Here is a 219,429-nt window from a genome sequence, read left to right as displayed (position 1 = left end):
TGTAATTCTCAGTATCTGTATATATGTACTGCACAGTACCACATCTCCTGTGCTGTACACTGGGTATAACTCTCAATATCTTTATATATACACTGCACAGTACCACATCTCCTGTGCTGTACACTGGGTGTAATTCTCAGAATCTGAATTATGTGTATATATATATATATATATATATATATATATATATATATATAATACACTGCACAGTACCACATCTCCTGTGCTGTACACTGGGTGTAATTCTCAGAATCTGAATTATGTGTATATATATATATATATATATATATATATATATATATAATACACTGCACAGTACCACATCTCCTGTGCTGTACACTGGGTGTAATTCTCAGTATCTGTATATATACACTGCACAGTTCCACATCTCCTGTGCTGTACACTGGGTGTAATTCTCAGTATCTGTATATATACACTGCACAGTACCACACCTCCTGTCCTGTACACTGGGTGTAATTCTCAGTATCTGTATATATACACTGCACAGTACCACACCTCCTGTCCTGTACACTGGGTGTAATTCTCAGTATCTGTATATATACACTGCACAGTACACATCTCCTGTGCTGTACACTGGGTGTAATTCTCAGTATCTGTATATATACACTGCACAGTACCACACCTCCTGTCCTGTACACTGGGTGTAATTCTCAGTATCTGTATATATACACTGCACAGTACCACACCTCCTGTCCTGTACACTGGGTGTAATTCTCAGTATCTGTATATATACACTGCACAGTTCCACATCTCCTGTCCTGTACACTGGGTGTAATTCTCAGTATCTGTATATATACACTGCACAGTACCACATCTCCTGTGCTGTACACTGGGTGTAATTCTCAGTATCTGTATATATACTCTGCACAGTACCACACCTCCTCTCCTGTACACTGGGTGTAATTCTCAGTATCTGTATATATATACACTGCACAGTTCCACATCTCCTGTGCTGTACACTGGGTGTAATTCTCAGTATCTGTATATATACACTGCACAGTACCACACCTCCTGTCCTGTACACTGGGTGTAATTCTCAGTATCTGTATATATACACTGCACAGTACCACACCTCCTGTCCTGTACACTGGGTGTAATTCTCAGTATCTGTATATATACACTGCACAGTACCACACCTCCTGTGCTGTACACTGGGTGTAATTCTCAGTATCTGTATATATACACTGCACAGTACCACACCTCCTGTCCTGTACACTGGGTGTAATTCTCAGTATCTGTATATATACACTGCACAGTACCACACCTCCTGTCCTGTACACTGGGTGTAATTCTCAGTATCTGTATATATACACTGCACAGTACACATCTCCTGTGCTGTACACTGGGTGTAATTCTCAGTATCTGTATATATACACTGCACAGTACCACACCTCCTGTCCTGTACACTGGGTGTAATTCTCAGTATCTGTATATATACACTGCACAGTACCACACCTCCTGTCCTGTACACTGGGTGTAATTCTCAGTATCTGTATATATACACTGCACAGTACCACACCTCCTGTCCTGTACACTGGGTGTAATTCTCAGTATCTGTATATATACACTGCACAGTACCACACCTCCTGTGCTGTACACTGGGTGTAATTCTCAGTATCTGTATATATACACTGCACATTATCACATCTCCTGTCCTGTACACAGGGTGTAATTCTCAGTATCTGTATATACACACTGCACAGTACACATCTCCTGTGCTGTACACTGGGTGTAATTCTCAGTATCTGTATATACACACTGCACAGTACAGTACCACTTCTCCTGTATTGTATATGTACACTGCACAGTACCACACCTCCTGTCCTGTACACTGGGTGTAATTCTCAGTATCTGTATATACACACTGCACAGTACAGTACCACTTCTCCTGTATTGTATATATACACTGCACAGTTCCACATCTCCTGTGCTGTACACTGGGTGTAATTCTCAGTATCTGTATATATACACTGCACAGTACCACACCTCCTGTCCTGTACACTGGGTGTAATTCTCAGTATCTGTATATATACACTGCACAGTTCCACATCTCCTGTGCTGTACACTGGGTGTAATTCTCAGTATCTGTATATATATATACTGCACAGTACCACATCTCCTGTCCTGTACACTGGGTGTAATTCTCAGTATCTGTATATATACACTGCACAGTACCACATCTCCTGTCCTGTACACTGGGTGTAATTCTCAGTATCTGTATATATACACTGCACAGTTCCACATCTCCTGTGCTGTACACTGGGTGTAATTCTCAGTATCTGTATATATATATACTGCACAGTACCACATCTCCTGTGCTGTACACTGGGTATAATTCTCAATATCTTTATATATACACTGCACAGTACCACATCTCCTGTGCTGTACACTGGGTGTAATTCTCAGAATCTGAATTATGTGTATATATATATACATATATATACACACACACATATACGTATACACACACTGCACAGTACAGTACCACTTCTCCTGTATTGTATATGTACACTGCACAGTACCACACCTCCTGTCCTGTACACTGGGTGTAATTCTCAGTATCTGTATATATACACTGCACATTATCACATCTCCTGTCCTGTACACAGGGTGTAATTCTCAGTATCTGTATATACACACTGCACAGTACAGTACCACTTCTCCTGTATTGTATATGTACACTGCACAGTACCACACCTCCTGTCCTGTACACTGGGTGTAATTCTCAGTATCTGTATATATATATATACACTGCACAGTACCACACCTCCTGTCCTGTACACTGGGTGTAATTCTCAGTATCTGTATATATATATATATACACACTGCACAGTACCACACCTCCTGTCCTGTACACTGGGTGTAATTCTCAGTATCTGTATATATGTACTGCACAGTACCACATCTCCTGTGCTGTACACTGGGTATAACTCTCAATATCTTTATATATACACTGCACAGTACCACATCTCCTGTGCTGTACACTGGGTGTAATTCTCAGTATCTGTATATATACACTGCACAGTTCCACATCTCCTGTGCTGTACACTGGGTGTAATTCTCAGTATCTGAATTATGTATATATATATATATATATATATATATATATACACACTGCACAATACAGTACCACTTCTCCTGTATTGTATATGTACACTGCACAGTACCACTAGTCCTCTATACTGGGTGCAATTCTCAGTATCTGAATTATTCTGTATATATACACTGCACAGTACCACATCTCCTCTCCTGTACACTGGGTGTAATTCTCAGTATCTGTATATATACACTGCACAGTTCCACATCTCCTGTCCTGTACACTGGGTGTAATTCTCAGTATCTGTATATATACACTGCACAGTACCACATCTCCTGTGCTGTACACTGGGTGTAATTCTCAGTATCTGTATATATACACTGCACAGTACCACATCTCCTGTGCTGTACACTGGGTGTAATTCTAAGTATCTGTATATATACACTGCACAGTACCACACCTCCTGTCCTGTACACTGGGTGTAATTCTCAGTATCTGTATATATACACTGCACAGTTCCACATCTCCTGTCCTGTACACTGGGTGTAATTCTCAGTATCTGTATATATACACTGCACAGTACCACATCTCCTGTGCTGTACACTGGGTGTAATTCTCAGTATCTGTATATATACACTGCACAGTACCACATCTCCTGTGCTGTACACTGGGTGTAATTCTCAGTATCTGTATATATACACTGCACAGTACCACACCTCCTCTCCTGTACACTGGGTGTAATTCTCAGTATCTGTATATATACACTGCACAGTTCCACATCTCCTGTCCTGTACACTGGGTGTAATTCTCAGTATCTGTATATATACACTGCACAGTACCACATCTCCTGTGCTGTACACTGGGTGTAATTCTCAGTATCTGTATATATACACTGCACAGTACCACACCTCCTGTCCTGTACACTGGGTGTAATTCTCAGTATCTGTATATATACACTGCACAGTACCACACCTCCTGTCCTGTACACTGGGTGTAATTCTCAGTATCTGTATATATACACTGCACATTATCACATCTCCTGTCCTGTACACAGGGTGTAATTCTCAGTATCTGTATATACACACTGCACAGTACAGTACCACTTCTCCTGTATTGTATATGTACACTGCACAGTACCACCAGTCCTCTATACTGGGTGCAATTCTCAGTATCTGAATTATTCTGTATATATACACTGCACAGTACCACATCTCCTGTCCTGTACACTAGGTGTAATTCTCAGTATCTGTATTTATATATACAATGTAAAAGTACCACTTCTCCTGTCCCAGTGTAGGAAAGGTGGCATTGGAGTTCGCGAGGGTCAGTATTGGTGATTTTATTATTTTCTATATTTGTATGGGCAAATAGAAATAAATCTTGAAAAACCTGTTTAAATCGGTTATCCCAAATCCTCTGTATAGGGGATAACTTTCCAATTGTTGGGGATCCGGCCGCTTCGACCCCCACAATCCTGAGAGATCTGCAGAGCCCAACGTAAATGGAACTGTGGTCGATTTTAGACACTGCCATTCACATGTGGCTCTTAAAGGAGTTATTTTAAGAGAGTGGTGAGGGGCATGACTAAGTAAAGCAAAATTCACTGATGGTGGTGGTGGTGGGGGGGGGGGTGTTATATAGTATGTGGCCTGGTGGGACTTGTCTGCCTAGGCTTCATTTTTTTGTCCTAGTCTGGCCCTGGAAGTGTCATCATCATTTTAGGTAGGATTACAATGAAAAGGAATACCTCCATTAACAATACATATCAGAATCCACCATTTACAATATGTGATGGTCACAACTAGGGTTGAGCGAGTATTTCCTGTCCGAGTATGCTCGGGCCGAGCTCCGAGTATTTACAGCTGCTCGGTGATATGTCTGAATCGCTCCCGTGTGCATGATTTGCAACTGTTTGACAGCTTTATTACATGTGAGGAATGTGTAAGAAATAGACATTCCTCACATGTAATAAAGCTGTCAAATAGTCACAAATCATGCACACGGGAGCGATTTAACCATATCACCGAGCAGCTGTAAATACTCGGAGCTCGGCCCGAGCATACTCGGCGAAAGGGTTAATAGAACATACTCGCTCAACACTAGTCACAACCCACGTTATCACCCTCCCTACACAATGACGTTTGGACAGATCAATACATGGCTATATAACTATCCTGAAGAAGTCAGAGGCAGTTTATTACAGCCCATGGTGTGTGGCTGCTGAAAATAAAAATAAATGTGAATTATAAGTTTAATATTAAGCCTGTGGGTCAGTGTGAAAATTGCTAATTTCATTTTTTTTCTTTAAATATAGATAGTAATATAAAAAAAAGTGTGTATGTATATATACAGTACAGACCAAAAGTTTGGACACACCTTCTCATTTATAGATTTTTCTGTATTTTCATGACTATGAAAATTGTACATTCACACTGAAGGCATCAAAACTATGAATTAACACATGTGGAATTATATACTTAACAAAAAAGTGTGAAACAACTGAAAATATGTCTTATATTCTAGGTTCTTCAAAGTAGCCACCTTTTGCTTTGATGACTGCTTTGCACACTCTTGTCATTCTCTTGATGAGCTTTAAGAGGTAGTCACCGGAAATGGTCTTCCAACAATCTTGAAGGAGTTCCCAGAGATGCTTAGCACTTGTTGGGCCTTTTGCCTTCACTCTGCGGTCCAGCTCACCCCAAACCATCTCGATTGGGTTCAGGTCTGGTGACTGTGGAGGCCAGGTAATCGGCGTAGCACCCCATCACTCTCCTTCTTGGTCAAATAGCCCTTACACAGCCTGGATGTGTGTTTGGGGTCATTGTCCTGTTGAAAAATAAATGATGGTCCAACTAAACGCAAACCAGATGGAATAGCATGCCGCTGCAAGATGCTGTGGTAGCCATGCTGGTTCAGTATGCCTTCAATTTTGAATAAATCCCCAACAGTGTCACCAGCAAAGCACCCCCACACCATCACACCTCCTCCTCCATGCTTCACAGTGGGAACCAGGCATGTAGAGTCCATCCGTTCACCTTTTCTGCGTTGCACAAAGACACGGTGGTTGGAACCAAAGATCTCAAATTTGGACTCCTCAGACCAAAGCACAGATTTCCGCTGGTCTAATATCCATTCCTTGTGTTCTTTAGCCCAAACAAGTCTCTTTTGCTTGTTGCCTGTCCTTAGCAGTGGTTTCCTAGCAGCTATTTTACCATGAAGGCCTGCTGCACAAAGTCTCCTCTTAACAGTTGTTGTAGCGATGTGTCTGCTGCTAGAACTCTGTTGCATTGACCTGGTCTCTAATCTGAGCTGCTGTTGATTTCTGAGGCTGGTGACTCGGATAAACTTATCCTCAGAAGCAGAGGTGACTCTTGGTCTTCCTTTCCTGGGGCGGTCCTCATGTGAGCCAGTTTCTTTGTAGCGCTTGATGGTTTTTGCAACTGCACTTGGGGACACTTTCCAAGTTTGCCCAATTTTTCGACTGACTGACCTTCATGTCTTAAAGTAATGATGGCCACTCGTTTTTCTTTACTTAGCTGCTTTTTTTCTCGCCATAATACAAATTCTAACAGTCTATTCAGTAGGACTATCAGTTGTGTATCCACCTGACTTCTGCACAACCCAACTGATGGTCCCAACCCCATTTATAAGGCAAGAAATCCCACTTATTAAACCTGACAGGGCACAGCTGTGAAATGAAAACCATTTCCAGTGACTACCTCTTGAAGCTCATCAAGAGAATGCAAAGAGTGTGCAAAGCAGTCATCAAAGAAAAAGGTGGCTACTTTGAAGAACCTAGAATATAAGACATATTTTCAGTTGTTTCACACTTTTTTGTTAAGTATATAATTCCACATGTGTTAATTCATAGTTTTGATGCCTTCAGTGTGAATGTACAATTTTCCTAGTCATGAAAATACAGAAAAATCTTTAAATGAGAAGGTGTGTCCAAACTTTTGGTCTGTACAGTACATATATATATTTTAAGCAATAGGTAATTTTCTTTGCCTTTTAAATAGTCCTCTGTTAAGTCTGCAGTGACACTACTGCAAACTTCTAAATCCTGACAGTGTGCGCACCGCACGCTATCTAGTTTTTGTGGTATTGCCGGCGAGATTGGGAGCTCACATGACTGCAGGAATGTGATTTCCATATTTCCGGCCACATTCCAACTAGACGTGCAATACCAGAGAATCCTGACACTGTGCAGCGTATCAGAAAACTGGACATCAACTTTAAGGCTCTGGTGTTTCCATAACACCTTTGTTTTGTGGTATACTTATTCCTTCCCTCTCTGTTTTCAGTAATTTATTGCAACCTATTTAGTAAATATTAAACTTTCTTAAGAGTGGGACGTACAACATCCGTAAGAAACAAACTGACATTGTTCTCTTTAAAAAATATATGTAAAGTTTATTGTATGTAGAAATAAGAATGAATATTTCCAAGAAGGATTCTGTGCTCAGTAAGAACCACGCATTCCAACCCGTGTGCTGGGAGTATAGAGGTCGGTCTTTGTAATGCTAATAGATTCTAGATAATAAATAATTCACAACATTCCGAAAATCATCCCAGACATTAAAAATCATCTAGAACAAATCCTGCCACTTAGAATGCTTGGAGACGATTAATCCAGAGTCCGATTCTAATGAGTCATTTGTAGACTGAAGAGTTAAAGACGCCAAGATATATTCCACAAACTCAGTTATAAGAATTGGCCTTTGATGAAATTTCCACATCAAATAAAAACATGCTGCGCCGGTCACACAAATGATTAGTGTCAAAATTCAAAGGACTTGGATTCATCTCGGAGAAAGGAAATGGCTGTTTACCAGAAGTCGTCGTCTGCCTCTCCGGTGGAGTGAGCCGTGATACTGAAAAGAGAGGAGTTATCAGGACAGACAGAACGCTGCATGGTTAGCCTCGCAATTAGGTCATCTCTACACCGAGCGCAGGAGCTGGACGCAGAATCTATTGGTTCATGGTAGTTGATTGGGTCAGTAAAACAAAGGGGAGAACAAATGTCCAGACTGAGGGCACGGTTTCACCCCCATGACTTCCAGAACCACATTTACATCAAGATTCAACTACTGTATAGACTAAAGTACATTATCGAACAGAAATATTCTGTGTCTTGATGTGTGTTCTGTGTATCAGCCATATGTCTACAGAGTGTGCAGCCACAGGGGGGATCCAACATGAACAGAATTGGAAATGAAAATCGGAGGCTGCATTTTTTTGTTTGTGCCTTTATTTACATAGATATTTGGAATACAGACACAATAAAGAAAGCGGTCACACTGCAAATCACAGAAAAATAAGGTTTAAGGGGTGGACCGGCTACAAGTCCGCTGTCACTCTATGTAACTGCAGACTTGAAATACCAACTGAAATTTTAGAGGTAATCATCTCCCATTTAAATCTGAAAAACTGGAAAAATAAATGCATCAAATACAAAAGATAGCTACAATGGTAAGACCCTGAATCTATGTACATGTGTTATTTCCTGAAACAGGAAGCTTTAGTCTAAAAAAAAGCCAGAGGGACCAGTGTGAAAATTGCAAGATTTCTATTTTTTTATTTTTAATATAGATTGTGATATGTAAAATAAAAATAACTGACATTTTTTTTTAAATTTTAACCCAAAAACCTGATATAAGTAATATAATTTTCTAATGATAGCTTCCCTTTAAGACCATCACTATGGTTTTCAGTCCCAATGTTTGATTACTGCACTAGGATAATGACTACCAATGGTTGGAAAAGACATGTCAGTATATGGTTTGAGTTCTCCTCCTGCAATGTGGATACACATGTCCACTGATTTTGTAGGTGCAATTTTAGACACCCACTCAGTATTTTAGGTATGGATATGCTTTTGTCTAATTATGGCATCATTGTTTTTAATGCAGATTTGACTAAAGGTTAAGTTTTAGCCTTTTTGTGAGTTACACTGAAAATGCAGGGATGTTAAAGAGCAAGAGACCGACTGTTATAAAGTTTTACAGTATAAAATAATTAAAATCTTTGAGTCTAGCAGTCCAGTGGGCGGTCCCACTCAATCATTGACAGCCTTCACTGTATGAATCTGCATGTAAAGACAGTGGTCAAGTCATTTGACTTCTAAGCCTAGAATGAGACCGGTTTCACATGTCTGACTTTCATAGTCCGAGTAAGGACCGCAATGTCTTGACTAGCCACGAGTCTCCTAACTTCAACTCAACGGCTTCATAATTGCTTATGAGACTGAGGAGTTCATGTGAAACCAACCATTATTTTTTTGTTAAAGACAATTCAATTTCTGCAACTGTATTAAAGAATAGTGTTCCTGTAATATTTTAGGGAGAACAAAAAAATGGGTGTTCTTCCTATCAGTATGGCCATAAATCTGGCAATATTAATGTGCACTGATAATATGGAAAAAAACAAAGCCATGCAAGAGGCTTTCATATTATTTACCTGCCATTAGAAAGTTTCTCCTCTACAGACACATCTTCAAAGATTTCTCTAGTAACCTAAAAAAAAAAAAACAACCCATCAAGATATTAAAATTCACAAGCAGACGTGCTTCTAAAACCCATCTAAGAGCTCCAGACAACCCCCGGTTTCTGGAAAGGACACAAGTTCATGTTTCCATTACCCAGACACCGGTATCATTACTTCTCAGTGATCTCTGTGGTAGAGGAAGTCCTAGCAGTCCAATGTATACTGCACCCTACAGCTTCGGGGACATGTGCTAGATAATTAGGGAGGACACACTGGTGTCATGTAGAGATGGAAATCCACAGTGGCTTTGTGCAGCTTCTTAGATAAAGTGTTTCCAATAGTGTACATTGTTTGGATGTGAGCAGCAGTGTTATATGGGTACATTATGACAATTATTTTCTACTTACCTTATCAGACTTTTCCTCATTTCTGTTCTGAAGGAGCAACTGCATGTACCTGTCCAAGGGATTTACTTCTGGGCTACCGTCCTCTACTCTTTCCTCTTGAACGTCAAGTAATGTTTTAGGTTCAGCTACAAAAGCCTTAAAACAAAGAAGCCACAATAAATGTAAATAAACCAGAATGGTAGAAGGATTTATGAGTATCCATAATCTATACAGGAGAAAAGAGTTCATCCAGCAGCCGTTATATCAAAACGTCAAAAAAAAATCTAACATTTCACATTTATCAGGATAAACATTAAAAAAAAGGGGAAACAAAAACATAGCTGTAGGCGTCCAGACGGGTGGTCTACTCTTGACTGTCATGATTATAAGCGTTTTTGCTCGAAACGTGTAGATCAGATGTCTGGAAGCCTACTGCCATGATTTTAATTTTTCCCACTTAAACGTGAAAACAATTGACTGCAGGGAGGGAGCGACGGCCGGGGTGATGGCGGTGGGAGGTGGCAGTGTCTGCGCCCCAGCCATCAGTGTGCTAAATGCCTGCAGCTGGAGGAAGGAGACGCACGGCCGTGGGCATTCAGCACTATCGGGGAGGCAAGAGGTAGCAGCCTATGTGGGTGTATACCCTTCGTCCCGGCCTTGCTGGTCAGGATCGCTAGAGCACATTGTTGGCTACTCACCTGGCCAGCTTCAGGGCTACTGTCTCCTAGTGTGATGCCGCTGCTCCTAACTGTCAATTAAAGAGGAGTCCGCACTTCCCAGAAATCAGAAAGTTGGCAGGCTGGGGAGAGGTGCACTCTTGAACAGACAATGCGGGACCAGCCATTTAAGTCCTAACACTGAAAAATACCTCTAAACTATTGTTGCCTTTAGGTGATTTGGTTACCTTCCCAGTCTGACACTGGACATTAGATTACCTGAAGATCATTGTTACGCTCGTAGGTGGCGCACGTGGTTCGTGGATCTACTGTGCCACGGACCGGACTTAAAGGGGTTTTCTCACGAACAAAAGTTCATGTTAATCAATGAATCTTTGAATAATAATAAGTTCCACAATTGGATGTGTTTAAAAAAAATGTTCCTGTGCTGAGATAATCTTATAAATGTCCCCTGCTGTGTACTGTGTAATGGCCGTGTCTGACCTTACAGGAACATGGTCTGATCATACCACAGCTCCTGGGCAGGGGAGGAAGGAAAAGAGTATACAGACATTACAGCATGGGATAGAGAGTATACAGACATTACAGCATGGGATCACAGCTGATTCTATCTTTGAAGTAAAACATTGTTTAAAAACAAGCAGGGAGGTGTTTTACCTCACAAAAAGATTCAGCTGTGACCCCCTGCTGTAATGTCTGTATACTCTTTTGCTTCCTCCCCTGCCCAGGAGATGTGGTATGATCAGACACAGCCATTACACAGGGGAACATTTATAAGATTATCTCAGCACAGGAACATTTTTATAAACACATCCAATTGTGGAAGTTATTATTATTCCAAGATCTATTGATTAAAATCAACTTTCATTCGTGGAAAAACCCAGTTAACCTGGAGGGGCATAACTAAGCAGCTAGCTTGGTGTTTGCTGGAGCCTCCAGTGGTGAGGTCAGGCTTGTGCGGCAGGTAGCTGCCAGGTGCCACTCCAGGGCGGCGTCCGGCAGTAGCAGCCCACCCCAGGGGTCAGAGAAGTTACTAGATTCTCAAACAGCGCAGGACGGTCTCTTGGGACAAATTCAGACTGAATGGCCTCTTGGGACAAGTTCAGGCTGTGCAGACAGTCATACAGGTACTGCTGATGTGGTTTCATGATACAAACACCACTGAAGCGGTCACGGGAACAAGAACGAACTATACTGGACTAATTGGACACAAGATACGGGAATGAGTTTAACAGACTAAGGCCAGGGGACCTGGCAACATACAGTTGCACACACTAAACCACCTAATAGTAACTATAGGGGTTGCTCAGGCACCTCCCTATTGGGGAGGGTACTTTTTTTTTTTTTACAAGATGCCTCCCAGCTATTGGGCTGGGAGACATCCTGCAGGTGAACCCTTTAACTAAATGCCTCCCAGCAGTTAGCTGGGAGCATTTACCATGTGCCCGTGCTGCCCCTTTAAGAGCAGGGGATTGCACGGCGTGCACAGGAGCAGACAGGGACCACGCTAAAGGGCTGGGGCGGTGAGTAAACCGGTGTCCCTGCATGGAGGGAGAAGGGGACACCATGCAGGGGTGCCGGCCATGCGCTACAACCATGCTGCTTTAGGATCATCATGATTATGATGTCACACCATGGACGATTACCTCTGCCTGATGTCCTGCTTTCTCTTGTATCTCTGATCTGTCTCTTATTGATTCTTCCTTGTACTCCGGAGGGTCGGTCTCCTTACTCCTGTCCAAGTCTTTACCTGAATTGTCGTTTTCTTTACTGATGACTAAATGTAAAGACAAATTATATTTTAGCACATGAGCTCTTCCCATCTAGAAACTGCAGCCTGTACATATGTAAAAGAGGAACATTATTAACCTGCTAAAGGCAATGATTTTAGCTTCACACCCAATATGTCCTCGTATGTAATAATCTATACAAGCACATACATGAAGATGCTAAATTATACAGCCAGAAAATGAATAACAGAGATAGAAATCAGACATGTCTGAAGCTGCGGCAGGTTGGGTTTTCCCTCTCTGATCTTCTTGTGTCTCCTAGATGTAAGTGGCACCATTAGTTTCTTGTTTTTTGTATTAAGCAGCATCACGATAATTCAGCTAGAAGTTATATACAACCGTATCATAAAAAGTTAGAAAAAAAATCTGCCAATCATCTCTTACTCAGCGTGGACACGGCTGAAAAAGTCACACGTGAATGAAATGAATATTCCGGAATAACGAAGTGAGAGCCCTTTCTTATATTTAACTGGAGGCAGAATAACGGCAGCAGGACCTCTGGACTAATAACTCAAAATGTGAAATATTTGGCGGTAATAGAAGGTAGTTTGTTCTCTGAAGACCTGGAGATCAGTACAATAATGAGTGTCTGCAGGCAATAGGGAAGCATGGTGGAGGTTCCTTACAAGTTTGGGGCTAAATTTAAGTGAATGGAGTTTGGGATTTGGTCAGGATTAATGTTGTCCTCAATGCTGAGAAATACTGGCAGATACTTCTCCATCATGCAGAACTATTAGGGAGGAATCTGATTGTCCTGCTGCTGAATAAATTTGGAACCAAAGGCCCAAACATTAAGTTAAAGTTGTTAACAACTATCTTCAGCGTAAGGAAGAAGAGTCCTGGAAGTGATGGTATGGCCCCACAGAGCCTTTATCTCAACATCATTTAGTCTGTCTAGGATTACATGAAAAGATCTGTGGTTAGTTCTCCAAGATGTTTAGAATAACATCATTGCAGAGTTCCTTCTAAAACTGACTGCAACCTAGAAGAATTGATGCAGTTTTGAAAGCAAATGGTGGTTCTAGCAAATATTGATTTGATTTAGATTTCTCTTTGGTTCATTCACTTTACATTTTGTTCATTGTTAAAAATAAAGGGGTTTTCCAAAGAACAAAAGTTGATTTCAATCAATAGATCTTGGAATATTAAGAACTTCCACAATTGGATGGTCCGCCATTACACAGTACACAGCTGGGGTACATTTATAAGATTATCTCAGCACAGGAACATTTTATTTAAACACATCCAATTGTGGAAATTATTATTATTCCAGGATTTATTGATTAAAATCAACTTTTGTTCATGGGAAAACTCTTTTAAGTTGTGACGCTGTGTAAAAGGATTTGGAAATCTCTTATAACCATATTTTATTCACAGAATAACATGCCACACATCAGAAGACGAAAGAACATTTTTCTATTTCATTTTGCAAAAATTAACTCATTATGAAACTAGCTACAAGAGATTTAAAAAATCATTGCATTCTTGTTTTCTTGACATTTTACGCAGCGGTACATTTTTGGAAACATTCCTACTTTGCAGCATTTTTTTCCACACTTGCCTAAAACTGAACTTTATTCTAAATATATGTGATGACCGTAATATGATAGAAATACATGAACACATCAGAGGCACAGCACAATGGCTGGAGAGTTCAAAAGAAAAACAATTATTCTACATAAAAGCCGATAGTAAAAACGCTGGATTGTGCGAGTGGGAAGAGCACTTACACGAGTCAAGCACTGAATGAGCTGCCACTGGTACATCGGCAGTGACACCAATGTCATGGACACAGCCTCCAGATGGACCAGACAAGTCACTTTCAAGCTGCTCTGGTATGTCCTCCTGGTCTGCGGGGAAGAGGAGGGGGAAAGTTTAACAATGATCCTATTATCTTGTAGTGCTGGGCCTGGCAGAACTGTCTGGGAATCACTGCGTTCACACACTATCTACCATTAGGCTCAATTCTATGGAAGCAGAAAAGAACTTTCTCTTAACCTCTTAATTAGCCCTGCGGTCACCGCAGCACTAGGGAGGAGCGGAGAAGGAAAAACTAAAGAATAGGAGGTGAACAATGCGAGTAGGGAATATGTCCATTCACTCATTTCATACTTTACATGTGAAGTCAGTCATGTCATCTTTCAGCGGTGGATTGTGCCGGATTTAATATATATTTTTTTTTTAAAAGAGCAGATTGAAACTGGATCAGGTTTTTTTTTTAAATACTGAAGTCTATGGAAAACAGATTTGCTAAATAGACATCTCTTTTTTCTTCCATGTGAAATGGATCTGTTTCGAACAGATTATTAGAGATGTAACGTAGCCGTAGGCCTCCTTCACATGTCTGTGTTTCCAGTACGTGTGGCATCCATTTTTTTTCGTGGATAACACATGTTCCCATTATAACTTATGGTGCTATGCACTTGTCCGTTGTTTTCTGGCAGCACGGCTGACAAGGGCCAATACCAGTCTATGTGTCCATTAAATACACGTACAACACGAATGTCATCAGAAGCTTTGGAATTTATTTCTATATACATACCGGAAAAACTCTGCTGACTACAGTGATGGTAAAAACGGACACACGGATGACATCAGTACTGTTTTTTCACGTACATGCTTAAACACGGACAGGTGAAGGAAGCCGTATTACAGAAAGGGATTTGCAGATCACCTATTTAGCACATTATCTGTTAAATTAGGTCACATGATAAAGATCCACAGGTTGTTTTCTTTAAAGCCCAGGTTTAACTTTATTATATAGGTTATCTTTTCAGCCTTGTATGAAGGTTTTATTCACTCTGATCATTTAATAAGGCCGAGTTCACACATCCAGTAATCATCTGTTTGAAAAGGATCCAGCAGCAATCAGTTGCCTTAGCAACTTGACTAAAAAAAACAACTGAATGCAACTGGATCCGTTTTTTTTTTTTTTTTAACATTGAAGTCTATGGAAAACAGATCCATTAAATAGCCATCCATTGTTCTTCCATTTGAAACTGATCTGTTTTTCGCTTACTGGATCAGTTTCAAATAAACACTTATTTGACAGTAGTCATCTACTTTAAGTTTTCCATAGACTTTAATGCTAAAAAAAACGGATTCAATTGCAATCAGTCTTTTGTAGCCGGACAAAAAAGTTCTGTTTGCACTTTTTGTCCTGCTCACGGATTGCTGCGGGATCCATTTCCATTGATTTCCGGCCATGCAAACTTTTTTTGTTTTTTTTTTAAAGTTAGATAAAAATCAGATTCCATTATTCATTCAGAAGCTTCCAGGAGGTGAAACATTTTCAGTAAATGACTGTTTGCTATGATATCTCACTACCTTACTGAAGAGCCCACGAGCCGATTACATATACAGCAATGTCTATTTTGTAAATTATACTATTACGTCCGTAACCTTGTGGTTGAGGCCACTCCAACCTATTATCTTATGTGCTTGGACACAATGGATTACATTATGTTGCCATGTAATACATTGGTTACTAAAACGCCGTGAATGGATCTCAAACAATGCGGAGTTTATTACACACAGATGATGTGGATTTGCTTGTGGTTTATGTGATTGTCTTATTGTTATGTGCAGTCTCCTCTGGGACATTAGATTATGAAAACATTCCCCTGTGCTAAAAGAGATCATTGTGGTCATTGCCATAAAGCATGAGAGATGATGAGATGCTGGAACGCTCTACTAGTCCTGCGCATCATCAAACTGTACTGACAGCAGGCGCCCTCTGCTGGCCTCAGGGGAGTAGTACAACACATACTCATCTATACCGATTACATCATGGCAAATCAAAACTACCCTAAAGCCAGAAAATGGACAAAAAATTATGTAATAATATAAAGCTTGATTTTTTTTTAAATTATTATACAAATAATACATTTCTGTTGAGAGCACATCTCCTGGTAAAAATAGGGGTTGGCTGCGGACAATATGCAAACTGTACGGGCACTAAACGATCCTATTAATCATTGTTTATACCCATACAGTTTGCATGGGCCTCTGTAAAAGGACCTTTAAAAGAGTGCCGGTCACCTTGTTATATGTTCCATTGCCACTTGTGCAGAAGTATAAGGACCCCGTACTCTGCAGCTATCTATATGGAGACTGTGCACCACTGATTCAGTGGCTGTCTGTATGTGAGTTATACCTGTCAACAGCTATGATGAGTTGTAATGTTATATATACAAGTGATGGCTGTCATCAAATGCCAACTCTAATGTATTCCCTATTTCATTATCTCTACTTAACGATCTGAATCCCAAACCTTGCACCATATTCTTCTTACTCCGCTGTCATAGAAGTTTTACATCTACCAAGAATTTCATTTTAATCACTACACATCAGCATGTATCATGTCATTCCACCAGGTTCACATAGTTTACTGATACATTGTATATACATTGCAGCAATGCAGCTCAAGCTGCTGGTAACAATTTCCTATCTGGTGCCTTGTACCCTGCGCCCCTTCTAATTTAGGCAATCTTACCCTGCAGTGATGAGTCTGAAAGATTCAGGTCTTCGGGATGTAACTTTTCAGGCACAGAATGGTGGGAAAAATCCAAACTTCTGGCGGCTGGCATGTGAGCACTAAAGAGAAAGGAACACTCAGACTGAGATTATGTAATCTACAGTATCCAACCAGCATTTACTTTTCACAGTATTTATGTACACTAGGGCTTTAACCCCTTTACAACCCAAGGTGGTTTGCACGTTAATGACCAGGCCAATTTTTACAATTCTGACCACTGTCACTTTATGAGGTAATTACTCTGGAACGCTTCAACGGATCCCCCTGATTCTGAGAATGTTTCTTCGTGACATATTGTACTTCATGATTGTGGTAAAATTTCTTCAATATGTCTTTTGGCATTTATTTGTGAAAAAAATGGAAATTTGGCGAAAATTTTTAAAATTTAACAATTCTCAAAATTTGAATTTTTATGTCCTTAAAACAGAGAGATTTGTCACACAAAACAGTTAATAAATAACATTTCCCACATGTCTACTTTACATCAGCACAATTTTGGAACCAAAATTTTTGTTTGTTAGGAAGTTCTAAGGGTTAAAATTTGATCAGCGATTTCTCATTTTTCCAACAAAATTTACAAAAACATTTTTTTAGGGACCACATCATATTTGAAGTCACTTTCAGGGGCCTTTATGACAGAAAATACCCAAAAGTGACACCATTCTAAAAACTGCACCCCTCAAGGTGTTCAAAACCACATTCAAGAACTTTATTAACCCTTCAGATACTTCACAGGAATTAATGGAATGTGGAAGAAAACAATGAACATTTAACTTTTTTCACAAAAATGTTACATTAGACCCTTTTTATGTTCGCAAGGGTAACAGGAAAAAATGGACCCCAAAATTTATTGTGCAATTCCTCCTGAGCACGAAGATACCCCATATGTGGGGGGAAAACCACTGTTTGGGCGCACTGCAGGGTCCGGAAGGGAAGGAGCGCCGTTAGACTTTTTGAACGTAAAATTTATTTGAATAAATAGCGGACACCATGTCGCGTTTGGAGAGCCCCTGATGTGCCTAAACAGTGGAAACTCCCCACAAGGGACCCCATTTTGGAAACTACACCCCTCAAGGATTTTATCAAGGGGTATAGTGAACATTTTGAACCTAGAGGTACAACACAGAATTTGATAACATTAGGTCATCATATTGAATAAGTGGTCATTAGTCTTGAGCGCAAGTGCTCGTTACTGGAGTTTGCATCGGATACTCGTGTATCGCGGGTGTTCAAGTGACATGCTCGAGTCCCCGTCCGTATGTTTCACGGTTGTTAGACACCCCAAAAAAAAAACATGCGGGGATCGCTCATGCATGGCAGGCAATCCCCGCAAGGTTTTTTTGGCTGTATAACAGCTGCAAAACATGGAGCGGAGACTCAAGCATGTCACTCGAGCACCCGCGATACTCAGTGCATACCCGAGCACCCGATGCAAACTCAAGTAGAGAGCACTTGCGCTCAACACTAGTCGCCATATCGTCGTCATTTTTTTCCTTACTCTTGAAAAAATCCCAACCCCAACACAACCCTAACCCTAATACAACCCCAACCCTACACTAACCCTAGCACAACCCTAACCCTAGCACAACCCTAACCCTAGCACAACCCTAACCCTAGCACAACCCTAACCGCAGCCCAATCCTAACCCAAACCCAACCCTAACCCTAGCCCAACCCCAGCACAACCCTAACCCTAGCACAACCCTAACACAACCCTAACCCTAGCACAACCCTAACCCTAGCCCAGCCCTAACCCTAGCCCAGCCCTAACCCAAACCCTAGCCCAACCCAAACCCTAGCCCAATCCTAACCCTAGAGTTTATTTTTTACGCCGTTCCTCGTGTGATATAAGTGATTAGACCGCTTTATTCTTCGGTTCGGTGCGATTACAGCGATACCAGATTGATATCAGGTTTTTATGATTGACAGCTGTCACACACACACAAAAAAATTTCTTTTGCAAAGACTAGTTTTTGCATCGCCTTATTTTGAGAGATATCATTTTTCCATATTTCGGCCGACAGAGTCACGTGACAGCTTGTTTTTTGTGGGACAAGTTGACGTTTTTATTGGTACCATTTTCGGGCACGTGACATTTTTTGATCGCTTTCTATTCCGATTTTTTGGGAGGTAGAATAAACAAGAACCAACAATTCAGGAATCGTTTTTTTGTGTTTTTTTTTATGCCGTTCTGCGTGTGGAAAAATTGATAAAGCAGCTTTATTATTCAGGTCAGTACGCTTACAGCGGTACCACATTTATATTTTGGTGCTTTTACACAATAAGTATTTTATAGAAAAAAATATTTTTTTTGTATCGCTTTATTCTGTGAGCTATAACTTTTTTACTTTTCGGCTGATGGAGTTGTATGGCGGCTTGTTTTTTGCGAGACAAGATGACGTTTTCAGCGGTACCATTTATATTTTCATTCATCTTTTTGATCGCGTTTTATTCCATTTTTTGTTTGGCGGTATGATGATAAAGCATCGTTTTTGCTTCGTTTTTTTTTTTTACCGTGTACACTAAAGGGGTTAACTAGTGGGACAGAGTTTTATAGGTTAGGTCGTTCCGGACGAGGCAATACCAAATATGTGTACTTTTATTGTTTTTTTTTTTCATAATAATGTTTATTTATGGGTACAGTATATTTTTATGTTTTGGGATTATTTATTTTATTTTTTAAATATTTTTACTTTTTTTTTCCACTTTGACACTTTTTGAACTTTTACATTTTTTCCCACTATGGGACTTTCACTTTTTGCAGTTTGATCGGCTGTATAGCATAGGGATGCAGCAGAATCCCTGTGCTATACAGCCTGTTAGCGCTGCACAGGGAGAAGTTACTTTGATCGCGCACTGTGCATGAACAAAGTAACTTCCTCCTGTCTGGTGACCCGGATGTCGTCATGACGACATCCGGGTCACCGTGACAACCTCCGGGACCTGGCTCAGACAGAGCAGGACACCGGAGAAGAAGTAAGTTTCAGCGCTTACCTCCCCATGCTCCCGGAATGCTGCGATTGACTTTGATCGCAGCATTTCAGGGGTTAATGTGCAGGGAGCGGTGCGGGACCACTCCCAGCACATAGCACCGGGTGGGGTGTCAGCTGTGACAATCAGCTGACACCCAACGGCGATCGCCCCGCACAGCTTGTGTGCGGGCGCAATCCCATTATGCAGTAATAGTACGTCCCTGGCCCAATAGGCCCAGGGCACAAGGACGTACTATTACCACAAATGTCAGAAAGGAGTTAAAGGGCTTTTCCCATTAATCATCATTGAAAGCCTATCCATAAAGGGGTTGTCTCACAAAAGACATTTATGGCCATCAATGTCTAATAGATGCTAGCCCCACCTTTGTGATCCACATTTATAGAACAGGGAACCCCCAATCCTGCGTTCTAGCTGGCATCACAGCACCAGTGAGTGGAGAAGTGGCCAGTGGTCTCTGTTCATTGCTATTGGAGTTCTGAATACGGCTGAGAACCTGGGCAATGAATGAAGAGACACGCACATTATCCATCACCTATCCACTAACTTGTGGTTGGACACCTGCCAGAACACGAGATGGGGTAGCCCTCTTCTGGGGACAGATGCAGGGCCAGAGGTGGGGCTCACATCCATCAGACTTGCATGAAATATTCCATAAATAGGTCACAAATGGTCCTCATGAGACAGGATAGGCCACAAATACTGTGATCCCAGTAAACACTTCCAAAAGGTTCTGTGGTTTACAAAACCCATTTTAAATTGGGAACTCTTAGTAAGGAGAGAGAAGTCCCTCATTCAGGGGTCTGCAGACAGCATCTCTTCCTCTGGAGGACCCGGCCTGTCCATGAATGAATCTCCTACATGTTACTGCTGATCGCTGAAGACCCCAGCAATGGGCCTCCCTGTGATCTGCTTATGACTGGAGGCGCCTAAAACAAAAAAAGTAATGTTTAAGGGGGACAACCCTCCGTTTAGGATAAATATACTATATTCAACAACTGCTCGCAAATGACTAAATACACATGTAAAAGAAGACTCTTAACTTGCCTTTAGCAATATATTGTGTTCATCATGACATAACAATGTACTGTTCCTCAGTTATTTCTCTCAGAAATTTACAAATAAATTGACAACTAGGTGTAGCCAGTCGGGGGGGTGTCTCTATGCCCTCTGATCTGGTCCAATCAGTGCTGACAATGCCACACAGCGTATGGACACACCCCTTTAAAAATGGCAACGGTAATAACCATCTGTCAATGTATTCATGAATTTCTAGGAGGAACCCCGCAACATAAATTCTAAAGCACAAGAATTGACCTGCTGGCATCTAATAGGCCGGTAACAGTAGAGAAAGGAATTCTCATCGGAGTTTAGAAATAACCATCTGTGATCCTATACCTTGACTGCCGGTCAACTTCACCAACTCCTGCAGTATCCACCACATCGCGGCTCGGGGAAGGACGTTGTGCTACTTTCGGAATAGGAGATAGTCTATGGTTAAGGCTGTGGTGAGATGATGAAATATAGGAGCCATCTGTAATAAGAGACATTTATGGACATTATATATATAATTTATATGTAATGCACAACAAAATATACAGTATCCATTCATAAAGGGATTTACTTAAAGGGAAACTGTCAGCAGGTTTTTGCTATGTAAACTGAGGACATCATGCTGTAGGGGTTAAAACACTGAATTCAATGGTGTGTCACATGTCTGGTTGTGTGGTGTTTACTTACACTGAAGATTTAATCAGCTTGTGATTAACATTGCTGTGACTCTGACTAGCCTGTGCTTTCAAGTCAAACTCCGCCCCCTCCTGTGATAAGCAGCTCACTGTCTATAGACATTGTATATACAGAGCCTGGTATGGGAGGAGTTAGCTTTCTCAGCTCTGCTGTATTGCTAAATCTAAAAACTGATTGTGTGAGAACGGCTGCACCCAGTAAACTAAGTGATACATCATTGGATCCAGCTTCTCTTTGCCTACATCAGACTGGTCTCAGATGAGCTAGCAAAAAACCTGCTGACAGATTCCCTTTAAAGAAGCCCTTCCATGAACTATTTTTTTCTTAAACTTGGGTATGTTAATGTATTGTAATATTAGTGTATTAATATACTTAACCTACCACCATCTTCTCCGGGATCCAGCTCCGTTAAGCTCGTCATCTAAGTGACGTCACCGCTCTTCAGACTATACAACCTGCTGCGCTCTGTGTTATCCAGAAGTGGCTTTCATAATGTAAGTATATAAAAGCGTCGGAACAAGGCTCCATAGACTTACTTGTAAAAGAGACTTCTGGCTTACATGGAGCACAGAGTGATCAGGATAGTTTGACTTGCCAGACAATGACACTCAGAAAAGGACCAGAAGGGCACTGGATAGCTGAGGCAGCAGTAGGTGAGTATATTAACACACTGACTCTACAGTGCATACACTTTTAGGGGAAAAAAGCTAATGGGAGGGCTTCTTTAACAATAATCACTTAACAATGGCGACTCTGGATCTAAATTAAAGGAGAATTGTCACCACACTTTACTATAAAATCTGTATCATTATTAAATACATTTCTTTGACCTGATGAGGCTGGTGTAAGTACTTTGAAAATCCAAGTCAGCATGGATGTAAAATCCTGAAAATATAATGATGATTTTATGAGTCCAGCTAAAGAGTGAAAGAGGTTATGATTCCAAGAATAATTAGTCTCCATTCACCGCCCCACCCTGGTTGACCACAGCAGCTTGCATTCAGAAGCGTGAGATCTCAGCAGCAGCAGAGGAGGAACATTGAGAAGATGCAAATCACGCCAGGGTGGGGGGCGATTAAGGGGAGTGTTCTCTTTCATTAAAAGTTAATCCTTGGCTGCAGGCTGTTATAAAGAAACAAATCATGCTGTACTCACCTTCCCCGGGTGCACCGGTGGGTTTCTCCACTGCTCCTAGTGTCCAGCTCGGGCTGCGGTGCGGATGTCATGCCAACAGCATGGCAGCTAACCAGTATGCTCAGTGTCTTTGAACAGGGCATTCCATCTACATGAGAGTGCTCCATTCAGAGCCACTGAGCTCACTGGTTGGCTCCTGCGCTGTCAACTTTAAACATCAGCACTGCAGCGAAAGCCAAATACTGGCAGCAGTGACGTGACGCGCTGGTGGACCTGGGATAGGTGAGTATAGATTGTATGGTCCTTTATAACAGCTTGCAACCAAGGATTAACTTTTAATGAAAGAGGACAACCCCTTTAAACTTTCAGAAAGGATTGTAAAGCTATTCTCACATAGATCAAAATAAGTACACCAGGCTCATTAAGTCCAAGAGATCTACGTAATAATATCTTGTGACAGACCTGCTTTAAACAGAAAATATTGTGAGGTAGGAAAGTAACTTGGAAATATATTCACATGTTCTACAGCCTTCAAATAATAATCCAAAAGAATGTTCATTTATCCAATAATAAAATATGAACTGGAGAAAAATAAAAATCACTTAGTAATATAAAGCACTCTAGTTTATGTTGTGAGACAACAGGCGCATTAAAAATGTGATGCCCTATGTAATTCAAGGTTATTGTATAACCCTCTGGCTGTCCTGTATACAGCTGACAGGGGCTTATTTTCTGCAGTACAAAGATGATTATTACATTTAATATACAGGTGAAATTAACCACTTAATATTATGTTGTTTGTAAAATGTCCCTTCCATGGAGGGTCCGCTAACGCCAACATACTAATCCACAAATTCTCACAGTATGGATGAAGAACTGCGGTAAGAACCATGATTGACTGGTGGTGTTCTCCTTATACAGACACCAGTATACAGTGAAATGGTTGGAAAGTGAGAGAATACTGTATATTGTATACGGTGCAAGCTTGGCCTGCATACCATACAGGAATTAAAGGGGTATTCAAGAAGAGATAAAAATGCATTTCAATCTACTTTCTGTCTAGGCTATAAAGGTTCTTACACCTCTGCCTAGTCTTACGTGTAACTTGTGATTTTACTGCTTCTAACTGACTTCATGTCACAGCACTGCTGCTGCTCCCAAGTGCTCCCTTTCCTTTCTGGGAAGCTACGTGGGAAATCAGGAGGGGTGGATATTGTCTTGTTGGCTTACGCCCCCTGACTAAGGCTACTCACAGTCTGTGTGCAGTTGGATATTCCCCATCCGCCTCCCTCTCTGTACTGCCTGCCTGTATCTTCACAGCTTGTATGTGACCTCTCAAGAAATGCAGATCAACAGCTGGAGGTGCAGGGAGAGGAAAATGACAGGTCAGATTTAAGCTGTGAAGGTACAGGCAGTAAGTGCAGAACGTGATTGAGGGGAATGGGGGGCCTGTACACACACTGTGATATGCCTTGGTCATAAGGACTGGCATGCATTAGGAGAAAGACACAAGCCATGCCACTGATCTTTGATGTAATGTCCCAGAAGGGACGGGGAGAACTCAGGAGCAGCAGCAGTGCTGTGACGTGAAGTCACAGTGAAAATTAGTTAAATCAAAAGGCTTTGCTTAAAAGAAGGCAGCGGCATATGAACCTTTATAGTTTTAGACAGAATGTAGATTGAAATGCATTTTTCATCAATTCAAAGTACCCCCTTTAATTATTACAATTATTATTACCTTCCAAAGAACCTCTCTCTTCTTGACTGTTTTCCATTTTTGACACAGGAGTTGAGGACAGTCTGCGGGCCGAGGATTTCTTGGTCCGGGGTGGGGTTATGCTTTCTTCAGCTGACAGGATGCCTTTATATTTCTCAGTTTTTAGCTTATTTAAGAGAACATGCTGTTGTGGAGTAAGATTGTCCTCTAAAAAAGTGACTTTGTGTTGTGTCATACCGCCTAAGTAAGCCCTGTTGGGTAGACTGGCAGCCAGTGGGTAGCTCTCAATTGAAGCTGCGTTAATAACTCTATGCTGATAGTTTCGATAAGCCTCTTCTAAATATTCTGCTTCTTTTTCAAGTTCTTTAATTCGTGCTTTGGTGCCAGCTACAAACTCCAGATCCGAATCAGGAGAACTACTTCGGGTACCATCGTTGTGGCGATGCCTTCGCAATGTGATGCCACTAGTTTCAACAAGAGAGTCCAGTAATCGGTGGCTTTTCAGAACAGGTTTCTCATCGTAATTATCGTGATTGACAATCCTGCTGGCAGGGAAGCCTAGGGTTGAACGATCAAGCAGAGGTGACTTGTGGTGCCGATATACTTCATTTTCAAGAGCTGAGTGGAAAAAACACATGAGAAATTATTGACTAATTCATTATTTTAAGGACTACTACAAGTGATTATCTGACCTAGCAGTATGCAAAGCGATTATTAAAGGAAATGAGTCAGTAGGATCAACCCTCCTAATCCTTCTTTATGGGCATACAGGTCCTAGAAAGTTGAATAAAATGATACCAAGATATCTATTATCCAATGTTTTATTCCAGAAAAATCCATGTAATGACTGACAGTATGCTCAGATAGTCACACAAAACTTCTGCAGGGAGATGAGAACTAACACAGTGCAGCAGAGCTAACGCAGGACAGCAGAGCTAACAAAAGACAGCAGAGCTAACAAAAGACAGCAGAGCTAACAAAAGACAGCAGAGCTAACAAAAGACAGCAGAGCTAACAAAAGACAGCAGAGCTAACAAAAGACAGCAGAGCTAACAAAAGACAGCAGAGCTAACGCAGGACAGCAGAGCTAACGCAGGACAGCAAAGCTAACAAAAGACAGCAGAGCTAACAAAAGACAGCAGAGCTAACAAAAGACAGCAGAGCTAACAAAAGACAGCAGAGCTAACAAAAGACAGCAGAGCTAACAAAAGACAGCAGAGCTAACGCAGGACAGCAGAGCTAACGCAGGACAGCAGAGCTAAAGCAGGACAGCAGAGCTAAAGCAGGACAGCAGAGCTAACAAAAGACAGCAGAGCTAACAAAAGACAGCAGAGCTAACGCAAGACATCAGAGCTAAGGCAGGACAGCAGAGCTAAGGCAGGACAGCAGAGCTAACGAGGTACAGCAGAGCTGACAGTGTTGATTATTAGCATTTTAAGATAGAAATGAACTTTTGAATTCAAGCTCGAGACACAGGATAGATTCTATATAATGGTGTTAAAGTTTCCCTCTTTCCTGACTTTTTATGGGAGACAAGGAAGAAAAGGGCCTCTTTTGCTGAGATAAAGAAAAAGACTGAGGACCTTGCAGCTTAAAGAGACTGTCCACTACTTTTTCACTGATGACCTATCCTTAGGATAGGTCATCAATGTTTGATTGGTTGGGGTCCGACACCTGGCAGATCAGCTGTTATCGGTGTCCGGAAGTACTCACTTGTGGAGCTGGCAGTCTTCTGGTAGTGGCAGGGTACTGCACATCCGCCTCCTATTGGTTTGAATAGGAGGCAGATGTGCAGTATCAAGCCTAGGCCACCACCAGAAGACGGAGCAGCTCCTCAAGAAGGTACTTCCGGCTGGCAGCCGCCGCCACCGATAACGGCTAATCTGTGGGGGTGCCGGACCCCGACCGATCAGACATTGATGACCTATCCTAGGTCATCAATGCTAAAGTAGTGGACAACCTCTTTAAAGATGAGGTTTTACAGTTTATTTTTTTTATCAGTCCATAAAAGGCAAATTGTTGGTTGGAAGGTAAATTTGGAGCCTCTAAATGAAAATGATTATCCTTTTTGTCTGGAGCTATATAACATTTTTATTTTAAAGAGAACCTGTCACCATGAAAATGCAGTCTAATTTGCAAACACCTTGTTATAGAGTGGGGGGAGAGGAGGAGATTGATATATAGTTTTGTGAGAAAAGATTGAGCATTACCTGTGTATTAATCATGTAATCCTTTGATCTTTCTGGGATTTTGGGTCCACTGGGCGACTCCATCAGTGACTGACAGTTAGCCCCGTATGCACACTTATACAGAGACAGCTGTCAGTCACTGATAGGACCGCTCACTGGACCCAAAATCCCAGAAAGAACAAAAGGATTAAATTATGGAAAAACAGGTTATACGGAATATATTCTCACAAAACTGTATATCAATCTACTCAGTTCAGTCTGCTATTTAACATGGTGCCTGCAGATGAGCTGTAAAAATAATTTCCTGGAACGTGAGGAGTCTAGGAGACAGGTGGAAAAGATTTGTGACATTTAGCATCTTAAAGTAAAATCATCTGTTTGCAGGAGACTCATTGTTTGGGTGATACAATTAGGTATCTTAACACGGGATGGGAGCAGAAATTATTTCCATGCAGTATGGTCTTGCATTGTAGAATTTAGTCTATGTAGTGTATTTTGGCGTTGGTATTTTTGTACATGAGAGATGCGAGGAAATTACTAATTTTTTGTTAGATTTTAATAATGTAATAGATTTGAGTTTGGATAACCTCAATTATGATGCATTATTTTGTAGATTGGCTCACTTTGGTAAATATGTGTATGAGAGAGATTGGCTCGATGTTTGAAGAACACATTATACATGGAAGAAACAACACACTTGTTTTTCAAAAACACATAGGCCCCAATTCATCAAAGCGATTTTGCCAGAATTCTTGAGTACATTGCTTTAAAAAGTTGCAAAAAATTGAGACAACTTGGAGTAGCGCATACATTTTGCGACTTTTGACATTTTCACAACAGTTTCTTCCAGCAACTCCAAAATAGGAGGAGCTGGGGAGGAACGAGGGCACAACTGGGGTGTGATGCCACAGCTCACCTAATTCATGACGAGCTGTGGCGTTCCCAGAAATATTATTCCAGTCAGGGACTGGTGTAAAATTTGAGGCAATGACAACGTTCCTTATTCATGAAGAGACATTCACCGGAATCAGGTCCGCCTGACTCCACCACCCCTCTCATCAAGACCAGCGAGAAAATCACCGGTCTTGATGAATCTGGGCCATAATAGATGGAATTCACATTGGTGGATGAGATCGATCAGATCACCCTAGGTTATTGATTGAGGTTGTACTGAAACCTGATTATGGGTTAAAGGTTTAGAGGTTTAACCCAAGAGGGCTAAACATTATAACTTTAGATAAAGCATTTGAATTAGAGCTAATACTGTTTTTTTGGAATAATTTAGGAACTAGTTCAGAGTTAATGGTATGGCATGCAATTAAAGCCTTTATGAGAGGTGTAATCATCAAGGTGGTGGCTAAGGAAAAAATAACAGAGATAATTTGCCTAAAATAGAGCAAAGATTGAGGAAAAACATGTATTTATCAACACCAAAGAATAAGAACAGAAATAAATGGCAGGAGTGTGCTAAAGGAGTACAAGAGTGCAAATTAAAAATGCTTATCTCCTCTACAAAATGTCTATTCCCTGTGGAATAGGAAGGAAATGGTTATCAAATAGGGTCAATAGTAAAAGTGGGGCCCTCAGGTTCCGACAATAATCAGCCGAAGCGATGAAGTCTTGATTAGAGAAGTAGATAAATTGAGTTTTGTTAAACAGTATTTTGAGAATTTATACCGGCTATTGAATTAGACTTCCACTGAGAAAATAAAAGAAGTACTGTTTAATTAAGATCTCTCAAAATTATCACATCAAGCCATTAATTTATTAAACACAGCGATAACACTTGAGGAGATCTCTGGGGTGGGTTCTTCATTTGCTAAAAATAAAGCGCCTGGTCTTGACGAACTTCCTTTAGAGATCTGTGAGACTAATAAGCAGTGAGGACATACATTTTCTGTCCTCAAATTTTAAATATGGTGAATAAATTATTTTCTATCAAGCAAATTCCTCGTTCGTTGGTGAATTCTGAAATAGTTTTGATCTTAATGCTTGGTAAAGATCTGTGTAGTATTCAATCCTACCGTTCAATCTCATTATTGAATTATGACTATAAAGGGGTTTTCTAGGACTTTTTTTTCTGTGGGGCTAAGCACTTATCGGTAGGTAGTTGCAAACTATCTACCTGTTCTGCTGTTCGATAATCTCTCCAAGCCCATAGTGCTCACCGAACCGATCCTGGAGGCGATTCTCCTACTTCCTGCGACAGCCAGCCAACAGAGCAGTTCCTCCTCTTCCACTGTGTGCTATCGACAGGGCGTCACTGCCAATGTCATGTTGATTGACAGCCAGCTCAACCTAATGCAGCGAGGAGCCGATTGTCCATCAAAATGACATCGGCAGTGATGCCCTGTCGGTAGAGCACAGGAGAAGAGGAGGAACTGCTCTGTTGGCTAGATGTCGCAGGAAGTGGGAGAATTGCCATCAGGAGCAGGTTGTGACCGCTCTGAGCCAAGAAAGATTAGCACACATCAGAACAGGCAGGTAGCAAATACTTGCAGATGAGTGCTTAGCCCCACTGAAAAAAAAAATTATATCCCGGATAACAGTCCATCATACAAAAAGCTGTGATCTGAAAACAAACAGGTAAGAGACTGACGCAGGGAGCTCTAACAGCTTTAGGAGCCCCCAATGACTTTAAATGTCCGGCTGATCTCGCTCATACTCTGCAGTGATATTCTAAAATGTCACTGCATAAGTGCGCAGATACATACAATCACTGCGGGAGTGCGGGACCTGGCTGTCAAAGGAAGGCGCAGGAATCACTTTTTTTAACTATATACACTGTGTTCCAAATTATTGTGCAAATAATATTTTCTCAGATTTTCCCAAATTACCTATATGAATTGCAGTCATTGTAATTTTCCAGTCAAATAACTATTAGAGTACAATTGAAAGGTTTTTGTACAAACTGCCTATGATAACAGTATATTTTTAAAAAAATAAAACACTCAAACTGCACTCAAAATGCATGTTATTATGCACAGCAGCGTTTTCAACCTTTTTATTTTAATAAAGAACAAAAAAATGGTCATTTTTGAAATCATAAGCATTAGCAGGTTATTACAAACTGAAATCAAACAGTTTTCAACTCAAAACTTTATTCTAGGTGATGTTACATTTGCACATAGGACCCCTTGTTCGAAAGGAGCTTCTGAACTCTCTCATTCATTGAATTTGTCAGGTTTTGGATGGTTTCTGCTTCAATTGTTTGGCATGAGGACAGAATACCCTCCCAGAGCTGTTGCTTAGATGTGAACTGCCTCCCGCCATCATAGACACTCCTTTTGATGATGCCCCAGAGGTTCTCAATGGGGTTGAGGTCAGGGGAGCATGGGGGCCACACCATAAGTTTGTCCCCTTTTATGCCCACAGCAGCCAGAGATGCAGATGTGTTATGTGCAGCATGAGATGGGGCATTATCATCCATGAAATGATCTCGATGGTCCAGATGCATGGAGTGGAGGATGGCTGGTTGATGGACACCCCATGCAAACACGGCTACAGCACCAACAAGGAGGAGGTGGAGTAATGTTTTGGGCTGGAATCATGGGGAGAGAGATTGTCGGCCCTTTTAGGATCCCTGAAGGGGTAAAGATGAACTCCATAATGTATGTTGAGTTTCTCAAACAGCACTTCCTGCCATGGTTCAAGAAGAAGAACCGTGTATTCAGCAGCAAGATCATTTTCATGCATGATAATGCCCCGTCTCATGCTGCACATAACACATCTGCATCTCTGGCTGCTGTGGGCATAAAAGGGGACAAACTGCAGAGTGAAGGCAAAAGGGCCAACAAGTGCTAAGCGTCTCTGGGAACTCCTTCAAGATTGTTGGAAGACAATTTCCGGAGACTACCTCTTGAAGCTCATCAAGAGAATGCCAAGAGTGTGCAAAGCAGTCATCAAAGCAAAAGGTGGCTACTTTGAAGAACCTAGAATATAAGACATATTTTCAGTTGTTTCACACTTTTTTGTTAAGTATATAATTCCACATGTGTTAATTCATAGTTTTGATGCCTTCAGTGTGAATGTACAATTTTCAAAGTCATGAAAATACAGAAAAATCTTTAAATGAGAAGGTGTGTCCAAACTTTTGGTCTGTACTGTATATATATATATATATATATATATATATATATATATATATATATATATATATATATATATATATATTATATATAAAAATCACTGCCAATCCAAATTGCTGTTGATATCAACGCCACAGTGAAAAGAAATAGAAAAAACCCTGTCCGATATATTTGAATATTCATTACAGAATAGGGAACAATTTTTGTTTTTTAATGGGAATGTGTGGTTATAAAACAAATTGGGAAAAACACTTATTGCCTTTATATTTCCACCGAAATCAGCAAGAGAAAAAAAAAATAAAAGAAACAAGAGAGAAAATATGACAGTGACATAAAAATGTATCATGAAAAAAAAGACACAATAATACCCGAGTATTCAAATAAGAAAGATTATTACAGATCTTTAAACTGCATGTATGGAAAACTCTGAAAATGAGCCAGGTCAGGAACACTATAAATGGCTTTCATTTTGGTTACAGTTTCCCTTCATATGGAAGATTAACACATAAGGAAATTGATCTCTAAACTGAAATGCAAGTAAAAATATATTTAATAGAAAAGCATTTATTAAAGAAAGAAACAGACCTTGTTGGGTTTGTCTCAGCTGGAACTCCAATTGTTCAACTTGGCCACCTAATCTTTTTGAAGACTCTTCGCGGCTCATTAACTGCATTTTCATTTCCAACCCTCGTTCAATCTGAAACCCAAAGGCACAAAGTATCAGCCGTAAAGCTCAGTCTGCTGCTCGTAGGACGTACCCTGCTGCTACATTATATGTACTTTGGTCCTTGAAGACGCAATATTAACTGGCGTGACCATTTGCACAACAAGTGGAAAACGTTGTAATGTTAAATGACAATTCTATGGAAAACTACCTAATCTGCTCAGAAGACCCCAAAATGTCAACCCTTCAAAATCTGCATTAGAAATATAAAATATAGATTCTAATTGATTATAAGCAACCACATTGATGGATACAAGAGGTGATAACCCCTAGAGAAGCTCACCTCTAATTCCAGCTGTCTTTCCAGGATTTCCCGCTGTATTTTGAACTCATTTTGCTCACTCTTCCTGGCAGATTCCCGTTGATTCATTTCTTCTTGGAGCGTCAGTAACTCAATAGACGGCTGAGAGGTTTCTGGAAATTAGCAGTATAGTGATTGTGTGTAGGTTAGATGTCACGGTACAGTAATGAGTGTATAGGTTGCATTTCAAATAACGAGAGGAAGAAGAAAGATAATGGAGAAGTACCGCCATTTTTATTGTGCCAACTTATTACTGGGCACAAGATTGACAGCAGCATAAACCATTACAAAGCCAAGGAGTAAGGCCATATTCACACATTATGTAATCCAAAACCAGGAGTGGAACAATCAGAGGAAAAGTATAATAGAAACACGTCACCACTTCTGTATTTACCACCCACTCCTGATTATGGCTTACAGATACTGAGGTAAAATACTGACCAAATACTGAACATGTGAACGTGGCCTTAAAGTGCGAATACATCAAGCGACAAGCGCAGATCTCATTCTAGAGAAGAGACATATTTTCTCTGGTTCATTTAACACTTGATGGGGCTGTTAAAGGGATTTTTCCCCAATTTAAAAGTTGGCTTCTTCTACTTGGACAGAATGTGATGACTGATGATCAATGGCTGGTAATGGGTGCCGGTCTTCACAAGCTTTTATAGGATAGAAAACATCCTTGATGGCATCACTCACTTTCTCTGAGGATGAGATTTTCTTTTCTGAGCTCCTCGATTTGAGGCTTTAATAAGTGGACTTGACCCTGAAGGTCGGCCTTCTCTTGCTGGACTAGAGGATATGCTGCAAATTCTCTCAGCTTCTCAGTCAGGGTTTGGTTCTGTTGAGTCAGGAGGGACAACTGTGCTTTCAGGGTATCCACCTCCACCTAAATAAATACATTTATATATATTAGCTTATAGTCAGTAGCATAACTACTCCCCTCTCTTCACACATTGTATCTTCTCCATCGCTTGTGACAAGCTTTACCTAACATGTGCTGCAGGTCAGTGGTGGTCCAGCTCTTCAGACCTCAACTGATCGCTCACAAAGCCAGAATAAAACATGTGGCTCATCAGACAGTAATACTCAGCTCCTGCTCAAGTGCGGGTGGTGTACAGGTTCAATAGAAAGTCTATCAGTTCATACTCCCCTGTGTGCACAGGCTCAGACTTTCTATTCAGCTCGTACAGCATCCTGGGTACGCTCCGGTAGAAGTTGAATGCTTCTGCCTGACTAACTAAACATTTAAGAGTAACTTTTTGAGCAACCAGTGGGGATCTCAGCACACTGACCCCTACCGATCTAGGGTATGATTTAAAACTCACATGCCCATAGTCTCAAAGGTGTTAACAAAAGGCTGAATGGATCCCATACAGAGGCATCTGCCACCCGGAGACCTCCATAATAATAAAAAGAAATGTATACCAAGTAGTATAACTTTTTTACTGAAAGCCACTGCATAGAATCGTGCAGGTGACAGCTAACCCACATAGCAAATATGATGTATACCCCACACATACCACACAGCCCAAAAAGCATTAATGGGTTACTGTCAACACCAGCGACTAGTTTACTACCAAAGCCAAGAGGACAAAAATCCAAAAATTCATCAATCCAAGTGACAGCTGAAAAATGGCCCCCATGATTACTAGAATGGATGAAATACTAAATGACTCTTCCACATCACTAGTATAGCAGTGGTAAGGAATTGCAAAGGTGGGGACAAAGCATGAGAGGTGCTGATCCATGGAATAAAAAGGAAGAGCAAGCAGGCGGATCTCCAGGGACCGGCGAATAGGTGATAAATAGAGACAAGACCACCAGTCCGATCTACTGCAAGATGCAGAATGACAATCATTCAGTACTACTGATGCAGAATCTTCTTGTAAATGTGCATCTGATGGACAGCTTTGCCTGCATCAATCTGTGCGGGATTAAGAGTCAAAGCATTTTTTATAGATTTCTTCATTAAAATATAGAATCAAACTATATATACGATCATGGCTGAAAGTGTTGGCAACCTTGAAATTGTTCCAGAAAATGGAGTGTTTGTCCCAGAAAATGTTTGCAGTTACACATGTTTTGTTATACACATGTTTATTTCCTTTGTGTGTATTGGAACAAAACAAACAAAAAAAAAAAAAAAGAAAGAAAAAAAGGCAAATTGGACATAATTTCACACAAAACTCCAAAAATGGGCCGGACAAAATTGTTGGCACCCTGAACTTAACATTTGATTGCACACCCTTTGAAATAATAATCGCTTCCTATAACCATCAACAAGCTTCTTCCACCTCTCAACTGGAATTTTGGACCACTCTTCTTTTGTAAACGGCTCCAGGTCTCTCATATTTGAAGCTTGCCTTCTCCCAACAGCAATTTTAAGATATCTCCACAGGTGTTCAATGGGATTTTGATCCATACTCATTGCTGGCCACTTCAGAACTCCCCAGTGCTTTGTTTCCATCCATTTCTGGGTGGTTCTTGAAGTATGTTTGGGGTCACTGTCCTTCAGGGAAGACCCATGATCAAAAACATAAACCCAGCTTTCTGACACTGGGAACTAAATTGCGACCCAAAATCCTTTGGTAATCTTCAGATTTCATGATGTCTTGCACATTGGCAAGGGCCCAGTGCCAGAGGCATCAAAACAACCCCAAACATCTTTGAACTTTCACCATATTTGACTGTAGGTACTGTGTTCTTTTCTTTGTATGCCTCATTCCGTTTACGGTAAACAGTAAACTGATGTGATTTACCAAAAAGTTTTATCTTGGTTTCATCTGTCCGCAGGACACTTTCCCAGAAGATTTTTGGCTACTACTCACGTACATTTTTGCAAACTGGAGTCTAGAGTTTTAATGTCTCTGCGTCAGCAGTGGGTTCCTCCTGGGTCTCTTGCCATAGCATTTCACTTCATTCAAATGTCGACGGATAGTCCACGCTGATTCTGATGCACCCCGAGACTGCAGGACAGCTTGAATTTCTTTGGAACTTGATTGGGGCTGTTTATCCACTATCCGGACTATCCTCCATAGCAACCTTTCATCCAATTTTTCACTGCTGTCCACATCCAGGGAAATTAGCTACAGTGCCATGGGCTGTAAACATCGTGATTAAGTTGCACACTGTGGACAAAGGAACACCAAGATCTCTGGAGATGGACTTGTAACCTTGAGATTGATGATATTGTTCAACAGTTTTGGTTCTCAAGTCCTCAGACAGTTTTCTCATTTTTCTGTTCTCCATGCTTAGTTTGGCACACACAGACACACAATGCAAAGATTGAGTCAACTTCTCCCCTTTTTATCTGGTTTAAGGTGTGATTTTCATATTCCCACACCTGTTACTTGCCAGAGGTGAGTTTGAACGAGTATCAAATACTTGAAACAAAGTTGTTTACCCACAAGTTTGGAAAGGTGCCAACAGTTTTTTCAGGCCCATTTTTGGGGTTTTGTGTGAAATGATGTCCAATTTGCGTCCAATACACACAAAAGAAATAAACATGTGTTATAACAAAACATGTGTAATTGCAATAATTTTCTGGGAGAAATGCTTCATTTTATGGAACAATTTCAAAAGTGTCAACACTTAGGCCATGCCTAATATATAAATATACATGCATACACAGTATATATAATATATATATATCACAGAATAGAAAAGGTGATCGAAAATGATGCAGCCATGTGATAGGGCAGTAAAGCAGGCTTGAAAAGTTCCTGTTATCTTCTAGATTTCACCTGTAAGATTTGCTTCTTCACTATTGATAACTTGGGTTGCATGGATTAAACATTTCAGACTAAAAACACGTGTACTCACTTGAAGTTGCGTAGAGCGAGAGATGGCTTGTTCCATTTCCTTTTTCTTCATTTTAATTACAATCGTATCTTCCTGTAACCGTGCTGCGTCCTCTGAAAATATAACAAAGGTAAAATGGTGTTACATCATATAAAGTATTTGATTACACAACAGATACAATATCACTATCAATTTATACTACACAATACATAAAATAATAGCGGACAGTACCTGGTAAGAAAAAATGTTTTTCAGGTCACCTTCATACATCTATTACTCATTCAGTCACTGCCTTCCCAATAATCTATAATGTTTCACAGGGACAATACAGGAATTTATAATTCTGGACTCAAAATCCCAAACTTGTAATGAAATAAATCTGCAAAGATTCTTTGCAGTTTGTATTTTCTGGCCTGTGGGTGCTGAACGCAACAAAAAGCCTTAGTTACTTACCGGTAACGGGATTTTTCGGAGCCCATGACAGCACCACGTGAGAGAGAGGATCCGCCCATCAAGGACAGGAAACCTACAGGTTAAAAAGGGCGGCCCTCTCTTCCCGCCTCAGTTTAGTTAACAGAGCATGAGAGTACCGCCAAGGTTAGTTATGACAAAACATAATCACATTAAGTACATTACTTTTCATCAATTTCCCGCAAGGGTGCACAAAAAGAAATCAACTCTACGGCAGTGCACAACACCAGTGAAGGGAGGGAATATAAATGTGCTGTCATGGGCTCCGAAAAATCCCGTTACCGGTAAGTAACTAAGGCTTTATTCGGTCGCCCATGACAGCACCACGTGAGAATTACAGAGACGAAGGAAATTAGGGAGGGACCACAGCTTGAAGTACCGTTCTCCCGAAAGTGAGATCTGCAGAGCCACCCAGATCCAATCTATAGTGCCTATAGAAAGTAGAGGGAGAAGACCAAGTGGCAGCCTTACAAATTTCCTCAATGGAAAGCCCTGTTTTCTCCGCCCAGGAGGTTGATAATGCTCTGGTAGAATGCGCCCTCAATCCCTCCGGTATCTCTTTATCCCCTGAGGAGTATGCGAGGGAAATGGCCTCCTTGATCCATCTAGCGATTGTAGCCTTTGAGGCCTTACAACCCTTTCTAGCCCCCTGATAGCATACAAATAGGGACTTATCCTTTCTAAACCCACATGATACTTCTAAGTACTTTAGTACGCACCTCCTAACGTCTAAAGTGTGAAGTCTCTCCTCCTTTTGATTTTTGGGCGGGAAGCAAAAAGTCGGGAGAACTATTTCCTGGGTTCTATGGAATCGAGTGACCACTTTAGGAAGAAAGGCTGGATCAGGTTTTAATATAATCCTATCGTCCAGAATTTGCGTAAATGGAGGGCATATTGAAAGGGCCTGTAGGTCACTAACTCTCCTGGCTGAAGTTAGGGCTACTAACAGGACCGTCTTTAGGAAAATAATTTTGGGGGAGACTAAATCTAGTGGCTCAAAAGGAGGACTGGTCAAGGCATCTAAGACAAAATTCAAATCCCAGGGAGACATCTTTACTTTGGTAATGGGTCTACACCTAAAGGAAGCTTTTATAAAACGGGCAATCCAATAGTTATCTGCAATATTGGAGGAAAATAAAGCTCCCAACGCCGACACCTGTACTTTCAAGGTACTGGTAGTGAGACCCAATTCTAAGCCCCGCTGCAGAAATTCCAGAATTTTCCCAATAGGGGGCCCCTCCTCCACCTTAACTTCTGCAAAGGACAGAAACTTCCTCCAGGTCCTGGCATAAATACGGGTGGTAACAGGTTTTCTGCTAGCCAGGAGAGTATTCACTACATTTGCGGGGAATCCTTTGTTGGTCAAAAACACCCTCTCAAATTCCACACCGTCAAATGTAGACTCGAGGTTGGAGGATGGGAAAGTGGCCCTTGAGTGAGGAGGTCCAGAATCTCTGGAAGAACCCAGGGATCTGATATGGACATCTTCCGGAGACAAGGGAACCACGGTCTTTTGGGCCAAAAGGGGCATATGAGTATCACTCTGGCCTGGTCTGCCCTGATCTTTCTTATCACCGCTGGGAGCAGGATCATGGGAGGGAAGGCATATGCCAGAGGAAATCTCCAGGGAACCATGAAGGCGTCCACTGCCAGGGGTCCTTCTCTGGGGTCTAAGGAACAAAAATTTCCCACTTTCCGATTGGCTCTTGTTGCGAATAAGTCCACAGTCGGAAGGCCCCACATTTCTACGATTCTGGAGAATATTTGTGTATTTAGGGACCACTCGCCCTCTTTTACAGAAGTACGGCTGAGGAAATCCGCTGTGATGTTTTCCTTCCCTTTTAGATGAGTAGCCGAAAGAGAGAGACAATGATCTTCGGCTTTCAGCAGAAGTGCGTTCGCTACCCTCATCAAGTTTCTTGAGCGGGTTCCCCCTTGGTGGTTTATGTAAGCTACCGTGACTTGATTGTCCGAGAGTATACGGACATGCTGGGCCTGTAAATATATAATGAACTCGTTGAACGCATGCTGCACCGCCAGAAGCTCCTTAACATTTGATGACAACTGTCGCTCACTGCTTGACCAGGCTCCCTGCACTAATTTCCCTTCAAAGTGAGCTCCCCAACCTGTAGCACTTGCATCAGTGGACAAGACTGCAGTTGGACTACATTCCCAGGGAACCCCTTTAGCAAGATTGTCTTGTCGTAACCACCAACGAAGGGACCATATGGCACGAGGACCTAGCGTAAACTTACGGTCTAGATGCCCCTCTAAAGCTGCGTTATTGTACAACACATCCCACTGAAAAGCTCTAGAATGCAATTGTGACCAACGAACCGCAGGAAAGGTGGAGGTGAAGGTTCCCAATAGTGACATGGCCTTACGGAGTGACATAGAAGGTTTACGCATACATTGTGCTACCAACTCCTGGATTCTATCAATTTTTTCTTCTGGAAGACAACATAGCTGTTTCCTGGAATCTAATATGACCCCTAGATATTGTTGTACCTTGAGTGGAGATAGTCTAGACTTTTCTAAATTTAGAAACCACCCCAAGCTCTTTAAGACCGACATGGTCTCCTGCAGGTGGGTCTCGCACTGAACCAACGAGTTCCCCACTATCAGGAGATCATCCAGGTAAGGGATAATTAGAATGTCCCTTTCTCTTACATGGGCCATAACTTCCGCCATTACTTTAGTAAAAACCCGCGGGGCTATAGCTAAACCGAAGGGGAGTGCAGTGTATTGAAAGTGTTTAACCACCCCGTCGATTTCAATGGCCAGCCTCAAGTATTTCTGATAATCACTATGAATTGGGATATGGTAATACGCATCTTTTAGATCGAGCACTACCATATAGCAGTGGGGAAAAAGTAACTTTATTATGGATTTTAAAGACTCCATTTTAAAGGTGTGTATTTTAAGGAAATTATTCAGGGATTTCAGATTTATGATTGTCCTGAAACTTCCATCCGGTTTCGGAACCAAGAAGAGCGGGGAGTAGAAACCAAGACCCTTTTCAGCTTCCGGAACCTCAATCAGGACGTGCTTTCTTATTAGGGTTTGTACTTCCGAAACAAGGGCAGCCTGGCGTTCTGGGGAAGAACTGGAGGGAACAACCATGAACCTTTTGTGAGGCAATGCTTTAAATTGAAACTTAAGACCATACTTAATCAGGCTTAAAACCCAATTACTATGAGAAATCTGTTCCCAAGCTGGGACAAAAAATGACAATCTCCCTCCCACCTGGGCTGATTGTGTATCCCCTGGCTTCTGCTCAATTTTTGGAGACGGACCAAAGAGTAGACCTCTACATTTTCGACCCCTTTCGTCAGACTTGTCTTGCTCCCTGAAATATCTCTTCCGGAAAAATGTCCTCTTCCGGAACGATCTCTTAAAGGAGGGTAGAGGTACTGATGGAAACCCCCTCTTAGGGTCCCCCGCTTTCTCCAATAAGTCGTCCATGGTCTGACCAAAGAGGTATTCCCCTTCGCACGGGATTGTGCACAGTCTGGACTTAGTCTGTAAATCCCCTGGCCAGCTTTTAATCCACAAGGCTCGCCGAGCCGCATTTGACAGTGCTGCTGACTTTGCTGCCAACCTCACCGAGTCCGCAAATGCATCAGCAAGAAAGGCTGCCGCCCCCTGAACCAGTGGAAGGGAAGAAATAATGTCTTTCCTAGAAATCCCATCCTTCAACTGACTGTCTATCTGTTCAAGCCACACCATTGGGGCTCTGGACGTGCAGGTAGCTGCTACTGTTGGTCTCAGTGCTCCCGCAGCTGTCTCCCATGCCCCTTTCAGGAAAGTATCAGCCCGTCTGTCTAGGGGGTCTCTCAATGCACCCATATCATCGAATGGGAGGGAAGTTCTTTTCGCTGCTTTGGTAACAGCAACATCCAGCTTGGGTGCTTTTAACCAGGAGGAACACATAGCATCCTCAAATGGATATTTCCTTTTAAAGGATGGAGGAACACTACCCTTCTTGTCAGGCTTTCTCCACTCCTTATCAATAAGGTCTTTCACCTTTGAATTTACTGGAAAGACCCTTCTTTTCTTTAGCCCCAGACCACCAAACATAACATCCTCAGCTGACTTCTCTGCCCTCGTGTCCACTATCCCCATTGTAGATCGGACGGCTTTTACAAGGGCATCGACCTCCTTCAGGGGAAAGCACTGTCTATCTGGCTCACTGTCAGAGGAAGAGAAGGCGGAGTAGGAAGCGACCGATAGCTCAGAGTCTGAACCCGGCTGGGTTTCTTGAGGAATATGCCCAGACTCTGAACCCTGCAATGCTTTGCCTATTTCTTCCCTTATTAAAGTTCTTAGGCCTAGGGAAAAATCTGGGGTTTCCTCCGACATCATCTTGCTAATACAAAGCTGGCATAACCTCTTGCTATATGAATCAGGGAGTGGACAGCTGCATAAGGCACACTCTCTGTGCTTGGATTTTGCGGAACATTTCTTGCTCTAAAAGAAAGTTATAGATAGAAAGAAGGAGGAAACATTAGCAGAACATTCACGAAGATTCCACTTACCCCACAGAACCTTCGGTACCGTAGAAGCAGAAGAATCCAGCATGCATGGCGAGGAATCACGCCGCACCGGACCGTCCTTCCTGCTCTTAGTGGTAGCTCTTCTAGTTGTACGACCAGACCCTAGCCGGGAATGACGCTGCGCCACTAGTTGTGAGGGCTCCCCAGAGGGCTGCTCCTGCAGCAGATGTTGCTGCCTAGGTGACAGCTCCTGTGAATCTCCCATAGCTTACAATGTAATAATGGGCTGGGAAGCACCTCTGTATGTTACCAGACACTTTATATACTGGCCATACCGGTACCATGTGTGGGTGTGTGTTCTTTTTTTTTTTTTCCCAGGAGGGCGTTACCTGCTCCTTGGTCTTCCTCCCCAGGTGGCCAGGTGGGTTCCAGGTCCTTAATCCCCCGGCGTTCAGCTGCTCGCGCGCAAAATTCAAACGAGCTCCGCCCCTTCCGGTGACGTCACAGGGACTTCCTGCCCGGCGCACCGGAAGTCACGTCAGAAGGTCGCGCCTGACACGTGCCCCGCCGGCGCGACCTGGATCTCCTGCAAGCTGTAGCGGGGGGAGGAAGCCCGCTAGCGGCCCCACACCTGGCGGACATCTACCTCCCCGTGAGGCGATGTCGCGCCCGCCGCAACGCTCACGGAGGCGCCCCACTGAGCCCTACCGTGGCGTCTCCAGAGGACCGGGATGGACCGGCTCCAACCACCTGCTGTGGCCCTCTCTAGGACAGGAGTCCATCTTCTGCAGATAAGCCTGCGAGGTCCCCCATCATGGACAGGAAACCTAAACTGAGGCGGGAGGAGAGGGCCGCCCTTTTTAACCTGTAGGTTTCCTGTCCTTGATAGGCGGATCCTCTCTCTCACGTGGTGCTGTCATGGGCGACCGAATAAATCACGTTTTACTGCACGTATATGTATAAAAAAAAAAAGATGGTGTCAGAAATAAATGCTGTTTTTTTTTTTAGCTTGTGTTTCATGGATGCTGATTTAGGACTACTCCAGATGTTCGTGCAAATCGTCCCAAACACAGATTGCAATGCAGGAAGTGGCTGCTAGTCTTCCGACCAGAGTATGACAGCTTCCTATATGTCTAGGAGGCCGTGACGCTTGGGTAGTTAGAGTCATGGCCAGTCCTTGTTTCGTGTATTGTGCTCAGTCCAATTTGCACGGACGTCTAAAGTAGCCCTTTAGCTTAGTTAAGACTGCGTATGTACTCACTGTCGAGAGCATAAGCTCAGGACGTAACTATGTAACTGCAGTCTGACGAATCCTGACGGTGTGCAATGTGCACACAGTCATAATTCCCCAATACTCCGAGTGTGAGTGGGTGGTCCAAAAGTATGTGACAAGATTCTCCTATGATTCTCTCAATAGAATACTGAGAAAAGCCCTCTTAAGGCCATGTTCACACGTTCAGTATTTAGTGAGTTTTTTACCTCAGCACTTGTAAGCTAAAACCAGGAGAGGACCAATAAGAGGAAAAGTATAATAGAGACACGTCACCACGTCCGTATTTATCACCCACTCCTGGTTTTTGCTTACACATACTGAGGTAAAATACTGACCAAATACTGAACGTGTGCACATGGCCTTACCCTTTCAAGACCTGACAATTCTCAGTTTTTGTGCTTTCGATTTTTCCTCATTCAAGAGCTATACATTTTTTAGTTTTTATCAACATAGCCATGAGAGCTTGTTTTTAGCAAAACGAGAAGTTGTTTCGAATGACACCATTTTACCACATAATGTAAGGAAAAATGGTGAAAAAAAAATCAGAGTGGGGGGAAATGGTGAAAAAATACAATTCCACAATTGTTTTTCTGTTTAGCGTTTAATATATGGTAAAATGACCTGACAAGATGATTCTCTAGTTCAGTACAATTATGGCAATAGCAAACTTTTAATATAAATATTTTTTTTCTAAATATATATATATATTTCAGTAGTTAAAAAAGTTCTGAACTTTGTGCAAAAAGAAAAAAAAATAGTTTTGTTTTGTCATTTTCTCAGACCCATAACCTTTTTTACTGATGGAGATGTGTGCGGGATAGTTTTTGTACACAGATCTGTATTTTTTATTGATACCATTTTGGGGTAAAAATGATGTTTTAATCACTTCTTATTTAATATTATTTTGGGAGGTCGGGGGCGCGGAGTACAGTGACCAAAAAGTGACAATTCTGGTGTTTCAATTTTTTTTTTTTTTTTTCGACAACTACCATATTGTGGAAGTAATTTTACATTTTGGGGGATAAAACTTTTATAGATGCAGTGATCCCGTATATGTTTATTTTTAAATGGGAAAATATTGGGTGATTTAAGCTTGCATATAATTTTTTAACTTTATAGAAATATATGTGTATGTGTGTATGTGTGTATGTATGTATGTATGTTATATATATATATATATATATATATATATATATATATATATATATATATATATATATATATATATATATATATATATATATACACATACACACACACACACACACACACACACACACACACACACAGTACAGACCAAAAGTTTGGACACACCTTCTCATTTAAAGATTTTTCTGTATTTTCATGACTTTGAAAATTGTACATTCACACTGAAGGCATCAAAACTATGAATTAACACATGTGGAATTATATACTTAACAAAAAAGTGTGAAACAACTGAAAATATGTCTTATATTCTAGGTTCTTCAAAGTAGCCTCCTTTTACTTTGATGACTGCTTTGCACACTCTTGGCATTCTCTTGATGAGCTTCAAGAGGTAGTCACCGGAAATGGTCTTCCAACAATCTTGAAGGACTTCCCAGAGATGCTTAGCACTTGTTGGCCCTTTTGCCTTCACTCTGCGGTCCAGCTCACCCCAAACCATCTCGACTGGGTTCAGGTCTGGTGACTGTGGAGGCCAGGTCATATGGCGTAGCACCCCATCACTCTCCCCCTTGGTCAAATAGCCCTTACACAGCCTGGAGGTGTGTTTGGGGTCATTGTCCTGTTGAAAAATAAATGATGGTCAAACTAAACGCAAACCGGATTGAATAGCATGCCGCTGCAAGATGCTGTGGTAGCCATGCTGGTTCAGTATGCCTTCAATTTTGAATAAATCCCCAACAGTGTCAACAGTAAAGCACCCCCACACCATCACACCTCCTCCTCCATGCTTCACGGTGGGAATCAGGCATGTAGAGTCCATCCGTTCACCTTTTCTGCATCGCACAAAGACACGGTGGTTGGAACCAAAGATCTCAAATTTGGACTCATCAGACCAAAGCACAGATTTCCACTGGTCTAATGTCCATTCCTTGTGTTCTTTAGCCCAAACAAGTCTCTTCTGCTTGTTGCCTGTCCTTAGCAGTGGTTTCCTAGCAGCTATTTTACCATGAAGGCCTGCTGCACAAAGTCTCCTCTTAACAGTTGTTGTAGAGATGTGTCTGCTGCTAGAACTCTGTGTGGCATTGACCTGGTCTCTAATCTGAGCTGCTGTTAACCTGTGATTTCTGAGGCTGGTGACTCGGATAAACTTATCCTCAGAAGCAGAGGTGACTCTTGGTCTTCCTTTCCTGGGGCGGTCCTCATGTGAGCCAGTTTCTTTGTAGCGCTTGATGGTTTTTGCAACTGCACTTGGGGACACTTTCAAAGTTTTCCCAATTTTTCGCACAGACTGACCTTCATTTCTTAAAGTAATGATGGCCACTCGTTTTTCTTTACTTAGCTGCTTTTTCTTGCCATAATACAAATTCTAACTGTCTATTCAGTAGGACTATCAGCTGTGTATCCACCAGACTTCTGCACCACACAACTGATGGTTCCAACCCCATTTATAAGGCAAGAAATCCCACTTATTAAACCTGACAGGGCACACCTGTGAAGTGAAAAGCATTTCCGGTGACTACCTCTTGAAGCTCATCAAGAGAATGCCAAGAATGTGCAAAGCAGTCATCAAAGCAAAGGTGGCTACTTTGAAGAACCTAGAATATAAGACATATTTTCAGTTGTTTCACACTTTTTCGTTAAGTATATAATTCCACATGTGTTGATTCATAGTTTTGATGCCTGCAGTGTGAATGTACAATTTTCAAAGTCATGAAAATACAGAAAAATCTTTAAATGAGAAGGTGTGTCCAAACTTTTGGTCTGTACTGTATATATTATATACATATACATATACACAGCCTAATAATTCTGCACACCCTTAGGGGGTTGTATCCTTAGCCACCATGCCCCTCATTACACACATCACATGATCTGCTTCATCCAATAAGCATTCAAGTTTATACAGCTTGGAGTTGCCTAATAATTGTTCATCAATAAGCAATCAAAATTACATCACAGGTCATTATGGGGTTAAACAAGAGTTGAGTTTCTGAGTATACATTCTCTATAAGGGTGAAACAATAATAGTGCATTTTGTTTGCCAACCTCTGTTTCTTCTCTCTTCTTCACTAACTTTCTGGGTTTTCTTCAAAAATTCTTCTTTTAGTTCAATTTGATACCTATTGGATAAAAACAAAGTATTGTCTTCTATCACTGCGCAAGAGAACATGAGTGACAGCATACATGTGCGCAGCGGATACTCTTCCCCATGTTTCCAGCATGAGTTATTATAATGACGGGCGCAGAGAGAGGATAATTTTCAGACAAGAAGTTTCTGTATTGTATAGGGTCTATCAATCAAAATGGATTATAACCTCACCCAGATCACACCCCATAATCTATAAAACAAATTGGTTTCATCAAAAATTTATGTTCTGACTTTTTAACTGTTGTCATACAACTAAAGTTTCCAAATTCCCACCCACATCAATTTTTATCCCCCATTTACTGTGGGGATGGTAAAAAATTGTTTGCATCCATGCAATGTCCCTGTGAAAACAGTTCAAAGGCTTGTCTTCTACAGCCAAAGAGTCTTAGAAAAACCAAAGACAAGCAAAATACCCAAGTAACTGGAAGTAAATAGGTAAATCGCACAGTGCAAAAATAATAATAAATAATGAAGGGTATTTAGTTAACATAATTTTGATCAAAATAATGTAAAAGCCATCCCGCCACGTCACGGCAACCCTTATGGGACAGCCCTAACTCTAATATTAAAACCTTACCATTTGTCAAGTGACGTACGTATGGATAAGGGCAGAGAGACTGACCCCCTAGTAGAAGCATAGACCTGAGGCAGAATGAACATTTCAGCTCAGCCAAAGAGTCTTGTTGTAGCTGACGCGCCCCCTGGGCCAGTGCTGTTGGGGATACCCGGAGCCGGATCAGATGGGGGTTGTAGTCTCCGAGTGGCTGTGACCCGGTCCGTGCCCAGGGTGTCAAGCTCAGTGTGTGGCAGTCCTTATGATGTTACTAGATGTTCTTTTGTGTCGACTACGCCACCCGTTGAATTGCGGTCAATACGGCCGCCGCTGCAGCAGGGTCCGCTGAGGCTGGTGATGTATGTGCAGCTCAGGTAGTATAACCCCCAACGGGAGGGGTATAGCCTCAGGGGGTCAGTTGCAGAGGATGGGGGTTGTGGTGGTGCAGCGGGGATGGAAATGAGACTCAGAGTCGGGCTGTGCAGTTCAGGGTTTGTTTACTTACTGCAGTTGTTCTGGTCACTCCGGCCTTAAGTGACCACCCGAGCCGTGCTGCGTCCACCAGGTCCTGGACTCGGCCAACCCCCAGGTGATTCTGGAGCGTGGTCCTGAGCTCCCTTTCTGTCCTGTCCTCTTCTCTGGCCTTCCCCACCAGGGATCCACCTATGTCCGGCTCCCTCGGGCCTCTTGGTGGTAAACCCTTGTCTCTGGGTTCCCTGACCCTATTCCTGGTCTGCCTTCCGGGTGGATTTAGTGGGTGATCGTGGCAGATCGATCCTGCCCACGACCTCCGGTTCCTGGCTAAGGTGTGCTGTAGCCTCTGCCAGCTTGGGATCCGGTACCCTGTTGCCAACTCTTCACCCTCTGGTCTAATTTGGGCTCTTGGAGTTCCTTCTTTCTCCCCCTCTGGGTCTTTCTTTCTCCTCTCTCTCTCTCTTGGCCTTGGAGCTGCTCTTCTCCTCTGCTCTGACAGACTGACCTCACTCTGCAAAAGACTGACCCTGATCTAAGATGGTTCCCACCTTATATACTCCCTCTATGTGTGAGCTCAGGTGACCAGCACCCAATGAGCTCCTAGCACTACCCAGACTGCTCCCCCTATCTGCCCCTACACTACTGGGATGTTCCACCCCCCTCCCACTCCAGCCAGGAACAGACACTGTCGTACCTGCACATTTCTCTACTGGGAGTACCATCGGTCTGTTCCCCGGAAATGGGATGCGTGTAGTGCATGCAGCTAACTGAGCTCAGTTCCACACTCCATCCTTACCCGGGAGTGGAATATCACACCTCTGGCTGAGGTGCAATACCCCTGTAGCAGCCGAATCCTCAGGGTGCTACATAGCCAATCTGTTTACCCCTTATATGCTACTGTCAATCTCTGACAGCAGCATTTGAAAGGTCACCAGTCAGTAGGTTCAACCTTCCTAAGCCATCTATATAGGCACATAGGTCATAGTAAGCGGAATAAAATGCTACTTTGATATCTGCAATCTGATGTGGATTTCTCTGGAATAAGACGTTTTTCTTACATGCAAATAAGCTGTTAAGATCTATGGGCCGGACACCGATCTGTATAAGAATTGGCCTCCAGAGATTATTTTAAATGAAAGGGGGAGTTACCAGTGTGAGACATGCAGATTAGAGGAGCAGACTGTCAGTCACTACATGTCTCACACTGGTAATGCCCCCTTTCATTTAAAATAATCTCTGGAGGCCAATTCTTATACAGATCGGTGTCCGGCCCATAGTCATGAACAGCTCGTTTACATATTAAGAAAAATGTTCATTATTCTGGAATAAAACATCAGATCACAGATATCAAGGTATCATCAGCTTCCTATGACCTACATGCCCATATAAATTTCTTTAGAAGGTTGATCCTATTGTAGGGCACATGCGCAGGAAAGGGCTAAAGAGCACCAAAGCATGCGCATTGCAGTACTTTGCGACAGGTCAGACAGAAGTACGCCTGCGCAGGAGCAAGATGCTGGACATTGTGTGGATGACATAGGATGGGTCATCCACACGAAGCAAAAAGGAGGATGGGAATAACAAGAAGAAAGGAGGCGCTGGATCAAGACCAGAGACGCCTATTGGACCGGACCGCCCCATAGGGGAGTATAATAAAAGGTGCAGCACACTAGGAGGTAGTTCTTCTCATCTTCTAGGAACAGGAAACACAGAAGAGGTTAAAAGCCCCCACAACCCTCCATCTCACCCTCAGTGTTTCCTGTCCCAAGCAGGACAGACGCAGGAGAGGAAGCGCATCAGTGCAAGATTTCCCTGGCGAACTCAGGGGGGTCCATCTCTTCCCTTACCCCTTTAAAGAGGCTCCGGGCTGACACCTCACTGGGTAGGGGTCCCTCAGCCAGGTCACTAGAGGGGGAAGAGCCAGTAGAGCTCCTGGCTTCACCACTTCCCTCTGTGGAGGGCTCTCGGCATCACGCCGCATCCCCTGGGCGCACATCCAGTGACACACACAGCGTGCATTCCAAGGTTGAATGAATTTCTTGATTACAGAGGTTGCTCTGCCAAGGTGCGTGCGTTTCAATGTGGAACACAATAAACAATCAGCGCAGCGTGCGTTCCAACGTGGAACGCAAGGGATTAAGGACGGTGAGCATGCCATGCACCTGGAAGAAAAGGTAGGATCCTATAAAGGGTTGTTGGGGATCTGATTTGGTGTGCACAGTTTGACCATGGATGTTGATCCTACACGTTCAGAGACACCGTCCGAACAATCCCTGGGCATTGTTTTAACCTTATTGGCCCTAATAACCTTTCTGATAGAGGCTATGGGTTCATTTAAAATTCTAAATCTCCTATCTTGTTTAAATTTAGGAGAGGAGACTGTATAGGGTCTGGTTCTTCCTCCAGAAAGAAAGCCAGAAGATGTGCGACATGTAACACCAAACTACCAGAGGCACGTAAGAAACACCTATGTGCAGAATGCATCATGAAAATCCTAAGAGGAACAAACCTCATTTATGGCCAACATGTGAACCATGATCAGGTAGGAAGTACAAAGCACTGTCTCCAGTCTTGTTCCCCCTCAGAAGACAAAAATATATCTCATACCCTACCATCATTATATATAAATGTAAAGCAAAGTTGCATAATAAATATAGGGTACTTAGTGAACTATTTTTGATCAAAAAAAGTATACAAGCCGTCCCACCAGCGGCAAGGTGACCCTAAATTGGGACGGTACCTATACTGTCTATATTAAAAACCTTACTGTATATCAAAGTTGAAGTAATGCATATAAAAGGGTAGACAAATAGGACCGGGTCCCAACTCCAGACCACCTAGGCCCGTGGTAAGCTACATATATACTAATCAGCTCAACAAAGGGGATGCCACACCCTTAAATTGCACAGAATGCAAACAAGACAAAAAACCAAGCAATGTGAACTGAGGTCTAAGATGGTAGACATGCAAGAAATAGGAGCATGTTCACACTAGCAAAAAGAAGCAAAACCTACAAAAGACAAAAATATATCTCATACCCTACCATCATTATATATAAATGTAAAGCAAAGTTGCATAATAAATATAGGGTACTTAGTGAACTATTTTTGATCAAAAAAAGTATACAAGCCGTCCCACCAGCGGCAAGGTGACCCTAAATTGGGACGGTACCTATACTGTCTATATTAAAAACCTTACTGTATATCAAAGTTGAAGTAATGTATATAAAAGGGTAGACAAATAGGACCGGGTCCCAACTCCAGACCACCTAGGCCCGTGGTAAGCTACATATATACTAATCAGCTCAACAAAGGGGATGCCACACCCTTAAATTGCACAGAATGCAAACAAGACAAAAAACCAAGCAATGTGAACTGAGGTCTAAGATGGTAGACATGCAAGAAATAGGAGCATGTTCACACTAGCAAAAAGAAGCAAAACCTACAAAAGACAAAAATATATCTCATACCCTACCATCATTATATATAAATGTAAAGCAAAGTTGCATAATAAATATAGGGTACTTAGTGAACTATTTTTGATCAAAAAAAGTATACAAGCCGTCCCACCAGCGGCAAGGTGACCCTAAATTGGGACGGTACCTATACTGTCTATATTAAAAACCTTACTGTATATCAAAGTTGAAGTAATGCATATAAAAGGGTAGACAAATAAGACATTCTGTGCAATTTAAGGGTGTGGCATCCCCTTTGTTGAGCTGATTAGTATATATGTAGCTTACCACGGGCCTAGGTGGTCTGGAGTTGGGACCCGGTCCTATTTGTCTACCCTTTTATATGCATTACTTCAACTTTGATATACAGTAAGGTTTTTAATATAGACCGTATAGGTACCGTCCCAATTTAGGGTCACCTTGCCGCTGGTGGGACGGCTTGTATACTTTTTTTGATCAAAAATAGTTCACTAAGTACCCTATATTTATTATGCAACTTTGCTTTACATTTATATATAATGATGGTAGGGTATGAGATATATTTTTGTCTTTTGTAGGTTTTGCTTCTTTTTGCTAGTGTGAACATGCTCCTATTTCTTGCATGTCTACCATCTTAGACCTCAGTTCACATTGCTTGGTTTTTTGTCTTGTTTGCATTCTGTGCAATTTAAGGGTGTGGCATCCCCTTTGTTGAGCTGATTAGTATATATGTAGCTTACCACGGGCCTAGGTGGTCTGGAGTTGGGACCCGGTCCTATTTGTCTACCCTTTTATATGCATTACTTCAACTTTGATATACAGTAAGGTTTTTAATATAGACAGTATAGGTACCGTCCCAATTTAGGGTCACCTTGCCGCTGGTTGGACGGCTTGTATACTTTTTTTGATCAAAAATAGTTCACTAAGTACCCTATATTTATTATGCAACTTTGCTTTACATTTATATATAATGATGGTAGGGTATGAGATATATTTTTGTCTTTTGTAGGTTTTGCTTCTTTTTGCTAGTGTGAACATGCTCCTATTTCTTGCATGTCTACCATCTTAGACCTCAGTTCACATTGCTTGGTTTTTTGTCTTGTTTGCATTCTGTGCAATTTAAGGGTGTGGCATCCCCTTTGTTGAGCTGATTAGTATATATGTAGCTTACCACGGGCCTAGGTGGTCTGGAGTTGGGACCCGGTCCTATTTGTCTACCCTTTTATATGCATTACTTCAACTTTCATATACAGTAAGGTTTTTAATATAGACAGTATAGGTACCGTCCCAATTTAGGGTCACCTTGCCGCTGGTGGGACGGCTTGTATACTTTTTTTGATCAAAAATAGTTCACTAAGTACCCTATATTTATTATGCAACTTTGCTTTACATTTATATATAATGATGGTAGGGTATGAGATATATTTTTGTCTTTTGTAGGTTTTGCTTCTTTTTGCTAGTGTGAACATGCTCCTATTTCTTGCATGTCTACCATCTTAGACCTCAGTTCACATTGCTTGGTTTTTTGTCTTGTTTGCATTTTGTTCCCCCTCAGGCGGTTCAGGGCGTTTCCAGTCAGAAGAGAGCTAGATGGGAAATGGAGGAATCCTCAAGAAGAATGTTCTTATTTTTCTGACCAGGATCTGGAAGGTGAAGAGGCTATGCCTCAGATCCCCTCAGAGGAAAGGAATAAGTATTATTTCTCGTCTGAGGACACTGATGATTTATCACGTGGAGTATGAAGTACCATGAAAGTTGAGGAGACTCAGGTAGCTCACTCATTACAGAACAAGATGTTTGGTGGACTGAGAACTCAGAGGAACAGAGTGTTCCCAGTCAACAAACATATTAAGGCCATGATCATGGAGCAATGGGAAGATGCAGAAAAGAGGCTTGTCATTCCCAGAGACTGCACAGCACTTCTCCCCTTTAATCCAGAGGAAGTCAAGATTTGGAAAGAGATCCCAAAAATTTACATTTCTATTGATAGAGTGGCAAGAAAGACCTCAATCCCCTTTGAAGAGACTCTTCATGTCGCTGGGATGCCCTTGATAGAAAAGCAGAGGGGTTGCTAAGAAGAGCCTGGGAGGCATCAGCCATCATCAGGGCCAACATAGCTGCCACCTCCGTAGCCAGGTCCATGTGCTTATGGATTGACGAATTAAAGAAATGTCCAGTACTTTTTACTATGCCCCCAATGTACTTACCCTCTTCAGATAAGAGTTTTTGTAAATACCTTTGGATGTTCTTCATGCCTGTGAGTGGCGCTATCACTGGTCGCTCACAGGCATCACGTGACCCCCGGCTCTGACATCCGCTGATGTCAAGTCAAGTTCCGGCTGCAGCCAGGGGTGACTCACTTCTACGTTCCACGGTGAGTGATGGGCTGTGGGTGGGGTTACCCCGCACGTCACACCCAGCATCCACCGCGCACTCTCCCTCTCCTCATTCATTGGGAAAGCGCGTTGTGGATGCTGGGTGTGACATGCGGGGAAACCCCGCCCACAACCCAGCATCCACTGTGGGGAGCGCATCACTGATGTCACGCCTCACTTGACAAGACATCAGAGGAGGCTGCAGCCAGGGGTCACGTGAGGCTTGTGAGCGGCCAGCGGTAGCGCCGCTCACAAGCAAGCAGGAAAAAGAAAAGTATTTCCAAAACCCTTATCTGAAGAGGGTAAATACATTGGGGGACATTTGGGCCATAGTAAAAAGTACTGGACATCTCCTTTAACGTCTCAATTAAAATCCAATACTCGCAGAGAAGTGGTACTAGAGTCCCTTTCCCATGCTAAAAAAAAGTGACAGTTTATGGCGGATGCTTCAGCAGAATCAGTAAGGTTTGCAGCCAGAAGCAAAGTACTTTATAACTCAGCTAGGCGGGCTATCTGGGTTGGGGGATAGTCATTTGAAAACCAAGATATGCTCCATCCCGTTTTCAGGGTTACAGGTGTTCGGACCCGTGTTAGATGAGATACTAAAAAGGACTTCAGACAGCAAAAAAGGTTTCCCAGAGGAGAGGCCGAAGAGATATCATTCCTTTCGTAGTTCCCGTCCGTCTCAGAGACAAGAATTCAAAGGGAAAGGAAAATCGGGAAGGTGGAGTTACCCCAAGGGAGGTAAGAGTAGATGTACCCAATTTAGTTCAAGCCCATCAGGAAGACCTTGACGCTACGGAGGTCGGGGCAGGCTTCAATTCTTTCTGGGGGGTTGGCAGGCCATCTCAGAGAATCGGTGGATTCTACAGACTCCAGGTGAAGGCTACAAGATAGAATTAACTCATCCCCCTCCGGAAAAGGTTTGTCTAATCAGGCCTCAATCTCCAAACTCCCTAAAAAGACTCGTAGGAAATGTCAGGGATTTGATATCGACTGGAGCAGTCATTCCAGTACCCTACTCGGAAATCGGCCAGGGACACTATTCCAGTCTCTTCTCTATAAAAAAACCCTTGGTAATGTATCGTACAATTACAAATCTAAAGCCTCTAAACCAGTGGGTCAGGTACAGAAAGTTCAAAATGGTGACTGTAAAATCAAGTATCCAGTTAATAGGAAAGGATTCAGTGATGTGCACCTCAGATCTAAAGGATACATATTATCATGTGGCCATCCATCCCGCTTGCCAACAATGGTTCCTGAGGTTTGCATTAGAACATCAGGGGATAATCCACCACTTTCAGTTCCGGTGCCTTCCGTTCGGCCCATCCTCGGATATTTACAAAACAAGTGATGGAGGTGGTTGCTTTTTTTGAGGAAAAAAGGGATAATTATTGTCCCATACTTGGCCGATCTTCACTTGGTGGCAGACTCGGTACATCATCTCAATCATCATCTCTCATAGACTATCCTCACTCTAAAAAAAAATATCTAGGCTGGTTCATAAATTGGGAAAAATCCAATTTAGAACCAGAAAAGCTGAAGGTTTTTCTGGGAGTTTTCCTAGACTCTCATCTCAGAACATCCTTTCAGCCCTCGGTAAAAATAGAGGCAGCCAGAAACAGTTTGATTCTTCCAGGGGAAAAAGTGAGTATCAATAAGATAAAAAATGAGGATTTTGAGCTTGATGACATCCTGCATCCTAAGTATGTAATGAAGCAAAGCCCACTCGAGAGTTTTGCAGGAAGCAATTCTAACATCCTGGAACAGACAACCACCTGGACTAGACAGGAAGATGATTATATCTACAAGGCTAAAGACTTCACTATCATGGTGGATGTCTCTACCAAAGCTCCAGAAAGGGGTCCTGTGGATTCTTTCCCCATGCGTCCGAGTTACTACCGACGCAAGTCAGCTAGGTTGGGGAGCCGAAGTAAAAGGTCAATACCTTCAGGGGACATGGTCTCCAGAAATTTGTTTAAGATCATCCAACTACAGAGAACTACAAGCAGTATGGGAGACGCTCCAGAGGTGTTAAGACCATCTCAAAGGTCGGCATGTAAAAATGCTGTCAGACAATGTCACAGCGGTCTCCTTTGTCCATCATCATTGAGGTCCGAAAGGTCAGCTCCTGTGGGCTCTTGCCTTGCAGATCTTTCAGTGCGCAGAAAGACTTTTCTTCTAATTCAGCAGTCCACCTGAAAGGCTCTCAAAACAAGGTTGCAGACTTCCTCAGCAGAAAGACAGTATGGTCCTCTGAATGTGTATTAAACACAAACATATTCCAACAACTAACCGAGCCTTGGGGTAGTCCTTCGAGAAGACCTGTTTGCAACCCGGAAAAATGCAAAGGTGACAAATTTCTTCTCCTTGAATCCAGAAGACAACCCAGAAGTGGCAGACGCCTTGTCTCAGAGATGGGAAAGAGATTTACTGTATGCTTTCCCTCCTTTTCCATTAATTCCAAGGGTCCTAAGAAAAATCCAGGAACATCAGGCTACAGTAATACTGGTCACCTCCTTCTGGCCGAAAGGAGCTGGTTCCCCTATTACATCACATGACTTGGATCCACTTCCCATTCCAGAGAGAAACAGCCTTCTGTCTCAAGTTCCACTTCTTCATCAGTATGTCCTGCTGCACCTGACAGCCTGGATCCTGAGAGGCAGATCTTAATGTCTCAGGGTCTGTCAGATCGAATGATCACAACGATGCAGAACCAAAGGAATGAGAAAGAGAGAACGTTTCATTCACTGAATGTAAGACGGTTGGTTCTATGCTACGTTGAAGCCACGGAAACTTGGAGACAAGATTCAAATCTCTTCGTTCAGTTCTCAGACAAGAACAAAGTCAAGAAGACCTTGAAAGCAACATTAGCCAGATAGATCACATCCACCATTTCCCTGGCATATGAATCAGAAAGGAAAACTCCACCAGAGGACATTACAGCACATTCAAAGCGAACAATCTCCACTTCTTGGGATGAGAGGGCAGGAGCCTCAGTGGACCAGATCTGTAGGGCCATCGCCTAGTCTAGCTTAAGCACCTTCTGTAAACACCACAAGCTGGACATATTTTTGAGCCAACAATTAGCCTATGGAAGGAAAGTTCTTCAGGCAGGGGTCCCACCCTAGAATCTATTTATCTGTTATTTCTCTTGGTGTGCTGTCATGAGGGACATCCTGGAAAAGAAGGAATTAGTCCTACCGGTAATTGGATTCCTGGAAATACATCATGACAGCACCCTTACATTCCCCTCCCCTGAATTCTTTGTACTTATGTGCAGTTGACATTTGTGTGAGAGAATTCAATAAAATTAAGTTGCATCTATCCTGGAGTGGTGATTTGTAAAACACTGAGTGGAGGGGGGAAACTTAAAACTCTCGTGTGTTTCCGGTCCTATAGCATGAGAAGGACTACCTCCTGGTGTGCGGTCATGATGGACTCCTGGAAATACAATTACCGGTAGGACTAATTCCTACTTTTCTTGCCTTGCAGGCTGGATTGGGGGCATATATAGAGCATATTAGATTGCTGTATATGAGGGCTGAAAGGTACCGGACTTACCTCATATGGGACAAACCTGGTAACAGGTTCCCTCTAAATTACTGACTACTGTCCACTGCAGGACTACCCTGATGATTTCTGACAATAGAGTTCAGTTTTTCCTGCTTTCAAAAAGCAGTGTTTTGAACACTTGGATGTCTGGAAAGATAATTAAAGGGATAGTCCGGTCTTAGAAGAATAGACTGCATGCAGTCACTGTAGAACTTCTTGCAGTCATGTGCTGACCAAACTTCCCCGGGTTCTATCAATAGAAAAGAATTAACAAGCTCAAGAGTCTAGTCGGCACGTGACCACCTGGCACAGGAAAAACATGGGAATCGTGACAGTGTCCACATCACGCACTCTCATGATCTGGCAATCCGTGGTCACCTAGCATGCCTGCAGACTTTACTTCTGAGACTGGTTAACCTCTCTAAGTAGCTTATCCTTTAACAACCACGTGTGGAGACATGTTCCCTTTAACCCTTCTTATGCAGAAATCCTAATTTTATACTCTTGTGGTGGGACAGACAAGCAGACAAACAAACCGTAAGACTTCATCTTTAATCTTCTTTTCGTATGTATCTTCAATATTCTTTATATCCAGCTCTCGCTTCCTCAACAACTCATTCACACTCCTGTTCTTCTCTTCTTGTAACTTTTGGGCTCTAAAAGGGAAATTACATTGATCTATGATAAGTGTTTAGCATCAATACACAATTTAATACATTATTAAAGGCTGACTGAAAATCTCTTTAAAAATGTATAGCTTTACATAACTTTTTAGCCCCTAACATACTTATATAAAACATAAAGAGCTTTTCCGGTGTTAACAAGTTCTCATCTATATACAGGACACGTCATAACTTATTGATCAGTGGGGGCCCGACCACTGGGACTATCCACCGATCAGCAGAGCGGAAACGTTTATCCCTATGAGGCTGCTCAGCATTTTCCAACAGCAGACCCATAGAGAATAAATGGAGTTGGGGCCGGTGTCTGACCTTTTGTAAAGAGATTAAAATGCCTTGTTGGGGATAAAAATCCCCAAATTCAGTTTGGGTAGCAGCAGTTTAAAGTTAACAGTTGTCAACAAATTATAATGAATCAATTGGGCCATGCCCATCCTGCCAAGGTGTGCCCAGTTTTCTGAGTTGGTGTAAAAATGCCAAAAGTTGCTAATTTTTGTGCAACTTGGAGTTATAAAACAAATGTGCGACTCTTATCTGACAGTTTTCTGGCGAGAACTGAATGATGAATTCCCACTGATGTTTATTAATATCATGTGAAATGAAAGTAACAAAATATGTAAAGAAATTACCAACACGTACAGCTCAAAAGCTGCGATTCGTTGCCGAAGGTCCAGTTCTCGGTTCCGCACTGCCTCAATCTCTACGAGCAGCGTCTGTCTCTGAGCATATACATCCTTGGATTCAATCTGTCGAGAGAGAAGACGCTCCATCTGAACACGGTGTATGAGATACCTGGCAACTATCGTCTTTAAAGGATTTATATTGTCCTATCCTTTATAAAGGACACAAAAAAACAGTGGTAGCCAACGGCTACGTTCAGGCTTGTTTCTGCGAGTCACATTTATTTCAAAGAAATCGCAAGTTCTCATACCGTTACATGAAAATGGGGAACTGAAGGCAATGATAGACTATGAGATAACAGGTAGCAATCACTGTTGGGGTGTCACTCATATCAAGGACGTTTGACTCAAGGTGGGTTTTTACAAACCCCGCGACAACTTTATTAATGAACAAAATAAAAACGTATAAATAATGAATAGATGATATTAAAGATGTAAAAGACAAGCACAGATTACTGATGTCTGATCTTATGGGTACACATCATACTATAGCAGGTTAGCTTGGCATTACCTCCTGCTGTCTCTGAAGTCTCTCCACGGCATTCTGCTCTCGGGACACTAAGCCATCATATTTCAATTGGTAGGTCTTTTCCAATTCTCTCCGTATATCAGAAATCTCCTTCTGGGACTTTTCATTTTCTTCTAGCTTAATTTTTGCAAGTTCAACATCTTTAAAATGTTTGAACTTGGGAAAAATTAAAAATTGATATTAATAAATGGAACGTGACATTTGATGAAGTGTCTATCCTGTAACATAACCTGATTATACTTAAAGTGACCCTCCTTCCTGGCACTGAAAAAGGACTAGAAATTTGCCAAGTATAGTCTCACCTGACCTGGTGCCTTCTCCCTCGAGATCGGGCTCCCAGATCTCATGGATTCAAAAGATGGCAGCCACGGTGGCATGGGGCGAGTCTGAACCACAGTTACCCTGCCTTTCTTGTGCTGTGGCGGAGTGAATCCCCCATGCCACTCTTGAAAGCAGGAGGACAAGGAAGAAGGGCACCAGATAGGGTAATTGTACATGACAGTAACTTTTCAGTGTGCGAGGATAAATGATAACTTGTAGGTGGTGGGGGGGTCTGACTGCTGGGACCCATACCGATCTACAGTACGAAGCACTTTTATCCCATTTTGAATGGAGTGGTGCTGTGCTTGCTCGATCTGCAATCCATCAATTCCTTATGAGGCTGCACGAAGCAGTGCGTTTGACTTTTTCCAGCAGACTCAAAGAATGAAAGATGATGTCCACTACTTTTACATTGATGGCCTATCCTTAGGATAGGTCATCAATGTGTGATTGGCCGGGGTCCGATACCCAGCAACCCCGCCGATCAGCCGTTATCAGTGTCGGCGGCCGCCAGTACTTACTTGCAGAGCTGGCTGTCTACTTGTAGTGGCCGGGGCTTGTTACTGCACATCAGCCTCCTATTGATTTGAATAGGAGGCTGATGTGTGCATCCTGCGACAACCATTACAAGTAGACGGCCAGCTCTGCAAGTGAGTACTTCCGGGCACCAATAACAGCTGATTGACGGGGGTGCCAGGTGTCGGCCGATCAGACATTGATGACCTATCCTAAAGATAGGACATCAATGTAAAAGCAGTGGACAAGCTCTCGAATGGAGAGACAGATGAGCCTCCGACCTGTTGCTTCTGTAACAGCAATAAAAGTTTCCTGTTCTGCCATCGTATGCATAGGTGATAAAGGGCTTGTGCAGTGAAAACAAGTGAAGTTAAAATGTATAATTTAAAGAGGTTTTACAAATGATATTTTACAGGTTATGCTCATGTCTGGCATCAAATACTAAAACCTGTTATCATAAAGGGATACCCTGACCACTCCTTCTCTGCTGGCAGAATATCACGTTTTCCACAGTGTATAACATATAAACCTTTTGAGACATTTCCTGCCGTAGTTGTTCCTCCATTTCTCGGCGATACTCAGACAGCTTGCCTTCCAGGGACTCAAATTTTGGACGTTTTGGATACAATTCTTCAAACCGTTCATCAATAAATTTCAATTTCTCAACTATAAAATTAGGATGTATTGTTAATAAAATGCAAGAAATTCTGTATTGAATGTAAGTAATAAAATACATAAAAAATGCTATATTCAGTTTCCGGTTCTGTTCCGCATTATGTAGTCTATAAGGGGCACATATGAAGGGAACATTGCCACTCTGTATAGAAAAAAAGCAAAAAAATCGGATAGCGTATACTGCACACTTATTGAAAAACCAAAAGAAATGAACTGGAGTATAAGTTGGTATAGATGCAATATGTAGGAGCATGTTCACACTGGCCATTAAACAGACAAAACCTAAGATAGAAACAAAATGAACATTTTGTTCAGAATATATGCTCATTTTGTTTCTCTCTTAGGGTTTGTCTGTTTAATGGCCAGTGTGAACATGCTCCTACATATTGCATCTATACCAACTTATACTCCAGTTCATTTCTTTTGGTTCTGCTTTAGTTTCTTGCACTTAGTGCAAGTAACGGTGTGACCTCCCTTTCTTTGAGCTGGACATTACGTTTGTATAGCTTCCCATTACTGGGTGTCCAAAGTTGGGTCCCGGCCCTGCTCGGCCCATATTCACATTGACGTCACTTTCACACATTGTAAGGTTTTAATACTTCAGGTTAGGACTGTCCCGATTGTGGTACACCTTGTCATGGGTGTTTAATAAGTACCCTATATTATTGATATGCAATATAGCTTTTTACTTACTTATAGCAGAGTAAATGTTCATTTTAGGTTTTGTCAGCATACTTAATGAGTATGACAAGATCTGGCTTATTTAAAAAAAAAAAATTATATAGCTGAGACTAAAACACAAACTTTAGTCTCTACCAAAGAGTAATACTAAGCCTCAACACAAGTGTGAGAACACAATTCATGATAGTAGTAAGTGAAATAAGAGCAGCTGCATTACAAGTACATTATACCTATTGACTCCTTGTAAGGAGAGGTTGTGGCTGTCTGAGTATCGGCATCTCTGCCACCTCTGTGCAGGTGGTCGTCTATCAGTTCTGTCAGGACCTGTACGAGAAAACCTCCAAGACAAAGAAAGGTTACCTATAACCACCGCTGAAATAGCTACAATCACACACCAACATCCATATATATTAAATACTATCGTCTCCCCATCCATGTATAAGAGAATAAACAAGGCCTCATCCATAAGGTATATGGAGGCAGAGAATCACAGAAGCACTAACAGCCATGTCAGCTATCACTATTACAAACAGAAGCTTTGAAATAAATGGGTATAAAAAAAAATCTATAATATAACGGGGGATGCGTCCCTCTGTCTGAAGCCTCTATAAACTGCGCATGCGTGACGCGCAGTCTGGCTCCAGACAGAAGAACGCATCCAGCCGTTACAGGTAAGAGGAGTGTATGGCCGAAGATCGCAGTATGCGTAGGCACTAAATGCATTCCACGATCTCCGGCGCCATACTTACATACTTACCTGACCGGGAGGAGCGTTGCTGCGGCGCCTCGCTTCGCCGGAGACCGGGGCAGGAGTGAGGCGTCAGATCAGCGCATGCGCATAGCGCTATCCGGCGCCATTTTACTGAAGACACATTTGCATACCAGGATTGGGGTGAGGGGTACCATGCATACCAGGATTGGGGGGTGAGGGGTGCCACGCATACCAGGATTGGGGGGTGAGGGGTGCCACGCATACCAGGATTGGGGGTGAGGGGTGCCACGCATACCAGGATTGGGGGTGAGGGGTGCAACGCATACCAGGATTAGGGGTGAGGGGAGCCATGCATACCAGGATTAGGGGTGAGGGGTGCCCTGCATACCAGGATTGGGGGTGAGGGGTGCCATGGATACCAGTATAGGATGGTGGGGACAGGATGGGGGCAGCACAAATACCAGGAAGGGGGCAGCACATACCAGCATGGAAGACCATATACCAATAAAAATGCTCGCCACCCGGGCGTAGAATGGGTTCAATAGCTAGTTATATTATAAGGCCATGATCACACTATCAGTATTTGGTCAGTATTTTACATCAGTATGTGTAAGCCAAAACCAGGAGTGGGTGATAAATGCAGAAGTGGTGACGTGTTTCTATTATACTTTTCCTCTGATTGTTCCTCTCCTGATTTTGTCTTTCAAATACTGATGTGAAATACTGAACGTGTGCACATGGCCTTATACAGAGACTAACCTGAAACATGGACACATTGGTTTTAGAGCCTAATAAATAATCAATCAATCAATCATAATAAAAAACATGAATGCCTTGCCTGAAACAAACCCAACAATATGGATAACCAAACAATATAATTATACCTTTTGTACTACTGTTTTGGTGGCTTGATGTCTGCCGGCATTAAAAAAGAAAGAAAAGGCAATAAACATACAATCCTCAAAACACAGCATCTAAAAAGCAACAACAAAAATAAAAGAAAATACAAATTACCAGAGACTTGTATATGTTGGATTTGGGGTCGATTTTCATCAGCTGCATTAAATCTTGGATGGAGAAATCCTTCATAGGAAAAGGAAAATTATTTATTTAGCCGGATGCTCCTTCACAGCGTGCTGCAAACATACTTAGAGCACCATCCAATGTTTTTTATTGCACCTCTGGAGTGGTGCTTTAAATGTAATTCCCCTGCCCCCTGTCTCATACTCACCTGCCGCCTTCATCGTTCTCCAGCATCGCTCCCATTGGTCTCCAGCGAAAATTGACCTGTTGGCAGCACCAGTGTTTCATGGAGCAGCGCGGAGGTAATTTTTCAATAGAAGTCTATGAGTGCCAGAACAAGGCCAGAACAAGGCTCTCATAGACTGCTATTGAAGCTTCATCAGCTTGTTTTGGCTCTCATAGACTGCTATTGAAGCTACATCAGCTTGTTTTGGCTCTCATAGACTGCTATTGAAGCTTCATCAGCTTGTTTTGGCTCTCATAGACTGCTATTGAAGCTTCATCAGCTTGTTTTGGCTCTCATAGACTGCTATTGAAGCTTCATCAGCTTGTTTTGGCTCTCATAGACTGCTATTGGAGCTTCATCAGCTTGTTTTGGCTCTCATAGACTGCTATTGAAGCTTCATCAGCTTGTTTTGGCTCTCATAGACTGCTATTGAAGCTACATCAGCTTGTTTTGGCTCTCATAGACTGCTATTGAAGCTTCATCAGCTTGTTTTGGCTCTCATAGACTGCTATTGAAGCTTCATCAGCTTGTTTTGGCTCTCATAGACTGCTATTGAAGCTACATCAGCTTGTTTTGGCTCTCATAGACTGCTATTGAAGCTTCATCAGCTTGTTTTGGCTCTCATAGACTGCTATTGAAGCTACATCAGCTTGTTTTGGCTCTCATAGACTGCTATTGAAGCTTCATCAGCTTGTTTTGGCTCTCATAGACTGCTATTGAAGCTACATCAGCTTGTTTTGGCTCTCATAGACTTGCATTCAGAGCTTGTGATGTAGCTTCTGACTTACGGCCAGTCAGAAGCTGCAGTCAAAAGATGGACCAGATCGGTGCCAAAAAACGGTGAAGACGCCGGAGGGTGAGTATATGACCAGGGGCAGGGGGCTTACAATTAAAGTGCCACTCCAGCGCCGAAAAAGAAACAAAACGCTGGAGTGACCAGGTGACATTTACCAGTAGATACAAATTCATGTCTCTAGTGCTCATCAAGCCAAAGCCAACCTACCGTCTCCTTCTCCAGACCACACTCTGGATAAAATACAGATAGCGAGAACTCGTAGCCACATCTGCTCAGGTGATCGGCCACTAGACGGTTACAGGCCCTGTGCAATAGAGAGTCACCGGGAACAGGAGGAGCCGGCAGGGATGCGCCACTAACGACTCGGAGCTTCAGATCTTGAATCAGCTGATTTCTTAGTTGTGTCTTGTTGAAAAAAAATGAATAAGAAAAATGTAATTTAATAGAAAGTGGCAGCACTGATTTCAAGCATTGAGAACATTTCAAAGGTGGCAACTGACCAGTTAGTTGCCAGAGGTGAAAGCCAGGAGCCCAGCAGGGGACACCGGCAGCAAAGCGTGGCACCAAATGAGTCTTGGCTTTAATCATTAATAACAAAAAAGTGTTTTAAATAGTGGATGACCCCTTTAATCTATCTTACAGGTTTATGTGACAAAAAAAAAAATGCTTACTCTATGGCCCCGATTCATCAAACAGCTTCCACCAGACTTGTAAACTATTTGAAATGTTGCAAAAGTTTTGTGTAACTCACAGCAGAGCCATAATTTGGGAGCTTTTGCCGTTTTTACATCAGTCCCAGCCAGCTCAGCCTTATATTTTAATGAGCGGAGCTTTGCCATGAGAGTGACAATTTCATCATATGGAAATATACTCCAGTCTGAGATCGCAGTACATATTTTCTGCTGGAATATACAAAAAACTCAATAAGAGACACAAAACGCTTAATGGCTGTGACACATCTTACTCCTCATCTAACATATAAAATGCCAGTCGTGACGAATTAGGGACAGTGGAAGCAACTTTCCAAGATACTTAGATGATATGATTATAGTTTCTGGGTGTAAACGACCATGAAACACAGAATTACCTTCAATGAATCCAAAACCCCCTTCTTTTTAAACGTCTGATAAAGTCTTTTCCGCAGTTCTTCTTGGGACAGGGATTTCAGCTCGCCTTGAGACATTTGGCCAGAAAAGGTGAAGTCTCTGAAAAAGTTGATATGTTCTGTATTATTGCATATTTACATCTCCAGCAGCCTGCATTCTGAGTCCACCACAGTATTACATCTCATCCCCGCTGGCAGCCCAGTGCACGCTCCAGATACTGCCAATCACATGAATGATCGACTGGGGGGGGGGGGGGGGGAAGTCATATTGGACTTGCTCGGTGGCATCCTTACTTGCGCTTTCCTTTTGAAGGGTTAATCCCAATCCCTGAGGGCATTCAGTTTCTGTGTGCACAGAGCAAGGACATAAGTGGTTTGGAGGACACAAAGCCCCAACTCTGACAGGCAGGGGAGGAGATGTAGGGCAGAGCAGCACAGTGGAGAGCTCTGTTGGTGACTGCGATAAGTTTAGATTCTATTCTATAGCGGATGGGTAATCAGTGCAGTGACTGGCACAGGATGGAAACATCAGTGCAATGCCTGGACAGGCGGATGAGTCTGGATTCTGCCTTGAGGACAGATTGCAAAGGTGAAAGTTTAGTGAGAGGAAGATGGATTAGTTGTGAGCTTCAGTAGCCCAGAATTAATCAAAGCGAGAGTAAGAGTTTTAACCATTTCCATGGTTCCAATGGTCGATTCTGGAAAGGTTTCTGAGGTGCAGGTGACAAGGGCAATTTAGGGTGAAGTAAAGATCGAACTTAAAAGGATTATTCCAAAGATATTAAGAATATGGGATAACTTAGTGATTGTTGGGAGTCTGATACCTTGGACCTCCCGTATTCCGAAGAAAACAGGCTCCGCAGAGTCCAGTCTGGAATAAAGTGGAAGGTTGCGTGCTTGGCCACCATCCATCCATTGTCTATGGGTGTGCAGGAATAGCCAAGCGCTGCACTCATCTTTTTCTGGCATCCCATAGACAATGAATGGGGCAGAGGAGGAGCTTGTACAAATCACTGCTCTATTCCAGCCTGGGCTCTGCAGATTCTGGTTTCCAGAGCCTGTTTTCAGTGTTGTGGGGGTTCCAGCGACTGGACCCCAAGCGAACAGTAAGTTTTCCCTTCTCCAAATTACTATTTTTGGAATAACCCTTTCAGCTCCAGATAGCGGACATGCTTCCCAGGGGTTGTGGTGGAAATAACAGGATTAGGTGGGGACGGTGGTGATTCCTATGTTGGCAGTGAATGAGAATCAGATTGTCGTGTATTCCAGTGAAAGGTCTGTACCTGTACAGAGCCATAAAAAGTGCATATCAACATAACAGAGGACACTCACCTCCCTGGAGCATACAGCAGTGTTCACACCACAGGTCTGTACCTGTACAGTAGCCATAAACCGTGCAGATCCACATAACAGAGGACACTCACCTCCCTGGAGCATACAGCAGTGTTCACACCACAGGTCTGTACCTGTACAGCGGCCATAAACCGTGCAGATCCACATAACAGAGGACACTCACCTCCCTGGAGCATACAGCAGTGTTCACACTGAAGCCAACCGCCATCTAACGTGTAAACACAGAGTACCCAACCGCCTGGATCATTGCTTACATGGCAACCAATCACAGCAAGAGCCGAGAGCCAACCTTCCAATCAGCAGCAAAGCGTAGTATCCGCCCCTTCCAGAATCAAAAGTCCATTTCCGCGTTCCAAACCTCGCTGTCATATAGTTTCCGTTTGTTATAAATAAAGTTATATACAGCGGAAGTGAAGACGCCGGAAAATATGACGTGTGACGTCATTTGTCGGTGACTGGCAGACTAGTTAGTGCAGGTGAATAGTTGAGACTGGTTTTGCCCCGGATAGAGGTGAGCGTCGGGGAATGGAGCGGTTCATCGTGAAGTAATTCTATTGTTTGTCCACAAGATCAGTATGAAGACATGATAATGATAATGGCGGGGGCCGCACAGATCCTGTATGTCCTCCTGTCAACTATTCACACACAGCACTCAGTCCACGAATACGCTCGTATGAACGTGAGCCTAATAACGTGTACTACGCTCCTGCACATAGGCAGGAAAACAATGGCTCTCTATATATGTAATGTCTCTCTATGTAATGTATGTATTGGGCACTCTATATGTAATGGACGCTCTATATATGTATTGGGCACTCTATATGTAATGGACGCTCTATATATGTATTGGGCACTCTACTGTTGTGATTAGATGCATTTCCTGATGACTCTGCATGTGTTTAGGTGGCTAAGGCTCTGTGGACCATGTCTGGCAGCTTCTACTTTGTGATTGTGGGACATCATGACAATCCAGTATTTGAGATGGAGTTTCTGCCTCCAGGAAAAACCGAATCGAAGGTACTTGGCTATTATTATGTTACACTTATTATTTCCTGCTTACTCAATTAACTGATAGTGTAGTGTCCTAAGGTGTCCGACATGACCCCAAACCACACTGTGATAGTTGCAGTGCTTGTCCAATAGATTGTAGGGAAACGAGTGTAAATTGATTATCTATCATTAATGGCAGCTCAGTTAGAGAAGTTGACATCTGGCTTCTCCGCACCCACGAACAGTAACTGACAGGTCTCTGCCTATACACATACATAGGAGAGAGCTGTCAGTCCAGGCAGTGGGTGAAGAGGAGGTGCCAGGGACTCGTCTATTTGAGTAGTCTGCACGTGGCTCAGTCCCCAGCGGCTATCCAAGATATATCACAACCAGAATCATGATAGAAAAAAACCGTAAAGCGCAAATGGGGTATTATCCAGGTAAAAGAGAATGGTAAGCGGGAATTATGTACCCCCCTATATGGGGTTGTGTGTGACACATCCACTATGTTCACCTTTTATCAGCTGCTTCACCCACCAAGATGTAGAACGTGTCAAGGTATTGGGATAGTAGACTTTACGCTGCGCTGCTGATTTTCTAGTAAAAGATCCATGAGACAGGGGATAGTTATAAGTAGTTTAGTGTCAATGCGTTTCATAGTTATCAGACTCCTTCTTCAGGACAACCACATGTACCCAACGTGGGCAGTTATTCCAGGTAACTCTGATATAGAGGCAATAGCTTCCTCTTGTGATTATGGTTGATTCACATGTTTCATTAAGTCTCCATAAGTAATATATATATATATATATATATATATATATATATATATATATATATATATATATATATATATATATATATATATATATATATATATATATATATATATATATTAGATATTTGTCACGCCAATGCTATTGTATGTGGTCATACACATTATGCCCACTACGTTTTTTTATGGAGCTTCTTTCCCCACTGTGTGCGCCATTTTAATATATTGTGTGTTCTTCATCTATGTACCTTCACCCCTATTTTGTAATCTTTTTAATATAATTTTTTTCAATAAAATTTATATTATTTGCTGTGACATTTGTGATGGATCATCAATTTTGAGCTTCGACTCTTTCCCCCCCCCCTTATAACTATCCTCTGTCTCATGGATCTTTTACTGGAAAATCAGCAGCGCAGAGTAAAGTCCACTATCCCAATACCTTGACACCACAGGTTGTGATTGCAGAGCCAGTGTCTGATACATGCTGCCTTTGTTTATTTCAGTGCTGGAGTGGTGGCACTAATATACATTCCTGGTCCCTAATAATATACTTACCAGCCACCGTCTTCAGCTGTTTTCCTGGCTCCACTCTGTTCCCAATTTGCCATCTTGTGACTGCAATTTCTGCCTGACCGGAAGTCAGAGGTAACTTAGTCTCAATCTCTCAAGGTAAGTCTATGAGAGCCTTATTCTGCCCTCCTTCTGGCTCTCATAGACTTACTCTGAGAAGTGACCTCTGGCTCACCCAGCAAACACTGGTCACAACATTATAAATCAGGAGAGTCCACCAAACAATATAAATATGGCACTTCAAGAAACAATCTATAAATCTTTCCCAGGACAGAATAAATTCTCAAAAAAAATGAAACGATCCATGCAGTACACTACAATTCAATCTTTATTTAACATTATTAAAAATGCAAAAGTAAATCAAATATTTGGGCAACTTAAAAAGCGGGAATGCCTCAAGAGGGCAATATGGCTGTGTTATACATAAAATCCTATTGGCTACAGTCTCCCTTAATAACATGCAAATGAATGCCTAGTGGCAAGTATATGTATACAAAGGAAGTAAAAGTTGCCTGGATCTCAGTATTTGAATACTATAGATCATTATTCACACAATATCTAATGCTTTTGATCCTAATTGATTCATCAGAGAAAGGAGATTAAAGACTGTCAATATCAATATAACCAGATTCTCAAAAAAATATAACTTTAGCTATTCATCAAATTCATAACATCATGAGTCTAGCCTATCTCAAAACACAATTGAACATAGCCCACAACAACAACAATGCTACTTGATGCTTCCTATGGAATCATGCACCCCAGTGCCTCAAGGTGCTTTATGAGCGCTTAAAGACAAGAGCTTAAACCAAAATCTCCAAGATAGGAGGGATCAATATTTACCTGATAGTAGTGTGGAATTAGGAGGATTGTGATACCAGCCACAGTGCCCACTCACCCTGACGCGCGTTTCAAGGAGTATCAAATTGATAAAATATTTGATTTACTTTTATGTTTTTAACATGTGAAAACAGCAGCTGTTAAGTATATTATTAGGGGCTGGGAATGTATATTAGTGCTACCACTCCAGCAGTAAAATAAAAAAATATGCTGGAGTGGTGCTTTAAGTATTTTTAATAGTCTAAAAAGCTATATTTAATGTTTGTCTCTTTTTTCATAATTCTCCAAGGATGATCATCGTCATCTGAATCAGTTCATAGCACATGCAGCCCTGGATCTTGTGGATGAGAACATGTGGCTGTCCAACAACATGTACCTCAAGACCGTTGACAAATTTAATGAATGGTTTGTTTCTGCGTTTGTAACTGCTGGACATATCCTTTTCTGTCGGTGCGAATGCCAACTACTTATAGTTACCTCTATATTACATTTATCTAGAACACTAAGGAGAGTGGAGAATTTGGGTGCTGGCAGCTGGTCCACCAATGTGAGCACATTGTTTGGGGAGCGGTTGATACACTGCAGTGTCTGGAGCTCGAGGCCACCATTGTTGGATCCACCATCTGTTGTGACACTGTTTACATCAGATGCCATTATAGTGTTAACTGCTCACAACAGTGAATGGCGAGAGCCTCTATATCTGAGTACATATTCTCTTTATACAGTACTACTGTATGTGGGGGTCTTTTATTAGCTTAGATTTGCAATAATCACAAGTCCCCTCTGAAATGGAAAGTTCTGCGGAATATGTTGGTGCTATGGAAATAAAATGTATTCTTATAGATCACAAAGTCTGAACATTTTCATGAGCTTTTTAGTATGCATGTCAAAATGATTTGCACATATGAATTAAAGGGTTGTCCAGTACTTGTATTTATGACCTGTTTTTAGTATAGCTCATCAGTATATGATTGGTGGGACTGTGGATGTCCGATCCCACCGATCAGCTGCTATAAACCATGTAGAGCAGACCACCGCAGCTCTGTACACAGTATTGTGGAGGGTACGGCTAATCGTCCCTTATTCTTTTCAAAAGGGGCTGATCTGCAGTACCTGGCAGCTGCCACTACGCAGGGTGTGGTGCTGCCATGTTCTACTCTGACATAAATGTAATCCTTTTAAAGGCCTATGAACACCAACAGTTTTGGGGGTAAATATTTTATCCAACTGGGAAGTAGTGTTGCTAATATCTATAGAAGATAATGTCGGTCTGTTACATCTGCATTTTCCTTAGCGTTGCTTTCTTTTTTCCTTTTTACATATGAGATTTATTATGCTACATGATGTACGGCAAGAAGATGGAATCAAGAATTTTTTCAACGAAGCATATGACTTGTACATTAAGGTATGTTATAGAGGTTGTATGTGCACACTGCTGTGTTCATAGATTCTCTATTTTTACCCATCACATTTTTTTTTTCTGCAGTTTGCAATGAATCCATTTTATGAAGCAAATACTCCAATACGATCAACTGCATTTGATCGAAAAATACAGTTCCTTGGAAAGAAGCATTTACTAAGCTGAATTAAAGTGTGTATTCAGAAGTATACTTGTATGGTCCTGCAGGTATTCCAATCTGCGATGGGAGTCACAAGTAAAAATGTATTCAAGGGTAGCTAGAAAAAAAAAAATCTATATTAGTATCTTCCCTATTAACTAGTGTTGAATAATGGGTATTGCATCATGAGACCCCCACAGATATATTAAACCATGTCCTGGTAGCATTCCGCTTATTCTTGAATGCGAGCAGAACAGTATCTGCATTCTACAGAAAGTCTATGGGACCCATACACTGCTCTATAAAACATGAGCAGAATAAACTGAGCGTTTCTGACCCTTGGTGTGAGCGATTTTAGAAGGGGGTCTTAAGACCCAGACCACTACCGATGAATGCTATTGTACAGGGGAGATAGGCTATCAAAATATGTTTTAAAAGTTTAGTTACCCTTTAATTGAAAGTCTTATTAGCAAATAAACGTAATATTAATCTTTTAAAGGATGTGGAATCGGTGGTCAAGTTGTTTTCTGTAGGATTACATGATGTAAATATAAAAGCATGTATATATTCCATGGACTAAGCCTTTCTGATTATATACTTAATATGTCTCATTATTGTAATGCCTTTTCGTCATTTTGTACATATTTTCTTGATGTGTCCTGTGACTTCCATGTTCAGTTTGAAATATTTATTTGCATTCCTTCATAGAAGTTATTTCACCATTCAGAAAAGGTTGTCAACAATAAATCTGTTAAAATGTAATCCTGTTCTACTGTGGTTTATCAATGGTAACTTAATGATCCATACATGTCCATGAGCAGTAAGATCCCCTCCTTGGCCTGAGAAAAAACAGCCACATTGCAGCTTTGGGTTTCCTGGATCCACATGGTATATGGCACATAGAGAAAAGATTGTGATAGGTAAGGCTTGGATTTGTCTGCATCATTCTTTCCAATCTATGGAGGCTGTTTGTTTTCTTTTTAAACTGCCTGTAATTGAGGTTAGCTTATCTGTCAGTTCTCTTCAATTAATTAATTACGAATTTATTGCTGTATGGGTCACGCACATCCTGTTTATACAGGATGATGTGCTCCCTAGAAACTATTTCATAAATGGCATTAAAGTACATAGTGGCAAGGCATATGTATACCCACAGGCTTGAGACTAGGTGAAAGTGTTTGCTCCGCCTGTCTGGCTATACCTTCTCTACCACTCCCTTTTAGCTTGGTGGATATGGGAGGTAGAGAAGACCTGTTAGGTGTGCTGCACTTTTTTTTCCCCCTAAGTGGTGGGGATGTGTTTTCCAACCTCATTTTCACCATCCTATTGCAGAAACAGTTGATTCTACAATTTTGTACGCTCCGCTTAAAAGCTCTTTCACCACTGGTGACCCATGACTGCTGCTGTAGATAAGAATCAGTGTTCCCACGGATTGTGCAAGACCACTGAAGGTGTTGCCCTGCTGGTATCCAAAGATGTTGGGTTTAGTATAGTCCCCATCCCCACCACAGGATTTGTTTCAAATTCCATCCCTGCCCTATGGGCTTTGGTCTCTCTTCAGGGCTTCTTCCTCATCTTGGGTGTCCCTTGGTCATCTTTCCCCAGGAATCTGTTTCAGTACTTTTGAGTTTTTTGTCCTTTTACTGCTTGTGCAGTCCTTTTATTTAGTTTCTGGTCCTTGTTGCTCCTATAAGGGGTTTTCAGTGGTTAATAGGGTCCTTCTGGTTCCCCACTTCCCTCCCTGATAAGCTGGCTCCCATTCCCAACATCCAGGCTCCCGCCAACCACAGAGGGATTACTGCTCCACTGGGAGGGCTTACTGATCAAGGCCCTGGTTGCACTTGCAACTATTATTCCACTGCAAAGGCAGCCTGATCAGAGAGTAGGCTTTTACCCCAGAAAAACTACTATCCTGCATTGGTACAGTCCATCAGTTGGGAGAGCGAACTGTAATGAGCAGAGGAGAAGGCAAAAAAGGCCGGTGACCACAGTGGCTGATTGGAGCTTGGCTGCTCTAGTGTACTTTGGTTTCTTGGAGAGCGGAATGAATTTAAATACTTTTATGCCCAATAATGACAGAAGTATTCTAGGAGTGATACTTTTTATTAGCTAACCAGAAAAATTATATTTGCAATCTCCTAGCACAGAGGCTCCTTCTTCAAATATAACTTTTCTGGATAGCCAATACAGATATCACTCTTAGAATAATTTTGTAATTTTTGTGCATAAAACAATATATACATTTTTCTAACAGTGTACCACAAATTTTTATTGTACATCATAATTGGAGAGAGTAAGTCTCTGATAAATCTACACTATTCACTCTCCCAGTTTCCTGCCTAAATGGGTAGAAAAGAAAATAGATTTCCTCCAATCCCCTCCACGACAGCATAGCTGGAGGTAGCCTCCCCATCCTAATTAGGGACAGGAAAACAAGGTTAAATAGCCCCTCCCCGCTACCATCCCCACTGTTTTCCTGTCCCTATGGGATGAAGAGGTTACCTGGGGTGCCTGCGGCCGGCAAGCAGGGCCCTATTAAATTTACCTGACCGGGCTGCAGGGAGCCATCGCCTCTGGCTTTCCTTCCCTGGCAGCTCCCGTTTCCTTCGGGAGCGGGACCCCCTCACTCGCCTACGGGTAAAGCTGAGTGGGATTTGGGGACTGGGGGCCTCCTGTAGCTCCCCAGCAGGTGTCTCCTCCGTCCTCCATGGCAGCGTTCCGGCACACATGCAGGATGCGGCGGAAGTCAGGTTTTCGGCCTGCGGGACGTCACTTCCGGTGTGTTCCACCGTGGAACGCATGGGGCCGCGGCGGGAAATTCAAACTGAGAAGCCGCGGTTTGCCCAGGAATGGAGGATCTTTCACTTGACAGGTGGAAATTTGGCGCTGGATCTCAGTCTCCTCTATAAAAGACACAGATAAGAAGACACCATTAAGGTAGGACAGAATATTCTGCTACTATGGAGGGTGTTGTTCCAAAGCCTGCGTCCCCACTCTCTTTTGAGCAGGATCCCAAATTTATTTTAAATATCTCCTTTTTTAATTTTAGGGAGACAAGGATCTTGCACCGAGAGTGGGAGAAAATACTACAGTTCGCAAATGTGCCATCTGTAGGAAAAGCTTGCTTCAGGGCATAAGAAACTCCTATGCCAGAAATGCACCAACAGCATTGTGAAGGAAGAGCATCCTTCCCTTATGGAAGAAGTCAGGGGAATGGTTCAGCAGGAAATTCAATCCTCCCTAGCCTCCTTCTCACAGTCATTCTCGCAAGCCAGAGCTGAGGGTCCATCTCCACCGAAAAGGAGAAAGTATACGGTTAGGGATACCTCGGATTCAGAAGAATTGGAATCCATGGAGGAACCTGAGGAAGGGGTCCTAAGTGAAGATCATGAGGAAGATAGGAAATATTACTTTTCTGCCGAGAATATGGAAGAATTGTTGTCACAAGTGAGAGACACTATGCAGGTAGAAGAGGTGAAGAAAACCTGTACAGTTCAGGACGAGATGTTTGGGGGTCTGAAATCCAAGAAGAATTTAGTGTTCCCGGTGCATGACAACATTCGGAATCTAATCTTGGATGAATGGGAGTCACCTGAAAAAAGGCTTAGTGTTGCAGGAGAAATGAAGGATAGATTCCCTTTGGATGAAAATGCGACTAAACTATGGACGGAAGAAAACAACCCTTCCATTTGAAGACTAGTCCCAGCTCAATGATCCTATGGATAGGAAGATGGACAGTCTGCTAAGGAAGACATGGGAAACATTGGCGGCTTCACTAAAGACTAATATCGCTTCAACTTGAGTAGTTCGTTCCATGTTTCTCTGGCTCCAACAACTAGAGGAACATCTCTGGAAAGGTACTCCTTGGTAGGACCTCCTGGCATCTCTTCCTTTGCTTCAAAAGGTCACTGGATTCCTAGCTTGATGACTCGGCGGAGTCTGTCAAGATTGCGGCAAGATCGGCGACCTTATCTAATTCTACAAGAAGAGCTCTATGGTTGAAGATGTGGAGTGGGGACAACGCATTAAAATCTAAGCTTTGTTCCATTCCATTCAAAAAAGTGTGTATGTTGGGAGCAGTCCTGGACGAGTTGTTGGAGAAAGCATCCGACAAGAAAGTCTCTGCCAGAGCCAAAGAATCCAAGAAGCTTCAGAAAGAGACCATTTCTTCCTCAACAACAGCAGCAGCAAGCTTTTCAGTACAGAGCAAGGGTAAAACTGGTCGCTGGAGTTACCCAAAAGGGGGAAGAGGAAGGAATATCTTTCAAGGGTCTAGGCAGGACAGACAATGACGCCAAGAAGGTAGGAGGCAGAATTGCAAGCTTCCTTCCTCAATGGCAGCTAATATCTTCAGACAGGAAGATCCTGGACATGGTGACTGTAGGAGCCGAAATAGACTTTGCTATCTACCCTCCAAGAAGGATGGAAGTAACGTCTTTACCATCGACAATATTACAAAAGCTCCTAATAACAGGTCTTCAGAATCTTCAAAACTCGAGTTATTTCACCAGTGCCTCGCATGGAACAAGAAGGTCATTATTCTCAGGTGTTTCTGTTAAAAAGGGTTTCAGATTCTTACAGGATAATCCTCAATCTAACACATCTCAACCAATATGTGAAATACAGAAGGTTCAAGATGGAGTCGATAAGGTCCACGATTCTGTTGATTGGGAAAGGATTTGTCATGGCAACAGTAGACCTGCAAGAGGCATACTACCATGTGCCAATTCATCCGGCCTACAGCAAATCTGAGAAATTTTCTGTAAGTCAGAACCGAGAGGTTCAATTCAATGTACTCCCCTTTGGAATTTTGTCGGCACCCGTCTGTTTACAAAGATCATGGCAGAAGAGGTAGCTTTTCTAAGAAAACGGAATATCTGCATCGTCCCCTATTTAGACAATTTTTTGGTGATTGCTCCCTCAGTTTCAAGTTTGGAAAGAGACCTTCAGATGACCCTCCGGATCCTGGAATCTTTAGGATGGTTGATAAACTACAAGAAGTCAGATCTGATTCCCTCCACCAGGAAGACCTTCTTGGGAATTCTCTTGGATTCCCAGCAGCAAGCCTCCTTTCTGCCAAAAGAGAAGCAGATTCAGTTAAGATCGAGAAGTTTATGCACTGAAGAACCGGAGCAGAGTGTCCATAAGATTTGCCATGTCCGTCTTCGGGTCCATGACCTCATCTATTCAAGCGGTACCTTGGGCTCAAGCGCATTCAAGGGTCCTTCAAAACTACATCCTTTCCTGTTGGGACAGATCTCCAAGTTCCCTCTCCAGCAGGATTCATCTGCCAGAGAAGGTGAAAGCATCTTTAAGGCGGTGGCTCGGTCCAGAAAATCTGGAGAAAGGTTCAGCATGGATTCAACTTCCCTTGTTATCAAGCAAGACAGACGCAAGCAAAAGGGGATGGGGAGCAGTAGTCTCCCACGTGGCCTTCCAAGGGGTCTGGTCACAAGAAATAGAAAAGCAGTCCTCGAACCTAAGAGAACTGAAAGCGTTGGAGGAAACCCTATGGGCAGCCAATTCTCTGCTTCAGGGGTCGCATGTTAGAGTCTACTCTCTCAATGACACTGTAGCCCACTTGAAACATCAGGGAAGTAAAAGAAACAGGAGACTGCAGATGATCTCAGAGAGGATCTTCCACTGGGCGGAGCATCATCTACTATCCTTGTCGGCTCTGCACCTGAAGGGCTCCGACAACTATCAGGCAGATCTGTTGAGCAGAAAAGACATTCATCCAGGGGAATGGAATCTGAACTCAAAGATATTTCAGATGATTGTTCAACAGTGGGGATACCCAGATGTGGACCTGTTTGCGAACCAGAGAAACGCAAAAGTAAGAGCCGCCTTCTTCTTGAATCCCGAGGATTCAGCAACAGGGATAGATGCATTCGCTCACCCTTGGGAAGTCGGGCTTGCTTATGCTTTTCCCCCCGCTTCCATTAATACCAAGGACCTTACAAAAAATCAGGTCGGAAGGGGTCAAGACGATCCTAATAGCTCCAATGTGGCCAAAAAGAGCATGGTTTGGAACGTTGAGCAGTCTAAAAATGGAGGATCCATTGATGCTTCCTCAAATCCACAATCTGCTGCATCAGGGCCCGATCTACCATCTGGCCCCTTAGAATTTGCCTCTAGCAGCTTGGCTTCTGAGACCGCCCTCTTAAAAGCCAGAGGCTTCTCAGTACAGGTGATCCATACACTGCAGAAAACAGGTCAAGAATTCAATCTATGAAAAAATCTGGAAAGCTTTCAAGCTGTGGTATGAGCCTCGTCCATTAGATCCCTTTCGGCCAGACATGGCCATAATCTTGGATTTCCTACAGAACAGTCTGTCTAAAGGATTAAGACCAAGCACACTGAAGGTCCAAGTCTCGGCTTTAAGCTCCTATTTTGATACTGATTTGGCCCAGAACAGATGGATTAAGAGGTTCATGATAGCTGCTTCTCGGATAAATCCAACAAGAGGTAAAATAGTTCTATCTTGGGATCTCAAGATAGTTCTCAGAGGTCTAACTATGCATCCTTTCGAGCCAATAGCTGAAGCACACATAGACAAGTTGTCTTGGAAAGCGGCATTGCTTACAGCTCTGACTACAGCCAGGAGAGTGGGTGAAATCCAAGCCCTGTCTATCAGAGAGCCTTATTGTCGCATTTTGGAGAACAGGATCATCCTCCAATTGGAACAGTCTTTTCTGCCCAAGGTGTCGTCTGATTTTCAGATGTCTCAGCCCATAATTCTTCCGTCATTCTGTCAAAAATCCATCAAATTGCAAGGAAGAAGAAGAATTCCACGTGTTGGACGTAAGAAGGACTATAATCCGCTACTTGAGTGAGACTGAAACTTGGAGGAAGGATCTGAACCTATTTGTTCAATATGGAGGCCCCAATAAAGGGAAGAAAGTTGCAAAAAATACGCTGGCAAATTGGATTAAGAAAGCAATTTGTGAAACTTACATAGCTCAAGATTTGCCTCCTCCGGGATCCTTGAAAGCTGATTCTAGTAGAGCTATGTCGGTCTCCTGGGCTGAAAAGGCTAGTGCATCCATCGAGCAGATTTGCAGGGCAGCCACATGGTAGTCTGTCCATACCTTTGCTAAACATTATAGACTAGATGTAATATCAAATAGAAACTTAGCATTTGGAAGGAAAGTCCTTCAGGCTGTTGTCCCTTCCTAAGATTCATTCTTTGGTATTACTCCAGGTGTGCTGTCGTGGAGTGGATTGGAGAAAATAGAATTAGACTTACCGGTAATTCGGTTTCTAAGACCCTCCACGACAGCACGGGTAATTCCTGCCCTTTCCTTATTGATGGAAAAATCCTTAGTGTTAATAAAATATTTAGAGCATTCATACTGTGTGGTCCTTTGAAAACTGTGGGGATGGTAGCGGGGAGGGGCTATATAATCTCTTATTTTTCTGTCCCTAATTAGGATGGGGAGGCTACCTCCAGGTGTGCTGTCGTGGAGGGTCTTAGAAACCGAATTACTAATTCTATTTTTTTTTTTATTTTTTTATATACTCACTGTAAAATCCTTTTTTCCGGTGAATACATTGAGGGGGACACAGCACCATAGGAATAGTGTCAGCCTACTAGTGGCAGAGCTTGTCGTGTTTACTCATCCTGGTTTACTATACCCTTTCAGACAGTAGACACTTCAATTTTGTGCCAAAAGCAAGAGAGCAAAAAATCTGTAAAAAGTTATGAACCAGAAGGGAAGAGAGCAATGCCCAAATGCAACTAAATCTGACTCCAGGCAACTAACAGTTAAGGCACTTTGTGGTTAAGGTAAGATGTGAAGAGATTAACGTCTTTAGTGACCCAGTGATGACCAATCTGTCTGGAGACATCCATCAAGAGCCCACTGTCATGGATGTTTTCCAAGCTAAAAAGTTTGAGGCATAGTCATCCACCTAGGGCACATGGACTACAGAAAGCACCAATTGAGGGGAAGAAAAGTCCTGACGTGGAGCGAAGCAGGGGCTGCCACCCACCAATGGAAGTTTCTGCAGACATAGGTGGAAAGAAAGATGTGTCTGAGAAGTCCACCAACTTCTTTATGGACGAGTGTGGAGCTAGGCATAAGGAACTGCCTCAAAGACCAATACTGTCATACACAAAATCTGCATCCGTAAACAAGACACTCTGGACTGAAGAAAAGAGCATGAAGAAACATCTGACACACATGGGTGGCAAGTGTCTCTATAAAAAGTCCATTTGCTGGGATAGAAGTTGTGCCTTGCTCTCAGTTGAGGATCCATCCTAAGAATTCCATGGAGATCAAAGTGAGCAGGAGACTGGACTATTGTCTTCTCTGAACGGTGTCTTCACCAGAACATTGTCCAGATAGGTGGATGATTACAGGTACGTGCCCATGATCAGGAATAGCAGCATATTGGACGCAGCTCACCTGCGCTGCGTCCAAACCGCTGTGTTCTACATTACAAGTACAGTGGATGGATTTATAGAAATCCCATGGCCACTGTGCTTCTATTTGATGCCACGTAAACTCACCCATGGCACGGGTTTACGAGTCACGACATGTCCATTATCTGCAGAGAAGACGCTAGTCTCCACAACAGAAAATTTCCCCAATAGAATGTCTTGGATGTGGTAACTCCGCATTGTTCAATGAACACATGCGAATTTACCTGCATGATTAGAACACAGCGTTTTGGAAGCAGCAAAAATACACTTCTTCCAAAGCGCTGCTATAGCCTAACACCCCTTCAACACAAAGTAGTGCCACAAGGGAAAAAAGGACTTTGGTGAAGACCCCGAGAAATGTTACAAGTCAAAAGGGGAGGGCAGAAAACTGGAAATAAAAACATTGAAGAGAAGTAAGTGAACTGTATTTCAGAATAGGAAACTATGTGAAGCAGAGGATCTCTCCTTGTGCTAGCAACTTGACTATGAATCGCAGAGATTCCATGCAAAATCCTAAGTCTTTTTAAAACCGGATTCATAATGTCAAAAATCACTTGGCTTCCCCATGCAACATAATTGCATCTTTTTACTTCAATACTCTCATAACACTTTACCACAAGGCAATAAAATGACCGGTCATAAATGTAGCAACTGTTTTTATATAGGACTCTGCCCAGTGGCAGTAAAAGTAAAGCAGCAATTGCAGCTGGGTGAAAAGTGAATGCATCATGCCTTGTAGGCCAGGTTTGAGAGTCTGAGCTTGCATGAACGATATAAAGAGAAACTGACAAGCAAAGATTCATATAGAATTTACACATCTATTGACCAGAAACTAATGTGATTACTAAATGAGGCTGAAAATGGATATTAAAATGGTATTTGATCACACAGCTTTTAATAAAGAAAATAAACATTTAGTTGCATCTGTAACACACAAGACACATTGCAATTGCAGAAATTAATTTTAATCCAAATATTTCCAATGAACATAGGTTCAAAAACCTAAACTTTATAGATATATATAAAAAAATTATTACAACCTGTAATGTCTGGTTTTGAATACCATTCTTACAACTATGGTTAATAAAACAATCTGTGCAAATTCACAAAATAAGCCAACCATTTAAATAGTTTTTACACATAAAGGGCACATACTTTATTGGCATAGACTAAATGGTAAGTGCTAAATTATGTACAGCTAAATATGTGTTTATACAGAAGGTCAAAGGACCTCTGACACCTGGCCAACCTCCACTTCCACAGTTTCAATTTCATCAGTCCCTTCAGGAAGCTTCACCCCTTGTTGTTGGGCCAATACATAGTTTACTACTTGCATTATGCTCTGGTCAGAAAGAGAAGACACTGCTGTGGAGCAATCTTGGGTGCCAGAATCATCTTCAACGACATCTTCAGATACTAAAACAGTCTCAATCTCCTCCGATACAATCTCTGAATGTGACTCTCCAATGTCATTTGGCAGGAAACTGACAGCATGTTCAACCTGGGTTCCTTGGTGGTGAAACTGTAAGCTGTCCTTCTCCAACATAATTTTGCAAGGAATATAGTTACTATGATACTTGGTCATGTGTTTCCGTAGATTGCGGGCATCTATGTAGGCTTCATTGCACACAGGGCACACATACGGCCTCTCTCCTGTGTGCGTCCTCACGTGGCGTTTTAGGGAACGTGCATCGGCCCAGGCTACACCACATGTTAGGCACTCAAATGGTTTTACCCCTTTAAAAAAATAAGGACAGTACATTACATAAGCAATAATTATACAACCCTATTAAGAAAGCAGCTACATCACAGATGGCAAATTACAGATTATTTGGGTAAAACTTATTTATCTAAGAAAGCGAACCCTACCAGAATGGACTGCTTCCATTTTCACTTGAAGTACCTAATAAACTATTATTTGGGATAATATTATTGATTGGACACATTTGCATCGATTGATCAAACCATGAGATTTTTACCCCCCAAGGACATTTGTTTGCCATGTAGTAGATCACCACTGGCTAGTGAACAAAGGTAAAAGCCAGCTTCTGTTTTTGATTAATGAAAGTCAATAATCATGGTGGCCCTTTACATCAAGACTTTGCCCAAGTGTTAATTTTGGCTATAGTTGCCTGAACGATGTCCAGAAATGCAAGGCATATAAATGATGAGAGTAAAGCGCGCAGTGTATAGTTGCATATGCCCGAGCATGCATCTGACAATGTTTCAAATGGTCCCACTGACCACAGTTCCAGAATTAGTGTAAGGGGAGAGTCACACGGCCGTATAACAAGGATTGCAACGCACTGCTTGGACTCTCCATTGGCTCTCCCGACAGGAGTGGGACAAATGCATAGAAATGCATGCTGTCACACACGGGTTGGGAGAGCCAACGGCCAAGTCCGAGCATTGTGTTACTATCTTCGTCCGAGTTATACTGTTGTGTAATTTTCCCGTAAAAATGAATCTGATTGTAATATCCTTTAAATATGTTCATTGTTTCCTGCTAACCACTAATTAATAGTAAGTAATAGAAGAATTTTCCCGGCACAACCAAACAACTGATGGTTCACTTGTAGACTGCTACCATAAAGACATATCGGTCTCCATAGGAGCCGTAATAATATTAATAATTTTTATTTCTAAAGCGCCAACATATTCCACAGCACTTTAAACTTCAGAGGGTACTTGTACAGACAATAGACACATAATTCAACAGATACCAAAAGGAGTGAGGAGGGCCCTGCTCGCAAGCTTACAATCTATGAAGAATAGGGGAGACAAGAAAGGTGAATGGTAAAAAGTGCTTGTATTGTATGGTCCAGCCATCAATATAATAAATAGGGTAATCACATAACACTGCATGAACCGATCACTAGCCAGTATCTGTACAGTACAGATACAAAGTGCTATTAGGTGCATGGAAACTGTGTAAACAGATACTATGAGGGACCAGATTTGGAAGAAAGTTTTGGAAGGGCAAAACTGGAATAGTTACATAAGTGAAGTGAGGCCATAGGCCAGTCTAAAGTAGTGTGTGTTTTAGGGCACACTTAAAACTTTGGGTAAAGGGAATTAATCTAATTGTCCTGGGTAGTGCATTCCAGAGAATTGGCACAGCTAGCGAGAAGCCTTGGAGACGGGGGTGGGAGGTTTGGATTATTGAGGATGTTAGTCTTAGGCCATTAGCAGAATTAGCAGGGCACGTGTAGGGTGCTAGACAGAGATGAGGGAGGAGATATAGGGTGGTGCAGAACTGTGGAGAGCTTTGTGGGTGAGAGAGATACACGTATATTACTTACCGGTAATGTGTTTTTTCGGAACCCATGACGGCACAACGGGAGAGAGGGGATCCACCCTTGAAGGACAGGAAACCTTCAAGATAAAAAGGGCGGCGCCTCTCTCTGCCTCAGTGGATTACAGAGTATGAGAGGACACTCCGGTTAGAGTACATAATGTTATTAACTATATACAAATTTCACCCATGTGAATACTTCAATACCCACCAACCGGAAGGTGATCACCATAGTGATAGGGAGGGAATGTAAAGTTGCTGTCTTGGGTTCCGAAAAAACACATTACCAGTAAGTAATATACGTGTTTTTCTGTCACCCATGACGGCACAAAGAAAGAATTACAGAGAACTGGGTATGTAAGGGAGGGACCACAGTCTGCAGAACCCTTCTCCCAAATGTGAGATCAGCGGAGGCAGAAAGGTCAAGCCTATAGTGATTATAGAAAGTGGACGGAGATGACCATGTGGAGCCTTACATATTTGCTCAATGGGCACGTCCGCTCTTTCTGCCCAGGAAGCTGCCATGGCCCTTGTAGAGTGGGCCTTCAGATTGTTAGGAGGATCTCTGCCTGACCCTATATAGGCCACCGTGATCCACCTTGATAGAGTGCCTTTTGAGACCTTCGCCCCTTTCCGGGAGCCCTGAAAGGAGACAAATAGAGCCCTATCCTTTCTCCATGATCTTGTGGATGCTAAATAATGTATAAGGTAACTCCTGACATCCAAGGTATGAAATTTTTCCTCCTTGCTATTTCTTGGTTCAGGACAGAAGGATGGTAGGGTTATCATCTCCTGACAAATGTGAAACTTGGATACAATTTTAGGTAGGAAAGCAGGGTCTGGTCTCAAAACTACCCTATCGTCTAGAATTAACATAAAAGGTGGATCTGCAGATAAAGCCTGTACCTCACTAACCCTCCGTGCTGATGTTAAGGCCACAAGAAGTATTGTTTTTAGGGTAAGTAACTTTATGGACCCTGAGCTAAGGGGCTCAAAAGGAGAATTTGTTAATGCGTTTAGCACTAAGTTTAAATCCCAAGAAGGGATCCTTATAGCCCTCAAGAACCTGAAAATCCATTTGTTACCGGCCAGATTATAAATTATACAAGGCCCCTAAGGCAGAGATTTGGACCTTTAGGGTGCTAACCGCTAGGCCTTTTTCCAGCTCTTTTTGAAGCAGCCGGGAAAAGGAAGGCTTATCGTTGATTTTATTGTTTCCATCTTGAATGATGGAATGTTCAGGAATCTGTTCAGGCCTTTCAAGTTGATGATTACTCTGTATGAGTTGTCCGGTTTCTTTATAAGGAATAAGGGGGAATAAAACCCTCTTCTTTCCTCTTGTGATACCTCCCGTAAGACGTTCATTTGTAGGAGACCTGAAATCTCTTCCTCCAGTGCCCGCTGTTCCGGTAGAGAGGATCTTAAGGCAGTCAGGATAAATCTCTCTGGCGGGTTCCTCAGAAATTCCATCTTTAATCCTGATTTTATCAATTTGAGGATCCACCTGTTGGAAGAGATCCTTTCCCAGGCTGGAAGGAAGAGAGAGAGAGAGAGAGAGAGAGAGTGAGAGAGAGAGACTCCCACCTGGGATAGAGTGTCATTTTGGGGGTTTGCGACTATCTTGGGAGGGCCCGCCGAATAAAAACCCTTTTCCTTTTCTGGAACAATCCTCCCATCTAGGTTGTTCTGTGGATGTTCTTCTGCGGGCAAATTTCTTCCTCCGAAAGGACTGCTTAAAAGCCGAGAAGGAAGATTTAGGAAATCCCTTCTTGTTGTCACCTGCCTTTTCAAGAATTGTGTCAAGAGAGGTACTGAAAATAAAATCTCCTTCATAAGGAAGAGAACATAGCTTTCCTTTTGTCTGTATATCCCCTGGGCAACATATCAGCCAGACTGCTCTGCGGCTGGCATTAGACAGGGCTGCAGATCTTGACGCTAATCTGGCAGGAATCCGCAGAGGCATCAGATAAGAAGGCCGCAGCTCCTTTCGATACTGGTAGAGAGGCCAGAATGGAGTCTTGTGACTCGTTGTTTTTAACCTGGTCTTCTAACATGTCTAACCAAACCATGAGGGATCTTGCCGTACAGCTTGCCGCTATGGCTGGTTTCAATGCCCCCGCTGATGATTCCCAAGTACCCTTAAGGAAGGTATCTACTTTCCGGTTCAGTGGATCCTTCAGCATCTCTGTATCTTCAAAAGGGAGAGAAGATTTTTTAGAAGCTTTGGACACCGCAACATCCAGTTTCGGGGCTTTATTCCAGGATGCGGTATCTTCCTCATCAAAGGGATATTTTCTTTTGAAGGAGGATGGAAGGGGACTCTTTTTCTCCGGCCTATCCCACTCCTTCTTGATAAGTCCCTGCAACTTATCGTTAATCGGAAAAACTCTGTTTCTTCCAATCCAAGGTACCGAACATAATATCTTGTACCGATATTTTTGCCTTCTGGTCAACTAACCCCATTGTGGACCCGACGGCTTTAACTAAGCTATCAACGCTCTTTAGGGGAAAACAATGACCTGTACCTGTCTTGCTATCCGAAGAGGAAGAGTCAGTAGTGTCATCCAGCATTCCCTCATCGGATTCTGAGTCTGAAAGGGTGGGGCTTTTGCTCTATGGGTCTGGGACGCTTCTTTTGCCTGGGAAAACGATTTTAGCGATCTTTCCACCTCAGACCTAATAAGGGTTTTAAATTTGAAGCAAAGTCTGGAGTTCCCTCCGAAATTGTTTCCTCAATACATGGCTGGCATAACTTTTTGGGCCAGTCTTTTGTCAGACCCCGTTCACACAGGGCACACACTCTGTACTTGGATTTCCCTGTACATTTCTTAGGGACATCCGGAACGGGAGGCAGAACGGTATCCGACACTTCTCCTCGGGAGACCGTGGAATCATCAATCCTGCTTGAGCTTTGCCAGCTGGATCTTGAATGTTTGGTGCTGCATGTCCCAGAACGCCCACTGCTCCTGCTCTGCGGTGGACGCTGCTCCTGGGTGCGCTTCTGGCTGCTTCATCTCCTCGGGCTGCTGCAACTGCAGCATGGTCTGCTGCTCTTGCTGCTGATGCGGTGGGGAGGGCTGCTGTGAGGCCATTACGGTGCACTGCGCCCCTGCCTAGCCGGTGATCTACCCTTAAGTACTCTCATTGTGCCAGGGAGATCACCGGCCAGCGTTCCCGCAGCTTCCGGTACCTCCCCTGAAAATTACATCCGGGGGTCAGAGGTCCCGGGGCGTGACTTCCGGTTTGTCACTTCCGGTCGCGCCCCGTGACGTCACATCCGGGACGTGAGGTTACCGGCTACCATGCTGTGTAGGTGCCACAAACCCCCGCCCGCACGCAAGGAGACTAAATGTCGGCACCCTCCGCGGCGCTTCCAGGACACACGGGACCGGCCGCAGCAGAGCCTGTGCCCTGCCACAACCGACCGGCCCCGGCCCAACAATCTTGCTGCTGTTGCCGCCGACGAGAAGGAAGGTGCCCCATCAAGGACAGGAAACCACTGAGGCGGAGAGAGGCGCCACCCTTTTTATCTTGAAGGTTTCCTGTCCTTGAAGGGCGGATCCCCTCTCTCCCGTTGTGCCGTCATGGGTGACAGAAAAAAGTTTTTATTGTATTCTGCAGCAGATGGGCAACTAGTGCAATGGCTAGCAGAGGGTATAGGCATCGGTGTAGTGGTTGGACAGGAAAATGATCCTGGTTTCTCACTCAGGATGGATTGAAGAGGGCAGAGGGAGACCGATTAGTAGAGAGTTGCAGGAGTCCAGAAGAGTTTTTGCAGAGTCAAAGGTAAGAAAAGGTCGAATTCTAAAGATGTTTTTAAGGTGTAGGTGACATGAGTGAGCGATTAGGGATTTCAATTTAAATTAATACTGTTTGGAATGTTACTGTATTTTAGATGCACTGAGATATAACAGAATGGTTGCAAAGGCATACCTTCTGTTCAAAGGTGCCTATATAAATATAATGTACACACACACAAAGCTTTTTTACAAAGCTAGAGCATTATATCATGACATTTTTTCCTTCCCTAAGAGCACAAATTGCAACCACTTTATTGGCTGCATTCACACATCCATTTTTCTCAGTCGTATTAGAACTGACAGCATGCTGACCCATAGAGTTTCATGAATCATTCACACAGCAGTTATTTCTCAAATTCAAGGCATGTGTCACGTGACTAGTTTGATATCCCAGAGTTAGGGGCGCCATAGCTATCCCAGCTCCCCGGATTACTTCTAATTGCGAAGATGCTGGGGTCATGTTCCTTGCCGAGCTCCTGAATCGGTCCTTATCTGTCCCGTCCCCCACCCAGGGAAGTGGGGAGTAGTTGTATATAAGAATACACCAACCAGACTAACAAGGGTAGACGTACAGGGATAAATGAAAATACCAATCATACAAATGTGCACTCAAAAACAGACTGGAACACTGGGAAGTAAAAGGAAGGAACAACAATGTTGAAATATTTTTAAAATTTTTTGTATTTTTCCTTTACTTAGTCCCTCAATAGGACTTTAACTTTTATTACTCTGATCACTGGTATAATGCATTGCAATAAACATGATTTGCAATGCATTATATTTTTAACACTAACAGGCCACTGTAGCTGACAGACCCGGTGGTCATCATTTGACCTCGTGCTGCCATGACAATGATCGGCAGGCTGCGATTACATTGCGGCGGTGTCGATCGGAAGGGAGCCCCCTCCCTCTCCTAAATGCTGCAGTCAATATCTGTCTACAGATTTGTGTGAATTCTAACGTTAAATAAATTTATCTAAATTAATTCTCTAAATCTTAGATCATTGTGGGACCGCCAACTAACCGCCAAATCCAAGCAACACTACTCCATCCTCCTCCTTCTGGACCCGTCACCTGCCTTCGACACAGTCGACCATTCCCTCTTACTACAGATTCTCTCATCTCTTGGCATCACGGACTTGGCCCTATCTTGAATCTCCTCATACCTAACAGACAGGACATTCAGCGTCTCCCACTTACGCACCACCTCCTCATCTCGCCCCCTATCTGTCGGTGTCCCCCAAGGTTCAGTTCTAGGGTCCCTGCTCTTCTCCATCTACTCCTTCGGCCTGGGACAGCTCATAGAGTCTCATGGCTTTCAGTATCACCTCTATGCTGACGACACACAGATCTACCTCTCTGGACCCAATATCTCCTCCCTACTAACTAAAATCCCACAATGTCAGTCCGCCATCTCATCCTTCTTCTCTGCCAGATTTCTAAAACTTAACATGGATAAAACAGAATTAATCATCTTTCCACCCTCTCATTCATATCCCCCATCTGACCTATCCATCAACGTCAATGGCTGTTCACACTCCCCAGTCCCAAAAGCTCGCTGCCTTGAGGTAACCCTGGACTCTGATCTCTCCTTCAAATCACATATCCAAGCCCTTACCACTTCTTGCCGACTCCAACTCAAAAATATCTCCCGAATCCGTGCATTCCTCAGCAAAGACTCTGCAAAAACACTAGTGCATGCCCTCATCATCTCCCGCCTGTCTACTGCAACCTCCTGCTCTGTGGCCTCCCTTCCAACACTCTCGCGCCCCTCCAATCTATCCTAAACTCTGCTGCTTGACTAATCCCCTGCCCCCCGCTATTCCCCGGCCTCTCCCCTCTGTCAATCCCTTCACTGGCTCCCCATTGCCCAGAGACTCAAGTTCAAAACCCTAACCATGGCATACAAAGCCATTCACAACCTGTCTCCTCCATACATCTGTGATCTAGTCTCCTGGTACCTACCTGCACGCAACCTCCGATCCTCACAAGATCTCCTTCTCTACTCCCCTCTTATTTCCTCTTCCCACAATCGCATACAAGATTTCTCCCACGCATCCCCCCTACTCTGGAACTCTCTACCCCAACACATCAGACTCTCACCTACCATGGAAGCCTTCAAACAAAACCTGAAGACCTACCTCTTCCGACAAGCCTACAACCTGCAGTAACCACCACTCCACCACATTACTGCATGACCTCCTCTACCCCCACCTACTGTATCCCCACCCATCCCTTGTAGAATGTGAGCCCTCACGGGCAGGGTCCTCTCTCCTCCTGTACCAGTCGCTGACTCGTTTTGTTAAGATTATGTAAATGTTTTTTGCTATGTATACCCCCCTTTTCACATGTAAAGCGCCATGGAATAAATGGCGCTATAATAATAAATAATAATAAATGTGGGACAGTGGGTAGTACTACATAGTGACTGACGAGAAATACAGCATGCACACTAATACAGTGACAGAGACCGCCCACTGGACTTCTAAGCCAAGAATGATCAGAGACTCAGGACAACAACTTGTCTTTGTTTTACCTTCATGGTTGTTCACATGTCTTCTGAACTCTCTCAGTTGGGTAAAGGTTTTTCCACAATGGGTACAAACGCGCTCAATATTCCTCTTAATTCTTCCCTTCTTGCCATGGGTTGCCTTATTGACATGTCTCCTGAATAGTGACTTCTCAAAGAACTCCTTTCCACATGTATTACACCTGAAATGATGAAAGTTGACACATGCGGTGGTAAATTTGCTGAGATCAACTATACACAGAGAAATACAGATATCTAGCGAGAAGGATCAGCAGATATATTTTACCATACAGTACAAAGAATACAGTCTCCTCACCTGTATGGCTCGGTAACAGAATGGGATTTTACATGCGAGTACCAATCTTTCTTCCAGCTATAGCATTTCCCACAAACTTCACACTCAAAGGGCTTCACGCCAAGGTGCTTATTCATGTGCTGCTGTAGATCCCGGGCTTCAGAGAAACTTCTTTCACACCTATATTCAATACAAATATCAGAAACTGAAAATCTCTCATACAATGCAAATATCACTAATAGAAGTACAGTTATTTAAACACTTCCCACATGGGAAGTTACTGGGTGCAACTGTATTAAAGGTGTAAATTCCTACAAAAACACATGGAGTCAAGGTCCAAGCTATTATACTGTATATAGTACAAAAAAAGTTATTTTATTGAATATACAAAAATAGGCTAACATACATCAACATGCATATTAAAAAGGTCAGCAATCAAGAATACAGGTGAAACGCGCGTTGGGGCTGCTGGTGTAGCTGGTCCACACAGGTCTAATATGGGTAAGATGATCTCCTCTTTCTACCTTGTATTTTGAATTTCATATCCCATTGTTTTAGTGATGCAGGCACTAGTATTTGATCTATCTACCCTTGTAGTATATGAGCCATATTAGTTCAGCTGGCTGTACTGATTCAGTGAGACAGCACTTTTACATAGCCATCAGATTAAACTTTATCTCTAGATCTGAGTCAAATATTGTCACAATGCATTAGCACTTTATGTAGCCTTTGATCTATAGATATTATATGGGTTTATCTAAATGGGAAATAGAAATATCAGTATATATATTACTTGATTGTTGTGAAGACTTCTGAAACCATGACTTGTTAAAGAATTATGGACTAGCTGCCTCAAAGACCTGTGTTCTTGATTGTTGACCTTTTTAATATGTATTTTGATGTATGTTAGCCTATTTTTGTACATTCAATAAAATAACTTTTTTTGTACGAGGACCTTGACTCCATTGTTTTTTTTATTTTGTAGGAATTTATTGCTAAGGAGTGTGCATGTGGACTAGTGATTCTGGTCATTTACTTTAGGCTGTTGGCCATGAGATATTTAATTGATTAATAATGGTTTCAGTGTGGTTGTTATTGATCATGTATTAAAGGTATAATATGAATTCTCTATACTGCTAATAAAATCAGTGGTGAAAATATGACATTTCAAGCTTTTCAAGGGGAAACTGACACTAGGTTATGTATCCCAATCTGAAGGCAGCATAAAATAGGGACAAAGACCACGATTCCAGTGCTGTGTCACTTACTTGGCTCCTTGCTGTAGTATTAGTAATACTACTGTTTTATCTGCTGTGGATCTGCTAGTCTTCTCAATGATGAGCTCTGTGTAATCCCATCCTACTTTTGACTGACAGATTTCTTCCTGCACTGTGCATAAGCAGAAAGCTGCCAATCAGTGTTGGGGGTGGGGTTATACAGAGCTCATGAATATCGAGGACAATATAAGCAGGAACTGATTATTCAGAAGAATGCCAGAGCTGCAGCAGATAAAGTTTTATCAAAATTACAGCTTGAAGCTCAGTAAGTGACCCAGTGTCAGAATCAGGGTCTCTGTTTCTGTTTTACGCTGCTCTCAGTAACCTCAACCAGGTGCAAAAGCATTTTGAACAGCCAGTGAATACCAGCCGAAGGAAAAAGGCAACATTATTCAATTTCAGTGTACCAACATTACAGAGGGGTAAAATAAAGTGTGTCTGGTCCGGGGGCTTGTTGTGTCCAGGACTATGAAAAGAAACACTACGGACACTTACTGTGTGCAATGATATTTCTGAACTTCAGGTTTGGGCTTGTGTTTCTTGAGATGTTTACTGAGACCAGATGCTCGATGGAAAGTTTTCCCACACATTGTGCAAAGATACTTTGTTTCACCTACAAAAAAAAAAAAAAAAATCACTTAAAATAATTAAACTAAGATTAAAGAGGTTGTCCACTACTTTTACATTGATGGCCTAGCCGTAGGATAGAGTATCAATGTCTGATCGGCCGGGATCTGACACCCAGCAACCCCGCTGATCAGCTGTCATCGGTGACGGATGAAAGTACTCACTTGCGGAGATTGGTTGTCTACGTGTAGTGGCCGGGGTTTGGTACTGCACATCCGCCTCCTATTGCTTTGAATAGGAAGAGGATGTGCAGTACCAAGCCCCGGCCACTACAAGTAGACTGCCAGCTCCATACGTAAGTACTTACAACCGACAGCCGCAGCCACCGATAGCAGCTGATTGGCAGGGGCGCTCGACCCCGGCCGATCAGACATTGATGCCAATCCTAAGAAAAGGCTACCAATGTAGAAGAAGTGGAAAACCTCTTTAACTAAAGCCCAAGACGATAAGGCAGCATTTACCATTAGCAGCCAACAACCCAGGAGTATGGAGATCTGACACAAGTCAGTGTAGGACATCTGGCAGCCATGGATTACCTGTATGGGTGCTGACATGTTCCTGCAGACTGCGGTTGGTCACAAAGGACTTGTCACACAGAACACATTTGAACTGCTTGTGCGTGTCATGTAAAGCCTGGTGCATCTTTAAACCATGCTTGTGAGTGAATGTCTTCTGACAAATCTTAGGAGGAAAAAAATATATGAACAACTCAGACTTTTATAATATATTGATCTAGGTGCAATCTTATTCTATTTCTATCTTCATGGGATATTTCAAAGGTCAGAAAAGAATCTTGAAAAATAAAAAATACTCAGAAAGCAACAATTCCTCACCAATACTACATCTTTACCCTCTGTAAGTACATTTTTGACTCACTATTGCTCCCTATGTGATTCTTCTCTACGCAGCAAAAGTAGGCTTGGCTTCAGCAGCAGCCGCCATGGTGGCTGCACTCATGACATCTATACCAGGCTGTTCTCCTCCCTCTATGTTCACCTGCAGATGAAGAGCAAGTCTCTTGTGCATTTATTATGTCCTCTGCTGAGCCCCTCACAAGTCCTAATGCGGAAACTGAGCATGCAGAATAGCAAAGCGAAGTGGCGCTGTAGGTTGTATCACTAGCAGACCAGCTATAAACATTATTTTCGGGTCACGTTTTTTATTACTGTGCCAAACTTACCTTACACTCATGTGGCTTAACGCCAGTATGTTTGAGCATATGTAGTCTCAAAGAGTACATTTTTGGGAGGGTCCTTCCACAAATGTCACATATGTATTGCCGCTTGGTCATTCCTTTGATCTCTTCTGCCTCCATAGCTGGCTCTGTCTTACGAGAGTGTCGGATCAAATGGGCACGTAATGATGCCCTGTACTGGAACTCCTTCTTGCACAGCTAAAAAATTAATGAAATATACAGCATTTAAAAATTTTTTTTTTTTTTTTTTTTTACTTTCTGTACATTCTACTTTTTTTCACTAATCCACTTGTGGATGCAAATTTAGCTAACCATTCAACCATTTAAGTTGTCACATAGACCAGAATCAGCTGAACAGAATCTGAAGTATTATGATGTAATACACTGCTCAAAAAAATAAAGGGAACACTTAAATAACAGAATATAACTGAAAGTAGATCAAACTTCTGTGAAATCAAACTGTCCACTTAGGAAGCAACACTGATTGACAATCAATTTCACATGCTGTTGTGCAAATGGAATAGACAATAGATGGAAATTATTGGCAATTATCAAGACACACTCAATAAAGGAGTGGTTCTGCAGGTGGGGACCACAGACCACATCTCAGTACCAATGCTTTCTGGCTGATGTTTTGGTCACTTTTGAATGTTGGCTGTGCTTTCACACTCATGGTAGCATGAGACGGACTCTACAACCCACAGAAGTTGCTCAGGTAGTGCAGCTCACCCAGGATGGCACATCAATGCGAGCTGTGGCAAGGAGGTTTGCTGTGTCTGTCAGCATAGTGTCCAGAGGCTGGAGGCGCTACCAGGAGACAGGCCAGTACACCAGGAGACGTGGAGGGGGCCATAGAAGGGCAACAACCCAGCAGCAGGACAGCTACCTCCGCCTTTGTGCAAGGAGGAACAGGAGGAGAACTGCCAGAGCCCTGCAAAATGACCTCCAGCAGACCACAAATGTTCATGTGTCTGCACAAACGGTTAGAAACCGACTCCATGAGGGTGGTATGAGGGCCTGATGTCCACAGATGGGGGTTGTGCTCACAGCCCAACACCATGCAAGACGCTTGGCATTTGCCACAGAACACCAGGATTGGCAAAGTCGTCACTGGCGCCCTGTGCTCTTCACAGATGAAAGCAGGTTCACACTGAGCACATGTGACAGACGTGACAGAGTCTGGAGACGCCGTGGAGAGCGATCTACTGCCTGCAACATCCTTCAAAATGACCGGTTTGGCAGTGGGTCAGTAATGGTGTGGGGTGGCATTTCTTTGGAGGGCCGCACAGCCCTCCATGTGCTCGCCAGAGGTAGCCTGACTGCCATTAGGTACCGAGATGAGATCCTCAGACCCCTTGTGAGACCATATGCTGGTGAGGTTGGCCCTGGGTTCCTCCTAATGCAGGACAATGCCAGACCTCATGTGGCTGGAGTGTGTCAGCAGTTCCTGCAAGATGAAGGCATTGAAGCTATGGACTGGCCCGCCCGTGCCCCAGACCTGAATCCCATTGAGCACATCTGGGACATCATGTCTCGCTCCATCCACCAACGTCACGTTGCACCACAGACTGTCCAGGAGTTGGCAGATGCTTTAGTCCAGGTCTGGGAGGAGATCCCACAGGAGACCATCCGCAACCTCATCAGGAGCATGCCCAGGCGTTGTAGGGAGGTCACACAGGCACGTGGAGGCCACACACAATACTGAGCCTCATTTTGACTTGTTTTAAGGACATTACATCAAAGTTGGATCAGCCTGTAGTGTGTTTTTCCACTTTAATTTTGGGGGTGTCTCCAAATCCAGGCCTCCATTGGTTAATAAATTTGATTTCCATTGATGATTTTTGTGTGATTTTGTTGGCAGCACATTCAACTTTGTACTGGACAAAGTATTCAATGAGAATATTTAATTCATTCAGATCTAGGATGTGTTATTTGAGTGTTCCCTTTGTTTTTTTGAGCAGTGTATATTATCTTTGCAGGGGCTTGTTCAGACGAATGTATTAAATGGCCATGTATTGTCCATAAGCAAAACAGGTAGGACATATTGACAGTACACTGACGAATGCAAGTCAGTGTGGTAGTCACATGAACATTTTTACACACTGACCGATGGTTTGCATGTAATAGAATAAAATATAAAAAAAAAAATTTGCAGTATGAACTATTTTGATCTGTGTATTGGATCAGATCATTATAAGTCAATGGGTCCACAAACAAAACAGATCACATATCGGTAATCATCCGCATGTGGTGCTTTTGACAGATACATTGAAATAAAGTTTCCTATTTTTTATTTTTTTATTTGACCTTTATTATTTATTAAAGTGTTCATATAAAAATGGATGCCATATGGATGGACAAAATGGACACACGGATGGCAAGTCACTTTTCCTGGACGATTTTGCTCTTGTGAACCTAGCCTAACTCCGACAGTATGTGACATAACCCTCATTATGTGACTTACCGGGCACTTGAATTTTTTGACGTGATCATGGCTCATACTGTGCATGATCATGGCATACTTGCGCTGAAATACCATTCCACAGTCCTTACACGTGTGATGCTCTTCTACCTCTGGGGCGTCTTTCTTCGGTGGCAGCATTATCTTTTTACCTCTCTGCACCAATTTCCTAGCAGCCTTTAAAAGAAGAAGAAGACAAAAACTTTGAGCCTACTTTCCTGTGGCATAAAACTCTTCACTGGATTACGAGAACAAGGACATTGTCATTTTTACCCATATTAAACATGACAACTATTAAACTCTATCTTCACCTTTAAACAGCGTTATACATTTCAATTTAACATCCATAATCGTCGAAGCGACTGACAACGCATTGCATTATTTTGTAACGTAAGTTTAGTACAAGATATTATGAGCCTATGTACATGCAGAACTGCAAGCACAAATGTCCCCAGTATTTCTGGCTAGGGGTCACCGATCTGCTCTAGAAGGCCAAATTCTGGAAAGGGAAGTCTTTACAATACAACTACACGGTAGATGCAGGAGAGATTAACAATACAATGTAACACAGAGCAGGATGGAAGTTCTCACCTAAGCTCCTAAGTAAAGCACTACAACTGCACTCTACTTTATTTGCAGGTATAATATTGAACTCCTGCCTATCTAGGCAGATAATATATGATTATGAATAACATTTAAAAAAAAATCAGACATAAAAATTGGGGGAAAAAAACGTTGCACAGCTTTTTAGCACTAACAGCAGGGTGCAATTTCCCAAACATTCATAATGCGACATACTGCACAGAGCAGTATATAAAATATATCCACTCATATCAGACCATGAAGGGCTCACAATATGATCTACTTATTCCACGCAGATACTGGAAACGCAATTAACTAGTTAAAAAAAAAAAGTTTAATCAAATTTTTACCTGCTGAACAGCAGACTTGGGAATGGACTTTCTATTAAAGTTCTTCTTGTCTTTGCCTCTGTGTAGCTGTATATATCCACCTTCTCCAACAGAGCGTTCTCGTAACTTGCTTTTATAAGGATCCATTTCGGAAGATCCTGGACTTTCAGGGGCGGTGGTATCTGTTCCAGAAGACTGACTATCTACTTTGGAAGACCAAGGTCGGTCAACAGCAGCTCCTTCACTAGAAGCTCCATCTGCGTCATCCAGGACGGTTGGGGAGCTTTCTACGTCAGCGGGAGAATCTACAGACTTGGACGCCTTACCACGTTTTCTCTTCAAGCTCTCGACAGTCTTTGGATCGAGTTCTTTCTCCTCGTTAACATCTACATCCATCCCCACATCCATAAAAGGTGATCCTTGGGCATGGAGAGGCTGTGGAACCTGGATATTTCTAGCTAGATCTACTTGTTCCTCTACAGCACTCTGGCTGGGCGTCTCCTGTGCTTCAGATCCTTGCACGTTAGTGAAAGATGGCTGGGTTTCTGAGGACTCAGAACTAACTTGCACTTGAGACATAATAATCTCCTGGACAGTTTCTACGGTTTGCTGAGGTTCAACTGATGACACATCAATAACTGTAGGAATAAGGACGGCCGGCTGCACATCTGAAGCAGAATTTGAGATGTAAATTGCTGTGGTGCCGTCAATAGAGCAGACCTGGGCGCCATCAGCAGAGTCACCTGGGATTTCGGAGCCATTTGTCAGTTCTACGGCTTCTACAGATACAGTTGTTGACATGGTATCTGGCTGAGAAGCTTCACCTGATATTATTTCCTGCGTTTGCGGACATTTCACATTCCACACAGTCAGTATCTGTTGCCCACTTGCCACCTCTTTCACTATAGATAATTTTGGAGTGCTTACATTCCCTGCCTCTCCCACTGTGACGACCTCCACGTTCATATCTAAAGCTACAGTGTGAACACCTCCTTTCTGATACAAGGTGAGCTGCTTTTCTTCCATCTGTTTATGCACAGATTCACAGATTTCTAACACTTCATGCATGTACAGATGGCGAGCGAGCATTACCAACTCAGCCATGCTGCAGAAATCAAAGCACAACTCGGAGGTGTAGGCAAATTCTAGCAATGGCAGGAAGCTGGCCTTGAAAAATCCTAGAAATTAAGCAAATGAATAAAAAAATTAAAACAGTGAATAAAAGGACAGGTTACAGATTTATCATCGGCCTGATGTGAAATCTCTGAAATAAGACGACTTCTAAAACCAATTCTTCTGGGATGGACTTTGAGTTCCTGCACAGACGATGGGTGCCAGCTGTGTTATACAGCCAGCATCTGCCACTAACAGCAGCGACTGAAGCTTGCACTGATCACTGCTGTTTAACCCCTTAAATGTCACTGTCAATATTTGACAGCGGCATTCACTGTATGCAATCAGGGTAACGTTGCAATTTGGATGCCCATTGGCCCCACACAGTGCTCATGAGGTGCCGAAGGGTTGCTATGTCAGGCGGGGCCTGCAAAAGTTATTTTAAAAAAAAATTAAAAATGAAGGATTTTAAGATTAATAAAAAAAAATGTTAAAGACATAAAAGTTGGAATTGTCCCTCTATAAGAAACTGAAAAAAAACACAAACATTTTTTATATACAGTTCAGACCAAAAGTTTGGACACACCCTCTCATTTAAAGCTTTTTCTGTATTTTCATGACTATGAAAATTGTACATTCACACTGAAGGCATCAAAGCTATGAATTAACACATGTGGAATTATATACTTAACGAAAAATTGTGAAACAACTGAAAATATGTCTTATATTCTAGGTTCTTCAAAGTAGCCACCTTTTGCTTTGATGACTGCTTTACACACTCTTGGCATTCTCTTGATGAGCTTAAAGAGGTAGTCACCGGAAATGGTTTTCACTTCACAGGTGTGCTCTGTCAGGTTTAATAAGTGGGATTTCTTGCCTTATAAATGGGGTTGTGACCATCAGTTGTGTTGTGCAGAAGTCTGGTGGATACACAGCTGATAGTCCTACTGAATAGACTGTTAGAATTTGTATTATGGCAAGAAAAAAAGCAGCTAAGTAAAGAAAAACGAGTGGCCATCATTACTTTAAGAAATGAAGGTCAGTCAGTCCGAAAAATTGGGAAAACCAATTTTGAGATCTTTGGTTCCAACCACGGTGTCTTTGTGCGAGGCAGAAAAGGTGAACGGATGGACTCTACATGCTTGGTTCCCACCGTGAAGCATGGAAGAGGAGGTGTGATGATGTGGGGGTGCTTTGCTGGTGACACTGTTGGGGATTTATTCAAAATTGAATTGAAGGCATACTGAACCAGCATGGCTACCACAGCATCTTGCAGCGGCATGCTATTTCATCCAGTTTGCGTTTAGTTGGACCATCATTTATTTTTCAACAGGACAATGACCCCAAACACACCTCCAGGCTGTGTAAGGGCTATTTGACCAAGAAGGAGAGTGATGGGGTGCTACGCCAGAAGACCTGGCCTCCACAGTCACCAGACCTGAACCCAATCGAGATGGTTTGGGGTGAGCTGGACCACAGAGTGAAGGCAAAAGGGCCAACAAGTGCTAAGCATCTCTGGGAACTCCTTCAAGATTGTTGGAAGTCTATTTCTGGTGACTACCTCTTGAAGCTCATCAAGAGAATGCCAAGAGTGTGCAAAGCAGTCATCAAAGCAAAAGGTGGCTACTTTGAAGAACCTAGAATATAAGACATATTTTCAGTTGTTTCACACTTTTTTGTTAAGTATATAATTCCACATTTGTTAATTCATAGTTTTGATGCCTTCAATGTGAATGTACAATTTTCATAGTCATGAAAATACAGAAAAATCTTTAAATGAGAAAGTGTGTCCAAACTTTTGGTACGTACTGTATATATTTATGGCCACATCTGCAAAAGTCCAATCTAAATATAAAGATTATATAACTCGTATGATAAATGCGTCAGACTTTCTAGGGACTCACTCCTTTGACAAGGACAATGGTATAAGCCAGTTGGTAAATGATTCCTATATTTTCTGGAAGAATAACAGGGATAGCACAACAAGAATGGCTAAAGACAAGTTTGGTAAGAACTAAACAGAGATTTCACTAATTTACCTGAAAGGTCCACAAAAGCTTCATGACTAGAGACCGCTCCTTTCTCAATAAAGAGTTCTCTGAAGTACTCGCTGCTGGCAGCCAGAACCGACTTATGGGCCTTGAATTCCTCTCCTTCTATGAGCAGGGTCACATCACAGAACTGGCTAGCAAGCCTCTGCTGGTTTAACTGATCCAGTACTGCCTGGCCATGCTTAAGAGAAGACTGCTTCACTACGCCTTTACTGTCCACCTGATGAAAGAGTAGAACACATAGGTAAGTCTGCATATTGTTCTTTAAGAGCAAAAGGTGAGTTGAGCTGGTCACGTCAACTGAAATCTGTGTATGTGATATCACCGGTGCACTCATCTACTGATATGGGAGGGAGCTAGAATAGCACTTTAACTTTAACTGTATGAACATGGGGCTTTAAAGAGGTTTCTGAGTGAGTCTTAGACCTGTCACCCCCATGATCAGCGGACGCATAAGGCTGCAGTGCTCCAGCGAATGTCATGCCCTGATATGGTCTACAAGCCAGGCAGTGCACTGTACATTGTGTAGCAGCTGTGCCTAGTCCTGCAGCTCATCTCTTTCCGTGAACTGATCGGTGGAAGTGCTGGGAGTCTGATATTACTCAGTATCAGATTAGTGGGTATCAGAGTCCCAAAAACCTCTTTGATAAGCAGCACAGACCACAAAAACACTACAATAAAATTAAAAAGGTACGTACAAGAACCAACTCGTGCTTTGCCACTGGCTTCTTTTTTGAAGATTTCGGATCGACATTTGCTCCAGACGCAGAGTTGCTGAGTTCGTCATCTGTATGACTGCTGTCTAAATGCACTTCAATCCCAAACTCCTCCAGCATTTCTGTGGGATCATTAGAGGGACGTGAGCGGTCAACCTTTTCCTGGCATTTACTGCACTTCTTGATGTAATCCTTTAGTTCTTTCAAAATGCCTGGAAATAAAATAAAAAATAACAGGTTCTGATGTTAATAAAACCCAACTTCAATTGCAGGAAATCTTCCCATGTGCACGACGTCCAGCTGCTGTCACCATCAATAGATATAGCACACAAATAATTAAGAGCAGCACAGAGAGAAAGGGGAAAGAGCACCATGGTGTATACGTCTCCCTAATCTACGGATAATGCTTACCCATAAGCTCCTTCCCCACTGTCCAGTCACATCACAACTCATCTAAGGACGGAGGCTTCATATTCAGCCGCCATTGTTCTTCCATTAGAGTAGCGCTAGCGATGTGATCGCAGATGTGGACATAAAATCAGCTGTTACCATGACTTCAGATTACTGATTATCGTAGACTGAAGCCTCTGGTCCTCACAAGACCTCCTCCCCTCACATACATTTATCACCTAATCGACTCCGACCCAGAAGATGCAGTGATGCTTGGGATTTCCGTACCCAAACATGTCTGATGGTCTCCTACATTGAAAACCATCAGAAGTAACTAGAAAACTCATCTCCTCAGAAAAACCTACAATGGACCCGCCGCCTCCCCACAGCCAGAGCTGCTGCAACCTCCCCCTAACCTACTGTTCACTCCCCCACCACCCTGTAGACCGTAAGCCTGTAAGGGCAGGGTCCTCTCCTCACTGTTCCGGTCTGTCACTACTAGTCTGTTCCCTGTAATATATGTATTTTGTATGTAACCCCTCATCCCAAACCCTTTCCCTTTTAAAGATAAATATTAATAACACAGGAACTATAGCGGACCTCTGGGGAGCTTCTCTTAAGCTTACTGGCATCTAATCAAACTTCTGACTGGCAAGAATACTCGTGCGAGTACAAGGAGACAGATGTCAAAGATGGTGCAAACGGCAACCAGATTCCATATACCTTTAGAAAAGTGAAAGTAGTGCTCGGATTGGTTGCCATGGGTAACAGCGATGTTGACTGGATTGAGGAGGACTGGGAGCTCGGACCACTCTTCTAAGCCTCCCCACCCGTCTTGTGACTGGTGGAGGTCCCGGCCAGATGACATTTATCCCCTAAGTGAAAACAACCCCCTGTAGTAAATTCCCCTCTATCAGGGGGTCTCTCATTGACTCTTTGCCTCACAGCAGCAATGATGTGCCATGGTAGCGCACGACATCTGCAGTTTTACGCCATGCATGCTGTGACCACTGCAGTCAGTGACTAGCTGCAGCGGTCACCTGTGAATGTAAACGGAGTAGGACTTCCCTTTTATTGTGGAGGAGGATGGCATGCTGGATATATGAGCACAGTGGGGTACACGTCATTAGATCATCCACAAGGAGACGTTTATGTACAATGAGTAGAACGGCGGCTCTCCTGTGGTGTATGCCGCCATCTGAGGGAGACGGAGGCCTCAGATTTATTATCATCTTTACTTTTATTTGTGAGGTTGTAGTTGTAGGAAGCCGCTTGCAGCAGAGAGCTGCGGCCTCCGCCTGATACACAGGATGGCAGCTCTGAGGTGAGGTCAGAGGGGCTAAACAAGGTGTTGTGGTTTCTGCAGCCAATCAGGAGGCTCCTTTCATTTTGCAGCCCAATTTCACATAAAAGCGTGGTTGTGATTGGGGCTCCAGCCCGCCCGCCAGCACAAGACGTACACCCCCCAGAGCCCTCACCTCTCCACCAGTACTGCTGGGACAGCCGGTGCCACGTCTGGTGCCGGGTCAGGTGCTCCCCTCCCGCCCCGGTGTGCGCCTCCTCTAGCAGCCCCTTCCTGCGCTCGGACTGCAGCACCACCTCCAGCTCGGTGAAGCGCTCCTTATCTCGGTGCCGGCGCTGATAGTACAACGTGCCGGAGCGCACCACATAGCAGGCTGCAGCCTTGCGGATCTTGCGCTTGACATTGCCCTCGGTGCCCGGGGCGTAAGGCTCCTGCTCGTTAGTGAGGTAGCGCAGGATAGCGAGGTAGCTCTCCTCACTGGACATTCTCCCGCGGACGGAACCAGACGCGCCGCTACCACTGACAGCCCCACGAGGAACTGCTGATATCGGAACGTCTGGCCAAGGCACTTCTCACGGAAAGACAAAATGGCTGCTGCACCACCGGAAGTGACGATACGCTGTGGGCGGGGCTCCGAGCGCGAGAAAGTGTCAGAGAGTCTCTGGTCTTCCGCTCTAAGCTGTGTGTGGCGGCCATTTTACCAGAGACCTATTTATAGTGTGCACGGATGGTTCCTATGTCTCCCTGCCTGTGTGACGGGGAAAGTGAGGAGCCTGCGGCATCGTGTGGGTGTGATAGTGGGCCTTAGAGGAGAAGGTACATGGGGTGAGCAGCCTGTAGTGTGTGTGGTCCAGGGCTCTCCTGGCTTGTAGGCTACATCGCTGCTGGCACAGCTTGGGGCAGGCTTTAACCCTTTAGTGTCTACACCTGAATGCGCCACCACTTTGTTTTCTTTGCTTCTGCTTTTCAGCAGTCGTAAAGTTGTATTTTCCATAGCTGCGCCTGTGTGAGGTTCTGTGTTATATTAGGCTATGTGCCCACAATGCAGAAATGCTCCGTATTTTTTCTGAGCGTTTCTGCATCTCCCTGGCAGAAAAAAAACGCATGCGGATTGTACATGCGGATTGTACATGCGGATTGTACATGCGGATTGTACATGCGGATTGTACATGCGTTTTTCCTGCCAGGGACATGCGGATGTGAAGCGTTCTTCACTTGCATTTCTGCATGCGGGTGTCAAGCGCTTTCCAAGCAATTTTAGCATCACTTGGAAAGTGCTTGTGACAACTAGGTCACACTATATAAATCCATGGAAACGGCATGGATTTATATAGTGTGACCCGAGAGAATGGTAAAAAATAAACCTATACTTACCTTCCGATGGCCCCTGCAGTCTTGCTGCGCTCCTGTGCTGGCTGCCGGCAGATCGCGGTACGCTGTACTGAGGGACCTGCCGTCACATGACTGTGACATCACCGCAGGTCCTTCAGTCCTGCGCGATCTGTCAGCAGCCAGCACAGGGAAGGAGTCCGGGGGCCGTCGGAAGGTGAATATAATCTTTATTTTTTATTTTATTCTTTTTTTTAACATCTTTTAATGGTACCTGGGTGTGGAGGAGAGTCTCCTGTCCTCCATACCTGGGTACCATCCGCACATTAGAACGCGCCAATTACGCAAGTACAGATTATTATTATTATTATTATTTATTATTATAGCGCCATTTATTCCATGGCGCTTTACATGTGATAGGGATATACATAACAAAAGCATTTACATAATCTTAACAAAACGAGTCAGCGACTGGTACAGGAGGAGCGAGGACCCTGCCCGCGAGGGCTCACAGTCTACGAGGGATGGGTGAGGATACAGTAGGTGAGGGTAGAGCTGGTCGTGCAGTGGTGTTTACTGCAGGTTGTAGGCTTGTCGGAAGAGGTGGGTCTTCAGGTTCCTTTTGAAGGTTTCCACGGTCGGCGAGAGTCTGATATGTTGGGGTAGAGAGTTCCAGAGTAGGGGGGAAGCACGGGAGAAATCTTGTATACGAGTGTGGGAGGAGGAGATAAGAGGAGAGTAGAGCAGGAGATCTTGTGAGGATCGGAGGTTGCGTGCAGGTAAGTACCGGGAGACTAGGTCACAGATGTATGGGGGAGACAGGTTGTGGATGGCTTTGTATGCCATGGTTAGAGTTTTGAACTGAATTCTCTGGGCAATAGGGAGCCAGTGAAGGGATTGACAGAGAGGAGAGGCCGGGGAATAGCGGGGGGACAGGTGGATTAGTCGAGCAGCAGAGTACAGATGCAGTCTTGCGGAATTGGCACGTTCTAATGCAAGTCAATGGTGGCGAAAACGCAGCGCTTCAGCAAAACTAATGGACATGCTGCGGATTTTTGAGCGCAGCATAAACGCTGCGGAAAAATCCGCATCATGGGCATTGAAAGTGCGGAATTGCATTGGAGACCATGTGGGAAGGTTTACCAAGCGTTTCCCAAGAGTTTACGCTGCAGAAATTCCACAGCGTAAACGCTTGAAAAACGCACCGTGGGCACACAGCCTTACTGTATTTTTAGTCTGTCTTGGGGCACATGTAAATGGCTGGGTAATTCATGTAACCTTTCTCTGATGAAGAAAAAAATACATACATACATACATACATACATACATACATACATACATACATACATACATACATAGTGGTCCAAAAGTAGGTGGACAGAAAGTGTAATAAGGTTATGAAGGGGGAGATTTATCAAACATGATGTAAAGTGAAACTGGCTCAGTTGCCCTTAGCAACCAATCAGATTCCACTTTTAATTCCTCACAGACTCTTTGGAAAATGAAAGGTGGAATCTGAGCCAGTTTCACAGATCTAGTTTTCACAGATAGATTCCCCCCCCCCCCCCCAAAAGGTGTTTTTAGCCCAGAAGAAGACATGTTTGTTTAGTTGTAGGCTTGTAGCCCAAAAGTGGCCTGTTAGGCAGAGTAGTTGCCCATCAGGGGGAGGTTACTTTGCCATAGTTGATGGGCACACATGAATTGGCCAATTTATGCGCTAAAAACCTTCGTTTTTTTTGTAAGTACTTGTTGCTGAGCAAAACAGTTTAGATCTAATATTTTAATTGTTAAGATGTATCTTGGCCATATGGAGTGCTGCTGCATTCTTTAGAGAGAGATACAACCTGCAAGGTCATGGCAGGCTGTAAGCTGGTTTGAAGAGATGGGTCTTCAGGTTCCGTCTGAAGGATCCAAATGTGGAGGCTAATCGGACGTGTTTGACACCAAAATATTCTGTTGAATGAATTCTCCAGGCTGTCATTTGTCGTGTGGACACCTGATGTGTAGGTTTTTCTTTTTTTCTTGCAGTAATCAGGGCTGTGGAGTTGGTATAAAATGGACTGACGCCGACTCCTAAAATATATAATAAATTGGGTACAGTAATTCAATGCAGTTTGTGGGGAATATTTTTTCATAAGAATTTGGGAAAGTTATGAAATGTCCTATAAATGTCTGTCCTATTCCTGATCTAAGGGTCTAGACTTTTAACTGACATGAATCTGTGCTACAGTAAATTTATCACTTAAACATGAGCCATGTATGAGGGAGTCGTGGAGTTGGTGTCATGGAAATTGAGGAGCCAGAGGTTTGGCTTACCGACTCCACATCCCTGGTTGTTGTTTTGTGCATCCACACGACCCCAGTTACAGGGGAAACCAGCCTCTGGCTGTGAGCATCCCAACGGCTCTTCTATGTCAGGCAGAGACTTGGGGAACATGTAATTGCCAAGTCCTACAGAAACATAGACAATGCCAATGCCTCTGTTCGCACTCAGCGAGATCGATGCAGCCGGTAAATGAGACCACCGAAGGGGCAATAAACCGCGTCTGTCTTCTCCTCGGGTCCGTGCATTTGCCTGACAGTCGGGGATAGGACCTGCTGCTGCTAGTTTGCAGAAACTTCAACTCGCACCATAAATTTAGAATGCTTCAGGGTTGAAGCCCAGGACTAAATTTATGGCATTTGGTCAATATCGGGTTAATCTACATATTGAGTTTCAGATATTTTGTTCCTGTTTACCCCAGCCATCCCTTACTGTAGGGGCAGATGCAGAGAGATGGAAATGTGCAGATTTTTTTTAGGTTATATGAACAGGGTTTTGTTTTTTTTTTTTTATTTATTCCAGAAAATGGCAAATCAGATTAAAGACAAAGAAGCGCTGCAGAGGCTCAACTTTCTTTACCAGGTGAGACTGGTGAATTTCTCCATACATGGCACGTTCAGTAGCAACCAATGGGGGGGTAAAAAAAAATCAATGGGTGCTAGAGGGCTGGATTACTGCTAATTTGATAAGTGTTTGTCACAGGTCATTCATTTCTTCCTGATGATACAATTTCTAATCTTTGTCGTTTCCTCTCACCCCCACACTCCAAGATCCATAATTGTTCTTTTTCCTCTTGTCGATGTAGCTGTATGAGGGCCTGATTTTTGTTGGACAAGTTGTAGTTTTGAACAACGCCATTCTGTATAATGTATAGAAAATTGGGGGTTCCAAGTGCAGTGACATTGTGAAACAGATACTGAAAATAAACAGTTTGTGGTGCCCCTGCGGGTCCAGTCGCCACAGAGGTACTGCATCTCAGCCAGAGGTGTGGTACCCCACTCTGGGGTAAGGAGGGAGCACTACCCGGGACCCACACACCTACATCCAACACCACATCACTCCAGTAGGGAAGGGCGAGATTGCTCCTGAGGGAGAGCACAGTCCCTGTCCAGAGGGGGAAACTAGGTAGAGGAGGTGGGTGGAGGAAGTAGTTTAGGGGAGCACTGAAGGAAGGCCTGAAGGTAGAGGGGACCACGTAGTAACAGTTGGTGATGTGGGTCACATGACAGGTAGTATAAAAAGACTGGTAGAAAGATCTAGAAAGGCAGTTAGTCAGTCAGAGCATCTCTAAATGCTGTAGCTAAAAACCACACATTCGCTGAAAAGGAGACCATATAGGTCCAAGGGAACAGAGAGGACGTCGCCCGACAAGGCCACCGGCTCTGGACACTGTGTGTGAGACGCAGGGCAGGAGGGCGAGAGCCAGCGCAGAGAGATGACCCGGGAAGATGCGCAAGGAGGGGTCCTGATCAAGTGCACCCAAGTTATGAGAGTTGGCTGGATCACTTCCCCAGAAGACACAGGACTAGGTGGGCTGTTATAACCTGGCTAGCAGTTGTAACCATCTCTGCTGCGTCACCAACAGCCCCTGTGGATCTGAACAGGGGGGGGGGGGGCAGCTGCCCCACGGTTGGTAACCCCTTCCAGACCGCATTGCATGCATGGGCGTAACAGTGGCATAGGTAAATCACATGTCTGTCCATGTTTTCATCAGATTTTTATTTTTTTTCTCTATCTGATAGTAATATTTTGTGCAAATCATATCCTGTAAAGATGCCGGATGGAGCTCAGAATCATTGCCCTTGTTGGGCCTAAGGAACCCCAATCTGACCCTGTACACATCTCAGTAGCTTTATTACTGCAGGTTTTTTTATTAATGGACTATGTAACCTTCCTTTTTTTTCACTCCCCCCAGGCTGCACATTGTGTTTTAGCTGCAAACCCTGAGAATGTGGAACTCGCTCGATTTTACTGTCATACAGAAAAAACCATTGGCAAGCGTTTAGTTTTAAGACAGTAAGTTTTATTTTCCCTTTGGGAGTATACCTTCTGATAAAGACCTAGTGCTTAATCACGTTTTATGGGAATCACATATTGCATACTTTTAGTTGTGTTTTTTACTCTTCCATTTCTATGCTAATCTCAGAATATCTCTGGCATGTGATAGACTGGTCAGATGCTTTCATCAATGACGGTCCAATGGTCACTGAAACAAAGCAGTAAAAGACTTAGATATTGGTACCTGACAGGCTTGTCTACCTGCAACTCTGCACTAGCTTAGTAGTGTGAATCCCAGAGATTCACCTAGTTGAATATTATGTCTTTTTTATTTTATTTTTATTTTTTTTGACCCATCCATTGGGGTAAAAGGTCACCGATATAAATTATTGGATCACAATACCTTTTGAATCTTCACTTTGGCAACCTGACAACATACCAGTCTTAAACGATAAGATGATGTACACTTGAGTTAAGGCCCCCATACACATTAGACTTGGGTCAGTCAATATATCTGCTAGCTCATCTGACAGTCTGTGTATGGAAGCACTGGCCAACTGATCATTGAGCATGTCCAGTTTCAGACTGCCAATTTCTTTGTTCACCTTGAAATATGTCGCCGGCAGGGTTATTTGTTGGCAAATTTCTCATAGACAGCATGAGCACTCAGCCAAGTGTGGACTCCTGTGTATGGGAGAGATGGCTGTCAGCCGATGCATGGTTTGCTGACGGCCATCTAATGTGTATGGTCCACTTTACTATTGAGTTGTTAATGTTTGAGACTATTCCTGTTGATATGGGGTGCAACAGTTTTTTTTTCTGTGTAATTTCAATGTGCTAAAGATGAGTTTTTGATCATCTAGTTACACCCCCCCCCCCGGTGCCTAATCGGACCATGTGTGAACTCAATGACTGGGCTATTTATGGCATCTGCATGTAACAGCAGCTTAATGACTGCCCCCAGCCAGGCTCCACTGTGATAACTATTAGTGATGAGCGCAAGTGCTCGTTACTCATTTGCCGAGGATGCTCGGGTATGCAGGGATTGCACGTGTTTGTCAGGCAATCCCCGCATGTCTTGTGGCTGTTGACAGCAAAGGGGACTCTAACATGTCACTCGAGCACCTGCGATACTCTATGCATACCCGAGCATCCTGGGCAAACTCAAGTAACGAGCCCTTGCGCTCATCACTAATAACTACTATTGGGTTGGGTAATTTATTCTAATTTTTTTTTTTTTTTTTGCTGCACCGTATATATTAAATAATAATATTCCTTCTATAAGCAGCTTGACTTATTCAGTGCTTTATTTGTAGTTCTCAACCACAGGAGCTAAAGGAGATGGTGACTTCTGCCATGCCAGTTTATATATGGACTGCTACATCTAACTAACTAATCATTTGCACATTCACCTTTTTCTAGGGATCCATCAATAAAAAGAACAATTTGCAAGAGATGCAGCTCTCTCCTACTTTCTGGCATCACTTGTACTGTGAGACAGAGAAGTAAGTGGGCTAGGTGGGGGTTTTCTTCTACTCCTCTTCTATACATGTTGTTTTCTTTCAAGATCAACTGACTTCCTCCTATAATGTCGAGTGTAGGTGACCACTCTTGTCCATTAGCTTAGTCTCATGTCCAATCTGCAGGCGCTGTATTATAGTGCAGGAGGAGAGAAGTAGATTGTACAGTTTTATTAGAAAAGAATGAATATAACCTGTGTGTTATTTATTTAAACCCCTGCGCTTTATGGGATTAGGTCCTATCAGTGACTGACAGCTACCCCTGTATGTAAATCTGTAAAGAAAGCTGTCAGTCATTGATGGGACTGCCCACTGGACCGAAAATCCCAGAAAGGTTTAAATGATTAAAACACAGGCTACACTGGATGTTTTCTCACAAAACTGTATATCTATCTTCTCAGGGGCAACCAAAAAAATTGTGTTATTACATTGTTAAATTAATCATTTCATTGTGCAACATTCAATTTAAGGCTTTATTCATATCACATTTTGTCTCACCATTATCAGAATATTCATCTCAAATTAAAAAGGAAAAAAGTGTACTCTGCAGTAACCATAGACTGCTGTGTGGTAAAAGTGTTTCTTTTTGGAAGTTACTGTCTTAGTAACTTTTTTTATTATTACGTAATATTAAAAGATCCAATGTTTTATACCCATTACGAAAATAAATGAAACCATTACCTTTTCAATGCAGAACATCGAGGACAGAGTCTAACAATAATTCGATGTCTTAGCTGTGGTGTTACTAAACGCTTCCTAAATAATCCAAACTACAAGCTATGGAGTGAGCAGCCAGAGGCATTATTGGAAAACCAACCAAAACCAGGTACAATCACTTTCAGAGGCCTTACTCTAAGGGCACAGTCAGACGATTGTATAAATTGGACAGGAATTGTAACTCTGCGCACGCTCTGGTCGGAAGAGCTGCCGGCCAGTCTGGGCATTGCGTTACGATCTCTCCGATTTATATGGTCGCCTGACTGGTGCCCTAAAGGGAATCTGTCAGGAAGAACTTCTGCTTAAATCTAAAAGTAGATGTTGTTACACTGAAAAGATCAATACCTTTCTTGTAGAAATCTGCTATTATCCCCTTACCGATACTCGCCGTACATGTTATATTCCACGTCAGCGCCAAGATGATAAATGTATCTCATTGGAATTTGTTTTTAAAAAGTAATGTGTTTCTTACTGAAGTCAGCTGCTCTGCGCCAGCTCTTGTACTCAAGTATTTCTCCACATTAATGATCACAATGAGTACTTGTGTTACTATTTCTTTTGAAATACCCTGTGCAGCCATCCAGTGAGTATAGGGGCTGGTCGTACAGGATCTTTTCTTCATGTTATCATCTCTAAACAAGCAGAATGTTTGTACTTTATTGTAATAAAGGGACAGAATATGAGCAGTTGCTGACAAAGTCAAAGCATCTGGATTGCAGAGATTTTTGGGTGTCTGCACTTTTGATGATTTTTGTGCAGATATTTGTTTGATGACTTGGGTATAAGTAACAGGTATTGACACTGCATGTTGAATTTTCACAATGTGCCTAATGTCTCCTCACTGGAGATCTGAGTCTGGCCAAATACATAATAGACCCAAGTCACCAAGCAGTTTTCTGGCAGAAAACTGCTTGAAGTGTAGCAAAAATTTTTGGAATGGTGCATAAAAATAAAAAGTGTGACTTTTGTCATTTTCATTCCAGCTTGGTAAAATCCATCACATTTTTGAAATGTAGGTGCAGCTTACTTAAGAGGGGATGTGGCTGACAAATTCATCATAATTTATGCAAAAAAAAATGTGGGTAATTTATGATAAAAATGTCCTCCAATACCAAACTGGAGGACATTTCCTGACACTGGCTGGTGGCAGCCGAAGATGCACACGCTTCTTTATGAATTTGTCATGCATTTTCATCGCTCCCACTGCATCAAGACTGGCATAAAAACACCAGACTTGATGAATGGGGCCAGTAAAGTCTTAATTCTTCCTTCAAGTTGAAGATCCAAAAGTGTGAAAATTGTCCTGACAGTAAGGGTTAGTTCTTCCATTGTTGTGCAGGATGGAAGGAATTCCCAAACAGAATAAATTAATTAATCATTGTTGTGTTAATATTTTGTTCCTAGATACTGGATCTCAGCACAATTTGCCAAAAGAGAAGGGATCATCTGCCATAATAGAAAATACCAACAAGATGGCCGCCTAACAAAAAAACTACTCTCTGGTTGTAATGTGGCTGTGAATGGATACTTTCTCTTAAGTTGAATGATCTAAATTTCTGCTTGGGGCACATTTTGGTTGTAGAAATTAAAACTGGACATGGACGTCATGCATAAGCTAGAGCACGGATAAACTGCAATGACAAACGCTTTAATTTTCCAACTTCCACTTGCACAATTGGGCCACGGCCCTGCTATCAGTATTTGGTCAGTATTCGGTCAGTATTTTTTCTCAGGAGTGGGAGCCAAAACCAGGAGTGGATGATAAATGCAGAATTGGTGATGTGTTTCTATTATAACTTTTCTCTGATTTGTTCCTCGCCTGGTTTTGGCTCCCACTTCTGGGAAAAAATACTGATCAAATACTGATAATGGGGCCATGGCCTAAGTCCTTATCTGGTTGTTAAACCCACTGCTTCCTTTTACTAGTTCATACTGTAAAGTATGAGTGACAATTACTTTATTATGGAAGATGCATGCTTACTGTGAATATACAATTTTTTTTTTTCTATAAAATGCAATGTTTTATATTGTGAAAAGTTGTATAAATTGTCAAAATAAACTTAAACAACTGTATTCTCCAATGCTGGTTACAACTTTCCATATTTCTTAAGAGGCCTGTCATCATGCCATCATATTTTCCTAGTGAGGTCAGCTGATCAGTAACCTCATGCAAACCAATTCCTGCGTCTGCGTCTTCGCCATCTTGGATCCTAATGTAAGGTGTGTGTTGTGGTTGGTGTGTGGGTTTTTTTTTTTTTTTTTTTTTTTTTTTCCCCCCTCTCGCTGTCTAAAATTATTCTATATTCCTATTGGCTTATGTGTACTTAAAAGATGGCTTCATCGGACATAATACCCTGCCCCAGATGAAGCATGTTCTGTGAAAACTGCCTCGGGTGAAGTGGACACTTTGTATCCCCAATTTTGGTTGGTGTAATGCCTGTGAATTTGTGTTTGATCTCTTGGCTATCATAATTATCCCGTCTTTATATGGTATATGTAACGCACGCACGCGCGCTTATTTTTCTCAAGTACTGTTCAGTCTTTATAGCTGCTAGATAATGGTATGCATATTTAGACATATTCCTTTTAGTTTGGGACTTTGTCTTGAATTGTTTTGATTTGACTGTGTTACTAGTTCTATATGTGGCCAGCCTTACACCTATATAGGGTTTCTCAATACGCCTTCCACGACAGCATTGGAGGATGTTGTCCACGCCCTATTGGGGGACAGGAACAGAGAGAGTTTAAAAGCCCCTCCCCACCGTCAATCCCCAGTGTTTTCCTGTCCTCCTTGGGTCATGAAGAGATCCTGCAGGGCTGCGCTGTATTCTTACCTGTGGGGCCGGGCAGTGGTCAGTCGGGGTGCTCCCTCCTCCCTCCTTGCTGCTCCCCTTTGGGGACCACTGTGGCTTCCTGCGCCCCACAGAGGGTAAAGCAAGCCAGGGGATCGTTCATGCCGGAGGCCGCTCCTGCTCTCCGGCATCTCCTCTTTCCTGGCGGCCTGGGGAGCGCGGACTTCGCCACGTGCACGGGGCATCCCCGTGCGCGCACCAGAAGTGGCGTCGCCGCGCGCGCCGGAGGTGACGCGCCGTGGGCCCTGCCGGGCCAGAGCAGCTGTCCTGTCCAATACTGCTCACCGTGCACTATGGCTCAAAACATGGAGTGGGGACTTCACGTCTAAAGTTAAGCTCTGTTCCATTCCAAGGAAAGTATGTATTTGGCCCAGCCCTGGATGAAATCCTGGAAAAGGCTTCGGACAGGAAGAAAACCCTTCCCGAACAGAAACAGGCTAAGAAACTTTCCTTTCAGCCTTCCCAAAGTCACCCCTCACAGTATAGAGGAAAGGGAAAATCTGGGTGCTGGAGCTATCCTAAAGGCGGCAGGGGCCGCAACATCCTTGTACCCCAGCAACAACACCAGCAGCAGGACAGGCAATGATTTGGTCCGTGTAGGGGGACATCTCTCGAATTTCTTTCCCCAGTGGCGGGCAATATCTTCCTGCCAGTGGATCCACAATACCATCGAGGAGGGTCTTCTATTGGAATTCGAGAGTCGCCCCCCTCAGATCCTGAGGATCATGTCCCTTCCTTCTCGGGGGGACTCAGGAACTCCTTTTGTTCGCCCTAAAAAACCTTCTGAATTCGGGAGTGGTGTCTATGATCCCTCCTGGCCAGGAGGCGACGGGTCACTACTCAAAAATATTCCTAATATGGAAATCATCAGAGACCTCACGCATCATAATCAACCTGAAGTCCCTAAACCATCACATCAAATACAGACAATTCAAGATGGAGTCTATAAAATCAACTATTCCCCTAATAGGGAAAGACTTCGTCATGGCGACCATAGATTTAAAAGATGCGTACTACTATGTGCCGATTCATCCGTCCCACAGGAAGTTCCTGCGGTTTGCAGTCCTCAGGGACAATATAACAGTTCATTACCAGTACAACTTACTGCCCTTCGGCATCTCTTCAGCACCCCGGGTGTTTACGAAGATTGTGGCAGAAGTCATTGCACTCATCCAGAAACAGGGCGTCTGCCTAATTCCATACTTGGACGACATGTTGATTGAGAGTTGCTACTGAATGAGCGACAATCTTCACGTCTCTATAACCTTAAAAACCCTTCGATCATTAGGTTGAGTTCCAAACCTAAAAAAGTCGGAACTCCTCCTTTCATCAAGGAGGAAGTTCCTTGGGTGTCTTACTGGACTCCAACAAACAGATGTCCTTTCTACCATTGGAGCATCAGACAGCTCTCAGATCCAAAATCTCAAATTTCAGACACCAAGAGAATCCAACGTAGAGAGCGACAATGTCTGTATTGGGGTCTATGACAGCCTGTATCCAGTTGGTGTTGTGGGTCCAGGCCCACTCAAGGCCCCTCCAGGATCATATCCTAAGATACTGGAACAGACAAAGGGACTCGCTAAACAAACGGTGCAGGACCCCCGGTCGGATAAAAGCTTCTCTTTCTTGGTGGCTAAGCTCCTGAAATCTTCAGAGGGGGATTTCTGTGACCCATGACCCTCTAATTACAGTGACTACCGACGCCAGTTTACGAGGCTGGGGAGCTATGGTGGCCCAGATTCCTTTTCAAGGCAGATGGAGTCCCGAGATCAGTGCTAGATCTTCCAACTTCAGGGACCTAATGGCGGTAGAAAAAAGCGTTCAGAGCGGCAGTCAACCTAATCCAGGGTTCTCACATCAAGATTCTCTCGGACAACGTGACTACAGTTGCCTTCCTTCGTCATCAAGGAGGTACAAAGGTACACAGCCTAAAAGAGATTGCAGGCCGAATATTTTTTGGGGCAGAACAACATATCCTATCACTTTCAGCAATCCACCTGAAAGGCTCAAACAACGTTCAAGCAGACTTTCTAAGCAGGAATGATATCCAGCCAGGAGAATGGCACCTGAATCATCATATTTTCCAGTCACTGGTAGCAAAATGGGGTCTCCCCGAGGTAGATCTCTTTGCCAGTCGGTTAAACGCAAAACTTCCCCTCTTCTTTTGAGTGGACAGACGAGACAATGCCATGAATTTGGACGCACTACCCCATCCCTGGCATTTCAAGCTGGTCTATGCATTTCCTCCAATACCGCTGATAGCAAGAACCATCCAGAAAGTCAGGTTAGAGAGAGTGGCAACAATTCTGGTGGCCCCTCTGTGGGCCAAAAGGCCTTGGTTCGGGGTCATCACAGAACTCTGCCTAGAGGGTCCGGTGATACTACCACAGGTCAACAACCTTCTCTCTCAAGGGCCCCTGTTCCATCCCAATCCTCAGTGGCTAAACCTGGCAGCCTGGTTACTGAAGCCGAGATTTTAAGATCCAAAGGTCTCTCGGAAAAAGTTATAAAAAATTCTTCAACAGAGTAGGAAGCCAGTAACCAATGCAATATACGGCAAAATATGGAAAAAATTCCTATCATGGTACACCCCGGACATTCCTGATACCTCACCTCCCAACATTGCTCGGATCCTTGATTTTCTACAGCGTGGATTGGAGTTGGGTCTCAAACCCAGCACTCTTAAGATGCAGATTTCAGCCCTAAGTTCCATATTCGACCAGGATTTGGCCTCTCATAGGTGGATCAAGAGATTCATAATTTCTGCACTCAGACTTCACCCAAGAATTCAGTCTCAAATCCCATCCTGGGATCTAAACGTGGTACTCAAGGGTTTAACTCTCTCTCCCTTTGAGCCTCTATCCTCTAGCACAATACAGACTCTCTCCCATAAGACTGCCTTCTTAGTAGCCATCACTTCAGCACGGAGAGTAGGAGAACTACAGGCCCTTTCTATCAGAGAACCTTACATGAATGTGACCGAGGATAGAATTACGCTTTGCCTGGACCCTTCCTTTCTCCCAAAGGTAGTTACGGATTTCCATCGTTACCAGGAAATCATCCTTCCCTCCTTCTGCCAGAATCCTTCCAATCCAAAGGAAGCAGGGTTCCTCCTTCTAGATGTCCGCCGAGCTGTCCTTTTATTATCTTCAACAAACTGAGTCTTGGAGATTGGATGGGAACCTATTTATACAGCACTCAGGGCAGAACAGAGGAAGGAAGGCAGCTAAATCCACTATAGCAAACTGGATCAAAAAGGCAATTGGGGAAGCCTATAACAACCAACAAATGAATCCACCGATTGCCTTAAAGGCCCATTCTACCAGATCCACATCAACTTCATGGGCCGAAAGAGTGGTGCTTCTACTGAGCAGTTTTGCAGGGCAGCTACATGGTCTTCCCTTCATACGTTTTCCAAACATTATATATTAGACTTATCATCCACTAGGGATTTAGCCTTTGGTAGGAAAGTCCTACAAGCTATTGTCCCTCCCTAATAAAATATCGTTGGTATTCCTCCAATGCTGTCGTGGAAGGCGTATTGAGAAAATGGAATTAGTCCTTACCGGTAATTCGGTTTCTAGAAGCCTTCCACGACAGCACGAATTTCCCTCCCTATGTATTCCATATAACTGTCAGGTAACCATTTTTCCAGGTGATCTTGGTAAACCCTGTGGATTGGGGAGGGGCTTTTAAATTCTCTATGTTCCTGTCCCCCAATAGGGCGTGGACAACATCCTCCAATGCTGTCGTGGAAGGCTTCTAGAAACTGAATTACCGGTAAGGACTAATTCCATTTTCTGGTTGTCCCACCTCTTTTTCACTGTGTGAATTGTTTTTTAAATATTTTTATCTCGTGCCTTTTCAATAGTTTCCTATGTTTAATATTTGCACTACTTGGTCGTGTCCATGCCTCTTCTATAGGTTTGGTGAATGTTCATTGCCTGCGACCTTTATAAATACGCTTTTTTGGAACATATTGGTAATGTTTTGTAAGAGGCCTGATGTGCCATCATATTTTACTGGTATTTTGTGTTTTTATCTATTTATTATAATAACTTTCACTGCTACCAAAAAAAGAAAAAAAAACCTCACCGCTATGAACAGATCTACAAGCTGAGGTGAAACACTGAGGAGGATGTCTCTTCTGTATAACACAGCCATCACCTGCCCTGTATGGAGCGGGCTGAGCTCCTGCCCCTGATAAATGACAGACGGTACTTTTAAATATGTTTTGGTGCAGGGAAAGGATAAAAGGCTGGACAACCCAACCCACAAAGGTTGTACAGGTGTAAAATCCCTGGCTCCCTTTTTTACTAAACTGCACCACACTCTGCTCTATTCACTCCTATGGGGATGAGCTACAATGCCTACGAGATCCCATGGTTAAACGTGTCTCTTACATTAGTATAAAATGGCCAAATCTCAGATTCTTCCCAACAGTTATACTATGCAGAATATTTTGGCTGAGGCGACATGGGGTCCTTGGCCGTGACACACATCTGGCTGCCATAGATTGCAGTAAGCCGATTATTATACCACGTTACATCGTCCTCAACTTGCAAGTCAATGAAAATCCACATCTGTCGGCCTTCTCTATTCCTTTCCTCAGCGGCATCAGTATCTCTTCCATTTTGGGAAAGTTCATACGACAGGATAATTATTGGAGATTTTCATCCAGTAAAATTGGATGATTCTTTTTCTCACTTGTCGTTGTGCAGTCTGTGTGCTATCTAAAAAATATGTTTTCAGCTATTACTTTTCAGGACCATTTCCAGTTTCCTATGTTACAGAATTGCAGTGTATCCATTAAATGGAAGCTGTCCTGTCGCTCTGTATGGTATCCACATTTTTAATTTTTATTTTCTTCACAGACGGCACTCGGACAGGAACTATGGTTCGTCTTCTCTGTCCTTTGGTAGAGCTTTGCTGGCAGTACGAAGCGTGGACCAGGATGGCGGTGTAAGACTTGTACGCGCACGCTGTCTGCGGTGATTAACAAGGACTGAGCGGCTCTGACACTGGAGACTGCCTAAACTTCAATGTGCCATTTGTTACTTTCCTGCTTAGATTTTGCGGCCGTCACATGAAGGGTGGGTTATGGTCAGGGTGAGGCCAGCAGTACTGTAGATTCTGCCATCAGGACACGGTGGCTTTGTCTATGCCATGAGTGGTATATCGGGAGCTTATAGGGTACATGTCTGCACGTTTTACATATGTCTAGGGGCTTGTCCCCCAATATAAATGATACTTTCTAAGAGATCTGACGTGCCAGTCATGAGACTTCTAGTGTAGAAGTCATGTGCAAATAAGGCACTGGCGGTGTCTGTAGTTGGAAGAAGCTATCCAAGAGTACAGACACGCCCCCAATGCACTTCTGGCCTGATTTGCATATGGCTTCTATATTTGATTTCTCATGACCAGTACATCTGATCTCTACAACAAAAAAAAAAATATATTTTTTTTTCCATTGGGGAACGAGCGTCTATACAGCCGTACCACTGTTTCCATATGTAAAACCATACTGCCAGGTTTCCTTTAAAATGACTATGTCCTGGTGGTCTACTCTATATTATAAGAATGTAGACTCTGCATCCATGCCCCCCGTTTGCGTAAGGAACCATAATACACAGGGATGTTCAGAGATATACTTTTTAGATACTGTTGTGTGTAGTACTGACATACTATGCAATTCCATGAGAATCCACCAGGTGGTAGGCTAGAGGGGCTGGAGTACAATGCGCATGGGCAGTTTGTGGTAAGGAAGTCATGCAGAGACACTTTTCGGTTGCCGGGGAGCCGAGAAGCTGCGTGTAACATGGCGGGGGAGGAGATGACACCGTCTCCGGGAGAGTCTACTAACGGATTAGGTAAGTGAAATGCCAGCTTCAGACGCGTCCTCTGCAGGCCATGCTGTTGGTGCGCGGGTCTGTGCGGTACTGACGGTACTCATTAATGTGTTGACGCGGTGACAATAGCGGGCTCAGGGCTGCCGCGCGGGTTCCTGGGAGTTGTGGTTTTTCCAGTTCCACTGTTGTGTGTTGTTGTACGTGACAAAACTACGTTTCCCATAATTCAAGTTCGGGGGCGAGTGACGGTTAAACGGACAGGAGACAAAGCAGACAGATATCATGTATCACGATAGGTTGTATATGAAGCCTATCACCAGCACTACTGCAGCCTCCTGTACAGAGGGCTCCTCCTAATACCTGCCCATTAGTGTGTGGAAGGTCCACAACAATGGCTCCTGGTTCCCCCTGTCCTGACACGGCTGTGTGACATGGCCGCCATGTATGTGTGCAATGGTTGTATATCTCTGCTGTGTGGCTGGTCACATTAGTGCTGAAATCCGTGCTTCTGTCTGTCATCCCCCCTAATACCGCAGACATGGCAGACCCCAGTATAAGCCAATGGGACCATCGTAACTTCAGTTATACATGGAGGTTAAACCAGGATAGCGCCATAAATCAGCGTCTGTATCATGGTGCCACGTTGTATCTGGAGGGAGCAGGTCCTAATAAAGGGCCGCTGTTAACCCTTTACCTCTGTGGTCTATACACATGAGAAGTGATATAATCGGGACATTCCATTCGTAGCTAAGATAATTCTACTTAAGCCCCCCAGTGACCCCCTATCTCCCATGTCACAGAGCCACGATGGGCCTGGAGGTTAGGGCATTGCCTATTTACAATGGCCAAGTAATGCGTGGGTGTCCTAGACCTGCTGGAGCGCTGTGCAGGGTCTTTGTCATTTTGAGGCGTTTTTGCGCCTGCCCTGCTGCTGGCGTCTTTTTTTTTTTTTTTAATTAAACATATAGTATAAAATAGTGACAAATGGTCCGTTAATTACTCTTAGCAGTTTCACGGCTTTTGAAACCTAAAAGAATGTTAAAAAAGCCGGAGCATATGCACAGCAAGTCGTTTTGACATTGTAGTGTATGTCTTCATGGGTTGTTTTTATGTTTTGGTTTTTTTTAGCGCTGTTTCAGGCAGCTTCCCATCTGTGCCCCCACAGAAAGGTTGTGTGCTGTCATTGCAGCCAGGGGCCATAACATTATCCTGATCCTATTAGGTGATAATCGGAAGGATGGCGTCGCACGTCTGTGAGTCATGGGCTCTGTTCACAACTGAGTGGAGTCTCCTGACCTGAGCTGCACCTATCAGATCGTTAGATCGGGTCGGATATTGCGATCTGAGCGTGATTCTTGTGTGACGGACATGTGAGACCAGCCTAACGCTGTGTGTGGTACTGTAGCCATGTGCAGAGGTTTGCCGGTGACCTCATTGGTGACGCAAATGAATTTGCTCAGTTACTTCTGCAGGAGGTGGATGTTGGCGGCACGTGGCTGCCGCACTGTGTGATGCCAGCTCCATACTGACAGCATAAGTTGTGCAGTGTATTATGTAAGCGATTAATGGTCGCATATTCAATCATGTTGATTAACCCCTTCTCATGTATGGACGTAACTGTAAGTCATATGTGTGGAGTGGGGTTTAGTGCTGATCTCCCTCCACATGTGGCAGATGCCAGCCGGTACCTGGCTCTTAACAGCTAACTTCTAAATTAGATGCTGCTGTCAATCATCGACAGCGGCTTTTGCTTGACGTTACTGCCAATGTGCTCATGCGTCGACTCCTGTCGGGCCCTTATTAGAGGGAGCCAATGGGTTACTATGGTAGCCAGTAGTCTGCTGAAGGCCGCTCTTGCTGCCATCTTGGTACTTCTCTGAAGCCCAGCTATATAAAATATATATAGTATAAGCCGCCTGTGATTGGCTGCCACCGTCAGGTGACTTCAGCAGTGAGTCCTCGATGGCGTCACTGATGACATCACCTAGTCGCTGCAGCGGCCTTGTAGCTCCTATAACCGTGGCCACTGAGCGGGCTACGCTGGGTCCAGGTAAGTGACGGTAGGTGAGTATAGCTTGTTTTTAATATACAAATCCTCTAGTAAAATTGTAGACAACCCCTTTAACAGTGACATGAGAATGGGGCTCTGTTCACAAGATAGTTGTGGGTTCCAAAGATATTTGGATATTTCCTATCTGTCTAAAAGGGAATACACCCTAAAGGTTTGGAACAATATATCGTTCTATTGATAGAGAGGACCTGTCTGACCTGATACATTTGTATTCATCATAAAATAACTATTCTGAGGCTTCTATTCTTAGATGTGTTTGTTGTGCTGCTCCTCTGTTATTCCTATAGGATGAATTAATTGAGGAGTGGCTTTTACCAGTTGGGGATGATACTATCCAATCACTGCAGCTAGTGGCCATCTATATAGGGACATACAGTGGGTACAGAAAGTATTTGGACCCATTTAAATTTTTCACTCTTTGTTTCATTGCAACCATTTGGTAAATTCTAAAAAGTTCATTTTTTCCTCATTAAAGTACACTCTGCACCCCATCTTGACTGAAAAAAAACAGAAATGTAGAATTTTTTGCAAATTTATTAAAAAAGAAAAACTGAAATATCACATGGTCATAAGTATTCAGGCCCTTTGCTCAGACACTCATATTTAAGTCACATGCTGTCCATTTCCTTGTGATCCTCCTTGACATGGTTCTACTCCTTCATTGGAGTCCAGCTTTGTTTAATTAAACTGATAGGACTTGATTTGGAAAGGCACACACCTGTCTATATAAGACCTCACAGCTCACAGTGCATGTCAGGCCAAATGAGAATCATGAGCTCAAAGGAACTGCCCAAGGAGCTCAGAGACAGAATTGTGGCAAGGCACAGATCTGGCCAAGGTTACAAAAGAATTTCTGCAGTACTCAAAGTTCCTAAGAGCACAGTGGCCTCCATAATCCTTAAATGGAAGAAGTTTGGGACCACCAGAAGTCTTCCTAGACCTTGCCGTCGAGCCAAACTGAGCAATTGTGGGAGAAGAGCCTTGGTGAGAGAGGTAAAGAAGAACCCAAGATCACTGTGGCTGAGCTCCAGAGATGCAGTAGGGAGATGGGAGAAAGTTCCACAAAGTCAACTATCACTGCAGCCCTCCACCTGTCAGGCCTTTATGGCAGAGTGGGCCGACGGAAGCCTCTCCTCAGTGCAAGACATATGAAAGCCCGTATAGAGTTTGCTCAAAAACACATGAAGGACTCCCAGACTATGAGAAATAAGATTCTCTGGTCTGATGAGACAAAGATACAGCTTAGAATTATCACCAAAAAGTTCTATGTGTGGAGAAAACCAGGCACTGCTCATCACCTGCCCAATACAATCCCAACAGTGAAACATGGTGGTTGCAGCATCATGCTATGGGGGTGTTTTACTGCTGCAGGGACAGGACAACTGGTTGCAATTGAAGGAAACATGAATGCGGCCAAGTGCAAAGATATCCTGGATGAAAACCTCTCCCAGAGTGCTCTGGACCTCAGACTTGGCTGAAGGTTCACCTTCCAACAAGACAATGACCCTAAGCACACAGCTAAAATAACAAAGGAATGACTTCTGAACAACTCTGTGACCATTCTTGACTGGCCCAGCCAGAGCCCTGACCTAAACCCAATTGAGCATCTCTGGAGAGACCTGAAAATGGCAATCCACCAACGTTCACCAACCAACCTGACGGAACTGGTGAGGATCTGCAAGGAAGAATGGCAGAGGATCCCCAAATCCAGGTGTGAAAAACTTGTTGCATCATTCCCAAGAAGACTCATAGCTGTACTAGCTCAAAAGGGTGCTTCTACTCAATACTGAGCAAAGGGTCTGAATACTTATGACCATGTGATATTTCAGTTTTTATTTTTTATAAATTTGCAAAAATTTCTACATTTGTTTTTTTTTTTTCAGTCAAGAAGGGGTGCAGAGTGTACTTTAATGAGAAAAAAATGAACTTTTTAGAATTTACCAAATGGCTGCAATGAAGCAAAGAGTGAAAAATTTAAAGGAGTCTGAATACTTTCTGTACCCACTGTACATGTTGGACAAAGGAACACCCAGTTGTAAATCTACTCAATAATTGAAAGGAAGAATAAAGGAGGATCAGCACAACAGACTTTTAAGAAAAGATGCTCCAGAATATTTTTGTCATGAATACAAGCAGTTCCTAAAACAGCCATGTCAGGAGTGTTGTCAGGTCTTCCTCAGGGTACATGGACTGATACCGATTCTGCTTTATTGCAGTCACCGTAGTGGACCTGTCTGGCCAAGGTCTGCAGAAGCTGAGCCCCATGTTACCATGCAGTGCTGACACTCGAACACTCATTTTGGACAAGAATCAGATCATCAAATTGGAGCACCTAGAGAAATGCAAAAATCTTACCCAGGTTGGTAAATTAGACGCTGCAATAGAAGTTTATAGAGGCATTCACAATCGAATGAGAACGTGTTACAGAGCTTAGTAAATGTAAGACATAATGGCATTGCCACTCTGAAAATCTCTAGCACTTGGGTGGGCAATTAATTTTCACAGGGGCCACATGATAGACTGACTGTTGTGGAGGGCCGAACCCACCAGACAAACGTAATTCTGCTCATTATTGTTTTACTAGATGGTGGCCCGATTCTAACGCATCGGGTATTCTAGAATATGTATGCGGCCGACCGGGCGCGACTAATCAGCGAAGCAGTGTTTAAATGGGTTGTGCACTACTTTAAATTAACCCCCCAATGTATCCCCCTGGGGCCCCTAATGAATTTTGTAATTGCGTCATGTTGTCAATACTGCTTGTGACAACATCGCTGACCACGCACAGCCAGCACGTAATTCGAAGCAGTGTTTTAAATTTCGCGCCAATCAGCAAACCGTGTTAGTGAGGACGGGGGAGCAGCGCTGCCTGTGCGGGTACTTCCGCTGCGAGCAGCCGGGAGATGACCGGCTGGCGCCGGTCATCTCCCGGCTGCATCGCCGCTGACCTCCGTGCAGCAGATGAGCCGCTAACGGCCGCCATCTTGTTCTGAAATCCCACGTCGCTGATTGGCCGCGGCCGGACCAATCAGCGACGTGGGATTTCCTGGATGGACAGACAGACGGGATAAGCCGATTATATAGTAGATAAGGCACATAATGTAGGCAGAGTGCTCACCGTTATCGTTGCTTCAGATTCTCATGTCCGTTTCCATTGGCAGCTTTATCCCATATTAGTAGAGTGATGAGAGGGACACTGGCTGGATCCAAGCTTGTGAGCATAGTACTATAGACAAAGCTGCCCAGCACCCCAATATAATAACATTCCTTCTTTATTGAAATCAATATAAAACATAGAAAACTGATGAGGACCAGTGTACTATTTTACAAAACCAATATGGACCAGTACTATGTTTTAATCGGTTTCAGTAAAGAAGCATTTTTATTATATTGAGGTGATGACGCAGCTTTTTCTATAGTATTATTGTTTTATTTTAATTTTTATCACTTAATAATGAGCAGAATTAACCGCTTCCCGACCGCCCACTGTACATAAACGTTGGCGCTGCCTGGGCTCTGTGCAGCACCGACGTTTATGAACGGTTGGTGGTCCTGCAAGTGCTGCGGTTCAGAGCGACAGCTCTGACAGGGGACATCATCGGGACCTGATTGGATCAGGTCCCAATGATGTTAACTCTTTGCTATCTTCTATATGCCGCGATCTATAGTGATCGCGGCATATAGAAGATAGTGAGAGGAGAGGGGGTCGTCCACTTACCTCTCCGACGGCCCCCTGATGCCTTCCGGGACCTGCCGTTGTTATGGCAGCTGGAGGTCACATGACCGCCTCTGGATCTGCCATATATGGTGTCCTGCTGAGCTCAGGCTGCAACTGAGTCCAGCAGGAGACACAGTGTGAAACTGTCAGCAAAGTTCTCATGCAATGTAATACATGTCTATTACATTGCATGAGAACAGTGATTAGAAAAATAAAAATTAATGTCCCATACAGGGACTAATTAAAAATGTAAAAAAAAGTCTAAAAAATGTTTTCAAACTGTTAAAAAAAAAAATCACAAAATAAATAAATAAAATATTAAACCAATAAATCCGTATATTTATGCAAAAACAAAACGAGTACACATATTTGGTATCGCCGCGTCTAAAACAACCCGATCTATAAAACTGTCCCACTAATTAACTCCTTCTGTGCACACCGTAATAAAAATAAATAAAAAACGGAGCAAAAAACTATGCTTTTTCATCATATCGCCAAACAAAAAGTGGAAAATAATGCGATCAAAAAGCAAAATGGAAATAAAAATGGTACCGCTGAAAACGTCATCTCGTTCCGCAAAAAAAAGCCGCCATACAGCTCCATCAGCCGAAAAATAAAAAAGTTATAGCTCTCAGAATAAAGCGATGCAAAAAAAATATTTTTTCTATAAAATTGTTTTGTGTAAAAGCGCCAAAACATAAAAAAATATACAGTAAGTGTAGTATCGCTGTAAACGTACTGACCCGAAGAATAATGCTGCCTTATCACTTTTACCACACGCAGAACGGCATAAAACAAACAAAAAACAATTCCTGAATTGTTGGTTTTTTGTTAATTTTACCTCCCAAAAAACGGAATAGAAAGCGATCAAAAAATGTCACGTACCCAAAAATGGTACCAATAAAAATGTCAACTCGTCCCGCAAAAAACAAGCCGTCACATGACTCTGTCGGCCGAAATATGGAAAAATTATAGCTCTCAAAATATGGCGATGCAAAAACTATATTTTGCAAAAAAAAAAGCGTCTCTTAGTGTGTGACAGCTGTCAGTCATAAAAACCCGATATAAATCTCGTATCTCTGTAATTGCACCGACCCGAAGAATAAAGTAATCTCATCACTTATACCGCACGAGGAACGGCGTAAAAAATAAATAAAACCAATTCTTCACCTGCTACTGATTTGTTTATTATGTCTCCCAAAGATCGCAGTAAGGCTCTGCTCACATTTATCCTGTTCTCTGTTCTGAGCACTTACACCAGAGTTTCCGTGTAAATCTCTGAAATACGTGATTCAGATGGAACCCATGACTGAAGATTCCCTGTAATGAGGCAGATATAGGCCACTGTGGATGCCGTCTGGCCTGTGATCCCACGGTGTCAGTTTTTTTAGGCGTGCATAAAAGTGCGGTTGGCCACATTTTTGTGCACTTCTGAAAAAAAGGACACCGCTAAACAGAGGCCAGACGGAGTCCAGAGTAACTGCTGCCTCATTATAGTGAATGGATCCCGCAGGGGTTTCATCTGAATTTCATCACTTGGAAATTTAGATGGAAACCCCGATGTAAGTGCTCAGCCTAGAGCGCTGGATGAATGTTACGTAAAATGTTTCCAATAAAAGCTTCAACTCAGTCCTCAAAAAAAGCTAGTCCCCACTCAGGTCCGTCATCTGTTAAAAATATAAGGGACTTCCAAGTTACTGGTAGCAGAAAGGCTCTGGAAAAGCGAAATGGCCCTTGCCCCCCAAAAGAAATTCAGAAAATGTTGTGCTCCCAAATCCAAATGCCTATTCTACAATAATTTGTTCTCCAATTGTCAAATAGCGCTCCGTCCCCCCAGATCTCGCCGTATGGCTAAGTGGTACGATACAGCCACATATGGGGTATTAACACTTTTAGAAGAAATTGTGTGACACATTTCGGCACCATTTTTACCCATTGCCCTGTGTGAAAATGTAAAATCTGAGGGTAAAACATTTTTTGTGGTAAAAATATAATTATGCTTTTTTCACTGCCCAATGGTATAAATTTAAAAATTAAAAAATACTCACTACTTCCCTAGATGAATTCCTTGAGAGGTGTAGTTTACAAAATGGGGTCACTTGTGGGGGTTTCTGCTGTTTCGGCATGTCAGCGACTCTTCAAATGTGACATGGTGTCTGCAACCTATGCCAGCCAACATAGCGCTCCTTTCTCTTCCGAACCCTGCCGTACACCAAAGCAGTGGTTTTCCCCCACATATGGGGTATCGGCGTACTCAGGAGAAATTGTACAACAAATTATCCTATTACCCTTATGATAATGCAAAATTAGGGATGAAAAACGTTTTTGTGGGAAAAATGTGAAAATTTTATTTTTACAGGTCAATATTATAAACTGTGAAGCACCTGGGGGTGCAAGGTGCTCACCACACATCTAGATAAGTTCCCTAAGGGGTCTAGTTTCCAAAATGGTGTCACTTGTGGGGGGTTTCCACTGTTTAGGCACATCAGGGGCTCTCCAAACGCAACATGGCGTCCGCTAATTATTCAAACAAATTTTACATTCAAAAAGTCTAATGGCGCTCCTTCCCTTCCGAACCCTGCCGTGCGCCCAAACAGTAGTTTTCCCTCACATATGGGGTATCAGCGCGCTCATGAGAAATTGCACTACAAATTGTGTAGTCCATTTTTTCCTGTTACCCCTGTGAAAATAAAAAAATTGGGTCTAAAGTAACATTTTTGTGAAAAAAAGTTAAATGTTCATTGTTTTCTTCCACATTCCAAAAATTCCTGTGAAACACCTGAAGGGTTAATAAACTTCTTGAATGTGGTTTTGAGCACCTTGAGGGGTGCAGTTTTTTAGAATGGTGTCACTTTTGGGTATTTTCTGTCATAAAGGCCCCTCAAAGTCACTTCAAATATGATGTGGTCCCTGAAAAAATGTTTTTGTAAATTTTGTTTGAAAAATGAGAAATCGCTGGTCAACTTTTAACCCTTATAGCTTCCTAACAAAAAAAAAATTGGTTCCAAAATTGTGCTGATGTAAAGTAGACATGTGGTAAATGTTATTTATTAACTATTTTGTGTGACATATCTCTCTGATTTAAGGGCATGAAAATTCAAAGTTTTAAAATTGCAATATTTTCGCCAAATTTCCGATTTTTTTTCACAAATAAACGTAAGTGATATCGAAGAAATTTTACCACTATCATGAAGTACAATATGTCACAAGAAAGCAATCTCAGAATCAGGGGAATCCGTTGAAGCGTTCCAGAGTAATTACTTCATAAAGTGACAGTGGTCAGAATTGAAAAAAATTGGCCCGGTTACGAAGGCAAAAACAGGCTCTGGCACGAAGTGGTTAAGTTTGTTGACTAGCTGCTACCGTTGTTTCGATGGGGCTTATTGTATCATGTATTCTTACCTGCAGCAGCTGATCAAAACCATAAAATTAACTTTTTCTAAATTTATAAGTTGAGATGAATCTGTGCTGCACTTTATGTACATGCTCAGTGGTGAGGCAGTGAGATGAATCTGTGCTGCACTTTATGTACACGCTCAGTAGTGAGGCCGTGAGATGAATCTGTGCTGCACTTTATGTACATGCTCAGTAGTGAGGCCGTGAGATGAATCTGTGCTGCACTTTATGTACATGCTCAGTAGTGAGGCCGTGAGATGAATCTGTGCTGCACTTTATGTATATGCTCAGTAGTGAGGCCGTGAGATGAATCTGTGCTGCACTTTATGTACACGCTCAGTAGTGAGGCCGTGAGATGAATCTGTGCTGCACTTTATGTACACGCTCAGTAGTGAGGCCGTGAGATGAATCTGTGCTGCACTTTATGTACATGCTCAGTAGTGAGGCCGTGAGATGAATCTGTGCTGCACTTTATGTACACGCTCATTAGTGAGGCCGTGAGATGAATCTGTGCTGCACTTTATGTACACGCTCAGTAGTGAGGCCGTGAGATGAATCTGTGCTGCACTTTATGTACATGCTCAGTAGTGAGGCCGTGAGATGAATCTGTGCTGCACTTTATGTACACGCTCAGTAGTGAGGCAGTGAGATGAATCTGTGCTGCACTTTATGTACATGCTCAGTAGTGAGGCTGTGAGATGAATCTGTGCTGCACTTTATGTACATGCTCAGTAGTGAGGCCGTGAGATGAATCTGTGCTGCACTTTATGTACATGCTCAGTAGTGAGGCCGTGAGATGAATCTGTGCTGTACTTTATGTACATGCTCAGTAGTGAGGCCGTGAGATGAATCTGTGCTGCACTTTATGTACACGCTCAGTAGTGAGGCCGTGAGATGAATCTGTGCTGCACTTTATGTACATGCTCAGTAGTGAGGCCGTGAGATGAATCTGTGCTGTACTTTATGTACATGCTCAGTAGTGAGGCTGTGAGATGAATCTGTGCTGCACTTTATGTACATGCTCAGTAGTGAGGCCGTGAGATGAATCTGTGCTGCACTTTATGTACATGCTCAGTAGTGAGGCCGTGAGATGAATCTGTGCTGCACTTTATGTACATGCTCAGTAGTGACGCAGTGAGATGAATCTGTGCTGCACTTTATGTACATGCTCAGTAGTGACGCAGTGAGATGAATCTGTGCTGCACTTTATGTACATGCTCAGTAGTGAGGCCGTGAGATGAATCTGTGCTGCACTTTATGTACACGCTCAGTAGTGAGGCCGTGAGATGAATCTGTGCTGCACTTTATGTACATGCTCAGTAGTGAGGCCGTGAGATGAATCTGTGCTGCACTTTATGTACATGCTCAGTAGTGAGGCCGTGAGATGAATCTGTGCTGCACTTTATGTACATGCTCAGTAGTGAGGCCGTGAGATGAATCTGTGCTGCACTTTATGTACATGCTCAGTAGTGAGGCCGTGAGATGAATCTGTGCTGCACTTTATGTATATGCTCAGTAGTGAGGCCGTGAGATGAATCTGTGCTGCACTTTATGTACACGCTCAGTAGTGAGGCCGTGAGATGAATCTGTGCTGCACTTTATGTACACGCTCAGTAGTGAGGCCGTGAGATGAATCTGTGCTGCACTTTATGTACATGCTCAGTAGTGAGGCCGTGAGATGAATCTGTGCTGCACTTTATGTACACGCTCATTAGTGAGGCCGTGAGATGAATCTGTGCTGCACTTTATGTACACGCTCAGTAGTGAGGCCGTGAGATGAATCTGTGCTGCACTTTATGTACATGCTCAGTAGTGAGGCCGTGAGATGAATCTGTGCTGCACTTTATGTACACGCTCAGTAGTGAGGCAGTGAGATGAATCTGTGCTGCACTTTATGTACATGCTCAGTAGTGAGGCTGTGAGATGAATCTGTGCTGCACTTTATGTACATGCTCAGTAGTGAGGCCGTGAGATGAATCTGTGCTGCACTTTATGTACATGCTCAGTAGTGAGGCCGTGAGATGAATCTGTGCTGCACTTTATGTACACGCTCATTAGTGAGGCCGTGAGATGAATCTGTGCTGCACTTTATGTACACGCTCAGTAGTGAGGCCGTGAGATGAATCTGTGCTGCACTTTATGTACACGCTCAGTAGTGAGGCCGTGAGATGAATCTGTGCTGCACTTTATGTACACGCTCAGTAGTGAGGCCGTGAGATGAATCTGTGCTGCACTTTATGTACACGCTCAGTAGTGAGGCCGTGAGATGAATCTGTGCTGCACTTTATGTACACGCTCAGTAGTGAGGCCGTGAGATGAATCTGTGCTGCACTTTATGTACACGCTCAGTAGTGAGGCCGTGAGATGAATCTGTGCTGCACTTTATGTATATGCTCAGTAGTGAGGCAGTGAGATGAATCTGTGCTGCACTTTATGTACATGCTCAGTAGTGAGGCCGTGAGATGAATCTGTGCTGTACTTTATGTACATGCTCAGTAGTGAGGCAGTGAGATGAATCTGTGCTGTACTTTATGTACATGCTCAGTAGTGAGGCAGTGAGATGAATCTGTGCTGCACTTTATGTACATGCTCAGTAGTGACGCAGTGAGATGAATCTGTGCTGCACTTTATGTACATGCTCAGTAGTGAGGCAGTGAGATGAATCTGTGCTGCACTTTATGTACATGCTCAGTAGTGAGGCCGTGAGATGAATCTGTGCTGCACTTTATGTACACGCTCAGTAGTGAGGCCGTGAGATGAATCTGTGCTGCACTTTATGTACACGCTCAGTAGTGAGGCCGTGAGATGAATCTGTGCTGCACTTTATGTACATGCTCCGTAGTGAGGCCGTGAGATGAATCTGTGCTGCACTTTATGTACATGCTCAGTAGTGAGGCCGTGAGATGAATCTGTGCTGTACTTTATGTACATGCTCAGTAGTGAGGCAGTGAGATGAATCTGTGCTGCACTTTATGTACATGCTCAGTAGTGAGGCCGTGAGATGAATCTGTGCTGTACTTTATGTACATGCTCAGTAGTGAGGCAGTGAGATGAATCTGTGCTGCACTTTATGTACATGCTCAGTAGTGACGCAGTGAGATGAATCTGTGCTGCACTTTATGTACATGCTCAGTAGTGAGGCAGTGAGATGAATCTGTGCTGCACTTTATGTACATGCTCAGTAGTGAGGCAGTGAGATGAATCTGTGCTGCACTTTATGTACATGCTGAGTAGTGAGGCCGTGCTGTGGAGTCGGAGGTTTAGCTTACCGACTCCACAGCCCTGGCCCCCACGCAGTATGATGTCCCCACAGCCCCGCAAACAGTATCAATTCCCTATACAGCACCCCTAAACAGTATGACGGCACCTCAAAGCCCTTCAAACAGTATGTCACCACAGAGCACCCCACGCAGTATGACATCCCCACACAGCATGTCGTTATAAAGCCCCCCACACTGTATGATGTGCCCCCAAAGTCTGTCACACAGTATGTAACCACACAGCCAAAGGGCTGCCAGTAGCCCGCAGGCCGCATGTTGCCCAGGTGTGCCTACACAGTATAACTTCCCTACTGGGCCCCTTACACAGTATGTGGATACAGACTTCGGTGACAGTGAGATGCCGGGCAGGGGGCAGCCTCGTGATGCGGACCGCCACTGTAACCAGCCCTTTGGCTGTCTTCCCGGGAACAGCCAAAGGGCAGCATACGGCCGCAGGCCGCAGATTGCCCAGGTCTCCTCTAGCACCATAATCCGTTTTGGAATCTAAGAGCAGATTGCGAATCGGCAGCACACTCATGTTGTAGACACTTTGTATATTTTCACAGATTTCCCGCTTTGTAATGTAGCAAGTGAAAACTGCAGCAAAATCAGTTCACAGTTTTGCATCCAAATCTGCAGCATAAAGCATCTGCTCATTGTTTTACTCAACTGGGTGGTCCTAATGTAATCAGTCATCTGTATTTCGTGTCCACCTTATTTCAGCTCTCTGTAGCCAACAACCGTCTTGTTCGGATGATGGGGGTCTCAAAACTGGTCCATTTACGAGTCCTGAATCTTCCTCACAACAGTATAGGATATGTGGAAGGACTTAAAGATTTGGTGCATTTGGAATGGCTTAACCTTGCCGGAAACAATTTAAAGGTTTGTCTGTAAAATAAAGTCACAAGATGCCGATACATGTTATTTGTTCTCTTATTAATATGGTATCAGTACTAGTAGACGATGTGTACTAAATTGGTGCTATGGTGCATTTCCAGGAGTTATAATTGGCGGACAAGCAATGATACGAACACTTGTTTCTAATATCCGGTGTAAACATGCTGCCGATCACCGTATAATCATCGGGTGATCATATCGTATTATCGGCAGCACATATCGCCTTGTGTGGTCAAGGGATGAGCTGCTGATAACATGACACTGCTCAGGGACAGAACGATTGTATCAGCGATCTTTGTTTGTTGGCCGCTGTAAAAACCCGGTAAATGAGCGCCAAATAACTTTTATATAATGGATGGGAGCTTATTAATGGTGCATTAACTGGTCGAAATACACTGCTCAAAAAAATAAAGGGAACATTTAAACAACAGAATATAACAACAAGTAAATCAAACTTCTGTGAAATCAAACTGTCCACTTAGGAAGCAACACTGATTGACAATCAATTTCACATGCTGTTGTGCAAATGGAATAGACAATAGATGGAAATTATTGGCAATTATCAAGACACCCTCAATAAAGGAGTGGTTGTGCAGATGGGGACCACAGACCACATCTCAGTACCAATGCTTTCTGGCGGATGTTTTGGTCACTTTTGAATGTTGGTTGTGCTTTCACACTCATGGTAGCATGAGACGGCCTCTACAACCCACAGAAGTTGCTCAGGTAGTGCTGCTCATCCAGGATGGCACATCAATGCGAGCTGTGGCAAGAAGGTTTGCTGTGTCTGTCAGCGTAGTGTCCAGAGCCTGGAGGCGCTACAAGGAGACAGGCCAGTACACCAGGAGACGTAGAGGGGGCCGTAGGAGGGCAACAACCCAGCAGCAGGACCGCTACCTCCGCCTTTGTGCAAGGGGGAACAGGAGGAGCACTGCCAGAGCCGTGCAAAATGACCTCCAGTAGGCCACAAATGTGCATGTGTCTGCACAAATGGTTAGAAACCGACTCCATGAGGGTGGTATGAGGGCCCGACGTCCACAAATGGAGGTTGTGCTCACAGCCCAACACCGTGCAGGACTTTTGGCATTTGCCACAGAACACCAGGATTGGCAAAGTTGCCACTGGCGCCCTGTGCTCTTCACAGATGAAAGCAGGTTCACACTGAGCACATGTGACAGACGTGACAGTCTGGACACGCGGTGGAGGGTGATCTGCTGCCTGCAACATCCTTCAGCATGACCGGTTTGGCTGTGGGTCCGTAATGGTGTGGGGTGGCATTTCTTTGGAGGGCCGCACAGCCCTCCATGTGCTCGCCAGAGGTAGCCTGACTGCCATTAGGTACTGAGATGAGATCCTCAGACCCCTTGTGAGACCATATGCTGGTGCGGTTGGCCCTGGGTTCCTCCTAATGCTGGACAATGCCAGACCTCATGTGGCTGGAGTGTGTCAGCAGTTCCTGCAAGATGAAGGCATTGAAGCTATGGACTGGCCCTCCCGTTCCCCAGACCTGAATCCAATTGAGCACATCAGGGACATCATGTCTCGCTCCATCCACCAACGTCACGTTGTACCACAGACTGTCCAGGAGTTGGCGGATGCTTTAGTCCACAATACTGAGCCTCATTTTGACTTGTTTTAAGGACATTACATCAAAGTTGGATCAGTCTGTAGTGTGTTTTTCCACTTTAATTTTGTGGGGGGGGAGGGGTGACTCCAAATCCAGGCCTCCATTGGTTAATAAATTTGATTTCCATTGATGATTTTTGTCTGATTTTGTTGTCAGCACATTCAACTTTGCACAGAACAAAGTATTCAATGAGAATATTTCATTCATTCAGATCTAGGATGTGTTATTTGAGTGTTCCCTTTATTTTTTTGAGCAGTGTATATAAATGCACCATTCCTCAATGGCTTAAAAGGGTTTTCTGAGATCCAAACAAAATCTGACCGAAGGTAGAAAATAATGAACCTATACTCATCTGTAAAGTTAGTGCGAATCGATTCAGAGGACCCAGTCCAGCAACTATTTTGATATTCTGTGGTCATCAGACGGGAGTCCTGAGAAGTACCTCGTACACCCCAGTATCAGCTGCCCTTCTCTTGATTAGCTGGTTTGGCGTAATATCATGACTGCATCGCTGCGCAATGGTGGCGTCATCAAAAAAGGAGCTGTGTGTGCTATCAGTTAAGAGGTGGTGGGCATTGCTCCCATATGAAGACCACAGGATATGGTCCTGGCCGCTGGAATGGGTCCTGAGAATCGTTTTGCCCCAGCTCTACTCGCCTGTCAAATTTCCCACAGCTCCATTGCTCTTTGTCTGTCTGTGCTTACTTGGCTGCAGCCAGTCATTGGCCTCAGTGGTACTGTGCTGCATCGGGCTGAGGCCAATGATTGGTTGCAGTGGTCAGTGTAAGCACTTCTTCAAGATGTTTTTTTATCATTATTTGGTCTCAACTTCTCCAATACTTTGAGATTGCATTATTAATAGAAAATAAAATGGTCTTATATGTGGGGAGTAAATACATGTAATGGAAAGTTGTGTAATATTGCCACAATATCTGAAGCTTTCATCATTCTGGAAAAAGCTGGTATTTCACGTTATCAGCGGCCCCTCAGTATATGTCAGATCTAAGTGCCGACCACGTACTGATTCCACTGTTATTGGGTAATGAATTCTATATCCTGACGTGTCCTCCTATTATGTTCCTCAAGGTTATTGACCAGATAAACAATTGCATGTCCCTGCAGCATCTGGATTTATCAGACAATAACATATCTCAGATTGGTGATCTCTCAAAGTTATTGTGTCTCAAGGTAAGATTATCAAAAGGTTTCTTACCACTAATCACTGAAGTTATAGTCACTAGATCCTCTTTCCGTATGTTCCATCAAGTGTCTTGCAGACATTGTTTTTAGATAGAGCATTGTTACAATTTCTTCATTCTTCTACAGACTTTTCTTCTGCACGGAAACAATATTGCTTCTTTACGCACGGCTTCCACCAGCTTTCCACAGAATTTATCTATCTTGTCACTGGCAGAGAATGAGATTCGAGACCTAAATGAGGTAAGTCTTGTTCTTCTAAGCAGAAACTGCATACACTGGACCTAACGGGGTAGGAAATCTAAAGACCCCCACATACACATTAGATACGTGGCACAGAGTCAATTCTATTTCTAATTTTGCCAATGTGTAAAACGTGTTTATTTTTTTTCGCATCGTGTGTTATTTTCTTTCACAATTTTGCGTTGCTTGTTCTGGTTGCATTTACACATGTTTTCCTAAGTTCATGGACGGTAATTTTTATCACCTTTTGTAGAAAAATTGGAGCAGAGCTGTTTCGGCTTTGAATAACAGCGATCTCACAAGTGTCCATGAATTGCCTTTTGTTAGTTAGGTTTGTGGGCGGTTAATATAAGAGTGACCATTATTTCTACTCTTTCAGCTAGGTTGGCTTGCTTTAAAGGGAACCAGTCACCAGATTTTTCCCATATAACCTGCGGTCACCACCTTTCAGCCATGTGTTACAGCATTCTGGAATACTGTATATAAGTCTCCAAGCTGCACTGCAAAACAAAAAAAAGACCTTTTATTATACTGGCCTACAGAGTGGTCCAGTCCGGTGGGTGTCGCTGGTCTTGGTCCGTCGCCTCCTCTCTTCTTGCAGTGCCGTCCTCCTTTTCTGCTTTGTGTGGATGACATGTCCTATGTCATCCACACAGTGTTCCCCGTCACGCTCCTGCCCAGGCGCATGTCTCTCTGTCCTTTGCAGAGCAAAGTACTGTTCTGCGCATGCGCGGGGAAAGGCCAAAGACCGCCAGCATATGCACATTACAATACTGTCCTCTGCACTTGGCCGGACAGAGAGAAGTACGCCTGCGCAGGAGCGCGAAGGGGAACACTTTGTTAATGATATAGGACGTGTCATTCACACCAAGCAGATAAGGAGGACGGCATCACAAGAAGAGGGGAGGCACAGGATGAAGACTCAGTGACACCCATCAGACCGGACCGCTCTGTAGGTCAGTATAATATAAGTCCTGGAGGTGCATTGTGCAATAATCATGCTGAGTGCTTCTCCATCATTTGAGAACTTCGGCTCCTGCTAACAGAGGACATTTTCACGCCATCTATGAATATAATGCCAGCGTTGTAATGGTGCTGCTGTATTTCCCACTGCACTTAGTGTGACTGTGCGCACCCTAATAAATATTGTGGCACCGTGTCAATGCTGTTGTCACTTGCATAGATGCTGTTGGATTGCGTAGTGCTGTAGTTTGGGGCAGGTGTACCCCCGTGACAAATTCTCTTTGTTTCCATTCGTACAGTTTTATTTTTAACATTAAAAATCTAGATTGCAATCAGAACTGGTTTTACTGGAATATAATTTATGTAGAATAACTATTGTGTCACACAACATAACTACCTGTTAGCATATTCTGGAATTGGTATTTTTTGTTTGCAGGCCAATCCCTGACCCTTGAACTTTGCCGTGCCTATTTACTCTGGGGGTTGTGCATATTTTCAAGCTTGAGAACAAGAGCTCATAATCCTTTTGTTGACGACTATAATCCCATGAACTATAGTTTATAAACTAAAGCCGAACCTTCCTGGAAAATATACAGTTTAACTTTAAAATCCTAATTCGCATTGCAAGGCTCGTTAAAGAGTCAATATTGAGTTTTAGGATCGCTGCTTGCAATAGGTGGCGCTAGAGTTCTAGTCCTCTTTCTCTCTGAAGAGACCATTTGCATATTTAATTTCCCAGAGGAGCATGCATGGCACATAAGTTTCCTCACTCTGGCATGCCAGGCTTGGCTTGCCACAAGGAGAAACGTTACCCCTTAGTCTTCAATACCAAGAAGGAAAAGTCAGGGAATTCTAGAAATCACGGGATCGATAGACATGTTAATGATATGCAAATGATGAAAAAAATGGAAACAAAATTTTCAAAACATCTTGATGTATTGAGTATGAGCGCCACTCACAGAAATCCCCGCACTTACACATCTTGTCATGTTATTAATGGTTATGAGTAATGTTTGGCCACACTGAATGCACTTGAGCATGCAAATAATCAAGATCCGCTGCTGACAGCTCCTTTTGCAATTGCTCATCAATCACGTCCCAGATGTGCTGGGGACGGGAGATAAGTCCAGAGACGCTGCAGGCCATGGTAACATGTTTAGGCCACACCAGCTGTTCACAGTTGCACATGTGGCCTGGCTTGTTGTGTTGAAAAATGGCTCTAGCATCACTTTTTTTTATAAATTGTCAAAACACTGGTTCTATGACCAAATCAATATAGTGCCGAGCTGTTACTTTACCTGGAATAAGAACTAGAGGGGTCCGGCTAATTTATATTAAGCCACCCCACACAATAATCCTGCGACTAGGACCCGTGTGATGTTCCCTCGTGAAGCCTCTTCATGGCATTGCCCACGTGGTCTCCAGACAATCTCCTGTTATTATTGCATCCAAGTCAGTAGCGGGACTGATCGCTGAAGAGGATAGACCTCCATTCCAGCCTCCATTGCTATTTTGTCCTGCGCCATAATAGTCTTTGTGAGCAGTGAGGTGAGGACAGTGTAGCTGGACATCTGCCTTGTAGCCCAATATCCTGCAAATGTCTTCTGATGGTTTGTGTAGACACTGATTGACGCCTGAGGCTTGGTATGTGATGTCTAATTTCACTTTCTGTGTAGAATAGATCATTACTCGCTATTCTGATAAGACCATATAGATAATGCCATGAAGAGATCTTTACAAGGGAACATCTCACAGACCCTACTTCTTGGATTATGGTGTGAGTGGCATAATGAACAGTAGCCGGACCCCTCTAGTCTTAAAGGGAATCTGTTTCCAGATTTTGCTATGTGATATGAGGGCACCATGATGTAGGGGAGCAGAGCCTTATTTCAGTGATGTATCACTTACTGGGCTGTGTTTTGCTGTTTCAATTTCAGTATTTTATCAGCAGGAGATGATCACTACGGGACAAGCTGCCCTTGTTCCTCCTAGTCCAACCAGGGCCCCACAACTGATTAGCAGCTCTCTCTCACTATACAATGTTCACATAAAAATGTGGTGTGGGCAGGGTTACAACATTCTGAGCTCTGCTAAATCTGCAACAGGGACAACTGTGATTCTATCACAACTGCTGCACACAGTAAACTAAGTGAAACATCGCAGGAAACAGGTCTCCCTTCATCGTGCTGCTCTCAGATTACATAGGAAAATGCTGACAGATCCCTGTAATTCCATTTTTCAATCTAACAATGCCAGACTGCATGTTGCTTGTGCTACTGTGAGCAGCCTACGTGGTCTAAACGTGCTACCGTGGCCTGCAGGGTCTCTGGACTTGTATCATATCGACCAACTGGGACATAATTGGTCGGCAACTGCAAAAGGAGCTGCCAGCAGCGTATTTTGATGACTTGCATACCCAAGTGCATTCATTTTCACAGAGCGTTCCTCAGACATCCCTTAATAACCCCATTGATATCATGCCCAGGAGTTTATTTCGGTGTTCAATACTGAATACATCACAATGTTTTGAACATTTTGTTTCCATTATTTGTCATTTGCATATCATTAACATGCCTATCAACCCTGTGATTTCCATAATCCCTGGACTTTTCCTTCTCGGTGTCACAATTTCAATGTTGAGGACTGTGTCTTGCCTTATAGCTTCAGATGGTGGAGATAGTTATACGGTTCTGCTTTTTTCCAGGTGTCCTTTCTTGCAGGCCTTTCTGATCTGGAACAGTTATCAATCATGAACAATCCTTGTGTCATGGCCACTCCATCTATACCTGGTTTTGACTACAGACCTTATATTGTCAGCTGGTGCTTGAACCTAAAGGTTTTAGATGGATATATAGTTTCTCAAAAAGAAAGGTAAAATACTAAACACATTATTGAGATGACCTCCATCACTTACACACAGGTTAATATGGTTATATCTGTTGCCTCTCTGTAATGTAAGTATTGTTGCATATTAGAACATATTTATGAGAATTTGCTGACTGTATTAAATATGTACATTAGGTATATTTCTGACCATTACTTTCTTCATTATTGATTCATAGGGGTACTTGTATGCTTGGGCACCTATGTGTAAATGAATGGGATTTACGTAGACTTTTTGACTATTTTTGAAGATACCTGACAATCACTGACCAAGACAGTTTATCTAATACACTATATAACCCCACAGAATGTGGAAAGGCTTTCTTTTATCTAAATATATTTTCTAATTCCTTACTACAAGATGCTGCTAGCATTGAACCTTTCCGAATAGCTCCTCCCGTGTTTGTTTAATGGTGAATTTTAGAGTTATTTTGTTGAGGTATTACCTTCTTCTTTTGCTACCGTAGCTTGAAAGCAGAATGGCTTTACAGCCAAGGCAAGGGAAGATCGTACCGGCCAGGTCAGCATGTTCCACTGGTGCAGTACTTGGCATCTGTGTGTCCCCTGACGTCTGCACATGGTCTTCAGACAGAGGAAGATGCCAAGCTGGAGAAGATTCTAAGTAAACAGAGGTACGTGTCTTGTGATTTCTTCTAAGGATGGTAGGACACCTTTCTTTTCAGTTAGTGGTAAAAATATGAATTGCTGGGGATCAGATATGGAGCATAGGTCACCACCGGGTGGTAGCAACACTCTTATTTCTTGTCTTACCTTAAAGAGAGTCTGTCATCCCCAAATGTATTTTAAATAGGCTATACAGTGTTGTAGTGCACTTAGACCCTATAACAACCATACTAGCACTGTGCCTGTTACTGTAACTTTTAATTCATATGCAAATGAGGAGACTTCAGTGCACCCTTGGTGTGGCCAAGAGTTTGGTGCACTGCTATGTCTTCTCATTTGCATATTGGAGCCTTTCCCTCTCTTCTAATTGAGAGCGATCCCTTCCCAGCACTGTCCGAATGCTGCCTATGTGCGTGCCATAGCCAAGGGTGCATCAAAGTCCTCTAATTTGCATATGAATTGTGGTATTGTACCAGTAACCCCTACAGTGCTAGTATGGTTGTTAGAAGGGCTAAGTCGCTTACAACACTGTACAACCCATTTAAAGTGACAGACTTCTTTTAGCCCCTCATCGACTGCCAATACGTATTAAACCTGCAGCTGTTAAGGGGCCTTATTCCTCAGGAATAAGTGGATAGCTCCTTGCCGCAGGCACATATCCCACGGGTGACAGCTGACACCTAGCGGTATCGGCCATGGCTAGTTTTGGAACCAATCAGGGCCGATTAACCCATTAGATACTGCTGTCAATCGCGACAGCGGTATCTAAGTGGTTAAAAGGAGGTTAAAATATCCCCTACGGCAGGATTGCTCTCCCTGTGATCGTAATCATGGGAACCAATCATTGCCATGGCACCCTGATGTTATCTGACGACCCCAGGGTACACCGGCCTGTGAGACCCAGCAGCAAGCTGGGTCTCACCGGCTCCTTCAGTGAGTCACTGACAGGTCTCCGGCACCTCAGTACACGAGTACTGCAGTGTATGAGACCAGAGATCAAAATAAAAATTATGCATGTCCCACATTTGGACCAAGTGAAAATGAAATTACATAAAATGTGTAATAAAGTAAAAAAAAAAAACACAAAGAAAAGCTCACACAAATCACGAAAAGTCTTATCGCCACTAAAAGCACAGCATTTGCGTTAAAACAAAAATAAATAAAAAAAAAATACACATAATTGGTATCACCGCGTCCGGAACAACCTGATCTATAAAACTGTTATGTTCCCCACTATGGCACCAAAAAATCTCCAACTTGTCCCGAAAAAATAAGCCATCATACAGCTCTGTTTGCCAAAAAATAAAAAACTTACAGCTCTCAGAATATGGCGATGAAAAAAAAAAAAAAACATTTTTACTGTGTGATAGCAGCAAAACATAAAGAAAAAACTATATAAATCTGATATCGCTGTAATCGCACTGACCCGAAGAAAAATCCATCCTACCACTTGTACCGCACGGTGAACCATGCAAAAATAAAAATTAGAACTATTCTTGTACTGCTGTCTGTATGTTCATTCTGCCTCGTGAAAATCTGAATAATGCTCGACTCACATTTATCTGTTTTCTTACTATAGATTTTTCTTCCAGTTTGTCTCACATTTTGTCACCTTTAGGGCATAGTCAGACGGCCGTATAAATCGGAACGCAGTGCACAGACTGGCCGGCAGCTCTCCTGACCAGAGTGTGGCAGTTTCATGTATTTCTTTGCAGCTGTCACGCTCTGGTTTTGAGAGCCACCCGCCAGTCCGTGCACTCCCATTTATACAGCCGTCTGACTGCGCATTAATACTGAACCATAGTGTAATCCTTCAGTTCCCAGGAAGCTTGTTCATTATCATCTCATGCACTTGCATCCTCATATGGAGGAGTTGTCTCCGGCTAAACCTTTACATCTGTATCACATTTAGATTGTTTTCAGCTATAATCACAATATAATTCTGTTTTTTGTCTTTGATTAGGTTACATCAGAGACAATTAATGCACCAGATTCGTAACGAGGCCCATCTCTCCTCAACTCCTAATAAAAGATCCTATACATCAGCTGAGCAGCAGAGCCCAACCAGAACACTTCATCAGTCTAATAATAGTGGTAATTGGGCATATATTTTTTCTTTGGTGTATATATTTGACAATATAGATGTAATTTAAGCAGAAAGATTCACAGGACCCTGGTACAGCGTCCACATCAGTAGTCCATGGTTGCTGGCCAGAGCACTATGGAACTCTTCCTACGTGCCGTCATCACTGGGGCCTCTCCTACGTGCCATCATCACTGGGGCCTCTCCTACGTGCCGTCATCACTGGGGCCTCATCCTACGTGCCGTCATCACTGGGGCCTCATCCTACGTGCCGTCATCACTGGGGCCTCATCCTACGTGCCGTCATCACTGGGGCCTCATCCTACGTGCCGTCATCACTGGGGCCTCATCCTACGTGCCGTCATCACTGGGGCCTCATCCTACGTGCCGTCATCACTGGGGCCTCATCCTACGTGCCGTCATCACTGGGGCCTCATCCTACGTGCCGTCATCACTGGGGCATCTTCCTACCTGCCGTCATCACTGGGGCTGCTTCTTATTAGCATGGTGACCACGTGAGTATGTTGCGGTTACACACGCACATGACATCACGTGGGACTAATAATCGGATGAAGTACCAGCAATGGCACCAGTAGTAGGAGATTTGCAGGACTCTGGTCTTGGGGCAACAGACTTTGGACGTGGCCACTGAACCAGGTTTCTGCAATTTTTTTTTTGCTTAATTCTTATTCACAATTCAGTGGATTTTTTGTTGGTTGACTTTTTTCTAGAGAACATTCATTGAAATATGGCATACATGAAATTTCTCTATAAGAAGCAAGAAACATAAATTGCTTTGCGGGAATATGATGCATATGTATTACAAATGGTGTGTCGTTTTTGATTGTATTATAATCAGTTCTCTAATATACTGTCAAGTAGTTGAGTTTTTCCTGTTGCAAGCAGAGGCGGATGCTGGGAAGTCTGGAACAGATCCTGGTAACTTTCCTTCCATGTCACACATCACCTTCACACAACTGTATATCATGTCACATAGCTTCTTGCTTGCTGGGGGGGGGGTAGGTCTCCTAAAACTTAAGTAAAAGTAAAATAGGTTTTAATAAACGAAGAAAGAAAAGCCTCACCGTGCGCAAATGTAGACGGCCATTCCCATAATGAGCGTGCGTCATTCCATGACTGCTGATAAGCGGTAAATGTCCAAGAAAAAAAACAAAAATGCCCTGTCGCATCGTCTTCAAGCTTTACTGGGACATATTAAAACATATTAAAACATGGTATCCTTTCTATAATTCATGCCTTTTGGCATTTTGGTGTCCAGTCTAATGAGCCAAAAGGCTTCTCTTACAAGGAGCTTGTTTTCGCCAATCTCCTTCCCTAACTGATGGATTAACCTTCTCTGTCAAAAAAGAAAAAAACATCCAGTTCTTCATTGTGGGCATCCAAAAAAATGTTTAACAGCACCAGAATATGTTCTGTTTTTATTATTAATGTTTTCCATGCGTTCTGAAATCCTTTCCTTTAATTTACAACTAGTACGTCCTATGTATTCTATATTGCATGAATTACAGCCGAGAACATATTGCGTGTTACAACTGATGAATTAATGATCCACATGTCATCCATTTTTGTGATTTTTTTTTTGGGTGTATGTTGCATTTGTTACTGTCATATTTAAAAAAAAAAAACCTTTAACCGATAACCAGGTGATATTATTGCCTCGTTTCTGGTACATGCTTGGTGAGTATATTGCCACGTGATAGTCCCTTTTTGGCCACAAATCGGTGGCCGTTAGATAGAATGGCATTACATCTTCATATAAGATAGGAGTGTATTTAGAAATACTATGTTTTATGTTCTTACACTGTAAACTATATGGGGTGCTATAGGTGACTTTTTTGGATGCCCACAATGGAGAAATGAATGGTTTAGCTTTTTTGGGCATTGAGAGGGTTAATCCACCAGTTAGGAGAGGGAATGGATTATTAGATTGGACACCAAAATGCCAAAAGGCATGAATTATAGAAATGATAGCATGCTTATATTTCTTCTGTCATTGTAATGTATTTTGTTCTCTCTGTTTGCATTTCCAGTGATTTCCTCCCTTCCATACACTTGATGTTCTGTTTGATTGGTAGTGCAACCTTTAGATAGGATATCCCATCATATCCAGCCGTATTGTATGACTAAGGGTGGCCAGGCCAGAAACGCGGCAGCTGGCAGCGTGTTTTTACTCCCTAGCATGGTGCTTTTTGTTTTAATTTGTCCCAATAAAGCTTGAAGCCTTTTACTTACCCACGGATGCAACATTTTTGCTTTTTTCTTAAAATAGTTTTACAAGCCCATTACAATAGGGTGACAAAATGCAACATAAAAAATAAGTTTATTAATAAGTTTCTTATTTGACCTTTCTAGATCCAACCGTGATGGTGAACACTTGGCTTGGCACAAGTAATTCTGAAGACCATTATTCCTCCACATCAAGAAATATTTCCTCCAGTTCGGCTCAATCTGGACCATCTCATTACAGCAACCTTTATCTTGAAGACATCCAGACTGATGAGGATAAGCTGAACAGTAGCCTTCTGTCTTCTGAGTCCACATTCATGCCCGTCGCTCCAGGGTTATCCCCGGTGTCTCCCTGTGTAGATCAGAGGGTACCTGGCGTAACAGAGGAACTAAATGCAGAGAACACCCTGATGGAAATGAGCAAATGTAGCTCTGAGAATTTAGTAACACAGGAAAAAGAAGATGAAGTTGGCCTAACAGTTGGTGCCATCATTCCAGAAAAATCTACTGCGCATCTGCCACAATGTAACGACAGTTCTCAGTCCTCTTATGACTCGGTGACGGAGCACACCCAGCCGTCCAGTACTTACTCTTCTTACAGCGATGCTGTAGACAGCAGAGGGTTACAGGAAAAGGACACCGACCAGCTGAATAGGAAGAACAAAGCTGCAACACAACTGCAGTCTTGCTGGAGGGGCTTTTATGCTAGAAAACATAACCCCAAAGTCAAAGAAGTCCAGTATGAAATCAGACTGAGCAGAATGCAGGAGCACATCGTCTTCCTCAGCCAACAAGTCTCCAGGTATGTCCTGCTGATTATTCACTCTCTGAAACGGTTTAGTTTACTCTCGGGTGAACTTGGCATCTGGTATTAATGGATACTATATGATCTGTAATGGGGTTTCTACATAGGAGTGAAGGACCCTGATTACTGGACATATACTGACTTTGATTTCACATAGTTCTTTTATTTCATATTCTGTAAAACTGTCACAGAAACAATATATTGCTGCATTCTCCATCACACTCCTCTCACAGGACTCTGCACATGACCCCTTATATTCATACCGCTTAGAAAATTGAAGGGGTTGTCCAGGACTTTGATATTGATGGCCTATTCTTAGGAAAGTTCATCAGTATCAGACTGTTGGGGGTCCTACCATTCACTCCAATTGTCCGTTCGCAGCGGCCGGATGTAGACAGCACATGAAAGACTCAGCAGCACAGCTCTGCTCACAACGTAGTGGCCGTTCTTGGGTGCTGAAGCACGGCTGTCATTACTCAGAACGTGATCTGAGCTGCAGTACCTGAGACTGGCCACGACACAGTGAGCGGAGCTGTGCTATAGTGCACCTATACGCTGTGTACATCTGGCTGCTGCGCCACCTGAAGACATCTGATCGGTGGAGGTGCTGGGTGTAGGATCCTCGCTGATCTGATATTAAGGATATGCCACTAATATCAAAGTCATGACATATAATTATCAAACTCTGTTATGTTTCTATTAATATAAAAGCTACACTAAGTACAATTATGAAGAAAGAATTTAAATTCCTTGGATCATAGCAAGTCTCACACCCATGGCATCTTTGTATAGGTTCCCCCGGGATTACTTCTTTATTATATCTGCTTATATAGCACCAGCATATTCTGCTGCACCTTCCAGACATTGTCCTCACTCTTTGTGGGGCTCAGAATCTGAATCCCCTCCCAGCTTGTCTCTGGAGTCCCCAGGGAAACCGGCATAAACATGGGGAGAACATACAAGCTTCATGCAGATGTGCTCCTAGGTCAGATTACAACCCAGAACCCCAGCGCTGCAAAGCAAGAAGGCTAACCGCTGAGCCATCCTGCTGCCCATAATATTAACCTGCCGGATTGATACCGTCTGTTCTAAGTTGCCATTGGAGAGCAATTGTATATTTCATTAAGCATTTGTGCTCCATTGTTTAATTGTATAAATTTGCTGAACTTGGGGACTACCGGTGTCTGCTTAAGCTCTTAATGCCCCATGACTGATATACCCGTCATGTAGTGGGTGTGTGGAGCAAGTTGAGGAGCTGGACTCTTCACACACAGAAAATGCCATCTATGTTACATAGCTGGCATCTGTCTCAAGGCCACTGTCATGTGTGCCAGGTGTGGGAAAGACTCAGTGCGACACGAAGGGAAGAGGGGAAGGAAGCCCAAACACTAGGGGAAGTGGAGACCCCTAAGCAGATCTAATAACACCCAGCCTACCCTACCGTCCAGATATTGGTTACACACCAATCGCCAAGCAGGACCCCAAGCCCTGTATATCCCTAGAGCTAGGCTTTAGATAGGGAGGGGGAGGGGTGAACACTGGTCAGGCCCCACTACAAACTAAAGACAACAAGGAAGACCAAGAAAGGGGATAACTTAGCTTGAGCAGACACCAGAGGGGAAATGCAAACTGTCCTCCAAGGGCACCAGAGAAGAAGCTAGCCGACTGCCAGCGCTCCAAGCCAGAGCCAAGGAACATAGAAATATCACCGGCGGTTCCCTGCAGCATACTGAGGGTTTTTAACTCCCCTGCAAGGGTGTGTCAATTGACAGCAGGAGGGATTCGCCCCTGGGTCTTAAAGAGAGAAAGTTTTAGAAGGTGTCTGCAATGCCAAATGTAGTGACCTTCTACAGCCAGAAACAGAGTCTATAGACTGTCTATAACACTTGACACACCTGTGACAGCCACGTTCACAGGTCAGTATTTTACCTCAGTATTTGTAAGCCAAAACCAGGAGTGGGTGATAAATACAGAAGTGGTGACGTGTTTCTATTATACTTTTCCTCTGATTGTTCCACTCCTGGTTTTGGCTTACAGATACTGAGGTAAAATACTGACCAAATACTGAATGTGTGAACATGGCCTAACAGTCGCCGCTGGAGTTAAGCTCCGACTCCGCTGTTAACACTTAGAGTGCAGCGGTATTTAAATTAAGCTGCCTTTGGTGCTCACGCTCAGTGGCTCCCATCGCTCCCCCACAACATGATTGAGGGGAACTGATGGTTTACCGTACTGTAGTCTACTGAAGCCCCCACTGCCACCATCTTTCTTGGTACTCCTGTGAAGCCCAGCTACAGCCTGAGCTCCATCGGGACCATGATTTACACTTGTATTGCAGTATATAGTGTAAGCAATTGAATGAGACCCAGAGGGAACTAAAAAATAATGAAAAATTAAATAAATTAGAAAAAAAAAATTTGGGGTATCACCCCTTCTGTAAAAGTCCAAGCCATCAAAATATAAAATTAACACACAAAAATTTTTTCAATGAACCAGTCCAAAACCCCCCCCACTAAGCTCGCCAAGCAATAGACAAGCCTTCCCACCGATCAATTGATGAGAAAATAAAAACGTTACGGAACGTCTCAGAAAATGGCGACACAATTTTACGAGCTTATGAATTTTTTTTCTTTACTTAAATGAAAAAACATCTATGCAGGTTTGGTATCGCTGGAATCGTACTGACCTGGAGCATCAGGTTTCCAGGTCATTTTTACCATAGAGTAGTGTCTATCAAACTTTTAAGTTTTTTTCCCCACTAAAAATAAATCGTCATACAGCTATGTGACTGCAAAAATAAGAAAGTGAAAAACCGCCCAGTGCTTTATGGGGGTTTATCATAAAATGCTGCATTAGAGAATTCTATAGAAATAGAGGAGGGGTCGTAAGTACACAAGTCTCATTTATTATCCAGAATGGAGAGTGGCTACAAGGAGCGGCCCTTATGAGACCCAGACAATCCAAGCTGTACATGGATGCCCCTCATTACTATAAGGCCTGTATTGTGCAGGTTGCCATCTGCCTTTATTGGTCAGTAATTATGTTGCAGTCCATATGATCACTGATATTGGCCAGGGTACAGCAGTGAATGTTTTACATATACACAGCGCACTTATTTTAATTGCATTTGTTTTTCTTTTTTTAATAAACTTTTGAAATATGTTCACTGTGAACATTTTACAAAATAGTTGTGCACCATTACAGGTCAGTCTGCTTAATCGGAGAATATTCTGCTTACATAGACACTGGAAAGGACGCTTTACTTCCGTTTTCTCTGCTAGTGACCAGTAGATGGCGCTGAGGTCGTTTCCCTGTGTTTTTGGCCCTTGCTTCCAGTGAATGTTATTTTGATAGATGGTGGAAGGATTCACCTCTCACTATTGGGGCTCATTCACGTGTCCAATTTTCGTGTATGAATGCTATCAATGGTTTTCACAGATTGCACTCGTACCTGTGATATTCTTTTGCGCTTTTCCTATTTTTTTTCTCTTGGGACTGAGTGGTCCACGTAGAATATTGGAGACGTCCAATTGTGATCCAAAGCTAAGACCAAAAGCTGCAATGAAAATCTATGAGTCTGAGAAAATATCGGACCACACTTGGATGACAATTGAGTACAGTCCAATTTTCATGGACAGTCAGATTGGAGAAGGTAGAGAAACTTTTTTTTTTTTTTTTTTTTTATTTCTCCACATATGAAAAAAAAGAGATGACACTCGGACCACACTCTGATCCAAGACTGATCAGAATATTCGGTCTGTTTTTCTTGGACATATGAATGAGTCCTCGGGGTATGTTGTATGTGCACACGACATCTTTTAGATGCCTGTGTCGTTTTTTTTAAAGTAGAAGGAAAAAGCCGGCTGTGTTTTCTGTGATTTATTTTGCATTGTTTTTGCTGTGAAGCCGTCATTATTTTTATTTCATATATAAGAGAGTGACAGCTATAAGAGACACAATAGATGAAACAAATGCAAAGTAAGTAGTTTTGACAGTGCAGTGCATATGTTCATTCTTTTTGGTGTTTTTAATGCTTTTTCAAGGGGGATCCACCTGAAAAAGATGTCATGTGCATACGGCGTCTTTTAGACGCTAGCACAGCTGTAAAGTTTCCCAGGTGAACCACTTCAGACAGGCGCCGGCGGTTGTTTTCCTGAGGCTTTGCTGTCATTCTTTTGGGGGCTTTCAGTCCATACTATGAAGCATAGAGAGTGGGCAGCTGAAGCCACCTGCAAAGTGTGATGTCACTTTTATCCGCATCAGGGTTGTTGAAGCCTTCCGTAGTTAACTGAAGTGACATAAGATGTGTGATTTGACATTGCTGGGCGTTATGTACATTTTATGGGCCACCTATTCAGACCGGTTCTGCCTGAAAAAGACTGCACATACCCTTGCAGGTATCCCAAACTTAGGGGGCTGGACAAGTAAATTAGCGCCTTGTCCATTGGCTCTTTTCGCATTACGTGACCCCCTAGGGGTTTGCACTTGTCAGGACAGTGAGATTCAGCACATATTGATTGGTTTGCAGTTTATTAGAGCTGCAGTAGATTACTAATGGTCAGTTATAGTGATGAGCCTCAGAACGAGACTCCATAGGGTTACTCGCAGTCACGGCCGGCACGAGCGTGAGAATTTCTGTGCCTGCCGCTGACCTGGAGTGAACTATGAAATCTCGTTCTGAGGACTTTCTCACAAGACTCCATAGGATTCGATGGGCGTCGTGGGACACTTCACAATTGGATTACCGTCAGAACTTCCTGGATTTATTTTTAATTAATAAATTGCTAAACAAGGGAGTGTGGGGGACTCTTTATTCAAATAAAGTATTTTTTTTCTGTCTGTCTGTTTTTTTTTTAACTATTCACTTACTGGGTTAAGTAATGAGGGTGTCTGATAGACGCCACCCCATTACTAACCTCTGGGCTTGATGTCAGCGGACATTACACAGCTGACATAAACGCCAAAATTTTGCCTCCTTTGCAAACGCACCGGGGTAAGCGGGAAGAGTCAGACAAAGCACCAGAATTGGCGCATCTAATGGATGGGCCTTTTCTGGGACGGCTGTAGGCCGCTGTTCTTAGTCCGGGAAGGGCTCAATGACCATGGACCTTCCCAGCCTGAGAATACCAGCCCCCAGCTTGTCTGCTTTACCTGTGCTTGTCATCAAAAATAGGGGGGACCTCACGTCTTTTTTTGTTTTTTATTTATTTTTTTACATGGTGCGCCAGCCGATCACAGCCATGCCAACACCGGAGAACTTGTTCCATGACAAGTACTTGCTCGGAGTCCGTGCAGGGACACTAGATGTCCAGTGCAGACCCCGACCTTTAGCGTTTGGGTTCACCCACCCTAGTCAGTTATTGCTTTCCTCCATTTCCTGGGTTCAGGCGTGAGGACATCATTCGGCTCATCTCTTTTCGGTGACAAATGTGATCTCTTTACAAGAAGAATCCTGCTCGACCTGAACTCCAGGAAACGGATTTCTATTTTTAGTATAAATACTATATATAAAAGCGCAATGTACACATGAGGCTTGTTTTTTACCTAATTCTAGCTTTTAGTTGTCATAGGCCAATTATTGGAAAGTTTCATCCTCACTGATGGACATGTTTCACGCAGGGCTGGAAATAGCCCGGGTCTCAGATCTATATTCATCTCTGTAGGTTTCTGACTGTGGATCTCTCCTTTATGTGTCTATACAATGCAGTTCATACCATAAAGATGACAAGTGACAGGACAATAAGGTCTCTGGTTAGAATGACATTTTTTCCAGCATATTAGACAATGGCAGAGTGGTCTGACATCCTGAACCCCCTCAATCCTTGGGCTGCAGGGTTGGACACAGGATGGAGCTTCTTCACTAATTTTCCTTGCATTGTGACGCCTCCTGTCGCCTTCTTTGTAGGGAACTACAATAACGCCCCCATCACTTGAATGGCGCGTGATGCAGTTACCTATGACAGTGCGTGCCAGTAACTCTGCCATGCCTGAGATGTCAGAAGGACCCCTACACCTCCATTCTCAAGATCAGCCCCACTCCGACCTTAGTGTTGTGACACGTTCTAGCAACATGCCATGACCTTTTATAATGGGACCACCTTTGTAACCTCAGATGCTCGATAAAATCATTCATTCATGGCTGTTACACATTCATTAGGGTGAAATCCAATTGAAATGCTGAACAATATACAACTAACTTTACTATATAATCTTTAAATTAAAAATGGAACCATGAAAAGGTACATTCCTATATACTAAAGTAGTAGTACATGCTCATTAGTATAAGCTGGATATAAGGAAATGAAAATGCAGCTGCTGTACCTGCATGTGCCACTAGGGTGCAGTATGTAACTACACGGATTCCCTGGCGCTACTGAATTGTCATCTGTCACAGTATGAAAGGGAGGAACCAAATTATCTTTTTTTTTTTTGTATAATATTTAGCCTGTCTAAGAATGCAAAAAAACGGCAGCTAAAAGCCCTAGTGCCTGTTTCATCAGTTTCCACCAGAATTCTGCCGTAAAACTGCTTGAGATGACACCAAATTTTTGCCCAACTCTTAAAGTTGGACAAACATTTTGTGACTTTTGTAACTTTTACGACGGCTTCACCAACCTAGCAGAGAATAGCCAGGATAGGGCTTTATCAAGCACACCCTACAATTTCATCATAATTTATACCACAAAAGTGGCGTGAAAGTATGATGGAAATGCACGCCGGCCCCTCACCGGAAGTGACGCATGGCTGTTGCCAGATTCATTGCAGAGGAGCACGGATATTTTGCCTCCACCCCTCCCCCCAAAAAGTCAACAAACAATAGCACTTAAAAAAATGTAACATTTTTCCTAAAAACTATTTTCCAGCTAGGAAAAGCCGTAGTGTTCTATTTATGAGGGTCCAACCTTTGAGACCCCCATCCACCCTGAGGATGAAGAAAATGCTGCGCTAGTGTAGTGCATTCTCCATATCTACTGTAATTTTTCCCGAAGTTCACCTTTTTCATTTTGACAAGCAAGGTGTGTAGGGGTCTGTAGCCAGTGAGAAGGGGACGCAGCACTGCACCAACCTTTGCCTTATAGAGCTGAGATTACCCAGGCCAAGTCCATCATAGTTTATTCTGCATGCTTTATGGCTGCAGATTTTTTTTCTGCAAAAAAATAAGAATAAGCATAGTAGAATTATATTGCAAGGATGCCAGGACTAATGTGTACTGACTCTATAGCCATGTAAGGTCCTGCTGTAAACCTGCATTGTTTCAATACCCCTTGTGTAACTAATTAGTATAATGCCTACATGCTTGTAATTGTAATTATTCTAGGGTTTTTTTATCAAATAATCCAGACAAATTATGTGTATTGTTAAAAAAAAACACAATAATGGAAACTTTTTCTTTTATGCTGTAGGTTGAAGAAAGAAAGAGACGAGGAGCGGGTGCAAAGACTTGTACAAGGGGACGCTCTCCGATACTTATGGGACCAGGTAGTTTCATTAAAGACCATTGTGTGAGATGGAAAACCTAACTCTAAAAATTATGATTGACACATGGCATCAAAAAGTACATCACGTAGAACATCCAATGAATATAGAGTGGCTGACAACAAGTATAGTAAAGCTGCCGTTCTCCAAGGATGCTCCACATAATCTATTGCCTGTTCGTCAATGTGCATCTGAATCTGAACGTGATATATTGCACCTTATGCCTGACGTTTAGGTGGATCTGTGTCTTCTGTCTAATAGGCGTAATAAAGAAATACACTGGATAAAGTTCTGAGCCTGCCCCCACCTCCTCTGCCCCCCGCACAGGGATTAAAGGACTGCAGTAAATGCAGATAAAATTGGTATATAAATTACTTTATTGATTTAATTATGAGAACAATAGAGCTAAAAACATGAAACAAGAGACCTGATTAAAAAGAGGAGGGGGCGTGCCATGATTGAAAATCACAAAAGTAGGTCATATATAGTATTAGAAATAACAAATATCAAAACGCGTTGGCAAGAAAATATTTTCATGAAAATAATTAAGTAATATCAATAAATGAAAGGGTCACTCCCATCTCCGAAACCCTATCCCAATATGTAGTAGGTGTAGTTTTATTAGCAAATTCCTCCAATTAGAAATGTAGTATAGTTCTTCAGATTCGCTATGTCTCTTTCCTCATGCGCAGGGCATTGCAGTAGCTTAGGTATCCATGGTTACGACCACTCATATAGTGACAGTGAATTAGCTGTTAGTGGTCGTAACCATAGATGCCTAAGCTTCTGTAATGCGCTGTACATTGGGTAAGCAAATCAGAAAAACTATGCTATGTGTTTTTTTTTAAATCATGTTAATTTTTATTAAACAAGCTTTTTATCGTTTACAACACAATCATAAGTATAGCAGAAAAATAAATAAAATGGACAGTACAGAATGTATACCTGCCTTTTACATATATCAGTATATCTTATTAATAAAAGATGATATCGCTATAATATTCCAGCGCATTTTGTGTCTTAAATTAGCACCACTAATTATTAACAGGACAAAGGAATCCTATCTGACTGGGGATATCCCTCTTCTACATTTCTAATTGGAGATATTTGCTAATATTATTACTATTACACCTACTACATATTGGGATAGGATCTTGGAGATGGGAATACCTCTTTTAAATATAAAAATAACTGATAATGATAAATAAGTGAAAATACATAATAATGTCTAGCGACTAAAGAGAATAAATATAATAGATTGAGATCTAAATCGATGTTTATTGCACAGTGCCAGATAGAAAAGGCCAAAATAACATGGTAGTATATTAGGGTGAACACATGATACTAACCATGGAGGGCACGCCTCAGCCTGCTCACACCACTGCAACGTGCGTTTCGCTTCCACTTTGTCAGGGAGTCTCCATACTATGCTGCTCTTACACATGTCAGTGTAGTCTGAAGATAAAGCTGCTTACAAGGCCATTTACAAATTGTTCTGTTAGGCCATGTGCACACGTTCAGTATTTTACATCAGGATTTGTAAGTCAAAATCAGGAGTGGAACAGTTAGAGGAAAAGTATAATAGAAACACGTCACCACGTCTGTATTTATCACCCACTCCTGGTTATGGCTTACAAATACTGATATAAAATACTGACCAAATACTGAACGTGTGAATGTGGCCTTAGAGAGATGAGTTGTATTCATTTTCTGGAATGTTTAAACCATTAATTAGATTTTCTATTTTAAGAGTCATTTCCAACACACAGTGGATCACAGTATTAGTGCAGTACATTAGTATTGGCAGGCAGGAGGTATGGATGAAGATATGATGCGCTTACAAGGAAACTAATCATTGTGGTGTGATTGTACATTTGAGTCAGATTTCTTCATTTCCAGTGATCTGTGGTCGTGTTGTGTGATTTCTTTGTGTTTCAGTATCTATTTTCATTGGTAACTTCACTAGAGAAGCACAAACTTACCGTGTATCTGGGAATTTTGTGTCTACTCAGGTCCGATCTATTCAAGAATGGCAAAACAAAGTAAGTGGTCAGATTGCTAGTATTCCAGAATCTGACGTCCGTCCACCTGAGGGGTCGGGAAAGCAGTCATTTTCAGTTGAATCTGCCCCTGAAGCCACAAGTAGGAAAACCAGCCCTGACATCCCAGACTCGGGTTTTCATTCAATTAATATAGAACAGACTTCTCATCAAGAAATGAGCAATTCTGAAAAGAGCTCCACGGAAGGAAGCGTGTCTCCTGAGCAATCCCTGGACACCGTGAAACACTGTCAACAGCCATTATCCGATTTCATAGGGGTTCAGGCGACAAAACCTCAAGATCACAGTGACAGTAGCAAGGATGACTCCAGTACAGATCAAGATAGCAGTCTCCTGCAGCAATATCTCGAAAAAGTGCAGCAACTTGAGCAAACGGAGGACAACACAAGTGATGTGACCGAGGAAAGTAGGCCTGAAATGAGCAACAGCTCCGTAAACTTTGATCTCCTCTCCAGCAGCTTCAGTCATGATTGTGAGAATGGGAAGAAGGAAGGGCTGGAAGCACATGAAGACGTTTGTGAGACCTCTGATGCTGCACGAAGCTTGGTGCCATCACCGGACACTTGTACTGAGGCACCAGAAGTAATGCTGCAGTAAGGAGGGGCTTCCCTGCCGCATCCTCGGCACTGGCTGTGTACTGTATTAGGATTAGATAATGACTACTACTATGGGCCTTTCTGTAAATGTTCCATTCTATGAAATGGAAGTGGAAATCCAACTGGGGCACTCCTACATTAAATATTCACCTTACACGTCAAGTTTAGGTGTCCGAGTAGAAAAGGTCACAGTGAGTTGTCTGATTTGTCCAATGCAGTAAAGTTGCTCCAGTATACACTGTGTTGCTGCATGAACGGTGTAGCACCATTAAAGGTAAGGAACGTATTATTCCCTCCATTCTGGAGGATAGAGATGCGTCCTGTTTCTTCTACATCAGAAAGGATTTGCAGCATGTTTGTCTATTGTTACTAGACTTCTGTCATGTTTGTGAGTACATATGGCACGTATCATAGCAGTGATAGAAGCAAAATACCAATGCCGTCAATTTCTCAAAAAGTTGCTTTATTGCCAACAGATATGACGGTAGCAGAAACTTTTTAATTGACACCAAGTGGAAATCTAATTCTTAGAGTGAATAAGTGCTTGTCAACAAGTCCTCTAAAATAGAGGTACAGCTGGAGCTACAGGGGAACAATCCTTCTAGCACCCAAAATGATCACCAATGACCAGCTGAATGACATGGCCACAGCTAAAGACAAGGGCTACCCTGGCACCTGTATTAACTGCTGCCCTTGCAGATGAATGGTGGTCCATGTGATATAAGGGGAGCCCGAGTCCTCCAGAACAAGAGCTGTTGCTTCAGAGGTATACACTGAGCCTCCATAGGGCATTTAGACAGGGGTTGTCTTTATAAGACTCCTCTGATAGCTTACCTTGTCACGTTGTCCTTACAGTTTGGAGCTCTAGGTCTCCAGCAGTTGATATCTGAACACACGGCATGGTTAGGAGTCTGAAAATCGCCTTTTAGGTTTTTTATTGCATGATCTATCTTCAGTTAAATTCTTGGGTCACACTGCAGATGGCCTGGTGCAGGGATTGCCCTGATTATATGGCAGCTCGTTGGATCCACTCCTCATGGTCATCCGAGCCTTCTTCCATGACTAATAGATGGCTTACACCCTTGTTATAGTAGCAGTGTGGTTCCATCGGAATCGACAACTTGTCTCATTGACATCGAATACTTCACTAGTTTCATGTTGGCTACGAGGAGAACACAGCTTTGATGTCTGGAATCAGTCCAATTTAATATCATTCTGCCTTTGTTTGCCCAGAGCTTTTATTCAATTACATAGGTTAAATACATGAAGGCACAATTTGGGTGTATGGACCACCGTAACCTGCATTCATTTGTCCACATTGCTTAAGATCTTGCTTGCCTATGCATGTGCCACCGTGATCAGTGTCACATTGCACATGTATAATGATTTCTATACTTATTTTATAGCACATATTTATATTATTGTATTTCTGAGTGATCTCTTGGTTGGCTTTCTCCATGTTATTTTGTATATTGGCACTGATGTGTATTTGACACAATAGTGTACACTGGTGGTAAAGCTGTAACTCCCAGCATTCTGGTTGTCAGGACATGTGGCTAGGATGTAGACTTTCCTAAAGGCCTCATACACATTAGATTAAAGGGAAGCTGACAGGCCCCCCGACTGGTCCCAACTGCTACTATGGTGGTAAGGATGTGGATATCTTTATTCCAATAATGTCAAATGTGTTTGACATCCCATACATTCAATTCTCATTATGGTAGGACCATTATGCCGGCTGGTAATCATGCCCACGGAACAATCAGGAGCCCTTTAAAATTGTCTTAACCCACTGGTTTTGATGGGATCAGCTGCCCATCTCATGTATATGGGAGCTACCGCCTCTTCCCAGACCAAAGTGTCGGGCAGATCCTTATGCATTCAGGGTAGATTAGCCGCTGCCAGAGCTATCTGACAGCAGCTTTATCGTCTATCCCTTCTATCAGCTGAGCATTCATGTATATTGGGGAGTAGGGAGGGACAGCTGTCAGTCAAACAAGCCATCAGCCAAAATCAATCTTGTGTGTATGGGCACCGGGCACCTTAAAGATAGAAGTCTATCAGTTTCATACCACTGGTCCACACTACCTTCACACCTAAATGTACAACTCATTGATCCTCAATCATACCACGCAGTAATGTGAGAATGTATATTGCTGGTAAATTTTAGGCTCTGGTCACACTTGCATTACGAGCCACTATCAGGGGTGCAGTCAAGGTTTCCATCACCTTTGCACCTTAGAATAGTGCACCGTAAAGTCAATGGGTCTGTCAATCACTATATGGATTCATTATTTAAAAAGGAAGCCATGTGTGAACAGAGCCTAAATAGGGTGTGGGCTGCTAAAAATATTTATTGGAGGGAAAGGAAGGCTTTCAGAATAATATTTTAATGCATTGAGTTAAATAAAAAAAATATTTTGTATGAAATTGCTGAGAACAGGTGTGCATGTATTATTTAAGCCCTTATTTTATCACATATATTGTGTATTTTTGTAGTGTGCAAATTTGTTTTTCATTTTGAGCCGTGAATAAAGCTTATGACAACAGGTGAAGAATTAAAGGTTATTTTTATAATATGAACATTTTCTTGTCTTTTATTAATTTTTTTCCCTTCTCAGTTTGAAATTCATATATGATGACATAATCTCTATTTAATGGTGACCTGTCACAATATTAATGCTGCCTTAACCACAGGCAGTATGGATCAGAGCCTGGCTGTACGATTGCAGCCAGGTAGGTTTTATTTTCAAATGCTGCAGTGTGCCAGAGAAAATATACTTTGAAAAGTCACCTGGGGACTTTGTGTCTCGGCCGCCCTGATCACTTTGAACAGTTTCGCCCTGTGTTCGTACATAGAGAAAAATCAGCAAACTGGAGTAGGGCAGGGAGATGTTGCTGGAGACCTGCCTCAGACTAGTCAGAAATCAGGATCCATTTTGTCTTCTCAGTCCCCATTTAATGCTCTAAATCTGTAATGTAGCACCTTTTCACAGAACCCACCACGCCCCCTACACAGAGCCCACCACGTCCCCTACACAGAGCCCTCCACACCCCTACACATTCCAAATGAGAAAATGAATAAGGCTGTGTGCCCACGATGCGTTTTTTTAAGTGTTTCCGCAGCTGCAGAAACGCTTAAACGCTTGGTAGAAGGCCTGCCATGTTCCTCAATGATAATCCGCATGTGCTGTGCACATGCTGCGGAAATTTACGCTGCGGATTATCATTGCGGAAAAAAACGCAGGACTACCAATTATTTTGCGGAAGTGCTGCGTTTTCGCCGCCATTGACTTTCATTGGAACCCATGGATTTCGCATCACTGCATCTGGACATGCGGAATCCATGCGTTTGAATGTGCGGATGGTACCCGGGTCTGGAGGAGAGGAGACTCTCGTACGTACCCGGGTACCATAGAACCTGTAAAAAAAAGAAAAAATAAATGTTATATTTACCTTCTGACGGCCCCCGGTGTCCTTATCTTCACTTGCTGGCAACTCGCGGTGGACTGAAGGGCCTGCGCTGATGTCATAGTCATGTGACGGCAGTTCCTTCAGTGCAGTGTACCGCGATCTGCCGGCAGCCAGGACTGAGCGAATCAAGACTGCAGGGGCCATCAGAAGGTAAGTATAGATTTATATTTTTATTTTTTACCATTCTTTCGGTCACACTATATAAATCCATGCAAACGGCATGGATTTATAGTGTGACCAAGTTGTCAAGCACTTTCCAAGTGATGCTAAAATCGTTTGGAAAGCGCTTGTCAACCCGCATGCGGAAATGCATGTGAAGAACGCTTCACATCCGCATGTCCCTGGCAGGAAAAACACATGTACAATCCGCATGTACAATCCACATGCTTTTTTTCTGCCAGGGAGATGCAGAAACGCTCAGGAAAAAATCCTGAGCATTTCTTCATTGTGGGCACATAGCCTAAAACCAGACACATCTATCTCTAAATCCCACAAAGCAGTTGCTTGCTTCTTGGCATAAAGCCCTTTCTGTCAGGGTTGTATATAAACCCCGTCCGCATTTTATTAAAGCGGACTCTCTTGCTGGACACCACGTGTATGCCCACGCGCGCTATTGATTCTCTGAGCTTGTTCCTCACAACACCTCCAATCTGGCCTTGCACATCAACTCTGGTGGGACTGTTGTGCCCAAAAAAAAACCTTTCGTGATGGAACCAATTTTAACCTTAATGACCAGGCCAAATATTTGAAATCTGACCAGTTTCACTTCATACGAAGGGGTACCCCAAAAAGAACGACAATTACTTATTTAAATTTTTTATTCAAGATAACATCTTGAAAACATGAATCCTCTTCAAAATAACGTCCATTTTATGATATGCACGTGTCCCAACGTTTTTTTCCACTGTTGGAAACATTTTTTTTATATTTTTCTGAACTAATGCTATTAAGTGCCTCCAGCTATTTTTTATTTACCTCTTCTACGTCCTGAAAACTCTTTCCCTCTAGGCTTTTCTTCATTCTTGGGAATAAGAAGTCATCGCAGGTGGCTACTTTGGGCGAGTAAGGGGGGTGAGAAACTGTTGTCATGCATTTTTTTGCCAAAAACTGGTTGATTTTCAATTCTGCGTGTCATGTTTCAGCCAGTCCCCCCGATTGCCACGATTCAGGTTGTTTTATTCTCACTGCCTCACGCAATCGCTTCAGCACTTGCAGATAGTAATGTTGGTTCACTGTGGTGCCCTGAGGAACAAATTCCATGTGAACAACTTCGATGTCGAAAAAACAAACCATCATGGACTTCAAATTTGACTTTTCTTGCGCTGCTTTTTTTGGTCTGGGCGATGAAGTTATCTTCCACTGGCTGGACTGCTGTTTTGTTTCAGGATCATAGGCGTAACACTAAGACTCATCCTCTGTGATGACTTTTGACAAAAAATCAGGGTCCATCCCCCTTACTCCCCCCGAACTAGCCCCTTGCGACTTCTTATTCCCAAGATCTGAGTGGGGGCTGGTTTTGTGGTAAGTTTTTTTTTTTGTTGTTTTTTTTTCTAACATTTTTTGGGTACATAACATTATTTTATTGCTTTCAATGAAAGGCTGGGATCACATTATTGTGTTCTACACTGAGAACCAATCTCGGGGTCTCCGTGTAATTCCCACAAAAATGCAATCCTGACGAAACCCCCAATGAAACCACTCACTGTAATGAGGCAGATGGAGACACTTTGGATTCTGTTTGGTGTCTGTTCCGGTGGTATCCATCTTTTTAGGCAAGCACAGATCTTTGGTCGACCACACTTGTGGGCTAAAAAGTTGCCTAAAATGATGGGACACTGCCGGAACAGAGACCAGATGGAGTCCAAAGAGACCATATGTGCCTCATAAATGAGTGGGTTCTGTTGGGGGTTTCGTCTGAATCGCATTTTTTGGAGTTTACACAGAAACCCCAACGTAAGCGCTCAGCGGAGAGCACAGGATAAATGTCAGCCGAACCTTGTTCCAATTTTTGGGAGGCAGAATGAACAAAAAGACAATAGTACAAGAATAGTTCTTATACTGCACGGTGAACCATGCAAAAATAAGTGATAAGGCGGATATATTCTTCGGGTCGGTGCAATTCCAGCAAAACCAGACTTTATATTGGGTTTTTAATGTTTTGCTGCTACCACACGGTAAAAATGCTTATTCATTAAAAAATAAATAAATAAATTTCGTCGCCATAGTCTGAGAACTGTAACTGTTTTATTTTATGGCAAACAGAGCTGTATGTGGGATTATTTTATTGGGAGATTTTGGAGCACATAATGTTTTGCCATATTTTACATAAAGCTGCTTTGTTTTTTAAACTGATTACATGCATTTTAGCATTCTTCTGCAGCAGTAAGGCACTAAAAACGCATAATAATAGTCAGGATACCCATGAAAGAAATTGACATGTTGCAGATTTCAAACAGTTTATGCTGTGCCAAAAAGAAGCACAGTGGGCATGAGATGTCTATAAATCATTCACTTTGCTGGAACTGTAAGATGCGTGATGCGAAAAAAACGTCAAAAAGTAATTGTGGGAACTTTACCTAAAAAATTCACGGTGGACAAGGTCCTCATTTAACCCCAGCAATAGCACAACGCCTCCAGCATTGTTTAGGCATCTGCTTTATCTCCGTCCTCTTTGAAGTAAAGAAAAAAATTTAATCTCCCAGTACAGGTCCAGAAGAGGCATGAAGCAACAGATATGATGCAAGTGGTAGTATCTCCAGGTTACGTTAATAAATGTTTCTTGGGCCACAATCTAGAATGATTCAAGTCTTCCATGCTAAATATGTTTCCACTTAATTATAGTGTATAATAATCTTTATTTTTATATAGCGCCAACATATTTCGCAGCGCTTTACATACATACAATATAGTTCAACATAGAGTGACTCAGACATCACGTGATATATTAGCAGACCAATAACACAGAATGAATCATAATCAAGAAAACCCCAAATTATAGCAACATCATATTGGAAATATAGCAGTTTTAATAATGTAACACTAGAAATAAGGCCTCCTTCACACATCCTGATTTTTCCGGTACTAGAAAAACCAGTACCGGTGAGGTGTGTGTCCGTGTGGCAAACTAATGTCCGTATCCACCATCCATGTGCCGTCCGTGTGCACCATCAGTATGAAAAGTACTGGAATAGACTGAAAAATACAGATGACATGTTTAGGTGTTAGATGAGCAAATATAGAGATGATAGAAATATGTCAGTGAGATACATACACATATATATGTGTATGTATCAGTGCTTTGCATGTGTACATTTCTGTACTTGCATTTATCAAATAAATAAAAAAAATGGTGTGGGGTCCCTCTTATTTTTATTAACCAGCTGAGAGGAAGTAGACAGCTGGGGGCTGGTGTTATTATTCTGGGAAGGAGCCAATAACCATAAAGGTTCCCAGCCTATTAATATCAGCTCACAGTTGTCAACATAGTCTTTACTGGTTATTAAAAAGGGGGGACCCAAAACAAAAATGATGAGCGGTGACATAATTAACGTTACCGCAGGTCACAGGCTGCGGTTCTCACGGTAACCTCTGGGTGAGTTGGCCATGTGTGACCTGCGGTAACCTTACTGACTTCACCGCTCGCCGAGTGACAACTTCCTCATGCTGTGAGCGGTGACATCAGTAAGGTTACCGCTGGTCACAGGCCGGCTCACCCAGAGGTTACCGTGAGAACCGCAGCCTGTGACCTGAGGTAACCTTAATAATGTCACTGCAGCGGCGTTATCTCGCTACTCTCATTGTGTTCCGGCCGTCGTGCTAAGCGGACACATTACTGATATCACAGCTCAGCACAGCATCCGGATGTAGCAGAGTTGGGGATTGACGTGGGATGGATTTACTGCAGACCACTTTGGATTATAATTTTTTTATATGGTAATAAATGGGTAAAAGAGGGTTGGGTACTGCTTGTTACAATTAAAGGACTTTTCCCAGAGTGCGGGTTTATTACTTTTGACTACGGGGTTAGTAATGGGGGTGTCTGACAGACCCTTCTCCATTATCAACCCCTGGGTTTGATGTCCGTAGACATTACACAGCTGACATCAATCCCAAAACCATTAGCCCGCTAGGCAACGCACCAGGTCAAGAGGGAAGAGCCAAGGCTAAGCACCAGAATTGGCTAATGGATGCGCCATTTCTGGAGCAGCTGAGAGCTGGTGTTATTAGTATGGGAGGGGGCCAATATCCATGAGCCCTTTCCAGCCTATTAATATCAGCCCGCAGCTGTCTATTTAGCCTTTGCTTGTTATTAAAAATAGGGGGGTCCCCACTTTTTAATAACCAGTAAAGGCTACGCAGACAGCGGTGAGCTGATATTAATAGACTGGGATATCTTTTATATTGGCCCCTTCCCAGAATAACACCAGCTGTTTGCGTTCGCTCAGCTGGTTAATAAAAATAAGGGGGACCCCATGCAATTTTTTAAAATTATTTATTTAATGCGCTGACTACAACTGTCGCCGGTCTCACTGATCCCAGGGGAGACCAAGTGAGAATGATGACAGTTGTAGTCAGCACATGGTGCCTAGGAACAGCGCTAACTGTTCAGCTTTTCGCAGCTGCCAGTACGTGTCACATGGATGACACACGGATGTAATCAGTGTTATTATTTATTATTATTATAGCGCCATTTATTCCATGGCACTTTACATGTGAAAAAGGGGTATACATACAAGAACAATTACAATAATCTTAAACACAATGTGACAGCGACTGGTACAGGAGGAGAGAGGACCCTGCCCGCGAGGGCTCACAATCTACAAGGGATGGGTGAGGATACAGTAGGTGAGGGTAGAGCTGGTCATGCAGCGGTGGTTACTGCAGGTTGTAGGCTTGTCGGAAGAGGTAGGTCTTCAGGCTCCTTTTGAAGGTTTCCACGGTCGACGAGAGTCTGATGTGTTGGGGTAGAGAGTTCCAGATTAGGGGGGAAGCATGGGAGAAATCTTGTATGCGATTGTGGGAGGAGGAGATAAGAGGGGAGTAGAGAAAGAGATCTTGTGAGGATCGGAGGTTGCTTACGGGTATGTAACGGGAGACTAGGTCAGAGATATATGGAGGAGAGAGGCTGTGAATGGCTTTGTATGCCATGGTTAGGGTTTTGAACTGGAGTCTCTGAGCGATGGGGAGCCAGTAAAGAGATTGACAAAGAGGAGAGGCCGGGGAATAGCGGGGGGACAGGTGGATTAGTCGGGCAGCAGAGTTTAGGATGGATTGGAGGGGTGCGAGAGTGTTGGAAGGGAGGCCACAGAGCAGGAGGTTGCAGTAGTCAAGGCGGGAGATGATGAGGGCGTGTACTAGTGTTTTTGCAGATTCATGGTTGAGGAATGTGTGGATCCGGGAGATATTTTGTGCACGTGCACAAAATAGCAGTGTGCACGTGTGTGGGACGTATTGTGGAGCGTGGTGCCAGAAATAAATGGACGTCTACATGTTTTGCACACGGACACATGTCCATGTGAACACACTGACATGTGCGCAGACCCATAGATTTGAATGGGTCTATGTGTGTAAGTGTGTCTCCAATACGTGTGGAAGCTGTCACCACACGTACTGGAGACACTGACCTGTGAAAGGGGCCTAACTGATACCCTGAGTTATGCCAAGTGGAGAGCAGCCATAATTGATGTGCTGATTAGCAATCTGCTCAATATTACATGGAACCTGTTGTCTGGATTTCCTTATATAAACTAAATCTACCATCTTTAATTCGTCTTGAATGACATCTTCCGACCTGTTTATAAGTGCCCAGCTCTCCTGCATATCCAAGAAAATACTTTGTACAATCCTCTGCTCCATATGCTAATCAACACGGCCTGGTTCGATGGGTGTTGCCGGTCTGTGCTCGGCGCCTCCTCTATTCCTGTATTCTCCGGCCATCCTGCCTTGATTGACGTGGTTGACATCATCCACAGAGGCTGTTGTGCTTGCACAGCTCTTGTTCCCTACTGTGCAGGACCGAGATTTGAATAGGCTGCGGATGACGTAAGAGACGTCAATCAAGGCAGGAGGGCCAGCGGTTGCAGGGACAGAGGAGGCGCAGAGTACAGACAATCGACGCCCATCACACTGCACTGCGCCGATTATAAAAGGTTGATTTAGTTTATATAGGGAAAACCTGGTGACAAGTTCCCTTTAAAATTGCCAATTAATCTATACTAGTTTTAAACTAGAACTTTTATTGCATGAGAAGATACAGTGCGCCATTCTTCTCCAGCACAGAGCGGACACAGACCACTCCTGCCAGGGATTCAGACGCCACTGCTGATGTCACGTCTACAGATCTAAGGATTCTTTTCCGCTCCGCTCTGTCGACTGGGCGAGACTTTTGACATTATTCTGATTGACAGCCAACTGGGGGAGCCTAACTGGGGGAGCCAGCTGTTAATCAGAATGACGTCAGAAGTCTCGCCCCGTCGTGTCAGCAAAGGCAACGGAATCCCCGGCAGGAGCGGTCTGTGTCCGCTCAGGCCGGGGAAGAACGGCGTCGGGCACAACATGCAGGTAAGTTGCAATTACCTGCCTGTTAGTGCTTAGGCACGTTTTTTGTTTTTCCATAAAGTCCTGGATATACCCTTTAACAAATGGCGTATGTGTATTCTGATGCAATAAATCCTGGGTGTAATATCAATGTCATTGAATCTAACATGTATGTAAAAGGAGGGTGAACCTGAAAGTATATTTATACTGCAAGATAATTGTAAAAGAGCGTTGTTAAAAAATTCTCGTTTCATGATTATCTTGCTGTATAAGCAGGCTGCCGATCACTCAATGAAGGAGCAAAACACTTTTTTCGGTTGCATTTTTTTGCACAGAAAATCTGCTACATTTAACTTTCCAAGCAAGACAGATGTGATTTTATGAGAACTCCAACCCACTGTTGACTTTAACACATAGTTGAACTGTTTGTTTTTGGTGCTTTTTTTTCCCCCGAAAGGGTGTCAAATTAATTTTCACCAAAGGCCACATCAGCACTATGATTGCCTTCAAAGGGCTGCTTATAATGGTAAGGGCTCATGCAGTGGGTCTCCTGACCCGAGTGTGATAGCTTCATATATATCTATGAGGGTGTCACGCTCGGAAGACCTGCAGCCAGTCCATGCATTGAGGTCCATGCTCGAGCATGTTGCATGAATGTCTGCATGAGCGCTAAGACTGTATAAGACTACAGTACTCATTACCATATTGTTAAATAATGTGAGACACCGTATCACACACCATCAGCATCCATTGACCTTGTTCTGAAAATAACAAGAAAAACAAAATGTAAGGGTACTTGGACCCGCAGAAGCGCTTGGATAGGCGCGAAATGGCTGTTGTCCTGATCCATCTCGCCGCTCCTCCTGCTTTTATAAAAGGATTGTCACGTCACATGAAATAAAGGACCCTATTTTTAATTAAATGGTGGGTGCTGATTTTCGATCATATGAATTTGTGAATTTTTTTCTTCCTCCACCTTTTGAATAATTGCGAAGGTATGCTCTAAAACAACAGGTATTCTCTTTAACTGATGATGTGTTGGTGCCGTTTTCGTTCATTAATTGTATTATCCTAATTGCATAGGTGACGTGACGCGAGGCCACACATATCCGGTCACGTGATGGGTAATCATGGCAACGGCGTACTCAATTTCTCGGCGGTATCAGCGTATTGTGGTGAATTACTTAGGATGATTGCATATGTTATGACACGTGATATTTTGTCTCTAATTGGCTATCTATGATATAAATATTGATCTGGCAGGCACACAACCACCCTCGGACGAAGCATTTCAGAGCGAAACGCGCGTCGGGTGTGGTGGGTCCCCCGGATATCCTACTTAGGCTTTTACGTGCTGCATGAATTGTACACCTTTTATGTATGCTTACTTATTTACATAGTGACACCTGTTTTGTGGCACACGGCTGCCTTTTTGGTACTATGTGCCATGCTGTTGTGTGGGGCACTATTGTATTTGCACATGTCTGATACGTTACAAGACATATGCATGCTATATAGAGGTATACATACTGTTATGTGGAGCATTATTGTATCTGCACATGTCTGATACAATATAAGACGTTTGCATGCTGTAGGGAGGTATATACAGGGTGGTCCAAAAGTAGGTGGACAGAAAGTGTAATAAGGTTATGAAGGGGGAGATTTATCACACATGGTGTAAAGTGAAACTGGCTCAGTAGGCCTTAGCAACCCATCAGATTCCACTTTTCATTCCTCACAGACTCTTTGGAAAATGAAAGGTGGAATCTTATTGGTTGCTAAGGACAACTGAGCCAGTTTCACAGATCTAGTTTTCACACATAGATCTCCCCCAAATCTGTTTTCTTTTCAGATAATTCAGATAACACATAATGGCAAATAATTTAAATACAGATCAAAGAAAATTGATTTTAACAGAGTATTGGAAATCTCAAAATGCTGAAACCATTAGAGCAAATTGGGTTGAAACATTTGGTACTCAAGCCCCAAAGAGACAAACCATTTACCGCATTGGTGACAAATTCAATGCTACTGGCTCAATCCTTAATGCTCCAAAAACTGGTCGACCCAAAACAGTCTGTACAGAAGATAATAAACAACTTGTTGCTGAAACATTTGTTCAGAGTCCAAAAAAGTCCACCAGAAGAGCCTCTTTGGAATTGGGAATTTCACGAGCTTCTATCATGTGAATCCTGAAATCTATTGGGTGGAAAGCTTATCGTCCATGTCTAATTCATGGTTTATTGGAGGATGATCCAGACAGGCGGCTGCAATTTTGTGTTTGATAAATCTCCCTCTTCATAACTTTATTACACTTTCTGTCCACCTACTTTTGGACCACCCTGTATACAACATCTGAATATATATGCAATTAGGATGACATTGTCAGCACATTAAAGATTGTTATCAATATCCAGGTCTATCCATCAAGGTTCTCCAGTGGTGTGTCTCACTGTTTTATGTGTTTTTAAGATGTTTTGTATCTATTTTTTCAATCAAATTCATTTATTGACTTTTAAAGATACCGACCTTGTATATAAAGCGTTCTTGTTTGTTCATTTATCTATTGTGCTTTATGGCCTTATTTAGCTTTCGGGGCTAATCTTTGGTGAATTTACTAATACTGATGTAAAATACTGACCAAATACTCAACACATGCACGTCGCCTAAGAACGCTATCCCTGGGTAGTAGGGCTAAGAGAGCTGTCCCTGGATAGTAGGGCTTAGAACACTGACCCTAGTTAGTAGGGCTAAGAACACTATCCCTGGGTAATAGAGCAAAGAGACCTATCCTTGGGTAGTAGGACTAAGAGGGCTATCCCTGGATAGTAGGGCTAAGAGAACTGTTGCTGGCTAGTTGGGCTAAGAGAGATGTCCCTGGATAGTAGGACTAAGAGAGCTAACCCTAGGTAGTAGGGCTAAGAACGCTGTCCCTGGGTAATAGGGCTAAGAGTGCTGTCCCTGGGTAGTAGGGCAAAGAGTGCTGTCCCTGGGTAGTAGGGCAAAGAGTGCCGTCCCTGGGTAGTAGGGCAAAGAGTGCTGTCCCTGGGTAGTAGGGCAAAGAGTGCTGTCCCTGGGTAGTAGGGCAAAGAGTGCTGTCCCTGGGTAGTAGGGCAAAGAGTGCTGTCCCTGGGTAGTAGGGCAAAGAGTGCTGTCCCTGGGTAGTAGGGCAAAGAGTGCTGTCCCTGGGTAGTAGGGCAAAGAGTGCTGTCCCTGGGTAGTAGGGCAAAGAGTGCTGTCCCTGGGTAGTAGGGCAAAGAGAGCTGTCCCGGCGTAGTAGGGCAAAGAGAGCTGTCCCGGCGTAGTAGGGCAAAGAGAGCTGTCCCGGCGTAGTAGGGCAAAGAGAGCTGTCCCAGCGTAGTAGAGCAAAGAGAGCTGTCCCAGCGTAGTAGAGCAAAGAGAGCTGTCCCAGCGTAGTAGGCTGAGAGCTGTCCTTGGCTGGTATGGCAAAGTGAGATGTCCAAGGGTAGAATTACTAAGAGAGGCCTTCCTGGGTAGTAGGGCCAAGAGCGCAGTCCCTGGTAGTAGGGCTAAGAATGCTGTCCTTGGGTAGTAGTGCAAAGAGAGCTGTTCCTGGGTCGTAGGGCTAAGAGTGCTGTCAATGGGTCGTAGGGCCAAGAGCGCAGTCCCTGGTAGTAGGGCTAAGAGAGCTGTTCCTGGGTAGTTGGGCTAAGAGTGCTGTCAATGGGTAGTTGGGCTAAGAGTGCTGTCAATGGGTAGTTGGGCTAAGAGCGCTGTCCCTGGGTAGTAAGGCTAATAGAGAGCTGTGCCACACCTCAGAGTCCAAGATGGATTGCTCCCTATGCTAAGCACTGGCTGTGTCTGCTCTGATTCAAAGACTGAACCACACAATAGTGCTGGCTGATTGCGTTCACTCGGTTTCAAAGAGTGAACCTGCTCCTTGTGCTGGTGCTGTCCTGTCTACTAAGCGCTGACAACATCTGCTCAGATTCGAGTTAGCACCAGCTACCTGAGCTGGCTCCACCTCCTTTACTAAGTGCTGGCTGTGTCGATTTAGAACACAGCCAGTACGTACTAGAGGGGGTGGCGCCAGCACAGGCAAAAAGTGCAATTTTCAAACTTTGAATTTTTATGCCCTTAAATCAGATAGTTATACCACACAAAATAATTAATAAACAACATATCCCATATGTGTACTTTAGCATCATTTTTTTAAATATATATTTTTTTTTTGTTAGGAAGTTTGAAAAGTTAAGTTTATGAGATATTTTTCATTTCTCCAAGATTTATAAAACCTATTTTTTAAGGGACCACATCACAATTGAAGTGCCTTTGAGGGGTCTATATGACAGAAAATACCCAAAAGTGACACTATTTTAAGAACTGCACCCCTCAAGGTGCTCAAAACCACATTCAAGAAGTATATTAACCCTTTAGGTGCATCATTCGAATTAAATCAATGTGGAAGTAAAAAATAAAAATTTTACTTTTTCCCACATAAATGTAGCATTAGCCACAAATTTTTCATTTTCACAAAGGTAACAGGAAAAAATGAACCATACAATTTGTTGTCCAATTTCACCTCCATACACCGATAACCCATATGTGGAGGAAAACTACTGTTTGGGCACACAACAGGGTTCAGAAGGAGCACCATTTTACTTTTAGAGTGCAAAATTGTCTGGAATAGATAGCAGACACATTTCACTTGTCACATTTGATCTGATGTGCCTAAACAATGGAAACCCCCACCAGTGACCCCATTTTGGAAACCACGCCCCTCAAGGAATTTAGCTAGACGTGTGGTGAGCACCTGGAATCCACAGGTGCTTCACAGAATTTTATAATGTTGAGCCATGAAAATGGACAACACATTTTTTCCATAAAAATGTTGCTTTATCCCCAAATTTTTCATACAGGAGAAAATGGACCATACATTTTGTTGTGCAATTTCTCCTGAGTACACTGATACCCCATATATGGGGTAAAACTACTGTTTGGTTGGACGACAGGGCTCAGAAGGGAAGGAGTGCCATTTGACTTTTGGAGTGCAAAATTAACAGGGATAGATAGCGAACGCCGTGTCACGTTTGCAGAGTCCCTGATGTGACTAAACAGTGGAAAATCCCCACACTTGACCCCATTTTGGAAACTACACCCCTCAGGGAACTTATCTAGATGTGTGGTGAGTGCCGTGAAAATAAAAAAATCAAACTTTATCCACAAAAATGATCTTTTAGTCCTAATTTTTTTATTTTCACAAGGGTAAGAGAAAATGGACCCCAAAAACTACTGTGCAATTTCTCCTGAGTGTGCAGATACCCCATATGTTAAAAAACACTGTTTGGGCGCACGGCAGGGTTCAGAAGGGAAGGAGCACTGTGTGAATTTTTGAAATTGGCTGAAATTGAGATGAAACGCCATGTCGCGATTGGAGAGCCCCCGGTGCATGTAAATAGTGTAACCCCCCCCCACAAGTGACCCCATTTTGGAAACTAGACCCCTCAAGGATTTTATCAAGGGGTATGGTGAACATTTTGAACCCAGAGGTACGACACAGAATTTGATAACATTAGGTCATCATATTGAATAAGTTGTCATTAGTCTTGAGTGCAAGTGCTCGCTACTTGAGTTTGCATCAGATACTCGGGTATACACCAAGTATCGCGGGTGCTCGAGTGACATGCTCGAGTCCTCACCCCGCATGTTTATTAGACAACCAAAAAAAAACATGGAGGGATTACGTTTACAGAGATACTACATTTATATTGTTTTTTTTACGGTTTGGCGCTTTTACACAATAAAAACTATTATGTAGAAAACATTTTTTTTTTGCATAGTTTTATTCTGAGAGCTATAACTTTTTTATTTTTCTGCTGTATGAGGTGTATGGCAGTTTGTTTTTTGCGAGACAATGACGTTTTCAGCGGTACCATTTTTATTTACATTCGTCTTTTTGATCGCGTCTTATTCCATTCTTTGTTTAGCGGTATGATGATAAAGCATCATTTTTTTGCTTTGTTTTTTTTTACCGTGTCCACTAAAGGGGTTAACTAGTGGGACAGTTTTATAGGTCAGGTCATTGCGGACGTGGCAATACGTAATATGTGTACTTTTATTGTTTTTTCATAATATTTACTTATGGGTACAGTATATTTATTTTTTGGGATTATTTTTTATTTTATTTTTTTAATATTTTTGTAGTTTTTTTTCTTCACTTTCTGACACTTTTTTTCACTTTTACACTTTGTCCCACAATGGGGCTGATTGTTCGCATAGCATAGGGATGTAGCAGCATCCCTGTGCTATGCAGGCTGACAGCTCTCCACTGGCACAAGTTAGATAGATCGTGCACTGCCCATGATCTATCTAACTTCCTAATGCCTGATGACCCGGATGTCATCATGACGACATCGGGTCACCATGGCAGCGATCGGGACCCCGTGCTCACAGCACAGGGTCTCTGATCCAAGGTAGGTAAGAGGGGGCGCTCTTACATCTGCCTGCCCCGGAAATGCTGTGATCGACTTTGATTGCAGCATTTCGGGGGTTAATGTGCCGGGAGTGGTGCTGGACCACTCCTGGCACATAGTACCGGGTGTCAACTGTCAAAATCAGCTGACACCCGGCAGTGAGGCAAAATAATACATACCTGGTCATTAAGGCCCAGGTCACAGAGATGTATTATTATGCCTCACGTCAAAAAGGGGTTAAATGAGCAATGCTTTTTATGGAAAGTTACCTGTGAGCTTCCATAGTTCTCTGGCTGTCATGGGTGTGTCAGATGTGACAGACAGTCGCCCTGCAGTTGGTTGCAGGAGATCTCTTCATTTGGCATTACAGATCTGTCTCACTCTAGGACCCAGCGGCTACCTCCCTCCGGCTAATTGGCACCCAGGCCTGGGTGTTTAAATACTTCCTGTTTGCTATAGGGAGGTGTCGGTGATATTCACATGACCCCTTGTGAAGGCTTGGAGCTGTTGCAGTCTGCTTACTTCCTCTTTGGTGCTAAGAGGCCGTGTGTGTAATCTCTCTGAAGTCTGCTCAAGCTAAATTACTTTCCCCGTGTCTGTCTCCCCTTGCTGTCTTTAGTTGTTAGTGGGGACTGACTAGTGCTCACCCTCCCCTCTCCCAGCCAGGGCCTAGCTCTAGGGAGATACAGGGTTTTAGGTTCCTGATCGGCGATTGGTGAGAAACCAGTATAGGGACGGTAGGGAAGATAGGGTGATATCAGATCAGCCTAGGAGGTCTCCACCGCCTCTTTCATTAGTGTCTGGGCTCCATTCCCCTCATCCCTTCATATTGCACTTAGTCTTTCCTACACTTTGTGTGACACTGGCATCCCAGAGGTTTACTATCCCCGTTGATATGTGTGTACAAGTGGCAGAAAGAACAGATAGTATTTGTGCGTTGCAAATAAGATAAACCATCGTGTTATACACCTTAGTTTCATTATTTACACAAATAACCAGTCACCGACTGATTAATTAACATGTGGTTTTTGAAGAGTGGATTGCTTTTTAAAACAATTAGATTATGACTGAATATTTAGTATGCATGTTTTAATATTTTATGTTTTCAATTTTAATCGTATCGTTTACTAAATGATATGAATTGAATTTATATATTGTGTTCAAAAGCTGGATTGTCCTTTTAGTCCAAAAATTTAGATTTTAAACTATATATAAAAAGTAGTTATATGATGAATTGTCCCTCCCCTTTCTGTGTCCTCCCCCAAAATTCCCCTCCCATGTTTTTGATCAAGAGTAGTGATGAGCGAACGTGCTTAGATAAGGGGTTAACCTCAGGTGCTAACTGAGTATCTTCGGCGTGCTTGAAAAATAGGTTCAAGTTGCCACAGCTGTATGTCTCGCGGCTGTTCGACAGCCGCAACACATGCAGGGATTGCCTGTTTGTCGGTCAATCCATGCATGTGTTGTGGCTGTCCAACAGCCGCGAGACATGCAGCTGCAGTGTCTCAAACCTATTTTTCAAGCACACCGAAGGTACTTGGTTAGGACCTGAGTGTGCTTGGTTAACCCCTTATCCGAGCACGTTCACTTATCACTAATCAAGAGGTTTATAAGATGGGTTCAGTCCATCAAGTTCATACACCTGAGGAAGGCTTCAAGAAGCCGAAATATGTTGTGTATATTAACCTTGAATCTATCTTATTTTATTTGTTTTTTAATAAATATTTACATTTTACCTCTTGGATTATTCCAATCACCTTGATTCTCCTCAGTGGCAAAGACAGCGCCATTTCCTGGTCTCTGGTTCAGTTAACACTTTGTGGGGAATCCGCCCAGGAGATCATCCCCTCCAGGACGACAGCATTTCTTTGCACGTTTTCAACCAAGTGTAGATGGGAGTTGGGCCTCTGATTGCACATCCCCATCAGGTAAGTACATTTCTTTTGACTATGCATTTACTGTGCTTAGAAGCGCCACATTTCTTCTCCTTTAGGACGACCTGTTTTTTTTATCAGTATTTGCCATTGTAGTGACCAGTACGTTATGCCCAGCTTGTGATTCTGGAGACATATACCTCTAAATTAAGCAGGCTCTCATCGCTACAGAAATGGCAAACATGTGGACGCCATATGTGGTTTAGGCACACTGTGGAGCTCAGAAGGGAGGGGGGTCATTTGGATTTGGGAGTGCAGAATTCCCTGGATTTCTTTTGGGGGGTGAGGAGCCATAGCACTTTTCCAGAGCCTTTGTTTTAACAGTAACGTGGAAGGTCCCTATATTTCCATTGACAGAAGACGGATCTTAGTGGGGGAATTTTTTTGTGAATTGAGTTGAAGCTTTTATTGGGAACATTTTACATAACATTTGGGATCACATTTATCCAGCGTTCTACGCTAAGCACTTACATCGGGTTTCCATCTAATTCTCCGAGTGACGTGATTCAGATGAAACTCCGAGGGATCCATTTACTATAATGAGGCAGCAGAATTACTCTGGACTCCGTCTGGCCTCTGTTCAGCGTTGTCTATTCAGAAGTGCACAAAACTGTGGCTGACCGCGCTTTTATGCACGCCTAAAAAGACGGACACCGCCGGATCACAGATCAAACGGCGTCCAGAGTGCCTCCATCTACCTCATTATAGGGAATCTTCCACCGGGATTCCATCTGAATCACGTATTTCAGAGATTTACATGGAAACCCCAATGTAAGCGCTCAGCGCAGAACGCCGGATAAATGTGATCTGTGCCTTACTGCGATCTCTGGGAGGCAGAATGAACAATTCAGCAGCTGGTGAAGAATTGGTTTTATTTTTTACACCGTTCCTCGTGTGGTATAAGTGATTAGACCACTTTATTCTTCGGGTCGGTGCGATTGCAGCGATACCAGATTTATATCAGGTTTTTTATGTTTGACTGCTGTCACACACTAAAAAAACGCTTTTTTAGCAAAATAAAGTGTTTGCATTGCCATTTTTGAGAACTATAATTTTTCCATATTTCTGCCGACAGAGTCATGTGAGGGCTTTTTGTGGGACTTGTTGGTGTTTTTATTGGTACCATTTCCGGGCACATGACATTTTTTGATTGCTTTCTATTCTGATTTTTGGGAGGCAGAATAAACAAAAACCAGCAGTTCAGGAATTGTATTTTGGGGGTTTTATTTATGCCATTCACCATATGAGAAAAGTGATAAACCAGCTTTATTCTTCAGGTCAGTACGAGTACAGTGATACAACATTTATAGAATTTTTTATGTTTTGCCCCTTTTACACCATGAAAACAATGTTATAGAAAAAATAATTGTTTTTGCATTGCTTTATTAGAGAGCTATAACTTTTTTATTTCTCTACTGATAAAGCTGTATACTGGTTTGTTTTTTTGCAGGACAAGATGATGTTTTCAGCGATATTTTTATTTACTTTTGACTTTTTGATCGCGTTTTATTCCACTTCTTTTTGACGGTATGAAGAAAAAGCAGGTTTTTGCTACGTTTCTTTTTTATTTTTATGGAGTTCACTGAAGAATTTAAATAGTGTGACAGTTTTATAGGTCGGGTCAATTTGGATGCGGCGATTACAAATATGTCTATTTTTGTTTATTTTATTTTTTTTACATAAATATACTTATTGTTTTTTTTTTTATATATATTTTTTTAAATATTTTTACAATTTTTTTTGTTACTTTAGCCGTAGCTGGTTGACCCGGAGGTCGTCATAATTTCCTCGGATTGCCATGGCAACGATAGGGCCCACATTTGGTACCACATTTGCTATGAGGCTGTAACGCTTGTGGTGAATGTTAACGCTGGTGGATGTGTACCCACTGTGCCATGTGCCGGGCTTACCCTGGAGGGGTGTGAATAGGTGTCTACTGAGTCTTCACTAGAGCCTCTGGTGGTGAGGATAGGTTGAGGTCCTGGTAGGCATAAGTTACCAGCCAGGGCAGTCCCTGGTACTGCAGCAGCTGACCGGAGGGTCAGAGGCACAGTTACCAGGTACAGGAGGGTGAAGACAAGGACAAGGTCAGACGGTCTGCGGTCGGGGCAGGCAGCACAGGTTCAGGACAAATAAAAAGTGACATGCTGCAGATTTCAAAAGCTCAATGACTTTCAAATTCTTTAGTGTTTAAAAAAAAAGGCACAGGGTGTGAGATTTCCATACATGTCAGAAGCAAAAACATGCAATGATCGTCTGAAACGTGTTTGCATAATTTTTTAATGGTTTTTAGAGATGAAGCTGCGACTTCCTTTCTCTATTTTTGCACAATACAGTATGGCTTTTAGTAGAAGATACTGAATCACTGTTTTTTGCTTCTGCCTACCCTCACTTCATTACAAGTCTCCGTGCATGGATCTTCTTATGGGTGAGCTGACTTTTATTGCCTTTTTGATTATATACATGTCATCCACTTTACTGGAACTGTAATACACTGCAATGTGTTTTTTTTGTATGAAAATGTGCAGCAGTACTTAACCTAAATGAGTGCGTCTCAACCTCAGATGTAATAGCTGGTTGTACGTGAGGTGAGGATAGGGAGGCAGGTATCATAGAAGTGATCATATGCAGCAGTCTTTACTGGGGAGGGTGAGGAAAGTACAGTTTGTTTGTTTTTAAAATGGAAACCGGGGGACAGGGGTTAAACTCATTTGCTTCACTGCAACTCAAACTGTGAAGTCAGTCAGTAAGGATTTAGGACACTTTTATATGGCAATATTCTGCATCAGTATTTCTTAACAGATGCCAGGAGTGGATCCAAAACACAGAAGAGGTGAAAGTGATTGAGTTATTATTTTTCTCTGTGTCTGTTCCCCTCTGGTTTTAAGATTACAAATACTGATGTAAATTACTGCCCAAAATACTCACTGTGTGAATGAGGCGAGGAATCTGCTTATAATACTGTAATATACTGTAAGTTCTTATTCCGAGGATGAGTGCTCACTTGCAGGTGCAGTGCTGTAATTCTCGTCTTCTCTGATCCATCATACTCCCCAGAGCAGGGGCAACCCCTGGCGCAAAACTGCGGCTGGCAGATGTCCAGATGTATGACTCAGTGACATGTGATGGACCCAGACTCCCAAACAAAATGAATCAGACAGAAGCTCAAAAAAAATACACAAAGCATTGCAATTAGGTGTCAAACATTCTCAACTTTATTTAAATTTAAATGACACCGAACATGGCACAACTCCCGACTCACGAAGAGTCACCCTCCAGCACTCAGGAGAGGAAAACCCATTCTTAGACATCTATTCTTAGACATATTGTAACCACTTTTTAAAAAATGGTTACAGCCGCTAAAGGTGTTTTTCACCCCGAAGTAATCTTTCAGCAAGCAGTACAGGTTACGGAATAACTGAGTGTGCAGGATTCAATAAAATGTTAGGATTCGGCTCTGCTAGTCACGTCACTGCAGGAATGTGATTTGCGCTAAATTGTGGTCATGTTCTGGCTAGATTGTCATCTGCTTTACTCAGCAGAACATGACGAGATGATGAGAATCTATTCAGCGCGTAACTGTGGAAATCCCATACTTGCAGTTACATGACAAAGCGGTGGAAAGCCGTGTTACCGGCTGCAGTCGGCCGGTGTAAATGCACTTTTTCCTGTTCAAGATAATTGTTGAAGTCAGTAACTAGTAAGGATAACAGCCCACCGTCTGCAATGTTTGCTGGTAATGATATGGCGCGGATATGTGCACACGGTATTTGCTGCAGACAGTTCTGCACCAAAAATGTGTCTCTTGGCAGGAAAATTGCCTTGATATTGCTGCGTTTAAGAGGTTTTTTCCCATTCTTTAGAATGGGTGAAAAAAGCTGCTGAAATGCTGAAAGAATGGATACTGCAGACATGAAACTGCTTCAAAACTGTGCGGAGAAAATAAGCTGCTTTTCCGTGAGATTTCAGACATCTCACTCACTTTTCTGGTGCTATCAAACAGCGTTTTTGGGATCATGGAGCCCTATATTACAAATATGTCCGCCCCTCCAGTTGAAAGAAATTAACATTTTGCTGGAGGGAAATTTATAATCTACATTATGTCAATTCAGCTTTGTCTGTCAATGATAACATTCAGTTTGCAGCAATTTTTATTCAAAAAACTGTGACATGCACCCAAATCAGCCATAACCCACACATGCACTGGATGGGCCTGTGTGCTCTCACATGCCAGGGCTGATTCCAGTCCGGCCTTGGGCACAACGGTGGGCTTATTACTACCAGGCGCACACAACGGTGGGCTTATTACTACCAGGGGCACACAACGGTGGGCTTATTACTACCAGGGGCACACAACGGTGGGCTTATTACTACCAGAGGCACAACGGTGGGCTTATTACTACCAGGGGCACACAACGATGGGCTTATTACTACCAGGGGCACACAACGATGGGCTTATTACTACCAGGGGCACACAACGATGGGCTTATTACTACCAGGGGCACACAACGATGGGCTTATTACTACCAGGGGCACACAACGATGGGCTTATTACTACCAGGGGCACACAACGATGGGCTTATTACTACCAGGGGCACACAACGATGGGCTTATTACTACCAGGGGCACACAACGATGGGCTTATTACTACCAGGGGCACACAACGATGGGCTTATTACTACCAGGGGCACACAACGATGGGCTTATTACTACCAGGGGCACACAACGATGGGCTTATTACTACCAGGGGCACACAACGATGGGCTTATTACTACCAGGGGCACACAACGATGGGCTTATTACTACCAGGGGCACGGCGGTGGGCTTATTACTACCAGGGGCACGGCGGTGGGCTTATTACTACCAGGGGCACGGCGGTGGGCTTATTACTACCAGAGGCACGGCGGTGGGCTTATTATTACCAGAGGCACGGCGGTGGGCTTATTATTACCAGAGGCACGGCGGTGGGCTTATTATTACCAGAGGCACGGCGGTGGGCTTATTACTACCAGGGGCACGGCGGTGGGCTTATTACTACCAGGGGCACGGCTTTGGGCTTATTACTACCAGGGGCACGGCTTTGGGCTTATTACTACCAGGGGCACGGCGGTGGGCTTATTACTACCAGGGGCACGGCTTTGGGCTTATTACTACCAGGGGCACGGCTTTGGGCTTATTACTACCAGGGGCACGGCTTTGGGCTTATTACTACCAGGGGCACAGCGGTGGGCTTATTACTACCAGGGGCACAGCGGTGGGCTTATTACTACCAGGGGCACAGCGGTGGGCTTATTACTACCAGGGGCACAGCGGTGGGCTTATTACTACCAGGGGCACACTTTGGCATTAGTCCCAGTCCCTCTCTGTGGGTAATTATGGTGATGGCACACTGTGCAACACAGCAGTAGTACAGCAGTACGCCTCCATACCAAAGCAAGCACAGATCGCTCTCTGGCCCGGACGCCTGATGACGGTGCACCACCCGGATGTTGCCAGTGTTCCCGCCGGATGTGGCCGGGTAAACGCCACAACTCTTCCTGCTTTCCAGCTTCCTCCCATCGCTTTCTCGCAATGTTTTGTGACGTGAAGCGGCAGTGAACGTGTTACTACGGAGCCCCGCCCCTTCAGCGTCACTACATATAACCCATTACCCACAATTCTCTCTTTCTCTTCGCCATCTTAGCCGGCGCCATGAAGTAAGTGTGAACCCCGTCCGGTGACATGTCCCGTGTGAATCCGCCGCCATCCTGCCCGCTGCTCCCGGCCCTCTCCTCTGCAGGGCGGGCATGTGGCGGCGCCGGGGCCTCCGCTTTCTGACCGCTCGTCATTTTGTGTTTGCAGGGTCGAGCTGTGCAGCTTCAGCGGCTACAAGATCTACCCGGGGCACGGGCGGCGGTACGCCAGGACTGACGGGAAGGTATGGCTGTGAAGGCCGGGCTGCGGGCGCCTCACATGTGTCTGTATGTAGGGCAGAGCCGTGTAATGGCCTGGGGGTGCTCTGACCCCCGGGCTGGGGGTGCTCTGACCCCCGGGCTGGGGGTGCTCTGACCCCCGGGCTGGGGGTGCTCCTTCTGTGTATAACTGTCTGTTCTCATCAGGTGTTCCAGTTCCTTAATGCAAAATGCGAGTCTGCGTTCCTGTCCAAGAGGAACCCACGTCAGATCAACTGGACGGTGCTGTACCGGAGGAAGCACAAGAAGGGGCAGTCGGTATGTAGTGTGCCAGCGGTGCATATATAACTGTGCTATGTGCCTGCAGTAATGGCCACAACCTAATATGCTGCTGTCCGGCATCATAACATTCACACGATACCCCCCCCCCCCCCCCCCATATACATTACACCACTCTCCCACCTCACCCTTACACAGGAATTTTACCCCAATGCTCCTGAGCTGCTCCTCTGTGTCAATCACAAAGATCAGGTGCGTGGAGTCCAACTGCGCCATCCTTCAGTCTCCCCACAAAATCTCAGGACAGTCTGGAGGTCACTGTACACATTAGATGGGTGGCTGATCCTGCAGCAGTCCTGTCTTTGGCTGCCTTATCTAATGTGTATAGGGACTTTAATCTGCTACTTGTGGTGGTCTTGGAAATAATTGAGGTCTTTTGGTTACCCCCAGTGTTGCGTTGTAATTGTTGCTACACGTCCCTGTAGGCAATGGGTTGTCGCCGCTTGTGTAGCCAATCATATTGGTTCATTTGGTGCGTGGAAAGGAAAACTGGGCCTGATTCTTTGTCTCTAATTGTGTTTATTGAATGTTTGGTGTTAAGATGTTATATCACTGGCTTAGAGACTGACCCTGGATAACGTCTACTGCATTGGAAGGTGAGGGGTGCGTCTGCTGATTGCTTATTTTCTAGTCTTGTGCTCATCCCTATTGTTACTGCTGGCAATACACCCAAAGATGCGATTTGTCTACTGCCTCCTTGGATGCGAGGTGCTGGATAACCCCCTCAGATATGGTTGTGCGTACTGACAATCTAGTGCCAGGGTTTTGCTTTTTTTTTTTTATTGTATATGACATGAAATGGCAAAGGACCATTTGGCACGCACTCTTCTTCAAATGCAGGTCTGGCACCTTGGGTGAATGGCTGTATAGCTTACACTTCGGCCCCAATTCATCAACTTTTTTACGACAAAGTGCTATCACACAAGTTTTTTTTCCCAGCTCTGCCTCATGACAAGCTATTGCATTTGTATGCCAGAAAGCTCACACTAGTCCCTGACTGAAGTAAGATTTCTGTCATAGCGAGCGCCATTCGTCAGATGTTCCAGATTCATGAAGAGGAGTGCACCTCTTCATGAATCGGAAACATTTTGACTCCACCACACACCCTCATCAAGACCAATAGGAAAATCAATTGGGGCCTATGTCTTGTGTCACTTGATGCCAATGGCACAATTATCCTGCCATATGTCAGGAATTAGTTTTTAGGATGAATTCGGATGTCCGAGTACCGTTTGGCTGCCGTTTCCTGACCCAAACTTGGCCTCATAGGCATGTATGCTGTTGTCGGATTCTCGTCAGAATACTTGTAACTGATCTGCTTTGCCATCCGTGATCGGACTGTGATATGTAGACATCAGAATGAGCCTTGGTTGGTCAACCTGAAAGTTCTGCCTGGTTTTGAAAGGTGGAAGGAGAAGGGTATCTGTTGGTTTTGGATAATGTGTTTTAAGTCTTTTGCACAATTGCAGGAGGAGCTTGATCTTGGTCCAAAGGACTTTTACAAATCTCTCCAGCTACGCCACACATTTAATGCTGATTTCACCACGGAGACTGGCTTGAAAGTGTGTGAATAAAATACTGTTATACAGATAATTAGTAAATTAAATAACTCATCTGGGGTAATATCATTGTTATATAAGTCTTTAACATTAGTTGTAAGTAAATACCCAGTACATAGTAAGGAGTGATGGGAAGCTGAGATTGGCCTAATAGAAGGACAATTGATAGAGATTATTATTGATTTATATAGTGCCACTGATTCAATGGTGCTGTACATGAGAAGGGGTTACATACAAAATACAGATATCACTTAGTGTGTGCAGATGATCCGGAGCTGCTGCAGGGAAGGGTTATGCAGCGTCAAACACGCAGTGGTCAGATGTTACAGCATAGTGGTTGGGATTTGTAGAAATCCCATGTCCACTATGCGGATTTGGGCACCTACGGAAACTGACATGCGGCGCGTCTTTCCAGACTGCAGCATGTCAACTTCTCCTTCGGGTCTGCATGCGGGCTTTCCCCGTAGACCTAATCTATGAGGAAAGTCTGCATGTAAAAAAAAGTGTGATGTCATTTATTGTGATAGATCAGGTGGGGAAGATACTAAGATGGAGGAAAGAGGAGGAGTTCAGATTTGTCCACATTGAGCTTGAGGAAGCAAGAGGAGAAGGAGGATATGGCTGATAGAAAGGATATGACTGGAAAGGATTCCCTAGCCGTCTTAGTAAAGCACATACTTTACCCGGTACATAATTTGTATAGGACACCCGTGTTTAAGATTGTGGCTAGAGCGGACGATTGTTGTCATAGATGTGGCTGTGATGCTGCATCCCTACTTCATATGTGGTCATGTCCTGAATTTGAGAGATATTGGAGGAAAGTCATATTGATTAAATGAGTCTTCAAGGTAGTGTTGGAAACAATGCCTCTTCTGTGTTGACATGCGTGGAAGACATTCAGATGACTGAGGCAGGTAAATTAGCTATAGCCTGTATGCTGTACTTGGCGAGAAAACGAATAGCACAACAATGATTGGATACTAAGAGCCCAACAAAGACCATATTAGCAAAATAAACTAGCTTCTAAATATGGAAAAGAGGTATCATCAAGAAATCTGAGTCAGGGCTAGCTTGTAGGGAATTAGTGAGGTGTAGCCTGGGCTAGATTTATTAAGGAGAACTCCTAGGTATTGGATCCAGGTGTATTTCAGGTGTAATAGAAATGTATATATTGGCATAACATCCAAAGAGATGCTTTCCTTCTGTGTCTTATCAGTAAGGCTGTCTGTATTTTGCTTACCTATCTCCCCAGTTTTGATTGTTTTAAAAACTTTTGGAAGATTTCTTTTAAAATATATAAAAAAAAAAAAAAAAGGCCGAAGACTTGTGATGAACCCTTGAAATGACAATGGTCGGCCATGTCTAATGATTGGGTTCTAATTGTCAACACGTCGTAATGCATTTTCTCTAGAAATCCTTTTTTATGTATTTTTATATAAAGCCTTGGTTGATACTTGTATTGGAAATGAGAATGACACTTTGCTTACTCCTTCATGCACTAGACAAACTTACAAACAGTACTTCTCCTCCATTGTTAGAAATGGTCCATGATGCTTGTTGAGTATTTAACAGCTGTCGTGTACTGAGGACTTATCTGCCTTCTGTCTTGCGTTTTGGTAAATATTTCCAGAACATCTCTTATAATTTTGCGTTGTACCATTTGGTCTTATTTAAAAAAATAAAATATAGACCTATAGTTGAGCTATTGAATTTCAACACAATAAAATATGGATTGCTATGGAAGACCCTGATGCCAGAATATATCTTTTCCGTTTCTCTGGTGCACCGCAGCTTCTGTGCAGCGGATCACCATCCGGGTGAGCAGACTAGAGGTTTCTGCCTCTGTTTACTATTGGTCTTATTTCTCCCAGAAATGTGTGAATGAATTAACTGTTAGCACTTGTTGTCTCTACCATGTGAGTGACTTTGTGGGACGCACCGCTCTGACCTACTTTTCCAGGAAGAATAACGGAACTGGATCAATGTAGAGTTCTAAGGCATGATGGTCCTTTAACTTTTATTTTATGGACTTCAATATATAATACAAATATTACCTAAATCAATGTCCTGTGACTTCTGAGGCATTTCCTTTAATATATATATTTTTTGGGAGGGGGTAAGTTAAAGCAAAGTGATATAAAATTTACTGATTTGTTTCCCTTTTAGGAAGAAGTCCAGAAGAAACGTACTCGTCGTGCAGTAAAGTTCCAGAGAGCTATTACTGGTGCCTCTCTGGCTGAAATTATGGCCAAGAGAAACCAGAAGCCTGAAGTGCGAAAGGCTCAGCGGGAACAGGCAATCAGGTAAAGCTGATCCCTAACACTAGTTAGTTGTCAGCCAAATATAGTTTTTCTTACTCCCCATACACTGGTACACTCAATTTTGATCAGAATCATGTTAGCTGCTTATCTCCACGCAGCACACTGGTTGATGTAAAATCCGGCTATTCAATACAATACATCTGTACAGCCGGTCGGAGACTCCCAGGCACATTAGATGTTTGGCTGACTGTGTATGGCAGTCTACAGTCATGGCCAAAAGTATTGAGAATGACACCAAAATTATATTTTCACATGATCTGTTGGCCTCTGGTTTTTATTAGTGTTTGTCTGATGTTTATATCACATACAGAAATATAATTGCAATCATATTATGAGTACCAATAGGTTATATTGACAGTTAGAATGAGTTAATGCAGCAAGTCAATATTTACAGTGTTGCCCCTTCGTCTTCAAGACCTCTGTAATTCTCCCTGGCATGCTCTCAATCAAGTTTTGGACCAAATCCTGACTGATAGCAGTCCATTCTTGCAAAATCAATGCTTGCATTTTGCCAGAATTTGTTGGTTTTTGTTTGTCCACCCGTCTCTTGATGATTGACCACAAGTTCTCAATGGGATTAAGATCTGGGGAGTTTCCAGGCCATGGACCCAAAATCTCTATGTTTTGTTTCATGAGCCATTTAGTTATCACCTTTGCTTTATGGCAAGGTGCTCCATCATGCTGGAAAAGGCATTGTTGGGCGCCAAACTGCTCTTGGACGGTTGGGAGAAGTTGCTCTTGGAGAACATTCTGGTACCATTCTTTATTCATGGCTGTGTTTTTAGGCAAGACTGTGAGTGAGCCGATTCCCTTGGCTGAGAAGCAACCCCACACATGAATGGTTTCAGGATGCTTTACAGTTGGCATGAGACAAGACTGGTAGTAGCGCTCACCTCTTCTTCTCCGAATAAGCTGTTTTCCAGATGTCCCAAACAATCGAAAAGGGGATTCATCAGAGAAAATGACTTTGCCCCAGTCCTCAGCAGTCCACTCCCTGTACCTTTTGCAGAATATCAGTCGGTCCCTGATGTTTTTTCTAGAGAGAAGTGGCTTCTTTGCTGCCCTCCTCGAAACCAGCCCTTGCTCAAAGAGTCTCTGCCTCACAGTGCGTGCAGAAGCACTCACACCAGCCTGCTGCGATTCCTGAGCAAGCTCGGCACTGCTGGTAGTTCGATCCCGCAGCTGAAACAGTTTTAAGATACGGTCCTGGCGCTTGCTGGTCTTTCTTGGGCGCCCTGGAGCCTTTTTGACAACAATGGAAGCTCTCTCCTTGAAGTTCTTGATGATGCGATAGATTGTTGACTGAGGTACAATCTTTGTAGCTGCAATACTCTTCCCTGTTAGGCCATTTATGTGCAGTGCAATGATGGCTGCACGTGTTTCTTTAGAGATAACCATGGTTAACTGAAGAGAAACAATGATACCAAGAACCAGCCTCCTTTTAAAGTGTCCAGTGATGTCATTCTTACTTAATCATGACTGATTGATCGCCAGCCCTGTCCTCATCAACACCCACACCTGGGTTAATGGATCAATCACTAAAACGATGTTAGCTGCTCCTTTTAAGGCAGGACTGCAATGATGTTGAAATGTGTTTTGGGGGTTAAAGTTCATTTTCTGGGCAAATATTGACTTTGCAAGTACAGTAATTGCTGTTAAGCTGATCACTCTTTGACATTCAGGAGTATATGCAAATTGCCATTACAAAAAATGAAGCAGTAAACTTTGGAAAAATTACTATTTGTCTCATTCTCAATACTTTTGGCCATGACTGTATATGCATACCAGTAAGAACTAACTTTACACCCCCCACTTAATATAACAAAAAGTTGCACTATTTCTTGCAACAATTCTGGTACAGTAGTTACATTAGTCCTCACTTGCCAGGTTGTAAGATTTGTGCTGAAGTCTATTGTGAAGATCATGTCGGATTTCTTTGTTAAATGCTAAGAGGAGCATGACTTTGTAATCTGCTTAAAGGGGTTGTCCAGTCTAAAATGAAAGTCTGCAGACTTTTGAATCCCCCCAAGTGCGCACACTGTGAGGATACAGTGGTGATGTACATACTCCTGGGCAGAAGCAGTCTAGTGGGTGTGGCCTCGCTCCATGCAAGTGATTGCGTGAGGACCCCCCACACTAGATGGCTTCTGCCTGGGAGCATGTGTGTGTATATATACATCACCACTGTTCCTGGCTAAGAAACCGGCGAATCCTCGCAAAGCTCAGTGACTGCAGACTTGACAACGTTGACTGTGTCCCTACAACTGATGCTGTCAGGTGGTGTATAGAGAAATGGTAATGCTTGTGTTGTCAAGTTGTTCATACATCCCAGGAGCAATTACAAGGGACTAGTACTACAGAGGTCTAGGAAGTAGAGCTCTAGAGTTGTTTAATGGTGAATTAAAGTTCGTAAACCAGAGCAAGTCTGAAAAAATGTTTAAGATTGAGACTCGCCTTACAAGATGCACCCCAGGTTTACACAGCAGGGAATTAAAAAAAAAAAAAAAATAAACATATTTCCTACTAATTAAAACTTTAATGTAAAGTAAAGGGGTCAACATCACTAAGTTAGAATATGGAGGCAATAGCTGTTTCTCTGCTGCAGTTGTATTATATACACACTTGCACAACACTGCTACATGCATGCTAAATCATTAATGCACACTTTCTTACATGTGACTGATCACATGACCAGAAAGGCTCTTCAGCTAGTCAGAACCTGCAGCATTAGTGATGTGCAGATCCTGGTAGCTTTCTCTCCTCCTATGCTCCTGTCAGATCAGTGTGGAGCTGGAAGAGAAAGCGTTTTTTTTGGTCTTGAAGGATGCTGTTTTTTTTTTTTCCTAGATCACAGAATTCTTTCCCCAGACTAAGCGTTTTTTAGGTTATGTGCACAAAATTCTTTGAGCAGAAATTGAGCGGAAACTCCAAATCCTCAACAAACTGCTAGTTTATGCTTTAAAAGGACTGCACATACACCCTAGTATTTTTAAAATACAGTAATTGTCTGCTTATGAATGGATATCCTTGTCTTGCACACATATGGCATAGCTGCAGGTAGAAGTGCAACTTTTACCTTTTGATTGCATTTTTAAAAAAAAAAAAAAAAATTCACACTTGTGTAATGGATGCTTCAAGGACGGGACACACTTAATTAATTTCCATTTAATCAAGGAGAATCTAGCCAAACGGCTATAGTAATACAAAATTCCTAGAATTGTTTCAGTTTGCTTGTAATAAGAGCAAAAAAACTGCATTCTGGGGAAAGGCTACATGAGTTATTTTGGTTTGCTATGCATTTGAAATTTAGTTCCTGAGTTATCAAAGCTTTAGCATCATAATTCTGGTGTAAAAAAAACTTTGAAAAGTCCCAACATTTTAGTGTAGTATGAGGCCACGCTAAAATTTTGCAACTGTTGGCAGTCTAGTGCCATTTTTCTCTTTGCTCCGACTAAGGGCTCTTTCACACGTCTGTGTGTCCGGTATGTGTGGTGACCCATTCAAATCTGTGTCTACGCACTTGTCGGTGTTTCCACGGACCATGTGTCCATGTGCTCCACACGCTGACATGTCCGTTTTTGGACGACAGCACGGATCACACGGACCCATTCAAGTTCATGGGTCCATGTAAACACGTACAGCACACGGATGCCATACAAATACCGGCGCTTGAGAATCAGTGTACAGGTAGCGCTCTTCTGAAGCGCCGGGTGCTGAACGCGGCCATCATTGCTCAATGCCAGCGCTGCGATCAGCACCAGCAGGGACAATGATTAGAGTAGTATAGTAGTATCTGCTCCCGCAGTGACCACCTGTAAAAATAGGAAAATAAAAAAAATCCTTTACTCACTGGTCCTAAGTGTCCCACGCTGTAATCCTTGCTACCGCTTATGCCAGGGAGAATGACTCGTGTAGAGAGTAGGCTTAGAGCTCCGCTGAGCTCAGTGAGTGACAGTGAGCTCCGGAAGTCTGGGGTCCGCTCTCTGCAGGAGTCATTCTCCCTGGATCCTCTGTTGATCACATGGATTACAGCAGGGGACACTTGGGAAAGGTGAGTATAAGGATTTTTTTATGTTCTTATTTTTACAGGTGGACACTGCAGGAGCAGACACTACAACTCAATGACAATGAAGGACTACTCTAATCATTGTCCCTGCTGGTGCTGATCGCAGTGCCGGCAGGGAGGCATGATGGCAGCATTCAGCACCTGGCACTTGGGAACAGCGCTAACTGAACACTGATTCCCAGGCACCGGTATGTGCGATCCTGATGCGGCACACGGTTGCCACATGTGTGACACACAGGACATGGATATCTCCGGTACTGGAAATATATGGACGTGTGAAACTGGCCTAAAGCTGTGTTGTAGAATTCCTGTCGATCCACAAGGTGTGAGAGGACTTTGTTCATACATAGCTGTACTTCTGGGTTTTGAGTTGGTTTTAATTTATTAGACTGTATTCCTGCCTTCCACTTAAAGGCTGTAACTGCTGCTAATCTTGTGTTTGTTTGTTTTTTTTTTTTTTTTTTTTTTAATTCTTGTGTTTCAAGCAGAATAACTGATTTTTCTTTTTCAGGGCTGCCAAAGAGGCAAAAAAGGCTAAGCAAGCATCCAAAAAGCCTGTACCTGCAAAGGTGGGTTTAATGCGCAGCATATTTGGGTCATTTGGTAAAGACATTCTAGACTGATATCACGGAAGATGTCTATGAAATGCTGAGTGTTGGTGATTTAGCTTTCAAAGGTAGTCTGTCGGACAAAATAACTGTTCAAACCAAGCACAGTCGCTGGGTGCACCTTTGGCAAGGCCAAACAGTTCAGTACATCTTTCCATCTACTTTTATCTTTGCTCTTGGCCCCTGTAAAGGCGGAGCTGTCAAATGAAGGCCTTATTCGGACATCCCATATTTTCTCATATAAATGCTGTTTTCACGGATAGACTATCACAGGTACGAGTGCTATGGGGCTATTCACATGTCCGTGACTCTTCTTGGACCCAGCAGTCTGCAGAAAATCGAAGACATGTATTGCCAATTTTAATAAGATTCTTGGATCAAAATTGGCCAAGGTTTTTTTTGGCCCGGGGGGGGGGGGGGGGATCATACTGCCTGTGGATGATGTCTCACAGCCTGTCAAAAGGTGGAGAAATGAACTGTTTGGCCACACATCAAGAGCCTGTTCTTAGTTTGTACAGTCACTTTGTGCTGACAGACTCCCTTTGAACCCTGGGTAAGTGGGCAGGGAATGGATGTACAAAATCCAGTTTTGTGCTAGACAAGCCAATATTGCTTCTGGTGTGTGTCCTTTTTTATCAGCTAAACCAGTCACCTCTTTAACCCTTTCGCAACCTTGGGATTTTTCATTTTTGCATTTTCGTTATTTGCTCCCCTTGTTCCCAGAGCCATAGCGTTTTATTTTTTGGTCAGTATGGCCGTGTGAGGGTTTATTTTTTTGCGGGACGAGTTGTACTTTTCAACGCTATTACTAGTTTTACCATATCGTATACGGGAAAACTGGGGAAAAAAAATTCCAAGTGCGATGAAATTGCAAAATAAGTGCAATACCACAGTTTTTTATTTTTATTTTTTACCACGTTCACTGAATGCTAAAACTGACCTGCCATCATTATTCTCCAGGTCATTACGAGTTCGTAGACACCAAACATGTATAGGTTCTTTTTTAAGTGGTGAAAAAAAACTCAAATTTGGTTTAAAAAAAAAAAAAAAAAGCGCCATTTTTTAAGGCCCATAGCGTCTCCATTTTTCAGGAACGGGTGAGGGCTTATTTTCTTGCGCGCCGGGCTGACGTTTTTATTGATAACATTTTGGGGTAGATCTGATGTTTTGATCGCCCGTTATTGCATTTTATTGCAATTTTGCGGCGACCAAAAAACATAATTCTGGCGTTTAGAATTTTTTTCTCATTACGTCGTTTACCGATCGGATTAATTCTTTTATATTGATCGGGCGATTCTGAACGCGGCGATACCAAATATGTCTATGTAGGGTTTTTTGTTTTTTTTTGAATGGGGCGAAAGGGGGGTGATTTAAACTTTTATATTTTTAAAAACTTTTTTTTTTTTTCACTTTTTGCATGCTTCTATAGTCTCCATTGGAGACTAGAAGCAGCAACTGTCCGATCGCCTCTGCTACATACAGGGGATCAGCAGATCCCTGTATGCAGCAGAAATGGTCCTGTGCTATGAGCGCCGACCACTAGGTGGCGCTCATAGCGACCAGCTCATGACAACCACAGGCGTCTGCTGCAGACCCTGGGTTGTCATGCCCATCCATCGGTGACCCGCGATCACGTGACTGGGTCGTCGATGGGCGGGGCTTAGGACGCGCTTCCCGGAAGCGCGCGTTAAATGCCGCTGTTGGAGATTGACAGCGGCATTTAACATGCTAACTGCCGCGGGTGGATTGCAATTCCACCCGCGGCTGTTGCGGGCACATGTCAGCTGTAATAATCAGCTGACATGTGCTCGGTTCAGTGCGGGCTCACCGCCGGAGCCCTCACTGAACCGGGGGATTACAGCCTGTGCGTACTAATACGGCACAGACTGTAAAGGGGTTAAGGCACAGTATAATCTCTTTTCTTGCTGCTTCTTATACCCATGAATATCAAAGACTAATAAAATTCTATTGTGTAAAATGTAGATCTCCATCTGCACCCTATGCCAATGAACAGAACACATGATACCTCATTGTACATGCCTTTCTGCCTCTGTGAGCAGAACACAACTGTCATATGTAAGACATAAGCTAATTAAAGAACTTAATATTTTCTTGTTTTTTTTAGGCTCCAGCAAAGACTGCATCCAAACAAAAGATCGCCAAGACTGTGAAGATGCAGGCTCCCCGTGTTGGTGGAAAGCGCTAAGCATTGTTACACTTGGACATGCTAATAAACTAGTTGTAAAAAAACAAACCTGAGATTTGATGTTTTGTCTGCCATGTTACCACATTGTGAAATATGTAAATGTTCATGTAATATCACTCTTGCAATTTGCACAGTGACTTGTAGGTTTATATTGGTGTTGTCCAGCTGTTTGTTCTTTACCCTCAGTTGTGCACCACAGGGCACACATCCTTAATTTTACATATGGCTGTAGACTGGCATGGTCCTCTACTTCTATGGGCAATAGAAACCTTATCCACCTTAACCCCCCTATTTATGATATGTCTTATCCCTGCCTTTGATGCAGGCTCTGGTGCTGAGCCCTCAAATGACATCTACTTTAACCCCTTTCTGACATTTGCCGCACACGTCGTGTCTCCCTTTGGTGTGGCCTCCGGTGTTCAGTCTGCACCTTTTTCCTGGGACATGACAGATCATCTAACAGCCGTGGGTGGAATCACGATCTATCCACAACGGTTAACAACATGTTAAATGCCGCTGCTAATCTCTTGACAGTGGCATTTAACATGGCTGCCATGGAAGGACATCATAAGTCCCGCCCATCGGCACCCGTGTCACATGACAGCGGGTCGCTGATGGGTTGGCTTGACAACCTGAGGTCTGCTTTTTGGCAAGTGAGCATTTCTGCTATACGCAGGCGATCTGATGAATGCAGTTTCTAGTCTACCATAAGAGACTATTGAAGCCAGTGAAAAGTGAAAGGTTTTTAAAAATAAGTTTAATCCCTTTAAAGCCCATGACGTACTAATATGCGTCTGTGCCCTGGGACTTAAGAGCCTGACCCGTATTAGTACATCATGGCGATCGCGCGCGCACACAGGCTGTGAGGACGCGATCGCCGCCGGGTGTCAGCTGACACCCGGTACTATGTGCAGGGAGCGGTCCTGCACCACTCCTGGCACATTAACCCCTGCAATGCTGTGATCTAAGTCGATCGCAGCATTGCGGTGGTTAAGAGGAGGTGATCGGTATACTCGCCTCCTCTTCCGGCCTCCAGCGCTGTCTGCCACGGCTTCCCGGATGTTGCCAATGTAATAGTGGGGAAGGATGTAGCCTTCCCTTGGCACTGAAGTAGTTAAAGGGAGTGTTCCCGTAGTTAAACCTCTCAGAACTGTTGGTAGGCCAAGCTAAGAGGTAGGCATCAGTGGTCCAGTCAGTAGAGAAGAGGGGGAACTTAGTGCCCTGACCAAGCCTTGAGTGTTATACAGCTTGGTTCTGGCATAATGCCTTGTGGGCTGCAGTACCTGTAATCAGCCACAAGATGCCACTGTCCTGGGTGCAGATGTTAGGTTGTCTGCTAGCAGTGTTACAGACAGTGATGGGGTTAAAGCTGTGTGATGACAGTCCACAGAGGGTGGACACATTAGGAAAATCTCTGCTTAGTTTCCAGAAGCAGGAAGTGATTTAGTAAGAGATAGGACAGTGAACTGTAGGGGCAGCCTGACTATATGGTGGCTGCTAGGGTAGACGGGAGCTCCATACCCTCAGACAGTGGGATCACCAGTGTAAAAGTCTCCCTATGCAAGAGTCCTGTTAGCCGGCCGGAGAAACTCAACAGAGGTATTGAGGACCCGGGGCACTTCTAGTCTGCAGGAAGCAGAGAAAGATAAGTAGGACTCCAGGCTAAGACGTGGGGGAGATATTGGATCCGGAACACTGCTGGTATTGCAGAAGAGTCTCTTGGGCTAGAGATTAGAGTCGCAGAGATGCTTCACTTAAAGAGGGAACCAGGGCTGAAGATGTTGCCAGTGCCTGTGAGGGAGATAATAACCTGTCGGGCCTTATCCATTATATCTGCCTGTAAATACTGTACATATTCCTCTTCCCCAAGTAAAGTCCAAGTTATGGTTAAGAATCTCGTGTCCTCTGAATTTATTGCTGCCCTGGTCCCAGAAGAGAAATGCCTGGAGACGGCCGCGATCGGATGGTTTGAAGTAAGTGGAGAACCCCACATACACAGCCACACATCAGAGAGGGAGGACACTTATTGTCTGTAGGGTGCCAGAATGAGAGGGCTACAGCTCACCCACGACTACCTCGCTGGGGCACCTTACACCATGACGACCTGATGTAGTCGTGACAACATCCGGGTCACCAGACAGCAGGAAGATTTTTTTTTTTTGGTCATGCGCAGTGCATGACCAAACTATCTTCTCACTGTGCAGCGCTGACAGCCTGCATAGCATAGGGATGGTGCTCCATCCCTACGCTATGCAGGCGATCAGAATAAAAAATTGAAAGTCCCATAGTGGGACAAAGTATAAAAATAAAAAAACTGTCCGAGTGGGAAAAAAAAAAAATTGTAAAAATATTTAAAAAAAAAATAATCCACCAAAAATATAATGTACTTATCAATAAATATTATGAACAAAACAAAAGTACACATTTTGTATCGCCGTGTCCGGAACGACCTGACCTATAAAATTGTCCCACTAGTTAACCCCTTCAGTGAACACTGTAAAAATATTAAAAAAACAAAGCAAAAAACAATGCTTTATCATACCGCCAAACAAAAAATAGAATAACACGCAATCAAAAAAACGAATATAAATAAAAATGGTACCGCTGAAAATGTCATCTTGTCCCGCAAAAAACAAGCCGCCATACTGCTCCTTAATCCGAAAAATCAAAAAGTTATAGCTCTCAGAATAAAGCGATGCAAGAAATATTTTTTTCTATAAAATAGCTTTTATTGTGTAAAAGCGCCAAAACATAGAAAAACTATATAAATGTGGTACCGCTGTAAACATACTGACCCGAAGAATAAAGGTACCTTATCAATTTTACCACACGCGGAGTAGAATAAAAAACTATTCCTGAATTGTTGATTTTTGTTTATTCTGCCTCCCAAAAGCTGGAATAGAAAGCGATCAAAAAATGTCACGTGCCTGAAAATGGCACCAATAACAACGTCAACTCATCCCGCAAAAAAAAAAGCCATCACATGACTGTCGACCAAAATATGGAAAAATTATAGCTCTCAAAATATGGCGATGCAAAAACTAGATTTTACAAAATGTGTCTTTTAGTGTGTGACGGCTATCAATCATAAAAACCCAATATGATTCTGGTATCTCTGTAGTTGCACCGACCCGAAGAATAAGGTTGTCTAATCACTTATACCGTACTAGGAACGGCGTTAAAAACAAACGCTAGGGCTAGGGCTGGGGTTAGGGTTGTGCTAATGTTAGGGTTTTTTTTTTTCAAAAGTAAAAAAAAAAAATGACGATATGGCAACTAGTGTTGAACGCAAGTGCTCGCTACTTGAGTTTGCATCGGGTGCTCGGGTATGCATTGAGTATCGCGGGTGCTCGAGTCTCCGCCCCATATGCTTCGCAGCCAAAAAAAACTCGCGGGGATTGCCTGCCATGCACGAGCGATCCCGCATGTTTTTTTGGGGGGGGTGTCTAATAACCGTGAAACATGCGGGGCGGGGACTCGAGCATTTCACTTGAGCACCCGTGATACATGGTGCATACCTGAGTACCCGATGCAAACTCAAGTAGTGAGCACTTGCTCTCAAGACTAATGACAACTTATTCAATATGATGACCTAATGTTATCAAATTCTGTCTCATACCTCTGGGTTCAAAATGTTCTCTATACCCCTTGATAAAATCCTTGAGGGGTGTAGTTTCCAAAATGGGGTCACTTGTGGGGGGTTTCCACTATTTAGGCACGTCAGGGGCTCTCCAAACGCGACATGGCGTCGGCTCTCGATTCCAGACGATTTTGTGTTCAAGAAGTCACACAGTGCTCCTTCCCTTCAGAACTCTGCCGTGCACCCAAACACTATTTTCCCCACATATGGGGTATTGGCGTACTCAGGAGAAATCGCACAACAGTTTTTGGGGTCCATTTTCTCCTCTTAACCTTGTAAAAATAAAAAAATTGGGACTAAAACATCATTTTTGTGGAAAAAGTTTGATTTTTTGTTTTTATTTTCACGGCTCCATGTTATAAACTTCTGTAAAGGACTTGGGGGTTCAAGGTGCTCACCACACATCTAGATAAGTTCCCTGAGGGGTCTAGTTTTCAAAATGGTCACTTGTGGGGGGGGGGGGGGGGGGTTCCACTGTTTAGGCACATCAGGGGCTCCCCAAATGCAACATGGCGTCCGATAATTATTCAAGCAAATTTTGCATTCAAAAAGTCAAATGGCGCTCCTTCCCTTCCGAGCCCTGCCGTGCGCCCAAACAGTGGTTTTTCCCCACATATGGGGTATCTGCGTGCCCAGGGGAAATTGCACAACAAATTTTGGGGTCCATTTTTTCCTGTTACCCCTGCGAAAATAAAAAAAAATTGGGTCTAAAGTAACATTTTTGTGAAAAAAGTTAAATGTTAATTTTTTTTTCTTCCACATTCCAAAAATTCCTGTGAAGCACCTGAAGGGTTAATAAAGTTCTTGAATGTGGTTTTGAGCACCTTGAGGGGTGCAGTTTTTAGAATGGTGTCACTTTTGGGTATTTTCTGTCATATAGACCCCTCAAAGTGACGTCAAATGTGATGTGGTTCCAAAAAAAATGGTTTTGTAAATTTTGTTGGAAAAATGAGAAATAGCTGGTCAACTTTTAACCCTTATAGCTCCCCAATAAAAAAAAATAAAAAAAAAATTTTGGTTCCAAAATTGTGCTGATGTAAAGTAGACATGTGGGAAATGTTATTAATTCTTTTGTGTGACATATCGCTCTGATTTAAGGGCATAAAAATTAAAATTTTGAAAATTGCTAAATTTTCTAAATTTTTGCCAAATTTCCATTTTTTTCACAAATAAACACAAGTGATATCAAAGAAACTTTACCACTATCATGAAGTACAATATGTACAAACAATCTCAGAATCAGGGGGATCCGTTGAAGCGTTCCAGAGTAATTACCTCATAAAGTGACAGTGGTCAGAATTGTAAAAATTGGCCTGGTCATTAACGTGCAAACCACCTTGGGTTGTAAAGGGGTTAAATGACCCCCATTCAAAATAAATTTAAAAAAAAAATCAAATCTACACATTTGATATCGCCACATTCAGAATCGCCCGATCTATCAATATATAAAAAGAATCAGAACGATAAATGGCATAATGAAAAAAAAATTACTTTTTTTGGTCGCCGCAACATTGCAGTAACGGGCGATCAAAACATCATATCTACCCCAAAATATCAAAAAAACGCCAGCTCGGCACGCAAAGAATAAGCTCTCACCCGGCCCACATCCCGAAAAAATAAACGTTATGGGTCTCGGAAAATGGCAACTTTTTTTTTTTTTAAACCAACTTTGGATTTTTATTTATTTTTTATTTTTTCATCACTTATAAAAGATCAAGGCACTCACGGGACTATGTTTTAAATGCTGCTTTCTTTAAAAACATCACAAGCTGGGGGTATATGTCATGCTGTTCTTGACGACGGCTGTTTCGCGCTGACACGCGCTTTAATGGGTCAAACAGGTATGGGGGGAATATAACAAAGGTGATTACTTTTAATCTAAACAACACACAATGACATCACCCAAAAGGGGGTCGGAATAAGACCTGCCCACACCGCTGCGAACATATAAACAAAACAACGATATTAAAAACAAAGTACAAAAAATAAGTTATACTCTAACATTACATTAAAATTTATTTATAGAAACGCCGACATCATGGATCATTTAGGCCGGGGGTCCCTGTGCTTCCAAGCGTAGGATCCACCATGCCTCTCTCCTGAGTAGGAGTCTGCAGGTCCATCTCCTGCTGGTAAATCCACCTGCTCCAAACCAGCAGAACGCAGCAGCCTGGGATCTGCTTCATGAAACTCCCAGAAATGTTCAGTCTTTTGGAGCCTTTTTTTTGTCGGCTCTCGGAATCTAATGAATAAAGGGCGAATCGTTTTACCTATGTAATGGAAGCCACAAGGGCATAGAATTACATAGACCACATACTTTGTGCGGCAAGTAATAAAATCTTGCACCATGAGTCGTACTGCTCATTTTGACACATTTTTCCATGACAAATTGCAATGGCCTAATTTAAAGTTAACTTTTGGAGAATTTTTTGAAAGCCAATTTTGTGACTTTTTTTGCTCTATTATGGACCAATAGGTCCTGTAAATTGTTGGTATGTCTACATGATACAATTGGACCCCTATCCACAATTTCAGTTAGGGTTTCGTCACTTCTCAACAGATGCCAATTATTTTGGATGGCAGATCGGATCACTTTATCTATGGGGCTAGATTTGAAATTAAATATAAATCTTTTTTTCTTTTTATGTTTTGCAATATTTTTTCTGTTTTTACTTTGATTGGTATTTAATTATTAATTCCCTTAAAAACCTCATTGGTATTTTATTCTAAAAATACATATCTAGATCTCAACTTCCCGGGCGCCCAATTATCTCCCGGATAGGGTCCCTTATGGAGCCCCTATCTAAGTACATGGAATGGTTCCTAAAACCTCTTTTAAAATTGATCCCATCCTATATAAAAGATACTAATGACTTTCTAGAAGTCTTGAGGGAATTTACATGGCAGGAGGATTTTTCATTAGTTTCGTATTGATATAGAGAGTCTTTATAGAAAAATCCCACAAGAAATGGGTGTTGAAGCCGTTAAATCTATTTTGACCAACACAGATATTGGTGAGGACATGGCCAGGTTTATTGCAGGAGGAGTTAAATTTATTCTCAACCATAATGCCTTTCAATTTATGGATGAATGGTTCATTCAACATAATGGCACTGCGATGGGCACGCCGGTAGCATGTACCTTCGCTAATTTGTTTTTGAGGGGGGAAGAAAATATATATATATGCAACACATATCTGAGGTATATTCGTCTGTACCTCAGATATGTGGATGATATTTTTATTGAATGGTCTGGAACCAAAAGTACTTTTGAGGACTTTGTCAAATATCTAAATGATGGGAATAAAATGAGCATGTCCTTTACCTCAGTTTTTGGGGGAACCAAGCTTGCTTTTTTTTTTTGGATGTTAGGATCATTATTGAAGAACTGAGTATTAAAACAAGTTTTTAGGAAGCCCTCCTCAACAAATATGCTACTCCATTATGATAGTATTCATCCATCTTATACAAAAAACTCTGCCATATAGTCAGTTTTTACGACTTCAGCGAATCAATTCACATGAGAATAGTTAGGCAGATTTTGAGGAGGGGCTATCCTAAAAAAAATCCTAGAGACTACTTTTGAAAGAGCAAGAAACACAAATAATATCTATCAAAGTAAAAACAGAAATTATTGCAAAACATAAAGAGAAAAAAGATTTATATTTAATTTAAAATTTAGTCCCATGGATAAAGCGATCCGATCTGACATCCAAAACAATTGGCATCTGTTGAGAAGTGACGAAACCCTAACTGAAATTGTGGATAGGGGTCCAATTGTATCATGTACACGTACCAACAATTTACGGGACCTATTGGTCCATAATAATAGAGCAAAAAAATCTCAAAGGTAACTTTAAGGCTGTGTGACCACGATGCAGATTTAAAGGGGTATTCCCATCTCCAAGATCCTATCCCAATATGTAGTAGGTGTAATAATAATAATAATAATATTAGCAAATATCTCCAATTAGAAATGTAGTATAGTATTTTTGATTCGCTATCTCTTTCCTCATGTGCAGACATCACAGGACCTTAGGTATCCAGGGTTACGACCACTAGCAACTAGCTAACTGTGACTTTATCCGTGGACGTAATCATGGATACCTAAGGTCCTGTGATGCCTGCACATGAGGAAAGAGAGATAGCGAATCAGAAAAACTATACTACATTTCTAATTGGAGATATTTGCTAATATTGCTATTGCACCTACTACATATTGGGATAGGGTCTTGGAGAAATGGTGCCACGTTTCCACGGCACCATTTCCGCTGTGAAAACACATTAAAAATGCATGTTAAGTTGTCTGCCATGTTTTCCAATGATAATCCGCATGTGCTGTGCACATGCTGCAGAAATTTCCGCTGCGGAATATCATTGCGGAAAAATCCGCAGCACCACCATTTCTTTCGCGTAATCGCTGCGAAACTGCCGCCATTGACTTGCATTGAACTGCATACCCGGGTACCATACGCGCATTGAGCCTCATAACATCCGCATGCATGTATGCATGCGGATGTTATGCAGTACAATGCGTGTATGGTACCCGGGTCTGGAGAAGAGGAGTCTCTCCTCCAGACCCGGGTATCATTAGTAAAAGGAAACTTAAAAAAAAAAAAAATTATACTTACCTCTCCGGCGGCCCCCGGTCTTCTCTCCAGTGGCTTCCTCTGTGTCCCGCGGTATTCTGAAAGGACCTGCGGTGACATCATTTAGTCATGTGATGGTCATGCGACCGCTGGCGTCGGCGGTCGCTTGACCTGTGAGCTGACTAAATGACGTCAGCCCAGGTCCTTTCAGAATACCGCGGGACACAGAGGAAGCCACTGGAGAGGAGACCGGGGGCCACCGGAGAGGTATTTAAAATGGCGTGTTTTTTTTTTTTTTTTTACTATTGATGCTGCATTTAAAGCAGCATAAGTTAGTCACACACTATAAATCCATGTCAGTTGCATGGACTTGTATTGTGTGACCAACTTGTCAAGCACTTTTCCAAGTAATGCTCAAAATCGCTTGGAGAAGCGCTTGAAAAAAATGCATGCAAAAACGCTTAAAAAACTCTTATCCCTGGCAGAAAAAAACGCATGTAAAATCTGCGTGTGTTTTTTCTGCCAAGGAGATGCAGAAATGCTCAGGAAATTTCTGCTTCACTTCTGCATCTTGGGCACATAGCCTAAGGCTGTGTGCCCACGATGCGTTTTTTAAGCGTTTCAAAAACACTGCGGAAATGCATTAAAAACGCTTGGTAGAAGGCCTACCATGGTCCCGAAGGATAATCCGCATGTGCTGTGCACATGCTGTGGACATTTCCGCTGCGGATTATCATCAGTTTTTTACAGAACATGAGAGGACCACCAGGTTAGTAACGCAAAATTTTACAATTTAAGACCTCGTCAGACACACCACGTGGCTACAACAAGTAACTAATAAGTGTGCGCACCCACACGTGAAGGGAGGGAATGTACGGGTGCCGTCATGGGCTCTGAGAAATCCCGTTACCGGTAAGTAACTACGTCTTTCTCCTTCCCCCATGACGGCACCATGGAGAGAATTACAGAGAAGTGACTCATTAGGGGGGGACCACAGCTTCCAGAACCCTTCTTCCGAAAGTAAGGTCCGAAGAAGAGGTTAAGTCTAGCTGGTAGTGATTGAAGAAGATAGAGGGGGAAGACCAGGTTGCCGCTCTACATATCTGCTCTATCGTTGCCCCCGCCTTCTCCGCCCAGGAGGCTGCCACCGCTTTTGTTGAGTGGGCCTTCAGTTTCTCCGGGGCAGCTTCTCCACGTGAGGAATACGATAGGGTGATGGCCTCCCTTATCCATTTGGACAACGTGCCCTTAGAAGCTTTCTTCCCCTTACGGGGGCCCTGAAAGCAAACAAAGAGAGAACTATCCTGCCTACACTCTTGTGTCGCCTCTAGGTATCGGATTAGGCACCTTCTGACGTCTAGTGTATGCAAGACCTTCTCTTTCGTGTTCCTAGGGTTGGGGCAGAAAGAAGGGAGGGTGATTTCCTGGGACCTGTGAAATCTTGACGCCACTTTTGGTAGATAGGCCGGGTCGGTTTTCAGAGTAACCCTATCCTCCAAGATTTGTGTGAACGGGGGGGCCTGCCGATAGGGCCTGAATATCACTAACCCTACGTGCGGATGTGAGAGCTACCAAGAGTGCTGTTTTTAGGGACAGAATTTTTAGGGATACTTCCGATAGAGGTTCAAAAGGGGCATCCGTTAAAGCTGAAAGGACCAGGTCCAAATCCCAGGGTGTAGTATTTCGGGATGGGATGGGTCGGGATCTAGCTGATGCTTTAATAAACCTAGATACCCATCTATTCCTAGCTATGTCAAAGTTATAGAGCGCCCCCAGGGCCGCAACTTGAACTTTTAAGGTACTTGTGACCAGGCCCTGCTCCAAGCCCCTCTGTAAAAATTCCAGGATAGCCGTCAATGGAACCTCCCCACCTAACCTGGAACCTAAGACTGAAAAGAATTTCTTCCAGGTTTTCCCGTATAGTTTGGTGGTCACCGGTTTTCTACTTTGAAGTAGTGTGGTGATAAGATTTGGGGAAAACCCTTTGTCCTTCAGGAGAGCCCTCTCAAATTCCAGGCTGTCAAGTGTAAGCTTGAAGCCCGAGGATGGAGAACTGGAACCTGAGAAAGAAGGTCTGGAAGCTCCGGAAGGACCCAGGGGTCGGAGATTGATAACCTACTCAGCCATGAAAACCATGCCCTCTTTGGCGAAAAGGGGCCTATCAAAATTACCCTCGCTTTCTCTTCCCTGATTTTCCTCAGAACAGCTGGAATCAGAGCTGTCGGAGGAAAAGCGTAAGCTAGAGGGTAACTCGACGGGATCATGAAGGCGTCCTCGGCTACGGGGTTCCCTTTGTGGTCTAGGGAGCAAAATGAGTGTGTTTTCTTGTTCCGGTTGTTGGCAAACAGATCTATGGAGGGACGACCCCACATTTGTACAATCTGCCGAAAAACTGACTGACTTAACTCCCATTCGTCCTGCTTTAGTTGAGTCTGACTCAGAAAGTCTGCGGTGCGATTTTCTAGCCCTTTTATGTGTAGAGCTGATCGGGATTGTAAGTTCCTCTCGGCTAAGCGAAAGATGACCTCTGTCGACTGCATTAGGGAATGGGACCGTGTACCCCCCTGGTGGTTCAGGTACGCCACTACTACCCGGTTGTCTGAAAAGACCCTCACGTGATGTCCTTGTAGTGTGTGCATGAACTCCCGGAGTGCCTGCTCTACTGCTAGGAGCTCCTTCATGTTTGAGGAAAGTAGTTTTAGGCGTTCTGTCCAGACCCCCTGAGCTACCAGGTTGTTGAGGTGAGCCCCCCAGCCCCCGGGACTTGCATCGGTGGTCAGGATTTGCGGTGTCATGATTGTCCAAGGAATCCCCTGGGCTAGATTGCTTATGTTCCCCCACCACTCTAGGGAAAGTGTGGTTTCTGCAGATAGCAATAACAGCCCTTCTAAACGCCCTTTTAGGGCGTTTCCTGCCTTCAGGATTCCCACGGAAAGCATGCGGTCAGGGAGCCTAGAAGGGACATGGCTTTCCGAAGGGACATAGACGGGTGGGACTTTGCCCGTGATATCTGGCCTATGATTTTGTGAATTTTCCCTGAGGGGAGACGACACTCCTGTCTTTTTGAATCCAGCACGATGCCTAGGTATTCCTGTATCTGGCATGGTTCCGTTTTGGATTTTTCTAGATTCAAAAGCCAACCTACGTGAGTCAAGGAATCCATGACCTTTTCTAGATGGGATTTGCAGTCTAGGAAGGAGCTGCCTATTACCAGGAAGTCGTCTAGCTATGGGACGACCAGGGTGTTCTGTTCCCTTAGATGAGCCATCACCTCTGCAACAACTTTGGTGAAAACCCTTGGGGCTATGGCGATGCCGAAAGGGAGGGCCGTATATTGATAGTGTTTGACCACTCCACCCATAGGAACTGCTACTCTGAGGAATTTCTGGTAGTCTTTGTGTATCGGGACGTGATAATAAGCGTCTTTTAAATCCAGGACGGCCATGAAACAACCGGGAAACAGCATTTTTACTGAGGATTTTATTGTTTCCATTTTGAAGGCCTCCACCTTCAAAAGTTTCTTCAGCTTCTTTAGATTCACGATCGTCTTGTACGTCCCATCTGATTTTTTTCCTCAGGAACAATGGAGAATAGAAGCCCATGCCTCCCCCCCCCACCCCGGGACCTCCCGCAGGACTGCCTTCCCTGCCAGTCCCCGGATCTCCTGCTCCAAGGCCAGTTGCTCCTCGCTTGAAGACCTTTCGGGGGTTATAACAAAGTTTTGCTGAGGGAATTTGAGGAACTGGAGTTTTCAGGCCCGATTGTATTAGGCCCAGAATCCATGAGCTGTTGGATATTAGCTCCCAGGCCGGAAGAAAGCTTGATAGCCTTCCCCCCCACCCGGGGCAAATCTTCATTGAGGGGGCTTTCTGTTATCATTGGAGGGCTTATTAAATAGGAACCCTTTGGACTTCCTTCTCCTGTCTTCCCACCTATCCTGCTCTCTAGGGGGCTTTCTAAGGATAAACCTTCTACTCCGAAAAGGTTTCCTGTAAACAGTGTTAGGATAAGGAACCGCTTCTTATTGTCACTTGCCTTATCCAAGATGTCATCAAGGGCGGGCCCAAATAGAAACTCGCCCTCACAGGGGATGGAGCACAATCTAGATTTAGTCTGTAGATCCCCAGGCCAACATTTGAGCCAGAGGGCTCGTCTAGCCGCGTTAGCAAGCCCTGCCGCTCTAGCACTTGACCTGACGGAGTCCACCGAGGCGTCAGCAAGGAAGGCCCCTGCCCCTTTCATTATCGGGATAGTTTCAAGGATTGTGCCTCTAGATGTTTTCTGCCTCAGATGAGATTCAAGCTCATCCAGCCAGACCATTAATGACCTGGCCGTACATGTGGCAGCTACCGCAAGTTTTAACCCCCCCCCCCAGCGGCTTCCCAGGAACCCTTTTTATCCATGGGGTCTTTTAAGACACCCATGTCCTCAAATGGAAGGGAGTATTTCTTTGAGGCTTTGGCTATGGCGAAATCCAGTTTTGGTGCTTTCTCCCAAAAGGAACATGCATGGTCCTCATCCGGGTACTTTCGTTTAGGGGAAAGGAAGCCCTTCCTCTCCAGTCTTTTCCACTCTTTCTTAATCAGAGAGTGAACATGTTCCTTGAGTGGAAAAGATCTCCTCTTTTTTTGCTCTAGACCGCTGAAAATTACGTCTTGGATGGATTTTTTGGGCCGGGGATCAGCTAATCCCATGGTAGACCTGACTGCCTTGATGAGGCTATCTGTTTCCTCGATAGGGAAACAGCTCCGTCTTCCTCTATCTGTAGACGACGAAGAGATGGAAGTGTCCGAATCTCCGCCATCCTCACCAAAGATCAGATCTCTCAACTTTCCATCCTTTACATAGTAATTTTCCTCCTGCTGAAGTCCTAGATCTCTCATTCATTGCCCCATAAAGTGTGATGCCAATAAAAGGGCCCCCCAAACACAGTATGATACCCCCATGGCGAATTCCTCCACATACGCAGTATAATGACCCTACTATACCCCACCTCAACTCCCAGGGCAAAGTATGCTGACCCCAACACAGTATGATCCCCCAACTGTGAGACCCTAGAGCTAGAGAGGATGGTACATAATAAGGGAGGGTGTTATATGTGGTGCCCAGCTGCGCTTGGTACCACAGATCCTAGAAGAGTGCATTGATGGAATCCTCCACAAGAAGCCCCCATAAACATTCACACATCTCCACCTTCCACCTCAGACCAGCAGAGGGAGCCCGTTAGGGATATAAATAGGGAAGGTGGAGCTAGGCAGTCAGTCTAGTCTAGTTCAGTCTAGTCCAGTACAGTCTGAGAAGAGTTACCTCAGAGGACAGAGCCTGTTCCAGCTCCAGCAGTTGCTAGCCTGCCGGTGGAGCTCATCCAGACTAAGACTCAAGGAGCTCAAGTAAATGAGCCCAAGGTGTGCCAACGCCTGTAAGAGCGGTGAAGAGCGGCAAGCTGCCGTTAGTGTGAGTAGCCTAGTGAGGGCCCGAGTGTGGCCGAAGGCGAGTGGAAAGTGAGTAGCAGTGAGGGCAGAGGAGCTTACCCAGCTCACCCCGAAACATATACCGGACATCGGGTCCGAGCTTACCGGGATCTCTACGACCCAGTAAGGCATAACCGGAATCCCTGGAGAACTGCAGGTCCCAGGTTCACCAGAGAGCTGATTATTTAACAGAGCCAGGAGACACATAGGCCCCGTACGCTGGGAGCGTGCACTCCAAGAGAAGGCCCTACCACAACGTCAGCCGGTGCAGGACAGAGATATAGTTAGGCCTAGCTTCAGGCAGGTCAGAAACTTACTACACAGAGGCAAGAAACAGGAGGCCCTACACCCGCTCATTGGGGAGGATCCTGATATGCACCCTTCACCCTACAGTGCTCCGGGATGTGCCTGAACTACCACCAGTAAAAGGTACTGAAGTGACTACCGTGTCCGTCCCCGTTCTTGTTCTGACCCGGCTGGGTCTCGCCTGTCCTGCACCCCCCCCTCCGTACGCTGCCCTGAGGCCTAGCTCCACCTGTGGGGAGCTATACCATCGAGCTGCCTTATCACCGGCCTCAGTGGACTGCCGCAGCGCTGGTGATTCTCACCATAAACCACAGGTGGCGTCACGAACTTTCATAGAGTTAAAAATAATCCCCTTTTAAAAGCTGACCCCAGGGTACGGGCCCGGGAGCCGACCACCGCGACATCCTCAAGGCAAGGCAAAGGCCCGGGTACCGAGTCGTCCCCTTCCCCCTGGGCGAGTCATATACATAATAAAAGAGGAAACTATATAACTAAGGATGGCGCTATACATAATAAGTGAGTACACTATATACTAAGGGACTGTGCTATACATAATAAGGCTACATTCCTGCATCTGTGTGCAGTGTCGGTGTGCTGCCCTGTTTTACCGACGCATTGAGCATGTCCTATTCTAATCCTCAAAATTGGATCAGAAGAGGACATTCTCTGACCCTCTTAGATCTCATTCTCAGATCCGTGATTTTCATGGAAGTGTGAATGGATCTATAAAACTCTACGAGTCCGTAGACCATCCTATAAAAAAATCTGGCAGCACGGACATTTCACACAAATGTGAGAATGTGGCCACGGGAATTTACAGACAACATTATCACTCCAAGTCACACAGTGCAGATATAGAATAATATTTACATCCAGGCACTTACCGCTGACATCTTGTCTGATCAGAGTCGGTTTCTGCTGCTTCTTCTCCATCTGGTCAGACCTTCATGTTGACATCTCCCAGCCACAACTTGTCTTGTCACGATGATCTCCAGCCTAGAAAATAACAAGGTCATATATTGTATGCATACATGTGTCTCCCCCGCTCTGCATTCTCGAATACAGATATGTACCCCCCCCATTAATATACTATTAGCCACCTAGTAATCAAAATATAAAGTGATAAGCAGCACTGTGCCCCCCATTAACTATAATCTCCACCAGCCAATAATATAAATTATTCAGTTTCTGTGACTCTCCCCAATTAACTGTAAGGCTATGTGCACACGGCAAACATACAAGGCTTCACAGCACAAGCAAAGTGAAACCCCCATAATTGCTCTCTCCCAGCACCCCCATCATTGCTCTCTCTCCACCACCTCCATCATTGCTCTCTCTCAGCACCCCCATCATTGCTCTCTCCCAGCACCCCCGTCATTGCTCTCTCTCAGCACCCCATCATTGCTCTGTCCCAGCACCCCCATCATTGCTCTCTCCCAGCCTCCCATCATTGCTCTGTCCCTGCAACCCCATCATTGCTCTGTCCCAGCACCGCCATCATTGCTCTCTCCCAGCCCCCCCATCATTGCTCTGTCCCAGCACCTCCATCATTGCTCTCTCCCAGCACCCCCATCATTGCTCTCTCCCAGCACCCCCATTATTGCTCTCTCCCAGCATGCCCATTATTGCTCTCTCCCAGCTCGCCCATTATTGCTCTCTCCCACCACCCCATCATTGCTCTCTCCCAGCACCCCCGTCATTGCTCTCTCCCAGCAACACGTCATTGCTCTCCCCTTCCCCACCATCCCCATCATTGCTCTCCCCAGCCCTGTCAGCCCCATTATTGCTCTTCCCAGCCCCATCATTCTTCTCCCCAGCCCCATCATTCCTCTCCCCAGCCCCATGAACTCCATTATTCCTCTCCCCAGCCCCATCATTCCTCTCCCCAGCCCCATGAACTCCATTATTCCTCTCCCCAGCCCCATTATTGCTCACCCCAGCCCCACCATCCCATCATTGCTCTCCCCAGCCCCACCATCCCCATCATTGATCTCCCCAGCCCCCGTCATTCCTCTCCCCAGCCCCACCATCCCATTATTTCTCTCCCCAGCCCCATCAACCCCATTATTCCTCTCCCCAACCTCATTAGATCTCTCCCCAGCCCCATCATTCCTCTCCCTAGCCCCATCAGCCCCAATATTGCTCTTCCCAGCCCCATCATTCCTCTACCCAGCCCCATCAGCTCCAATATTGCTCTCCCCAGCCCAACAACCCCATTATTTCTCTCCCCAGCCCCATCATTCCTCTCCCCAGCCCCATTATTGCTCTCCCCAGCCCCACCATTGCTCTCCCCCCACCAGCGTTTCAGTAAAAAAAGAAAAAAACAAAAAAAAACTTACCTCAGCTCGCTCCCCTGCAACATCCTCCTGGTTGCCGGCAGCTTTCTCCCTTACCCAGGCGCACGCTGCATGATGACGTCATCAAGCTGCGCGCGCCTGGGTCAGAGAGGAAGCAGAGGATGAACCCTCCAGCTCCGCTGCTATTCTCCTCCTGACAGCGGCAGAGCTCCAGGGATCGTTCACTGACCGGCAGGTGAAGGGAGCAGCTGCACCTTGCGGGCCCCTTGGTTCAGCAGCATGGTGGGGACCCGGCGCCGCTGCACCGGCGGCGGTATGTCCACCCCTCGACTGCTTTGGGGCCCCCCCGGCTCACGGGCCCCATAGCAGTCGCGTGGTCTGCGGCCATTGGTGGTACGCCACTGCAGAGATATGGGACTGGGGAAGTGAAGTATACAAGGACAAGCAAAAGCGAAGAGACGCATGGCCCTCTGTAATCCGCGAAATTTACCCGCTGTGGGAGGATGTGGATAAAGTGGCCCAAAAAAAAATTTGTACGTTTTTATTTTTGCTGTTATTTGTACCATTTTGTAACATAGATGTTTCATTTTCTTTATGTTTTAAATGCAGTACATAATTTTATTTTATTTTTTAAATTGCAGTAGAAGATGTTAAAAAAAAAGGTGGCGGTCGGTCACCGACCGCTTCATGAAAGCTGAGGCCGGCCGAAGCGGATCATCAACCCTCCGACGAAAAGTCCCATATGCAGACCAGCTGGCCTTCATTTTGACCAGCAGGAGTTTGCGGAGGTAAGTTCACAATAATTATTTGTAAACAAAATTTCTTTCAAAGTGTTGTATTAACATGCCTTTTTTTTTTCTTTCTTTATTGTATAGCACTGAAGGCAACGTAAGGTCCACAACACCAACATTACACCATGAGACCAGCACAAACCAGGGAGCCGAAGAATATTGTGAGGACTTATTTCTCGTGTGTTCTCCGAATCCTCATGGTGCTGGTCCTTCTGGCTCACCCGCCTCTGCCTCCGCATCCTCATCTGCTGCTGGCGTCGCGCCGGGGTCTGCTGCTGATGCTGCTCCTGCTTCTGGTGCTGAAGGTAGCTCTGCTGGTGGTGCGTCTAGGCCCACTGGGATGGGGGGTGGTTCTGCAGGTCCCGTGGCATTGAGAAGGGCTGGAAGTAAAAAGTCTAAAAGCCAAGAGGGTGGGAGTAGTGCACTTGAAGCCCTCACTACTCGCACCCTCAGTCTTATGGACAGGGTCCACAGAGAGGATGACCTTGATAAATTTGGTTTAGCAATAGCAGGCCGTCTTAGATCCATGCCACGGGACACGCAGAACTTGTACATGACAGCAGCCAACGCTCTTGTCATGGCAATTGATGCGGCCTCACCTATGCCCTCGGCACCAGCCATAATAAATGGGATTTTTAATTTGTTTAATCCCAGTGGGCCTCCACCACCACCAGCAGCTGCAACCCATCGTTATGGGCAGGTTGCAGCATATCGGCCAGAACCTTCAGAGGCCCATGGAAGTTACGGCCGCCCACCAGCTCCTGGAGCATCTTCCCATCATCCTGACCCGTCTCCGAACACCAGTTTCTCCCAGGATATGTTCCCAGGGTATGGGTATGAGCTGGACTTCCATCAGTTCTCGTAAAATAAATTACACCCTGTCTACATTTTTGGTCCATAAAAAAATAGACAGCACCTGTATGTCGTTTTATACACTTTTTAAAAAAATAAAAAATAAATAAAAATGCGTTCAAAAACACCTTTTCTTATATTCATCTACATCAGGCTTCAGGCGTAGGTGACTGTAAAGAAAGGTGTTTAGTTTTATATACTGAAACGAACTACAGGTGCTGCCCGTACTTTATGGACCAAAAATGTTGACAGCTTGGCCTCTGAAGTGTTTCTTGGGACATTGTAAAGTTATGGACAATGTTTGTCCGTATGTTTTATTGCACACGTTTTTTATTTTTGTAGTTTCAAGTTCTTGCACATTTTCTACAATATTTATATTTTATAAAAATAAATTAACATTTAAAAATATTGTGTCCTTTTCACATAAGGTAACATTTTGAGTATATACTTACAGTGTATCTGTTTGGGTAGTGTCAGTGAAATTTCATCAAAAAAAAAAAAAGGGCCTCTGACCTTAGCGCATGTCAGGGGAACAATAATTTTTTTTACAGTTATTATGACACTTCATGTTTTTTTATTTTATATGACTTGACAACAAAGGGATGAATTCTCTCAACATTGTTCTTTGCTTGTCCTGCTCAGAGCACAAGCAAATGACAATGGTGAGTGATGACTTTAGCAGCCAGTACTTGGGAAGAGCGCTCGAGTAGTACCACCGATTCCCAGGGACAGGTTTGAATATCTCTGGGTTTTTTTTTTTTGGTGGGGTCAAGTAGCTGAAATATCTTCACGGGTGACGCACTGGAAAGCCATCTTGTGACCAATACTTCTGACTGAGCATAATCAGAGGTAGGGTTCACAATGTAAGTGTATGATAGTCACGTTCTACCATTGTTGTGGCTGTCATAGACTTACATAAACTTATGCGTAGACGTATGGTCATAAAGCAACACATATAAGGTGATAATTGAATATGGACACAAGATTGTAAATTTAAAAAAATTTATTAGTTAAAAAGGTTTTAGCAATTTTGACAAGAACAACTTTTCTTGAAGTTCTTCTTTTATTGGGCATCAGATCTTCTCTGCTGGTCAGGCTGCACACCACCGACATAGGAGTATTGCCAGTGCACAGCACCTTCAGGACTCATGAAGTAGTCAAAGGTTTCTCGCACCCTGCCACCTGAGTTGGATTGCCTTCTCAGAGCCAAGTTGACCACTGGAATTAATTCAGATAGCTGTGACTCCTCATCTTGCTCAGTGCTGTATTCACGAGCACAGTTGTGGAGTACACAGCATGCCTTAATTACAGTGTCAACCGTCTCCGTATCCAACTGGATGGCAGTGTGAAAGATCCTCCACTGACTACACATGATTCCGAAGGTGCATTCCACATATCTGTGTGCACGACTCAGCCGATAATTAAAAATCCTCTGCCGGTCATTCAGTGCCCTTCGTGGGTATGGGCGCAGCAGGTTGGTCATTAAGGGAAATGCCTCATCTGATACCATCACAAAGGGAACTGGATCTGTGGAACCTGGCAAAGGTCCTGGGGCTGGGAGCGTTCCGCCATCTTGAAGAATTTGCAGCCCAATCTGTGATGATCGCAACACCCGAGAGTCCCCAGTACTGCCATAAGCACCAACAATAATGGCAACAAATTTGTAATGTGCATCAGCCACCGCCATCAGGACCACAGAAAAATACTTCTTATAATTAAAGAAGCGTGATCCTGATCGTGGTGGATGCTGAACTCTCACATGTTTTCCCATCGACAGCACCTATGCAGTTGGGGAAATTGGCCACAGTTTGAAAGCCTGCTGCGACCTGCAGCCAAGTCTCCTTGGTTGGGGAAGGCATCACAATGGGCTGCAACTTCTGCCAGATGACGGTACATGTGCACCTCACAATCCTGGAAATGGTGGATTTACCAACCCTAAATTGGAGGTGCAGTGATGTATAGCTCTCTCCTGTGGCCAAAAACCTGAAAAGGAAAAATATAAAATTAGAAAAGACACAAAAAAATAAAAGAAATACAAGCAAACATTATAATCCCACACTAGTAATTAGTAATGAAAAAAAAATTGACTTATTAACAAACACTTTACAGCACTGAGTGCACATTTTTTGTTTTATTTTGTTGTTTTGGTTGGACATTTGAAAGGTGTTTTTGATTTTTTTTTTTACATTTGTTTGCTCTTGAGTTCACACATATGTAGTCACTTGTCATTGGCTGTTTGCCTCCATTGTTTGCTCTTCAGGTCACACATCCATTCTATTCAGTGACCTTATCACTATGACCCAGCTAATCTTATGTACAGCAAACATTAGACACAAAGGAGCCATCACCAGAGGCTGACTCACCAAGGTAAACCTTAAGGGGTGAGCTGTTGTGCCCATTCATGGCTGTTGGAACTAATCATGCCAGTTTGAAAAGACAAGGAGTGGATAATTTTCTGTAGGACAGATTTTTAATTTTCAATTTGCCAATGTTGTAATGAATACAACAAATTACATGGTTAATGTTCCTATGTGATTATTAATGCCAAAACGGACATCTTTAGGGCTCTTTCACACGTCTGTTTCTCCGGTACGAGTGGTGACAGTTTCCAGATGTACCAGAGACAACAGACCTAATAAGAGCAGCAATGGTGAGCTGACAAAACTGCTGGAATTTTTTTCGGGATATCTGTAAAAGTTCAAAATAAATATTAGGTTCACACGGATTAAAATATAATAAAATATATTTTTTTTTACAAAAAAATAACTCATTTAAAAAATACATTAGGTACACACGGATGACAATATCCTTTTTCCCCATATTACCTCCTTGAAGTGCCCCTTGTCCGCCCGCTCCTGCACGATAGGGTGCACCCACAGCTTTTTGGGTCATAGAATCATAGAATGGTAGAGTTGGAAGGGACCTCCTGGGTCATCTGGTCCAACCCCCTGCTCAAAGCAGGGTCTTCTCCTTCTCCTGCTAGACCGCTCCTATGGTAGAATAATAGGTTAGTACACACTACATACAATATAACAAACCATCTACTTACATTTATTATCTTACCTGCTCGCTGTAGTGATTCATGAGATTTACTGCAGGCAGCAGCAAAAGGAACAAGTATGGATCACTGAGACGCAGGGGCTGCAGTTCTTGTGGCATCCTGAATACTTCCAAAATGGTGAATAGGGGTTTGACTAGGAAATGACATCATATTGGCCCTTTTTTTTTTTCACTAACTTTGTTTGGCTTCAAAAAGGCATGAAAAAACGCACATAGAATCCGCATGCGTTTTTCTGGCAAGGAGATGCAGAAATGGTCAGGAAAATTTCTGCTTCATTTCTGCATCGTGGGCACATAGCCTAAACGTGGCCATTGCAATTTGTCAGTTTCACATCACGGAAAAATTTATCAAAATGGGCAGTACGACTCATATGGTGCAAGATTTTATTACTTGTCGCACAAAGTATGTGGTCTATGTAATTCTATGCCCTTGTGGCTTCCATTACATAGGTAAAACGATTCGCCCTTTATTCATTAGATTCCGAGAGCCGACAAAAAAAAGGCTCCAAAAGACTGAACATTTCTGGGAGTTTCATGAAGCAGATCCCAGGCTGCTGCGTTCTGCTGGTTTGGAGCAGGTGCATTTACCAGCAGGAGATGGACCTGCAGACTCCTACTCAGGAGAGAGGCATGGTGGATCCTACGCTTGGAAGCACAGGGACCCCCGGCCTAAATGATCGAGATGTTGGCGTTTCTATAAATAAATTTTAATGTAATGTCAGAGTATAACTTATTTTTTGTACTTTGTTTTTAATATCGTTGTTTCGTTTATATGTTCGCAGCGGTGTGGGCAGGTCTTATTCCGACCCCCTTTTTGGTGATGTCATTGTGTGTTGATTAGATTAAAAGTAATCACCTTTGCTACATTCCCCCATACCTGTTTGACCCATTAAAGCGCGTGTCAGCGCGAAACGGCCGTCGTCAAGAACAGCATGACATATACCCCCAGCTTGTGATGTTTTTAAAGAAGAAAGCAGCATTTTAACACAATCCGGTGCGTGCCTTCCACTTTTCTTGAACTATTTACAGTATTTTTTTGTCTAGGAATGGAAGCTTTTTTTGCACCCAGGCTTTGAAGGGATAGGTGCTTAGTCCCGCTATATGAAGGAGTGATTGGAGGCGTAGGTGCTGGTTATCCTGTTGCTTATTCCAATTAAATAAAGAGCCTATGCATGTTTGGTATCTATGAGCTCGTAATGACCTGGAGAATAATAATGACAGGTCAGTTTTACCATATAGTGAACATATAAAAAAACTGAAAATTGCACTTTTTTTTATTTTGCCATTTCACTGCACTTTTTTTTTTCCTGTTTTCCAGTACACAATATGGTAAAACCAATGGTGTCCAACTTGTCCCGCAAAAAAATAAGCCCTCACGTACCATATCGACGGGAATTGAAAAAAGTGAGCAAATAACGAAAGCGCAAAACGGAAAATTGCCCGGGGTTAATCAGTGGTCATGTGCCTTAACAGCCTTTTAACATGTTAAAGCCCATGTCAGAGATTGACAGTAGCATGATTTAACACACACACTGCGGGGGCACATCATTCCATGCTCCCATTGGTGTGCTTGTGACGTGATCGCGGGATGTCGATAGGTTGTCATGACAGCTGGGGGTCTGCTGATAACCCACGTGCACAGGGGATCAGACGATCGCAGTTTCAAGTCTCCTCAGAGGACTATTAGGCTGTGTGCCCACGATGCGTTTTTCAAGCGTTTTTGCTGCATAATTTGCGCAGCGTAAATGCAAAACGCTTGGTAATCCGTCCCCAATGTCAATCCACATGTTCGTTTTTGATGTGCGGAAAAATCCGCAGCATGTCCATTATTTGTGCGTTTACGCATGCGGAATTGCCTTCTCAATGCATTAGAAAAACGTAAGGCGTGTGAAACTCTGCACGCGTTTTTCCGGGCAAGGACATGCAGAAATGAAGCGGAAATTTTCCGCTTCATTTCTGCATCGTGGGCACATAGCCTTAACCCCTTTCTGGCCCAGGGCGTATTAATACGTTTCTGTGCCCTGGGCCTTATACGTATTAATACGCCCTGGCGATTTCGCCCGCACACAAGCGGTGCGGGAGAGATCGCCGCCAGGTGTCAGCTCATTGTTACAGCTGAAACCCGGTGCTATGTGCAGGGAGCGGTCCCACACCGCTCCCAGCACATTAACCCCCGAAATGCTGCGATCGGAATCGATCGCAGCATTCCAGTGGAAAGAGGAGGTAAGCGCAATACTTACCTTCTCTGCCGGCATCCAGCGGCGTCTGAGTCCGGTCCCGGATGTTGCCATGGTGACCCGACATCATTATGACAACATCCGGGACACCAGGAGGCAGGAAGTTGCTTTGGTCATGCGCAGTGCACGACCAAAGTAACTTCTCCCTGTGCAGCGCTGACAGGCTGCATGGCATAGGGAGCTGCTGCTCTCTATGCCATGCAGCCTATCAGGCTGCAAAAAGTGAAAGTCCCATAGTGGGATAATGTGAACAAGTAATAAAAATGTCAGAAAGTGAAAAAAATAAAAAATAAATAAATATATATATTGTACCCATAAATAAAACCAATAAGAGTACACATATTTGGTATCGCCGTGTCCGGAACGACCTGACCTATAAAACTGTCCCGCTAGTTAACCCCTTTTATGAACATGATAAAAAATGAAACATAAAACGATGTTTTATCATCATACCGCCAAACAAAAAATGGAATAAAACGCGATCAAAAAGACGAACGTAAATAAAAATGGTACCGCTGAAAACGTCATCTTGTCCCGCAAAAAACAAGCCGTGATGCAGCTATAATGGCCGAAAAATAAAAAAGTTATAGCTCTCAGAATAAAGAGATGCAAAAACAATTCTTTTTTCTATAAAAGTTTTTATTGTGTAAAAGCACCAAAATATAAAAAAATATATAAAATGTAGTACCGCTGTAAATGTACTGACCCAAAGAATAAAGCTGCCTTATCAATTTTACCACACGCAGAACGGCATAAAAAAAACCTCAAAAAAACAATTCCTGAATTGTTGTTTTTTGTTTATTCTGCCTTCTAAAAATCAGAATAGAAAGCGATCAAAAAATGTCACGTGCCCGAAAATGGTACCAATAAAAACGTCAATTTGTCCCGCAAAAAAAAAGCCGTCACATGACTGTCGGCCGAAATCTGGAAAAATTATAGCTCTCAAAATATGGTGATGTAAAAACTAGTCTGCAAAAAAATGCGTCTTTTAGTGTGTGACAGCTGTCAATTATAAAAACCCGATATGAATCTGGTATCACTGTAATTGCACCGACCCGAAGAATAAAGTCGTCTAATCACTTATACCGCACGAAGAATGGCGTAAAAAATAAACTTTAGGGTTAGGGTTGGGCTAGGGTTGGGGTTGGGCTAGGGTTAGGGTTGGGCAAGGGTTAGGGTTGGGCAAGGGTTAGGGTTGGGCTAGGGTTAGGGTTAGGGTTGGGGTTGGGCAAGGGTTGGGCTAGGGTTGGGGTTGGGCTAAGGTTAGGGTTAGAGTTGGGCAAGAGTTGGGCTAGGGTTAGGGCTGGGCTAAGGTTAGGGTTAGAGTTGGGCAAGAGTTGGGCTAGGGTTAGGCTAAGGTTAGGGTTAGAGTTGGGCAAGAGTTGGGCTAGGGTTAGGGTTGGGCTAAGGTTAGGGTTGGGGTTGGGATTTTTTCAGAAGTAAAGAAAAAAAAATGACGACGATATGGCGACTAATGTTGAGCGCAAGTGCTCGCTATTTGAGTTTGCATCGGGTGCTCGGGTATGCACCGAGTATAGCGGGTGCTCGAGTTACATGCTCGAGTCTCCGCCCCAAATGTTTTGCAGCTGTTATACAGCCGAAAAAACCTTGCGGGGATTGCCTGCCATGCACGAGCGATCCCCGCATGTTTTTTTTGGGGTGTCTAATAACCGTGAAACATGCGGGGCGGGGACTCGAGCATGTCACTCGAGCACCCACGATACTTGCAATACCTGAGTACCCGAGTACCCGATGCAAACTCAAATAGCGAGCACTTGCACTCAAGACTAATGACAACTTATTCAATATGATGTCCTAATGTTATCAAAATTCTGTGTCGTACCTCTGGGTTCAAAATGTTCACTATACCCCTTGATAAAATCCTTGATGGGTGTAGTTTCCAAAATGGGGTCACTTGTGGGGAGTTTCCACTATTTAGGCACATCAGGGGTTCTCCAAACGCGACATGGCATCCGCTCTTGATTCCAGCCAATTTTGCGTTCAAAAAGTCACACAGTGCTCCTTCCCTTCTGAACTCTGCCGTGCACCCAAACACTGTATTTTCCCCACATATGGGGTATTGTCGTACTCAGGAAAAATTGCACAACAGTTTTTGGGGTCCATTTTCTCCTCTTACCCTTATGAAAATAAAAAAATTGGGGCTAAAACATAATTTTTGTGGAAAAAGTTTGATTTTTTATTTTCACGGCTTCATGTTATAAACTTCTATAAAACACTTGGGGGTTCAGGGTGCTCACCACACATCTAGATAAGTTCCCTAAGGGGTCTAGTTTCCAAAATGGTGTCACTTGTGGGGGGTTTCCACTGTTTAGGCACATCAGGGGCACATCCGCTAATTATTCAAGCAAATTTTACATTCAAAAAGTCAAATGGTGCTCCTTCCCTTCCGAACCCTGCCGTATGCCCAAGCAGTGGTTTTTATTTTGGGTGTCTAATAACCATGAAACATGCGGGTCAGGGACTCGAGCATGTCACTCGAGCACCCGCGATACTTGCGATACCTGAGTACCCGATGCAAACTCAAATAGCGAGCACTTGCACTCAAGACTAATGACAACTTATTCAATATGATGTCCTAATGTTATCAAATTCTGTGTCGTACCTCTGGGTTCAAAATGTTCACTATACCCCTTGATAAAATCCTTCAGGGGTTTAGTTTCCAAAATGGTGTCACTTGTGGGGGGTTTCCACTGTTTAGGCACATCAGGGGCACATCCGCTAATTATTCAAGCAAATTTTACATTCAAAAAGTCAAATGGTTCTCCTTCCCTTCCGAACCCTGCCGTATACCCAAGCAGTGGTTTTCCCCCACATATGGGGTATCTGCCTACTCAGGAGAAATTGAACAACAAACTGCATGGTGCAATTTCTCCTGTTACTCTTATGAAAATGCAAAATTGGGGGCTGAAAAACATTTTTGTGGGAAAAATGTGAACATTTTATTTTTACGACTCAATGTTATAAACTGTGAAGCACCTGGGGGTTCAAGGTGCTCACCACACATCTAGATAAGTTCCCTGAGGGGTCTAGTTTCCAAAATGGTGTCACTTGTGGGGGATTTTCACTGTTTAGGCACATCAGGGGCTCTCCAAACACAACATGGCGTCCGCTAATTATTCAAGCAAATTTGACATTCAAAAAGTCAAATAGTGCTCCTTCCCTTCCGAACCCTGCCGTGCGCCCAAACAGTGGTTTTCCCTCACATATGGGGTATCGGTTTACTCAGGAGAAATTGCACAACAAATTGCATGGTGAAATTTCTCCTGTTAGCCTTATGAAAATGCAAAATTGGGGGCTGAAAAATATTTTTGCTGAAAAAATGTGAAATTGCACAACAAATTTTGGGGTCCATTTTTTCCTGTTACCCCTGCAAAAATAAAAAAAATTGGGTCTAAAGTATCATTTTTGTGAAAAAAGTTAAATGTTAATTTTTTTCTTCCACATTCCAAAAATTCCTGTGAAGAACTTGAAAGGTTAATAAACTTCTTGAATGTGGTTTTGAGCACCTTGAGGGGTGCAGTTTTTAGAATGGTGTCACTTTTGGGTATTTTCTGTCATAAAGGCCCTTCAAAGTCACTTCAAATGTGATGTGGTCCCTAAAAAAAATGGTTTTGGAAATTTTAACCCTTATAGCTCCCTACTAAAAAAAAATTTTGGTTCCAAAATTGTGCTGATGTAAAGTAGACATGTGGGAAATGTTATTTATTAACTATTTTGTGTAACATATCTCTGATTTAAGGGCATAAAAATTACAATTTTGAAAATTGCGAAATTTTCAAAATTTTCGCCAAATTTCCGATTTTTTTCACAAATAAACGCAAATGATATTGAAGAAATTTTACCACTATCCTGAAGTACAATATGTCCCGAAAAAACAATCTCAGAATCAGGGGAATCCGTTGAAGCGTTCCAGAGTAATTACTTCATAAAGTGACAGTGGTCAGAATTGTAAAAATTGGCCTGGTCATTAACGTACAAACCACTCTCGGGGGTAAAGGGGTTAAAGTAAAAACTGAAGTTTTTTTTTTTCCAAATATGGAGAAAAACATAAGTTCAAATCACAACCCTTTCCCTACTGACACTAAAACGAAAAAATACACATATGGTATTGTTGCTTTCAGAAATATATATAAAATTAATCCGGTTGGTAAACGGCATAACAAGAATAAAACCAAAAAGCCTGGTTATCAAAACATCGTATCTATCCCAAAATGGTATCAATAAAAAAAACAGCTCAGGGATGCAAAAACATAAGCTCTCGCCAAGCCCCAGATCCCAAAAATTAAAAATCTTACAGTCTAGGAAAATGGCGACAAGCGCAAACATTTTTTTGGGGTAAAATTTGAAATTTGTATTTTCCCATAAAAACAAACAAAACAAAACTAATACATGTTTGGTAATTGCACCGGTACTGAACTGGGGAATCATTGCCAGGTCAGTTTTGCCATAGAGTGAACATAATAAATAAATTAAAAAAATTAAGGAATGGCTTCTTTTATTTTATTTTTTTGCTGTTTCTCTGCACTTCAATTTTTTGCCATTTTTCAGTACACTATGTGGTTAAATCAATGGTGTCATTCAAAAGTACAACTCTTCCTGCAAAAAACAAGCCTGCAAATAGCTATATTGATGGAAAAATAAAGTTATGGCCCTTAGAAGGGGAGGAAAAAAATGGAAATTGGCCTGGATTTTAAAGGGGTTGTCCAGTCTTCTGGTAAGCATGCAGTCACTTTACATGGCAGTAGACTTCTGAATCCTGACGAGTGCGATGCGCATGCTGTGGGTAGTCACCAGTGAGAGAAGGCAGTCACTTGACCGCAGGTATGCGATTAGCAGTCTTCCGTCATGTTCCAACTACATGTGCTCGGATACTCAACACAAGTAGATTAAGGAAAGCCAAGCACGACTAGTTGGGACATAACTGCAAGTATGTGTATTGTATAAGTGCAGTCACGTGACTTCCCGCTCACACTGGCAATACCAGTCTATCCCGGCAGTGTAGGCACCGTGTGCTGTTAGAATTCAGGAATAGTCATAGACACAATTAAAAAAAACATTGAAGCATTAGTGGAGACCTTGTTCAGTGATCGATGATGGCTGCACATACTGTGGAGATGTAGTACTTGGTGCACAGCTGATTTCCCCCCCATAGTCACCTCTCTCAATGACCCCTGTGATGACTGCAATGCAGTTTTATGTTGCTTTTTCTGCCCCTGTGAAGCCTATGCTTCTGCTCCTGTGTTGTGTAGCTAATGTTTCCCAGTAACATTACTAGGATTGATTATAAACCAGTAATTCTGCTCTCGGCCTCATGTGCTGGTACTTTTACATGATCCAGCAAATAGTTTGAACAGTGATAGTTTTGTGACCTTACAGCATCACACTTTATAGCCAGTATAAATCATACAATGTACAAGCATTTTGCTAATTTGAGTAATCGGGCACGTTTACATCAGGTACCACAGCAAAAAAGGGCAGCAGTACTCTCGTGTCCAGGTCACAAACGAATGCACTATTGGGATGCAGCAAATTCATATACGGCCGGGTCCCACCAGCGTATCACTTCCAATGTGAGGGCCTCGGATGCGATATGCATGTGATCTGCTGTGAGCCGAGTATCAGTGCTCCGATCCTCTTGCACAGATGAGGGGGCGGAGAAATTAATTTCTCCATCTCTTTTGTTGTTGGCGTCGGCGGGAATCTGGGCCCCTGAGCTCAGTGAGTGACAGGACACCTCTCTGGGGCCACTCGCTGCAGGAGACCTCCTCAGCTCTTCTACTAAGCGGTCGCATGGATTTCAGCGGGGACACTTAGGACAGGTGAGTATATGGATTTTTTTTATTTTCTTATTTTTAGAGGTGGAGACACTGGGAGCAGACTACAACTCTCATCATTATCGCTTGCTGGTGCTGAACGCAGCGCCGACAGGGGACAATGATGAGGGCAGCGTTCAGCACCCGGTGCCTGGGAACAGCGCTAACTGTACACTGATTTCCAAGTGCCGGTACATGTCACACAGATGGCATCCGTGTGCGGTGCGTGTTTGCACGGACCCATTGACTTGAATGGAAACTGTCACCACACGTATCAGAAATAAAGAAGTGTGAAAGAGCCCTAAAGATAAGCCAATGCCAGTGGAGTCTGGCATGTGCTCACTACTAGAGAACAGAAGGGGGCTCAGCCAAGCATTCCTGTGTATGTGGGAGCCGGGAGATTCATTATCCGGCTGACAGATATTAGGAGGCCTTAATGGGAACCTGTCACATTGGATAACGCTAGTAACCTGCAGATAGAGGGTTAATTGCGATAGAGAGGTGACCGGCCACTGTACTGAAAGTGTGGCACCCCAGAGGAAATTAACTTTGTTCTTCCTGGCAGCCACCGGCTTTCAGTCCTACAGAGGTGATGCCGCGACTACAGTCACCACTCACAGTACTGTGATCCGCGGCTGTAGTTACACCCTGGCACTTTGACAGCTTGGTCTGCACTGATGCTGTGCACAGCCGGTTTTCAGTCAAAGTGCCAGGGTGTGTATACAGCCGCGGCTCACAGTACTGTGAGTGGTGACTAGTCGCATATAAATGACTGAAATCCCCAGCGCCATGCTCACTTTCCTGGTGGCATTCACTAGGAAGCTGCTCGATATATTTACACGAACAGAAAAATACCTTGGCTGCCAATAACGCCAGAAACACAACAACAAAACCCCCAGTGACGCTGCTTCAGGATAAATACAGATATTTCTTTTAACTGCATTTTAACCCTTTCCTGACATGCTAATTTCGGTGTTTTTTTTTCCTCTTTCAAATGTCATAACATTTTATTTTTCTGTCTACGTAGACGTATGAGGGCTTTTTTGCAGGACAAGTTGTATTTTAGAATGACACCATTAATTTCACCACATAGTACACTGGAAAACAGGAAAATAAATCCAAGTGCGGTGAAATTGCAAAAAAAAAAAAAAATTGGGAATTGTTTTTACAGCGTACAAGTGACCTGTAATAGGATTCTCCTCAACAGTACAATTATGGTGATACCAAACGTCCAGTTTTTTTTTAATTTTAGTGGTGAAGAAAAAAATCTGAAATTTAAAGGGAACCTGTCATGTCATAGATCAGATTTTTCTGGACTCTGCAGTAACCAAGTGTGTATTTTTTTTTATTATCTTTATTTTTAACGAAGGAAAAGTGGGGGCTAAACTTAATGTTTTGTTTAAAATATTTTTTTAAAACTCTTACTTTTCAATGTATTTGTTAGTCCTCTAAGGCTATGTGCACACGGTGCGTTTTTGTGGCGCTTTTTTCTGCTCGGAAATGCAGCAGAAATTGTCATTGCATTTAAATCTGCAGCATGTCAATTCTTTGTGCGTTTTACACCCATAGACTTGAATTGAGTCAGTCAAATCTGCAGCAAAAACGCAGGTATAAAAATATTTGCGGATTTTCTGCGTATTTGAGTGACTCAATTCAAATCAAAATCGCCGGAAAGAATTGCCCACGGGAGACTACTCCTCCCATCATCCTACAGCAGCTCCCACTGATAATAGCAGGAGCTGGCGTGGCTGAGGGGAGGAGTAGTCTCCTCAGCCAACGCCTGTGCACAGTGTAAAAAAAAAAAATTACACTAAATTGACATTAACCCCTTAACAATCTTGGGATTTTGCATTTTCATTTTTTGCTCCCCTTGTTCCCAGAGCCATAGCCTTTTTATTTGTCGTTCAATATGGCCATGTGAGGGCTTATTTTTGCTGGACGAGTTGCACTTTGAAACACCATCATTGGTTTTACCATATCGTGTACTGGAAAACGGGAAAAAAATTCAAAGTGCGGTGAAATTACAAAAAAAATGCAATTTTTTTTTTTTTTACCAAGTTCACTGAATGCTAAAACTGTCCTGCCATTATGAATCTCCAGGTCATTACGAGTTCGTAGACACCAAACATGTATAGGTTCTTTTCTATTTAAGTGGTGACATTTTTTTTTCAAAATTTGCTAAAAAAAAAAAAATGGCGCCATTTTCCAAGACCTGTAGCGCCTTCATCTTTCGGGATGTGGGCCAGGTGGTGGCTTATTTTTTGCGCGACAA

The 219,429-nt window shown here is 43.3% G+C and overlaps 6 protein-coding genes and 1 long non-coding RNA gene across 11 annotated transcripts; 4 read left to right on the top strand and 3 right to left on the bottom strand.

Moving 5' to 3' along the window:
- Nucleotides 1–7,442: 7,442 nt before the first annotated feature.
- On the bottom strand, nucleotides 7,443–65,134 carry OFD1 (OFD1 centriole and centriolar satellite protein). Of its 2 annotated transcripts, none has more exons than XM_073664629.1 (23): nucleotides 65,016–65,134; nucleotides 63,482–63,599; nucleotides 62,602–62,799; nucleotides 61,364–61,432; nucleotides 61,234–61,264; nucleotides 59,868–59,975; nucleotides 58,811–58,947; nucleotides 57,427–57,600; nucleotides 56,875–56,981; nucleotides 56,092–56,211; nucleotides 45,063–45,136; nucleotides 35,652–35,743; nucleotides 32,526–32,715; nucleotides 31,809–31,939; nucleotides 31,387–31,498; nucleotides 24,546–25,142; nucleotides 21,323–21,458; nucleotides 16,893–16,993; nucleotides 14,128–14,247; nucleotides 12,254–12,384; nucleotides 9,952–10,086; nucleotides 9,518–9,573; nucleotides 7,443–7,932 (listed from the first exon to the last, which is right to left on the bottom strand). In XM_073664629.1, exons 2-23 carry the CDS (start codon nucleotides 63,575–63,577, stop codon nucleotides 7,887–7,889), a joined length of 2,961 nt encoding a protein of 986 aa, XP_073520730.1. In that variant the 5' UTR covers nucleotides 63,578–63,599; nucleotides 65,016–65,134; the 3' UTR covers nucleotides 7,443–7,886. The 2 variants fall into 2 exon arrangements, with proteins under 2 accessions (XP_073520730.1, XP_073520731.1); XM_073664630.1 differs by lacking the exon at nucleotides 65,016–65,134 and adding an exon at nucleotides 64,832–64,852.
- An 89-nt stretch (nucleotides 65,135–65,223) lies between these two features.
- Nucleotides 65,224–69,723, top strand: TRAPPC2 (trafficking protein particle complex subunit 2). Of its 2 annotated transcripts, none has more exons than XM_073664628.1 (5): nucleotides 65,224–65,328; nucleotides 65,756–65,869; nucleotides 68,317–68,465; nucleotides 69,351–69,432; nucleotides 69,514–69,723. In XM_073664628.1, exons 2-5 carry the CDS (start codon nucleotides 65,777–65,779, stop codon nucleotides 69,610–69,612), a joined length of 423 nt encoding a protein of 140 aa, XP_073520729.1. In that variant the 5' UTR covers nucleotides 65,224–65,328; nucleotides 65,756–65,776; the 3' UTR covers nucleotides 69,613–69,723. The 2 variants fall into 2 exon arrangements, with proteins under 2 accessions (XP_073520729.1, XP_073520728.1); XM_073664627.1 differs by having other exon boundaries at nucleotides 65,246–65,363.
- A 9,251-nt stretch (nucleotides 69,724–78,974) lies between these two features.
- On the bottom strand, nucleotides 78,975–100,597 carry ZBTB11 (zinc finger and BTB domain containing 11). Its single transcript, XM_073664623.1, has 11 exons — nucleotides 100,154–100,597; nucleotides 98,268–98,497; nucleotides 97,558–97,789; nucleotides 94,427–95,583; nucleotides 93,498–93,671; nucleotides 91,019–91,231; nucleotides 90,375–90,519; nucleotides 89,707–89,824; nucleotides 87,956–88,114; nucleotides 87,646–87,821; nucleotides 78,975–79,751 (listed from the first exon to the last, which is right to left on the bottom strand). Exons 1-11 carry the CDS (start codon nucleotides 100,461–100,463, stop codon nucleotides 79,237–79,239), a joined length of 3,429 nt encoding a protein of 1,142 aa, XP_073520724.1. The 5' UTR covers nucleotides 100,464–100,597; the 3' UTR covers nucleotides 78,975–79,236.
- Nucleotides 100,598–100,603: 6 nt separating this feature from the next.
- On the top strand, nucleotides 100,604–109,946 carry RPP21 (ribonuclease P subunit p21). Of its 2 annotated transcripts, none has more exons than XM_073664625.1 (6): nucleotides 100,604–100,794; nucleotides 104,153–104,212; nucleotides 105,546–105,646; nucleotides 107,051–107,133; nucleotides 107,843–107,974; nucleotides 109,270–109,946. In XM_073664625.1, exons 2-6 carry the CDS (start codon nucleotides 104,156–104,158, stop codon nucleotides 109,347–109,349), a joined length of 453 nt encoding a protein of 150 aa, XP_073520726.1. In that variant the 5' UTR covers nucleotides 100,604–100,794; nucleotides 104,153–104,155; the 3' UTR covers nucleotides 109,350–109,946. The 2 variants fall into 2 exon arrangements, with proteins under 2 accessions (XP_073520726.1, XP_073520725.1); XM_073664624.1 differs by having other exon boundaries at nucleotides 100,604–100,803.
- Nucleotides 109,947–116,428: 6,482 nt separating this feature from the next.
- On the top strand, nucleotides 116,429–155,287 carry CEP97 (centrosomal protein 97). Of its 2 annotated transcripts, XM_073664621.1 has the most exons (12): nucleotides 116,429–116,587; nucleotides 120,854–120,996; nucleotides 129,735–129,893; nucleotides 132,622–132,723; nucleotides 132,862–132,975; nucleotides 136,643–136,809; nucleotides 137,289–137,453; nucleotides 139,409–139,539; nucleotides 140,411–140,467; nucleotides 141,902–142,577; nucleotides 149,984–150,059; nucleotides 152,069–155,287. In XM_073664621.1, exons 1-12 carry the CDS (start codon nucleotides 116,536–116,538, stop codon nucleotides 152,711–152,713), a joined length of 2,487 nt encoding a protein of 828 aa, XP_073520722.1. In that variant the 5' UTR covers nucleotides 116,429–116,535; the 3' UTR covers nucleotides 152,714–155,287. The 2 variants fall into 2 exon arrangements, with proteins under 2 accessions (XP_073520722.1, XP_073520723.1); XM_073664622.1 differs by lacking the exon at nucleotides 140,411–140,467.
- Nucleotides 155,288–176,707: 21,420 nt separating this feature from the next.
- Nucleotides 176,708–188,129, top strand: RPL24 (ribosomal protein L24). The gene is made up of 6 exons (XM_073664620.1): nucleotides 176,708–176,787; nucleotides 176,933–177,008; nucleotides 177,190–177,300; nucleotides 181,047–181,183; nucleotides 185,779–185,836; nucleotides 188,001–188,129. Exons 1-6 carry the CDS (start codon nucleotides 176,783–176,785, stop codon nucleotides 188,079–188,081), a joined length of 468 nt encoding a protein of 155 aa, XP_073520721.1. The 5' UTR covers nucleotides 176,708–176,782; the 3' UTR covers nucleotides 188,082–188,129.
- An 18,969-nt stretch (nucleotides 188,130–207,098) lies between these two features.
- LOC141252092 (uncharacterized) lies at nucleotides 207,099–209,212 on the bottom strand. The gene is made up of 3 exons (XR_012313558.1): nucleotides 209,090–209,212; nucleotides 208,852–209,016; nucleotides 207,099–208,009 (listed from the first exon to the last, which is right to left on the bottom strand). It is a non-coding gene; the product is annotated as an uncharacterized lncRNA (long non-coding RNA).
- Nucleotides 209,213–219,429: the final 10,217 nt, after the last annotated feature.

Source organism: Phyllobates terribilis, unplaced genomic scaffold (genome assembly GCF_046119375.1).
Source record: "Phyllobates terribilis strain yellow unplaced genomic scaffold, ASM4611937v1 Scaffold_2__4_contigs__length_985480577, whole genome shotgun sequence".
Classification (NCBI taxonomy): Eukaryota; Metazoa; Chordata; class Amphibia; order Anura; family Dendrobatidae; genus Phyllobates; species Phyllobates terribilis.
The sequence above is the reverse complement of the archived record's forward strand: the minus strand, read 5'-3'. Positions and strand labels throughout refer to the sequence as shown.

Coding starts and splice junctions, on each gene's coding strand:
- OFD1 (XM_073664629.1), bottom strand. CDS start 63,577: ATGTCTCAAGGCGAGCTGAAATCCCTGTCCCAAGAAGAACTGCGGAAA. Junction 58,948..59,867: donor TCCTTACAAGGAGTCAATAG/GTATAATGTACT, acceptor CTAATTTTATAG/TTGAGAAATTGAAATTTATT. Junction 10,087..12,253: donor AAGCAGGACATCAGGCAGAG/GTAATCGTCCAT, acceptor CTTTGTTTTAAG/GCTTTTGTAGCTGAACCTAA.
- TRAPPC2 (XM_073664628.1), top strand. CDS start 65,777: ATGTCTGGCAGCTTCTACTTTGTGATTGTGGGACATCATGACAATCCA. Junction 65,870..68,316: donor CAGGAAAAACCGAATCGAAG/GTACTTGGCTAT, acceptor TAATTCTCCAAG/GATGATCATCGTCATCTGAA. Junction 69,433..69,513: donor CATATGACTTGTACATTAAG/GTATGTTATAGA, acceptor TTTTTTCTGCAG/TTTGCAATGAATCCATTTTA.
- ZBTB11 (XM_073664623.1), bottom strand. CDS start 100,463: ATGTCCAGTGAGGAGAGCTACCTCGCTATCCTGCGCTACCTCACTAAC. Junction 89,825..90,374: donor ACATGTCAGCACCCATACAG/GTAATCCATGGC, acceptor TTTTTTTTGTAG/GTGAAACAAAGTATCTTTGC. Junction 88,115..89,706: donor CAGAAATATCATTGCACACA/GTAAGTGTCCGT, acceptor TATTGAATATAG/GTGTGAAAGAAGTTTCTCTG.
- RPP21 (XM_073664625.1), top strand. CDS start 104,156: ATGGCAAATCAGATTAAAGACAAAGAAGCGCTGCAGAGGCTCAACTTT. Junction 105,647..107,050: donor AAGCGTTTAGTTTTAAGACA/GTAAGTTTTATT, acceptor ACCTTTTTCTAG/GGATCCATCAATAAAAAGAA. Junction 107,975..109,269: donor GGAAAACCAACCAAAACCAG/GTACAATCACTT, acceptor TTTTGTTCCTAG/ATACTGGATCTCAGCACAAT.
- CEP97 (XM_073664621.1), top strand. CDS start 116,536: ATGGCGGGGGAGGAGATGACACCGTCTCCGGGAGAGTCTACTAACGGA. Junction 120,997..129,734: donor AATGCAAAAATCTTACCCAG/GTTGGTAAATTA, acceptor ACCTTATTTCAG/CTCTCTGTAGCCAACAACCG. Junction 139,540..140,410: donor TCATCAGTCTAATAATAGTG/GTAATTGGGCAT, acceptor ACTGTCAAGTAG/TTGAGTTTTTCCTGTTGCAA.
- RPL24 (XM_073664620.1), top strand. Junction 181,184..185,778: donor CAGCGGGAACAGGCAATCAG/GTAAAGCTGATC, acceptor TTTCTTTTTCAG/GGCTGCCAAAGAGGCAAAAA. Junction 185,837..188,000: donor AAAAGCCTGTACCTGCAAAG/GTGGGTTTAATG, acceptor TGTTTTTTTTAG/GCTCCAGCAAAGACTGCATC.